The 288,358-nt window shown below is 46.0% G+C and overlaps 3 protein-coding genes and 1 long non-coding RNA gene across 19 annotated transcripts in view; 2 read left to right on the forward strand and 2 right to left on the reverse strand.

Annotated features, from left to right (window-relative positions):
* The first annotated feature begins 1,058 nt into the window (after nucleotides 1-1,058).
* LOC122174510 (uncharacterized) lies at nucleotides 1,059-5,358 on the forward strand. Its single transcript, XR_006176456.2, has 3 exons — nucleotides 1,059-1,506; nucleotides 1,820-2,051; nucleotides 4,978-5,358. It is a non-coding gene; the product is annotated as an uncharacterized LOC122174510 (long non-coding RNA).
* Nucleotides 5,359-83,798: 78,440 nt separating this feature from the next.
* On the reverse strand, nucleotides 83,799-209,207 carry KCNQ2 (potassium voltage-gated channel subfamily Q member 2). Of its 13 annotated transcripts, none has more exons than XM_024099557.3 (17): nucleotides 208,710-209,207; nucleotides 161,103-161,193; nucleotides 158,871-158,997; nucleotides 155,270-155,445; nucleotides 152,842-152,967; nucleotides 145,583-145,693; nucleotides 143,341-143,436; nucleotides 141,110-141,204; nucleotides 134,439-134,468; nucleotides 129,545-129,613; nucleotides 126,664-126,693; nucleotides 112,519-112,742; nucleotides 111,565-111,673; nucleotides 109,013-109,144; nucleotides 105,746-105,853; nucleotides 97,991-98,114; nucleotides 83,799-97,100 (listed from the first exon to the last, which is right to left on the reverse strand). In XM_024099557.3, the coding sequence occupies exons 1-17, from the start codon at nucleotides 209,003-209,005 to the stop codon at nucleotides 96,363-96,365; spliced, it is 2,682 nt and encodes an 893-aa protein (XP_023955325.1). In that variant the 5' UTR covers nucleotides 209,006-209,207; the 3' UTR covers nucleotides 83,799-96,362. The 13 variants fall into 13 exon arrangements, 10 of the variants coding, with proteins under 10 accessions (XP_023955325.1, XP_008176831.1, XP_005309626.1 ...); XM_008178609.4 differs by lacking the exon at nucleotides 105,746-105,853 and adding an exon at nucleotides 121,027-121,080 and having other exon boundaries at nucleotides 111,565-111,670; XM_005309569.5 differs by lacking the exon at nucleotides 105,746-105,853 and adding an exon at nucleotides 121,027-121,080.
* Nucleotides 209,208-236,828: 27,621 nt separating this feature from the next.
* On the reverse strand, nucleotides 236,829-264,884 carry EEF1A2 (eukaryotic translation elongation factor 1 alpha 2). Of its 4 annotated transcripts, none has more exons than XM_005309577.4 (8): nucleotides 264,255-264,884; nucleotides 261,974-262,190; nucleotides 257,577-257,756; nucleotides 256,123-256,419; nucleotides 242,401-242,551; nucleotides 240,287-240,543; nucleotides 239,015-239,249; nucleotides 236,829-237,188 (listed from the first exon to the last, which is right to left on the reverse strand). In XM_005309577.4, the coding sequence occupies exons 2-8, from the start codon at nucleotides 262,115-262,117 to the stop codon at nucleotides 237,061-237,063; spliced, it is 1,392 nt and encodes a 463-aa protein (XP_005309634.1). In that variant the 5' UTR covers nucleotides 262,118-262,190; nucleotides 264,255-264,884; the 3' UTR covers nucleotides 236,829-237,060. The 4 variants fall into 4 exon arrangements, with proteins under 4 accessions (XP_005309634.1, XP_065422251.1, XP_042714397.1 ...); XM_065566179.1 differs by lacking the exon at nucleotides 264,255-264,884 and adding an exon at nucleotides 263,744-264,129; XM_042858463.2 differs by lacking the exon at nucleotides 264,255-264,884 and adding an exon at nucleotides 262,338-263,334.
* Nucleotides 264,885-287,535: 22,651 nt separating this feature from the next.
* Nucleotides 287,536-288,358, forward strand: part of PPDPF (pancreatic progenitor cell differentiation and proliferation factor) — a 13,220-nt gene continuing 12,397 nt past the window's right edge. Inside the window, exon 1 of the mRNA XM_008178611.4 lies at nucleotides 287,536-287,714. The gene's annotated coding sequence lies outside the window, so the exon portion shown is untranslated. The remainder of the gene's footprint in view (nucleotides 287,715-288,358) is intronic.

A 288,358-nucleotide genomic window follows, 5' to 3' on the forward strand; every position in this document is an offset into this window, starting at 1 on the left:
AACAACTGGGTATTTGTCCCCAGTGGACAGTGGAGCCCAGAGCCTATTTGTCTTACTCAATTTTCACTTGGCCCTTACCCAGAAGAACTGCCATTGACTTCAGAGAGGGCTCCCTGACCCAGAACTGAGAACAATCAAAGAGCCAGGTCCCCTTAGCCTGTGGAAATACCCAGGGGAGGGCATCTGGGAGGAGCAGAAGACCTCTGGGAGGATTCCCTTGTGGAACAACCCCCCACATCATTCTGGAAGGGGTGGGGGAATAGGGCTGCCCCCGCGCCCACCAATGAGCTGGGGGTCAGCCCCAAACTCTGTGAATCCCAGGAGGTAGGAACCCTATGGCTCCCTGAGAGTACAGTGCCAATGGAGTCACGCTATCAGTGCCTCCCCTGACCATGCCTGTCCGTAGATGGGGGTGTTTTCCTGCAGCAAAGGTCATGGAGCACGTTCATGTGCAGGGTGGGTGGGGAAGAAAGGGAATATGTGGGTCCTTCCAGCTCCACCCGCAGCCTACCCTGATCTGACTCAGCCTGAGACCCATGACTACCCATGTAGCACAACCCTGAAAAGAGTTGGTCCACGGGTTCCCAGGAAAGGGGCAGATGTACCTAACCCCCAATGGGAACTGGCCTCATGTGGGAGGGGTGAGGAGATTATGGCTGTGTCCTAAGCAAATAGTAATAATTGGAGGAGGAGGATGTGGGCTTGAGCAAGGATCTCCTTATCCTGTAGCCTTATATCAGTAATCTGTCGTAGTATAACTGGCTTAGAACATTGGTTTTCAACCTTTGGTCCACAGACCTCTGGGGGTTCACAGACTGCGTCTAAGATTTCCAAGGGGTCTGCACCTCCATTCAAACTTGCTAGGGGTCTGCCAGTGAAAAAAGTTTGAAAACCACTGGCTTAGAAAACTCACATGACATGCGATTAAGCCAATCAGAATCCATAATATTCACAAGTGTTGTCTTTTTTAAGGAATGGTGATTTTTTTTCTGGGTGGCTGGAATTGCGTCCATTTCATTTTTATACCTTATTATATACCGAAACATTTTCATCACAATGATCAGTGTCTAAGGACAAAGACAGCAACGCAGCTGTAAAACAACAGATTTCAGTGTCCGCTTTGAGAAACCAAGTTTTCATTGGTGAATACTAGCCAGTTACCCAGCAATATGACTGCCTGGCACCAATTCCATCTGATATCATTTATAGGATGCCACTGTACATGCACTAAAGCTGTTTATATATGTCATCATCATATTCTCATCATGCCCATAGAGCTCCAGCGTATTATTTCCCTTTAATAATTGCTGTAATTATGCCCATCTCATTCTTGGCTTCCAGAAGAAGCTGCCAGTACCCTTCGAGATCACAAAGAGTGTGAACTGAATTTCTTCCAAAGCTGCGTTCGTTCCAGCATCATGCCAGCTCTGAAAGATGCCGAGAGAATTTCCAGCTGATGCAGCAGCAACAGAGTCAAGATAAAAATCATTTACACTCCAGATAAAGGTCTGGTTTTCACTGTCCTTTCCTGCTTGTTAAAGTACAATTGAAATATTTTGTACCTTGCCCTCTTTTTAGGGACAAACATCAGGGAGGATGTTTGCAGCTAAGTGACTGGGGTAGTGGGACAGCACTCAGCTGTCAAGCAAGAGATTGACACATGTTGCAGAAAGAAAGGGAATGGCTAATAGTTAAGGATTGACATGGGTCTTAAAATGTAGAGGGGTTAATCTCTGTGCTCGTGTTTGTGTGAGTGCTTGTGACAAGCCTGTAACCAGACTAAATTATTTGCCCCTCTCTTTATTGCTTATCAGTACAGTTTGCATCGCAATGAACGTGTTATTAACAGTGCTTGTGAAACTGACAGCCTCTTAGTGAAGGTTCTCAGCCATGCAAGAGGGTGTCCTCGACGGCTTCTTCCAGGCAGCTCTGCCAATGCGCCACAATCCTGACCTACAGCAGCCCCCGCAGTTCCAGTCCTGGGAGCATGTGAACGATTATGAAATATGTGACAGATGTGTGGAGAGAATAAATATACAGGCCATTCTAGGGTAAGATCACTGACTGTCCCGTCTGTCCACGAGCTGATTAGGATTCAAATCTAAGTGCGGGGACCCTAGTGCATTTGCCTATTGTGATGCCTTACAGCACCTTGCAGGATTAGGCCCTGTAATAAAGTTCTGAGATTGGCACATTGTATTTACAGCTCTCCAGGGGTCAAGTGCCACTGGGAAGGGGGAGGAGACGGAATGCCTCCCTGCACTGCAGCCACTTTACGCAACATGGCACAAACCATCTTTAAGGCTATGAGAAGCTTAATATAACAAATGAGACAAACCTCAAAGTCTTATTTGTAAATGCCAGATATTATTATAAAAGGGGGGGAGGGGAAGAACAAGGGAGGCAGCTTTAGCTTCCCTTGGGATCTAAGCCGACGGATTTTAAATTAGAGAACAGAAGCATGGCTCTCTAGACAAGTTTGTTCTCCAAGGATATCTTTGGTTTCATTGCTTGGCTTTGTAGATCTAAATTAGGCTCGTGTCCTTCACAACCGAAGGGCAAATGCTGCCCAATTTATTCACTGATGAAATCTGGAGTTGATTGATTGACACAGTCCATCTTCTTCACTCCCTGGTAATCACTTAGCCACAGGCCCCGCCTCCCCTAAAAATACAACCTTGTCAGGGAGCCTGACCACACATTGTAGTGTAGGCAGTTCTTTAACGATATTGCGTAAGTTAAAGCCCGAGTCTTAAGCACATTTATGAAACATTCTTCGTATTCCATTAGCCCAAAGGGCCCAACCGCCATTGTGCTGGGTGCTATTAGGGTGACAAGATAGCAAGGGTGAAAAATCAGGATGGGGATAAGGGATAATAGGGTCCCATAGAAGATAAAACCCCTAATATCGGATGTCTGGTCCCACTCGGTTCTATACTTTCTAGAGCGGGTCTGAACATTTTGTTATTGTTGAAATCTGCCACTTAGTTGAAATTGCAAGGGTCCACAGAGACACGTCAATTTCAACGACATTCCGCTGGAAACAAAGTAGGGAGAGTGTCCAAGCCTGCAGCACCTCAGCAGCTGGAGCTCCCAGGGTTCCCAGCTCCCACGGCCATTTTGCCATCCATCACCATGGTCGTTTTCATTCCAAATCAGAACAAAACCAAATTTCCAAATCTTCCATGGAACGCATTGAGAGTTCGCTGCCCAGCTCTACTATTTACACACAGTGAGAGAGAGTCCCTGCTCTGGAGGAAGAGTGGCCTCCCCATGGGCACATCGCAGATCAATGGCTGAGCCAGGAGTAGAACGTAGGACCCCCTGACTCCCATTTCAAATGCCCTAACTACTAGACTTCACTGTCTCCCATAAACATGGTTAAGTTATGATTTGTGCTACAATGTGGGCCTTTATAACCAGGTTAGGGGACAATTATGATGCAAACCAGCTCTCTGATGTGGTTTTACTGCCTTATCAAACCCGGTCTAAAAGTGCCAAGAGCCGTTACAAGTGCTCCAGGTAATTTAGTGAGGGCTGCGCAAAGGTTTCTGGGGGCAAAAGGCAAAATTTGAATCAGTCCAAAAAATTACCACTGAGGGGAGGGCCAAGGCATGGGGGTTTGGAGAGCGAGCTCTTCACCCCACTCACCCATAGCAGTAACTCCTGTCCCAAGAGGCTGAGCCCAGCTCTCCACTCCACGTGTTGTGACCTGGCACAGAGGATTGCAGCATCACTCCAGTTTAGCCCAGCCACCTCCTCACCATGATGGAGGGGTGGCCGGGCCAAACCTGAGTGGCCCTGTGCACCAGGTGACAATGCCGCTCAGTTTGGGAGCCCTCTCAAACGGGGGCCAGGGGCAAACTACCCCTTTTGCTCCTTCACAGGCGGCCCTGAATTTAGTAGCATTACACTATAACAATAGAGGGGCAAACAGATGAAACCTCCTCACTTGGGCCTTTTCCTCTCTGGGCAGGCCTACACTACAAATGTACATTGGTACAGCTGCACGACTGTAGCACATCTGGTGAAGCTGATGAGAGAGAGCTCTTCCATTGGCTTAATAACTCCACCTCCACAAGAGGCAGTTGCTATGTCCATGGGAGAAGCTCTCCTGCCAGCATAGTGCTTTCCACATGGGGGTTTAAGGTGGGGATACTTCACACCCCGGAGTGACACACTTATACCGAAGTAAGTATATAGTGTAGACCCCGTGTTCCATGCAAACCTGAGCTGGGTGTGGCTGTCTGGCCAGGTAACACCAGCACTCCCACTTTCTCAGATGCTATGGCTCAAGGTTCCCTATTTCCTTTGCATCCCCTTTAAACGGGTTTGTTTAATGGGGAGGGGGAGAATAGTTTCGTGCGTGGAGGATGGAGGTAGGAATTAGTAAAAATAGGTTTCATTTCCTACTCTCGCAGAATGGGCTGGGGCCTGTCTTAGGGTACGTCTACACTGTCCATGGTAGCAAACCTCCCAGCCCGGCTTGACTCCCCTCCCTAAGCTTCAGAGCTCGAGCTGCAATGTCAAAGCAGTGTCTACACAGCTATTTTGGGAGCACTAGTGTGAGCCCTGCAGCCTGAGTCTGGTGACCAGAGCTGGGGGGCTTGCTGCTGCGGGCTGTGTAGACGTATCCTAAACACCTCCATTTCACATCGACTTTAGAGGGATGCGATCAGTGCACTCTGTGCAAACATCAACTAAAAAAGAATTAGAGGCCATGGCTCAAAATGTGACTGGAAGTAGTTTGCTTGGCTAAACAGCCAGGAACTTCTGATTGTCAAACCTTTCCTGCAGTAGGGTGGCAACCGGCTTGCAGTCTTTGACACTGGGCTTCTATATTACTTGTGCAACAAACAACGATACGTTTTAGCAGCCCATTTGCCCCTGAGAGTCAATTCCAAAATGTGGGATTCTATCTTAGCAGATTCAGAGGCTTGGTCCAAATAAACACCTGAAAGTCTGATTTTCTCAAAGCTTTTCTGCAGCTCTCAAGACACAAATGTGGGTCAGAAATGGCAGGAGAACAAGTTCTACAACCTGGTGATGGCTGACAAGTCTTGCTTCTACTGAGCAGGAAATACCGGAAGAGACTTTCTCACAGGATTTCAGAATGTTGGTCCCTGCTCCAGGCAGCAGTTTAGAAGGGCTCACATGCATGAAAAAGACGTGATCAACTTATCTGAACTGCCTCAAGCCAGAAACAAACTTAGGTGTTGAAGGAACACAAAATGGACACCGGGTAGAATCGAGCACGTGGGTTTATTACGCACAGTGCTGGCAGAGTGTCACCTTGCTTATTAGGCTCAGACACTGCCAATCAATTGATTACAGTAGATCAGTGTTTCTCAAACTGAGATCGCCACTTGTGTAGGGAAAGCCCCTGGCGGTCTGGGTCAGTTTGTTTACCTGCCCCATCCGCAGGTCTGGCCGATCGTGGCTCCCACTGGCCGCGGTTTGCCGCTGCCAGCCAATGGGAGCTGCTGGAAGTGGCGGCCAGTACGTCCATCAGCCCGCGCCGCTTCCAGCAGCTCCCATTGGCCTGGAGCAGCGAACCACGGCCAGTGGGAGCCGTGATCGGCCGGACCTGTGGACGGGGCTGGTAAACAAACTGGCCTGGCCTGCCAGGAGCTTTCCCTACCCAAGTGGCAACCCCAGTTTGAGAAACACTGCAGTAGATTATATGGATTTTCCATGGGCAGAGGAAAGTGACTGGGTAGGTAGTCCCAAACCCCTGGATAGGTCTAGCAGCAAGACAAGATAAGCACAGTAGCCAATAGTCAAGATTACATAAATCTACAAAGATTACATGGTTTTAGGTTAACAAGTAACATACAATACATTCAAACAATGTATAAAATGTATATTAGTATAAAATATCTATGTTGAATTCTGTTTTGGGGTCCATAGGAATGAAGTAGCCCTTCTGATTGTCCAACAGGTACATACCTAGGGGTTGAAACAAAAAGACAAATGAAAAGTACATGGCAATAAAGGTTGTTTTTCAGTTGCTCATTTGTGTTTCTAAGGCAGGCACTGATATCTGTGGGAAGCAGGAGGGAGGATATCATATCTCATACTGACATGCTTGAACCCTTTCCATAAACTCAAGGTTGATGTGTGGGGAGAACATCTCTTTCTACAGAAAGAATGGATACAGGCATAATAGGCCTCTTTCATTCCTTTGGTTCATTTGCAGCTTTAGATAAAGACACCAATTATGGCTCTCCACCTGGCTTTTGGCTTCTCTTAGCTAATATTGGTCACTGTTTACTGGGCCTCTAGCCTCTTGACCAAACTCTGGACTTTGGGTCTGTAAAAAGAGCTGACATAGTCTATCAGGTTGTTACATAAACAGCACATGGATTTTGGCCCTTCAGGCATGGGTTAAAGTTCTGAGTGAGGGTTTGGCTCAGTTCGTATTGTGAATTGATGTGCCCATTGCTAATAATGGAACTAAAAATAAACAGAGAGCTTCATTTTTCTATAGACTTGACAAGTTTATATATGGAAGGTAGAAATTCTTCTTACCGTCTGAATCCTCAGAAATCTTGCCCACAATGGGGCAAAAGTTTTTCTGCAGACAACTGTGGCTTTCATTTGCCAGTACCAAGCAGTTACTGCCTTGGTTTTATAGCTAGTAGAGGCTATGATCTTTGCTTCGCAAGACCCAATGCAGAAATCTCAAGATCACCTTCTTATTTGATTCCAATGCACTATTGATAATTTCCCCTCACTCTCAATTTTCAAGCAGTGGAGAAGAAAATCTATTGACAGAAAAGAAGGCTGGCAGCTGGTTCCCCTTTGTGTATTTGTCTGTATCAATAACTTGTGTTATTGACACCTTTGGTCTTAAATCAGCTTCCTGTTGATTCATACATATGCTTCTGTTATTTCAGTGCCCCGTGGGAGGAACCATCTCCCATCTGTTCCTCCCACAGCCTTCTGAATCTCAAGGTCTTTGATTGATTAAGGGGGAGAACTTCAAAAATACAAATGATTAAGTACCTAATTCCCATTGGCTTCTGAAACTGCCCTCTCTGCTTTGAAAATCTCCCAAAAATCCCAACCTTCCTCATGCCTTCAGAGGAAAATGTCTCCACATTCTGAATACATAGGTCCAGACTCAGAACCAGATTCGGGTACGTATACTTGCATTGTTTTCAGGGAGGTTTCTCACAGATTAAGGTACTATTCAATGTGAGTCGGCATCATCAGAACCTGGCTTCTAAATTGTACCACTCAGTTATCATTAGTTCAGAACCAAAGGCAAGTGTGTGTGTGTGTGTGCGCGCGCATGCACAAGCCACTATAAAGAGAGGGGAAATGGCTCAGGTAGTTCTGTGCCCCTGTAATTCTGCACTGTTGAAATGGTCCATAGGGGATGGACATTGCAACAGAGGTGCAAGTTAGAACAGCTCTATTTGGGCCCTGACACAGGCCGGGCCACCCAGTGCCCTTAGAGCTGGTGAAGAAATGAAGGTGGCACCTTACCAAACACTTCAGGCAAACTCACTGGTAAAGATAAACAATTACACAAATGTATTGACTACAAAAGATAGATTTTAAGTGATTATAAATGATAGGCAAAATGTCAGAGTTAGTTGCCAAAAGAAAATAAAATATAAGCACGCAGTCTAAACTCTCAACCCTATTAGGCTGGGCAACATCTAGATTAAGCAGTTTTTCTCACCCCACTGGATATTTCTGTTCATAGTACACAGATTTCACCCTTGAAACCTGGGCCAATCTCCTCTGTTGGAGTCTTAAGTCTTCTCAGTGTCCTTGTTGCTTACTGTGTCCTGTTTTATACCCTTAGTCCATTTATACACAAGTCCAGGCATGTCTGGGGGGCATTGCTGAGTCCCCAGGCAAGGTTGAACAATTCCCCTGGTGTGGCCTTATGCAGGTGAGTCATTGAATTGTAACTCCCCTGCTGGACAATAGCTGTTGATGGGTTGTTTGACACCCCACCTGGGCATTGGTTACTTTCCTTGCTGTTGTCTCTGGGGAGCTAATAGCTGTCTGATTCCCCAACTTTCAGCATGTTTTAGTAACAACCATGAACCCCTCCCATTGGCATAGGTAGTGTCTACATTGAAGCACTACAGCTGTAGAGTTTCAAGTGTAGACAAGCCCTTAGAACATAATGCCATTTGGATACTCTATTTCGTATACTGTCCCCAAAGGCTGGAGGCCAACAAATGCACTATACAGTACCCTATACCTCCTCTATTTCTTTTTTTAAAACTACCATGAGCATCAGCAACTGAACTCCTCACGTCCTGCAGAGTGCAGGTGTCATGCATCAGCAGAGAAAGGAAAAGCGACTCCCCGAGCTGCCTCCACAAAGAATTACAAGCAGATAAGTGAGCTGGACAAAAAGACCATTGTTAGCAGCAGGGCTTACGCTACCTTTAATTATTTTTCATGGAGGCCTAGCGGAAGCAGTTCAGCGCAGTTGTAGGGGAGCTGATTAATTTATGCACTGCAGCAAACAGTACAGTTTGTTGAGCAAGATCAATAATCCCTGCTGTCTATTGGGAAACTGCTCACAATCGAGAATTTGCAAGTCAAAAATCTCCTTCGTCAAGGTTGTATTACTGGAGGAAAGAAAATAATCAATCCGCCAGCTAGAGAAGATGTAGCTATATCCGTTCCCGCAATTCATATATGCGGATGCAAGTTCCGTGGAGGGGTGGCAAGCTAAGGCCGTCATTCAATGAATAAATGATGGTATAATGAAAACACGGAAGCTATCATCATATAATAAAAAGTTGATTAACAGAGTTGCCTGAAAGCAGAGACATCGATTATAATTTTGTGCAGGATAAAAAGGCAACAATAAAAGTCACAACAGAGCTTCGCAACACGGCGGGCTGTGTTCCAGTCCCCATTCAGCAACACATTCAAGCACTGACTGTGAAGTCACGGAGATCTCAGCACATGATTAAAGTGAAACAAGAGATTAAATGATTTGCCGAATAGAGCCACGATTGTGCAAAGACTAACGCACGTGCTTAACTTTATACACTGTGAGTAACGCTACTGACCTCAATGGAGCTACTCAAATGGTCACATCCCGGTGCCATTGACATCAATGGCAAAACTCCCATTGGTTCAATGGGCCCACAGTGTGTAAAGTGAAGCACATGAATAAAGCAACAAAGAGTCCTGTGGCACCTTATAGACTAACAGACGTATTGGAGCATATACTTTCGTGGGTGAATACCCACTTTGTCAGACACAGCGTCTGACAAAGTGGGTATTCACCCATGAAAGCTTATGCTCCAATACGTCTGTTTGTCTGTAAGGTGCCACAGGACTCTTTGTTGCTTTTTACAGATGCAGACTAACATGGTTACCCCTCTGATACTTGGCACATGAATAAGTCTTCACAGGATCTGGGCCTAGCGTTGGACCGCAGCATGTGCCTACGTGCATTGCTAAATCAGTATGTCAAACAGGCCCTGCAATATCTGAGCACACCTGTTTGTATACACAACCACATTTTTATACAGACCAACGGATATATGCACATGAGGGTCGGGTAATTGTTTATCTAACAATCCAATGTCCACACACAGAACTTTTTGCATTGTCAAATAGGTGCAGGGGTGCAAAACTTAACCCACCACACATTTTGTAGATGCAGCAGTGGAGGTTAGCTGAACATTTGAAGCTAACTTGTGCTGCATGGCATAGATAGAATGCTTGGCTCATACTTCTATACCAGGGATTGGCAACCTTTGGCACGCGGCTCGCCGGGGTAAGCTAGGTAAGCCTAGTGTTCCTGTTCCATTCCCCCCAAAATCTGCTTAATTGTGTGTCTATTTTTCCTATGATTGTGTAGCAAGGATCCTCCTTCCTGAGTGTTCAGAAAGCACCCGGCCCATGATGGGTGCTACCACAAATAGGCCTGGTCTACACTGGGGGGGGGGGGGGGGGGATCGATCTAAGATACGCAACTTCAGCTACGAGAAGAGCGTAACTGAAGTCGACGTATCTTAGATCGAATTAAAATTACTTACTTTGCGTCCTCGCAGCGCTGGATGGACGGCCGCGGCTCCCCCGTCGACTTTGCTTCCACCTCTCACACTGCTGGAGTTCAGCAGTCGACGGGAGAGCGATCGGGGATCGATTTATCGCATCTACACTACACGAGAGAAATCGATCCCCGATAGATCGATTGCTACCCGTAGTGTAGACATACCCATAAACAGTTACAACAATGTAAGGCCACGTGAGGGTTAACTGAAGGCAGGAGGCAGCCAGAGCTGACACACAGCAGCACCTAGAAGCTCTTCAACCCATACAACTCTCCAGCACCACCCCTAAAAGACACTTTGTTTAACTTTCCAGCCTACCTCAACTCACACCCATCTGCAACGCAGCCAGTGGGGATGGGGAATGCCTTTTGCAATCTATTGCACCAGCCGGGTGTTCATAGATTCTAATGCCAGAAGGGACCCTTGTGGTCATCTAGTCTGACCTCCTGTATAGCACAGCTTATAGAACTGCCCCAAAATAATTCCTAGAGCAGAGCTTTTAGAAAACAGCCAATCTCGATTTAAACATTGTCAGTGATGGAGAATCTACCGTGACTCTTTGTACATTGCTCCAATGGTTCATTACTCCCACCGTTACAAATGTACACCTTCCTTCTTTCCAGTCTGAATTTGTCCAGTTTCAACTTCCACCCATTGGATCGTGTTAGATCTTTCTGTGCTAGGTTGAAGAACCTATTCTTAAATATGTGTTCCTTGTATAGATACTTAGCCTCTAATCAAGTCACCCCTTCACCTGCTCTTTGTTAAGCTATGTAGCCGCACTTAAACATCTCCTAAGGGAGCCATCCTATAGCAAAAGGCTGATTTTACTGGACACACACAGCCACTTGGTCTCATTTCAGAACTTCGGCCTAATTTGTTGTGAAGCAGCCACATGTCTACATGTGGGAGAGACAGAACTGAGCTCTCCTGGTATTTTCCTCCTGCCACATTTGCCTCCGACATTTCATGCCAGGGCCATGGAGGCTCAAGGCCTCCAGTAGCACTGATGTTTTATCACCCTCAGATATTTTTTTCATGTGATTAAATATTTAGACATAAATGAAGTGTTAATTTAATGGTGGCACAGCAAACCAGTGGCCTGAAACAGTGTTATGGCAAGAGAGGGGAGCGCACCTGTCAGAAAAATGCCTGCTACTTTAAAATGGATTGCCTGTATCCCTGCACAGAACCACTGGCTAAGACGTGAGGGACCCAGGTCTCAGTCTCTGGTCTGAATCTGTCATTTTTTGTGAAAAATTTCAAAAGGTCTTTGTTTTTTTTAAAAAAAAAATTAAATTTATTTATTTATTTATTTTAAAAGGTCTTTGTTTTTGTCCCAATGTGGAACAGGAAACATTTTGAAATCTCAAACAGTTTCACAGGATTCCCACCCAGCTCTAGGAATGGATTGCTTTTCACAAGCATATCCACCAGAGGGATCACTGAATTGAAAACATGCAACACTAGAAAAGAGCAATCATCACATTTTTATTCAGGGTCAACTCTGAGCCAAAATCAGACTGGAAAATATACAAACTGATTTATACGTTTATTATCTTTTTGCTGTCCAGATTTGTGTCTGGCATGTGGGTTTCCTAGCAGACAGAGAAAAACCAAATCAATCTTTTAAAAAATGTTACTAATTATTTTTATTTGTAACTGCTGTGTTTCATTTAGATATGATGCTGTGATGTCTTTTTTTTTCTTTAAATAGCTATGAATGCTGGCTGCACAAAGAAATAGATGCCATTTTGCTCTCAGCATTACTGTGGCTTCTTACAAATGAGACACACACACACCCCATGCTCTCTCTAAGGCAGAGAGTTTTTTAAAATTCTTCTTGTGTTGTCCCTAATACAGAATCAAATAATTAAAGGTCCATCCAGCCCAGTATCCTGTCTACCGACAGTGACCAATGCCAGGTGCCCCAGAGGGAGTGAACAGGTAATGATCAAGTGATCTCTCTCCTGCCATCCATCTCCACCCTCTGACAAACAGATGCTAGGGACACCATTCCTTACCCATCCTGGCTAATAGCTATTAATGGACTTAACCTCCATGAATTTATCTAGTTCTCTTTTAAACCCTATTATAGTCCTAGCCTTCACAACCTCCTCAGGCAAGGAGTTCCAAAGGTTGACTGTGCGCTGTGTGAAGAACTTCCTTTTATTTGTTTTAAAACTCCTGTCCATTACTTTCATTTGGTGGCCCTGTGATAGACCCAGACCAGATGGGAACAGCAGAGTAGCAGAAGGGAGATATACTGGCCACTGGATAAGTAGTTTTCTGTTCCCTGAGTGACCAGAGCAGGGGCTGCTCCAGGCTAATAGACCACCTGACTCCAATTAACCTGCTAAGAGTCAGGTGAGGCAGTTAAGCACCCGACTCTAATTAAGGCCCCTCTGATGCTATAAAAGGGCTCACTCCAGTCAAGCCAGGGGTAGCCAGGGAGCCAGAGGAGAGGAAGTGTGTGAGAGGAACTGGGAGCAAGAGGTGTGCAAGAAGCTGAGAGTGAGTAGGCGTACTGCTGGAGGACTGAGAAGTACAAGCATTATCAGACATCAGGAGGAAGGTCTGGTGGTGAGGACAAAGAAAGTGTTGGGAGGAGGCCATGGGGAAGTAGCCCAGGGAGTTGTAGGTGTCGTGTAACTGTACCAGGAGGCACTCTAAACAGCGGCAGTCCATAGGGCCCTGGGTTGGAACCCAGAGTAGAGGGCGGGCCCAGGTTCCCCCCATACCTCCCAACTCCTGATCAAACACAGGAGGAATTGACCTGGACTATAGCTTCTGCCAGAGGGGAAGGTCTCTGGACTGTTTCCTGACCCACAGGGTGAATCTGTGAAGCGAGCAAATCCGCCAATAAGCGCAGAACCCAGCAAGGTAGAGGAGAAACTTTGTCACAGACCCTAATTCTTATATTATGGGAACAAATAAATATCTTTTCTTTATTCACTTTCTCCACACCACTCATGAATTTATATACCTCTACCATATCCCCCCTTAGTCTCCTCTTTTCCAAGCTGGAAAGTCCTAGCTTCTTTAATCTCTCCTCATATGGGACCCGTTCCAAACCCCTAATCATTTTAGTTGTCCTTCTCTAAACCTTTTCTAATGCGAGTATATCTTTTTTGAGATGAGGAGACCACATCTGTACGCAGTATTCAAGATGTAGGCGTACAATGGATTTATATCTATCAGACAATGTATAGTATATGGAAAAGCATAACTTGTTTGGTCAAAGGTTTACAGTACTACCAACACTAAGCCTTTAAACACCATGGGTCACCCCCCCTCAAATCATGGGATTTAAAAAAAAATATTTATTTGAGGTTCTTTTTATTCATCTTCTGAGCCTTTAGGATACATTTTCTTCATTGTTTCAAGCTTTTCTCTGCAACTATGAGACCTAGAAACTTACTTTAAAAAACAAATTAAACAGAACTTTTCACATACTCACTTGACTTGAGCAGCTGGGACTTTAAGAATAGCACCAAATATTGCACGACTCAGAACATAATCATAAGAGTTGGCAACACTGGGTTCATCTTTCACTCAAAGTGAGTGCAGGACCCCCTGCTAATGCTGGCTGAATAAAAAATGATTCATGAATCAACAGAATGTGTTTGCTCTGCTGTTATTCATGAGGCTGTATTTGTTATTCATGAGTATTCAGAAGGTCACAGTCTCATTTGTAAAAATGTTTGCAAATCCCCAAAATGTACCACATTCCAGCCTGGATTGCTATATTTAGAAGAACATTATTTGCTAGAGCTAGTCAAAATTTTTCAAAAGCACAAAACTTTTCTGGTGTTTTTTCAAGCAGTTATTCTTTTCCCCTGGTTTTAAAAGTATCAGTATACATTCAATAATATTTCATTAATCTTTCCTTAAATGAGTTGTTCTGTAAGCATGGGTGTCAAAACACTTATCACTATTCGTGGAACACAAACATGAAAGGGGTGTAAACATGGCCACAGTGAATTCAATCTTTTATTCGAATGAAGGTTCATCGCAAACCTTGTTCGGAGGCAGGTAGCTACTCAGCTCTGTTACAACCAATGACTCACAAATACCTACCATACCACTGCTGCAGTTTATTAAAAATCAAATCAGGTCCCATGCAGAAGTGATGTTATTCTAATATCCCAAGCATTTCACCAAGGTGTAAATTGATGGGCTGCATGAAATGATGTTCCCTGAGGCAAGCTATCAGCTAGGGGGGGAGGAGGGGAGAGTTCATTTGGTGAAACAGACACCATTTGAGCAGGCAAAGGGCTGACAGACTGAATATTTCCATCAGGAGCCCAACCACGGTTCAACTCAAAGACAATCATTGCTAGGAAACAAGAAAATCTATCCTGGAACCATAGCAACAACTAGTGATGAGCAAATCCCAAAACATTCCAGTGTTCAGTTCAGTCTACATAAACACCTTGACATTTCTGTGCTAATCCAACCATCTTTATCCTAGGAATCTAGCTGGCGACTATGAGAAACCACTTACTGGTTAAAGCAGGTGCTCGTAAAGAAAAGAAAAGAAAAGCACTATGAAGATATACAGTTAGTATGTCTCATCCATTCTAGATCAAAGGGGTTCACAGTTTATGCATGTACACAAGGGAGGATCTGAGAGCTAAATAGAGGTTTTTCCTTCTCATGCATCAACCGGGCACTGCAGCCTTAAGGAAGTCCTCATGAACATTTCTGTAACACCATTGTCTTTGAACGTTACCCTGAGGCATCGTAGATTTTTTGACAATTTAACCAAGTAATCTAAGGCCCTATCTACACACAGAAGTAGCACCAGTTGAACGAAAATCAGTTTAAAAAACAGTTTAGTTAAACTGGTACAAATCATGGTGCAGAAACACTTGTATCAGTTTAAGCGGGGGGGAGGGGTAGCTCAGTGGTTTGAGCATTGGCCTGCTAAACCCAGGATTGTGTGAGTTCAATCCTTGAGGGGGCCAACTAGGGTTCTGGGGCAAAATCAGTACTTAGTCCTGCTAGTGAAGGCAGGGGGCTGGACTCAACAACCTTTTGGGGTCCCTTCCAGTTCTGAGATAGGTATCTCTCCATAAAATAGGTTATATTGGTTTGGTTTGTGCTTGGAAATTTACTCATGCAATTTAAATCAACATAAACCAGGTTTAAACTGATATGAGTGTGCCCAGAGAGTGTTTTTCAGTAAATTGGTTTTAAAAACACACCTGAAGTTAAACTGGTGCAACCTGCTGTGTAGATCAGCCTAAATGGCTTATTTCGTTCTCAAAAACATTGCTCGCAAAGGAAGTCTCCTGGAGGACCAGCGCAGTCCAGGTGTTCTCTGTAGAACTCTGAAACGCCTTTGAAACGAGAGCCATTGACTTCAAAAGCTGTCTTGAAGGACTAACTCAGTAGTGAGGAGAGGGAAATTCGACAGCTAAGAGCAACCACCACCCTCACACATCATTCCTGGCTCAGCTAGGAGGTGAGTGGTCACAGGGACAGGAGAACTGCCAGACTTGATCAGACCCGAGGTCCTTGTAGACTGGGATGCAGAAGAAGAACCCTGCAACTGATAGATCTGAGATAATCGGTCCCCTCATAGATCTCATCCTGACCATTAATAATCTGATGCTGGTCAAATAAGTGATCCACCCCTTTCTGCATGTTGACATTTATACGTCATAATCATAATTAATCAAGGTCACGCAGTGAGTTAGCCGCAGAGCAGGGAATAGATCACTCCTTTTCCAAAAGCAGGGTAGCCCATTTTCTACTTTAACAAGAAAATTGACTGAGATTTTTCCCCTGGAGACAAAAGAAGAGGCTAGGGATGCCGCCATTGCTTAATAAACAAGCACACAGCCTGGGAAAACAAGTTGGTCTAATGAAAGATATTACCTCTCCTGCCTTCTCTCTCTAGCATCTCTCCAGTAAGTCAGATGTCATGCATGTCAACCCTCCAGCTAAGAAATGCAAAACGTCCATCTCTCGCTCTTGCTCTCTCTGAACTGAGCGGGAGGAGGAAGCTGAATAATGGATTAGTAATCAGTCAAGCATTCCCTTTTTTGCTCTCCCTCTCTTCCTTCTAAAAGACAGTGGAACCTCAGGTTTCCCCACCCATCCCCCAATCTTCACAGTGATGCTGGCTGGTGCATTAGCAATCATTGCTGTCAGCATAAGGAATAACCCAAGCTGGGATGATGTTACATGAAGAAAACCATCCTAGATTTGTCAGGCGTGGAATGTTTTAACAAAATTGCCATTTAACGGCAATTACAGAAAACACTTGCTCCTCTGTACGGTTAGCATCTGGGTCTCCTAGCATCCTGGGCTGCCAATAAAAGCCGAGAGACACCTAGAACTGTCGGCACAGAATCAATCTGAAGGCTGTTTTGGGGTGAAGCACAACCCTTTTCCCCTGCAATTACTATCCCAGGGTTTGCAAGGACCAATTAATGTGCAACATATTCATGTGCTTTAAAAATCACCCCCTCCCCCCCCGCCAAAGAGCACATTACCCCACCGTGTAGGCAAGCTTTAAGTCTCACTGCAAAGCAACAGGATTTAGGCTCCTAAGTCTCTCAGGCGTTTCTGAATGTTTTACCCTATGTCTAGTTCTAAATAGCCCAAGCCATGGGGCTGCCCCTACTTCTCCTTTATATTATGGTAGCATCTCAAGGGCCCGCCATGCTAGGCACTGTACGAACACGGTTCCCACCTCAGAGTTTATAGTCTAGATAGACAAAGGGTTTAAGGGGAAATAGAGGCACAGAGAGAAGTGGCTTGACAAGGCTACACAACAGATCAGTGGTAAAGAAGGGAACCGAATGCAGGTTTACTGGATTGTAGTCCAGGGCCCTGTCCACTGACCACACTCCTCTCAAGTACTAGGAGACTTCTACACTCTAAGATGTCATGGTCAGGATCTTTTTTTGCTATTCAGCCTAATCTTTCTTTTTCTTAATTTAATCCCATTAATTCCAATTATTCTCCCCACGTAACACACCAGTCAATTCCTCTCCCTCTTTGGTATTTGCACCCTTCAAATATCTGTAGATAGTCATCTAGACTTAAAATATATGAAGCTGCTCTTGCTTATAGGCTATTGGTTCAAAACTACCTTGAGTGACAGCTGGGTGGGACCTCTTACTAAATGAGTGTCCAGTTCCAAATAGATACAAGTCCACAGTGATTTAAACACCACTGCAACCGGTAGCCTCAGCAAAGGAGCCTAGGATTTCTTTTAACCCAGAGGCCTGGTCTACATTAGGTGGGTTTTGCTGGTATGGTTATACTGTGATTGTTACCCTCTAGTGTGGACAAAGTTGTAGCGTATAAAAGTGCTTATTCTTGATTCCCTTACCTGGCATAAGGTATCGCTGCCGGGCTTTTACTGGCATAGCTATGTTGGTAAAAACTCACATCCTTCACTTTTCAGTGTTGACCAGGCCAGAATCTAATCAATAAGGCATCACTGACGTGACAAGCCCTACAAGTATAGCAAAGGATCAGAAAGAGGCAAATTCCTTGAGCAGGTCATAATGGGGCTGCACGCTGCATTTGGGGATTGGTCCACCGTGTCTATTCACCTGCATGCCACACCCATGCCATGTCTACACTAGGAGTGCTCTACCAGTATAGGTAGACTAGACTGGCAAATCACTCCTCGTAAAGATGCAGTTATAGGCAAAGCTGCGTTTTGGACCTCTATAATAAAACCACCACCACCACCCCAGCAGATATCTGTAGTGTAGACATAGCCTCAGGCTCTGCTAGCACAGAGCTGGGTGGGGGGGGTGGGGGGCAATGAATATGTAGACTGAAGCCTTATCCCCCAGTTCCCTTTCACAGATGGAAGCAGAATAAGAACCAGCAGGAGTCTTGGGTCTGTGTCTTTAAGCCTTGGCTGTCTCCGGCTGGTGAGCCATATTGCGGAGAGATAATAAATCTCTTATCTGCAAATAGCACGTAGCAATTTTTTCTCACCTAATATAATCAATATGGCAGAGTGCCCCTCACTTTCCAATATTACAACTTGCTAGACTTGCTTGGATGCTGAGATGTGGGGAAATGGGAAAGCCAGAACTGCGAGGAGCTGGTATGGAATCACTGGAGTTGGTCTAGTCGACTTTACTGCAGAGTCAATGCAGAGAAATGCTTGGCTTTGTTGAGAATGAAGACATAGGGCCTGGATGAACACATTCCGTAGCTATGGCTGGCAGTCTTGTGTGTCCAGGCCCACTAGAATAAAATCAGGGAACGGAAGCAGCATAAAGTGCCGAACCACAGCTAAGCACTACAGCCTAGTTTGTGAATACCTCTTTGATCGTTATTTGTATTTCAGAAGTGCCTAGAGGCTCCGGCTGAGAATGGTGCCCCAGCGTGCTGGGAGCTGCACATATACAGAGTGAGAAACAACTCCAACCTCAGAAAGCTCACATTCTAAATAAACAAGCCACACATAGGATGGGAGTGGAACAAGAGGTCCAAAAGAGGTGAAGTGAACTTGCCCAAGGTCACATGGCAGGTCAGTGGCAGAGAAAAAAAAACTAACTCTCCTAATTCCCAGGCAAGTGTCCTATTCACTAGACCATGCCAGTTCAACTGAGCATTGAATATGCCCGGTGAGCTATTCCCTATAGATCCATAAAGTGAAAACAAATTGTGTCCGCTTAATTTGCATCAGGAATAAATTGTGGTAAGTGAGTAGATGTTACACACGTAGAAAACGAGGCCAATTCGTCTAATAAATTACCTGTTGTCAATTATTCACTTAGCTCCTCAGGAAAGCTATTTCCTTTTGTCCTAGAACACTTTTAAAAAATCTATAAATAGCACAACATGCTCAAATTCAAACCCAGCAAAATGTTGGAGTTTAAAAATAAATATATCAGGACATCCAAAAATAAGCCCACATAAACCACAATTCATCCTGGAGGATACCTGTGAATGGCCCTGGAAGGATGATGAATATCCAGCGAGGCTTTGACGGATTGCTTTTGAGTATTTCTAATTACCTCTAATTAGACTTACAAAGCTCCTTTGTACACATTTCACTAATTCAGACTGTCTGGTTGTCTTTTTTCCACCCCCTCCTAAGGCCAGTTCCCAAGATTTCACTCACACACGACTTCCTGTGCCAGCAAGAGAGAACGAGCCTGGAGAAGAGACGAGATAAATTAAAACCAGGGCCAAAAGGAAAAAGGATTTGCCAGTGTCTTGTTCTCATTATTCACTAAGCTCCAAACACCTAGGCAAATGTCCACAGCGAAAGGAATCCTCCCTGTTATGCTACTGAGCTTGTCTGGAGCTGTCTAACAGAGGAACTCTACATGGAGCTTAAGTCAACCTGCAACTTGAGAGGAGGGCACGATGGGTTGGCCTGCTTGGCAGATGATCTTCGCCAAGAGCACATGGCATCTGTGCTCTGAGATCTGCACTGGCTGCCTCTTATTCCCAAGTGGACTTTAAGGCATCAATGTTTAACCTAGAGAGCCCTGATTGGATTAGGTTCTACTTTGTTAAAAATCTGACTCTCCCCCGTGCAAGATGGCCTCAGGCATGCTCAGCAGGGAAGCCGGGCCTGCACACACACACCCCCATTGTATCATCAAGAGAGCGCTGCCGGCCAGGCATTCTCTGCAAGAGGCCCTCAACTTTGGAACCAACTCCCCTGCCTAGTTAACCTGAAAGCTGTTTTCTTTCAGAGCTTTTCCCAGGCCTCTCTCTTTTCCTATGTTTCTGGGGAGGGAGGGCTTGAGATGAGGGTTGGTGTTTGTGATAATCCTTGACTGGGTTTTGATTCTATCTTTGGTTTAATATTTTCTGGTTTGGGGAAAGGAGCAGGGTGCTGCTTCAGCCTCTTTAATGGGACTCGTTTTAATGTATGGCAAAGAGGCCTAGCGCCCAGGATCAGTGCCTTTGGGGCTGGGGGGATAGAACAAAGAGGAATAATGTACCAGCTAAGTTATATGATGTGGGCCTTGGAAATTAACAACAGAAGGTCTTCATAATACTGAATGCCTAGTTCCTGCCCATCCCAGGCGCACTGCTGCAGAGTGGTGGTACACACCATGTCAGTGGCTGCACCCACACACACCCCATCTGCCTTCTCCCCCCACCCCACTTAAATTCTGGTCCCTTGCACAACCAAGCTACACTGATTCTACTGCCAGCTATGCAGGAATGCAGCCAATGGCCAGGTCCTTCTGAGCTGTGCAGGCATGCAATTGCGTGCGTGCGTGTGTGTGTGTGTGTGTACATGTGCAGTTCTGAAAATCTTGACCATAAGCTATTCCTAACTGGGCAAGTCGTCAGGTGTGCAGCCTGGATGCCTTTGCCAGTTGCACGACTTCGAACTTCAGCAAGCTCAATGAATACAAAGACAAAACTCTAAGCTGATCTCAAATGGCACATTGTATCCACTGCAACCAAAGACACCGGCCTAATAACAGGCTATTGATTACTTGTTCATCAGAGTTCTTGTGAACAGAAGCTCACTTCCAGGATCTGTGTTTCCCACTCCAAGAAGTCAGCAATCGGGTGAGGTGTGAAATAGAAACATAGCTATGATTCATACCTGGCCCAGGCACAACACTGCCCACATCTGCATTGTAATCCGTGACCCACACTCCTAATTGAGAGAGACAAATTAACATCTCAGACAAATCCATGAGAGAACTGCACTTGTGGCTGATTGTGTGGTCTGTGGAGGGATGAGTTCTAGTTACTTTTGCCTTTCTAATGCAGCTGATGAGGATTGCGAGAGAGAGCATTTATCACACTTGTTTGCGCTCCAGAGCTAAAATCCAGCAAAAATGAGAGACCTAGAAGCAGAATAGAGGAGACGCAAACAGTTACGTCACACCCTTCCCCCTTTACGTTTTTAAAGCCTGCAGTGCATTAGCGGTGTGACTCCCATTACAATCAACAGGGGTTGGGCATCTAAAACCATGCCGATTTTGAGCATATTTAACCACTTATGCAAAAGAAAGCCAACAAACCCCTGCTCTTTGAATGCATCCACATAGATGGGCACGAACAATTTTGCTCCCTCTGCATTTCATAACACGCAAATCAAACTCTCTGGAAGCTGTGCATAAGACAAATATAGAGAAGAGAACAGGAGTACTTGTGGCACCTTAGAGACTAACAAATTTATTAGAGCATAAGCTTTCGTGGACTACAGCCCACTTCTTCGGATGCATATATCATCATGGGCTGTAGTCCACGAAAGCTTATGCTCTAATAAATTTGTTAGTCTCTAAGGTGCCACAAGTACTCCTGTTCTTTTTGCGGATACGGACTAACACGGCTGCTACTCTGAAACCTGTCATAGAGAAGAGAGCATCTCAGCTAATTAAACTCTTGGCAAGGTGAACTGCTGAAAGTTTAATTAGCTGACTTCTGGGCATCTCTCTGGAAGTGCCTGCTGCAAGGGGGTTTAATATGAAATCAGCCTGAACTGGATCTAATTTTTTGATATATGAAAATCCAATGAGATGACCAGGCTTCCACCTTTTACTGGGAAAGGCCTGTGGGCACAAGCAGCGAAAGGGATAATGTGGTTGTTCTGTCAGGACTCGGGGTGGAGGGGAGAATTCAGAGTGTGCGTGATTTTACATAACAGATACCAGGTTAAACCCTGGAGCTGGATTCATGGGTCATCCAGGAATGTTCAGCCAAGCAATCCAATTGCTCAATTAGTCCAGATTCCAATGCCTGATTAACGGAGAGCTTGGTTTGTGTGGCGATAATAATGGACTGGTCCATTGGTAATGACCCCAAATAAAACAAATCCACATGAATAAAATAAATCAAAGCCCAAATAGATTTTTCTTGGGGCACGTTGAACTTCTCTGGCTCGTGTTCTGAAAGAGGTCAGACTAGACGCAGTGAGGGTCCTTTCTTTGCTTAAAAGCTGCGAATCCATGAACAGGAGTGCCAAAGGTTGATTGGTAATAAGAAACTGAGCCGGATAAAATTTTCAGCACTGGCTTCTAATTGTGTGTGCTCCCTTTTCAGCAAGCCCGGGCACTGCTGTCTTAAATCTGAAGGAGTAAACGGGCCTAACCGGTCAAAGTATTAAGATGGCTGTCACTGTACAATATTAAACAATTTTAAAAGTACAGTTTAATGCCATTCAGCGCTAATACCACAGCAAACGCAGCATTAAAAATCCTTTACAACCTTTTATTAATGATTCAGAAAAAGAAGGAAAAACAGTTAAAGCATTTGCAATACAAAGTACTAAATAAGACTTTTGTTTTAACAATCTCTCTTTAGCTGGAGAGAGTCTATAGAAGAACAACGCCCCTGCCTGAGTGTCTCGGAGATGAAATTAAAGATGATAATAACTGTCCTTTTGAGAAAAAGAGAACTAGTTAGTTGAGACTGGCCGAAGCTGTTGTTGAAGTCCAATCCCATTTCGTGGAAGACAAAACATGACAAAGACACGCAAGAGGGGAGAGAGAAGAACAAAATGCGGCGTCTGCCTCTGGTGTTGACCCTCACTTGCAGCCTCAGTGCTGGAGAAACACTGGCACAGCACATGGTCTTACCAGCCACTCCAAGACCTGGCAAACATGTGCCAGCGTGGGGCTGTTTAGGGCATTACCTTTAGCTGCCTCTTTGGTCCCAGGCTCACGGCAGTTTTGCAGAATATACAGTCCTGGCCAGCTAAGCCAGACTCTTATTAGACAGAAGGCAAAAGGAAATGGGTAGGCAAAAGAAGGACTAAGGTAGGGAAGGCAAAGGGCACATGGTGGCAGAGGCAGGTGACAGCAGGAACCAAAGGCTCACATCCCAGATGGTGTTCAGGATTTAACTGGAGCTGGTGGAGGTGGGGTCCTCTTTTTGGCCTGGAGCAGTCAGGACATCCCTTGGGATCAGGATGACAAAGGCCCAGTGGTGTCCTGCTGAACCCAGGGGTCCTAGGAGATGGTGGGAGAATCAGCAGCCAGGATGGGTGAAGCTCGCTCTTTCCAATCCACCTGCCTCCCAGCCAGGAGTTGTGCTCAGACAGCTCCGTTCTCCCCAGAGAGTCTGTTCTTTTAAGGCCTGCAAAACGGAGTGATGGGTGGAATAGCCCCATCCCCTCCTATTTGTTCACCAATTAGGCCTAATTTCCGACACACTGATTTTGGCTCATTGATTTCCAGATCCACACTTCTCCTGTTTATCAAATATGATTTTAGCACAGTCCTTGAGTTATAGCACTAGGCCCCGTTATGACAACAGCGTGTGGATAAAGCACTGGACTGGGCCTCAGGAGACCTGGATTCTCTTCTCAGCTCTGATGCAGACCCACTGTAAAATCTCAGGCAAGTCACATAATCTTTGTGCCTCAGTTCCACCTCTGTGAAATGGGTATACTACTACTTCCCTACAATGCAGAGACAGATTCACTAATGTTTGCAAGGTGCTCAGGTGCTGTGATGTGGGGCCATCTAAGTACCTAGACAGACATGCATGTGCAACTGCTTGTGTCTACAAAACTGGGGACTGCATGCATTTGGCGCACACCACACTGATGGCCCTTCTCCTGTGCACCTAAAGCACCTGGGCATTCATCTCCCCAATACGCATGTCCCTGGCTACTTCTGCAGGTGCACTCTATTTGCATATGCAAAGGTGAGCACACAGCGTCAAGCGACCTGCTTGACTGCAGCTGGAAATAGAATTCTCCCAGGGCAAAGACTGGAATTTTATTTTTTAAAGATCTACTCTAGTTCAAACGGAATTATTTGGGGGACGCTCTCTGGCCTGTGTTATACACAAGGTCAGAGTAGATGATCACAATGGTCCTTTCTGGACTTGGAACCGACGACTCAAAGAGGGAACGTATTGGCTTCAGGGCTGTTTGGTTCCCCCCAGAGAATGGTTGAGATTTTTTTTCCTTGAAAAACCAATGCGTTATGTGCGAGCAGCTGAAAAGCAAAGCGGCTTGCTTTCCCCCCAACGATGGCCATGCATTGTGTATTTCAGCCCGGTCGGCAGGGGGGATGTATCAGAGTTCATAAGCACCACCCTTCACTAGAGGCTCAATCCTGCAAAGGTGCTAAGCCTGCTCAACTCCCACTGGCTTCCCTGGACCCGGGAGCGTGCTCAGTAATGCGCAGGATCAGGCCCTTTCTGCACTAAAGCAGGTTTAGGGAGGGAAAGCATGTGTGAAGGGGGAGCAACACAGAGAGGGGCCTGTGTGACATTGACATCACCGCTAATGGCCTGTAACAATAGGGGATTGCTGCCTGAAGCTTCAGGGACAGAAAATTGCAAACTCATTCCAAACACACACAAAAAGGTTTGCTTTCCTTCCAGCAGGAGCTTCCCCTAATGAAATTTTAAACACAAGACAGATCAGAGTTTAGCCAGCAGAGAGAAATCTGAGGCAGACATGAAGGACCCCTCAGTGGCCCTCTGCCCCTCATCAGCACATTCAACCTGGCTGACATTAAGCATGCCCCCAAGCATGGGGCCTCGCTCTGAGTGCTAGAACGGCAAAGCGTACTGTATAGCAAGGCTTACGAGGTGGGAATTTAGTCGAGACAAAATAAAAAGACCTTTTCTTAAGCATTCATTTACCAAGCACTAATCTTAATCCTTCTCAGGGTTTGGGGTTTTTTTTATTAGTACTATTATTCTTAAATCTCGAAACTGACATATTTTAATGGGGTGGAATGAAACGCTTATGAGACTCAATTGAAGAGTGTCTAGCGCTTCAGAGAATGGGAGTAATCAAATGTATTAAAAAATATTACAACTATTAATACTTGCCAGTTAGGTTCTTCATTTGCTGTGCAATGAACCTCCCCTTTTATAGGTTTAAATCTTTCTTTCAGAGTGGAATATAAACTTAGGCCAACGTTTTCAAAGTTGGGGGTAGGCTCCTAAATCCAGATTTAAGGCTGCTGAATAAAAAGGATGTGGTTTTTTTTAAAGTGGAGAAATGCACCAGAAGCTCTTACCAACATCTTTGGCTTCTAGTGACTTCTTGCCCTGGGGGTCCACATTTAGGCACCCATCTGCAAAAATGTTGGCCTAGATTTCCAAGCAGTCTGAGACTCAGTCTCCCTGGCTGTAGACACAATTTGACCCAGATTTACAACAGTACATAGGCACCTAAAGAAGCAGGTAGGTGACTACAGACCTTTGTAAATCTGGCCCTTTGGGTCTATTCAAAATACCCCTGTATTTGTGCTAAACTGGGGACAAGCACAAATGTTCACATACTTGCCCAGCTACCTGCTGGGTTTTCTCCAGTGAGTTCAGGTGCATGTGAAATTGGTAAGATTTACCTCTGCAGGTTCTTGTGGGTGAAAAAAACTATGTAGTTATGTGCATTGTGTGCAGCACAGATTGTACCTTGCTTCATCCATCAGAGACCTTCTGGGCTCACCCAAGTGGAGAGAAGGGGCTGGTTGAGGAACCAGAGCTGTCTTATCTTTGCCGCCTGTTGTCCACAAGGTGAAGGTGTGGAATGGACATTAATAGCTGCTTCTAGATGTGGTAGAAATGAGGTGGTGAAGCCATATCTCGCATGGGGAATGTCTCCCTGCCCTGAGAAACCATTGGAAAGGAGAAGTCCTAGGTCAAAGTGTCTCCCCTTCCCCTTCCGGGGTCTAGAGTTGGCAATATGCTCCAGGTCCTCAAAGGGATTTAGGTGCCTAACTCTCATTGCTTTAAATGGGAGTTAAGCACCTAAATACCTTTCAGGATCTGGTGTCTATGAGCTTCCAAGAGAGATCTGAGGTTGGGCATGCGGGGAAGGGGTGTGGGAAATTAAGGAGAATGAAACTTGAGCAGAGGTTTTTGGGAAGAAGAAAGGGAGGGCAGAGACATCCTGTAGGTAGGAGACATGTAGGGGTAGACAAGAAAGGAGAGTCAGTTAGACTGGAAAATTGAAGTGGTTAGAGATCTGACTTGTTAGCCTTGCACTCTAATGAATGGACTAAAGAAGCAAAACTGACATCTCTTTGATGAAGCAATCACCATGTAATCCATTACGCTGCTTCAGCACAGAACTGCTGAACTGAAGCTTTTCCCGATCAATGTTTGCACCATAGGCTGAAGGAACCCAAATTCTCTTTCCATCGGTCCTTCACATTAGAGACTCGCAAGCCCATACCCCCATGTCCCCAGGAGCCACCAGATTCTTCAGCTACGGACAGGCATTGGCTGCATGCTTTGGTTTATCAGCATCATGAAATCAAATGATAAGAATATTGTATTTCACCACAACCTCTTACTTCCAATTACCACAGTTACATCCCCTCAGTATCAGAAACTGTTGCAAAATCTCATCAGTAAGACATCTTATTCTTTTTTTTTTCATTCTTTTCTTTAACATTTAGCAGAATGTGGGATGCTCTTACAAATGACAGACTAATAGAACATGTCACATTTTGAAGAACTGTGTGGTCCTTTGGAGATATGGATAAATATCCTCAATGAACAAGGATGAGAAATCACAAATCAGAGTTAATTTGTGATGTAGGAGGGTAAAGTAAACACAGAACAGGATGTACATGGAATATATTCATTAAAAAAATCCCCATACAATTTCCTCTTGTGGAGAAGAAGTGAGAAAGAAAGAATGACATGTGACAGGTACAGGTCAGGTGACTTAAAGCACTTCTGGAAGATGCTCGGATCCTACAGTGATAACAAGTGCATAAGCATTTGAACAAAACAACAAGTCGTTTCATTTGATGTAACTTACACAGTTGCTCAGCCAGTGCTTTATTGTTACTGTGGTGAAAGGGGGGAAAAAGCAATTTACGTTTTATGCAGAATGCAAATAGAAAAATAGCTCAAGGATGATCATTTTCTTAAAAGTCCAAGTTGTGAATAAATGAAAATCACATCAGTGTAACATTTTCTCCAGGATGAGACATGAAAGCTAGCACAGGAAATAGGTTAAATAAACATAACTTAGTGTAGTCTGAAATATTATGCTTTCATTCCCCAAGGTTTTCTAGCAGGCTGTAGGAAATTTTTGAAGCACGTCTCTAAAAAATGACACAGGCTGTTTTCACTCATTTAGTAGAACTCGCAGTACCCATGCAATGGGGAACAGTGAGAGGAAACTTCAAAGGGAGCAGAATGGGAGAGGAGAATGAAATTATAGAACCACAGTTCCCAAATCCAATGAAAATAACAATCTGCACTCACAAGCCTCCTGCATTTGCTCATGCAGATCAGGTAACTGTGCGCCCAGACAGATATTTGTACATGCACTACCTTGATTTGTGTTGGGATTTTAAATTTGGCCTCATTCATCTGACCACTGATCCAGGATACTGACAAAGAGACACACCAAATCTAACAGTGTAATTCTACATCCTGGTGGCTGACGCTCAGATTTAGCCAATTGGTTATGATCTCAACCAGGCTAACATCTGGGGTTTAGGAGTTACTTTTTACATGAGGAGGGGAACGTGGAGATAAATGGTGAATTCGCTCAGAATCAGGGGCCAAAATTTTAAGCACGTTCGGCATTCCGTCACATGGGTGGATGCCGTGCACCGTGTGTGTGTAAAGAGCTAAGTAGGTGCATTTTCCTGAGCCATCACCCAGTTTACGCCCATGTTCATCGTAATTGCTTTCCAGGGGCAAATTAAGTGGGCTGCAGGTTTCTGCGGGGAGGCTGTTGTGCATGACACTCAGTCAAACAAGGCAGTTTCTATACCACAGGTACACCCTAGGTGTACTGGCAGTTCACTATATAAGAAGAGTGCAGATACATTAGTGCCAAAGGCTTACTCATTGTAATAATTCAATAGTTATATTATGATAGGTGCCAACTGGGGCCTTGTAACATCTTCCTTGTATTTTTATATTCCTCAAAGTGAAGCAGAAAATGACTCTGAGGTTCAGTTTGCCCTCGGCCATATTGATTTAAAAAAAAATCACTTGCCCTGATCTCCTGGTTTCTAGTTCCAGTTTGTGGCTACCAGTTTGACATTTGGTAGCACAGTCAGCCTGTGTTTTAAATATCTGGATGTTGGAAGGCGCAGTAGCTTGTTAATGAGATGCTTCTCTATCTGGATCTATAACAATTTATAGCTTGTTTTGCTTTTTTATTTGTTCTTCTGAGTAAGCAGCAGCCTGTCTTTTGGGTCTAGTATTTTGAAAGAACATTCATTTACAAACAAGGCTGTTTGTAGTTTAGGTCTAGATATTAATGCTGGTGAGATTATAGGCCAAATCCAGCGCCATTTCTCTGAATGCAATGCCTCACCTTAGGGATTTGAATTAACCGGGATTCAGATCTGGACTACTCCAGGATTGGATTATCAAAACAAAGTCTACCCCCCTACATGATATCTCCCCTCCTCCAAGCAAATTTTGGGGCCTTGCATGCCAGCTTTCCAGTGGAGGAGAAACCAGTAACCTGGAGATTGGGGATTTTCTTAGTGTAACTTGTTTTATGTACACATATACACCAGTCCTTGGCCAGAGGCGCTGACAAACAGCTCTTCCAGTAACTTCAGCCCTAATGCAGAGGCCCCAGGATGCAACTCTACTCCAGGAGTTGACTAGTCAGGGAGGTTAAAGTGCAGCAAAGTCTCTCCTGCCTTAGCAGCAACTCTCCCCCACTTCCCCAAAACTAACGACAATAAATCATTTTTTCAAAGACTGAACAGTGCTCATGTGCTCAGAACGTGTAGAACTGTGTGGAACAAGCACCGTCTGGTGACTCCTACTGCAACAATACTTCTGCCTCTCTATTTGCAACCTGGAAGAGATGCCAGGTAGAAATGGAGTGGAGCTTCAAGGCCAAAATCTGCTTTCAATCACATTGGGGTCTGTCTGGTAACTCTGTTCAAATGGGTGGCATTACTTTGGCTTGACACTGGTGTAACTGAGAAGAGTTTGGCACTCACTGCCCTTGGACCTATGAAGCCTTGTGCAGGGCCGGCTCTGGCTTTTTTGCCACCCCAGGCAAAAAAGCCTCCCGCCGCCCCCGGCCCCCCCCAGCGGGGAACGCAGCAGGGGAGGGCACCGAGCCCGGCTGCGGTCCCTCTCTCCCTGGCCGGCCGGAGCGCCGGGGGGAGGGCGGCGAGCCCGGCCGGGGCCCTGCTCTCCCCGGCTGGCTGGAGCGCCGCCGCCCTCCAGGTGCCGCCCCAAGCACTTGCTTGGTCGGCTGCTGCCTGGAGCCGGCCCTGGCCTTGTGCCTATAAATCCTTATTTAAAAAAAAAAAAAAAACCCTTAAATTGAGACTTCTGCTTGCTAATAATTGGAAGTTAGAGACTGATTCTGTATTAATTACACAGCAAGCAATCATTATATGTTCAGAAATAGCTCAGTCAGAGCGGTTTTTTTTCTCCCATAGATTCTAAAGCTAGAAGAGACCATTCTAATAATTTAGCCTGACCGTCTGTAAAGCACACTCCATAGTAATTCAGCAGAAAGCATTCAAAATACATGGCAGCATTTTCATCCAAGAGCTGCGCACTTATGTATGCTCGAAATATTGCACACATTCTTTAAACTCTCATACTTGCATTTGCTGCAGTGAATTTGGCAGCTGCTAGCGTGGCTGGGTATTGGCTTAGGGTCCTCCAGAGTTTAAATCATGAGTCTCTACAGCGTGAGCTGAAGAGCCAGGCTCTAGCTGGGAACTGTAACACACTCACATCTTCTGTGGATCAGGCACAGCGGGGAACCGGTTCCACAAGCACTTGCATCCACACAGGTGTTAGATTATTTAAAGATGCAGGTGCAATTGTTAGACCATGTGTGTGCTGAGCAGAGGCTGTGAAGAGGCTTGGCTGAAATCTGACCGCAACATCTTATTTTTTAAAGAGTTTATTTTTTACTTATTATTGGTTATTTTGCATTATGTTGGCGCTTACAGGCGAACTGAAATCATAGCCACTTGGCGCTAGGTGCTGCACATACAGTAACAGTTTAGAGTCATAGACTATAAAGCCAGAAGAGACCAATGTGATCATCTAGTTTGACCTTCTGCAGAACACAGGCTGCCACAGGACTTCCCTGAATTAATTACGTTTGAACTAGAGCAGATCTTTTAGAAAAACATCCAGTCTTGGATGAAAAATTGTCAATGATGGAGAAGCCACCATGACCCTTGATAAATTGTTCCAGTGATTAATTACCCTCACTGTTAAAAATGTACACCTTATTTCCAGGCTGAATTTGTCTAGCTTGGGTTTACAGTAATTGGATCTTGTTAAACCTTTGTCAGCTAGAGTGAAGAGCCCTCTATCCTCCCATTTCTGTTCTCTCAGACTGTGAAATAAGTATTATTAGCCCCACTTTTCAGAGTGGTTAATAACTTGCCCAAGGCCACAAGGAGAATCAGTAGCAGAGTTAGGATAAGACTTCAGGGGTTCCTGGCTTCCAGTCACTCTCAACTGAGCCTTGGAAGAGACTTCAGTCTAACATCTCATTTGAAGAAATGGATCCCAAAACAAGTTAAAAGTGGGGGGAGGGAGGAAAGAGAGAGACTATACTGTTATTTGAACCCCTTTCCAAAGATCTGGGCTTAATCAATAGATTTAAGTGAAAGGTCTGAGGGCTTCTTGATGGCTCTGTTATGTTGATCTGGAAAGCTGAGAGGGCTGCCATTACCAGTTGGATGTCATTCGTCAGCCAGCATCCCAGGTGCAGGTGTAGAGCGAAGATAACCACCATCTTTTGCTTCGCTCCTTTTCTCCCAAACAAAAGTCTCGACAAATGATGTTGATAAAATAAAACCATGTAATGTGCACTGTCCCTCTGTGCTAGGGTAGATTTTGGAACATCCCCACGGAAATATACATCGCCGAGTACAAAGGCATCATCCATCAGCGGCATGCTTATTGTGAGATCTTCAGAGCTATTGTTGCTGCAGTCTGGGCATTAAACTTTGTTAACATTGTCTAGCTGTTTGCTGTGAATTAGGAAGCAATCAGATTGGCAGTACAGCCAGAAATCTCAAAAAGGTTCAGGAACCCACAATAGGGATGATAGCCTCAAAAGAGCTCAGCACACTATGTGCTGAAGTCTTTGGAAAATCTGGTCCCAATTGCTGGTAATAAGCACCTGAAAATTTGGCCCTAAGTTCTTCAGAAATTCTAGCTCCTGAATTTCAGTCAATAACCAATGTGAGATTTGGGTGGATCAGTTGATCTTCTCTGAAGGGGACTTTCAATACTGGAAACACCAGGGGTTAGTGCAGGATGGAAAGGACACCCCCTCCCACACAATAAATAATATAAACAGGCTCGAACCCTTCTCCACCCAGGTTTGGGTGGACATGGGCTTCATGTCCCTGGTGATATTCCACCACCAATATTACATTGTCTCCAGCTTTTGTGCATTATCAGCAAAATAAATATTTATTCAATACGACTTCTTTTGAGGACTAAGAGCTGTGCAATACTGAGATGGACGGACTCTAAATGGAATATGACCCATCTCTCAACAGATGACATCTGCCCTCTCAGAATTCTAAGGCCACGGAGTGGGTTGTGGTCCACAGGTGCTCAGATGTAACAGTGATGCAGGTCCTGTACACATATAGGCTATGTCTACACTGCCGCTAGGAGGTGAGATTCCCAGATCAGGCAGACATACATGCACTTGTATGTCTGGCTGAGCTGGGAACCACACCTCCCAGCTGCCCTGTGGACGTACCCAGAGAGAGAGAAGGGGGCCAGCAGTGGAGGGTTTACAAATGTCATAGCTGTGTGAACCACCTCAACTCATTTTCACAGCATGACGTAAATCTCAAACCCAGGCGGTGTCTGAATGAATAATTTAAATGCTTGGTACAGCATTCAGACTAAACCAGACGCAGCCCGAGCAAAGGGAATCCTGCCTCCAAATGGAAAGAGGGAGTGCTGTTTAAGGTGTTGATATTGACCATAAAGTTCTAAGTGATGTAGGTTCTTCCTACCTAGAGATCGCCTCTCCCAGTGACCCACTGCCACAGCAGAAATCACCAGGACCCCTTGGGTATCAAACAGATGAGGAGGCTGGCAGGGCATTCTCGGCTAAGGGCCCCTTTCCTCTGGGCTGTGCTCCCCTGCCCCATCGGTCTCAAACATCCTACATCTGCCAACCTTCCGGGCAAGCTGCAAGGCCCATCTTCTTACAAGGGTTGCAAATATTATCAGGGATGAGGTACAGTGGAAAACGGGCATTTGTGGTTTCCTTTCCATGCTGCCAGATGATTTACTATTATTGTGTGTTATGGAGCTGTGATTTCTCTTTTGATTTATTGTGTTTGTTGGTCAACTGGCACATTCGGAGAGCCACCTGTTTCTTTATCAATTGAAATAATAAAATAATAATCTGTGTTCAGGTTCAATCAGGGAAATATTCATCCACACTCAGGAGAAAGCGGGTAAAAGGGTCTCTATACTGCCCGGTGTCATGTCTTAAAAATCTCACTGGCAGCAGGGCCTAGGGATTAGCCTTTGGCAGCCTCACCTGGGAGATCTGGGTCTGATTCCTTTTCATCTCCTGCTCCTTAAGGTAGAAGTGGCTACGGGCATTTGAGAAGGGGGAGGAATACCTTATTCTCTTCAGCAGCCAGTCACCCTTCTGCCTGCAAATATAGCATGGCACTGAGGAGTTCTTTATCTGTTCTTCATTTAAAATCCCATATTTTTCCCTTCTCGACAACAGACTCATGTTAAACATCTCACTTGGAGGGAAAAAATGCTCAAGATCATTCAGTAAAGCTGCTTGCCAATGTTTGTTTAGCACGGTCACCTGCAATAGGGACCAGCCTCTCCGCTTAATCACCTGTAATTCTCGGAGAGTCTCTCCTACCCACCAGTGCGAACAGGGCTTTACTGCTGCTTGGCAATTCTGAGGAGTCTTATGCCAGACTCCTTCTAGGACCCCATTGGCTTCCAGTCTGGAGTTTAAATGATTTTCTAAATAAGAAGCACTGAAAGGTCAGCAGGTCTTTTCTTGTGGGATGGATGGTGACAAGAAATGCATCAGCGAGTTTGTTATTTTACTTATATGATGCATTGCCTGCCCCAGAAAAATCACCTAGCGATTCCCTGAACGTTCACGGGAGCCTTTCTTAGAGCAAAAGGATTCCTCAGGAGGGGTGAACAGCAGGAATCTTTGAAAAGGGTGAGAAAAAGCCTAGTGTCATATTCTGGCACAGGATACACACAGGATGGGGGGGGGGGGAACTTGCTTAATAGGATTTTTTTATTTCTGGTGTGGGGTTTAGAAGTGGAACAAATCAGTGTTTTGTTAAAGCAAATACTAACATATGCATGGGAGGAGAAATCAGTTTGACCATCTCTCCACTTAGCTCGGTTGGTACACAGCCCATTCTTGTGTAGCAGCTGTGCAGCCCCACCAGAAGAAGCGTTAGCATAGCCTGGCTTCAGGGGGGTTTACTGCCGTGTCATTCAATGTAGCTCAGAGGAGGCCTAGAGAGGGCAGTGGTATCAATGGCTTGTGGGCAGGCTGCACTAATGCGCCTTGCTAACTGCACCGAGGAGTGGGAGGCAGATTTCCCCAAACAGCCCAATCTACACCAGCCACTAGTGCCTGTCTGTGTGTTGCTGTGTCTGCTAAATTCTTAAAGGATGTGGCACAATGTGGGACTACTTTCCTCGTGAGCAGTAAAGGAAGAACATGATAGAAGCTGATACTTACCAGCTGGAAAAGAGGAAGATCCAGCAACTAGCTGCAAAATGGCTACTTTAGGGCTGAAGGAGCCTAAGAGCTGCTAAATTTAAAGGGCCAGTCACAGAGAGGCATGCTGGGGGAAAAGGTTATATAAGTAGGCAGCCTTGCCACAGAGTGTAGTAATATAGGTTAGGTATTCACAAAGCAAGGGGCTTCTCCATGTTTTAGGGAATTGCTACCTTATAAGTCAAACACAGGTATCTTAGGGCTGGGTGCACTTGCTTTTCCTATGTTCTAATGCTACTGGACATCAGGAACTTAGAAATTTAAACTGAACTTTCTAAGCTGTTTTGATGATGAGATTGGGGGTGGCTGGGAGAGAAGAAAGCAAAGCAAAAGGGGAAGGAGACAAAAAATCTTGCGACCCTAAAAGAGACGAAAAGCTGAGAGCAGGAAGGGAGGGTGTAGAAAAGCAGTAGATATTCTGTATGTTGGCCCTCTGCTTGTGCTAGCCTGGCTTAGGGGGGAGGGATAGCTCAGTGGTTTGAGCATTGGCCTACTAAACCCAGGGTTGTGAGTTCAATCCTTGAGGGGGCCATTTAGGGAACTGGGGTAAAAATCTGTCTGGGGATTGGTCCTGCTTTGAGCAGGGGGTTGGACTAGATGACCTTCTGAGGTCCCTTCCAACCCTGATATTCTATGATGATTAGGAGGAACCCTTCTGTCCACTATACAGCCCCTTTAGCTCAAACACTAATTTTATTCCCCCTAAAGAAATATGATGAATTTAGACACACAGATAGGGGCTGGAATGAACCACAGTGATCATCTAATCTGACCTCCTTTGTAACACAGGTTATAGACTTTTTCACCCCAGTCCCTGCTTCAAATCTCCTAATGTGGGCTTGAACTAGAGCACATCTTTTAAAAAGTTTAACCGATAGAAAGAAGAGTTTGCAAAACCTCAGATTCCGCTCGCTTCAGCTACCCACATTTCCAAGTGCCAGGATCATCATAATAAAGCTAAGCTCAAATATCCAGTCACAGAGCTCCCACCTTTGTCTTTCTGGCATGGCCTCATTCCTCCAGTCCTGTCTTCTAAACTAGTTCTGGTGTATTTTTCTTAAAGACGTCGGATCCCTTAGCAATGTCAAAGATTCACAACTTCCCTGGGTGGCTTCTCTGCACCAAAGAGGAACAGATGGTACTTTATCAATCTGAATCCATTGAAACCTGCCTCTCTGGAAGAACATGAACCTCAAACCGGTTAAAAGCTCTCCAGGCTCTTATTAGACCACTCCCTATTTTTTAAATGTTAATGTTCCACTGAAAGGGGCCCAATGTTAACGAGACAGCCTTTCAACAAGGGAGCCACATTTCTAAATGCACTTCCCTTCATGTATTCTGGGTCCCCACAGTTGTCTGGTCATGGGCTTGTCTTGTTACCAAGGTTTTCCTAGGTGCTATCAGTGCGGTGTTTAGAAAAAGGAATGAGTTTTATGCTGGATTATTTGTGCTTCTGTCATCAAAACCATCAACCCAAGACTGATAACTGGTTTAGGGCCAATGCTAAACTGTAGGCACAATTGGTAGTAATACAGATAGAGAGATATTCCTGACATACCACAGTCTTTTGAAATAAAAGTAGGCCTCTGCCCCTGAAGAAAATGTTCTGAGCTTACCCTTTTTTCCAAGGAAGTGATGGGTAGAGACCTGATGTGATTTCACTAAAGAGCACTGTCGTCTCAGGTTACAATGTAGAATTTCAGCACTATCTGGAGATATTTGCAGCAACTCCAGTCAAGCCAGACAGCCTTTCTAGTTTTCCTTTATCAAAGTGTTTGCAACTCTCTGGTTCAGGTCAGATGAAACATAATAAACCATGGCAAAGGGACCTAATCTCTGTCCGTGCAATGCAAGAATTATGGCTTTTTTTCCTTATTTGAGATCTGAGGATTCATTAAGGAAGTGGAGGCACTGTGCCACCTCAGCTAGCAAAGCAATTTGCAGCTTCTACAGTGCCCATCAGTAAGAATTCTGCACCCCTCATCCCTTCCATGCAAATTCCCAGGGATATACACTAATGGCACGACATTATTATAGTGCTCAGGACACCATATTATCAGATCACCATTACTTCAGACAAACCGCTATAGAATTTTGCTTCCTCTCTCTTAACACGCATCCTAGTCTGAATTAGCTCGATTATCCAGCAGATTATCCATCCCAGTGAGCTGAACAGTGGCTCTCCCATTGGTCATGGCTCAGTGGATCTTCAGAATTAATGAATATGTCTGACCTTGAACTGGGATCCCTAGAAATAAGAGGTTGCATCAGTACAGACTAGAGCAGGGTAGCCAATTGAAAATGAATGATTTATTCATTGACTCAGTCTATAGCTCTTTTTCTGTTTACCCCTTGTCCACAAACAGAATGGGATATTCTAGACTTCAGGGCCGGCTTTAGGCCGATTCCCCAAATCGGGCCCCGCGCCTAAAAGGGCCCCACACTCCGGGTCTTTGGCGGCACTTTGGCGCTGGGTCCTTCACTCGCTCCGGGTCTTCGGCTGTGGGCCCCATCGAAACTATTCGAATCGGGCCCGGCACTTCCTAAAGCCGGCTCTGCTAGACTTTATCTGTTCTTTGAAATTATTTCCTGGATAACTCATGAAGGACTCTTGGTCTGTAGGATACAGTTAATTGAGAGTATCCATTGCTTTAAAGGAACTGTTTCAACTGGAGACACAGATCACATGATGTTTCTCTTCCCTGATTGGATGAGTGTCACTCACTAATAAGTTTCCTATGTGAAAAATCACTATGAAGAATTTGAGAATTGTTTTTTATGTGACTATTGTGCAATAATTACTTGAAATTCACTGTTTAGGAAAATAGTGCTGCCAGTAGAATTAATTCACTAGAATATTTGAGGAAAGGGAACACAAAGAGATGTGAATTCAGTCCAAATAAATTCATTTAAATATCTGAACTCATGTTCATGGACACTTTTTCTATTTTATTCACCAGTTGTTGCAGCGATTAAATGGGGAATGAGGACATTCTCATGCACAGAAGTGGTTTTTTTTTTTTCTCCACTCTTGGTCTCCAAACTGTCATTTTTAAGATCAATACAAAGCTCACCTTCGGGGTAGAAACCTAAGTATCAGAATCTCATCATCCCAGTCTCCAATGACAATGTAACCAAGCCCTTTTGAGAGAGTTCAGCTCCTTCCTCAAGCAATGCTGACTTTGTTCACTTGCTCACATATATTATTTTTCTAAAAGATATGCTCTAGTTCAAACAAATTTAATTCAGAGACGTCATATGGCTTGTGTCATGTAGAAGGTCAGACTAGGTGATCACAATGGTCCCTTCTAGCTTTATAATCTATGAATCTATTATAATAAAGAGATGCATTTGCATTTTCAGGACATTAGGACAGCAAGAGATTCCTGGTGTTGCACCAGAGAGGGAATTATTCCACTGTAAATTGCGGAGTGGTTTATTAATTATTATTTATTTAAAGAAAAAAGGCAAATCATCTTAGTGATACGGTTTCTAGAGCTAGGTCCACCCTGCCAAGAATCTAGATCTGAATTTCCCCCAAATTTGGGAGATTTTTTGATCCAGAGTTTTGGCAAGAGCCCATTTCAAGTGGCTTCCTATCAGCTTTGAAAGTCAGCACATAACAGAAGTGTGGGGAAAACTGAAGAATCTGCTAGTTTGAAGGGGCTGGTTTGTACTGAGGGGTTTTTTTTTATAAGACACCAAGCACACTATCCGTAGATTGAGACATTCACTGCTGTTGCAAAGAAATTGTGCTCAGAAACAACACCGCTGATTTTACAAAACCGGTCGGACAAAGAAAAAGTGATGTTTGCTCCGGTTCATGCTGAGTAGATTTGAAATGAATATTTTTTTATGCAGCAGAAAAAAAATCACGAGTGACTAACATTTTTAACACCAGGGGATCTTGTGGTACCACCCCAAAATTCTACAGAATTCAGGCATGGAGGGACTTCACCCACAGGGGCCTATAGACACTACTTTAATAGTCATTGTGCAGCATGCCAGATACCCACAGAGCAGTGATGAATTAAATTAAAGTGATTCCATACATAATAAGATAATCAGTTAGAGAAACCAGCAGAATATTGCAGAAATAATGATCACACAGCTCCCAAATATGTAATCGCTCATGTCCAGGATCAGCCAATGCATGGGGCTTTACACATACAATTCTCTTCCTATCACAGTGAGACTAATTAGCCCTTTTGATCAGTCCCTACAAAAGTGAGAAGTTCTTGCTTGGCAGTTACTTCCTCTCTACATTTTGCATATATTTATTTCGGTTGTTGGCACTCAAGAAGTATGGGTTTCCTACCACTGGCTACAAATGTTTCCACTGGGGGACAGCATTATACAAGACCCTTTGCACTGCTCTGTCATTATCTCTTAATTGAGACCTATACCACCCCCTGACTGATTCACTCCTGGGCAGAAACTTCCAATCAGTCTAAGGCAATCATGTCAATTTCCAAAGTGATTTGGTGCTATGGCCAAATCTCTGCGAGAGACTTGATCAGAGCAGGAGTCATGCTCATTTTACCTGGCACTTTATCAATATTTGGGCCCAAAGGTCAGCTATATCAGAGGAGATAATGAGGACGTCTCTTGGGTTCCTAGAGTTGCTACTCACTCTGCCACTTATTGATGGAACAATTAAGCTTTGTAAACCGAGAACAAGGAATCACTTACGCATGCATTCATTCTTCTCAATTTAAAAACTTTTCCCCACCCCTTCTTCCATAAATTTGTGGTGAATTCTTTGAATTAATTCATGCAGCAAGGACTGATTTGCCATGTAGAAATTCAGATTCCCATTCAAGTCATGCTGGCCAAACGAAGAAGGATGTCCAGGTACCTCCCACTTCTTCTGATTTCCTGAGCCCAGGCTCTGCCTTGAAACCGTTCGTGGCATTTTCACAAGATACAGAGTTGTGGTAATCCTAGTGGTTCTTTTAGCCACCATCTTCCACCCATCCCCCGTGGGATTTGTTGTTTATTTCTACATTTGTACATACACCATCACCTCCAACAGCAGTCAGTGGATTGGTATCAGGTAGTAATGTAGCACTGAGGGATTCACAGAATGCTATCAGTGTTTTTCCACGTGCATTGTCTTTTCAGAACAATTGCAAACATCTGTAGCGCACTCAGCAAGAGCCTCCCCAAATGCCAATCTGTGAAACTTGCCTGCCCTAGTCCTGGGATAGATAGGGTCAGGATTTTGGAGGAGATGAAGTCAACTGCAGTTGTAAGTACTCAGCAACTCTGAAAATCAGGTCCTTACATTGCTGACTGCCAGATCACCACAATAGAGCTATTACACGACACCTCATCTGCCTGGACGCTCCACCATGCTAAACTGGAGACAACATGTATAATCAGACTAGCGTATTGGCTCATATGAGCAAAGTTCTCAGCAAGGTGACTCCCCAAGAGGTGGGAGAAGACTCTGAAGAGAGCTCACAGAGATACAGGCCAGTGAAGGAGGGAAAGTTGAGAAGGGGGAGTTGCCTGGAGGAGGGAAAATGAGTTGAGACCTAGCAACGGTCGAAAGAGAGAGCAGCTGTTTCTCACCTGTTGCCAGACAGTGTGGAAATTTCTTGTCTGATGATTCTGGAACAAGGAAAGAGAGTCCGGAGTCAGAGGCTGAAGCAGCGTTCTACCAAATAACATGCTAGTAAAACCTAGCAGAGATTTGAAAAGGTAGAATAGGCTCCTTCTAGACTCCGCCATTGTCAGGACCATTCCCATTGATGCCTTGACTCTCGAATGTCCGGACTGGGACATCTTAACACCTAACGTCCATCAAAACCAGTGGATACCAAAGAGATGAATCCAAAGAGATCCAACGAGATGAATCTCTGGTGAAATCACTTGTTTTCCATTTTTCTCTCCTTTCTTCCCTGTTTCCCCATCATGTCACCAGGAGTATTTGCCAGCAGCCGTTAGACAAATTTTACAGGATTATTGAAATAGTCCATCCCCTGTACCACAGGATGTTGTACAAGTGATAGAACCAAGCGTCCCGCACAGAAGATGAGGCAACCTCATGGTGTGGATCGCACACCCCTCCCTGCACCATTCTCTCCCTCCAGCTTTTACAAGGAAAAGAAAGTGATCCTTGCGAATGTCGTTAGTGCTATCTCCAGACATTATTATCGGTACAGCCTTGCTGTGTAGAGTCTAAGAGGTCCTCACTCGGCCGACGGATTGGCTGCAGATGATCATTGAATGGAGCTATGGCAGCAGAGGATGTGCTCCTAAGATCCACCATCATAAATCCTTATTTTCAGAGATTTACAGTAGGAATCAAAAAATCCAAAATCATTCGTTTCCTCTTCCTCCTTTTCTTTCTCTTCATGGATTAATTTCAGTTTCTGAAAGGAGACGGCACCTAATCCAAAGCTCTAGGAGTCCTGTGGTTGCTAAAAATCACATACAAATTGTACATATTTTGTTGCTTCCTTCCCAAGAAGCTAAATTAATCTTCTAATTTAATTAACTGCTCATGAGGGAACCTCAACTTAAAAATCAGGGCCCTAATTGTATGTGTTCCACTGCCTGAGGGGCCAGCTTAATTGAAAAACCTCATTCTATTTATCAACTCTTGTCTGATTTTTTGGTAAGTTTTTTTTTTTTTTTTGTCCTTCCTTTTTGACCATGTTTCTATTCCATTGCTCCCTTTCACCTCTCAGGCTTGGCCACATTTCCTTCCCCATTGGCATGTTTAGCTCTGTGCCCTCTATTCCCTTTCCTGCAGCCTGCATTATCTCCATCTTGTGTGCCTACCTCTTATCTGATCTCTTAAAGGCCTGATTTATCTTCTTGTTCTCTACAACTCTGTGTCTCTCTGCCCCCTCCCCTTACTATTCACAACCACCCCCACCCCCGCTGCTTTCATCCGCATCTATATAACAGTTCCCCGGGTTCTCCTCTCCCCTATACATTTATATTTCTGTAGCAGAAATAAGGCTTTGCAGATAACAAATCTTGCTTTCTATACCCAGTGTGCATTTTGTTTACCGTTTTTGACACGCATACTCAAAGGCACTCATCTATCTGGTTCTGCAAACCGAACGTGCCGGAGTGAGGTTTAAATGCCGTTGTGCACACTCCAACACCTAAGTGGCCTCCATGAGCTTTGCCGTGTGTATGGAGTTGGAATTTTCCCCTAGAGGAGGCGGTTGGCGTGGTGTATTGAGGACTGTGTTGGAATTACAAGATGGGGAAGGTTTCCTGATTGCAGGCTAGGGGATTCTATAGGGAAGTGTGCTATCAGAGTCAGTCTGGTATTGTGTGTTTTTGTTTAACTTCTCTGTGTGTATCCGGTGAACTCAAAAGTTGGGAACATAACAACTGGTGGTGGACAAATAGCATGGCCTCTTGAACTCCAAACTTATTGGTGCCATTGTATTATGCATATGATGATGTTTTCTTGTAAGGTCCACAGAAGTAACAACTAACCAGTAGGGGAAAAGAGAAAGAAGGCAAGCTGGCACGGCAATCTGTTTCCCCTTCTCCTGAAGTTCTGCCCTGACCTGGAAGAACTGTGAGACTGTTCTTGAACACAGGACAGATCGAGTTGTGAAAATGATAGGTGGGGCCTTGTTGAATCGCAGGGAGTCATCCTGTTACAATTGGAGCCTGGTGATGAAAAGTGTTAGAAGGGACGGAGAAGGGAAGAGTAGGAGAGAGGGACAGGGAGGTCTAGGCATCACAGCGGGTCCAAGAAAGGGATGGGATGCAACGAGGAAAGTAGATAACATTTCAACAATACATTTCCAGGCAGGCAAAGAATAACCTCAAAATCCTGTGGCTGCAAGGCAGCACTGTGCTTGAATGGGGGCGGAAGGCTTGCTTAGCACAAACTGAAAATTAATATTGTTGTTACATCTCTTCAAAGTGACAAATACCAGCCCACAGTTGAGTGGCATCATCAAAAGGAGAGAGTCAAGTGTGTCTGGTTGCCCTGACAGTCCTCTCCACATTTTGGTTGTGTTTACTTAAAGGATAATGACTCCTTGTCAGGACTAATTTTTTAAATGGTGTGACAACCATTTATCAGATGATTTGTGTCATCTGCTGTTGCTTACATCCACTTGGGCTGCCTATCTGCTCCTTTGTATACAAAATGACTTCAAATTATGCCATGTTTTCTTGGAAGATTTGGAGGAAGGCATGGGGTGGAAATACAGTGGGTCATGTATTGCTAAACCTTCCTGAGATGACTTGGATAAGTGGCAAGTTACTAGAAAAAAGATTAAAATAAAATCCAATATTGTGGGTGGGGAAATAAAAGAGAGGTTGACCATATGTTCTATGGATGGGTGAAGAAGCAATTTATGGTCCAAATTCTGCCCGTAGCTAAAATGTGTAATACCAATGCAATCCGTGAAGTTATTCTGAATTTACACTAGTGTAACTGAGTGCAGAATATATCTAGATCTCTATTTACCTGGCCAGTCCCCATTCTTGGAGTCCCACCCATCCATCAAACATCTGTGCTGTGTAAAATGGGGGAAGTAGGTTGAGTCTATTTCTCTACAGTTCTTGTGTTTTTCTTATTCTTTTCCTTTCTGGGAGACAGAAAGCAGTGAAATGCCCATGGGTTTTTACAATTTGTCCAGATTTCCCCACCTAATGATCACTTCCATGAAAAGGCACCTTGAACTATGGGTCCCTTTTTCATTTACAAGGGACCTACAGCACCATCAATGAGCTGCCAATTTGTGGGACCCAATACCAGTTCAGTTGTAAATCTTCTTGCAAAGCTACTATGGATTCCCGCTTCCAACTCATTTTATGCTCAAATGGCCTTGCCTGTCCTTGGAGGATGTGATTCATTATGCAAGCAGAATGTCATTGAATTTGCTGCCTCTGATGGACCAGTCTGATGGGGATTAGTTGAGTAATCTTTATTATATAATTCTTTATACGTAGCATAATTAGGTCTCATGAAAGCAAGCACCCTCTCCATTAATGAAGGGGGACAGAAGACCGTTGTTGTTAAGCCCACTGCAAACATACTTCTCTACTGATAGCTAAAAAGTTGATGCTATGAAATTAGTTGCCCCTTTGGTCAAATATTCATTACTTACATTATTCATCTTGCAAAATAAAGACTCTCATGACTCTACTGCATTGGTGTCTTAATGGCCAGCAAGGGTTTGCCATAACAAGATCTTGACCTTGATCAAGGACAAATAAAATAGAGCGGCACAGCAAGTTAGACAAACTACTATTCTACTAGAGAATACAGATTTGCTTTTCATCTATCTAAAGTTCAGCGGACTAGATGCTCAGCTGGTGTACATCAGCCTTGCTGCATTTACTTTGATGGAGTGACTCTGGTTTGATCTCCTCTGGACCTGTGTATGCTCTTTCATAGCTCATGTTGTCAGTACGTTAGCAAGATTTACTTTCCTCTGGACAGAATGAAACCATTGTGGGGGGCAAAGCTAACTGCCAGACTGCAGTATGCCTACTAGACCAAGCATGGAATCATGTCACTCTAATTACAGGAAACATTTACAGTATGTTGTCATCTCATTCATATATGATTGTTGGATGCCAAGTTAAAATGCAGCAGAGTCCCCAGAATGAGGAAAATTGGTTGTTTTCTGACCTTGGGCGTCCAATGGTATTAATAGTGTGTGCCTGTGTCATTTGTCAAGCAGGTCCTTTGCTCTGACAATTTTCGAGGGTTTCTTTTCCTGAGTTAGATGGGCCCTTAAAATAACTGATTTCAACATCTACCCTGCAAAATGCTTGAAAGAGAGAAGAGTGAAAGTGGAATGCAGGGAAGATGATTAATCATATTTAATGGTATAAAATCTGTGAGCATAGGAGCAATTATATCGACCTGCCAAAACAAGTTCTGACAGTATGTGAGGGAATCTCATCACCTCCATATATTTTTGGACATTTATTCTGTAAATTCTCTGTGGTACTCCTGGCCTGACCTTCAGACACTTGAGGATAGGGCTTCCATGATGTATGTCTGACTCATTTTCATATACAATTAGTGCAAATCATTTCAACTGGAATTCTCCTCATGGAGGGCTTGCAAGGTTGGATTAAACCTGTATAGACACATGCTAGAGGAACACATTTCAGAACCAAATATATGAACTCTGGGCTTGGCAGGTAAGAAAAGAAGGAATGGCTTTTCTAGTTGTCAGAGGAAAGTTAATGTGAACTTGTGAAGCACTGAATGTAAACCACGGGAAAAGGAACATGAGCTACTATCCAGGGTTCTAGTTGTCACTTAGCAATAATAATTTATGGGGCTAACATGCCAGGGATGACAATCAAAAAAGGGCCTGGATAAAGACCTCAGGGCAAATTTGTCTTGAGATTGGAAAGAAAAGTCCTAAGGATGCTAAATGTGAGGTCTGACTCACTGTGAATGTTGAAATACCTGACAGACAGGGAGGAAGTTCATGTAAGTGTAATGATGGATTATTAAAGCTGTCTCCACTGTTCAGAGAAGAGCTGTCCATGTGTTGAAAAGAGAAATGTCCAGGTGCCTGAGGGAATTAGGCCTCTGATTTGTGACTATAGAGCCATGCTAGAGACTGCATTTAGGTCAGAGATTGGGAAAAAAGAGCAAACTGGATTATACAATCTCCTGGATGGTCATTGATTCTCACCTTGGGACCAGTGAATTAGCCTGTGGGAAGCACAGATCTTTCACTGACCCTTGTCCCTTAATAAATAAATGAATAATAATTATTAACAATAAAAATTCTTACCTTTAAAATGTATTTTCTTAGATGATCTGAGAAAAGGTATCTAACAACACTTTTGATGGTATTTTCCCTAATTTGCATTACAGTGTAACACAAACTACAGGGCAGAAGTAAATTCTACTACCTGTATTTAGACATGCATAATGAAGCCCTAGGAGAGACTCGTTTTTTTATTTGTATCATGACAGCACCAAGAAGACCGGGTCTCATTATGCCAAGAACACTACAAACAGATCAGAAAAATATGGCCCCTGACCAAAAGAATTTCCAGTCCAAACTAATCTCATCTCATTGATCTTTGAAAGGAAGAAGTTTCATTTCATCAAAAACCCAGGTCTTCTAATCCCTCACCCAACTGCTGGGAAGCAGATGTTGATTCTGAGATATAGTCTGACAGTTAGATTTTAGTTGAGGGGACAATCATAGATTTTAATGCCCATTTTGATCTTCAAGTGTAGCCTCTCCCACACATGACAGCATGGATAGAGATAGCTTCTGCTACAGCTTCATATGACATCACTATTGACCTCCCTAAAGATCTTGCCTCAAGGCCCTCCAGCAAAAAGAGGGATGGGTGGGGAATTTATTTCTAATTTTTTTAAAGTAGAAAAAGGGTGTGCTGAGGCTACATTTATTCATGAGAGAGAAGAAATCATCAAAAGGGGGGTGGGGGAAATTTTCCCTTCACAGGTCACTTGGCACTTCTACAAAACGATGTGTCTTAAGAACAGAATCCACATCACCTGAATCCCAGCACTGTGCCTATTCAAGAAGTGTGAGTGGGCAGGGAACGAATGGGGGGTGGGGAGCCTTAGCTCCACCCCCTGCCCAGTGCAAAATATTTCCCTGTTTGAGCAGGGTGGGGCAAAAAGCACATAACTGTGTGCCCAGAACCTCACTAAACTCAAGGGGCCCATGCCTGCAGTCAGTGGTAGCTCTTCTGGTGCAGTGACTGTTAGGTCCAGCATATCTCTGTAACAACCTCATGATTGGTCTTCTGTCTGTCTTTCCTTTGCCCCCTTCATACCCTCCCACTTCTCTTCCTCCTCTGTTCTCTCCCTCTGTCTTTCTCCTCCTTCCTCCTGCTCCCTTCTTTTCATCCTCCCTTTTCTCTTTTCCCTGACTTCCTTCCCTCACCCTCTCTCTCCCTCCCTTCAGTCCTTTCGCTGCCCCTCTTTCTCCCCCTCCCACTTCTTGCACTTCCAGATCGTTGTAAATCCTTTTTGACATCTGAGCTTCTGTTTCCCTCCTTCCTGCCCCGGCTGGGACTTGACGCTACCTTTTCTGTTTACACTCATGTCTATACAAATTCTGCATCTGCTAAACCCAAGAAAAATGCCCCCACCCCCCGAGACCAGTTTGCTTTTTGCAGAGCAGACTCCCCTTTATGACCAACAATGAGTCAGCATCACCAGGGGAGAAGGACCAGATTTATTCAGAGGGATGGTGCACGGGTTTCCGGAGCAGATGAGTGGCACTGGCTTTTAAATAACTCCCTCTTGTAGAAATTAGCTGATGCCAGTCAAGGAAAACTACAATTAGGCTTCCCTGGGAATAGGAGTGGGATAAGGGAAAGGACCCAACATTTAGTGCAAAATGAATTTTGCTTTGCTTCTGCTCCGCAGTAAGGAACCACGTCTCCCCCAGTCCCAATGCACTGGCCTGAGCAGGGGTTGAGTGTGGCCTTGGACTTCTCAGTTCTCCAGAATCAGGCCCAGAATGACTTTGGGATTGGAGAGGGGCTTTTATTGTGCCATTGGGTACCTCAGAGGGACCTGGGATCTCATCCCAGTGCAAATGAGCCACGGCTCCATTGAAGTCAATGGAGGTATACTGGTGTGTGTGAGATCAAAATGGGGCCCCTGTAATATCACTCATTCTTTGAGGCCTCCACTCTGACACCAGAGGTCAGTGCCTTTATTAAAGATATTGGGCCAGATCCTAGCCTCTGATCCAGGAGGAACAGCAGGCAGAAGCCCAGCTTAACTGGCCAGTCAGGGACTTCCCACGATATTGGGATCCCCACGTGTCATCAGCCTAGTTACTGTTTGTCATCCCACTCTCATGGCTCTGATGTAGGGGGCATGACCAGGATGGAGTGCCACAGCAATCTTGGGGGGTGTTGCTGCTGGGTACAAGCAGGACCGGCTCCAGGCACCAGCTTCTCAAGCAGGTGCTTGGGGCGGCCGCTCCGGAGAGGGGCGGCACGTCCAGGTATTCAGCGGCAATTTGGCGGACGGTCCCTCATTCCGCCTGGGAGCAAAGGACCTCCCGCCGAATTGCCGCCGCAGATCGCGATCGCGGCTTTTTTGTTTGTTTGTTTTTGTTTTGGCTGCTTGGGGCGGCCAAAACCCTGGAGCCGGCCCTGGGTACAAGTTAGAGCAGCCCTGATCCCTTACAGCCACATTTGACCCCCTCCTTTGGATTATGCAGCACGTGGATCCAGGTTATGAACATATGCAAGTGTCCATAAATAACAGATGAAAAGGCTACATCTCCCATGATAAAACTGTTACTATGGAATGTTCCAGGTAGGTAGCCTGGAGGATCCTGTCCCTATACAAATAAGTGGGAACGTTAAGTCAATCACGTGGAATTTGGGTGTCGTTTGTGGGTCTGTTCATCTTGTTGGCATGTGCCAACATATTTTTTTTTCTTATTCTGCCTATATCTGCCACTTAACTGTGTCTATGCATTTCAGTATTCCCCACTTGGTAATCCACCATCAATTTCTCTCTGAGTCACTGCATCTCATCTGAAGCAAAAGAAGAAAATGTCAGCAGATCCTTTTTTTTTCCTCTTTGCACAGAGCTAATAAAATTCATCTTTACATTTTTTCCACAAGACACCAAATTGTCCCCTTCACTTCCCACCTAAAGCAAGGAGAGAAATTTTAATGAGTTACCAGTTTCCTATTCCCAGTTACTGTTTATTATTTAGCTGTGTTGTCTTCCACTCTGTAGAGGGGGGGGGGAGTATACAGTTGCATCTTTTGTCAGTTGGTTTCTTATTTTACTTCTGCTAACATTAATCCTAGCCCAGCTCCCGTTGTCGTCAGTCTGGTTTAATTTGATTCCTATGGTACCTTCTCTGCTCTTGGTACCTTTGGACGATAGGTTTGCCCTAATCCCTTTTTGTCCTGGTGGTATAAGTGGAAAGGCTAAGCTAGGATTTCCCAGTAATGTAGCATGAGGGCACTACTGTGAAAATAGTGATTTCACTTATACAAGATAAGTATGGGGTAGAGGTGATTAGTAGGACAGATTCCTAATGAATCCTCCAGAGCCTGTAATTTTGCCCGTTGTCATTCTAACAGCACTGAAATGAGACTTGAGTGAAGGGAGCTATGGAAGCCGTACCTCAAAATTTCCATGTTTTCTGAGTTTATCTCAATCTTACTGACCCTTTCATTTTAATATCGTGGGCTTGGATTTAATGTATAGTACTGGGCATGGCTTTGGCAATGGATAATCTCTACTTATGGTATTTTGATTCAGTTTCTATAGAGATTAAAATAATTTCCCCCCCGAGACTCTCCCTCCATGTCTGAGGATGATTATCTTCCCCCCCCCCCCAGGACCCCATAAGCTCACCTTGCTTCCACAAAGCCACCTCTCTAGATTTTAATACAGGCTGGATATCGGGCAAGGCACAGGGGAGGCAGGATATTCTCCTGTGGAACGCAATGTGGCATAGCAACACAATAATAGCAGGAGTAGTTAAAAAAAAAGCACATCGAGCCCGATCTCTGAGTCGGGCTGACTGGCTCTAAGCCACCTTTCCACTCCCAAGACCCTCAGCCCTCAGAGGCTGATCCAGCTCCTGACATAACTAAGGGCGGTCTTAGAGCTGCTCTAAGTTACACTGGCTAGACCGCTAGTGATCATTCTGCCAACCTGAGACTCAGAGGAGGCTCCGCCCCCTCACATCTTCAGCCTGCCCAGAAACATCCTCTGTGCTGGGGCACTGGGGGTGGAGGAGTGGGCACCATAGAACAAGGGGAGGTTGCTGGTGCAGAGAGGTGCCACTGAGTTTACTGAGGGAATTAATGGTGAACGCTATATGTCTGTCTAATTGCACATAGATATAAAATAGTTGCTCCCAAAAGACAACTAAGCTTTACCTCCATAAACTAATACAGTAGCTGGGCATGTCACAGCTGAATTTCATGCCTACATATTAATTTCCAGGTGCTGTTCTGTCTGTTTTTTCCAAATACACGATATAAAGGTCATTCAGGTGTTTCTTCACCGGTAATGTTTTGCGTGCTCAGAATTCCTGCATTACCTTAACTCTGTATGCAAACGGAAGTCAGCAAACAAGATCTAATAGTGTAGCTGGGAAGGTTTTCACAGCACTGGGCACACGAGGAAAACAAAAGATCATATTTAAATGCAAATCTCCCGAGTGCCCCAAAATATCAGTCAGAGCTATTGTCTTCAGAGTTACAAAGCCATGTGCCAGAGAGATGCTTCGGTTTGAAACATGGGTTGTTGAATATAGCGAATGTCTCAAGATGTTGGCCAAATGGAACCAGAAAGTTTGAACAGGCTGATAAAGGCAATGGGAAATTTCCCACCAAACTTCAAAATATTTTCTTTTCCCTATTTTCTTTCATCTTTGGTTCTCCCTCCCCCATCCCCACATATGAGGTGCTGGAGGGTAATTGTATGTTTCATGGTTTATGGGGGCTGCTTAATCATAAAAGAAAGGTCCTGGCCCTGAATTCGCAGAGTGGCCCTTTCTCAGTTTTGCTAAACCTCTGTCTTCACAGAGATTACGCGCTAATCTTAATTAGCATGTGGAAAAGGAGAAGAGGAGCTTTTAGCCTGCATTATTCATCTTTGATCTGACTCGCTTCCTTTCATTCTGGAAGAAAAACAATTCAAAGACTTCCCGGATGCTCAGTCTAATGGGATTGACCAGAGGCACTGTCAGTCTTACTCGAGAGGGGAAAATGCTGTGTTATTGGCAGTTGTTCATAAAGTCTATAATGCCCTTCTTAGTCAGCTAGCACTGATTAGGCCCACTTTCAAATGAGGTTGTATGAGCTTTTCTCTAGGTGATTCCCATTCAGGATACCACAATGCCTTTCATCCCTGCAATACTGCTTAGCTTTTTAATCACTATAAGATTTAAGGTTCACAGACTCTTAAATGAGGTTTAACAAGGCAGCCATCTGTATACATTTTAATAGAATAATTGATTTTTTAAAAATAGCCATTATTTAATAAATGCACCGAGGATAAGCACATCAATTTTAGCCTATGAATGGGGAATGAATTCTCCCTCCAAACCCACACATTTTGGAGGAGTAACTGACACAATGAATAATGTTGGGAATCATTAAGAAAGGGATAGATAATAAGACAGAAAATATCATATTGCCTCTATATAAATCCATGGTATGCCCACATCTTGAATACTTTGTGCAGATGTTGTTGCCCCATCTGAAAAAAGATATATTGGAATTGGAAAAGGTACAGAAAAGGGCAACAAAAATGATTAGGGGTATGGAACAGCTTTCCTCTGAGGAGAGATTAATAAGCCTGGGACTTTTCAGCTTGGAAAAGAGACAACTAAGAGGGGATATGATTGGGGTCTATAAAGTCATGACTGGTGTGGAGAAAGTAAATAAGGAAGTGTTCTTTACTCCTTCTTGTAATATAAGAACTTGGGGTCACCAAATGAAATTAATAGGCAGCAGGTTTAAAACAAACAAAAGGAAGTATTTCTTCACACAATGCACAGTCAACCTGTGGAACTCCTTGCCAGAGGATGTTGTGAAGGCCAAGACTATCACAGGGTTCAAAAAAGAACTAGGTAAGTTCATGGAGGATAGGTCCATCAATGCCTATTAGCCAGGTTGGGCTGGGATGGTGTCCGTAGCCTCTGTTTGCCAGAAGCTGGGAATGGGCGACAGTGGATGGATCACTTGATGATTACCTGTTCTGTTTATTTCCTCTGAAGCACCTGGCATTGGCCACTGTTGGAAGACAGGATACTGGGCTTGATGAATGTTTGATCTGACCCAGTATGGCCGTTCTTATGTTCTCACGACCTGGCTTTATGGCTTAGGTCACAAGTGGGGCTGAGTTTGATGGTCTCATCCTAGTCTCTACTAAATGTCTGTCCAGAGCACAATCACAAAACCACCATATAGTACAACTTGCATGGGATGACCTTCCACTGACATTACTAGCAGGTTATGTTTGAATCAGAAGTATACATGCATTGGCCAACCAGCATGGGGGAAGACTGCACATTCTCTAGTGCAGGGGTAGGCAACCTATGGCACGCGTGCCGAAGGTGGCACACGAGCTGATTTTCAGTGGCACTCACACTGCCTGGGTCCTGGCCACTGGTCCGGAGGGCTCTGCATTTTAATTTAATTTTAAATGAAGCTTCTTAAACATTTTAAAAACCTTAGTTACTTTACATACAATAGTTTAGTTATATATTATAGACTTATAGAAAGAGACCTTCTACATTAAAGAGACCTAAAACGTTAAAATGTATTACTGGCACGTGAAACCTTAAATTAGAGTGAATAAATGAAGACTCGGCACACCACTTCTGAAAGGTTGCCGACCCCTGCTCTAGTGCCATCAGGTTGTCACTTTCCACAAAGGGAATGCTGGAGATTTTCATAGTCTCTAACTATGGTATTTTGTTCTTTAGTTTGACTTGTATGATGGAAACTTAACAGGCTTGTGTTCCTGTTTCTTGGTGTTCATGTTTCATGCATCACTGCTTTAGTCATTCTGATGTCCTCCTATCCAGACTGGGTATAGCCTTCGGCAATAATACATTATTAACCTCCTCTTTCTGGGCATAAGCAATCAAAAATTAATAAACTCACAGAAAGTATTTCAGTTCAGCTAACTCCTTTCGTCCTCTTTTTCCCAACCAGCACTGTCAATACAATGCATTTGTTGAGCTGCCAGAACCTCATTGCAGTGGAAGTGGAATTTTGCCATTGAATAAAAGTAAAAGGAGGCTTTATCAAAGTTATTACTCAATACTAAAAATACTACTTTTCCAGTAGGATGTCAAATCCTCCCTCTCTAGTCAGGAAAACATGGACCTATATCTGAGGTTTTATGGATTTTTTTTTAAAAATCATCCAAATATTAGATTCTTATGTCCCTTTGTGTTCCATATTCTAAGCAGCCAGCTATGGTTCTGCATTCGACTCTCACAAGAGAAGATTAAATTTAAACTCTGCACCTCATCAATAAATTTACTCACCTAATTTTTCTCGGTACAATGCCTTGGCAAAAGACCGTGTGTGGGATTTGCAAAAGCAGCATTGGCCTAGCTCTGCTCCTGTTCCATGCTAAAACTTGCACTGACTTGCATGGGAGATGAATTGGGCAAATGCAGAGTGTTTGAGAAAAACTCACCCTGTGTGTGTCCTGGAAAGAAAAAGGTATGACAATTTATAAAACTTTCCCAGTCCTGCTTATCTCCTACCTTTCACCGACTTTCAAACCTCCTCTGAACAGCGGAGTTACACTCGCCCAATCAGGGAACAGAAACAATAACACATGGCATACATGACCAGTGATGACTAACCATCACAGCTTGAATTGTGCGTACTGGAGACTTGCTGATCCATTCACACAGAGAGAAAACTCTGGCCAAGAACCCCCACCATCAAGTACATTAGAAGAACAAGTAAATCAGGAATAGTTCATGCAGTCTGTGGGCAGGAAAAGACTACATGCTTCATTGTGACTTATTTATTCAACTCTAATTGCAGGCACAAAAACAGAGACTGGGTTGAGGCCGCCTTACAAATCTGGCCATGGATGTGCCAACCAAATGCTGAACAGTTGTTCGTTGCTAAAGAACCTGATCCCTGATGAAAATAAAGTCTGTCTGCTGATGAGATTTAAAACCTGAAGGACAATTGTAAACTGGGCAGGATAAAAGAAGAACTATGTTGACTAATAAGTCACCGTGGATATCCAGCTGTGCTCCAGCTGAATTACTGGTAGCTTATTTTTTTAAATGTTATAAATTAATAACACATAACAAGAGGGCTGGATTAAGGCAAGCTTGGGCCCCAGGCCACACCGCAATATGGAGTCCCTTGTGGCTCCATCCCCATGACTCTGTCCCTGCAACATGGCCCCAGTTTCCAATTTGGAGTGGTAGGGGAACCCCAATTCCTGCCCCAGAGATTCAGGGGCAGAAGCATAAAGGACCCTTCTCCCTGCTACAGGAGCACCGGTAAGGGGCCACCTTCCCTTTGAGAATAGCAAAGGCAGCAGCAAAGATGATCTGCTCTCCGCCAGGAGAGGCAAGATTGGCAACAGGGGCCTTCAATGGCAACCAGGGTATGTCTGCTTGAGTTAGTAGGCTGAGCCCTCTGCAGTCTCTTCCACATCCTCTTCTGGGGTGGAGTTGGCAGAGCCCCACCCCCCCAAAAGCGTGAACCTTGGAGTTAACCCCTGGAGGCATGTGTAGGGCAGGTCACTCTTCTCAAATCAATTGTCTCAGGCTCTCTGCAGACTCAGTTACATGCAGATCACTTTTTCTAGCTTTTCTGCATAACCACAAGGGCTTGAAACTCATAATACCCATAATTCCTGTGTGGTTGAAGGCACTATGACTCTGCTGTCATGCCTTAATATCTGTGCATGAAAGTATCCGGGCATAACCTCCCCCACTTTGTCTTATTACTCAAAGGTGACACAGGGAACAGAACTCTGCAGAGGGACTAGGATTCTGTCAACCAACTGATAGAAAAGCCATAACAGAAAAAGGTTTAAACAAGCTCGTTAAATCTCCTATCCAGCTAAGCCCTCAAGCCTGTGTTTAACTGAAGTAAATGGCTAACGTTTCTACTTCAACGCCAGCTGAGGTCAGCAGCATTTTTGAGTTACTGTGACACGAGCGAGGGTGGAATTTCACAAAGACGACTGAAATGGAGACTCCTGAAAGTGGAGCTGCAGGAGGAACAAGTAGAAGACATCCAAGGAAGGCAAATAAGGACGGGTCAGAACAAAGGAAGGTGGGAGATTTTCGCTTGGGCTGAAGAATCCTATAAACAAACTGTCTTATCTTGTGAGGGAATAACCCCTTAGGCCGGCTCCTGCTCCCACTGCAATCAATGGTAAAATCCCCATGATCATCATGGTCTTTCCCAAGAGCTCATTGAGTCCTATTTATAGGACTGCTCGGTTTGCAAGTGATATTTGAAAACCATCTTAAGAACAGCTCAGGGCAAAATCTGCCTAGCACAGTGTATAAAAGCTAGAACATTTGCAGGGTTTTCATTAGAAGAACTCAACTTGTGTCTTCAGTCCCCTCTGATTCCTTCAATATCTGGCTGACAGATGCCATATTATCAGCCACGTATGAATAAAATATCATCTGAATATATTCATTCAACAGCTTAGGTCAGATTTCAGTTGTTTGACATCCTGAATAATCATTAAACTGCATAGGATGAAGAGATTTTATTGACCATCCAAAAGCCAAGGTTACATGAATCAATTATCACTTTCAACAATAGCCTAATGTTTGACTCACTCCCTGTTAATATGACCTAGCATGTGGATAGATAGACAGGGAAAGTAGCTGGAGAGTGTGGAAACTTAGAATAGCTCCAGTAGCAACAGACATTTTTTAACATGATATAAACAGAAAATGAACAAGGAATTCTTGGGATTTTCTAAAGGAGACATAAGAGAATTTGTATACAGAAATTAATAAAGTGGGAGGAGATTCTGTTAGCAGGGCTGACAGCTACAATTTAGTGGCAGATAGATCTCTGGGTTTGTAATAAGGAGATAATTGGTAAAGGGAAATATTTATCCTTGAAGAGTTGCCTCAAGAAAGGGGAACTTCATCTTCTGAAATTGACATGTTGGCATATGCAGTGCTGTCACATCGGTGCATCTCAACGGGCAAAATTTTGTAACTCAAACTGACTGGCAAACAGGGGACAAGAGAATTCCCAACCGTTATGGAAGGGGGCAGCTATAGGGGATAAAAGAGGAGACAAATTATTCATGAAAATAGGTGGGGAAGAAATACAAATACTGATTTCCTTCAGTTTGGTTTCCCACCTAAAGAAGGTTTCTGGTTGTGGGATTTTTCTGCTAGGTCATTCTAGAGGGAGTTCAATCTGGTGACTGAATGGACCAAGGACTGCTGAATTTGAGCAAAATCATACTTGTCTATCTCAATTCTATGGTTCTCGCCCTTGGAACGAATCCTGCTCACCTGAGTCATGTAATTCGTCCTGTCGAAGTCAATGGGGCTACTCGTTGGAGTAAGACGAGCCGGTTTGTACCCCTTACCTTCATGCACTAGCTCTTCTGCATATTGAGCTAGTAACACACCTTTGTCCTAGTCCTGCATCTGACTCTCTGAAGTTCACCAGTTCTCTTTGCATTCCATCAGAACATGCCTCTCCCTCTCTCCTTCCTGTACCTCACTAATTCTCACTTCAGCATGAGCTCACCTCTCTGGTATTTTGGGTTCTCCAATTTCCTTGAGCGGTTGTTTTGATCCCATCGTGAACTCAGATTCATTCCTTACCACGCTGGGGAAAATAGGCGGGCTGGATCTTCCAGGTGGCGTAACTCAGAATAGCTCCAGCAAAGACGATGAAACAATGTTGATTTACACTAGCTGGAGCATCTGGCCCAGTATGTCTTGCTGGAACCAAATAAGGTTTTGAGACACCTTAGCCTGTCAGTGTCGTGATGACTCAGGATACGTGGAGGTGGAAATAGCAGTTTGGTTGTAAAAAGAACCATTATTATTATTATTTTAGAAGAAAAGAAAATGATGGGAAGACATTCTTCACTGATTTTTCTTTGCATCCCCTCTCACAGTCCATGAAAAGGTGTTTTTCTGGAGGCGGGGAAGGTAGGCCTTGTTTGTCTTTAAAATGCCAATCAATCTAATTGTCTCATGAAAACTTCTATCCACTGAGTCAATCTAGCAATCTTCCCTCCCCCTTTGTTATTTTGTACAGGTTGGTCAGTCATACAAATTAAACGGGCATTTAGGACTCTAATCATCTGCCGTCCATGGTGAAAATGAAATGGCAAGAAGAAAGTGGAAAAGCATATTTAAAATTCATAAAGGAGGGAGCAGGGTTAGTAGATGGACCATGTCTTCAGGGGAAAAGCAGGTCCAGTACCTCAGGGTTTGGCAGGACAAAGAAGTACTGGATAAGCAGTATAGGCTGAATTAATCCCTGGTGTAACCTCACTGACTTCACAGGAGTTACTCAAGGGTTGTAATTGGCCCTTGATGTTTGTTTCAGTCAAGGCAGAATCTCAATTACACTTTCAATAGGATTTTGAATCACTCCGTGATGGCTTGGAGTGCAGAAACAGCAAAGCCAGTTTGACTGCACTAATCCAGTGCCACTTACCTTTTAAGTGTTCTGTGAATTTAATCTTGTTTCTCCAGACTCTTATCTACCTCCTTATAAACGAAGGATTGGCAAACATTTAAACTCAGCCCAGGAAGAGGGAGGAGTGAGGGGAAGAATAATACATTTATCTTTCAGTTCTAGGATCAATCCCACCTGCATTATGTGTTTTCAGTGACCAAGTTTGGAGCTTTGTAGGGAGAACTACTTTACCCATTCCTTGAGGGAATATCACTGGAGGGATTTTCAGAACACCCTGCAAATATTATCTCGTGTAATTAACGCTCACAACACTCCAATGAGGTGTTGCGCATAGGCATTGTTTTCCCTAGATATATAGATGAGGAAACTGAGGTAGACAGGTTGGGTGAATTGGAGTTTCATGCATGGAGGGCTTGTAGGATAAATGGGTCTAAAAGTGACTTGTCCAAAATCAATCAATAGAAGAGATGGGGTTATAACTCATTAGCTAGGAGCCTGGGAATTTCCAGACTGGATCAGACCCAAGGTCCAGCTAGTTCCGAATCCTGTCATCATCAGTGGCCAGCACCAGATGTTTCCGGGGAAGGTGAAAGGGTTCTCCCCAGAGAATGTCCTGCTCTCAGCCCCCCCCCCCCCCCCGCCCCCTCCAAGTTCCACTCGGGGGGATCTCCATCTTCTCTGTCCCCATTACTTGTAGCTCCCCTGGTGGAAGCAGAAACCTTGACTGTCTAATTTGGGATTTGGATGATACCTTCATCAGAACATGGTAGCCTGGGCTTTCTGAAGTTAACCTGGTTAAACTGAAGCTCTCTGTAATGGAGTGCAGCCCAAGGTACAGTACCACTATGATAAGGAGCAAGAGACATCTATATTATGGGTGGATTGTTCTTTTCTGAAGAGATGTTAGCATCTCCAATCCCGAGCACTGGGCAAGCTGACGCTCAGGATCTTAGCGAATGCAAAAGAAAGCTGCCGTATTTCTCCCAGCAGGATTCACGCAGCTAATAAAAGCCAGCCCTTAGCGGCTGTTTTTGCTTTAAAGGAAAAGGGTAAATCCTCTGATGTCAGCTGTGTCCCCCTGTGCCGTAAACGCCCCTACGCCTCAGCCCAGGCAAAGAACTTGCTGCAATGCCTCTTTCCCAGGGCTCAGCCAATTGTTCTTTCCTTTAATGGCATTGGATGGGCCAAGGGTTCTGAAAAAACAATTGTAAATTCAAATCAGCCATTTCCATCAAGCTGCTAAAAAAAAAAAGAAGAAAAAAAAAGACATCAGCACAAGGGTGCAAATGTGCAGGTGTCTGAAAGAGTGGAGGTGGGAGGGGATAGAGACACAGAAATGGCTGACTGTAGACAGGGCCTGGAGTCGGGAGATAATGGAACCCCATTATTGATGATAATTTGTCAATGGCCTGAGGCTCGATCAGAGAGATCAAGATCTCTCGCTCCAAATAGAGGGAGAAATAGGCACAAAGACCCAGGCCTAGTCAGGAGCAGTCTGCCTGCAACAGATAACTGTTCTGCTAGATTGCTTTGCGTGACCAGCCCCGGCTTAAAGGATAAATGTAGAGGCGCTGTATTCATGTAACTTAATGCACTTTTAGAAACAGAGGTAGCAGGGATGCCAACCCGCGACTTTCTCTGAGTTTGCAGTGCAGACATTTCAGCATGGGGTTGTTGTTTTTTTCTTTAGCAAAATAAAATTGTGGTGCTGGTGCAGAAGGGAGAAGATTCTGTTTCTTGCTACAGAAAGTAACTGGTCCCTGCACAGACAATCTATCTAAGGTACTTACATTGCCCCTATTACTGTAGGAGCTGAGCATCAATACCCCTGGAAGCAGGGCAGTGTTGTTATCCCCATTTTACAGATGGGGAACCGAGGTGCAGAAAAGCTATGTGATTTGCCAGAGAACACGCAGGAAGTCTTTGAGAGAGTGGGGATTTAAAGTCAGGTGTCCAGGGTCCCAAGCTAGCAACCTGACCACTTCACCATCCTTCATCTTAATGCCTTCTTGGGTCTAGAAATCAGATGAATTCATGTTCAATACAGCATTAAGCCCTTTAGTATAGTCTATTTCTGCACAGTTTCGGGTATTTTGGATCAAAAGTTTTGCTTCCAATTTTGGATCCTGATTTGAATTTCCCATAGTTGGAGAGAGTTTGGATCGGGGGTTTGGTACGACCTCGTTCAACTGATAATTCAAAAAACAATCACCCCTCAAAAAGAACAGATAGGTCAGACTTCAACAAACTAAGCATGGTAGGCCAGGTCCTCAGATAGGGAAATGGATGCAGCTCCATTGACTTTAGTGGCAAATTAACTAAAAATAATATAGACTATAATAGTCATAATCTCCAGGCAGTTTTGAGCGCTTCTTGTTTGTGTTACATTTAAATGGGATCTACATTCCCTATGCCCTCTTATATATCTAGACCAACAGTCTGTCAAGAAAGCAGCTATTTGTGATTTAAGACCTTTAAAGCCAATGGAACAATTCCCCTTGACTTGAATGAAGGTTGGATCAGGACCCATGGCTATATTTTAATTAAACCTGGTGTGGGTTATTAGTTATGGAACACGTGGATGTCCATAGTGGTTTGCAGAACAAATGAAGACAGAATAAGGCATGGAATAAGGACCTCATCCTGCAGCCACTTGCTACCATGTGTATGTACACGCAGTGGGGCAGACCCTCAGCTGGTATCAATTGTCATAGCTCCACTGAAATGCAGTGAGTGGAGTGCCGGACAGTATGTGGTTCTAGGAGTAAGCCTTAAATTAGCATGAGGACAATAGCCTTTCCTCTAATTGTTTAGGAGTGAAAGGACCATCTTGTGGTGAAGGCACCTCTCTGGGAATCAGGAGATCTAGTTCAAGTCCTGGTTTTGTCACTCAGCCCCAGTCTGACCTTGGACAAGTCATTTATTGCTCTGTGCTTCAGTTTCTCCATCTGTAAAATGGGAATATGCTGCTTTCTTTCTCCAATCCTATGGCTATCTTGCCTATTTGGACAGTTTTCAGAGTAGCAGCCGTGTTAGTCTGTATCCGCAAAAAGAACAGGAGTACTTGTGGCACCTTAGAGACTAACAAATTTATTAGAGCATAAGCTTTCGTGGGCTACAGACCACTTCTGTATGTCTTTATGCATCCGAAGAAGTGGTCTGTAGTCCACGAAAGCTTATGCTCTAATAAATTTGTTAGTCTCTAAGGTGCCACGAGTACTCCTGTTCTTTTATTTGGACAGTGTTCAGATCAGGGACTGTGTCTTATGTGTAGGTATAGCCTCTAGCACAATGGGGCCTGATATTGGTTGGGACTTCTAGGCACTATTGTAATAAAACTAATACCTAAAGGAGATGATAACAAAGGGAGGGAATGGGAAAGGCTAGGATGAGGGGCTGAACAATAAGATCTAGTTACTGGGGATATTAGTGCAAGTCAGTTTTACTGCATTAAGCCGTTGACACTTTTAAGTGTTCTTTGAATATAATGTTTTTTCTGACTCTTATCTATTATTACTATTATTAATAACGATAATTTGTATTGTCGTAGCCCCTAGACGCACCATTCATGGATGGACCCGATCATGCTACAGTGCTCCCCTGCCGCAGAGATCTTACAATCTAAGTATAACACAAGAGACAACAAATGGATACCAACAGACAGACGGGGGAGCACAAGGAAACCATGATACAATATTAATCAGCGCATCTATTTCTTAAAAACAAAGGCTTGACAACACTTTAACTCAACCCAGGTCTTAGTGGTCTAATTTCTTTTCTGTTTTCATTTATGATTAGAAAATATGTTATGTTTTGACGCAGTTTTCCTTTACGGGAGGTTTAAGCCAGCACTTGCTATCGGCATGCTAATGCAGGTGGAGATTTTAGGATTAAAGTCCATTTCGATTGAATCATTTACAGAAGTTTTGCTCCAAGTGGCATTTGGAATGATTACACAAGATCTGGCTTGTGGGATGCTGGGAAGCATGATGGACAGCCCTGGATAGCTCCATGCTCCTTAGATGTTCCAGACAAATTTTTTGGCTCATTGTTCCGGACCAGCAGATCTCACTTGTCCATGTGATTTCCAGCTGCATGAAAGGATGAGGAAGGGACTGACAGGTTTCATTAGCTGTGGCTTTCTGAATACTCAGTTCCTCACAGGAAGCCTCATCGATCCAAGCAGCCAGCGTAGGCAAGGCTGTGACTCTAACACACTGGTGACCCTAGGAACTTTTAGGAAAAGACTTTTCAAGCTAAGCTTCTAGTCCGTCAAACTTGCTTCCCAGATCACGCATTGTGTTTCCACAGCTTCTCCGGTCTCGGTCCGCTGGGATTCCCACAGAGACCATATCTGTCAGAGACAGAGCGCCAGAAAGCTTTGAATCCTGTCACTTAGGGTGTGACAAAATAACTGCACACATCATCAGAGTTTGAAGTCACACCACATAATGTTGCTGGAGACAGTTAAAAATATTTTTCCACTAGCTGTCTGGCTACATTATATGACTTGTGGCCAAGCGGCTCTCATACTGTGTCAGACTGCACTGCCCCTTACCAGAAATCCTTGCACTACGCATACACAAGCGCTCTTTACTGTACTCAGAATAGCTATTGCCCATGTTTCTGTAAACAGGCTAGCAATTATTTTCAACATTACACGTACAAGGCTGGGAAATTTTGGACAGAGAGGAGGAAATGGGTGAAAGCTTTGACTTGTTGTGGTAATCATAACCACGGATGACACGTGGCCTGAATTTGGTCCAGTGTACCAACATCAAAGGAACTGAACTGTCTGACAATTTACCTGAGGCCTCTGAACCGATGTCCTCTTGATCTGATGAGAACAGCCATTGTGTGACTGAATGGCTAGCTCAACTTTGAGACAATCAGTATATATCTCAGTTGCACGCGGTCCCTGGATTTTATGTTCTGTGTTGAGAGAAGAAAATGTGTGTGGGGGGGGAGGGTGTTCTTCCAGACCAATTGGAGATATCCCATCTCCTAGAGCTGGACGGGACCTTGAAAGGTCATCGAGTCCAGCCGCCTGCCTTCACTAGCAGGACCAAGTACTGATTTTGCCCCAGATCCCTAAGTGGCCCCCTCAAGGATTGAACTCACAACGCTGGGTTTAGCAGGCCAATGCTCAAACCACTGAGCTTTCAACACTGGAATGGTCCACTTTGTAAAGAAGGGCCTTTGTAAATTACAGCGTCAGGAAAGTTACCAAAGCATGAAATTCCTTCTTCACCCTAAGTATATTCAAACTGATTCATTTTCGTGGGAAATGTGTTCACTTTTGCTCCGACATCCTTTTTCTTCTGTTTCAATCAGCACCAAACACCCACCTGCAAGAGTTGTTTTTCTCTGAGCGAAATGAAACTTTGGCATCCATTCCTACTGCAGCACCCTAGTGACAGGAATTTCACAGGAAACATGAGATCCTGCAAGAACACTTCCTTACGAAATGGAGCCACAAAATACTCCTTAGAATTTTGACTCCTGGATTTGCATAACAATGGGCCACATTTTGCAAAGTGCCTCCCAATTTGTACTTGCAAACTTGTGTGCGCAACCTTTTGTCCACCCAAAAAACCAGACTTTGCACAATCACATCCATTTTCCCTCGCAGATCATGTTACCTGTGTGAGCAAAGGATGGTTTGAACAAATCTAGAGCTGGATTGCTCCATAAAAAATTGTCCCTAAGGGTTTTCCTATCCCTTATTGTGTCACATGGTATTTATTATTGTTGTTTATTTATATTTCCACAGCACCTAGTCAGGGACCAGAATCCTATTGTGCGTGGTGCTATACAAAGACAAAACCAAAAGGCCGTATCTGCCCCAGAGCATCCTGTCTCTTTGTTTTATCTGGTTTGATTTGAGCAAAAATCCCAGTGGGAATCATGCTGTCATGCAGAAGCAAATGTAGGGGAATATTGACTGTTAGTAGCATCCTCCATAGATAATAGTCGGGATTTTATTATAATCTTGAATTCTTTTTTAATATGAACCCGAGTCAGAGAAAACACAAAATCTTTGTTTATCCTTGTTGTGTTTTATTTCACGGCTCTGGAGACTGGATGGGGTTGACCTGTTATGACACACCCTGCCCTGCCAGTAGCAGCCTCTGCTGGATGGGAATTGGGCCAACCTCATTGCGCACACACCTTTGAGAACAGAAACCAGATGCCATAAGTGTTCGGGTGCTTCAGACAACCACAAAACTAGGGATGAACCTGCCCCCAAACCCCAGGCCCAAATACCCTTGGATGTGGGTGCTATTTGGAGTGTGGAACCAGACGGATGCACAAGGGATGCAAAAAGCGACAGAGAGTCCTGTGGCACCTTATAGACTAACAGACGTATTGGAGCATAATCTTTCGTGGGTGAATACCCACTTCATCAGACGGGATGCAAAGAACACTTCGGAGGGTGCCACTTCCCTAATGGGGGCAATACAGAGCTTGCCTCTTCCTCAAGGAGTTCAAGCACGATCCCTCCCTGAGTTACAGCATGCAGAGGCGGTGTTGAGATTCACCATCCATTGGTCCTATATGCACTCTACCTCTTCCTGCCTTCTTTGGAAAGCTCTGCCCCCTGGAGGAGAATGGGGGAGCTGCCTCTTTGCTTCCCTCAGCTCAGGACCCTCAAATGGTGCTGGCCATTATTTTAGGGTTGCCACCTAGCCAGTTTTTGACCAACCTGGCCAGTTTTTCTAGTGCCTTGCTGGTTGCCAGTCAGAAGAAGTAATTCGCTGAGACTTTTGCTGCACACGCAGTATCTTAACTACCAGACGCACACATCATGGCTGGTAACATGCCGCAGCCACACGGTCAGCACTTAGGTCCTGCTCTGCATGCACGCAGCATGCCAGTGCAGACACCAGCCAATGGGGAAGTGGCACCCAAGTCCCGCCCTGAACCTCTCCTAGTCTTGCATAACTTTCTGAGAGCTGAGCCCCTCCTCATGGTTTCCCCCAGGCCTGGGACCTGGCCCTGCCCACAGACTGGCCCCCATCCCCTGGAACTTGACCAGGCCGCCCCCAGAAAGCCCAGCTTTCCAGTGCCTTGGAGATGGTAGGCCCTACTTGTTATGAGGTCTAGAAGGTTTTTCTTGCAACTTTCCCCTCTGTGCATCCATGAGAGGGCCAGCGACAGCCTGGCTCTGAGGGTGTCCCTGAAGCATTCCAGATCCGGCGTATTGCAGACAGGATGGAGTTAATGGAAATCATTTCAAATGCAAATGTCAAGACAACAGTTTGCATTGAAAATCAGCAGCAGCTGAATGTCATCAAATGGGTTCTATAAACAGCCTCCGTCTTATTTGGGCAGCGTGTCCAAATGTGGGCAGAGTTGCTATTTCTGGAGCCTTGTGCTGGAAAGAGAAAGGTTGGCTATAGGTCAGGAACAATCGGAGAAAGGGGCTCAGCCTGTTTGCACTGGGGGGCCCAGAACTGGGACGTTCTCAGACCTCTTGAAAGTGGCATGGATGAGCAGCCCAGCAGACTGTCAAGGGACAGCGTTATGTGGGAGACGGCTCCCAATGAGAAAGAAAGTAAGAAGCTATCACAAGCTTATTGACATCTTCCCCCTCTGTACCCTAGTGCTGGTCCTTTGGGCATCGGCCCTACGAAAAACCAAGAAAGGAAGTCAGTCACCAAGTCCCCTCATCATAGGATTATAGCAACAGGATGGCCTATGGGCGTCTTAGTACCTTTGGGTCTACTATTGGGATAGATGTGGCTGCACAGGGGATATCTCAATCTGTGACACCCTATCAGGCTGAGTCAAGAACTATGCTACAGACTCCCGGGAGAACTAGTTGCCTGTTATGAAATCCTGGAAGACTCTGGGGAAGGAGAGAAGGATTGAATCAAATGAACGAAAGAGGCACTGGATAAAAATGAAAACTGGCACGGACACGCACAATAGAGCTGGGAGTTTGGTGACTTTCTCAAAGTGGGGAAGTTTCAAAAATCTTGTTCAAGTTTGCAATCCAACCAACCCTTGCACCGTATATTGTCCAGTCTACCTTTATTTATTTATTTTTTTGCAAGAGAGATTCAGTTTCAAAGGAAAAACAACATGATTTTCTAACAAAACAAATGCAGATGCTACTGCATATATTTGGATCCACCTCTCCTTGCATGCTGGTCTGGCACAAGGAGGTCCTATCCACATGGCGTGTGTATCCATGCAGTGCTATCCATGTGATACGTTTTCTGTGTACACAGAGAAGAAGGCTGGTCTTTTGATTAGCATGCAGCAAGGGACTCGGAATACCCAGGTTCAATGCCCAGCTCTGCTACAGATGTCTTCTGTGACCTTGGGAAAGTCACTTATTTCTCTGTACCTCAGTTCCCCATCTGTCAAACGGGAATAATAATCCCATGTCTTCCCACCCCACCCACGTCTGTTTAAATTATAAACTCTTTTGGGGAGGGAATGCCTCTCAGTATGTGTACGTACAGCATCTAGCCTAATGTGGGTGACTCAAGACACTACCATAATAACACCAAATTGTAATATTAAAAATACAAACATTGAATAGGGCCTTCTAATGTATATGGAGAAGTCAGAAAGTTGCATTGTCCATAACATGGGGCTTTAACCAGTTTGCCAGTAATAGCCTTCTGATGCAATACAAAAGGGGCTTCAAGATGCATGTATAATTTTCAGCTCTAAGGGCCTAATCCAAAAACCGCTGACATCTTTCCATTGGCTTCATAGGCTTTGGACTAGGCCATGAGGCAGCAGATAAGACAGATTGTCACCCATCTGATTTCAGGCTGGCAGCAAGAGAAGAGCAAACTTTTCTACCGAGCAGACTAAGTGGGTAGCATGTTTTGTCTCTTCTCCACTACCTTCTCCTGTGTTTAGCTTCATTGCAAACAAGTGGCTGTCTATCTTGGTTGGATGCTGTAGAATTAAACTTCCAAGGGGAGGTAATAGTTCTGCTGCCACCACCCAACGGAAAGGACCCAAAGTTCATTTAGAGAAATAAGACCTAGTGTCTGTCTTTTTCTGATGTTTGCTTCCCATCGGTAAAATCTCTTCAGTAAAGCCTTGTGCTGGGGAAGAACATTACCATTTTCATAGAACACCTACAGAGCTTATTAGCAGGAAATACAACAATGTCAGTGCAAAGGCTGTTTGTTTATTATTGTGATGGCACCTGTGCCTATCACATGCTCAAGGAGCATCGTGCAAGTTAGAAATGTTGAGTCAGGTCCTTAGCTGAGGTGAAGTAGCATGGGGCCATTCCCTTCGATTTACACCAGCTGAGGTTCCCACAGACTTGTGTCAAAATATATCAACAAACCTTTAAGCAAATGCAACAATCCAGGCTAACTAAAAATTGTCCTACCCCCAGAATGCCCACCCATCCTAAGCGCTCTCTGTCCTATACTCAGCCGTCCTCCCATGCCATAAAAGCCAGGGTTAAACTGGCACCAAATTATATGTCCAGATATCCTGGGGGTTAAATCTGCTGATCTGGTTAGTTAAATTGCATCCCTTTTCACTGGAAAGAGACAGTGATTTGAGAGAGAATCAAAATAAAATGATTATAGATACAAGACCATGAGTTAGCTTTAGGGGTTCTGTATGCAACTTGTTGCTTCAATTTCTTTTAATGCAATTTTTTAAAATTACTGATACAGGATTTCATGCTTGTACTCTTTGTAACACTGTGCGCGAGTTTTTCAAAAGTGCTTAAGTGACTTAGGTTCCTAAGACCCCATTTCCAAAAGTGACTTGGGCCAGATTTTTAAAAGTATTTCAATGGGAATTAGGAGCCCAAATATCTTTAAAAATCTAGACCTTAAGGACTTAGGCACCTAGATGTCTAAGGACCAGATATTTTAAATTATTTGGGCACCTACCGAGTGGGACATCAAAAACACCTAAGCAACTACCTCCCTTAGATGGGAGTTACACACCTAGGCTCTTCTGAAAATCCCACTAGGTACATGATTTATACTGAGGAAAGACTAGAGGCACTGGATAACCTTTAACATAACATAAGAACATAAGAATGGCCCTACTGGGTCAGACCAAAGGTCCATCTAGCCTAGTATCCTGTCTTCTGACAGTGGACAATGCCAGGTGTCCTAGGGGAACAGAACAGGTAATCATCAAGTGATCCATCCCCGTCACTCATTCCCAGCTTCTGGCAAAGAGAGGCTAGGGACACCATTCCTGCCCATCCTGGCTAATAGCCATTAATGGACCTATCCTCCATAAATTTATCGAGTTCTTTTTTGAACCCTGTTATGGTCTTGGCCTTCACAACATCCTCTGGCAAGGAGTTCCACAGGTTGACTGTGCGTTGTGTGAAGAAATACTTCCTTTTATTTCTTTTAAACCTGCTGCCTATTAAACCTCTGCTTAAAATTGTTCTGTAAAAGAACCAAATATCCATGAGCTCATTACCGAAGCAGACGTTAGATGAAAATCCAAACCAATTATTTTTTAAATTGGCTTTTGATTGACTTATGTGAACGCAAAACTTATTATCATGAGAAATCCGTGTAGCCCTGCACTGACTATGTTGTAGTCATCTAAATACTTAGATAGCTCTGTTGCATGCCCATAATCAGCTATAGATGTCGAACTGACTGTTTTGGCAAGTAACTGACTGTTTTGGCAAGTAATGGTATGATAATGACCCAGTGAGACTGTCTTCAACTTCACAGGAGTGGGTCTCTAAGATCTCTCATAATATGGTAAACTTATTGCATTACAGCTAAGGGCTAGTCTACCTGGGGTGATTGATCAGCATAGCTATGCCTGGTTTTCTGCAGACACAGTTGCTGATGAGGAGTGCAATTGTATATGAAATTATCAGAAGACACAGAGGTATTTAAATATATTGCATACATATATCTTCTGCTGCAGGGGAATGGGTATGTTGGGCAGTGAATGGGAAAATTCTCTATATTTTAATCAATCAGATGGAAAAAATGTTAGGAAAAAATGCTTTGACCCTAAGAAACACAATCAAGCCAAGCCAGTATGATGCCTCTTTTCTTTTCTTTTCTTTTCTTTTCTTTTCTTTTCTTTTCTTTGTTTGCTGCAGATTTCTGCATAGAAAATTAATTAAATGCTTTGAATAACCCCCTTAATGTAAGCAGCATTTTATAACTGCTAGAACCAAGAAAAAACATTTTATACAAAAAACAAAGATTGAGCTGCCTTTTTTGTTGGCCATTGTTATTTAGCACATTTTGGCCAAAGGCAAGAGAACAGAACATTTTTCCCCTCCCTAGAAATTGCTTTTTCTGTTTTGCTTTGCCAGAATGAAGCATTGCACAGAAATGGAAGCTCATGCGACTGTGAATTCTCTGTGCTCTGATAGGCATCACATCAAACATCATGGCCTGGCTCTATATTTGACACACATGGGAATCTCTTTGACTGCACCACAAGCACTTACACGACTAGCTTCATGCTTTTAAGACCTGATCCAAAGCCAGTTGAATAGGAGTCTTTATGTTGACTTCAGTGGACTCTGGATGGATCAGGCTCCTTGATCGGAGGGTCTACCAAAACATTACTATGTCCAGTGGTTTACTCCGTTCTCCCTCCCATACACACAACCTCTGACACACTCCATGTACTGGAGAACATGCAGGACATGTGTTTACAGGCAGCGGCGTGAGTGACACTTAGGAATCTATTCATTTAAATGAAAGGTTTCAGAGTAGCAGCCGTGTTAGTCTGTATCCGCAAAAAGAAGAACAGGAGGACTTGTGGCACCTTAGAGACTAACAAATTTATTAGAGCATAAGCTTTCGTGGACTACAGCCCACTTCTATATGCATCCGAAGAAGTGGGCTGTAGTCCACGAAAGCTTATGCTCTAATAAATTTGTTAGTCTCTAAGGTGCCACAAGTCCTCCTGTTATTCATTTAAATGAAAGTGCTCGCCCAGAAGCATGACCCATGAACATGGTGTATTAGGTGTAGTGAGTTTGTCAGGCCTGATAGGAGTTGCTGTTGCAGAATAGTGAACTCTTTGCCAGATGGCACCGAGGAGTTCTGAGGGTCATAAGTACAGCACCTGTTACTTTGATTCCCTTATCTACTGCATGTTATTTTAAACTGGCTCATGGTTTCCTTGTATTGTTAGCCTCTCTGTAGCTATTTGCTGTCTCTTGTGTGAAACTTAGATTGTAAGGTCTTTGGGGCCTTTTTGTTCTGTGTTTGTACAGCACCTAGCACATTGGGATCCTGCTCCTAGGTGCTATGGTAATACAATAACGATCGTAATGGATTATTTTCCTAGAGGGTGTCAGAATTGGACACAGAGAAGCACGTATTTCCATGGTTCTGCTGCATTTCACTGGGGTCCTTTGTGCCAATGATAAATTTACCCCTATTGAAATTGTTGGAAACTTTCTGGGTATTTTCCTTGTAACTATATCAGCCATTCACAGGGTTTGTAAAAATCCATTCATGATTTGCTGGAAAATAAAATCACAAAATGGTACGATGATGCCATGTCTGAGATCTGGTGGTTGGCATCTTTCCCACTACTCAGCTGATATTGATAAATCTCGACTTCGGCATGTCTCGTTCCTCTTTAGCTTGGGAAAGAGAATGACACGCTGCCAAATCTGAAGTACTGACTCAGCAAGGTACTGGGGTTTCCCTTGAGGGTCTCTGTTTTTATGGACTAGCTCCTTAAGTTACCTTTCTTTCTGGGTAAAGAAAACAAATATGGGACAAACTGCTGTGATTTCATTGCTGACTCACCAACCAGTTATTGCGCACAGGTGCATCCATTTATTTTCTATGGTTAGGGCCCTACCAAATTCATGGTCCATTTTGGTCAACTTCACGGTTATAGGATTTTTAAAATCATAAATGTCATGACTTCGGTTATTTCAATCTGAAAGTTCACCGTGTTGTAATTGTAGGGGTCCTGACCCAAAAAGGAGTTGTGGAGGGTGTCACAAGGTTATTGTAGGGGAGTTGTGGTACTGCTACCCTTACTTCTGTGCTGCTGCTGCTGGTGGTGGCACTTTCTTCAGAGCTGAGCAGCTGGAGAGCGGCAGCTGCTGGCCGGGAGCCCAGCTCTCAAGGCAGAGCCGCCGCTGGCAGCAGCACAGAAGTAAGGATGGCCTGGTATAGTATGGTATTGCCGCCCGTACTTTTGCGCCGCTGCTGGCGCGGCACTGCCTTCAAAGCTGGTCGCCCGACCAACAGCCGCCGCTCTCCGGCTACCCAACGCTGAAGTCATCACAGAAGTAAGGGAGGCAATACCATGACCCCCCTAAATAACCTTGTGACCCCCCCCTGCAGCTCCCTTTTGGGTCAGGACCCCCAATATGAGAAATGTTGGTCTCCCCCATGAAATCTGTATAGTGTAGGGTAAAAGCCCACAAAAGATGAGGTTTCATGGGGGGAGACCAGATTTCACGGTCCGTGACGCATTTTTCATGGCCGTGAATTTGGTAGGGCCCTACCTATGGTGTCACGGCTCATCCTTCTGCAGCTGTTTCACTCTGGGCTGTGGGATCATATCCCATTTCACAGGATGGCCTGGGATCTCCAAGGGAAGCCCAAGGTGTTACAGGAAGGGATGCTGCAATTTTAGCTCTGCACTGAGGCCATATTGAACCAACTTACCAACACAACGTCATGGAGCTCTGTGTGGTTGGAAGTGTCCGTTCTGGATGCGACATGAGACAGTGTTCTCTCCATGAGTGGTCACTAAAGAGCCACAGTTGCTTTTTGCAGGAGCAAAGGTGTCAGCTCCCATGTCCCTGCTGCACTTACGTTCTCCTGGAGTTTCAGCTGGACAAAACATCCTCCTGCACATCTTGTCCTAAATAATTGCACATTGTTGATGTACACAAACCTACTCTTTCTCACCCAAACCACCCCCTTTCTCCAAAGATAAGTCATCAGTTTAATGCAACCCTCATAAAATAATAAGCTCTCCCCTACAGACCATCTCAAATCTACCAAACCATTAGCCAGAGACCAAGAAAACAGATGAGCTTTTCAGCATGCCCTATAGGTCATCAAATTCTACATCAGTTGTACAACATGCTGTGATATTGTGTTGGAATTTTGCGTCATGTGGTTGAAATGCAGAATAATCATACTAAGAACTTAAGAAGTGCTTTGCAACCTCAAAGATATCTTTGTCCATTAGCTAAATGGCACTGTTTATTACAGGCGGGGGAGAGATCTTTGTTGTGTGCGCTACAGATTACCTGCCTGTATCAAAGTTAAGTTGGTCTAGAAATTTTCTTTCATATCCTGCAAAACAGGGTTGCAAGTCTTGGAACGCAAACAAGGAAATTGGGACTGTCCTGAGTTTGTTTTACAGGACCAGAGGCAAGCAGCTGTAGCGGAAATAGGGCTTTGGTTAACTGTAACCCTACTAAATAACATTGCCGTGCCAAGTGAGACTGTACTGAAACCCTAACATTAAGTGACAGCTCCCCCTCCTGGTGGAGGGATTTGTACACATCCATTATCTGTGATATATTCTTACCTTATATGTGTAAAAGGGGGATAATTGTTACACTTAGAGGGATGTGGTGAGGCTTTGACTATTCATGTTAATAAAGTTCTTTGTGATCCCTGGATGCAAGATATCATGGAGAGATAAAGTACCATGTACCATCATATATTTGACATGAATTTGGGAAAACTCCCCTTGACAGTTTTGCTCCAAAAAGGCAGCATTCAAATATGATTTTAAATTAAATGCTTCAAGAGATCCACTTTAAATGGTGCCTTAGAGAAATATACAGGGAACCCTAAAAAAAACCCCTCACCCTCTGTTAAAAGCAACAAGGGTCCAATTACATTTTGTTTTTAAGGTAGATGCGCTCTAAAATAAAAGCAAAGGTTGGAACCAGCGTGGTAAAACAGCAAATCACCAGGCATGGTGCAAAGACTAAAACCTTGAGTCCATTTTTAGAGCTTTCCCAAGGCTTTTTTGCGGTCAGTTCCCCTGCTGACTTGAATGACAGTCATGTGGCTGTGTGTCACTTCAAAATGGGTTTAAGTATCCCAGATAAACAGAGGGGAGAAGCATCCAGACAGAAGGAGAATCTATTCTCTGTTTACTCCCAGACCAGTCATCCTTTTCTATCTCCCTGGTTTTAACGGGAGAGGTTCACCACCTCAACAACTTTTGAAGAAATCTCTAATCTGAGGGTTTGCCTGGAGCAGTGTTATTTACAGACTCAATCATCCATCTTTAGGTGGCTGGTGTCTCTAGAGAAACCGTGTACACTACATTAAAGGTTTCAGAGTAGCAGCCGTGTTAGTCTGTATCCGCAAAAAGAACAGGAGTACTTGTGGCACCTTAGAGACTAATAAATTTGTTAGTCTCTAAGGTGCCACAAGTACTCCTGTTCTTTTTACTACATTAAAGAGCGCTAAGTCAAGGGTTGGGAGACAGGAGCTGGGGGAACTCAAAGTTTCCCACATAGGAAGAAAGGTGGTGAAAGGTGAAGTTTAAAGAGCGCTGGTAGGGGTAGTTGGACAAACTGAAAGGAGGGTCAGCAGCAGCACAAAAGAGGCAGAGCTAGGTTTTGAAGCAGTTAGATGAGCAATGAACTCAACTGCATGCTTAAACTGGGCAACAGTGCGTGCAGGCGGTCGGCTATGTCATGAGCTGGCAGTGGCAGGTCTCAGTTAACTGAATCCAGAAGGCAAGACATTTAGTTCAGGAACAGTTCGCTGGAGCACCAGGCAACAGATACACAGGGCAAAGACTGCAACTTGTATAAGTAGGTCTAAGTCATCCAGGCTTTGTTGGACTAGCTCCTATTATTCGCCATCCGGCTCATGCCTTCCACCACCAGCAGCAGCACCTCCCAGACATGTTTCTCCCACACTCTGGCTCCAGCTGTGTCTGGAACCAATTTATAAAGCCCTGCAGAAGGATCAGCTGGCATGCAGCCAGCCAGTCGGGGCAAACCCCTCCCTGAAGCTTGTGCCGGGCAATTTCATCCTGCTTTACTCCTCCTCTCTTTTTCCAAGTTGGCTCTGGGGACACAGGAGCCCAGATTTCCCCCTTCTTTTCTCTTCTTGAGCTTCCCAGTACAGGGGCAGCACATATGGGTCTGTCTGGAACTAACAGTGTGAAGCGCATGGTTTGATTTTCAGCTCTGGGCCTACACCTGTGCACTCGCATTAACATCTACACACACACTTGCTCAGATCAAAGACTTGGGTATTGTGCTTGCAAATGCTGACAGCGATATACACAAGTGCTGGGGACACTCAGCCATGCACAAGTGTGTGTGTGTGTGTGTGTGTGTGCGCAGAATTATCCAAGCAGAAACAGAGTCTGGTTATGGCATCACTGAAAATCAGGCCCTAAACACAATTAAAACCAAATCCCTTCATTAAAAGTCTCACCGCACTCTTAATGAAAAATCTTGGAAGGCTCTGCACGGTACCCTGAGAATAAGAAAGCAGCTTCTAAAGCCTGTATCAGAAAAGGATCTATTGCAAGCTTAATTCCTGATGATCTAGTTAAATAAAGATACACTTATCTGATTAACTGTGCCCTGAAGCCCTATTGTGCTTCTATCTCCTGAGTCAGCAGCCACAAAAAACAATCCCCTGGAGATTTAAAAATTGGGCGAGGGAGCAGACTGTCAGCGGGGAGAGGTCTGACATGCTAATAACTTCCAAAAGCTCAGACTGATTGTGTCCTAAACCAGTGGAGCTCCGAGTTCCTCTCTGCAGTGTGATAACTGTGACCAAGCAGCCCGATGGGAGGAAATGAAAAAATCAGGTAGCAATTTTCATTCCATTTCCCCCCCTCAGGGGAATAGGTCTTGCCATGATCCATCAGAATGCGTCTCACAGAAGATGTGTGAGTTATGTGCTAAGAACATGGCTCCCAGCGTGTAAGCAATTGTGACAGCTGCCACAGGGAAATCATTGAATCACCCATGGGAGGGACGATGCCCTGCATGCTATGAATGGGAATGCAAGTTGGGCCACACGCAGTTGTCCATTAAGAGGTGAGCCAGGCTTTCAGAAAGTTCCCAGAGTTGGAGGAAAGGGGTGGGTGCAAGTACAATGCACAATATTAGTAATTTTGCTTTTAATCTGTAGATTTCCAAATGCTTTACAAAGAAGGTCAGCGTTGTTATTCCCAGTGATCAGATGGGGAAACTGAGGCACAGAGAAGGATGGTGACTTGCCCAAGTGGCAGAGGCAGCACTAGAATTCAGGCCAGTACTTTCTCCACTAGGCCACATTGTCTGTCTCACTGCTGTTACTTTCCTACAGGAGGGCTCTTTCCAGGCAACATGCCTGATTCACTTTGTGCCACTTGTGGTTTTGACTGGAGTAAACGGATGGATACCGATGGAGTTACAGCAGCCTGAAGCTCACATCGCCCCCTGGTGAATGAGAGCTAGCCACTAACACAAACCTGCAGAGAATTGCTCTTTTGTTTAAGAGATGTTCAAGGGTGAAGTGTGTCCGAAAGTGACAGAGGTATAAAGGCATTTAGAGTAAAATCAGGTTTGGTTCCCACCCCCTTCCTCCGTCTGCGTGGAACTGGAAAGCAGGTCGCCACAGTTCAGGAGGAGGCTTTAAATAATACAGCACGCGCTATAAATAAATCATCGAATAAAAGCAAAATGGTGTTTGTCTCCCACCCTTGCCCTTGGTTTGAAGGGAGAGAGGTCAGGCGGGCAGTGCTGGAGGAGTTGAAAAGAGGGAGAGGCCTTTTTTCCACTGCAGAGAACATGCAGAAAACAGGTTAAACTAGTTTGTTTGGCCAGCACTTTTAGGGAGTTGGGGAGTATGTGTATGTGTGTCTCTCAATTCCTGGCAGTATGACAAGCCTGCACCTAGTTAGCTGAACTCCCTAGTGCAGGAGCTGCATTGTGCAGAGGTATGTTGTTATAAATCTGATAAATATTATCATCCTCACATTTCACCTGCCAACTTTCTGAGAGGGTCATGGGTGGCTAGAGCCAGTAGGACATCCCACCCCTTCTTCCTCCCGCCAGCTCTCCTCCCGTTGGAGGATGGGGATGCAATTAAAGAAGGGAGCATGCAGGCTGCAGGAGAAGGCCCCTGCTGCTGTTGAGGGCTGTGGGGGGGGGAGGGTGGGTCAGGCCCAGGGAAAGCCTGCCTGCATGGCTGCTATGTATAAGCATGCACCATGCTGCAAGCAAGGATCAGCCAGCACCCAAAGGGAAGGAGGTGCCCTGATGGGTTACTCAGGCATGGATGTTGGGGGGCACTTGGACTGTTTCCATGTGAATTTTCTAGGTGAATTCCTGTCTCCCCAAAGACTGTAGGGCAAGGCAAAGGGTGGGAATTTGGGACTAGCTGCCAGAGATGGGAGCCCCAACACATTTGCCGTAGCACCTAGAGGCTGTAGGCAGGGGTCATGGCTCCATAGTGCTAGGTGCTGTACGGACATTCATCAATGCAAAGTTGGCCCTTGCCCCAAAGAGCTGGTAATCGAATGAAAGTAAAAGACTTAAAGCCATTGCTCCCCATCCTCCCAGGCAAGGGGAATCATCAGGGGGGTGATAGGAAACCCCAGGCCTATGGGAAATGAACAGAGACACTGCCCTTCTTTTCCGACAGGCTCCCACAAAATGCAGCCTCTCCTGGACCCTGAGTAACTGAACACACCTGGCCGCAAAGGGTGGGCTCAGCCAATCAGGACACAGGAAGAAATGTCACTTGACTTCAACCACGGACCTCATGCCATGGAAATAACCCCACCTTGAAAGTGCACTGTAAAAAAATAAACAAAGATGGGCCCAACTGGAGTGACAACTTGGCCAATGCAAAGCATTTGTCTGCAACATGGCCTGTGTGTATAAGCTCTGCAACTCCCTCCACAGGCCACAGGCCACTGTTTTACATCTGGCACTGACTAGCTTGTGACCCTGCCTTGTCGTTGTAATCTGGGGCTCCACACAAGTTTAGGAGCCTACAAAACTCCTGTCCATCTAGCCATCCCGAGCTCAAGTTTGCTTCCATTCCATCGCATGGAGTGGGTTTTAAGAGGACAAATGCCCACAAGCAATCACATGGAGACAGCCAGACATGATCTCAGCAGGATTGGAACCCCAATCTCTGGAAAGGCAAGGCCCATGATTTAAACCTGGGAGCAACCTCGCATCCTTGAGGGAATATTGATTGTTTTTAATGCAAAAACTGCATTCCTTTTAGGGAATCAGGTTTTTTTTCTCTATCTGTGCCATTTTGCCAGGTTAAGGCTGTTTTTCTGAATGTGTAAGTAGCAAAAGAGTAACAGTATGTAGTTACATACTGCAGATGTTCTTGATGTTTACTGGTAATTTAAAGCAAGAATATAGTGACTTCCCTCGCAGTATTTATATCAAGGCAAAAGATCATAATATCAACCACTGCTTACTCTGAATGAAGCTGATATCTCTTTGAAAAACCTCCTGTTTAACTCCAGCCCATTGATGTAAATGAGAAATCCACATCAGAGACTATCTTTTGTTTCCTCCTTTATTAAAAATGGTGCATTTGTGAAATTCAGGTTCTTAGCTCCTTAAGGATTCATCTGTTCCTGCAATTTATGTGCAATCCGAATTCACGAGTAATCCTCTCTTTATGATCTCGTCATTATCTCCCACGCAAACATTAATTCTAAGGTCTGAGTGGGCTGGGTAATTCCCAAGGAAATCCATTTGAGTTTGGCAATTTGGTCATTTAATTTAAATTATTGAGCAGGGCCAGGTGGCTTTCTGGTTTCTTCTGAGCTGATAAAAATAAAAATCAGAAGAGAAAGCAAATACTTTCAGATCCTGAGTTTGCATGCTGGTGGTGTTCTGACTTTGCCATGAATAATGCTTCCGGTCCCCAAACAGGGTAAGGCAAGCCCCTGGAGATAGCTCAAACGACCATTTAACTGCGTAGGAATGGCTTGATTTTGTTGCTGGTGAACTATATTAAAACAAATAAAACAGGATATATATTTTTTTATTATTTAATCAATCGGCTTTTGAAGCCCCAGCTCTGAAAGCATGGCTCTGTCCAGCAGCACAAGAGACTTCTGTCTCTTGCACCAGCGTTCCTTCTGAGGCGTGTTAGCTCTGCCATCTAGAGGACATTCTTGGTGGCTGACTCTTGCAGCTTTAGAATGTGTCTGGGTAAACAAAGGAATGGTGAAGGGTTTGATTAGGAAGGGCTGAGCTACTTTGGGCTTTGATTATCTGCGGAGGAAGGAGAGCGAGAGTGTGAAGCAAAAGGAGCCATTTTAATTATTATTTGTATTACTGTGGCACTTAGGTTCCCTGATGATAAACAAGGACCACGTGGTGATAGGCACTGTATAAACCCAGAACAAAATTATTTGATTAGGGCTGGATAATAAGAGGCAAGAGTGATGGAGGTGCTTCATTTATGATATAATGTACGTGATTTAAAGTGACATCCTGGTGTCCACAGCTTTACAGAGGAAGGGTGGCTTGTTATTTTAGAGAACAAAATGTTGCCAACTCCTGTGACTTTATAGGGAGTCTTATGATATTTAGTGTTTTGCAAAAAGCTCTCACTCCTGGATTCATGTGATAATTAGGGGGAAGGGACGCAAGCCAAAATATAGGAAAAGAACAGATTAAAGAATATTTAGATAAGTTTGATGTATTCAACTCGGCAGGGCTTTCTGAAATTCATCGCAGGGTACTTAAACATATAGCTGAAGCCATCTTGGAACTGATAACAATTACCTTTGAGAACACATGGAGGAGAGGTGAGGTCCCAGGTGACTGGAGAAATGAAAAAATAATCCCTATCTCTAAAAAGGGGCATAAAGAGAACACAGGGAATTATAGGCCAGTCAGCCTCACTTTGATACCTGGAAAGATACTAGAACAAATGATAAACAATCAATTTGTAAGCACCTAGAGGATAATAGGGTTATCAGGAACAGCCAGCATGGATTTGTCAAGGATAAATCATGCCAAACCAACCTTATTTCTTTCTTTGACAAGATTACTGGCCTAGTAGATGGGGGGGAAACAGTAGATGTGATATATCTTGCTTTTAATAAGACTTTTGACACAGTCCCACATGATATTCTCTTAAGCAAATTAGGGAAAAAGACAGTTACCTTTTCCATAACTGGTGTTCTTCGAGATGTGTTGCTCATGTCCATTCAACTTAGGTGCGTATGCTCGCCATGTGCACTGGTGCTGGAAGTTTTTCCCTCAGCAGTATCCGTAAGGGATCGGCTCCAGTGCCCTCTGGAGTGGCCGCAGTATATAGGGCGCTGCCGGTTCCCCCCACCCTCAGTTCCTTCTTGCCGGAAACTCTGATAGTGGGGAAGGAGGGCAGGTTGTGGAATGGACCTGAGTAACACATCTTGAAGAACACTAGTTATGGAAAAGGTAACTGTCTTTTCTTCTTCGAGTGATTGCTCATATCCATTCAACTTAGGTGACTCCCAAGCAGTACCCCTTGGAGGTGGGCAGGAGTTCACGGACGTGTAGATTGCAACACAGTTCTGTCGAACCCAGTGTCATCCCTGGCCTGTTGAGTGATGGCGTAGTGGGCTGTGAACGTGTGCACCGTTGTGGCTCGACAGATGTCCTGGATCAGGAAGTGTGCCAGGAAAGCCGCCGAAGATGCCTATGCTCTGGTCGAGTGGGCTCTGGCAATTGGCGGTGGAGGGACTCTCACTAACTTGTAGCGGGTCCGAATGCAAGAGGCGATACAGTTAGAAATCCGCTGCGTGGACACTGGGAGGCCCTTCATCCTATTAGCTGTAGAGATGAAAAGCTGAATCAATTTACAGAAAGGTTTTGTCCAATCTAGGTAGAAAGCCAGAGCCCTTCTTATGTCCAAAGCATGAAGGTGCCTCTTTTCACTAGTCTCATGGGGCTTGGGGCAGAAGACCGGAAGGAAGATGTCCTGCCTCATGTGGAAAGCAGACACCACCTGGGGAAGGAAGGCCTGGTGGGGCTGGAGCTGGACCTTGTCCTTCTAGAAGACCGTGTACAGAGGTTCTGAGGTCAGGGCTCGCAGCTCTGAGACTCGCCTCGCCGACGTCACCGTCACCAGGAAAGCTACCTTCCATGATAGGTCAGACAGGGAGCATGAGGCCAAAGGCTCAAAGAGCAGGCCCATGAGTCTGGACAGAACCAAGTTGAGATCCCACTGAGTGGCCAGGGACCAGACTTGAGGACAAAGTCTCTTGAGGCCTCTAAGGAACCTGACCATCATGTCATGGGAGATCACCGTTTGCCCCTGGACTGGCGGATGAAAGGCCAAAATGGCCGCCAGATGCACCCTGATAGAGGAGTGTGCCTTAAATGAAGCAGGTAGTCCAAGATCGACTGCACTGAAGAATGCGAAGCGGAGATGCCCCTTTCGGCCGTCCCGCAGGAGAACTTCGTCCACTTTGCCAGGGTAGGTCTGCCTAGTCAAGGGCTTTCTACTCTTGAGGAGACCTTCTGGACCCTGTCTAAACAGGCCCGCTCTTCTGGGTTCAACCATGCAATATCCACACCGTGAGGTGGAGGGACGTGAGGTTGGGGTGCAAGAGTCGGCCATGATCCTGTGACAGCAGGTCCGGTCGATTCTGCAGCGGCCAGGGAGGGATCGCTGACAAGCTTGACAGCGTCCCGAACCAGTGCTGGCAAGGCCACGCCGGGGCGATCATGATAACCTGCGATTTGTCCTTCTTGATTTTCGCTCGGACCTTGCTGATGAGCGGAATTGGAGGGAACACGTACATCAGGCTTCCTGCCCACGGCAGGAGGACGGCATCGGGGAGGAAGCCCTTGCCCAGGCCCCGTCTGGAGCAAAACCTGTGGCACCTCCTGTTATGCCTGGTGGTGAACAAATCCACTTGGGGAGTTCCCCATATCTGGAAGATCATGCCGGCTACCTCCAGGTGGAGCACCCACTCGTGGTGAGAGGACAAGTCCCTGCTTAGGTGATCTGCTAGTTGTTCCTGGCACCCGGAAGGTGACACGCCTCTAAATGGATTCCGTGGTCGATGCAGAAGTCCCAGAGACAGAGTGCCTCTCAGCAGAGGGACAGATTTTTTGTCGTTCACCAACAGGCCAAGGTGATGGCAGATGGCTAACAGCATTGTGACATCCCTTTGGACGTGGGACATGGCTCTGCCCTTGACTAGTGAGTCGTTGAGGTACGGGTAGGTCTGGACACCTCGACGTCTGATGTAGGCAGTCACCACCGACATGCACTTGGTAAATACCCACGGTGCTGTCGCTAGGCCAAACGGGAGGACCACAAACTGATAGTGGTTGGGACTTACCGTAAACTGGAGGAAGAGTCTGTGTCCCTTAAGATGGCAATGTGAAAGTACGCATGTTTCAGATCGAGGGCGAGGTACCAGTCTCCCGGATCCAAGGAAGGGATGATGGAGGCCAAGGAGACCATGCGGAACTTCAACTTTGCTAGGAAGCAGTTCAGGTCTCGCAGGTCTAGGATAGGTTGTAGACCGCCTTTGGCCTTAAAAAGTAGCAGGAATAGAACCCTTTGTTCCTGAACTCTGGAGGAACAATCTCCACCGTGCCTAGCTGCAGTAACCCCTCTACCTCCTGCGTGAGGAGACTCTCATGAGAAGGCTCCCTGAAGAGGGACAGGGTGGGGGGTGAGGAGGGGTCGAAAACAACTGAAGGGTGTAACCCCGGGCCACCGTACTGAGGACCTATCAGTCCAATGTTATAGATGCCCACTCAGGGAGGAAAGGAGAAAGGCAGTTGGCAAAAATAAGAGATTTATAAACACTAATAGAAAACTGGATAGTGTATATTACAAAAGATAACTAGTTCGTACGAACGAGCAGCTACAGCAGTAACTGAAGCAGCAACAGTTCCAGCACCATCACTGGTGGCAAGAAGGAACTGAGGGTGGCGGGAACTGGCGGCACCCTATATACTGTGGCATGTGCACGCCATGCCAGGGGGTGCCAGAGCCGGTCTCTTATGGTTACTGCTGAGGAAAAAACTTCTGGCACCGGTGCATGTGGCGAGCACACATACCTAAGTTGAATGGACATGAGCAATCACTCAAAGAAGAATGTGGTCTTAATGAAAGTATTGTCAGGTGGGTGTAATGAGTAATTATCAATGGTTCACTGTCAAACTGGGAGTGTTGGGAAAATATTTGTACCCACGTGTGATGCTTTTACTATAGGTATAGTCATTATTTTATATTTTAAATAGATGAAACAGGAAATTAACAAAAAGAATCAAACAGGTAACACGGCTGTTCTTCGTTAATTCTGATAGTGTCATTGTCAACAAGGAGAGAAAGACTCTATTAATTACTTGAATTGATACCCATTTTATCTACCTGAGACCTGGAGGAGTAAACTGTGTCAATGCATCTAAAAAGATCTGTTAAATAAATAATCAGCGAATGTATAATTTACTGATGTAGACAATGGGGAATTGCTGTTGGTTCTTCTGGGACTGGGATTAATTTAATTGAAGCTGAAAAATTCCTGATCTTCAAAAGATGCTCCAAAAAGGTTTTGTTTTTTTTTAAATTTCCTTGGCACCAAATCAGTGGTTTTAAAGCATAACCCAGTTAGTATGTTGCTTATATTTAAAAAATCTTCTGTATGCATTCCCTGCTTTTTACTGTAAGAACAATGTTGTATCAAGGGCAAGTGGTTCAAGGAGCTTGTGGATGACTTCCATGTATGGCAGGGAGTGTGGTAATTTCATGTTCTGTGGCTCACTGAATCTTTTATTTGTGCAAGGTTGCGTAAGTCTCTAAATTGTCTTTTGAATAGCCTCTGACTTTGGCAATAACCTCCACCATATCTAGGAGAAATTCATGCATTATCATTCATATGCACATTCCTAATCTCAAAACTATACATAGAATAAACTGTAATTCAGGAAAGCACTTAAGCACGCGCTATGCTTTAAGATCACGCTTAAATCCCATTGATTTAAGCCTGTGCTTCTCTGAATAGAGAGAGGTTTTCCCAAATCAGAGCATAGATGCTCAAGTCTGTTATTTCAACAGGTTTTGGTCTGTGAACCTGATTTGAACCTTCAGAAACTGATTTTGTGCACAGCTAATTTGCACTTGGGATTGTTGTGGCTGTGTATGGGAACTGAGTAACTGCGAATGCGGCTAGTTACCTATTTTTGCCTAGTTACCTGGTTTGTGCGTGCAATCACAGTAAATACATGCATAAGGCCTAGTCTTCACTTACCGGCTGGTCCGGCGGCACGCCATCGATGTTCTGTGATCAATTTATCGCGTCTGGTTAAGACGCGATAAATCGATCCCAGATCGATCCCGGAAGTGCTCACAGTCGGCGCCGGTACTCCAGCTCGCCGAGAGGAGTACGCGGCGTCGACGGGGGGAGACTTCCTGCCGCGTCTGGACCGCGGTAAGTCCGGACTAAGGTACTTCGAATTCAGCTACGTTATTAACGTAGCTGAATTTGCGTACCTTAGTCCGAAGTCCGGACTAAGTGGGGACCAGGCCCAAAAGATAACTGGGCATTTTGTGTGCGCAAGTGCAGACTTAACTAGTTTGAAAGCTTATGCTCCAAAACATCTGTTAGTCTTAAAGGTGCCACAGGACTCTCTGTTGCTTTTTAGTTTGAAAATCTCACCTTAACACTATCTTATTCTCAGAAGCCAGCACCTTATTTTCAGTTAGCATTACGTGCAGTTCCACACACTGATGGGGAGTGGTCAGTCTTTCTGCCTTGTCCTCTTGGGGGAGAGCATTGAGACGCTTGAGGAAACTGAGAAGAAATTACAATATTTACATTAGTCAGGCGTGCATAGTCTCACCTTTTGCTTTCTGACCATGCGAGCGTCAGCAAAGTTGCCAGGTGTGGTGATTTCCAGGAAACTGGCTTTTAAAAAATAAATTCTCATGTCCTGCAATGTAAGTTACCCTGGAAAAGCCTGCAGAAGGGTGTAAGTAGAACTGGTCGAAGCGTAACTTCCCCTCCATGTCCTGGAAGTATGAATATGCTTTGCTGCCCTCTGCTGATAGGTACAGTACTTGGATAACAGTTCTTTAGCTTTCTGGGTAGAATTCTGTGCTTCTGGCACTTCAGCTTGAATCTCCAGTGTACAGAGCTGCCCGGGATGTCTGTATCTATGTGCACGGAGGATTGGATCTCCAGGTATGCCAGAGCAGTGCTCAGTAGACCAGAAGGGGGAGGCCAGCCCAGGTGACTTTCTACCACTGTGCCCCATTGCAAGTTAGAGCTTGAAGACTGCTCTAACTTGCACCAATGGAGAATAGTCCCCTAGATACAGCTCCACCAGCTGGAATCCCCATAGTGTATTGTACTCTGAACCTACTGGGTGAATTCCTGACCCCATTGTAATCAACAGCTTTGCCACTGACTTCAATGGAGCCCCCACCCACTTTCTCCTGGTCCTGAGTCACCCTAGCCCATGCCAATGTTTTTTCTATTACAGACACTGTAGTAAGAAACGTAACTAAGAGCTCTGAATTTCATGTCTGTACTACTTGAGTATACACACAGTGTTGATTAAGCTTCCACAATACTGTCCCAGAATGCACTGGGCTCAATAGCAAATTTGGAAAGAATTCACGGGGGACAGTGTATTTTGTTGTTATAAAGTTCTGGATGGGATAGACCCAGGGCATTACATTGCTGCCATGTAAATGGGCATAATATTTACCTACTAGATCACGTGTGCAAAGCTCTACGAGACCCTGTGATGGATGGTGCTCGAGAAGGACAGCCTGTTGTGTTGTTAAAGGTAGTCTTTAGGCTTAAAATTAAAAGCTGCTAAAAACAGTACATTGAAATATTCTGCCTGGAGCAGGCCCCAGAATCTGTTATTAAGGCCTGAAAAATGCTTCGCAGTCCTTTTGCAGATCAAGAGTTAAGTGCCTGCTCTGAAATAAAAGTGCTTCAGAAAAACTATTGACACTTCAGTTTCTATCCCCTAGGGTAATGTTTCCAAAGTCAGTTAAGCAATTTAGGAGTCTAAGTATTTCTCAGGCGAGGGGTATAATTTTCAAAAACACGTAATTTAGGAACCTAAATCCTGTTGATTTTTAATGAGACTTATGCTCTTATGTGCCTGAGTCACTTCTGAAAATGTGAGTTAGAGTTTTAAGTCACTTAGGTGTTTTGAAAATGCTGCCCTCTGAGATCCAAACTTGTGTCAGGAACTGGTTTTTAACTTTGTGACATTAAAGCCAGCCAGATTTTCCAAACCGTTCAGCAACCAGCACCTCCGGTTGTTCTCAGTGCGGGTGGTCTCTATGAGACCAGGACCTGAGGTATAAAATCATCTCATTAGCACATTTTGCTGTTTTTCTTTTCCAGAGGGGAGAGAACCCTTGAGTTCTAACTCACATCTCTTTAAAAGGTTCAATATAAAAGTTTTTTTGGTTTTGCAAAATATCAGTGTTCTTTCAACCAATCTGGCTGTGGAAAAGACTGTCACTCTAGGACAGAACCCAACAGCATAACAGAAATGTTGAAAACCAGGACACATTTTTGTTTAGGGCTTATGCTTGGTAAAGTTTATAACTCTTAAGCCATACGACTTTTTCCCAGTTCTGTAGACTGGTCCTGAGCCTACCCTTTTTCAGATGTTACCCGCCTCCACTATTTATAAGAGCGATATGGCCCTTATACATTGTTCCTTTGTCTCTCAGTCAAATCCCTTATCTGTCAGGAAATGACTGATGCTCTGTGCCTTCTCACATAAGCAAATCATTGTTTTGAAAGGGCTCCAAAGGAGAAATGTCTTTAGAGTTCAAGAAACCATGAACTTGGAAATCTCCTGAGCTTGATTTTGCCCATCAAAAAGAGAAGCCTTTGTCTAGCTTGGTGTTTGGTCTCACACCACCCCAGTAACTGGCCTCTCGTCTGCGTTTCTTGTTAATAATACACATTTGTCCACATAGCGGTTTTAAATAAAAGAAACACAGTGAACTGCAGGAGAAGTGCAAAGAAAAATAAATGTGTATTTCATCTCACAAAGGTTAAGTCTCAGGCATATTTACTGGATGCAAGTTGTCCATTCTGATGCTTTGAGACAATTTTTTTTAAAAAACTTTCCTCCGTTTCCCTTAAGATTGCAACTATTTTTGTTTGTTTTTTTTAATTTCACACACATACATTTTCTTAGCTGTCTCTCATCCACATGAAGGTACACATTGTTTCATGCTCAATGTTTCCATGTAAAAGTCTGTGCTACATAGCTCTTCAGTGGTAATAATGTAAAATGATCGGTGATTGTGTCATTTTATATCGTAGCTATTCTAATAGAAAACTATAGGTCATTTCCTTGGAATCTATCCCTATAAAATGTACAGTGCACAAAATCCATGATCAAAATGTACAGAGGAAATTACACATTCACAAAAAAAGTCAATTTGCTATATTACAAGAGAAGTGTTTACCATTCAATACATACAAAATGTTTAAAATTGTACATACGTACGAAAGGCATTATGAAATAGTCTTTGGAGCTGGAACAAAAGTGCAAAAAAGCCAAGGCAACAGAGCAAATGAAAGGAAGCAAAGCAGCTGTCTTTGCTTTCTAAAGGACAACCAAACTTTAATGCTTAGTTGAGTGTCTGTGGAATTTTATAAACATGCTTGAGAGGGAATACACTATCACCCAGTCAAAACCCTGGAGCAAGGTGAAATTCATCTCTTTGCAGAGAACCAGCATAAAGTCTATGTGCTATCTATCTTCCAGTTAAACCCTATTCGGACAGATCCTCTGCAGATGTAAACTATCAGAGCTTTACAATGGAACTATGGCAATTTACATGAGCAAAGTCATCTGCCCCTACGTTGAGGACTTATGTGGGACTTCAGTAGTACCTAAGTCTCCTGCAAACCATCTGCTGAGAGACAGATTTCATGCCAAAGAAGAAATGCAATTACAATTCATTCAGATATGTCTTTTGTTGGAAATCTTAATTATTCTTCTTCGGGTGTTTTATTTTTACTTTAAGTCTTTGGAAGAAAGACAAATACTACAAGGGCCAAGAGTGTTGGCAACACTTTAAAAGATTAATAAAACCACGGGCTGATTTTCCTATGTACTGAGACATGATGGCTTCTATGGATTCAGACTGGAGGCCAGGATGCCGAGCAACCTGGAAAATTAGGTCCTTAATTGCTCAATATTCATTGCTTTATTCATCTCAGCCTTCAGAGATTGAGTGGCGTTTGTGCAGTTACTAGACCAAGGTTTTAAAAAATGGGTGCTTAAATTTAGGCACTGAAGTTCATATGTAGAAACCGAAGTTAAGGGCAAGATTCATGACCCATTGAAGTCAATGGGAGTCAACTGCTGAGATCCATGGAGACATAAGACATTTTTCTCATGAATCTCGGAAATTGACACTTTGTTTTAATAAAGATTGAGCCCATATCAAGAAGTTTTGCCCATGTAGACAGATATGTCTGAAACTGGCACTCTCTAAGGAATGTTCTATTCCCATTGATGTCAATGGGAGGTTTGCTATTGATCTTGGTTGTGGCAAGTTTTGGATGCAGAATTGGCATAGGTCGATCCAATAGATTTGCTTTAAAAAAAAGAAAACCAAATCAAATATATTATGGCGGTTTTTTAATTTCTAAATGGGATGTGATTCCTTTCGAATTAGACTTCCTAGTTGGGATGTGAATCTGTGTCAGTCCTGTTACAAACCAGAATAGTTTTCCATTTTGATATAAATTTTATCAAAATAGTCTTTCCTTTTGGTTTGACATAGTTACTCTCCATCCTCAGATGAGAAAATAACATACTTTCTTTTCATCTTATATGCATTTTTCGACTTCAAAGCTTGCAGTGTATATGTATATGCACACATAAATATAGATACATGTATATATCTACATGTGTGTACAAACACACACACACACCACCTTTTGCAGCCAAAGCTATGTTGTCCTTTTATCTTGCAGTTCATGACCGAGATACTTAATACATCATTTGATCTGTACAGTATTTACAGCTCAGATGAATAACCATGAAGAATATATAGAAATACAGTATTTAGGTATTTCAAAAAATTAACACTCCAGAAACAGTTTCACTTATTTTTGCTTTCTGGTGAAATATGTTTAGAAGCATTCAGATGCAGTGTCTCTCTTAACAAATGAGGATTCCTCCCCTCCCCCCGGTACTTTGAGTAACATCACAAAATAGGCAGGTAACACTTTATATTTGGTGTCTATTGAACACATACAGGCTAATTACATATAACAATATCTATCAGCATTTGGCATGTAATGTGCAGTTCTTGTGTGCTTCAGAGAGCTACTGTGCCAAAGTGATACTAACCAGAAATCTCATAAATACAATGCCTTTGCTGATAACACAAGAGTATAGTATATGGGGCATTACTGTTAAAGTAATGTATAGTGAAGTCCGCATATTTGAATTACTGGGAAAAGAATGAAACATTTATAAGAATAATTTATTTCATCTCCCAAACAATTTTATATACGCCTGAATAATGGCAACTATTTAAAAACCTGCTGTTAGATCAAAACAAGGAACATCATAACCCCCACTGTAAATGATCAGTTATACTTTTTATTTCTGAAAACTTCAGATTCTCCACCCAGTGCATGACTTTGGAAGCTGTGTAACCAGCAGAGAATGTTCTGCTTAAATCTTGGGGAAGAGGGTAAGGTAGTTAGCGTAACCATCATGGAATATTCCACATTCTGGTCCTAGAACAGAGGGTCTCCATCTCCAGAACAGATGCTAAGCCAGCGAAGGGAACAGTGCTTGCTCATTGGCTGGCACAGAAAAGCCCAAACACCAGGAGGAGTTGTAATGACCATCATCACCAGGGATTGAACTGGAATATCCAGAGCTACAGCTTGAACTAAAGGACAAAGCCATCCAGCTGGCAGCTATGTGGATCAGGCACACAGGGAGATGCGTTACACACACCAAAGGGTGGGTTAGTCAGTGTATTTGTCAGTTTTAAAACATTACAGTAAAAAAACTACTTATACTGTAATAGAAAGTGTCCACTGCATGCTAGAGCAGTGAGAAATTAGCCAGGCTGGGTTCAGACTGGTTGCCCACCTCTCCTTGTTCGGTGGACAGAAGGGGAGATTGTCCCCCAAGTTTCAACTTAATTTCACATGTACCTGAATTTCCAAGTGAAACTCAACTGCTACCACCACGTTTTCACCTGGTTTCAGACCGGAGCCATCCAAACTGTAGAGATCAGCATGGTTTCTACCCGAAACCATCAGCCCTGCCCCAGCACCTGAAAAATAGACCCAGCTTGGAACAAAACACTGCCTGAGCTTTGCACTGAATCATGTCGCAGCTAGCCCCGGTTTCACCGGGAATGAGGGGAGAAGTTGCGACTGCAAGGATGAATCTGGTGCTTTGACTATGGAGACTTAGGAGCAGGCAAAATGCTTCCCTGTGCAGCAGGAGCATGCTCCTTTGAAAATAGCATAGCTTGTGCTATCCACCCAGCCTGGCTCTCCACTATCAAGCTGGTTCCTGGTGCGCTTGGCCACGGACATGCAACTTCTGGGAGATGGAGCAATTCTGGGTGCACTAAAAAGCCTCCACTTGCACTCGGGGACCAGAAGCAGCCACATTGCTAGGGGCCACATGCTCTTTCTCTGAGCTCAGGGGACCAGTTCTCACATTGTTTTATCATGATCTGCTATTGACGTGATACCAGCAGCATGTTGGGTGCTGAAGAGATGGGCAAAATGGCTCAATCTAAACAACCGAGGGACATTTTGGACCCACAGATGGCTCCATGGGGTGAAAAAGCAATAGCTGACGAAAAGCAAACACCGATCCACGAACTGATATGTATGAGATTGTAGGGGTTACTGTGGGGTGTAGTCACGTGACAAAACTCAAGAATAGGGTTGCAGCTCTGCTAAGGCAGTAGCTTCCTTTGTACATGCTCTGGACTAGGAACACTGACAGCAAGGGACCCGGTGGGCACAAACAGGGACTAGAATCACACTAGCAAAGAAATAATGCAGCAGGGACTGAGAATTAAGGAGCATGGTAAAATTTTAAGGACACTCTCTGGAAGGGGTACTGTGATGCTCTGTGGGAAATAGCATCAAGACATTTAGTGGGCGTTGAGGGCATTCAGCACCTTGCAAGACCGGGTAGAAAAAGGCTCAACTGCACGGTAGAAAAAACTTTTCAAGGGTGGCTTCTCTTGCCACGGGCCCAATTTTCATTCAAAAAGTTTGTACTCTCCTTTTTGCGCCCACAATTGAACTGCAGGCACAAGGGTATAAATACCTGTGGTCCCCATTACCCAATGAGATAATGGTGACATTAGAATGCTCTCATCTCCTCCCGCAGTGAATTGGACAGGCAAAAAATATGCAGGTGCCAGTTCAGTGGTTTCAAGTTGCATCCACTAAAGTGGAGGCCTTAGCTCTTTAACATATGTACCCCAGTATCCCTCCTCCTCAATGCTTTCCACAGCCCTCCAGATGGGGTATTCCCCTACTCCCTCTCTAGCATGCTCCTGTTATCTCTGCCCGCGTGAAATCCACAAGATTTCATGCACAGCTAACCACCATTCTTTTTTCCATATGCATATTTCTACAGACCTCTTCACCAGTGGCTGCACATGACACATGTATGCCCCCCTCAGAGTCACATGTAGTAGAACCAGAATTTATGCATGTCATACCAGACATAAATAAATTAATCACAGTATCAAAGCCACTTGGTATAGTAGTGTTACCTAAAAAAACTCATTGGGTTGTTAATGAACTTTTGACACCCTATATAATGTATAACTGACAGCATGTTTGGTTTTTAAAAGAAATGTTTTGCAATTGCTTTTTAAATTCTAATTCAGATACAGATCTAAGGGTATCAATTTCTACTCATCTCAGACAGCATGCACTAGCAGGCAAAATCGAGAGTACGGTATGTGACATAGGCTAGAAAGCACATTCATATGTTGAAAATGAACTCTCTGCCCCTCCTTGGTTCATCTGATAGGAGGGGGGCCGCAAGTGACTCTGGCTGATATCTAAAATCTGAGCTTGGTTACTGTTGTATCAAAATATTGCATACGTCCTTTCCCTCTAAACATAATATAAGGCAAGCAATATAGTGCCAGTGGAGAATCAAACACTAGATACACTAAAGATTCCTATGTATTTATATTAATTCTTGTAAAAAAAAACCAATCACCAACCCACACCCTGACATTTTAAATAATGTTCAGGTTGTGATATGAAGTGGAGAAGTCAGAGAGGTTGACTGTAAAGGCAAAAGTTCTCCTTTCTCACCATTGAGTAATAAAATGACCCCCACAAGAACGGGACCAAGATGTAGAGGAGTTGGTTTCCATTTGAACATTATCGTTATGTCTCTGCCTTGTGTAAGAGGTTTTATATCTGATTTCCGTGTTTCACTTTTGTTAAATGAAGTGTATAAAATGAAAGCTATTGACCCGAGAGAGAAGGCAAAGGGAGAGTAATATGGCTCTGGCGTTAACTGGCTGCCACTACAACCCAGGTGCAGTGGAAAGTCAATTCGGGGAGGATTGCAGAGGGACTGAGGTTGTGCTTAAAAGTGGGAGGTGCTGGATGGAGCAGGTAGTGTGGCCAGCACACTCTAAGGAGATGTGCTCACTCAATGCATTCCTTGGGCAACTCCGCAAGGAAGGCTGATGGGAACACTTATGCAGAAGTCCTACAGGGTTTAATAGAACAAGCTAGCCTAGCTATAGAGTTTCTGACCTTTGTCAGAACGTAGTAGAGAATTTATATCCTTGCTAGGGAACTTTATAGGATAGTTAAAAAACCCAATAAAGAAACCTAAAGGAAGGACAGAATTCTTTGTTACATTTTATAGGACTTTGTCCAAAGGGAAGTCCCGTCTGAAAACTAAAGCTGCCCTTCTTTGCAAATAGCACCTGCTTTTTCCTAAGAATGAATGTCCCATTTAGGGTACAATAACTCCAACTGTGCAGGGCCCACAGTTTACACGCCTTGCTCCAAGGGCACTGAATTGAGCGGTTCCTATATAAAGCATGCTTCAGCCTATAAGGGAAAGGGGAGAGGGAAAATCCAACTCTCAAAACTGCATGAGACTGCAGAAATTGGATAAATCAGCAGCTTGCAGAGTATAGAAGCCTGGCACTGTTTCTGCAAACCCTTAGGTAGGTTTTTTTTTTTTTGAGAACATTTATTTTATAGCTGACAAATGAGAATTATATGTATAGATCTGGGGTTTCCCAGTTACTGAGCATAATGTGCCTTAAGGGTCTGTTCCAGGCCTTTGTTAAGAATAGAATTAAACAGTAGTTGTATTATTAGCATGTAGGCTCTATATATGGTACCTGTCAAACCATGATCTCACTAGAGTAAGATGTTGCCACTGTACTAACTCTTTCTATATACACATCAGGGTTTGACTTTACATTGTACAGTTCATTGCTATTAGTTATTTTAAATATGCAGTAGGAGCATTCCTGGTCTGCTAGGCACATTATACAGTCCCACACGTCATTTCCGTGCTCAACTGGAGCAGTCTCTGGGCTGCCGCATGCTTCATAAGTACAACAACCCCAATGGCCAGTGTTTGAATGGAGTGGTTGACGGAGAACGGGTTGGAGCCTTTGTGAGGGGGCATGTGTGCATTCTACCCCAATAACTTTTTTTGGATGTGCCTGACACTTGGTAAATTCCAAAGAAAAACTATTTTTTCCCCTCAAGAAATACTTTGACGAACCTGGGACAAAAGTCACTGCTGGTAGGATTGGGTATAACGGTATCTAGAGAAGGACAAACTCTCTGAGGTAGGGATCCCCACCTCACCACTCGCTCTTTCATATAATAGATGCCTGGAGCTCCAGCTGATGAGGTTTTTAAGGTCAGGCTTGACAAAGCCCTGGCTGGGATGATTTAGTTGGGGATTGGTCCTGCTTTGAGTAGGGAGTTGGACTAGATGACCTCCTGAGGTCCCTTCCAACCCTGATATTCTATGATTCTATGACCTGCTTCTACTCCTAGACCTTGTCTCTGATCACCATGAAGTAGTGGGGGCAAGAAGCCTAATTGGTTCTAAACTGGAGCTTGATAAGTTTATGAAAGGGATTATATTATGTGGTTGTCTGCAGTGATGGGGACTGGGCTCCATTACCCTGAAGGTCCCTTTCAGTTCTTTGTTATGGTCTTTCGTGGGACAACAGTATCTCTGCAGGGTAGGGCACTCAACCTCTTTGTGGGGTGTCGGGAATAACTGACATTTCTGAACAGCACCATCTCTGCTTGGTTCAGGAAGAACACTAACATTGTTTGGACAGCTGAAAACACAGGGATCATGGAGTAGGGAGTGTAAACACCACAAATAATTCAAAAATCTTCATTCAGGGGTGTAAGAAAGCTTTGGAACAATTCTCTTCTCTCTTGGTTAATATTACAATTCTTACATTTTAATTAGCATATTTAAATAGTTTAAGTATTATGACTCTTAAGAAATTCTGTTGACCTTTTCCCATCAAATTTCCAACTAAACACAGCAACACGCTCAAGTTAAAAGTTTTATAGATTCATAGATTCTAGGACTGGAAGGGACCTCAAGAGGTCATCGAGTCCAGTCCCCTGCCCGCATGGCAGACCAAATACTGTCTAGACCATCCCTGATAGACATTTATCTAACCTACTCTTAAATATCTCCAGAGATGGAGATTCCACAACCTCCCTAGGCAATTTATTCCAATGTTTAACCACCCTAACAGTTAGGAACTTTTCCTAATGTCCAACCTAGACCTCCCTTGCTGCAGTTTAAGCCCATTTCTTCTTGCTCTATCCTTAGAGGCTAAGGTGAACAAGTTTTCTCCCTCCTCCTTATGACAACCTTTTAGATACCTGAAAACTGCTATCATGTCCCCTCTCAGTCTTTTCTTTTCCAAACTAAACAAACCCAATTCTTTCAGCCTTCCTTCATAGGTCATGTTCTCAAGATCTTTACTCATTCTTGTTGCTCTTCTCTGGACCCTCTCCAATTTCTCCACATCTTTCTTGAAATGCGGTGTCCAGATCTTGTTTTAATGACATTAGGTTTCTGACCAAACTGAAAGCCAAGTCATTCAAAATTGTAGGGCCAAATTCTGTCTTTGAAGCGTGTGTGTATTTGTCACTGACTCTGCCTGGTATACATCTCAGAGCAGACTATGGCCCACCAGTCTTGACTGCACTGGGAATTTACCCTGATCCCAGCCACTGAACACGAAGAGCCATGATTTGCACTGGCACGGTTTCCCTTTGCTTGAAGCATGGCTAAAATCAGAGCAAATTCTTCCTGTAGACAAGACCATAGCTGCCACCGAGTCATTCCAGCAAGATATAAAGCTGATGTTTCAGCCCTGACTTTAGATTTCCCCATTTGTTCCAATTATGCTAGAAATTTCAATGCTATTTAAATATTTTAATGTACGTTTTTTATTTCTAATAGACTGGTAGGGGAAAAATCATTTTTAAAATGTCTAAATATCCCTATTTACCCTGCAAATAGAAATGACCCTGCTGAAGATACCTGAAGCCATGAAGCTCTTTAAAAATATTTTTTACGTATCTGATTCATTACATGATTTGCCTAAGTACCTACAGTGCCTCTCTGGGTCAAACAATATGTTTTTCATTAATTTCCTTGACATTTTTTGTTTGTTTAGAAATTAATGTTAAGAAAATAAGCCAGCAAGGACATTCACATACAAAATCTACATTTAAATAATGTTAAAGTCCTTTCCCAAATGTTGGGAAATTCAACTTTGGGCTGGTGCCTCCGCTCTTACATCGCAGGGCCATAGTCTCCAAAGGCCTGCTCTGGACTGAGCTTGTGATGTCTGCAACCTCAGTTCTTTGTCAGATGTGCACAAATTGCAAAAATTGCATTCTAACGTGGACTTTGAACACCCCCAAATTCAGTATGGTTTCATACCCAGTTTTTGAACTGGCCCATTACAAAGATGGGGGACCTTTGCAACATTCAAAGCAAGATCTGGGACCAGATTTTGAAAACTTTCAAAGTTTCCTGGGGTTCAGATCCTGGGTTTTGTTTTAAGGACATTTCTTCTTCTGCATCCATGTGGACACACCCACAGCTTCTGTATGCCCAAACAGACACAGTTGCCAATACCACAGGTGCAGGTAAGAAGGGCCATTGAAAATTTGGCTCACGGTTTGTCTGGAACAGTGTCATTAACTTTGAATTTCCTAGCTTTTCTTGGGTTTGTTCACAGCTTAGCATATCCTAAAACTAGTGTCTGTGTTTGAGTATACAGAGATTATATAGCTAGAAACACAGAGGTGCAACTGATGCTACACACAGGCTAAGCAGCAGTGAGGCAGAGGGGAGAAGGTTTACTTTGCATTTCTCATTGGAGGACATTTATGAGCCAAAAATCAAACCTTCTCTCCAAAAAATTAATGTTTCTCAACCATCAAACTGAGAAAATGTTGCATTACTGACTCTCCAGCAACTGCATATGCAATGGGAGTGGGGGAAGGAATGGAGATAGAAGGATCATGTGAGGAGTCATGGGGAGGATTAGACTGGAATTTGCAATGAGAAAAACTATGTAAGTGGATGAGCAAAAAAACCATCAGTTAGGTCCAAATTCTGTTCTGAGTTACACCAGTGTAAATATGGAGGAAATCCACTGAAACTGAGCTGTGAATTTTTCTTTGCTGTGTAGACGTACCGTAGGTTTACTTGCATGTGCAAAAGCACATGTGTTCCTCGCATTGGGTAATTGTTTACAGCTGAGCAGTCAGCTATGCAAATGCAGATTTTTGCATAAGTAAATGGAATCACCTGCAAATATCATGGGTGCATTTCTAGTGGTCTAGTGCATTTCTGTTATAAATATGGATTTTAATGTATGATAGTTCCAAATTCAAAGCAAACACTCTTATTGAGGTTAGGTGTATCATACAATAATTGCTTTTAGTTAGATACATCACAGGAGCTACTCAGGATTCGGCATTCTAGAGGCAAAGGAAGGCTCCAGGCAGCTTGAGTGGGGAAGAAAGAATTGCAGAATATGGCAGGAATGGGGAGGAAGCTCTGGACCTGCAAAGGTCCCTCCTCTCTATCCTTGGAGACATAGATGCACAGGACCCCCTAAAAAGAGCAGGTTATCTTCCTCTCACTCATATGCTGAGGCTAATTGGATCTGAAGATTATACATCATTTCCCCCCACCACGCCCAGGCAAGTGCTGCATGTTGCCCCTGATTAGCTGTATACAAGAATTATTTTATTTTCCCTCCAGAAGCCGTAAAGACCCACCTCTTCAGTAGGGGATTTCCTGCCCTGGTGGGTGAATCTCACAGATTCAGAGACTTTAAGGCCAGAAAAGACCCATCATGATCGTCTTGTCTGACCTCCTTCACACTGCAGGCCATAAAACCTCCCCCACCCATGCCTGCAATAGGTAACCTCTGACTGAATTACTGAAGTCCTCAAATCTCATTTGAAAGACTTCACGTTATAGAGACTCTCATGGAATCACATTGAGTTCCTGGACAAGAGCTGTATGTTTCCCTCTAGGTGGTGTTTTATGGCTGCCAGATTGTGTGCAAACACCCCCCCCCCCCCCCACACACACACACTGATACCACTGAAATATAGTGTGATATGCCTAAATTTGTCTTTTCCCTCCTTAGTTTCCCAGGCTGCTTCTCCTAATGACCAGAAGGAACAAATACACCAGGTTTCTCCTTTCACCACCAGCAGGTCAACCTTGCAAAATGGAGGGATTGTATCTGTATTAGGTGGAGCAAGGCCTAAGGGAAATGGGGGCATGCCATATATTTGAAATATCATGAAAACTGGCCATTGACATTGGCGGGGGGGAGAGAGGGACACAAATAGCTGGCACAGTCCTGACTCCACTGCAATTTTTCCCCTTCAGAAAACACGCAAGGTGTAGGGCTCTAGTTAAATGGGTGGATTTGGTGGACATGGCAACGGCTGTTGTGTAGCAGACCTGGCTGTGCATCCCATAATGCACCAGCAGATTTCCTATGACCCATCCCCTTGAGCGACCCCTGCAAGCTCTGTGACAGGAAAGGACCACTTTGTGACTTTGTTTTGGTCCTGAAAGAAACCTTCTGCATCATCAGTTTTCCCCCAGCTTTATGCGCCAGTAACGATGCCATGATCTGGCTTTTCAAGAGGGAGAGAAAGAGAAAAAATAGAAAAACTTCCGCTGCCCGCATTTGTGGATAAATACAGATCACAGGTGTATTAAAAAAAAAAAAACCAGGAGGAAACAAGGAAGCACCTCGGGTCTCAGCATGAAGGATCTAAACAAAGCAATGGAGAAGTCATAGCTTTGTGATCCGGGATGGGGTAGTGGAGGAAAGGAGGAAGGAACTTTGCTGGGAGTCTGGTGCATGCAAAAGCATCCAGGCATAATGCGAATGCTGTACAAAATGGGCAATATTTTGAGTTACAGGGCCCAGCCGCTGCTGGTGCTCTGGTTCCTTGCCGTGATCTCGAGTAACGTCCCTCTCCCCATAGCTCTGTCTCTTGTGGCTGTAAGTTCACCACAGTGCTGCTGGCAATATCAAAAATTACGAGAGCAACTTCAAGTTACTACACCCCCGTAGGTGGAATTATGGCTTCCCGTTCTGTACATTTTGGCAGATACATTATTAAATATAATACATGGTTTAAATGTAAAATGCCTTATCCCCAGTCCTATGTGGTGTTCCTCTTTGCCTTCAAAAACACATTTTGTGTCTTTGACCTTCCTCCTCCACCTAAGCCCCGTGACAAATTTAATTTGAAAATCATTCTGGTTCCAAATGGTGCCTGCTAACATTCTACCTCGACTCATCTTGACAGCACACGTCTGTCTTAGGGCAATACCGTAACGTGAATGTAAACACCCCAATTTGTCAAGAGCCAACTGGGCTTCCATGTATTATACAGTAATTACACTACATTCCTGAACGGTTAATGGAGGATCCCGTTCCATAAATTCAAAAGTAATCATCATGTAACCTGGAATGTTTTACATGACAGAAATAATCATGTATTTGCGGTGCAACTCCAAAGTATTTGACTGTGTTATCACCCAGTGTCATGGTAAGGTAATTACCATGTAAAAGATACGTTCAGTCATCACTTAATCCCCCCACTGCCCCCCAAAAAACCTTGCGGGTGATATTTGTGCCCTGTACCCTAAAGGATTACCAAGAAATGTGGTTGCCTACCCTGTACTGTGACATCGTTTCACCTAATTATCTTAGAAAGATAGTATGAAAGAAATCCAGACACTTCAAGGCTCCGAATTATTCACCACAGTGGCCTCTTTCTACTGAATGCTGGCTCAGCGTCTGTCCCCAGAGTAAGCTGTAAGAAAATATCCACAAGCTAAGTATGTTCTGGAGTCATAAAACCTTAGCTGTAGATCTCCTCCAGAAGTTCGATGTGGGGACGGCATGAGTGGGCGGCTGGCCAGTGCGCTGACTTGGCTCAATAGATGTCAAAATGCTTCACTGTCTAGGGGCTGACCAGCCCATGTCACTGAAAGGTCCTTCACCTGTGGCTGATCTGGGAGGCGGGCCACAAGGTGTGCAGAGGTCAGAATCAGTGTCTGACTCTCCTTCTGCAATGTAGGGTCTGATTTTGGCACAGGGGGCCACTGCTGCATAGCAACCGTTGTTAAGGACGTCCAAATTTTCTTTGGACTGGGAAATGCTAAATCCACTAAAGGAGCGTTCCAGTTCCTCGTGATCCACTGACGGGATGGAAATGGACGTGTCACTGTCTCTCAAGGCGCTGTCATGGTGTTTAGCTGTAATGTCTTCGTTCCTCAGGTACTCGGCACTGGCCCTATTCCCGCTACTGTAAGCGGACAAGGAGCGCTCATGTGAAGGTGGGGGTGGGATTCTTACCAAAGAGCCAGGATCTCCAACTGGGGAGGATCCATGGCTATGCCGCTGGTATGGCTGGTGCTGCCAGGACGTTGAAGGGGGACACGTGTTGGTTGGCATTGTTGGGGCTGGTGGTGCAGAGAAATTCTTTTGTCCCATTGAACTGGTGGACCTGATGATCTTGATGATGCAGCCATTTTTGTCCATGTGCTCCCGGCTGTCTTCTGGACTGTGGTAGGGTGGCGCCGGGTCTGGTTCTTTGGACCCAAAATAGGCTTCTGCTTCCGTTGGTGCGATACCCATCCGCTGCATGTAAATGTTCACCAGAAAGTCCAGCTTCTTCTCCATGGACAGAACCTGCAAAATGTCACACAGTACCCTGTGCTGAGTGATGTCTGTGGACCAATACCCTCTATACAAAGAGCTCCACTCCTGTCCATGCTCGAATGGGGATCTGAATTTCATAGATGACCCCTTCCTACACTGGCACAAATCGGACTTCCTTGAACTTTGAGAGAGAGCTGGGATCCAAATCCAGTCTGAACTTTGGCAAGGGCCTCTCTGCTTTTATGGAAGATGGCTTTTTAAAAATATTTTTAAGTTGTTGTACCCCAAAATCGTCATTTAGTGCATTGATTTGTTTCTGCAACGCCCTTTGTGTTTTCTTTAAGCAAGCGTAAATGCTTGTGAAATGTGACCGATTTCAATGGGGCTGGAGAACACTCAGCCCCAGGCCAGAGGTGCTCAGCACTTCATTGGGTCACGCCCTTACAGTGTGTGTATGGGGACTTTGTGTGAGCCTTGTGCTCTGGAGTGAATTTCACCTTGAACGAGGCATGGATCCTGTGGCAATGAAAATCACACCCACGGCCTCACTTGAAGTTGTTTAGGTTAGAAAGGGAACATTTCAAAGGCCCCGAGGTCACTTTGGAACCAATGATCTGTTTTCAAAAGGGACTTTGAGATTTAGGCTCCTAAGGACCTATGACTTTCAACGTGTTTTAGGCCCTTAAGGCTCAGATCCTCAAAAGTATTTTGGTGCCTATCTCCCAGGGGAGTTAGGTACTGACATACCTTTGAGTCTCTGGGCTTTAAGTACCGAAAGATCACTTTTACAAATAGGGTTTAAGCTGCTAAGTTATTTAGGCACATTTGAAAAATCTTTCATCTATTCTTAATCTTAACTACTTTTAAAATCTCAACACACAACATGAACTTTTCCCTTATAAGAAACATCCCCCCCATACCTGCTTTTCAACTTTTCCAAGTCTGCCCATCATGCTTGGGTCTTCTGGAAGCTCCCCCTCTGCTGACCCTTTGGTTCGATCCTTGTCGGTCATTGATGTCCCTCGTCCAACAATCTGGTCCACTCTACCAGGAACAGAAACAACCCCCCCACCCAGAAAAGGCCGTTGAGTTAGTCAGATACATCAAGGAAACAGGACTCTGCTAGCTGCTGACTCTTTGTGGACAAAGCAACAACCTGTCTCCCAACGAGCACTCAAAATTACTCACACAACCAGGGAGAGGCAGCTAAGTGTTATCTTCGATGTAAACAAGTCGCTATATTTTCACAGTAGTATTAGCAGAGTTTGAAATCTATCGATTCTGTTTCTATAGATATAATCTGGCACGTTATGTTCAGTAAATTTGCCCACAGGGAAGAATTTCACTCTAAGCAGGGTTTCTACCAAATTAAATAGCATTGTATTTGTTACTGTTCATAATTTGGTTGTGAATAAAGTTGTCTGCCTGCTTTATCTAGATGAGATTCATGGTTTTCCACATCTTTACAGCCGAATCTTCTGCCTCTATAATAAATAATAATAAATTAATGGAGATATCCCATCTCCTAGAATTGGAAGGGACCTTGAAAGGTCATGGAGTCCAGCCCCCTGCCTTCACTAGCAGGACCAAGTACTGATTTTGCCCCAGATCCCTAAGTGGCCCCCTCAAGGATTAAACTCACAACCTTGGGTTTAGTAGGCCAATGCTCAAACCACTGAACTATCCCTCCCCCCCACATAGTCATGTCCATCGAGATAAGAGTCTATAATTCAGCACTGGAATGGTTACATACCTTATTTGTAATCCCTTTTCCCCTGTCTAAGAATTTAAGGCTCCACATGGAAGGCGGAGGAGTCCATATAGGAAGTCACAAGCTAATTATATTTAATGCATCAAACCTAAATTTGCTCTATAGGTAATTAAACACGGGCATGTCCTGATCTAATAAAAACCAATAAGACATCTCCAAGCCGGGACATATTCTTAATCTTAACCCGATATATAGCCATCTCCCTAAACATAATCCTGGCAAACTTTACTCATGCATAATGTGCCAGAAGTGTAGGTGACAAAAAACAGATTAATTAATCTGGTTGAAACCAAGTTAGTTGTCTTGAGCAGGAATAAAAAATGCTTCTTATGCAGTTCTGCGGTGTGGGCAATGGATCCATGCACCAGTATGAGACAAAAAATGGTCTGAACGCAGACAGACAAAGGAAAATTAACAAACAAAACACAAGGAAAGGGAAGAGACACAAGGCCATTTCCAACAACAGAGCAGTCTAGTTGGCTTTGCTTTTGTGTGTGTGTGGGGCGGGGGCTTGCTTCTTATACTTTCTTTTTTTAAAATAGAGGGTGAGATCATCAGTTGATATGTAGTAGCACAGCTCCCTGGACCATATTAGAGAGACAGCAGTTTATACTAGGTGAGGATCTGGCTCAGGGAGATAGGGAAGATGAGCACCTCATAGCCAAGGTAGCAAATATATATAAGCAAAAAATATTTGATCCAGGTGAACTGACTTAGGTAATCCTTTATTTAGGCAGAAATTTTCGGTACTACTGCTTCATCTATAAAGTAACGTCTGACCATTTACTTACATGGTGAGTACCATGTGCTATAATGACAAGGCTGAGTAACATACATGCCTTATTTCTGTGTCGTATGCAAAGTGCACGTTATTTACATTTATGAAGACTACCAAATCTTCAGCAGAAGCATGTAATTATCAACATGGTAAAATCCTACAAAAATGTTGTAACCATGTAAGCAAAGAGACATTTAACAGGAAAACTGGGGCTACCTTGATTTGGAATCAGAGGCCATGATGTAGTAAAGTCACACTCTGATCTCCTTCCCTGCATGTATAAACATGGAGACCCAGTAAAACAATAGTCGGGGCATGTCTTTAAAGAAGCTAAAAGTCTAATCACTCCTGATTATTTGGAGAGGTCAAGGAAAGAGTTTGCTTTCTTGTCCTGGTGTAACATCCTGATGTAGTCATTGTACTGGAAGACCTTTATTATTTTATTTGAAACCAAAACCAAAATGTCCTTCAATAATAATTGCCAACTAAGGAAATGAGAGAGAACAATTTGTAGTATGGAGGAAATTAAGGCAGCCCCACTGGGGTGCCTCAGAGCATGCGCTAACCCTAGAAATACTCTTTTGCTCTTATAACCCTGATCCAGAATTCACAGATGACAATGTAAGACTCCTATTGACTTTGATGCAAGTGACTTAAGTTAGCCAACTGTTCAAAGGAGGGAGGGAGGGGAAAGCCTGAGCAATGGAAAGCCTTCCTGCAACTTCCTCCAAAACCAGCATTTGCCTACACCAGCTTACCAAAAAAGGGCTTAACACACAAGCAAATGAATGCACTATTTCCCAGCTGGTGTGCACAAATATTTGTCCTCCCCAGTGGTATTTTTGTACGTGCATTGTTTGTGCATACAAGTGAGCCTCCACTTTTTTTTTTTAAGTGGCCCTTACATCTGAACATTTCTGATGAAAGGGAAAAGAGAATTATTTTATAGCCCTCGTGTTTCGTTTCCATTTTAGAAACGTTGTTTGGCTTCATTTGGTGAATTTGGTTACTAATGGCCATCAGGGACTTTCAGCATTGGTTATTAACAGGTATTTTGCAGGCTGGCTGCTATGTAAATTTCCCAAATACATCTCTGCTTACAGGTACACATCCTTGGCCTACAGCACCCTTTACTAGTCTAGTCTTAGCCCTGGTCTACACTGGGGGCTAGGGGGATAGATCTAAGTTACACAACTTCAGCTACGTGAATAACGTAGCTGAAGTCGACATACTTAGATCTATTTACCGCAGTGTCTTCACCGCGGTGAGTCGACTGCTGCCACTCCCCCGTCAACTCCGCCTGCACTTCTCGTGGCGCTGGAGTACAGGAGTCGACGGGAGAACGCTCGGGGGTCGATTTATCGCGTCTAGACTAGACACGATAAATCGATCCCCGCTGGATTGATCGCTGCCCGCCGATCCGGCGGGGAGAGTAGACATACCTGTAGGCTCTTGCAGGGCACAGATTGTTAACTCTCCCTGTTGCATGGTGTTTTTACTGGGATGTAACTGAGCCTGACCATAGTAATTTCTGCGTAATGCTTTTTCACCCAGATTTCTAGAAATGAAAGTTAGTGTTAGGATAGGATTTCTAAAGGGGCACATAAGGAATAGGCAGCCAATTCCCACTGACCTTCAGTGGGAGTTAGTCCCCAATGCTTAAGGCACTTTTGAAAATCCCTTCACTTACGTATCACTAAGCCCCTTTTTCATCATTTTGTATTGCTTTTTTTTTTTTCAGTTCAACTCCATGGGAAACTAGATGTGCACAAAGTTTCAACGATAAACCAGCACGCTAGGTCTTCTTTTAAACCTGCCATAAAATGAAATCAAAGGCATCAATTCTTAAAGGCAGGTGCCAGAGTTGTGCCCCAAAGTGTTGTGCGCCAACCCTTTGTGCACCCCACTTCCAGTAAATGAGCATTTCAACACCCAAGTCCGGTAATTATGTACCTAGCAATCCAGATGTCTGGGCAAATGCTGGATTGCAAGCAAAGGGCCGTGTGTGTGTGTGTGAGCATGGGTGTGTGCTTAAGGGGGCACCTTTCCCCCTCTTACATCCCTGTGCAGGAATCAGGCACAACTGCAGTCCCTGTGGTCATGCGAGTGCAGAAAAGGCTCCGTTGCCAGCATCCTTGGGGCACCCCACACAGGGCAGGAAGAGGAGCAGAGCAGGTCGAGAACATGTTACACTTTCCTAAGGGGCAGTGCAGGGTGAGCATTCTCACTGCTGCTGCGGGGAGAGGGGGGAATTCAGGAGGCCTCAGGCTTAACCTAAGGTGCACAATGTCTCCTGGGAGTTCCCCTGGAGCAGTGTGCTTCTGCACTAGCCCCAGGGAAAAGGCTTGTGCCATAAAGACACTATCTGGCCCCAAGTGGGTGCACTCACAAATTCCTGGGGATTTGTCTTAGGCATCAGCCTTTGAAAAATCTGTCCCTTGCTTTAGATTTGTGACGAAAGAGGATCAAAGGATTGCTGATGCTATGTGACCTACGGTATCACCTGCTAGGTTTGCCTGGTCCTGCTGCACCTTTAGTTTGAAAAAGCTTTATTATTCTTTTATTATTTATTATTAAATTTTAAATAATATCTTTCCTTCTTTTGAATGATACAGAAAAATGTAAAATTCTTGCATCAGCCATGGTGCAGTTTTTCTCATGCTTCATGCTTACAGTTCATGCAAAGAGGTGTGTCGAATGCCACCCTCCGGCCAGAAGCAGACATCAAAGGTCAAACGGCTCAAATGAGGAAAAAATGAAAAGTTTGGAAATATTTATTCAGTTTCTTTTTTTTTTTTTTTACACAATCCAGGCACAGACACCAAACCCCCTTCATCCATGTCACATGACTGGCTACTTAACTTCTGATTGGTTAATAGTATTTGTACAAGACATATTTAATCTAATAATACCAACTACTCATGTCTATACTGCTCAAAAATATAGCTGGGGCTACCTGGATTTTAAAGTAATTGTATTTTGAATCAGCTGAGCATTTGAAGTTCATGAGCATACAGTATGTGCTATACGCTATAGGCTAAATTCTGCCCTCAGATACATGCTAGCAGTCCGTTGTCTTCTCTGTGAGCTATATACATGTATCTGAAGGCAGAATGTGGTACTTACACACCCTTGGGCTGCCAGATACAATCCAATCGGTTGAGAGAGTTCATGTGACTTCCAATAGTTTGGAACCACTGTTCTTCTAGCTGACCAAAAGGTGGTTTTTATTTTATTTCATGTTTTTGTAATTGTCTGGCCATCAGTTGGCTGAAATGAGGACATGTGATGTAAAATAGAAGAAGCTCAATGCAGGGTAGCTCTGCTGCTGTGGCACATTTAGGGCAAAACCACCTCAGAGCTGGGGTGATTATCTTATCACCCACTTTGGGCCAAATCTGGGAGGTCTTACTCAGCTATAATGTTTGCTGTAGTTTTGCCTGAATAAGAATGTCTGGATTTGGGGCTTGAATCCTGCAGGGTGCTGAAAGCTCTGGCCCCGCTCCATCAAAGCACTCAAGCAGGCGCTTAACTTTAAGCATCTGAGCAGTCCTCATTCACATAAATGGGGCTATTCATGTCCTTAAAGTTAAGCCCGTGCTTAAGAGTTGTGCTGGATTGGGGCCAGAATGCCTTCAGGATTGAACTCTTTTTCACTAGGAGGGTGGTGAAGCACTGGAATGGGTTACCTAGGAAGCTGGTGGAATCTCCTTCCTTAGAGGTTTTTAAGGTCAGGCTTGACAAAGCCCTGGCTGGGATGATTTAGTTGGGATTAGGTCCTGCTTTGAGCAGGGGGTTGGACTAGATGACCTCCTGAGGTCTCTTCCAACCCTGATATTCTATGATTCTATGATTCTTGGTCCTAGGGTCCATTTGGGACTCCTCTGCTGCTTTCTAAGGTTGTCAGCTGCACCCTAGTAAACAAAAACGATGGGGAAAATTAAATGAAAATGGGGCAATAAATACAAAATACCCCTAGGAGCCCCAGAGGGTAAAGCTCAATAATGCTGCAGGTAAGAATGGAATTATTTTCTGGTACTAAGGGTCAGAAATTGTTTATATAGCAGGAAAAAAATTCACCCCAAACAGTGACTGTTAATTTTAGCTCTGCAGTCAACTGAGGGAGGGTCAAAGTTCCCTGCAAGCTAAAAATGGAAGCAAGTTATAAAAAAAATATTTCCCAAGGGGTATAATAGTGTTATGCATACAAACATCCTGTTTTCGGTTGCGGGAGTTATATGCTTGTGAAAGAGCAGTATTAGGCTAATACAAAATAGAATTTTTAACATATGGGAGATAATATTATGCCTTGGGTTGAATGAGTGACCTGGAAAGGATAATATAAATACCCTCAGTTTGGCATTTTGGGCATCCTCTCCCATTGTTGGTCATTTTTTCAATCTGCAAGGCAGTAATTTTAGTGTATTAACCTCCACTCTAGCCAAGATATTTTGTACATTGTACATAATACGTAGCTACAACTATATACAATCTTTTTTTAAAGTGCATTTCAAAATATTGTTATGGCCGAGGAAACAATTTCATGTTTAAAAGCTGTTTTCAGGTCCTGAACTTTCAGAAACAACTGTTACCTTTTGGGTTGAAATTTCTCAAGCTAGACCTAAGTTCAAAGTGGGAGGTTTCTGCAAGGTACAATCCAACTGGTTTTTTTCCATCTTTGAGTTAGCAGAGTGTGAATAAATAGGTTTGAAAAAAAATTCACACACATTTCTCAGGCACAGATAACTCAAAACAGCTTATATGGAAAACTACAGATCTGTCATGTATCTATGTACTTAGTTCTAAGTGAGGGCAAGCATATTTGGAAAAATATTTTGAAGGAATATCATAATTGTGTTTGAAAGCACCTTCTACCTGTGCACAGAATATGGCTTTCTACCAAATATATACATATGTATTCAGGTGTGATGCTCTAGATAAATGGGGAATATTTTGGTCAAAATGTTTGTCCCCATTCTTAAACCCACAGTTCACCTGTGAGTGTAAATCTGAGTATCAGAGGGGTAGCCGTGTTAGTCTGAATCTGTAAAAAGCAACAGAGGGTCCTGTGGCACCTTTAAGACTAACAGAAGTATCGGGAGCATAAGCTTTCATGGGTAAGAACCTCACTTCTTGCATCTGAAGAAGTGAGGTTCTTACCCCGAAAGCTTATGCTCCCAATACTTCTGTTAGTCTTAAAGGTGCCACAGGACCCTCTGTTGCTAAATCTGAGTAGTTACTTTGAACTATCTCATTGGGGTAACTACTTTTGTTTGTGCCTGCAACATATTTTGTTGGTGAAAGCTCACATAGGCGAGACCTCCCTCCAACTGAAAATGTGCATGTAACTGAGAACACACTGTTGTTTATTTCACTGATAAGACATACAGGAGTAAAATTTTCAAAATCACTGAATATTTTACCTAGAGTGAATCCTCAGTAATGTCAATAGTAAAATTCCCATTGATTTAAATGAGGCAAGGATTTGACAGAGAGTTTATTTTTGTACACATAATTAAGGATTCTTTTGAACACTCGGCCCAGCGTATGTAACATTTTTAGTGATACTATACATTTACTCTGGTCAATAGAGTTCGACCAGAGGTGAAAATGGTTCAGTGCATTTATTCACTTCCTTCCCTATAAATATGAAACACATTTGATTCTAATGTTGCCCCCTGAAAAAAACATGGAATATGTTCATTTCAGTGAATATAGGTGGGTAGATACACACACAGAGTGAGAAGTTTTCCATTCTTTAGTTAATCTTAATTTACCTCTTCTTCTAGATGAAAATAACAAATCTTGTTGCTTTTGAAGGTATTTTTGTAGTCTTTTATAATTGGCTGCAATATCACAACAAATTATGATTTTACCATCCCAAACAGCTACTTGAGGAAGACTGAATAATGCTCACAGGAGAAATCAATGGTTGTATAATTTTTTTCCTTAGACTTGTCTTAGTGTGAAAACCCATCACCAAAGTACATCCAAGGGATTTTGAGTTATATGTGTCAGCGAGCTGCCTTATTAAGTGATACATGCCGTCATATACCTGGCATGAAAGGGGTTTGACATTAAGCAAATGAAAAATCCAGAGAAAGCGCCATTTTGGTTAATCCTAACCTAGGCGAGTATTGGGGTGACTCTTTAGAAGAGAGCATGGGTCCTTTGGTTGGATACTTCTTATGCCGGGGAGTTGAAGGGGGCGGGGGACCCACAATCATATCTATCCTGGCAAAGTAAATAAGAAAAAAGACACCAGCAAAATGCATAATGAAGCAACACGTAGAAAAAACTTGGTCGGAAAGTTGCGGAAACATAAGGAACAACTAAAAAAATAAAAAATAAAAGACAGAGAGAGAGAGAGAGAGAATTGGAAAATATATTCTGCTCGAAACAGAATGCAGCATTATATTGCCTGATCGTTCATGGTTAATGCCAAATCTTATCTGGCCAAACATAAGATTCATGGAACTGGGCATCAAAAGAACGTCACTGCTGCTTAAAATGGGAGTCACTCTGCATATAATAGGCAACATACTGTACACACTGGAATATATTTGCATATATGTGGCAATGTCCCATTGGAAATGTCAGATATAAGACAATATATATTCTCCTTTCTATTACAGTAATAGATAAAACATCCTCAGCAAGGTGTAAATGAAGTACACTGTGGACTTGTACACTCAGTGAATGAAATGCATCCATGGTTGGAAAGGTGTTGGAAAGGGAGGTGAGCCAGGGATAGAATACCAAAAAGAACCAATTACAGACACGTCACAAGAGCAGTGACAGAGAGTTATGAATGATTAAAGAGAAAAGTGCATGTAAAGACCCCCACAAGTTTGCCTGAATAAAGATTTAACCCAACAAAACACTGGCCACAGAAGGCTAATGTTAAACATCATCACAAACTCACTCTCTCTCTCAGAGAGAGAACGTATTGCCTTGGTCCCTCATTGTTGCAGGGAGTATTAATCTATCATAGCTCTACACCAGTGGCAAATTGCATTGTCCCATTTCCCTGCCCCCCATACCAGCTCCACTGTGCTGATCAGCATGTTGTGGGGCGCACCCAAGTCTCGGCCTCTTCCCCAGCCATGCCCTGCTCATTCTCCACCAACCTGTTCTGGGGACGGGGGAGTAGGTGAAAGCACAATGTCCTGCGTACCTAAGATGAAAGTCCAGGTAGCCTACATGGGGCTCAAGGAGATAGTTTTACTGCTTCCTTCCTTCCCAGGATAGAAGGAAGTATAGTCTACATCACAATCTGCCCCAATGATTACTGCATGTCACTGCACAGATGCAACTGAGAGGAGCATTTGGCCTTGTCTTTCAAAACAGCCACTCCCTGTTCCACCCAAAAATCAACGAGCCGCACAACTTTCTTTTTGGAACACACAATCTCAGAACAAGAAAAATGGAGGCAGGACTGGAGAACCTTGCCAGGGACAAGGTTCAGCTGAAGACCCCAAAAAGTATGGGTGCCCATCTAGATCTTCCCTAACCTAGACAGACTATTTTACTGTGCACACCTCGGCTGGAAATCTCAAAAGGAAAGATTTTACTCAAGTGATTTCATACTCTTACAGCTAAGCCTGGGCTTAAGTGCTTTGCTAGACACAGTGGGTTTGTGATACCAAGCTCAGTCCTGCTCTTCGAATGACTCTCACAATGACATGACGAATCAAGAATTAACTGGGAATATAGGTAACACACAGTATTCTGGCAACACAAGTACTTTTATGGGAGATATGAGGTAACAGACATTGATTTATCTCCAATTGTGGCTCCATCATTTAGATTTTGAAATTAAAGAACCAAGGACAACGTTCACTGTTTCCTGTCATATGCCTTATCCGTGCAAAGGACCCAATCTAATTCCTTTTGAAGTCAATGGAAAAATTTCCATTGGCTTCAATGGGGGTTGGAGAAAGACTCTTTTAGGCGGTAGAGAAGCATCCACTTGAGCACCCATTTTTCATCTATAAGTTTGCAGAGGCAAATATTTACATGACATTACTTGGTTGTCACTACCTGATACACAGGCACAAGCAGTTAGTTAGGCATATAAGTGACATTCACTTTGACTGAAAGTAATTTAAGGTGCCTTGAGTTACATGTATCTACACATTGTAGGCCGCAAAGGGCAGGTTTTCTTAATTGACACGATTGAGGGTTATTTGTAAGGAGAGAGGGTAGAGTTCTTACTGTCAATGGCTTTTCTCTCATCCACGGTTCATAGGTTTGAATTCAAACTTTTTCTGAGGTAAAATAATTTGGGCGTTGGAGAGGAAGGGTGGAGTTTAAAGTATCTCTCTCTCTCTCCCTCCTTTTATACTCTTCCTAATGCTTCCTCTTCCATACAGTTTAAACACAAGGAGCTCGATCCTGTCCTGTGTTAGTGCATCCCCTTTATGCAGTCCCTCGTCTACAAAACCAACTCAGTACCCTCGGACGGTTATACAGCGGATGCAGTTTAGTTCCTGTTTCACTGAGGCTACCCAGCTGGGCTGATATGTTAAACTCCCATATTTTTAAGACATTCTTCCCCCATTCCCACCCAATCCAAACAGAGGTCAGACTCCTCCCACTTCCCAGGGCAGAAGCTGTAAAATAATTACAAGAGCCTCTCATACTGGGGCCATTTTTCTAATAGCTCCTTTATTCTTAACAAGAGGGCCAAAAATGGTACTTTCAAGGTAGCTCCTTTATTTTATTTCATTGCTGGAAAGGACACCCGATATGCCACACAGGCCCCCCGAATGGTGATATCAAATCTTAAGTATCCAACAACAAAGCACTGAGACGTATGTTCCAAAATGCTTCTGAAAGATTTACATACACCCCGGTCTGCTCTTTGACCACATGCTGGGCCACAGTGAGGGAAGTTCTTCACATATTCTCTGGTAATGGCTGAAATGTGAACAACCAGCTTGTGTGTGTGGAGTGGGATGGGGAAGGGGAGAGGGCAGGATCCTTCAGTAAGGATTCTCTGGTGGTGCCATGGTATGGGAAGTAACACAGGTTTATTGGCACAAGGAGATGGAACAGAGTTTGCTTCTGTTTCATAACAGAGCCTGAGGCTGTTTCTGGAGCCTGTCTAGCACCCTTACGCAGAATGCACACCTCCCTCCCCTAGACTGGACACTAGAAATAAGGGGCACTGTAAAACTAATCTGTCCTCCCGGCACTCTGTGCCAAAAATTCACCCCATGTGGCCACCTCACAACCAGACGTTATTCAGAAATCCATTGTTTTCCATTACGCTTTTTCTTAGAAAGAAAAATAGGATGTGGCTGTTTAAAGAAAGGACTTTATCTTAACCCTCTCACTCCTATCATCCACCACTGGGGTGCTATCACAACAAACAGTGGAGTCTCTTGCCTGGACTGGAGATTTTTAATCCGGGAGAGCATGTCCAAGTGACCGGCTGAATACTGCTCGATGACATCCATCACATCGTAAGGCCGAAGGCTCTCCTTGAACTTCCGTTTGGAAACAAGGAATTTCATGATGCTAGGGGAGAGAGAAAGGAGAGAAAGGAAAAAATAGATTCCCCATGCTGGAGCCGTGTGCTGTAGAGTGACAGGCATGCCAGTGCTGCAGAGAGCTACTTGGGAGTCAGAGCGGAAGAAGACATTTGAAAAGCTAACACTGTCTGAGGCTACTTTAGATAAAGCAGAGAGAACCAAAGCTCAAGCTGTAGGGCTCCGAATGCTTCCAGGGCTGCTGGTCTCACTAGCCAGGTTGGTGGAAAATCTTCCAGGTAGGGGAGGAGCCTCAGTAATGCGCAGCATCAACAACCCCCAGCTTGCCCCACTGGAGATCTTGGGGGGCAGATTGGACCAACCCAGCTGACCAAGGATAGGGTCTGATCAGGGCACACAGAGAAGGTGCTGATTCAGTGCCTCTCCTAGGTGGCCACAGCAATTTAAAGCTGCTTCCCCCTGGCAGAAGCCCCATAGTAGCAGTCAACCCTCCCAGCCCAGAGGTGTGCAAATGGTAATCCCCAATGCCTCAAAGGTGTCGATGCTGTGGGTTAAGGTATCTAGGATGGGGAAAGGGCCAGCGTTTTCTTGAGGCTCTGTGCTTGCTTTAATATCCTCCTTATGCCTTTCATGCTGATGCCAGCAGGAAGCACAGATCCAGCCCCCCCCAAAAGTTAATAATTGGACAATATTCTCTGGTGGGTGTGTATTTTTTCCTGCTTATTCTTCAATCCTCATGCAGGGCAGCAATGCATTTAGTGGGGCGGGGAAACGGTATCTATATATCCCTGCCTCACCGAGGATTGAAGCTCAACTCCCCAACACAGCAAAGGGCCCACTCATAATCCAAGCAGTCCAGAAGGGAAAAGCCCTTGGTATTTGCATGGTGCACGTTAGGTGGGGGTTCCCAGTATCTGAATACTGTCTGGATCTCAGATATGAGCCGAATAAGAATAATAGGCCACCCCTTAGCCACAGAACTTTCCTCTCCTAACAACAAGCCCTGTGCTTCTCTTTCTCCGCTTACCTGTAGCCATTTTCTGAGGAGAGACTGATTTTTCAACCCCTCCCAGAAAATTCTGCGGGAAAATGGCTCCTCCTTTAAGGCAATGGAGAGAAGTGGGACAGACAGCTACTAGGTTTCTATCAGTACATGGCTGAAAGTAATGGAGCAACCTGGGCCTGTGTGGGGTGGGAGTGGCAGGGGCCTCTGGGAAAGGAAGGGAATGGCTATCCCCTCCTGACCTGGATTGCTTTCCTCAGCCTCTGATGGAAGCCTCCTGTAAAGACAGGATATAGTGACAAAGGGTGCCAGATGGTTAGGACATGAGCTCCAGTGGTTCCCAGTGGCTCAGAAAAAAACTTCCTGAGCTGGAGGGCATGTATTATACCGGGTGATCTTGTCTGCGTGTGCATGCCTACCCCACTGATCTCTAGGTGCCAGACGACTAGAGGCTATCTTAATATTTTTATTACTATAGCTAATAGAGATGATCATTTAGTGTGAGTCAGAGGAGCCCATGGTTTTGAAGCCCAGGGGCCTGTGTCCCCTCCCCAGAGCTACACGTGTGCGTTGTAGATGATGACTCTTATGTCTAGATCTGTGCAAATGGCCCATTGGCAACATGGTGGGTGAATTCCAATGTTTTCACTTCTTGAACCTTGCCACTCTCGAGGTGCCCCCAAGGCGCTGTTCTAAAGCTACTCCCACAGTCCTTCCAACAAGGGGAGGCTGGGTCTAAGAATAAGACCTGGATCCTTTAGGTGGCAATTCTGTTTGCTAGGGCGTAGGTCACCAGACAGACAATCTTGACTGAACCACACAGGAGAGGAGTGGAGATGAACAGTGGTTCTAGCACCCAGGCCCCAAACAATAAGTTTGGCTCTGGATCCAGAGTGTAGCTGAATCCTCCAGCTCTGTGAGGAGGAGGAATACCAGTGCTAGACACGGCCAGATTTTGGGGATGTTCAGCCTAGGATCCAAATCCAAAGTGTGTGGCTTATAGAGAGGGGTAGGGCAGCTGGACCCACCAGTGTAAGTGGGGATTTAGATAAGCATTTTGTGTCCATACTTCTGACAGCTAAAAAGGACAACATAGCCCCGGTGCCCTTCGGTCCATCAGACTCGTGTGTCCTCTTTCCATCCGGTTTTGTAAATGTCAGCATTTAACCACGAAGCGAGCGATACGATTTGGAAGTAACACTATTAGGGTGTTTCCCCATTTCTCCCTTTACTCCTCCTCCAAGCAAAAACTGTTTTCCCCGCTTAGCTTTATACAAAGGAAAACAGAGCACCTGGGGGGGATCCAGCCAGCAGCAATGGGATTTGTGCATTATTCAATGCTGCTTGGTTTACAAATACCCTTATTATTTATTTTCCTTTAACATTTCACCATTTAGGGAGGCCTCTCCATCCTCCTTCCTCCCCTCCTCCTTTTCCTTTCTTACCACACTGCCCTGATGCTGACTTTAAGTCCTGGCGTTAAATCTTCCGTCACAAACTCGCAGTTGCAGCTTTTGTTATCATCGGGAATGTCTTCTCCAGGGAGGCTTGCTTCTGGGTTGAAAAGAAAGAAAGAAAAAGAGAATCCACGGCTAATTAGAGCGTCATTGCAGCAGAAGGAATGGGAGCGTCAGACTCCAGAAGTGAGCACATGGAAGACATAAATGGCATGTTACCTTTGCATCTTAACAAAAGCTTTCTCTCCCTCTGAGCTAGGCTAAGATGACATCTGATACCACCAGTTTCAGTCCCTATCTCTTTAAGGGCAACACATAACTGAATCCTCTTTCCTCTCCCACCCCAGCATCTTCATGTGGCTAAAACAATACCTTATGACGTGCTAATAAGAGAGAGAACGAAACAGATCAGTAAGTTTAGATGGTTCAAATCCCCTTCACCTCCTCCAAACTGGCTGAGCCAGTAAGGATCCTGTTTAAATGAACTGCCTATTATTAAAAATCTTCAAGTAAGAGTAAGAATCACTGGATATAGATTCTCCAACTTCCCCTGCTACTGAGTAATCGGTATCTGATCCCTTTCTTGGTGGGCACATAGATGGTTGGAGACAAAGAGATATGCACAGAATATCCAAAGACAACTCTTGATCAAATTATTCTGAGAAGCTTAAATATCTAAATCAGAAGGTAAATAATTTAAGGATCAAAACCCCAATATTTCCTATGTGAAGCTGAATGCCTTATACTGTACCAAGTAATGGAGACATCCTTATTGACTATCTGCTGGATTCACACCTGCCAGCAAAATTCCTGTTGTGGCAGCACCAGGCAGATCTTCTGTCCAAGCGCTGACCCAGCCTGACCCCACTTAGCTTGGGAGGAAATCAACAGGATGGCAGTCCATGGTGACAAGGCAAAATGGCTGCCTTCAGAAGCTCTCACCTTCAGAGTTCTGTCGAGACGCAGCTCCCTTGATCCGGAATGCTTGCCGGGCTCGGCTCCGGTCTCCAAAGCTCCAACTTTTGGGCACTTTGCTCGGGCTATCTTCAATGCTCTGATCAGCGCTGGGGGATCTCCGGAGGCTCTGAGCCTGTGGAGAGCTTTTCCCTTTAGTTCCAGAACCTCGGGGACTGGAGAAGACACGGTCTTTCAAGCTGACCTTCTGACTATTCATGGAAACAAATTGAAACAAAGACAAAAAGGAGACAGCAGGGGGAGTCACTCTGGAAACCGCACGTCCCTTCCCCTTCAGTCCTTAGAAACCCACGGCATTACAAAGCAGCAGTGAGATGTGTCCAGTTTTTATTTTTTTAGAGCATTTCAGAATGGTTTCCATCATCGTGAATGAAATGCGAGGGATCGTTAATTAGGAAAAAAATAATGGAAGTTTAAACAGAAACCCCTCCTATTATTAGAGGGCTTGCTGAACGGAATGGCATGAAACAATGATGTCGATGGTTCCTTACATCATTTATTGGTTCCTATCATGAGTTATGATGCTTTTTTCCACAGTTTCCATCAAAAATCCTTTTTCGATAAGAAAATATTAACAAACGTTTACCAAAAATGTTTCAAAGTAAAGTTAAAAAGCTATTGATGCCTTTTCAGGCCAGTCACCTGTCTCTTTTCCCTTTCCGCTCACGCCATCTTTTCTACCAACTGAAAAAGTTCTCAAGCCCTTTTCTATCCTCAGGTTAAAATAAAAATCTTTTTCTGTACACGTAATGAATGTTAACAACACAGTTGTGAATTAAAATCCTAATAAGGATTTGAGGTTAAAAAACACTTGCATATTTACTAGGGCTGCTCAAATATTTGCAGCAAAATTGGAATACTGAGATGTTTGCACTTAATTGCAATTTCTTTAAAATGATCCAATTTTATTGCAAAATATTCTGGTTTTTGCTTGAAAACCATCCTGTTTTTGGAGTAAAGATGATTCCCGTTGATAAACAGTCTTATTGTGGAGCCAAACCTCTCTATTTTCAAATTTCTGAATTCTGAAATTTCAAATGAAGATGATGAATTTTCACATGAAACTTGCAAAAAATGATTTTGTGAAACTTTATGAAAGGGGCAAAACTTAATAATTGCAACATTCCCAGGAACAAAACTGAAAATATTTTTAGTTTTGCATAGACCTAATATTTGCCAAATACCAACTGATTATTAACAGAAGATATTTATTGAGAATAGAAAACTACTACAAAGCACTTCCTCATTTATCCAATATTTTATATGAATGTAAATTCAAGCCTGAGTAAAGTTCAGACGTAATTTCCAAGTGGTTTCTACCACAATAACAGTTAACATTCTGCACTGGAACATCTTACAAACTCAGCAGCAGAGGTGCACATGAACTGACTGAATCAAGGCGCTGATTATGCTTAGAAAAGTGACTCAGAGAGAAGGGTATTGTGGGAACTTATCCTATCTCAATGACTTCTAGGTCAAACTTGCTTAGTTAAAGTAGCAAAGATTTATTTTTTCTAGCTGTCAGTGCCGCCACCTCAGATCTAAGAAATAAGCTGCCTCTTATTTCATCGTTATTAATAAAGATTCTGCAGTTACAATATAGCTGTGGATAGGTGAGACAGCTTTATCGGCTGCACTGGGCTGCCAGGAGCATTTGGTTTTGTCAGTAAAGGAACCAGACACACAGGGAGCAGATCCGTTGTGCTATTTTTACATAGTCGCTTTATAGTGTGAAACCTCATTGTACAGACTGATCAAAATGCTTAACTAGAACTCTAATTCTAAGGGCAAAACACAGGTGCCCTAAATTAGAGGCACAGGTGAGGCTACTTTTAAAATCTGATCCTAAATGAAGGGTGTTCTTGTAGCCTATTCATTTGCAAGGCTCATTTGTGTTATATGTACAGTTCGAATTTCTTTATTCTACAAGGTCTGTTTAAATATTTTATCTGACAAAGTCTGCCAAAAGCTAAAATCCAGAATTCAATCCTATCTCTTAGCGCTTCATCCTGAGAGGTGCTGCATACCTGAATTGGTTTTCTTGAGAACTGTGCATGCTCAGCATGTAAAGATTGTTTATCCCTAAGAACGGCCATACTGGGTCAGATCAAAGGTCCATCTAGCCCAGGGGTCGGCAACGTTCGGCACGCGGCTCGCCAGGGTAAGCACCCTAGTGGGCCGGGCCAGTTTATTTACCTGCTGACGCGGCAGGTTCGGCCGATCGCGGCCCCGACTCGCCACGGTTCGCCGTCCCGGGCCAATGGGGGTGGCAGGAAGCAGCGCGGGTGAGGGATGTGCTGGCCGCGGCTTCCCGCTGCCCCCATTGGCCCTGGACAGTGAACCGCGGCCAGTGGGGGCCGCGATCGGCCGAACCTGCCGCGTCAGCAGGTAAATAAACTGGCCCGGCCCGCTAGGGTGCTTACCTTGGCGAGCCACGTGCCGAACGTTGCCGACCCCTGATCTAGCCCAATATCCTGTCTTCCGACAGTGGCCAATGCCAGGTGCCTCAGAGGGAATGAACAGAACAGGTAATCATCAAGTGATCCATCCCCTGTCGCCCATTCCCAGCTTCTGGCAAACAGAAGCTAGGGAAACCATCCCTGCCCATGCTGGTTAATAGCCATTGATGGACCTATCCTCCATGAACTTATCCAGTTCTTTTTTGAACCCTGTTATAGCCTTAGCCTTCACAACATCCTCTGGCAAGGAGTTCCACAGGTTGATTGTGTGCTGTGTGAAAAAATACTTTCCTTTGTTTGTTTTAAACCTGCTGCCTAATAATTTCTTTTGGTGACCCCTAGTTCTTGTGTTATGAGAAGGAGTAAATAACATTTCCTTATTTACTTTCTCCACACCAGGCATGATTTTATAGACCTCTATCATGTTCCCCCTTAGTCGTCTCTTTTCCAAGCTGAAAATTCCCAGTCTTATTAATCTCTCCTCAGAGGGAAGCTGTTCCATACCCCTAATCATTTTTGTTGCCCTTTTCTGAACCTTATCCAATTCCAATATATCTTTTTTGAGATGGGGCAACCACATCTGCATGCAGTATTCAAGATGTGGGCGTATCATGGATTTATATAGAGGCAATATGATATTTTCTGTCTTATTTCTATCCTTTTCTTAATGATGCCCAACATTCTGTTCGCATTTTTGACTGCCGCTGCACATTGAGTGGATGTTTTCAGAGAACTATCCACAATGACTCCAAGATCTCTTTCTTGTGTGGTAACAGTTAATTTAGACCCCATCATTTTATATGTATAGTTGGGATTATGTTTTCCAATGAGGATTACTTTGCATTTAATTTTATCTGCCATTTTGTTGCCCAGTCACCCTGTTTTGTGAGATCCTTTTATAGCTCTTTGCAGTCTGCCTGGGATTTAATTATCCATCACTGAATAAAACTGGGCCCTTATTCTGGTTGCCCCAATCCCATTTCCCAAGTAAATGTGTTGCAAAAGATTCCATGAACTAAGGATGGCAAATCAGAAAGTACTGAATTTCCTACAGAACATGAGAGAGAGGAATTTCATATTAAGACATCACAAGGTGCAATATTTTACTCATTAAAAATATCACTTATGAATCTGAGGAACATTTAAATCCATTCAGGTCTGATCCCTGAGTACTCAAACTCTCGACATTTGGAATGCCTCCAACATTCCTTTGTATTAAACAAACAAACAAACATTAACAATAAAGACAACATTGGTAATCCATTACGGTTTTCCTTCTGCCATGCAATTTTTTCAATGTAAAAGCTGACTAGAATCTGCATGCAGACACAGGCCCTGCAGTGGAAAATGCAGTTGAGAGGCGGCCGGAGCAGGGGAGGGAAGAATGCAAAAGAAAAGCAAATGCTTTCAGCTAATCTAAGATCATGTCCTCATCCAAGCAGAACGTCATGCAAGGTGAGGTGCAGTGTGTCAGAGAAGTGATACTTAGATGCCAACCACGCAGATGGTAGATGGACATTATTTGGTAGTACAGTATGTGCGTTGAGTGGAAGGGGGAAGGAATGGTTATCCCAACACACACAACTGCAAGAAAGGAGGCTTGTAACTGTGACACTCGCATGAACTGAGGGAGAATGGGACATTCGTTCTGCCTGTTCTAAGGGGAAGGGAGGATAAAGCGAATCACAAGGTTTTGTAACCTGTACCAAAATCTATGGGAAATAATAATAGAATCAGATGGTCTGGTTGGTTCCTGTATCAAAATGAGGTAGCTACTCTTGGTTAATATTTGTTTAAAACCCATTTTTTTTATTATTAAAAAAAGAACCCTACAGCATTACTGCACGGACTTAAATGAGAATTTGCTCAGCGTTTAACCTGAATCCAGTGAAGGGTGGAAATGTATAATTTACCTTTTCTCTGCTACTGAAATGTGCTTTTACTTTCTAAGGCAGGTTCCTAGCAAACATCTACTCCAATAAATGAAAGTTCATACCTCACTAGCGCACTTAGGAGCCCAATCCAAATTCCAGTGAAGTTAATGGAAAGACTCCCACTGACTTCAGCAGGCTTTGGATTGGGACCGTCTGGCATGTGATGGTTACAACATTCACCAGAAAAGTGGTTAAGAACTAACCCTCTGTGTACATACACAACACAGAACAGTTGGTTGACACACAATGTGTTTATGGATATTGATGGTTTACGTTCTTGTTGGAAATCTCCTGGGTTTTGTGGGTTCATTTCATAGCCTTAGCAATCTCCTGATGTTCTGTTGTTGCATTCCCTTACTCATTCCTGATTCACAGTAATTTTGGATCAATAAAAATGACTACCTACTGGTTTTTGTCAAGTATTTGAAATTGCTTCATTTTCTCCTTTTGCCTGCATATAGCAAAACTGATCAATACCATCCAGTATGCAGTGTTGTTGGAGCCATGTTGGTCCCAGGATATTAGAGAGACAAGATGGGTGAGGTGATATCTTTTATTGGACCAACTTCTGGTTGGTTAGAGAAACAAGAAGTTGGTCCAATAAAAGAAAGCTCACCCGCCTTGCCTCTCCAATACCATCCTGGACTAAATAGTCATTTATATACGAACTCAGCTGGCAATAATATTTGTTCTACTGAACAGTATATCCAGGAGAGGGAGGGAGAGAGAGAGCAAGGAAGATTGTCCTGCTGGAAATGGGCGGTTGTTTAATCCACAGTTTGGGCCGAGTTCACGGCCTGTCAGACCAGTTTGTTAAAAGTAGGCAGAACTGCTGAGATTGAAAATAATAGCCATTGTTGACCATCAGGTTTCTGGTGTGACTAACGGGTAGAAGCCAACTGCTGAAAAGATCAAAGAAAGAAGATGTGGGTACACAACGCTTGCCCTGGCTGGCTTAGAATTCAAAAGAGGACAAAAATTCATGCCTGGAGTATCTCCACTGGCTTCCACAGAGTTAGAGCAGGGGTGAATATAGCCCAGGGAACAGAGGAGAAGCAGGGCTCACGGAGTAAAAATTCCAAGTAGAATGTGGTAGGAAATCACCCTTTCCCCTGCTATAATCTGAGCGGGCGGCAGTGCTCATACTGGGGTGACTATCTTCATACCTACAGCGCTGAGTTTGAAATAACTGAAAATGCTCGAGCTGCAATGGTGCCTGAGGCCCAAATATTTGAAGGTATTTAGGCATTGCTGCGCTCAGTGCCAGAAGGCCTCACTGATTTAGGAGCCTAGATCTCATTTTCAAAAGGGATTTAGGCACTTAAGAGCTAAAATCCCACTGAGAGTCACTACAATGCTACCTACGCCCTGGAGACCAGACAGAGCAGGGAAGCCAGAGAAGAAACACTCTAGAAATGCATCTGGCTCTTGTAGTGAATCAGGAAACCTATTTAACCCTGTGGTTAGGTATTTTTAAAATACTGCTGACTTTTTCCGCTGTTCTCCACCTCGGCGGTTTCTAGCACACAGCTTTTGTCCCTTGTGTTTTTTTTGGCAGCTAGAACTAGTATTGGGGAGAACATTCTAGAATGCACTATTGCATGACTGAGAATCTTCTAGAAAGTCCTGACACCATCTGCTCTTCGCCAGTTAAGCCAGGTTTGTGCCTGTTTTGCATTGCTGGAACAGTGCTAAGCCTTCAGAGCACATCAGCAAATCTCACCTATTCTTTATTCAACCAGAATCACCTAAACTACTGTATAGAAAAATCCTACATTCCATTTCAGGCATCCCCCCATGCTACCCCATTGTTCTGCAAACACCCCTTGTCCATTATCAGTCCACACATCATTTCCTCCTATGATTGGTAAGAACATCTTTCTTGCTCCACTCTGTCAGGGTAGACTCCAAATACGTCTTCCCCTTCTACAAAACAAAATATGGCATCAATGATTGATGCAAATAATAAAAAAAGATCTAGCTATACCAAAGACCAAGATTCCTTTATGGCTCTAAGTCCCCCATTCTTGGAGACTCCCTCTTGAGATCTTGTATAGATTTGGAAGGATCCTCAGTTAATGAATTGGTTCCTTTCCTCCTCCAGCAGAAGTCAAGAAGGGGGAAATAAAAGAAAAAGCCGAGTGGGAAGGAAGGAGTTAGATTTCTTCTAAAGAAAGCAAGGGTGAACAGTGATTTATACTGCCTTTGCATATAAGAAAGTATCCATTGCTAGGAAGTCATCCAAATTCACTTGGCCACTGACACCAATGTCAGAAGACAAACAAGTGAAGATCAGAGTTTCCAGTTTTCCAGGAGGTGGTATTGTGTAATGACAGGCGAGAAAGAAGTTGTTATTAATATTATTAATATGTGCCAAAAAGAGCCCTAAAATTAAACAGCTGACACCATCAATGCGCAGGAAGGAGGCGCTTTCACCAGCTAGAAGCATACACCTCCAAGGATAGCAAAGTCTGCACTGGTAGATGGGAACATTGAAGATAAGATAAAATTTAAATGTTCTGAATGAAGAAATATATTAATAATATCTCTAATTTGAAGCAGACTTTCTGTGAGCTATTTAAGTCATCTCTACGTAACTCACCATGCGCCAATGATATTTAAGTCAGACATTCCTAATATAAACTCCAGGGGGGCCATAGCATGGCCAGAACATACAGCGGGAGACCATATGAAGATTCTGGCTATTCGTTTAGCTACAGAAGTATCTCACTATGGAGAATTGGTTTCTGTGAACCTTCCCCTTTGTCACCCATTCAGACATCGGATTTACCTCTGATTCTGAACTTTTGGTATATAAAAATATTCCCAGATAAACTAGAAGCTATCCATTCATGGCAGGTATATAGATTTATATATATAAAAAAACAATAGCAATAAAGGGAAAAAAATATACAGGGCGGAATAATTCATTGAGAAAACCAGAGAGATTTCTTTAAAACTCTACTTCAGCTGCTTTCTAACAAAGAGACAAGGACTCGTGATTTTGAGGATTAAAATGGATTCCAAAAAGAGCATGCATAAATCCCATGTCACAATCATGCTGCATCACTCAGCTCCCTGCTGCCCCTGTGCCGGTGATCCTGCACTCATTGCAAGAAATAAATGGGAATTCACGGTCACTATTCAAAGCATGCAAATGCTGGGGATTAGTTGTTCAACCGCAAGGCGCTTGTTGGCTGCCTATAAATTCAGTGTTGGGGAGGGGGGCAGTTGAATCTAATGTGAGCAGGAGAATAATGGACATATTTATATGTCAAGAAAAGAAAAAGGACACTGGAAATTCCTTATGATCCTCAGACAAGTGTGTCAAGGAACACAAGTTTGGGAGAAGTCTTTGAAGATGGTTTGCAGTCAAGATGTCAACTGCGTGTATCAGACTCTAAAGTCTATCTATTTATTCCCCACTCGACCTTTATGCAGGATCACTTTTAATGCAAATAGGAGATATGCCCACAATAGGAGAGATAATATATCCCCTATGTCGATTACAATAGGTTGAAGATTAGTCCTTCTCTAGCTGCGTAGTAGAGGTGCTAGATAGGCAAGCCATGCTTCCAAATGCCACAAGATTGGGAAAGGCCCATTCATAGGGATTCAAAGAGCCAAAGGAACAATGTTTAGTGGAGGTGGAGAGCAGGTGATTTTTCTGTTACTAAATTTGTATTGTTTTATAATATACAATTAACTGTGCAAGGGTTCCCTGTAGCTTAGGGTGGGGTAGAGAGATGATGAACGTTTTTTTTTAATGTTCTATTTTCCATCATTGTTTTAAGCTCAGTTCTTGGCCTCCTTCATTGCTACCAGTCTCTGGCTTGCTAGTCCATATCCAGTGTCAGCATTACACATTTCCCCAGCTTCTGTTGATTCTTGTGCGCCGCATTATTGGAAAACAAGAAAGCCTCTGATTTCGGAGAAGGACATGGGGGAGGCTCTTCAATTTGTTTTACTCATCTAGTACCTCTATTAAGCAGGGAAGTGATCAGAACGGGTGGTAGCAGGGTAGAGAGAGAATGAGCCGTGCAGCTTTAGATTAGTTCCGTGCGACGCATTTCCCGTGGTACCTAGAGTTTCCTGAGCAGCATCCACATAGTGACTCTCTGCATGGTTTGCTTTTACTGGAAATGAGGGGAGAGTAAAGATTAGACCCGGAAGCAAATGCCAAACAGGAAACTTTGATTATCGTTTCTAGGTTTAAAAGACAGGCTGTTTTGATGGCTGCGTTTGTGATGGGATATTAATATCTGACCATTTAATAAAAAAAGGGGGTTTATTTGTTGCAGTGAGATTCATGAAAGGAATTGCTCTGTAGTAAATTAGGAATGACCCGCTATTAGGAATGACCCCTTCTGCACTCAGTTGGTTGCATTACTTCACCAACTGTTGACTTTACTAAAAAAAAATGAGTCCGGCAGGTAGATCCTACCACCTGCTTGGAAAAAAAGTAGCCCCTCCTTAATTTCTTGTAAATAAATTTAATCGCTGATTTTTCAGTTCCCCGAGCATGTGGAGTCCACGTTAATGTCCTAGGATAAAAACTGTTTCCTCCAAAGCCATTCAAAGGGTTTATTTCTCTTTTTCCAAGTATTTAGTTATTAATGATTTGCGCCTTCTCTGCTTGCCACAGTGCTATGTGAAATTAGGTGTTAAAAACCCACACCAGTGGAATGTGGCAAATCCCCCCACGCTAAGGAATTGGAATTTCAAAATTCACAAAATCCATTTTTCATGTCACTTGCAAATCAGGACCAAAAAAAGCGTGTGTGGGGGGGGGAGGCAGTTATGGGCTTGTTAATGAATCAATAAAGTTCCCATGAATCTGACCCGAATCACCCTCTTTTCTGTGCTCAGGGACTCGCATACTGTTTGCCATTCACCAAGATAGGGTTCCCCTGATACGGAGCTGTCTTCTCTTTGCAAAAAGGTTACGGGGTAGCCCACTGACATAACCTGAATATGCTTCAGACAGCTGTGCTCAAGTATTACTAGACGACTTTGCAAATATATTTAAATTTCAGAAGAGGGGGAACCCTATTTGGCATTCCCCCCGTTTTCTTAAATTTGAACTTGGCAGCCTGAGGAGCTCGTGTTTAGTAACAGAAGGAATTTGCAAAATTCTTTCTGCTCTGTAGCAGCCAGGGCAAGTTCAAATGGAATCCACCCTCTCTTTCTTTAGGACTCCGAAGGCCTCTGCAACACGTTCAGTGCAGACAGACCCTGCACCCACATAGAGTCCAAGTGACAGGTTAGCTGCCTGGATAGCCATTCCACTGGGCTCTGTAGATAACATCATAGACAGAGAATATTCAGCATGCACAGATTTGGAGAGACACACTGGTTACTTGGTTTCTTAATCTCCTTTTCAGTCTCTAAAGAAAGTAGCAGTCCCTTATTTTCAAATAATCAGTCCCCATTATGGCAACTGATTATTCCCAGATTACACACAGTCACAGCATGAATATCTGACACCAGTTTTAATAACAATATCAGTCTAATATTATAGATAGATATATACACACACACATATTTTTTAAAATAAATATATTGCAGAGGGACCCAATCCTGCACCCATTCAAGTTCATGGTAAAAATCCCTCTGATTTCAATGGAAGTGAGATGGGGAACCACAATCTACAGCTTGAAGATGACCTTTTAAACTGGTTGCTAGGGTTATTTACACAATCTCAGGTGACCCTAACTCATGCTGGAGCATGTAATCTGCTTCTTCTAACTCTACAGTTCCCTAGAATTCTCCTGTTTCTTTGCACTCTGATTTTTTTTTTTCAGTTTGCCTGATCCTGTCCTGAAAAATACAAAAGGAAGGGCATAAATCTCATCACAGATGCCTAGAGATGTTCAACAAACCATTTTTAAAGAACATCTGACATATATTTCACATAGAAATCTCCACAGCCCTAGCTAAGCCATACATGTGCCCCTTAATACTTTGGTCAGAAGACAAAATAAGCAGAGACAACTTGCCACACTGAATTTTCAGCCGGATTAGTACGTGAATAATCACATCCCATTACCCTATCTGAATGGTAAGCCTTGCTTAGTAGGAGTAGTGAGAAAAGTCACACCACGCCCTTCTGCTTCCCCTGAGGCTATCAGACAGGGCAGCCGGCCGGCCAGCCATACTTTCATCTCCTCCTTTTTAGAGGAAGTGATCATAGGTAGCTACCCTGTATAGGTCAGCCATCAGGACATGCACAGCGCTGCTTCCCCACCCCTGTCATAAGCCAATTGCGATGCAGATGGACAGACAGCACCCAAAGCACTTTGCAACAGAGCAGACTTTATGAGGAGTTTAAAAAAAAAATGTAGCCAAATACCAACATGGTTTGTGTCCATCACAACCTGCACTGCAGGTCACAGAGAAATGAGCTTATGTTTCTTAATAGCTGATCAGCAAACAACTTCACAGAGCTTGGTCACGGGATGAATGCAGACGAGTTTGAGAGTAAAACAAAACAGAGAAATGGCAAAGACAAAACCCATCTCCAAGCTGCGAGGCCTAATTCAAATCCAAGGCAAAATAAACTACCTCCCTTGGTAATTAAAAAAAAGATACTAGAATGCTACACAGTAATAGGATAACCCCAAATAGCGTAACTGCATTATGTGTAAAGGGGCCTTGACTGTCAGTTCTGTACAGCCCCTAGCATATTGGGGCTTTGATGCATGATTGGAGCCCTTGTACCATAATACAAATAATAAATTAATAATTGAACCCCTGTGGGCTTCAGGGCACTGCATACGAAATTAGGGATGTGGTCCTGCAGAGTATATACTGGCTTCTATTAGACCTTCCGGTGCTACTCAATGTCAGGGTATTGGGGTCTGTTCTGAAAGGGTCCGGACGTCTACCTGAGTGGAACAAGTTTCTTTATGGGCACTGAGAAGGCTGGCAATTTCAGCCCTCACACGGGAAGATGTGCTGATCTTTGTCAAGTGCCTTCATCAGTTCTGCAGCAGTGTCAGAGTAATGGGGTGGAAGGGAGGATTATTGCTCCACCAAAATATTGGGGGAAAGGTTTGGCTGCGCTAAGGAGGCTGTTGAGAACGATATGAAAAATATTTTAATGCTATTATAAAAGTCAACAGCACATCCTGTAGCCACTGTCCTGGAAGAGCAACAAAAGTGATTAGAAGCATGAGGGGAATATTATAAGGACTAAGAAAACTTAGTTTGGAAAGGAGACAGGTGAGGAAGTTATCGAGAATAATGAATAGGAAAGGCCAGTCATGCCACTCCGATTTACCCTCTCCCCTAACATAAGCATAAAAGGATGCTGGATACAATTAAAAGGGAAAAAATTAAAACCACTAAAAAATATTATTTTAACACGTGTATTAACCTGTGGAGCTTACTGCTGCAGGATGTTAGTGAGATTAAAAGAAAAATGCTTCTCTGATTGAGGATAGCATCTGCAGTTAGTTACACAGGCTAATATAAAATCACAAAGGGCTATCAATCCTCAGACTTCAGGGTCTGAACGGAACCTTGGCTGCGACCAAGTAGAGATTCTTCCACATGGCCCAATTAGGTGCAGTCTGGGGATTTTAATTTTTCCTCTGAAGCATACAGCACATGCCACTGGCAGAGACAGGATACCAGATTAGCCAGATTCTTGGGCTGACATCCTGGCTCCGCTGGACTCACTGGCACTGGGGCCAAGATTTCATGCTTGGTCTCTTCCAGGAAAACACTCCTGTGTTGTTTTCCTTGCTGATGATCAGGGGCGGCTCTAGCTTTTTTGCCGCCCTAAGCACGGCAGTCAGGCAGCGTTCGGCGGCTTGCCTGCGGGAGGTCCCTGGTCCCGTGGATTCGGTGTACCTGCCACCAAATCCGCGGGACCGGCGGACCTCCCGCAGGCATGCTGCTGAAGGCTGCCTGACTGCCGCCCTCGCAGGGACCGGCAGGGCGCCCCCCGCGGCTTGCCGCCCCAGGCACGCACTTGGAGCACTGGTGCCTGGAGCCGCCGCTGCTGATGATATTTGAAGTGGACTGGAGGACGGGAGGTTACATTCCTTCTCACTGCACAAGGTTAGGCCTCAAAGCAGGAGGAAATAAGGTCTGAACTGTGAAAACGTGATGTTGGTGATTAGATTTATTTGGCAGCTTGTGGATGGAGCACTTTGGAGATCCTACATGCACAGAAAAGCTCAGATGAGTGACAGGAAGGAGATAAAGTGGAAATAATAGTAAAGCTGGGCACTTAATCCTCTTAGTTGGCACCTTATCTACTTAAATATCCTTTACTGGATTTTGTGCCAGGGAAAAGTTAACTTGTTTCTAGCCCCTTAGATTGAAAGGTGCAGCAGACCTTTACAGGCAATACAGGAACACCATCCTTAGACAGTTCTGGGTGTCTAACAACTGTCTTGCTATAATTATAATGTTCGTGAACTGCAAGAAGTGTTTAGATCCAACAGTATTTCCTTCTTAACATATTTAGGTCACCAACTAAGTTGGGTGGAGTGGAGGGTTAAAAACATTCAGTTTGAAATTCAACCTGAAATGACTTCCAAGTAGAACTGGTAGGATACGGAAATGCAATTAACTAGGCTGAGCTGGATGGAAAATGAGGAACATTTGTCTCCAAAATTGTCATCAGCATTTCCCTCTCGCCCGTTTTTCACTGGAAAATCTGTTTAAGCTAAAACTTTCCAGCAGCTCTAGTTGACCGCTAGCATGCAAAAACATCGGTCGCATACATTATTCAGTGAGCTCTAAGGCAGAGAGATCTGTGATCCAATGAGGCGTACCTTACTTTAGGTGATTCCTCAGTTCCACTACCTGCTGCCAATCATGCTAATGACATCCTCTGTATCTTGCAGTGATGGTTTGAAACAGGTATAAAATATTATGCCCGTGCTCTTTAATTATATTGGGCCAAATCTCGAAGCTTTCCTTATTCATGCAAAACTCCACCTGAAGTCAATGAGTAAAGACTATGGGATTGAGTCCATAGAATATAATCAGTTATTGCACAATGGGTTCTGGCAAGAAGGGGTAGCCAGGGGAGTGCTGGGAGGTATTTGGAGCTGTTGATGTACAAAGCGATTGCACGGCATGGAGGGCCAGTGGACGTAGGCAATGCTACTTTTCTCCTAACTCCATGGCCTGGGAGAGTTCTGAGGGTGTCTGGCTGAACGTGCTTTGGTTTTTTGGTACAGGGACTGAAAGAAGCCAGGGTTAGGTTCAGTCATGGGACATGCGGTGGCAGGGGAACAGAACATGAAGTGTTAAAATTGGGTCTGCGTTGTTATTTCAGCTCCCGGATTCTGGAAACAGGCGGAGGAAAGAGAGGCATAAAACAGTCCCCTTTTCCCATGTATCCTGGACACTCATTTGCCAAAAACTCAGAAGACATCAGCCTGTGACAATACATTTCTGAGGGCAAATTTGACACACCTCAAACTTCATCTGCTGCCAGCACAACCCCCATAAACACTATCCATATAGCTACAAAATACAGTCAAGGTATACTGCGAAGAAGGAAAATCTGATTGAAGACCCAGCATTACATATATGTATGACACACAGAGACATGTCCCACAGCACAGAACAAGCACGTACAACCCGCTAGGCTGGTTTTAATGGCGCTCAGCTCCTTGTTGGTACAGGCATACATAGTGCGCGCACTCTCACGGACATGGAAAGCATGGAAATGGCATGTGGGCAGTGATACAGACCTGGGTGATGGCTCAGGCTGCTGCTCTTTCCTTTAAACAGAAGCAATAGTACATTATCAGTGGTGTCAGGTGGGAAGGAAGCTGCTGCATTCACTGTTAAAACATAACGAAAGAACAGTACCAAACAGTACAACTAAGTGAGGTGGATAGAAGGGAGGGCATGGAGCACTTACTCCTGGGGCTTCCGGACTGGAGAGAAGATAGCCGCCGACTCACACCACCTTGGGAGGAGACACGAGACGTACAGGGTCGAAAAGTCGCAAAGCCCACCTCTTTGTGCACAGAGTTCACTATGGAGCCCCGCGGTTACACCACGCGCATGAGCAAATGCGGGACAGTGAATGGTCATGCTCCTTTGAAAATTTGGCCCCCTGAGTTTGTTTCTGAACAACTCCCCAGGACTTTCACAGACCTTTCATAAACTTTCCTTTCAGCTCTTAGGCATAGAACTGACTGTGATGGGGTGTAGCCGGCATTTGCTGCCCCTACCTGAGGCCCCGCCCAACCTTTGCACACCCCTCTCTTCGAAGTGGTCCTTTTGGAAATGACAAAAACTGAGTTTGGACCTCCAGGAATTATCTACAGAGATCTCCCAGGATCAGCTGACGGTGGAACCAATGAGACTTGGTCTTCCTGCAACTAGAAGGGCTGGGAGCAGGCAGAAGCCAATCAGGGCTCAGCAAGAAAGATAAAAAGAATTGGCTGCTTCTTTCAAGGACCAGTGCTGGATGAAGCTGTGACAGGGAAGGCAGGCTCTCCCTCTCTTAAACTTAAGAAACCTGGCCTATCAGGGACCTCGCTCTCACACCATTTTGCCTGGCTCAGCAAAGGGATGGTTTTTTTTATGTCATGATCTTTAATGTCCAGGTGGCCATTTTGAGTTGTGTTAATTTATTTTTCTGTAAAATTAAGGCAAGTCTGTTCTGCAGGACACCCTGGCTCATGCGGGCCTGTTACACTAACTCTAGGAGATGTTGTTTCATCGATGCATCTGCCCCATGCAGTGGGTGAGTAGTGCAGAAGTTTGGGGGGCGAGGTTGGCTGGAAGGTGCACATCACTCTTTTTCCAGCTCCTGCAGGAGCCTCAGCTGTGGCTAAAGGCTCCACATGAAAAATTATCTTTGGCAACTGCTCTTGAGAGAGAGAGAGAGAGAGAGGAGCCATGTTTTCAAACTCTGGCAAAATGGGGATGCAGTTGCTGCATGTCATTGAGATGTCTAAATACCCGATTGCCCCAGTAAATCAAGGGCATAGAGGATAAATTGAACTAAATGGCATCTCTGCAGTTTCAGGCACAAAACCAGAGGCCAAGTTAAGGCCAGTCTGAAAAACTCACCCAGGGTTCATATGCGATTCAGGAATTTCTCTCTCCCAACAAAAAAATAACAAAAAATGGCCTGGCGGCCTAGTGGCTGTTCTTTGCATTTCCACCCAGGAGAGCTTCATTTGATTTCTGGGTCCCCATCTCCCATTCTCCATGCTGGCAGGGATTGAGAATCCTGCAAAGGCAGTTCACTTAGTCCTTGGGAGAGAGGGAGCGACACGACATCCCCCAGTGAGTAGGGATTTGCCTGAGCCAGAACACTAGATTTCTCTGAGGAAGTTCAGAGGCAAATCCAGGGACAGATTTCCTAAAACTCTAGTGGAAATACAAATGCAGATCTCCTGGGCCTGGCTCTACTCAGCAGTGACCATTTTAGGTAGTTAAAAAGTGGTCTTGATGAGCTCTGAAGAGAGTCCCATCTAAATTCCCCTGAGCAGAAGGAGAGCAGCCATGATACACGGCCTGGGGGAACATAACACAGATGCCATTTACAAACAAGCCAGGAGCCAGGCCCAATCCTGGGATTAAATATACAAATTGTAAAGACCTTTAGTCAGGCATGTTAAACTCCTGAGGCTTTAGCAAATTTTCTGAAACATGAGATAACTCCAGAGGTCTTGAAAAGCCCCAACCCCCTTCAGCACTTTGCTCAGTCTGGCCAGGTAGCCAAAGCGGGAACCACTATTATTAAGTGCAGTACTGCACCTTCCAGGGACGACTCCTCCGTAGGGGTTCACAGTCCACTGGGGTAGGGAGCCTTGTTAGTTTAAAAAAAGAATGACAAGGGGACCCCCCCCAAACTCACTCTGAAGATATAAATTGCAGCGGGACAGTCCTTCCAGGTGTGGTCATTTCTAATTTATCATAGAGGGCCTATCAAAAATGAGTTGGATGCTTCTGATTTACATTGATTAATATCCATTGGCCAGTGTTTTTCACCTGGCTAGTTAAGGAAAGAAAAAGAAATCTGCAAATAGCGTCCAAGCTTTGTGGCTGGGGGAAGACAGACCCCAGTGAACGTCCCTTCCATTTCTGGATTACTAATTCAACCTTATCGATTCTGGGGGAGCAGCGGAGGTGGGGGATTTAGTGGGCTGCAGAAAGAGCAGCATGCTAAGTAAGGACTGACCCCAGGCTGGGCTTGACACTCTTCTCACACCAGTGAAAATCGGGTGTAACGACCCCCAAGTCATGGGGTTATCCTGGTGTATGTGAGAGGAGAATCAGGCCCTGTATCTCTTATCTACATCAACTCCAGGAATCAACTCCAGGCTTTACCTCATGACATATTCCTTTCTGTTGTCAGCTGCACACCCAGAGAATGTTTAATAGAAGATGATGTAGGAAAGGATCTAGGAAAGGAATTTATGAGCATCACCTGGGGAGAGGGATGGGAGCCAAGGCACCACATAACCCATGATATGGCAGCATCCAGGTACACAGAATTCTCCAGGGCTGTGCACATACCATGGAAGGAAGGAAGGAAGGAGGGAAGGAAGGAAGGAAATTGGTTTGCCAGCTGGGTGTTTTCTGAGCTCTCCCAGCTCTGTTGCTAACCTGAAAGTCAGTCCCGATTTGCTCTTCAGGTTCCTGAGGAGTTCCAGCTGGTTCAGAGGCGGAATGAGTCTAAAGTGAGAAAATGAGAGACAATGACATTCAGGCAGAGACAACATCACAACTTCCTGTGGCGGGAACTTCCCCACCCACCTACTGTCAACCAACCTGAGCTTCGTGTCGGGGTTTGCAAACACTGGGCGGCTTGGGGAGAATGAACAGGGATTGGACCTCTAAGGCCACTTTTCAAAGTGCCCAAAGGTAGGTGCAGGAGAGAGAGATAGCAAGACAGTGAGAGAGAGAGAGAGAGAAATTTCGTCTGCGTTCTTGTATCTCTAAACTCTCCGAAGTTGAGCAGTGGCCAGTGTTCCTATACAGTACTGTTGCGCTTGGCAAGGCAGGTGTTTACAGCATGTTGTTTAGCAGTTGGTCCTACTTTGTTAGAGGTGCCGTGCAGGCCCCAGAGACATGGACTGGCAGAACTCAAAGTACACTGTAGTATGTTCCTGTTGCCAGGGGGCAGAACTCCAGAAATTGGGGGTATCCTGGAGGAAGAGGCAGAACCTTCCAGTGTGAGGGGAGACAGACTTCCAGAGGCTGCGAGTATCCAAGGAAACTGGCAGCAGTTTTGAAAACTTTAAACAAATGCTCGGTCCAGCTTTGAATTTGGTTGAATGTTTGATTCATACTTCATATGTCCAGTCCTGGTGAAGACAAACTAAATGTATGACACACCTTGTATTTTAGGGTAGAACTGAGGTTTCCTCCTCATCTGTGATCTGAAACTTACAGAAAAAGAGACTGACCCTACCACCCTGATCATCCATTGGTTCATGAAAAATTCTGCCTCTCTGGCTTTATCTTTCTAATAACATCAAACCTACTGAGTTGCAATGGCACGGCAGGTATTCACTGTGCTGCCCACCTTTATGTCAGCTGGCAGAAGCGTAGGAGAGACGTTTATGTAAAGGGCAGAAAGAGTGCTACTGTGAGTTCATGAAACCTTTGGGGATCTGCGGATGGCTCTATAAATATTTTACATTGATATTCACAGTCGAGTTCTCAACTGCGAGAGAAGCAGACTGGAAATGTCGGGAGATGGGATTCGTCTCCGTGAAAGCCATACTTGGCTGGAAAGAGCAGCCTCCACTCAAGTGTCTGCTCAGGGACTCATTGCTCAGGTCCAGATGCTTGTTGAGACTTTCTTTGCACAGCCCTGATGTGTCCTTGTCAATATCTGAAACTGCTCCTTCCAGCATGTCTTCCCGGAGGGCATGAAATCAGCACAGATAACCCTCCGTCCTGCCTGTGACAAGTCTCAAAATATTTATACTCTTGCCTGAAATAAATGGGCCCAGATACTAGCTAGCCAAGCCTGGAATGGGTGTAAGAGCTTGTCTTCACTATCACTCTATAATGGTGCAGCTGCGCTGACAAAGCGCGTCTGGTGAAGACGCCCTATGTCGCTGGGTGAGCGCTCTCCTGTCGACAGAATTACTGCACCTCAACAAGAGGCGGAAGCTATGTTGGCAGGAGAGCGTCACACCCTGAACGACGTAAGTTACCTTGGCTTAGATGGTAGTGTAGACAAGCCCTAGCTAGCCAGACCCTTATGCAGCTCTTGGCATCCTAAGGCAGCACATCAAGGAATTTATGCTCATTCAAAGAAGAGTCACCCACTCTGGACTGCTGCCTCTTCCTCAAAATATACAGCACCTCCTACATGGCAGCTGTCTGGGTTCCTTACAAATGTGCCACTCACAGCATGTAGGGGAGGGCAGTTCCTAACATCGGAATATCAGTGCACAGTTAGCAACTAAGGAGGACAGAGCATCAAAACAAGCTGCACCTTCCCCCACCATCTACTCTCAGGTGACCACTTCTGTGACACATCCAGACTCCTGGCGAAAAAAGCAAGAAGGTGTCTCCTGCATGGGCAGGATCTCTTTGCTGATATATGACCCAGCAGTTCAGATCTAAAACTGGGCTCTACACTTCAAGTAAAGGAGATTCTGCATTAGCTGTCAGCAGTCGCAGGACTGATATCTAGTCATTACAGGGCAAGAAGCATTACAGCATTTAGATGTTCCACATGGCTTGGATGCACCTGTCCTTCCCAGATGAGCTATCACACTGGTCATAAGTATCAGGGGGTACGTTTCTTATGCACCTACTCAGTCAATCTTGGAACAAAGCAGGGCATAATTATGGACAGTGTTCTTCAGCAGGTTTAAATCAAAAGGGCAACATTTTCAGTGGTCTTGCTTGACTGAACACAAATGATTACAAGAGCATGTGTGCCGCATGTACAAAACTCACATTTAAAAGCACAATGATCTATCCAGGCTAGCCACCCAAGTATGGACCCAGAGGGTCAGGCGGGCTTGTACTCGGGCTGGTAGGCCATGCTACTGCCAGAGCTGCAAAGTCTATTTTTAGTGCACAGCTCAAACTGAGCTAGGGTGGGGTCTGTCCACCCAGGTTGGGAGGCACGCTCCCAGCGGCAGTATTGCAGTCCCCTGAATGTGCTCAGGTGGAAGAGAATTGTGTGTGAAGTAGGGTGTGGTTGTGTTTTGTGCTAGGCCGTGGAAAAGAACCTGAGATTGTGGTGTCTGACATTTTCTCTCTCTCGTCCCAACATTCGCTTCACTTGCTTGAAGGGTGCATGTTTAAAGACCAGCAAGGCAAGAGGATGCACACACCAAGGTACAGTACTACACATAGCTCATGCTACCCGACACAGCAATGGTTAGAATTCCTGCTTCCTGCACAGGCTCTATTGGTTTGTACTTGTGGCTCCAGAGTGAATCGTCTCATCTCTCTCAGTAAATTGACCACCCTGCTCTTTTGATACATCACAAGAAACACAACACTAGCATCCGGCATTCCCTGCCACAGCAAAAGGAGCACAAAATTACTGTTGCTGGGAGCACAAATATTCAAGCATAACAGAGCCAGGGCCGTAGGGTTCTCATGCCTCAAAGCCCTCCACAAAAAAAATACAATACCATCGCAAAACACAACACGGGGAAAACAGCTGGACAAGGGAGTGTGCGCGCACACACACACACACAGAACCGATAGTCATTATTTCATAATGCAGCCCCAGGGAGTGAAAAAGACTGAGCAACAGAGCAATGAGAAGATGTGGATGTCAGAGCTGGGTGGACAGCATGGTACTCTGAGAGGCCCAAGATGCTGCAAGTCCTGTCTCTGAGAGGAACCACACTTACAATGAACCCTCCTTTGCATTGTAGTTTTGTCTTTATGGGACAGAGAATGATATACACAAAATTGATAATAAGGAACCCCGTCTTATAGCTTTTACTCACACAAGCAGTCCCATTGACTTCACTGGAATTACTCTTGTTAGTAAGGCTTGCAGAACTGGGCCAATTTGAGGCTGGCGGAAGTTTGGGCCCACTAACTTGCATAGGGTTTTCTTAGCTAAATTCCACTTACTCTCTGCAAAATTGTTATGTACTGTAGCTATTGGGGCCTGATCCTTATTCCAATGAAGTCAATAGCCTAGGTGGCATTCAGGCCAGAACTAACCATGCAGTTGCTTTGTAATTGTAGAGTAGTAAGTCTGTACACAAATGGCTAAAATATAAAAATTGAGGTGAAGTATGTGTCCTGTAAAATAAACTATTTTCTGAAGTATGACTGTGTGGCTCTGACCTGAACAACTCTTCATACATTTTCCAACTTCGGGAAGTTTGTAAATATCTTTATTTTATGGACGGCAAACAAGAGGCCAGTTTTTTATCTCCATTATACCAGCGTAAAGGCCTGATTTTCAAACCGAGCTTCCATTCTTTGCCGCAGTGAAGTATATCCACAACTCTGTACCTGCAGTTCATTGTTGCTTTTTTCCTGTAAATTCACTGCAGGGACAATGCAGTTCACTGTGGCTGTAAAACGTGCAACTGCAAAAACTGAGGCTGGGTTTGGAAAAACAGGCCTTCAATCAGATTGACATCAATGGAGTTGATGTGGATTTACACTGTCGTAACAGAGAACAGAATCAGGCCTGCAATTTTGAAATGCAAAGCAGCAAATACGTGATCACTGTTCTCCTTCTTAAAATAAATATTTACTTTCCTTCGGGATTTCCTTCATGTATAACATATCCCTGTGATTTGAAAATCCACTTTTACTAGCCACTGAGAAAATATCTATTCATAATAAATCTTTTACCTGTATCATATATAGATCCTTTCAACCTGAACGACCCCAAAAGGTTAGACTCACTGAATGAATTATTTATTGCAAACAGTTCGCTCAGCTCTAGCTCTGACTCAGAGGGAAAAGCGCCACCTACTGAATTGCTAACAACACTCATAAACCTTGATGAGGTTAAACTGCCTCTTCAAAAGCCAGCATGGGCTGTCAGGTGAGGTAAAAACGGTCATTTCGATTTAACATATCTTCATTGGTAGCTAGTGGCCACAGCTGCTACAACAAAGAGTGGATTGGGATAAGAGAGGGTTGGAGAGGAGAAAAAAGGGGTGAAGGAGAGGAAAAGTTGAGAGATGGACGTAAGAAAAAAAGGATGGGAAAAGGGCAGAAAAGAACAGGGAGTTTTCTTGTTAACTGTCCTATGAATCTGAAGATGCTCATAACTTGAGCTAAGAAAACCAAGCTCATTGAGAAACCCCCTGTTCTCCTTCCTGACATTGCCACTTAGATGTACAGTTCCCCAACGCTTGTGCAAACCACCAGCTAGACTGTAGATGAAGATGCATGGAATTGAGTGGGGAGGTTGATTTTGGAGCTTTTTTTAAAAAAAACAACAACACGGGGTTTTGGTTGTATTACAGGCTTAGCATGTTATGGTCCCAGACGAGGAAGGAGTGACATAACACACGGTTTCAGATTCACATGCGCGTCATACCTGGAGGCACCATACGTTTGCGTTTGCGAGCTTTTCATGTGTTTTCACCAAAGAAAACAAAAGGGGTCAGAGAAAGAAAAACAGCAAAAGGGGGGGAGGGAGGGAGAAAAGAAACAGAAGAAAGAAAATTAGCATGTGAGCTACCGGTATTTCAATGAGCAGGTGTACTGTGAACCAGGCTTACAAGTGGCTGGCAAACCTGAATTGGCTCCAGCATTCCCAACCTCAGTAGGACTACAAATTGCTGCATATCTGCATCGCCTTCAAAAACGGCTAGTCTAGGGTTTGCTCAGAAAGCAAAGGTGGGCAAAAGAGATTGAGGTAAAAATGTAGAAACCTCCAACCTTTTGCAGACATACCCTGGGGGAATCGTTACACTCGGAGGTTCTGTCAGCAAAAAGCTGGGGCCTCTTCCTGGAATCACAAGATCTCCTCACTCTAAAATGCTGACTAACGAGGGACCTCTCCAGAAGCATAGCTCCTGGGTTCAATGTGTCCAAGAATGAGGTTCAGAGGACCTACACTAATTCCATACCATAAGCATATCTCTAGCGGCCATTGATTTATACACAGGGAGAGCATTCCCATCAGGAATAATAACGTAGTCGAGAGCTGGGTATCGTTATAACTGGTGGTGATGGACACAGTCCTTTTAAACAAATCTGGTTACAAATTTACCCAAAAGTTTCTGACGTCTGGGTGTATAAGTATGTACATGCATAAATGCCCATTACAATGTGCTTTTCGCTGCAGATTCAATATCGGCATGTATCCATATGTTTCACACATTTTATTTACTTGAACTTTGGTACTGACATACTTTGAGTGTAAGGGTTCAATTTTAGATTTTCTAAGAGTAAAATATCCTCCCAAAAGAAGTGGGCCTAACTCTACTGCAGTAGGTCAATGCAATGAGGTTCCGGAGAAATCTGATGTTCCCCCAAGGTGTACGTAATAATTTTCCAGTATGAAACAATCCATTCTTTGTGGGAGCAACATCGAGAAGACATGTAAGCCCGTGTCACAGGGATCCTGCTGACAGCTACTTCATGAGGAATAAGCAATACAATGTGAGCAAAAGATGAGTCAATGCCAACCTACCTGCTTTGTGCCAAGGTACCAGTCACCACAACTTATTTATCACGTGAAGGAAATACCCACTTCCCCATAACCACTTTCAAAACAGACTTATTCATCTGCTAGATTACAGCAGAGGTAACCCACGGCAGGGCTATCCTGTGTCATTTCAGGCCATGGGACATGCCATCGGTGACTTATATTGCTTATTTCATTCTCCAGTTTGAAACATCATATGAATTCCTTAGGGAAGTGGGTAGAAGAGGGCAGAATGGACACTGTGCCTCTGTGTGTGATGAAAGCTACAGCCAGAATATAAAGTTAACCCTCCCCTTTTTTTAAGGCGGGGGGGGGAACGATCTGTATTGAGCTTAGCCTGATGGATTCCAAGGGATATTGACATGGGAGGTGATACATTACAGAGCGAACCCCATCCCTTAAATCATTCCCTGTGGAAGGCTACTGATGTTTCTGTGAGGCAGCCAGGAGGATGTACCACATCGGATGAGTGACACCGGCACTCAGTGCTCAATTGGTAATGAACGAGGTGCCGGGGCTCTGAACTGCCCAGCCCAGAGGTGCCGGGGCTCTGAACTGCCCAGCCCAGAGGTGCCGGGCGGCTATGAACTGCCCAGCCTAGAGATGCTGGGGCTCAACCCTGGCACAAATGAAGCATTGCTGGCACTGTGTTTCCTCCAGCGTGTCGGGCACATTATGCAGCAGCACTTCGCTGGTTCATTTATATCATGGTAATTCTGGTTAAATGGCACACCTTTGCCTGTGTCAATTTAGTCACTGTAATAAGAGGATCTTCAATGGTTTACAAACGTTTATTAATACTGCTGACACCCATCTGAGGCCAGGTTTATTATCCCCATTTACAGTCAGGGAGATTTTGTTATGAAGAGGTTACAGTAAGTGACTTTTCCAAGATCATACCACAAGCCAGTGATAGCGCTGAGAACAGAACTCTGCTGTCCTGGCTCCCAGTTCCATATCTATAACCTCCCGATCATACATACTCCCTGGATATGGTGTTATATGAGACTTCATAGTAACGATAGTATTGCTACGTTTAGAAACTGTAGTACAATAGAAACCTGTTAAGCATTAACAAGGTGCAAACCAAATCCCTAGACATGCAAACCTGCCATTTGGGGAAGTTCATCAGATCTTGTTCCACATTCAGATCTGGCTCCAAACTATGTGGCTTAGGCCATATGTAACATATTGGTGGGACATGGTTTTCTTTTGACCATTTGGGTGACATTCACTGTACCTGCACATAGCACAATAATCAGGGTTTATGCAGGTGAAATTCGGTGGGAAAGGAAAGTGAATTGGAGACAAAATCTACCCTCCCCAACCCATGGAAAATGCATTGGACTTCAGCCCTAGGGATACAATAATGGCCGTCCTTTGTGAGGGGTGTGATGGCCAGTGAACCCACGTATTCAAATGTCCCCAACCCTTAGTCACCTCCAGCTCCACCCTATGGGCCAGCCTGTGCAGGACTAGTGGTGACACCTCCTCCAGGGACCACAGCTCATGCAGTTGTCCCTCAAATGGTGCTTAATTGACTTGCATCAACTCCCCACCCCCACCCGCCATGAGTAACTCTCATCCTTGAGGGGGTTTTATTTAAGATGGCTCTACTCTTTCATAGGCTAAATTTCAATTCCATGCATCCAAAAGGTCTTCATTTAACTGACCAGATTAGTGTTCCACCTGGATTTCAGCTTTTGGTCCATGTGATGCAACGATTTTAACAGGTTAATTGCTTCAGCAAATAGTCACTGAAAAGGGTTTCACTGTATGTCCGGCTCTGTCCATAGGCTTATTCTTTCAAACAGCCTCCAGGCCTGATCCACCACAGCCCACCGAAATCAATGGCCGTGCTGCCACGGACCACAATGGACCTTGGATCAGATCCAATGCTCTCACCCTCGCTGAGAGCTGACTTCGGTAGGAATTATTTAACCTCAATTAAAGGCAAGGAGAAGGGATGGGGACTCAATGAATGAGTGCAATGCTATTGGGAAACAGGTTTTTTAAATAAAACACTGAAGGTGGTTCATAAATGTCTTCAGCTGAAAGAAATAAACATAGGGAATGAATCCGGTTCAAAACTTGCTGACCATAATAGTAATGTGAGTTCCAGTGGAGTTTGAAAATGTATTAACAGACTGGCTGCAGGGTTTCTGATAGGCCCACCCACCCTAGGAAACGTATTCGGATTGGCTGCTAGGATTCCAAAACGTACCAATAATCAGGGAGAACAGAAACAGAACAGAAACAGATTTTTCTGAAGAAAAGGACCTAGACGAGAAGTTGGATATTAGTCAACAGTGTGCCCTTGTTGCCAAGAAGGCTAACGGCATTTTGGGCTGTATATGTAGGGGCATTGCCAGCAGATCGAGGGACATGATCATTCCCCTCTATTTGACATTGGTGAGGCCTCATCTGGAGTACTGTGTCCAGTTTTGGGCCCCACACTACAAGAAGGATGTGGAAAAATTGGAAAGAGTCCAGCGGAGGGCAACAAAAATGATTAGGGGGCTGGAGCACATGAGTTATGAGGAGAGGCTGAGGGAACTGGGATTGTTTAGTCTGCAGAAGAGAAGAATGAGGGGGGATTTGATAGCTGCTTTCAACTACCTGAAAGAGGGTTCCAAAGAGAATGGATCTAGACTGTTCTCAGTGGTACCAGATGACAGAACAAGGAGTAATGGTCTCAAGTTGCAGAGGGGGAGGTTTAGGTTGGATATTAGGAAAAACTTTTTCACTAGGAGGGTGGTGAAGCACTGGAATGGGTTACCTAGGGAGGTGGTGGAATCTCCTTCTTTAGAGGTTTTTAAGGTCAGGCTTGACAAAGACCTGGCTGGGATGATTTAGTTGGGGTTGGTCCTGCTTTGAGCAGGGGGTTGGACTAGATGACCTCCTGAGGTCCCTTCCAACCCTGATATTCTATGATTCCATTATATGATTCTAATAGGCAGTTCTACTGTCTGACAGTTCCTCCCGGGGTAACAGACCTACCGTTCCAATACTGTACCATGCTATTCTCTAGTGGGGTAAATAAGAAATCCGTGGGCTGTCTCAATGCCCGACAATGAGAATGACAAGACAACGGCTGGCACCATCAATCAATTCCTACTGTGGAACTAACCCGGTTGATTCATTCAGAATCACAGAGCGTCCTGTGTAGCTCCAGGTAAGCACATGAAAATGACAGGGCTGCACAATGCTGCCTGGCGATGCACTGCACGTTAAGCCTTGGATGTGTAAAATGACACTCATTTCTATTTTTGGCATCAAGGGAAATCCGTAACCGCCCCCACATCTTGGCATTGCCATATTGTGGAGCCTGCCTGTGGGGGAAGGGGAGCACAGTCTGTTTCGCCACATGCAGAGGACAGAGAGGGACTGCTGAAAAGGATTCTTATTTTTGTGAGCTTCTCTTCAGGGCATCATGCCTCATCCTGGGGATTTCCTAGGATTTTCCTAGGGAATTTCAGTGCATCTGCAAGTCCCACCCTGAAGGGAATGCCACTCTCCAGCTATCCCCACGCTAACTGGGGTCATTTAAGCTTCAAGTGCTGCCTTAGTATTAGCAAGAGGTCATGCCAAACCGACACGGATGCCGTTCAAATGTGGTGGCTGCCCTGTAGCCAAGCAAATCAGATTTATTTCTTGCAGCTCTTCAGTCTTTCCCAGTTGTGTGGAGCTGCTCGTGGTGGGAGGGAGGGGCAGTGCACCTGGAAATCTGAATTTTCCCCCTCTGGGATATGAGTTGCGGGGAGAGGGATCTGGCCCATGTGCTCCCTGGCCGTGGGGCGGGGGTGCTGCTGGCTTTCTGGGGATTGAGGATCAGTGTATCAGCCGGGGGCTGCATAGAGGATGGCTGGTGGGTAGGTGCTGAGAGCTGTATGGGAAGTGACAGCGTCTGGGGATTGTGAGGAGAAGGATGGAGGCTGTTTGGAGGGCGAGTGGGAGGGTAGGGGAGAGGGCTGTGTGGGGACTGGCTGGTGGGTGAAGTGGGCTGGGCGTTGTGTGGGGTTCGGGCCTGGATTAGAGGTGAGGGCTGAGAGCTGTATGGGAAGCAGCTGGGGGGCTGACTGGGACAGATGGAGGCTGGGAGTTGCCTGGAGAGTGAGGGCGGTAGGTGGGGGCTGGCTGGGAGAGCATGGTGACCCTCCTTGAGCCCCTCCCCTTCAGTCCCTGCCGATTGCCACCTCCTCCTCCTGGATTCAGCAGGGGCAGCAGAGAGGCTGCCTGGATATCAGGCACCACAGCCCCTCCCAACTGCCAGGAGAAGCATCTGCAGCCCTGCCTGATGTGTATGGGGACCCAGATGGGCTGTGTGACAGCACAATGGCACTGCCAGGTGTATGTGTGAGTCACACAAGATGCTGGGCTCTTGGCAGCCCTAGATTGCCCCCCTCCCCAGGGGCAGTTCAGGCTGCAGGCAGAGCTGTGACATACACAAGCAGTTTCTCCTATAGGTCTGATACCGGCAAAGCTGGGAGGTCAAACTTATCCGCAGGCCTCTGATAGGATGGGTCAAGCCTCAGGTCTTAAATAAGCTGTATCCCCCCTGGCGTAAAAGCTATGGAAGATGCCTGGGCATCCAAACCAGTTGTCTGGAAACAAACTTTTCTGCTGCTCTCCTCTTGAAGATGCAGGAGAACTCACTGGGGCTGGGGCAGTCCTGCCTACTGATCCGTCTGAGAGACGCTGTTATCCGATGTCACAAAGGCAAGCCTGGATTTCAGGCTGGGAGCCGTGTGTCCCTGATGCCATGACTGTCAGAACGTGTCCACTTGCAGGGAAGGCTACAGTGACTATTCTTTTCATCAACATCTACCTTGGGCCATTTAGGATTTCCCTCTTGTTGCAAGCAATTACCTGGTCTCAATATTTGAAGAGACACAGAAGGGGAGGCTTTGCCTCATTCAACCCCCCCGGAGAGAGACGTGTGCTCTCTTTAATTTCTGACTGAGAACCATTACAATAAAAATCAACGTCCTCTCTTTACCCCACCAGCCTAGGTGGAATCAGAGGAGGGTGCCAGATCCTGTGAATGCCAATCACGACTCAAGGAAGCAGTAAACAAAGTGCTGCCCTGGGGCAGAATGTCAGGACCAGGCAAGGGATGGGAGCAGAAGTTTGCTGAAAGGCAGAAGAACCATCAGAATCCGGTTACAACGACATGACAACGCAACTCAGAACTAAGATCTGCATGGCAAGGCAAAGGACCCATTTACCTACTTTCCAAGGCTGCTCTGGAGGAAGTCTTCACACTGCCGTAGCAACTGTCACAACACAATGCAACTACCAATGGATACAGAAAAATAAAGGTGAAAACAACAGCACACACAAAAAAGAAAATTAATATCATGGACATTAAAATAAAGCAAAAAATAAATACCAAAAAAAAAAGCCAAAAAGAAACTTAAAATTACACCAGCTCTTGCAAGCTTTTCAAATCAAATTTAAAAAATGTATTTAATTAATATAAAAAACGAATGGGCTGGATGGAGTCATTGGCATCATGAAACAGGAACCTGTAAGAAGGGGTTTAAAGCAGGTACCTGTACATGGGAACGGTGACTGTCCGTTCATAGTACTGCCAGGTAGAGTGCAGGTCCGTTCGAGAGAGGTTGGTGGCATAGAACCTCCAAGCAGCCTGTGGAGGAGAAGGGAGATGTACATGTGAGTGAAAAACAGCTGTAACTGTCCTTCCCACCCCAACCCTCCAATCCACAGCAAGAGAAATATGATCAGCAGATTCATCAGAGGACCAGAGTGCTAACCAGCTGCTAATGGAAGGGTTCTTCTGTTGATTCAGACCAGTATTTTTAAAAGACATGACCAGACAATGAGCCTATGAAAATATACAGTAATGATTAGTACTGCTGCTCAGTAAACAGTTTAAAATTGTAGATGTATCCCTGGCTCATGGCACCCGCCTCTGAAAATGCTGCCCTCGCTTTGTGGCTGGTTGCGTTAAAAACAAAATAAAACAAACCAACAAGTCTTCGCTGGGGTTGTAAGCACCGGTTCTGAGTCAAGGGGAGCATCTCTGGAAATCTGCCCCTTCCAGACTCTCAGAGAACACCATCCTGATAGTCAATATCCATTCAGCTGGGACACACATCAGTTTTCAAGTCAAAGGATTATATGGCTCACAAGTAGCTCAGTCTAGTAGCTGAAGAGCCTTTCTCCTTCCTAAACCCACCGAGTCAGTCTGTCACAGATCCACTCTTTGAGTCTGATTCTGATCTTAAATTGGTGCATCTCCATCGACTCCAACAGTGCTGCTACGCCTGATTTATGAGAGTCTGACTGAGATCTGAATCAGACCCTCTGCCTTGAATCAGCAGCTCTCAATCGGTTCCTGCTCTGCTGGGTTTTATTTATAAAGAACAGGGTCTCTGTAGCCTGGAAGACCTGCCAGTCCATGGCTTTACTGCTGCAATAGCAGACTATTACTTAGATTACAATAGTGCCTTATGCACAGACATCTGTTTCCATCAAAAAATGCTTCCAACTGCAGCATCACATTCTCTTTGCATAAAACCCATTTGGGGAAAACAGGCTGAATTAATGAATTGTCTGCATCGTGTAGTAACTAAATCAGCTTGAATTTTGTCTTTTCTCCCCCCAGACTGGCTGACAGCATCTGCTGTCATCCTGTGGATGATTTCCTTGCATTTATTTTCAGGGCTGCTGTCTAGCACCTTTTGAGCTGCCTCAAAATGCCACCTTCCCTCCTCCTCCAGAGAGTCTCAAAGAATAATGAATCGGAAATGATTCGTCTGAGACAGTTTAATATAAAGGTTCCTTGCTTGAGTCCCAGATGTTGGTCCCTTGGGTTCATTTCCCACCTGGAATGTTCTTAAAACGTGTCACTTGCACTGTTTCATGCCTTAGCGGTATTCTTCAGCGCAAGAATAAAGGGTACGTCTATACTGCAAATCTCCCCCTCCCCCGGCACCAGCGAGGCACAGAGCCCAGGTCAACTGATTTGAGCTCACAAGGTTTGCACAACAGGGCTAACAATAGCAGTGTAGATGTTTGAGCTCAGGGTTGCTGGATTTCAGAGCCCAGGCTCCAGCCCAAGCCACAACGTCTACACTGCTATTCTCAATTCTGGACTGGCTGGGGGGCCAAAATGGCCCCATAGGGACCACTGCACCAGCTGAAGACCAGGCAGAGCTCTGGTCACTTCACCCCAGCCATGGCACGGCCCCTCCCCACCCCCTACGTGTAGGTGATGTGGAGCCTCTTTGCCAGCAGGAATCTTCGGCTGTCCCACTAGGGGAGGTTTCTGTCTGAGGCTGTGGAAAGCAGCCAGAGCAGGGACCGAGGACCTGGCCGGTCGAGTCAACTGTGGGTGAGGCCAGGAGTGGAATGAACGTGCCAGTCTCAGTTTAGCCCATAGCAGACACATATTCACTTCCCCCAGGGTGTGATTTCCAGGCTCCAGGAGGGCAGGTGGAGATGCAGTGACAGAGCTAGGTGGAGAGAACATGCACAGCACCTGCCTCCACTATGCCTTGTCCGGCAGCCCAGGAATCCGCTCAATTCTACGAGTGTGAAAAGATCTCCCTTAAGTAAAGACAATTAATCAGAAGCAATTCTGCTAAAACAGTCCAGATAGACAGGCTCCTTTGTCAGTTCATTCCTAGCCAGGTATTGTAACAGACAAAAAACCCATCCACCCTGGACAGTCATCTCTGCTGAGACAGAGCAGCTGCTGGCATCAGGGGAGTTCACGCAGCGCATCTCTGTCGTCAGGATCGGGGCACTGCTTGCTAACCTGAATCAGGCCCGCTGCAGGGTTTCGCCGCTTCTCAAAGTGCTTTTGCCGATGCTGTTCTTGAACCTTCAGGGCAAAGCCAGAACCTAAAATGCCCTGGAAGAAAGAATGAACGAGACCATTTGGAGTAATCTATGCGTTAGCCTTGCTCTAAAGGGTTGTGTTTGTGATAGCCCTACCCTGACAGCTCGCTCTCTCCTCTGATTTGTTCTCTTCTCATTTTCTGTCCCATTGCAATCATCCTGTACTTCCCCTCTCCCTAAGCTAATCATTTCCACCCACTGTCAAATGCTATGACTGAGCGCTATGGAGTCTGGGGGTAAATGTTTTACTTCTCTCAGGTGTTGCAATAAAGTGTAAGCTGTTCACCCAGTGCTGCAGTTCCAGCAAGAAAAAAAGCAATGTTCTGCAATGAACTCCCAAACTTTTGCAAAAATGATTGTGATAGCTTAATAAAATCTCCCCAGTGGCCCAGGAGCGAGAAATGGCACTATCACTGGATTGTGACTATTTGGGGACAAAAACAAGGCCAATGGTTTCAGTTGCCCAAATATTTGTAAAAAGAACGAGGAGTATGTGTGGCACCTTAGAGACTAACAAATTTATTTGGGCATAAGCTTTCGTGGGCTAAAACCCACTTCATCGGATGCATGCAGTGGAAAATACAGTAGGAAGATATATATACACAGAGAACAGCGAAAAAATGGGTGTTGCCATACCAACTATAACGAGATTAATCAATTAAGGTGGGCTATTATCAGTAGGAGAAAAAAAACTTTTGTAGTGATAATCAGGATGACCTATTTCCAACAGCTGACAAGAAGATGTGAGTAATAGTAGGGGAAAATTAGCATGGGGAAATAGTTTTTACTTTGTGTAATGACCCATCCACTCCCAGTCTTTATTCAAGCCTAATTTAATGGTGTTTATTTTGCAGCACACAAGCCAGAATTTTTATCCTGTCCTATAATTCCCATCATGCCCCTTATTTATTCATATCTAAGGAAGCCAGTGAGTGCATGCAGTATGAATATACAACTGTAGCTCTCTCGTGTTGTCTTCTATGTTGATTCAAAGGAGTATGTGTAGCCAGAATGCAGAGTTGCATGGAACATATTACACTATTGTTACTTGGCTGTTTTTTTCTGATCAGTTCCAGTCCACAGAGATGTAAGCCCAAATAGTCTTCAGTATTATGTGGTTGTTTTCATGTTCCTTGAAATACCATGTTCGTGGCAGGAAATAAAAAACCAAAACACAGGACCAAACTTTCAAAAATGTGCAGCCCCCACAACTGGGACCAGGTTTTCAGGAGAGTTTGGCACATTTTTTAAAAAAACGTTCAGTTTGTGGGAGCTGAGAGTTTTTGGAAAGTCTGGCTCCAGTTATGGGTGCTGGGCACTTGAAAGCTAATCTGAAGGGCTTCAGTGTAACTAATGGGAAAGTGCTCACCAATGGGAAAGGGTTGCTCAGTCAAACCCTTTGTGTTTCTCTCTCATAAATAAGGATTAATTAAAAAAACTCCTTTCATGCATAAGCCTTGGAACAGATCCTTTGCTGCTGTAAACCAATGTGGCTACACTGATTTACACCAGCTCAGAATCTGGCCCTATGTATCTTATCTATGCAAAAGATGGAGATGTTCTAATCTTTTAGTTAAAAAGACTAAATCCTGAGAGGCACCAGGCAGACACAATGCTCACTGCAGTCCCTGGGCATCTCAGGGTCCTGCCCCTCTTAGTCAGTGTTGCCAACTCTCATGATTTTATCACAAGTCTCACGATAGTTGATGTTTTTCCTTAAAACCCCAGCTCCTGGATTCATGTGATTATGTGATTTTATTTAAAACAAAAATAAGTGTGTCACCCTCATGATTGCAGAGAAAAGCTCAAAAATGTAAACCCTAAAAGTTAAAAAAACAGAAAGCAAATCCAAATAAATCCCAAAATGTGTCCTTCCCCACCCCCCCACCAATCTCATGACTCCATAAGGCAGCCTCAGGACCTTCTGGGGCATGACTCATGAATTTTGAACACTGGGTGCTGGCAGTACTAGGTTTTGGCCATTGAGCTGAAATCCTTTTGCTGCAATAAGTAATTAAATGACTGCCAAGTTAACAACATCATCAAAAAAATTGGAGAGAGCCGTACAAGCGAGATGGCAGCCTCAGTGACTGTAAGTGGGACTGTCTAGAGAAAAGATTGTGTTCTGCTTTCACGGTAACGTTTGGGTGCTTACTTACAGCAGGGAGGGCAAAAAAGGAGACCCCGATGAGGGTGAAAGTTGCAGCCAGGAGACGCCCATTCCAGGTCTGTGGATACTTGTCCCCATAACCGATGGTGGTGAGTGTAATCTGAGGAAAGAGAGAGTCAAAGCCTGTTCACTCCAGTGCCTTTTGGCTGGCCCCATATTGAAAACTGAAACAACAGCTGAATGCTATTCTCTCTTCTGCATAATCTCCCCCTTCCCTGGTTATTCTTATGCCAGCTCCCAGGATTCTATCCTGTAGGGTACTTCACTGGCCTATTCATCACTGTGGCCATTTCTATAGAAATACATATGTACAGAGGGGTATGGGAGCCCCATAGAGAAGTTTACAGGATCTTTTATGTTCGCTAGCACGATGGAGCCACATTGCTGAGTACTTACAGAGGCAGTGCAAAGTTCCTCTGCTTGCTATATCTGTGCACAATGGAAACTGGTTTACAGAATTGAAAAACTGGTTGAAAGAATTGGGTCTGTTTAGTCTAGAGAACAGAAGGCTCAGTGGGGACATAAGTCTTCAAATATGTAAAAAAGGACAGTGATCAATTGTTCTCCAGGTCCGTCCAGGGTAGGACAAGAAGTAATCAACTTTACAGCCAGGGAGACTTAGGTTAGATATTAGGAAAAACTTTCTAACTATAAGCTCTGGGTTAGGTTACCTAGCTGGTGGCAGAATCCCCACCCCTGGAGTGGTTAAGAACAGGTTAGACAAATATCTGTCAGGGATGATCTAGGTATATGTAATCCTGTCTCAGTGTGTGTGCTGGACCCCATGGCCCCTCGAGGTTCCCTTCCAGCCCGGCATTTCTACGATTCACTCACAGCAGTGTCACAAATTCTTTCTTTCTTGTGCCTACGTATCTGCCCTTAGCACAATGGCTGCTCCCAGCAGCAGCCAGCTACAATCAACAACGTACTGCCACAGACACACCGCCTACAGGGGGGAAACGGCATCTTGCCAAGGCAACTTCAGAGGTGTTCTAGCCATCTGCCTCAGCATCCCCATCACCCGAGTATCTCAGCCCCGCCAAAGATCTGTGGATGTATCCTCAGGCACCCCATGTATTGCTATCCCCATTTCACAGTGGGGGAAGCTGAGATTTAACCCTTCCTTGGTGCCATTACCAGGAGGCAGCTTGTATCTCTTCTACTATGGGGCTGCCCTACTGCCATTGTCCGGGCACACATCTCCCAGGCACAGGATCACCCCAGCCATGCCTCCTCCCATCCCGCTCTCTCCCTTCATTCTCTGGACCACCCCAGCTCGTCCCAGACCACCTCTGTGGTAGGAGGGAGGGGTTCCACAGAGGTGCTGCAGAGTTTACACCAGTTCTAGGGCCCCTTTCTACCAGCTTATCTTGCCTACGTTCACCCAGGGAATCCGTGGCAGAGCTAGGCACTGAACCCAGAGCCTCTGATTGCCAGTCCAGTGCGAAAAGCACCAGGCCATCCTTCCTGCATGCTGTGCGGAGGGATACGAGCTTTTACTTCCGTCCCTCAGAATGGGCAGCTTTTCTCATTAAACAGGCGTATACACATCACTGCCTTCTGGGGAGAAGGCGTCTGCGCTTGAGTCCAAAGCATCCATGTAGGAGACGGAATGGCTCCTTCAGGGCTGAGAACAACAACCCAGTATTCCCCAAACTCACATCAAGCATTTCAGCTGAGGACCTTTCAAATGAGGCACAGTTATTTCCATGCATAAAGGTCTGAAGCTGTTTATTCCTAATCTTTCCAAAAGTGCCTATTAACTGGTTTCCCTTCCAATTTCAAAACAGCACAGTACCCTGAAGGTAGGAATTACTGCTGCTTAATACAGCCTGATTCACGACTGTGAATATATTACTGATTATATTGCTATACTATTCCAAGCAGGGGTTGGGATGTGGGCATGTCTGTGTGTTGTGGGAGATTTGCAAAGATACCCTTGAACTCCAGAATGCAGGAGAAGAGACCGGTATAGCTTTACTGCCAAGATTCTGCTGGCAAAGGATGGAGAAACTTAGGCTTGTAGCCTCCAGCAATGGAAAGTCCACCCAGAGCAGGGTCACAGCGGGCTACAACCCTGCTTCCCCAGGTGGTCCGGCACAGCCCACAAAGTGGGTGGAGCAAGCCAGGATGGGGTGAAGCAGGCAGGGATGCGGTGAATCAGAACATCTTCCAGGCAGCCTCTGTAAGCAGCACTATGTATTCCTCTCCAGAATTGAAACTGCCCCTCCTCTTCAACTGCTTCGGGTACAGCTGCCTCTGAAGGTTCAAACTGCACCCCAGCCCTGCACCTATGGGGTTAATTAAACCTACTGCACATTAACTTAAAACAAACTCATTTTTATACGAAGAAAAATATAATCAGTGGCTTTCCCTGAAGCATTTTATAGACCATAAGCACTATAAACGCTTTCCATTAGATGCCATTTAGACAAAATATTTAGCAAAAAGCATCTTAATGATTGTTCTATATTGAAACACATCTTGGAAACCAGTTTTATTCTATATTCACTGAGATGTTACTACACAGATTGCAGGAGGGAGTTATCTAGGCCGGAGCCACTACGTGCAGGTCCAGAAAAGGAGCCAAACATTCCCAAAATATGGGGGGTGCTTGCATTTGGAGTTTGAATTCAGACCTACCTCTTTGTTGTTATTTATTTGTACTGAAGTAGTGCCTACAGGTCAGATCCCATTGTGCTAGGCACTGTATAAATATACAGCAAAGAAGCAGCCCCCTGCCCTGAAGAAAGAACTCACAATCTAAGGAATATGTGATCAATCACTCCTCCATTAAAGAAAGTGTTGCTACAGACATAAAAACAAATACAATCCTGTAAGGAAGGATTGAACTTAGATACAAACTCATTTTAGGTAGTTCTGCCCTGTACCATTCACTGTCAGTTCCAGGGCCACTGATCAGTATTTCAGGACCACGGTCAGTGACCAGAACAGTGGAAGGTCAGATTTGATCTTCCCCAGAGACAGGTCTAATTTGCAAAATTTGGAACTTCGGTGAAATCCTGACCCCACCGACGTCAATGACAAAACTCCTATTGATTTCTATGAGGCTAGCAGATCACCCCTGAATTTCAAACCCCCTATGGCCGTCTGCTCCCTGACTTCCAGCAATCAGGGAGTTAAATCTTTATTTAGACCTCACACAAAGTGAAATATTGAAGCAGGGTTGGGAGTGATGGCTCGATAAGGCTCTCAGAGGAATACCAGAAGCTGTATGAGCGGTTATTTGATAGTACAACTGTTCCAAATTTTCAATGGAAATTTTCATTGCAATTTTGAATATCAATGAAAAAAAACCTATGGGAAAAATATTCAGTGAAGTGTTTGCAATATTTTCCCCATTTTTAAGCAGCTCCGTTTGACAGATAAAAAGAATAGCTCCAAGTAAGTTGTCTTGGAGGGGAGGGAAGGGTAGTAAACTTGGCTTTGAATTTTTCTCATTGTTTGTTTTCAAGTTACTTCAAACCACGCTTTGTTTTCCCAACTGTAACCAATGTGCTTGAAAACCTTGATGAGCAATTTACTAACAACAGTCTTCCCATTGTTGAATCAGCTGATTCCTCCCAAAGCTTGGAGCTGTTAAGATCTCGGATTTTGGTTGGGGGCCCATCTGTAGGTTTTAACAAGCTTTGTCTTGAAGCCGAGACTGGCTTCCAGAAGTGTGGGAGCAGGAGAACAATAGACAAAGTAGATTAGAACCTTGTTAATTCTCCCTTTGTTAATCTGCTAATCCAATAATTCACACACTCACACACACAAAGAAAAACTAAACAACAGCAGTGTCCTCTCTGCACTTGTCAGCAAAGATTTAATAGCACAATGACTTCACGACTGAACGCATTCGATTACTAAGAGCTCATTATTTTTTACAAAATATGCTCCAGTGCATTTAACAGCACATTATGATGTATTATTATGAATAATTAAAAGCAAATAGCACTTGTCACAATACAGGCTCAAAATGCATTTAGTAATTCAGTATCTCTGGTAGATATGGCTCAACTGTTCTGGTGCAACTAAGTCCATGGTAGGAGGTGATATTGAGTTGTAATATCCCAGTGGGAGGTCCTGGAAGCATTGTGTCTCTGATATTCCTAGTTTCAGAGTAGCAGCCGTGTTAGTCTGTATCCGCAAAAAGAAGAACAGGAGTACTTGTGGCACCTTAGAGACTAACAAATTTATTAGAGCATAAGCTTTCGTGGACTACAGCCCACTTCTTCGGATGCATATAGAATGGAACATATATTGAGGAGATATATATATACACATACAGAGAGCATAAACAGGTGGGAGTTGTCTTACCAACTCTGAGAGGCCAATTAATTAAGAGGAAAAAAACTTTTGAAGTGATAATCAAGATAGCCCAGTACAGACAGTTTGATAAGAAGTGTGAGCATACTTACAAGGGGAGATAGATTCAATGTTTGTAATGGCTCAGCCATTCCCAGTCCTTATTCAAACCGGAGTTGATTGTGTCTAGTTTGCATATCAATTCCAGCTCAGCAGTCTGAATAAGTCTTGAATAAGGACTGGGAATGGCTGAGCCATTACAAACATTGAATCTATCTCCCCTTGTAAGTATGCTCACACTTCTTATCAAACTGTCTGTACTGGGCTATCTTGATTATCACTTCAAAAGTTTTTTTTCTCTTAATTAATTGGCCTCTCAGAGTTGGTAAGACAACTCCCACCTGTTTATGCTCTCTGTATGTGTGTATATATATCTCCTCAATATATGTTCCATTCTATATGCATCCGAAGAAGTGGGCTGTAGTCCACGAAAGCTTATGCTCTAATAAATTTGTTAGTCTCTAAGGTGCCACAAGTACTTCTGATATTCCTAGTGACCCCACAGAGCACAAGTGCTGTTCCAACCTTGAAAGCCATGGTCCGGACTCCTTTGAGAAGACTGGTATGAGGAGCATTTCCTCCAGGAAGCCTGGGAGATGTTCGCCAACTAACACCGACTTGGGCTGAAGCACATTTAAGGATTGAGGCTATTTAGCACTTGCTAAGTAAATATTTGGGTTGATTGTGTGCTTTATCCCTTCCCGCCAGCCCTTTGGAAGAAGCCTATTGTCTTAAGCAGGCAACTGTTCAGCGCTGGAGCTTGGGTGGGATTCTCCAAAATGCTGAAGCCCAATGCGACTTGTGTGGCTAATTACTTAGACCTTGTCTGCACTTGTAGGGTACATGTGGCTACATGCTGCAGCATGGGGGCTGGAACAATGTGTATCGTGGGGGTGCCGAGAGCCATTGAACCAAACTGTAAACCCTGCATATGATGGAAACCCCTTCAAACGAGGGGGTGAGGCAGCACCTTCAGCACCCCTAGTTCCAGCGCCTATGTGCTGCAGTGAAAAGCAAGATGCGTCCCCACTGTCTGCGGTGTGTTGCAACACGCAGCAGTGAAAGGCTCCGGCGGAGGGGAGCCTGTCTCTGCTTCCAGAGTCTTTCACTGAGATGGGGAAAGGAGCCAGGAGGCAGCGGGATGCTACAAGGCTAAAAATAGCAGTTTAGATGGGGCGGGCACTGCCTAGGCCTGCAGAGAGCCATGTAGGGTATATATACCCGAGGGTTCAGGCACATAGGGCACTCGACTCGCCTAAGAAGTGCCTCACCATCTACCCGGCCATTTATACCCATGTTAGTTGGGCATGCAGCATCTGTACGCTACACACCACCGTAAGTGTAGACCTGCCCTTAGGCACCTTTGAAAATCCCATTCTTTGTCTATGGTCAATATCTAGCACTGTTTGGACGCCAGCGGACTAACAACAGCAGAACTTGCCTCAGACAGCTCTTGAACTCCCAGCGTTTAAAGACTACGGTTGGGTCCAACTTGTATGAGGCTTAAATTGGAAGGCCAGTGAACTCCTCCTCCACCTTATGTGCCTGCATAAGCGCAGAGCTCACTCTGGTCCACATGGTTTGTTGCTTATTCACTAGGAGTCTACTCCAAAGCCCAGTGAAGCCAATGGGAATCTTTCCATTGGCCAAATTCCATCCCCAAGCGGAGTCCCCCAGTCATTAGCATGAATTAATTAGGTTCTGCTGAACTGCTCTCACTGCAGAAGACCAAAGCTGGAAGGCAGATCACATCCCAACAAGGCTTGCTAAAGAATAATAACCCCAGTGGCATGGGACTTATGCCTGAGGCATAAGGGACCCTTATAAGTGAGGAAAATTAATTGAGAGAGGACACAGAGAAAGGATGACAAACCTCCTTGTGGCCACAAACACAGAAGAAACATGGGTAGTAATACTTAGCACCTCTAGGCAGCCTGAAGTGTTCAAAGCACTTTACCAAAAATGAGTCAAATTCTCCTCTCTGTTGCCCTCAGGTAAGAGGAGAATTAGTTAACTAATCCTGGTCATCCCTCTGAAGTAGGAGAGCATCGTTATTCCTATTTTACAGGTGGGAAAGCTGAGGTACAGAGAAGTTAAGAAACTTGCCCAAGGCCAAATGGTATGCTGTGGCAGAGCTTAGATTGGACGGCAGGAGTTCCTGGCTCTTTGCTCAGTTCAAGCCACTAGACAATGCTGGCAATTTCATATCCCAATGGCGCAAGACTAGCATAGGGCAAGTCTGAATTGATTTCCATTCCACTCCCTGATTTTCAAGCATAATCGAACATTGTTTAGTGTTTGAATCTTCTTCTCCTTTCCTGATTTTGCTCACATTTCCTCCCTTTCTTTCCACTCCCTTGCTCATGGTGCTAAGCTTCCTTGAACCCTACATGACTGATGTCCGAGATCAACCCAGCTCTTTCCAGACACACACCTACATGGTGACATCTCTGAGGTGCTCACGTGGGGGGAGCTGCTGAGTGGCACTTCCTATAGCCCAAGCTTCAATCTACCATGGTTCACCTCCCGCCTGCAGGGCTGAACACAGCTCCCTTGAGAACCTCATGAAAACAGTCACTTTTTGGCCAGCTGGTGCCAAAGTTGCAACGGCCAGACTGTCCTTCCCTAGTCCTGGGAGCAGAGGGTGCCTCTCCTGTAGCTGTCCATGATCTGGCGAACTCAAGGAATGAAATAGTGTAGCATTCTCTGAGGGGAATATTTGTGAAAAGTACTTAACTGAGTAGCCGGAAACCGTTTAATAATAACGCTAGCTAAACACACATCAGTCAACTCCTCACATAAGTGATAGAGGATGGGAGGGTTAATGGCCATTTCATTGTAATAGCCGGCAGCTGCTGTTTTGTGAAAATTACTCACCAGGCCCCACCAGAGTGCATCTGCGTATGTATCAAAGTGCTCATTTTCTCCTTTCTCGGCCAAGTACACCAGGAAAGAGGCCAGAATGAGGCACAGGAAGCCAATATACCAGGCAGTAATCAGCTCCTGCAAGATAGTTAAGGAACAGAATAGAATAATGTGTTTTCATACGATGCATTTCAAACTCGCGGTATCCCCGAATGCAGAGCTGGGATTCAAATCTCAACTTTCCCAAAGTTTGTGGGTGTTCAGCTCTGGGGTTTGGTTTCAAGATTATTATTAGTAGTAGTATTACAGTAGTGTTCAGACACGCCAAATGGGCAGGGCCCCATTGTGCTAGGAGTAGTATATACACAGAAAGTAGAGATAGTCCCTGCCCTGAAGCACTGACCATCTGAATAGATAAGACAAGGTGGGAGACAGGAAGTATTATTATCCCCATTTTAAAGGTGAGGAACTGAGACAGAGAGACAGATCCCAAAGGTCTTTAGGTACCTAACTCCAATTGATTTCTAAGTACCTTTGAGGATCCAGGCCGAGGTCACATGGAGAGTCTGTGTTAGAGTTGAGAACTGAACCTAGATCTCCTGGGTCCCAGTCCAGTGGTCTAAGCACGTCGGTCTCATGATGGAGACCACCTATAAAGCTTGACTCTGAATCTGGATCTTATCCCCAAATTTCAGGGGTGTTTGGACCCCAGGATTTTAGCCTGGGCTTACCTTTGCTAGAAACTTTATAATAGTGAATTATATACTGAACTGGTAAGATCATGCCTGCTAGGCAGCTGGAGCAGACATTTTAAGTTGAGCAGCAGTAGCCGCATAACCTTATTGGAACTTCCATTATTTCCTACTTGTTTAGGAAAAACACCACTACTTGGATAACCATCAGTGTTTGACACAAGAGAGCTTGGTCTAACGAAAGCTGTGTAAACAATGGCAATTTTGATTTGTATGGCCTTGGCTTTAGTTCACATAGCTTCGTGTGCACGGTTTCTTTGGTTTGGATTTGGGTGGGGTTGGTAACCCTGGAGTTTTGTGTAAAGGTTCACACCCAAGTGAAGCAAATGCACTGGGAAACATCAAGCTTCATTCACCAAAAAGGAGCCCAGATTGGCTTTAAATCTTCTAATGGAACCTGGAGGAAGTTTGTAACACATCGGGAAACTGCTAGGTATTATATTGTATCTGGTTTCCTTGGAAACAGTTTGCACAGCTCTAGGTTTAATATTTCACCTGACGGCAAAGCATCTAATGGTGCAGAATCAGAGAATACCACCTCATTTCCCTCTCTTATTTTTCCACTAAAGTCATACAATGTCAGAACGATAACATACTTGATCCACACCTAAGGAAAAGGTTTCAATAACCAAAGCTGCTAAATCAAATATTGAGGTATCTCTTCATCACATTAAACTGCAGATGCAATAGGATGATTCACGCTTTCCCATTTCCCCAGCCTCAGAACCACAACATGATTCATTCGTTTGCTGAGACCCACTATATCCACATTTCAGCAAACTGCAGAAGAAAGGTCGCATTAACTACATAGGAAAGTATGGCAGCGGTAAATGATGCATCTTTAAACTGTCACATTCTTGGACAAAGCTAATACAAGAGCAGCTGAAGGAAACCTGGTAGACTGTAGTTTTCTGGGATTTTTTACTAAGCTTTTGATAAATTTGCTAAGGCTTTTAAAGAAAAACAACAAACAAACCTCAAGATAAGGGACAAAATATTGACATAGATTAAGTGATAGGAAACAAAATGTGGTTGTGAATGAATGCTCTTCAAACTGCTGAAAGGTGAATAATTGAATATACTTGGGATCAATTCTGGGCCTGGGACTCGTTAAAACATTCATTAACGATTAGGAGATTAGATTGGGGGGAGGGATAGCTCAGTGGTTTGCGCATTGGCATGTTAAACCCAGGGTTATGAGCTCAATCTATGAGGGGGCCATTTGGGGACTGGTCCTGCTTTGAGCAGGGGGTTGGACTAGATGACCTCTTGAGGTCCCTTCCAACCCTGATATTATATTCTAGGAGGAGGACATGGTCAAGATGGTGGTATCTGCAAATGGATGACCCCAAGGGGTAATTTTCAGACATGCAGCCTCTCTGAAATACATGCTTTATATAAAGCATTTGCAACATCCTCAGCATTTAATCACATATATATTGGCTGCTGCCAGATGCAGTTTAACCAGCCTCCCAGCTCCTTCATGGCTGTGGGTTTGTGCAGGCTAATTACTAACCCACATTGCTTCTGAAAATAGCCATTGCAGCCACCTTCAAGGTACTTCCCACAAATGATAATCACACAGGCATCAAAATATTAGGAGTTGTGGGGGGGGGACCAAAGTAGTGTTCATTGTGGGGGAAAACGTGTAATGAGCTGATCGGTCCAGTTGTCCAGGTCTCACTCACCTTGCTGTGGGCATAGACCACAGACCCCAGCAGCTTCCAGGTGCCGCCTCTACGGTCCATTCGTATCATGCGCAATATCTGCAGGAACCGCAAACTCCTGAGAGCCGAGGTGGCAAAGACATTCCCTTGGGATCCCGCTGCCAGAACGGCGATGGAGGCAATCAGCACCATGATGTCTGCAAGGAAGCAGGGCATAAGAGGAAGGATTTCATGGCCTTCACACACCAACCCTCACCTCCCCCGGATGGGCTTTTACAAACTGACTCCTCCATCTTTCCTACCTCGGTGGGGGATGAGACGTCAGGCTGGCACTACTCTAGGGTGAGCCCTCGCCTTTGGTCCGGAAATGACCCCTCACACATCACCTCTGTTCTCAACTTCCCTTATCAGCTGGAGTCAGTTTGGTGGAAAGAAATAAAACAATTTTGGTGCCATCAGCCAGGGTCAGTGGTGACTCTGCTACTGCCTGACCATGCCAGTTTAGTGATGGATGCGTCTTCCTCAGGCTAAACCCTACAACAGCATCTTTTATCCACCCAGGCCCCCGAGTCTCAGACACCCCACTTCACTGCTCAGTGCTAGGCAGCCACATCCCCCAACTGGCCTCCTGAACACCTCTCTCTCTTCCATGGCTTTCCTATCCCGGTATTCAGGGCATTACACTGCACCCATCTCCATGGGATCTGAGCTCCTAACTCTGCAGAGCTGGAGAAAAGAGAACATACCACCTCAAAGATTCCGACAGGTATCAACCGCTAGGAAGCCCATTGGGAATAGGGGTAGGTGCGCGTGTGTGTCTGTTATAAAAATGAGCAATGTGTCTGTCACATCTTATGGAGGAAGTACATGGCCACGTACAACTAATATTAACCCACACTGTGTGATTCACTGCACGGTTTAATGAAATTCACATTCCTCTTCTCCTCACACCTCCTCCACCGGGAGAGAGGTTGCCAAGACTCCAAAGACTGAATTCTGGCTTAAGCCTCTCCAACGTGCATCAGCAGAGGTGCACGATCTTCTTTAGCCAGACAGAGCAGTGTACTGCCGTTTCTAAGGTCCACCTTGACCTGGGAGTTCCCACTGCCCGTCGCGTTCAGGAAAACCTAAAGGGCTGTGTTTTAGGAAGGCCTGTTTCTGCTACTGATGGAGCAAAGGTGAGTGGGTGGGAGAGTACTAAAAGCACCCACTTTTGCTCAAAGCAAAAGCCTAGGTCTCAATACCCCAGGGCTTTCAAGACTCTGAAAACCATCATTCAGATCGCTACATGAATTTTGTAGATGCCCCTGGTTTTATAATGGGCTAAACCAAAACCCTGCATACAAACATCCCCAGCTCTGTGAGGGTCAAATCAGGATCGAGATCCAAATGTGGTAGCTTGAGCCCATCTCTAGAAAGCACTGAGAACAAATGCATCCCTTCTCTCCCTGCCCACCTCTGACCCCTCCTCACCCTGTTCAAAAGAACTGCTTTGCCCAGAGACAGCCCCTTCCACCACAGGATCTCAAAGAACTTTACAGCCAATAATGAATTAAGGTTTATAACTCCCTTGTGAGGCAGATAATTACTGTAATATCGGTCTTATGGAAAGGCAAATGGAGATACAGAGTGACTTGTCAGTGAACCAGTGGCAGAGACAGATACAGAACCCCAGACCCTAGCTCCCATGCCCATGTGGTTAGACCACTTCTTCTCTGAGGAGACACAAAGGGCCTGATTCTGAACTACAGTTATATTATTGCATCCTTCTCACACCCATGTTGGCACAGAGGGAAGAAACCAATCTCTTCCATCCCCCTCTGTCTTTAGCTGCTCCTTCCATCTGCTCCAGCGTATTGAGATCAGATGTTCTGCCCTCCCTGCTAAGATTTCTCTCGGGCTCCCTGTTTCCTCACACCAGTTGGTTTTCACTTGACAGCTTCATGGAGGAGTCTGTGCGTCCGAAGTACATGCCCCAGATATGGCCAATGCTTCCTTCTAAGTCTAGTGGAGACCAGCTGCAGGTTGGTGAGTTCTCGGATCTCTTTGTGGGTGGTGAAGTCTCTGCATCCTATGCCCTGAATCTTTCCTAGGCACTTGTTTTCAAAGGCATCTAGGTTTCTAGCTAACATTTTAATAAATCTTCAACTCTCAGGGCCGTATGTTGGCTCTGAGCTTACGTTGGAGTGGAAAATCCTCCCTTTTGTTTTGGTGCTGTCTAGGTTTGATTTCCATACACTGCTGAGTTACGTAAATGCTGCGGGTGCCTTTCCTATCCTTGATGTCACTTCTTTCTTGAGGTTTCCGTTGGCTAGTATGGTGCTGCCCAGGTAACTGAGCTGTTCTACTTCCTGGATCTTTTTGCCCTCGGATACTATTTTACTGCTTGACGTCTGGGTTTCAAAGATATTTGTTTTGGTGTAACTGATTTTGAGCCCGGCTTGGCCTGCTGTTTTTGCTAAGGATTCTATCTCTGTAGCTTTTGAGGGGTATTGCTCAAGCGCATGACATCAACAGCAAAGCCGAGATCATCTAGGTGTTTGCCATCTACCCGTGCTATGTCGGTGTTTCTGCTGCTAATACAATTCTTCATTATCTAGTCCAAGGCAATGCCAAACAACAGCGGAGATCGAAGGCAGCCCCGTTTCACGCCAGCATCCACACGGAACCACTGTTATCTGGTCGTCCACCCTTCCAGTGCTCTTTGCATTGGTGATGGTGATGACTTCAGCTGGAATTCCATAAGACTGAAGAACATTGCACAACGTCTGCCTATGCAGGCTGTCAAATGCCTTTTGAAAGTCAATGGCATTGATAATACGTTCTAAGCATTGCTCTATGATGGCCCTTAATGTGGATATCTGATCTACCCAGGATCATTTGGGCCTGAATCCAGCCTCCTCCTCCCTAAGCTTTGCATCCACTGCCTCTTTCATCCTGTATAGCATCTTACTACAGAGGACATGAGGGTCAGCAGCATTCTCTGCTGAGCAGCCACCGTTACTGGTTTTGTTTCTATAACCGTGGAGTTTCGGCTTGGTTGGTTTGTTTGTTTTTTATGAGGCTGGGTGATTGGCCTTGCACTCAACTCTCCCCCGCTTTATCTGGGCATGGGAGCGGCAGCCACATCAAAGTGCACTTTATGCCATTCTGAGGCTGCTCTAACTTTATCCGGGACTGGGCAGGGCCCTGCACAGGTCCAGAACAAGAAGAACTCAAAGGTGGGTTGCAACCACCTTTGTCCCCTCTTCCATCCCTGCTCCAAGCATGAGAATGCAGTAGCTCAGAATCAGGCCCAGACATACAATAAGCTCGAATACTCCATGGTGGACTCACTGTCCTCTAGCTCCCTGTAGGACCTGTACACCAATACTATACATTCCTCCCAGGGAGGCCTTGGGCCCACTAAGCAAACCAGACAGTTCCCCTTGACCTTGGGAGCCTAGAGGCGGGACTGCCAGGGGTCACATGCCTGGCTGAAAAGCCAGTTGCCTGTTCTGATAACATTTATACGTTCTCTCAAAGAACAACAAATTCAGCGGTCATCCTGAGCATGACCCACGTGGCCCTTATCCCATTCGTCGTGCACTCTCAGCAGCAGCTGCTGGGCAGCAGTTCTTACCAATGACGCAGAAGGGTTTGCGGGCAAATTTTAACCTTCCCCTCCAGCCCCGGTATCGACAGCAGCAACCGGCAGCCCAGATTCTCACGAAGTATTCCACACCAAACACCACGATGGTGACTATTTCCTGCAGGGGAGACAATGCAATAAGTCCAAGAAGAAGGCGCAGGGAAGAAAGTGTTGCAGATTCAATGCAGAGGGCTGAAACAGCATCTACTAATAAAGCTCATTTTGTTCCTCACTGTTACAGTCCTTTCAGAGGAGAATTGTGACTCTGACCAAAAAAGGGAATTAAGCCACAAAACTGGAATCTGGATCTTGAGTTCTAACAGTTCCAAAGAGATGAGATTGTGATGCACGATAAAGATAGAGACTAATTGCTAGAGTCGGGTCAAGGTCCAGATTCAGCTTTCAAATTCCTCTAAAATTTGGGAGGAGGGGTTGTTATTTAGCACGGGACGCTGTGGTTCAGGTCCATCCCTATTTTGAAACCTTCTCCCTCATTTCAAAGTTGATCTTTCTCTTGGCAAGACAGTTTTAGCTCTGTAGGGAGACAAAAGTTTAGCTCTGTCACAGAACTGGCGGTTTCCTATTTTTGTCCCTATTGATGGACTTCAGGACCCGAAGGAGGTGGTGGAGGAAAGAGAATTATGAGCTGGATTCTTAAGAGCTCAATCCATTGGGCAGTGAGCAATTCTGAAAAATCTGGGGACAAGGGTCACAATGGGAGCAGCTGGAAGGTGAGCACCTTACGTCCTTAGTTCGGTGTCTAAGTGGGAGCTGAGATCTTCTGAAAATCTGGCCCAACTGTCAGTGCTGAGCAATTGAAAATCTGGTCCTAAGCCCCTTGGAAAGTCTGGGCCTGTGTTCTTCTGTGTCTAAATATATTTCTATCGGTTTCTGAACTCTAATGGGTTTACCCAAACTACCTAAAAATCCACACCAGACTCGACTGAGTTCCTACCCTGTTCCAACAGCCTTCTGCCTCACCAGCTGAGGAGACACTTCACTGTTGACCTGCCGTTTGTACCAACATGCAGTTGCTTTTCTCCCCACAAACAGAGATTCAGAGGAAATGAGCCCACCATGCTGCCAAGCTCCGCTCACTGTCAGTATGTTACAATCTCTCTGATTTCTTCACTCGCGGGGTTCACCTCACGCGGGCTGACGCTGAGTCGTACAGGGCTCTCATTAAGCTTTCACTAACTTCTGGTATCTGGTTGATGTGCGGCGTGGGAGTGGAGGAAGGGAAAGGCAAAGACAGGGAGATGCGATGAATTCTGGGTGCCCTATGAAGTAAGCATCTGTGCCGACAGGAATTCTGCTAGCTATCACTCAGCACGTTACCGGAAGCCAAATTGTCATTGTAAGGCATGCCAAGCTGTTTAAGTAGTAAAACCATTCGGCTTTATGTCAGCTCAGATAAATGCAGAACTGTATAGCACGGGGAACAGAGGCTACCACCTAGGCTGATTCTGCTGTGGTACAATGTCAGCTTAGCCATTTAGGGCCACACTTTTAAATGGGCATCAAACCAGCTTCTAAATGCAGGCCCACCATGCTGCGGGATTTTGCAATCGCAGAGAAACACACACGCCCACAAATTGAACATGCACCAGTTCGGGTTTTTAAAGTCATCCTTGAGACTGTGAGCCACGTTCTTTCCTTGTTTACACTGGGGCAAATCCAGATCACTTCAGATTTACACTCAGTGTAAATAAGAATTGATTTCAGCCCTGTTAGTGCTGGCTAAATGCCATGCTATTGTTACCCAGACCTAACACAGAGACAAGAAAAATCAAAGATGATTCCAAATGAACCAGGTGGCACCAGAAGCTAATACACCAGCTTAGATTTCGAGCCATATTTGTCTTTCGCCTTAAGAGAAAGTGGTTATTGCTGGATCGTCAGGATTTTTACAGGTTAATACAAATACTCCCCAGTCCTTCCAAGGGGTCTTACTCTTAGGTGCTTGCTTTTAAAGATTTACCTGGCTTTGGGTTGGACGGCATGTCAAATCCAGACAAATGTCTGCAGAGAGAGAAAATACTTATCCCTCACTTAGAAGGCTGAATCTCTCCATGCCCCAGTGATGTCTCAGCCAGTTCTCAGACATAGCCTCTGCCCCATCCATCCTGAACACCGCAGCTCAAATGCTTGCCATGTTTGAAAAGCCCAATATTGTTTGTTTCTTGCTCGTGCTCTGTCTTATGATTGCAACTCCCAACTTACCAGTATGTAGAGGGCCCCTTCAGAGCTGTCCTGATACTCATCGATGGTTGAAAAGACGGATAGTACCAGGCAGGAGAAAACTAGGAGAAAACTGGATGACACAAAGAAAAGGAGAGAAAAAATAATGCCAATCTTTAGAGTAGTTCATCGAGCTATTTAACCTATATCACATTTTGAAACATTCCACACAATGCTATTTTAACAGCACTGTCACTCTTTATAAAAGCGGTCTCTAGCAGATCGTCAGTGGAATATTTGACCTGTGCTCCCCAGGCATTCTAAAATCGATAAGTCATTGATGAAATCCCGTAGTTTGTTGCAAGCGTGCAAACTGAGCAGAATGTGGCTCCACAAAATATGATCAGAGTTCTCATTTAACAGCTATTAGAAAAGTGTGTGCACTGGGTCATTTCCCAATTACTTCACTTTACTTGACCAAATGAAATTGTTGCAAGTTTTGATAGCAATTGCATGGAAACTAACTGTGAAATGAGTGCATATCACCACTGTAGATGCCAGGCAAATATATTTCCATATATATTCCCATAGTCATTAAGTACTCCTGCACAATTTCTCAGTTATTATATTACTCACAAATCAATTCAAAATCTCTGCCATGTCACATGTTGTTTTTAGCTCTCCAAAGAGAACTTCAGTTTAGGAAACAAACAAAAAAATGACCTCTGATTAACCTCTGATTAATTTTTTAAGGCCAAATAGGCCTGTGCAGAAGGGCAAATTTGGCTCTTAAAATTCAATACTGTTCTCAGGTATGCCAGTATAGACCCAGTTTCATCCCACTGAAGTGAACGGAGTAACTCCAGATTCACACCAGCCTCGATGAGAGCAGACTACGGACCTCAACCTATCCCTGAGTAGCTCAGTATTTACAGCATGGGGAGAACAGGTTTGGGTGGGACTGGAGAATGAACAGTCAAAATTTGCACTTATCCCTTGAACTGAATTCAAACCTTTTCCCCCATGTTTGCTTTTGGCAACTGTTCAAACAAATGTTAGAATGCACACAATACTACTGAAAATATTATGATACCATTACATAATTCAATCGTACACCTTCATCGAGAATACTGTGTTCAGGTCTGGGCACCCCATTCCAAAATAGGTACAGCAGAAACAGCATGAAAAGATTTCCAGTGACTGGAAAAGATTAGGGTTGCTTAGTTTATCATGTCATTCCTCATTAGCCTCCTCTCTAAAGGTATATGATATAAACACTCTAGAGAAGGTAAATCCGGTGTTCCTATTTACCCTTTTCCAGGTCACCAGTAGAAGTGGATATGCAACTAAACTGAATTGCAACAAATTTAAAATTGATAGAGATTATTATTAATATGATGCAAATTTAACCTGTGGAATTCACTGCCACATGATATTACCGAGGCCAGCAGCTTTACAGGATTCAAATAAACATTAGATTTGTACATGGAAAAATAGGAGCATACATTTAAATTAGGATAAAAAATATAAGGGATATCAATCCTCACAGATCAGGGCATAAGCAAATCAGTAAGTGATGAGAGTCACAAAGAAATTTCCCTAGGACAAGTTATCTTATAGTTGGTCCATTACTCTGGATTCTGAAACATCTGGTCTTGGCCACCATCAGAGACAGACTATTCTATCTATCTGTCTTAGGGTTCTCTACTGCTAATAGTATCTGAGCGCCTACTATTATTAAGGCTGAATGTTGGATTCCATGTTCACTGCTCTGATATGGGATGGCAGTTCCTGTGTTCCTATGGTGGAAAAAGTTCCAGCCTTCCTCTCTTCCAAAATAGATGCCTCTCTTTCTTCACAGCCTTCCAGTAACATTAAAGGGAACCATGTGGCTAAATCCTTGCATCTCGCACTGAATATTTAACGCTGAATCTTACTTTAGCACACGTCTCTGTCCTGTTTGCTTTTCACTGGGGAGTGAACTTTCTCTCTGTGAAAATGAAGAATTAATCTCGCTGTCTGGCAGCAGGCTTGGTGCCATGCCTCGGGGAGGAGGAGAAAAGTACTAGGCTAATGATGGAGAAACCTTACCCTAGAGGTGTCACAATTCATTAACCCCACTGAGACAGCCCCACAAACCCCTGGGAAACTAAAGGGATGGGAGAGTTAAAAGGCCAAAGGTACTGGGAGACTATGGGGCAAAACACACACTCCACTTTCAGGCTAAAACATTAGCAAGCCACTAATAATTCAAAGGCGTTTAATGGCAACCTCATGCTTTGCACGGCCCGTACATGTTGGTAAGTCAGCACTAATGTAGAAATTACAAATACCCGCCAGCCTTTTGAAGAGATCATTTCACCATAATCCAATTCCCATATGCCCGGCCCTTTTGACTTTCCCTACGGCCATTCTCTCCTCTATGCAATCCCTAAAGGATGGCAAACATGCGGCATGCAAATCACCAGCCACAACGGAGCAGGTAGAAATATTCTGCATCTTACGGCAGCAGCTACTTCCAACAGACCTATCAATAGGCTAACTCCTCATCAGGGCACAGGAGGTCTTTTTTAGGTCACTCTCCTTTTTTTGTTTGCAAATTCTATTTGGCCTGTAGGCACTGTATTATAACTGGATAATGTATAATATATATTAGCTATCTACAGAAACTACTGATATTATTGTGATGTATGTATATTGCAACAGCGCCTAGGAACGCCAGTCTCAGAGCAATGCCCCATTGTGCTAAGTGCAGGTGCTGTACAGACATGTTTCAAGGAAGACAGACCTTACCCTGGCCAGCTCACAATCTGAATGACAGACTGGATTCAACATGTGGAAGAAACAGACAAGCTGCGTGGGGGGAAGATAAGGTGACAATAAAAATAATTTATCAGAAAAGATACCACCTGGTGCCTTTTTATATAGAGACTAGAAATGAAAAACTAGGGTGAAAATACACCATTCAAAATAATGTCAAGAGGGTTTTTTAAAATGGTGAATATGACTCAGTAGAGTACAGCATCTTCCTCTGAAAGAGCTTAACGCATTTTACAAACATTCATGAATTAATCCTCCGTGTGAGAGAAGGGTAGTGTTATTGCCAGTGTTCATGGGGTAAACTGAGGCACAAAGGAGTTATATTAGCAGTTCTCAAACAGGGGGTCGGGACCCCTCAGGGAGTCGCGAGGTTATTACATGGAGGGTCGCGAGCTGTCAGCCTCCACCTCAAACCCTGCTTTGCATCCAGCATTTATAATGGGGTTAAATATATAAAAACGTATTTTTAATTTTTTGGGGGGGAGGGTTGCATTCAGAGGCTTGCTATGTGAAAGGGGTCACCAGAACAAAAGTTTGAGAACTACTGAGTTGTATGATTGTCACCTATCAACATCATTAGTGATACTACCCAGGAGTCCTGCATCAAAATCCAAGTCTGTAACTACTAGACACCATTTCCCCCTATAACATTAATTGAATATCTAGGTTTATCTACAAAACCTAAAGACGACTACTCTGTATTTGTACAGTACCTAACACAATCTGGTGCCATTCTTGGTTGGCCCTTAGCCACTACCATAATAAACATGATTAATTAATTAACAAGTGTAAAAATAGCACTTTGGGCAAAGCCTACAAATGCTAAAACCCAGGGCAAAACTCCCATTTACTTCAATGAGATCTGGAGTTGGTCTTTTGATACTCAATTAGCCTTGTCAGAGAGATCTAGCGGGATTGTGGAATGTTCAAGGGATGAGGTTAAGAAGCTGCAGATATGGTGCTGTCAATAAAGCAGTCTCATGAGTCCTCCTCCCCATCTCACACGCACTGCAAAGGAATGGAGGATCTTCGTCATCCCTCCTGGAGAATGCAAAGATTAATAAGCCAAATGGAGGATCACAGCTGATGACGTCTTAGCTGGAGAAGACGGCTGCTATGTTTTCATTTGCACTGTGAAAGTGAGGGGCTGACTGCACTGGCTTTAGCAAGGCATATTACCAGGAGGCATCACACTAGCTTCTTCCACAGTGCTGTCCAAAACTCTCAGTCCTGACCTAGAACACAACCTGTTTTACCCAGTCCTACGCCTCCCCTGAGTAAAGAACGCTGGCCGTGCATAACTGAATAGTGGCAGGGACAAGAACACCAGTAAACTCATCTCTGGGGTAACCTCATTGACTTCACTGGACTACTTGCTTTTTAAACGTGTTCAGAATGCGGGTGCAGATCTCTATGTTCAGAGGCTCAGTCGACCTGCCCTGTGCACTGCTTCATCCAGCATCTCTGTTGCGTTCCATGAAAATTATGGGTGAGGTTTTCAAAAGCACCTAAATGATTTAAGAGAGCATGGATGGCCCAGTAGTTGGGGCACTAGCCTATGTCTTGAGAGACCTGGGTTTTAGTCCCTGCTCTGCCACAGACTTCCTGTGTGACCTTGACTAAGTCCCTTAGCCTTTCTGTGCCTCAGGTCCCCATCTGGAAAATGGGAGCAATCGCATTGCTCTGCATCCCAGGGGCATCATGTGCATCAATACATTAGACTGTGAGGGGCTCTGGTGACGGGGTCATGTGACTACCTGAAGTCGACAGTCATCCCATTGGCTTTCACTGGGACTCGTGTTCTTAACGCAATTAAGCACTTCTGAAAATCCTGCCGCATCTGGATTCTCTGAGATGGGTGGTACTGAGATAAGGAGCATTTTACCACTCAGCCTCCAGTTTAGATCCAGCCCACAGCAGCGAGAAGTATTATCAAGTGAATAGTATTACCATCCAGTGGCTCTTTGGTGGCCTAGGGGAAACAAGGTGATCTCCGTCTAATCCCTAGTGGTCAAACACCTACAAATCCAAAATCTACTCTTAGGATTGGCATCCTCACAGCACTCTTAGCAGAGAAAAGCCAGGGACTAACAGGGCCCTGGTTCCAGCAATCTTGTCACCCACGGATCCGTGGCTAAAGGCAGGACTTCAGTCTCCAAGGCTTTCTGTTTTGTACTTTTTTCAAGTACTAGATGCACTAAAACCAATTAAAAGACAGAAAGAGAAGGACCCTGACTCTATTGCCTGAGGCCATAATGAAATCTTAGGCTATTTGGAAGCCTGGGACGCCTTGTTAAGAAGATATCTGGCATCAAATCCCGAACCAAGCAGGTATCAGTCAGTCAGCAGCAACAAGAACTGGCTCAAACAAGATGAGTGAAATTAATTTACTAACAATATATTTAAAATACACTAAAGGACGCCAGCTCGGAGATAAACTAAAAGCCTGCACTTTGTAAAAACATTCAATAATTCATCCCGCTGGCTCCACTTGATACCGTTGCAAATTGAATTTTGACTATTTCTAAGATTATGTTCGTTTGGGGGTTAGCGTTCGCTTCTGCTACAAATAAACTGTGTTTTGTTCCACGGAACTCAGTCAATGCCACAGATCTCTAGCCTCACACTGGCCATAAACAGGACAGCAAAAAGTCCAGGTGGGATGGAATTACAGTATTTATTTGAACCCTGGTATACGATGAAAACTTGCTGCCTCCTGTAGGGTGACAGACATCCAGAGAAACCTCAATAATGCTGCATTTTTGTGAACACCGGCCCTACCCCAGCAGATGTCATGCAGTGACTGTGAAAACACGGACAGGATCCAATATATGCTTGTTCACTGTGGAATCCTTTTTCTGACATCACGTTCAGCGCACAAAGGCTGAGGACAATGAGGGTGAGTAACTGCCTAGCCATTCTATCCTTATAGGCTAGAGCTTCTGTACATCTCCCATATGGCCCCCAGTGGCCTGTCTAAACAGTGGCTCTAGACAACCACAGCTAACACGCCTGTGACTTCCATATCACTCAGTGGGAGCTTCAGGTTTGCAGCACCTCTCAGGGTCTGATCCCAAGGATTTCCTCCTCGTTTAGGTATCTTTGGGAATGCTCAGCATTGGAGCCCTGCGTTCAAATTCTGCGCTCAGTCACAAGTGAAATTAATGTCGGTTCCATCTTAGCACCTGTCCCCATCGCAAAAGCACCATGCCACTAAGTACAGCTGGGAGATGGTGCGGCAGATCAGGAAGGAAGCCCCAGCCTCTGCTCCTAGTGCTCTGAGCAGCAAGGGCGTGCTTAACTACAACCTCTGCTTGGGTGGAGAGTGGCGTTTAAGGCAAGAACCTTTAGGGCCAAAAGCGTGAGCCTCCATCACTTGAGCTAAAGAATTAAAACCATTCGCTGGAAACATCAAACAATCCTGTCGACACAGGGACCGGCCTCTGGGGGGGGGAAGAACCAAACTCACACCTTATATTTCTAGGAACTCTGCTTATCTTTGCTGCGAGCTCTGGCAGATGGGCCCAGCCAAGCATGGGCTCCCTGCGATGGAGGCAGATGCGGATAACCAATCAAATAAATCAGAAAGGAAGATGAGAGCTTCTTATAGACATGCATGTTCACCAGACTATCCCAAGGCCTGGGCTGCAGAACTCAGGGTGTCTGTATGAGGACGAGCCAGCCCCCGTGTCTCTCTTCCCGGGTAGTCTCTTTAACCCTAACCATTGTGACTCATCCTTTGGGCTACCCACGGCTACAGCACAGAAGGGAGTCCTCTGGGCACCAAGAAAGCAGTGTCCTTGGCCAGTAACATATGAGGCTCATGGGAAGTTGATGGGGTCCGATCACAGGATTCATCTCCACAGTGAATCAACCCAGGCGGGTAGGCAGCTGTGCACTGATACCATCCCTCTCTTTCTACAGTGGAGAGAGGGTTTGAGGCTCTGATTGGGTGTCTGAGAGCTCCTCCCGCCACTGTCTCCTGCCCCATTCCCATCTCTCTCTCCTCGTCTGGATCAGCATATTTTGGGCGGGAGCTGGGGTGGAGATGAGGCTTAGGACCCTCACCCCGCTGAACAAGCTGCATTGCTCTAAGGTAGCCGGCTTTCCTAAATGGAGCTGTAGAACAGGCTTGCATGGTAAGGTTAGCTAGAGTTCCGCCCAACAGGCCCAGTGGGATCGACAATCAAACCTGTCATCTCCACTGAACACACTCCACATGGCCAGGACAGGAGCACGAGGTGTTTAGCCACTGCCTCTACAAACACAAACGGTGTAAGAATCAGTCCGGAAGATACCCACTGAGGAATGGGGGACAAAGGAAGGAGCACTAGGCGCTATGCTTTCCCCGTCCAGTAGGAGCGTACAGATGCCCTTTAGCCGCACATGAAACGTTCCAGCCACTGGTGAGCCCAGGGTAGGACATCGCTGTGGAGAGAGACCTGCTCCCCGGAGGGACTTGCGGCTGTCCTTTGCTACAGCTGCCAAACCCAGTCCAGAATCCTTTGCCCCTCTGTATTTTACAGTGCATCCTCCACAGAAGAGGCCACTGATTGGCAGCAGAGGTTGCCACAGTTTTACTGGGGGACCATATATGAGTTAGCCACCCCTCCAGCGTGCTGAACGGTACCTGGTACAGCACTCAGCTCCACAACCCAGTCTCTCCATAGCCAGTCTAGCAGGCAGCCACCTGAGTCCACTTGCTCTTGATTTCCCCCCCTTGCTGAGACAGCCCCATGACAAAGCAGAAATACCGGAGCAACGCAGCCTATAAGGGAGTGTGGGAAGGGAACCACAATGGGCTGAGAGACAAAGAGCAAGTGGCCTGTGGCTGCATGATGCGTCAGCAGGAGGGAAGCTGAGAGGAGCAGAAATCCTGGAGTAGCCGCAGCTCCGAGTTGCAATCAATAGATGTGGTGCTACTCACGTGCCAAAGAAGTTTGACACTTTGGATCTCAGAGTCTCAGCATTTGGAAACAAGACTCCAGTCCCCAGGTTGCCAAACTCAAGCAGCTTCTGGTTATTCTCCGGTGCCTTGCCAGGTGTGCCATCAGTGACAGCTGTGCAAAGTGGGTGTAAAATGCTACCACTCTGATTTAGCAGGATCGGACCCAGTGTGTCCCTAAGATGTTTTCTCTTCTGCAGTGGATATTGATTCCTGGATCAGCTCGCCGTTGTTGAGATGAACTGCTCTGGCCTCAAGTGACTCACCCGACTGCACAAATGCTCCTACAGTAAAATTGTTTCCTGACTGCACAAAGCCAGGTTATCCCCGGTTCGTGCAAGGAACTCCGCAGGAGTAGGGATATGCGACTGGCACATCTCCAACTCACAGGAAAGGAATCGGAGTATAGCACAGCCCCTCCGTGGCTACTGCCTCTCCACTAACCCCTACGTAATGTATTGGGGCCACTGGAATATCTCCTGACCTGCCCAGGTCCACCCCAACTGACCTGTACATCCCTGCCTATCCAGGGATGCTCAAAGCCCTGCTTCATGTCTTAAGTGGGGCTTAAGGGGTATGAAAGGCTTTGTATGGGTGCTCCATACTTGGTGAATTTCTCCCTTTGAGACTAGCTGCTAGATAGAAAGAAGAGCTCAGTGGAGGAGAAATGAAGGTGCAAACAGACAAACAGGCCAGGACTTCAGTGCTAAGGACAACGCTCAGAGGAAAGGCTGTATTACCATTCAGAGTCAGGAGCTAGGGGCCAGTAGTTGCTGGTGGTGGATTTCATCTTCACCCAAAGCTTAAAGTAGGAAAACAAAAGGAATACTGCAGAGCTGGGAAGCAACACAGGGTAACGTATGAGGGACAGCACCGCAGGACAGTTTCTGAGTTAATGGGACATTGGCAAGATAGGCCTGAATTGGACACCCCAGCTTCACTTTGGTTTTCAGGAACACAATTCGCGTAACCCCAGTGCATTCCCTGTGCACAAAGATGGGGCAAACCGGCAGAGTGAAGGGGTGACGCGTAACAAGCACACACTGAACTGGAGAGGGACTTAGGATCCTGGGCAAATCAATTGGATTTTAACTTTTGCAGCAATCTAATTCCAGTCACTGTACCAGTTCCATTAAGGGCACTGGAAACAAGCAGCCCCATGAAACTCTGGGTAAAGGAGACACCAGCAGGCAAATTTGTCTCAAAAAAAAAAAAATCCTACAGAAACTCACTATTCATTGTAAGTCTTTGTAAAGTTTCCAACAGATGGTGCTTGTTGGCACTGACTACGGCTTCCGTTATGAACCACATGGAGCCAGAGCTGTCACTCTGATATCCTTTCCTTAGCTGTTAACCACCAGTGTTGGCCCCTGGCCCTGCTCCAAATAAGGGTAGGAAATCAATCAGATTTCCCCACCCCTCCGTAAGCCGCCTGGGCTAATGGCACTTCACTGGACAAGCAAACAAAGCTCCGAGCGTACACGGGAATGCATTGCCCAAGTGAGGAGAGAGCGTCCAGAGGACCATGACCAAACACATGGCTTTAAAAAAGCAGGTGAGATGAACACACTCCAAGTGACATTCCGTATCCTGCTGCACGTCACATCTGACCTTAGCTATGAAGCTTGGGGGCTTGCAACAAGTGAAACTCCTCAGGCCCCAGGAGGTCTTTTCATCCCTAAGTCCTAACCATGTCCTGAAAAGTGCTTTTAATGAAGATGTATGGGCCCCTAAACGGAGCTCCCATAGAATCGACCCCGGCCTGCAGCCCTTCTGGAGACCCAGGTCTGATGCCTTTTCTTGGCTTCTTCTATCCCCAACCAGCTGAGGTCAGGAGCACAGCGGAGGGAGCTGTCTCAGCGCTGGCAGAAGCATTGTCAAAGACAGTTGCCCAGCCCTGATTCTTTAGAGGCTGATTAAAGAGTAGCTGCACGGTCAGGCTACGGGGAAGAGCTGTCCAATTCTCCCATGCCAGATAAACTCCACGATTTGTTCCCCCCCCCCCCCCCCCAAACTTGCCATGGAGCTGATCCAAGAAAGAAAGAAAGAACTTACAGGGTCTGGTTAGTGAACAAGGAGGCAGGTTACATTTTTGATAGTTTTATTGATAACAGGCTGTTAAACGTCTCAGCAATAAGTGCTGATACGAACACACACGCAAACTATTTCGCCCACCTAAGGCAGCCACCTCTGCTGGACCTAGGAACACGGCAGCTGTTTAACAACAAGCCCCAGGGAGAAAAGAATGCTGTGGCCCACTGAAATAGCATTTTGTACGTTATATTTGTCATTTGCCATTGTTCCCTACCAGGCACGGAAAAAAGAAAGAACTGTACTGTATCTGTACAAGTACCGAGGGCCTGAGTTGAAACTATAATTCAGTGTGTGCAATTACTGGGCAGGAGGCGCAAGGAAGACACAGACCACATGTACAGAAATGACTAGTGATCTTTCCTTTGCGCATGCAAAGCGGGTGTGCAAATGAGGTGCCCTGCAGTATGGGGGGTTGCTGAGTGCTGCTGATGGTGCAGCAGCCTGGGTGAGGGCTGCTGCCGTGGGACACTGGTACTGAAGGGTGCTGGAGCTGGGTGAGGCTGGTGCAGAAGGCGATGCTGGGTAAAGAAGGCTCCTTTTCCTCCATCCCCTCCCCCGCCACTCAGCCTCTTGAAGAGGTGCTGAGCATGGCATGAGCGTGAGGAACTGCAGCAGAGCATGATTAGGGTAGAAGTGAGGCAGGGCTGAGAGGAGCAGGAGGAAGAGGGAGGGAGGGAGCAAGTAGTTTCTTTCATCCCCTTCACTGAGGCCTCCTGAGACCTTCCCTCCATGGAAGTTTGATGCTTTTTTTTTTCTTTTCTCCACCCATGGGGTGCTGCAAACCAGCCCAGCCCCAGTGCATCCGGCCCCAGAGTGGAGATGTCTCAGGCCCATCTTTCCCTTTGGATGCCTGGGTCTAGAATGCAGCATGCATTCCTTTACAAGACAAAAGGCAATTTTCCCGTATGCCGAACCGCTGCCTTTCCCACCGGTCCCCAGCTGCCAGCTGCGTCTCTGACATCCGAAGACGAGAGTGAGATGGGAGGAGTGACATGTGATTACTCTGCTCACTGCCAGTGAACAGTCTCCTTAGTGTTATAATTGATGCGAGCTATAGACACAGGTGCTTGCTGGTAAGCGTTCCCCTGGGCTCTGGTTGCCATGGAGCCCAATTAAGAACTGATGCGGATGACACTGCCAGGTCCAACATTAATTACAGCGTCGCCACGTCTCTGCACTGTGTGGGAGGCTGCGGGAAAGACACTGGCAGTCTGATGTCCAGGCTACTGGGAAGCCGCTACTTCCTGCTCTCAGCTCCATCGGTTCTATTCATCGCTGAAGTTCCACAAGCAAAGTCCCCTCGCGTGGACAAGAAACCCATAAACCCCAGAAATACAGGGTCCACCGGGAACCATAGCAAGACATGGTGCCTTGTGATTGGTACAATTGTTAGCAGCAAGGCTGAATGGTTGTGCCATCAAGGAAATGGCTTCTTTCTTTCTTTCTTTCTTTCTTTCTTTCTTTCTTTCTTTCTTCTTTGGCTGTAACAGAAAGAGCTGGCCCTTTAAAGGCAAAGTGCCACCATCTCCTCCATTAATGGGTCTTTTAAGGGATTCTGAGAGCATGATGACTGAGAGACAGGCCTGCTGGGATACAAAAGAGGCAGCCTTTCTCTCAGGGAGCGTGTCTCTCCGATGGGACCATAAAGAGCTGGCGGAAGAGGGGCTACAACCAGAAACTGGTGAGCCTCACAAGGGCAGCCTGAAAGGGGCAATGCAGACCCTTGCAGGCCAGGGACGATGAAACTCTCTGCAAACCGTAGGGCTGTGGGAAGGAGGGTTATTTGCAACCCCTAGGGAGAGAGCGGTGAGTGGAACGACGACTACGCCCTGTAGGGGTAGGAAATGCTAGAATGCCTGTGCAGCCTTAATTCAACCCTCTTTGCTATCCACCCTTCAATTCCATCATCTCCTTTTTTTTCCCACAGGACCCCTGCCTCATTCAGTGCCCAGGCTGGCCCTGCTCTGGGGATGGATCAGGCCTGTGTAGTGAAGGAGAGTGTTGTCTGTAGGACCCCTCTCTTATTTGCTATCGAAGTTTTGTAGAGGGAAGGCAGGGGAATGCAGGAAGGGAAAGGACGGTCGCATGGTTAAGGCAAACCGATTGCCACCCCGGAGGACTGGATTCTACCCCTGTCTCTGCTACAGAGTTCCTACCTGATATGCTGAGCAAGCCACTCAAGTCAAACTTTTCACGGGTGCCTCATTTTCCGGGGGGGGGGGGTCTGATTTGTAGAGGCTCTGGCCACTCACAGCTACATCGACATTCAATTCAGTATTAATAAGCACCAAAACACAGCACTGTCTGCCTAAGAGAATGGCAATGAACGGTGGCCTGACTCGCCAAAAGCAATGCTGTAATATAAAGTAGCCCTCAAAGTACCATCCTAGTCTAGGGCTTCTAAGCATTATCACTGCACAATTAATAATAATAGAATCCTTACTGGATTTAACAGGCAACCAGCCTAGTATAACTTAACCACCATGGAACGATGCTGATTTCACCAGACGGAGAATAGAAAGCGCCTCCCCAATATGGTAGAGGGGAGAAACAGCTCTTAGGAGGACTCCATTTCTAAGCATTAAGATGGGGTCTGTTCCCACGCCACTCACACAGATGGAAAATCTGGAGAACCAGAATTTTTGAGCCTAGTTTAATTTTGCCTAATCCACCATGACAATGCAGGAAAGGGCTAAGGACAGAAATGGATAGCTGCAGAAAGGGAAATGAACCAGCAAAGGGTGTGGAGGTTGGAATGAAATCTAATTTTTAAAGCAATACATCGAATCAGAGCCAATTAACTCTGCAGCCCTGACTCTGGGTAACGTTGACATGCAATAAGGAATGTTAATGTGAAATTCATTGGCGGGGGCCTCATTAAAGGTGCCAGTTCTGGTTACAACCATGGCGAAGACAGTAGCCTACTCCAGAACAGGGGTTGCGAGGCCCTGCAGGATGTTATCAATGGAGGTAGCAGTATTGGCTGGCTCTCATGTGCAGAGCGTGAATATTTATCAACTGGGCTATATAAGAGAGAGGTATTTATTATTTATTATTATTATTATTAATTATTATTACTTGTAGAAATAAAGCTGCTGGTAGGATGCAAAGCTCAGATCTGGTGAAACTTTCTGAAGAGCAGGGGTACTCAGATATGGGGTCATTTTTAAGGCAAGCATGGACCGACGGGTTAGAGCACTGGCCTGGAAGTAAGGAGATGTGGGTTCCATTGCTGGCTCTTCTGTGTAACACTGAGCAAACTGCTTCACCTCTCTGTGCCTTGCTCTGTCCTCCTACCCTTTGTCTGTCTTCTCTGCTCAGACTGTAAATGCTTCTGCTGCAGTTGTACAGTGCCAGGCACCATGAAGCACCAACTTAGCTGGGTCCTCTAGGTGTTCCTGTCATAGAAATAACTAATAATAATAACTCCAAAGTCTATTGAAATCAATGCATGTCTGTCCAAGAGAGATCCAGATGCCATGTTAAAACAGCCTTGCAAACTGACAATTGACCAGCCCTGGCACAAAATCTGCTTGATTCAGGATGATAAATGATAATGAAACATGCGTTGTATTTAACGTAGCCTCTCTGGAAAAAAATAAATACAATAAAGCTACTTGCCCCATGAGATGAGTGAAAAGATTTGTCCAAGGCTATATTAATGAATCACTGTCAAGCTAAAAAACTGACCGGCCTTTAAAGAGGTATGTACGTGTGACTCCTCTGAATCTAAACACCTCTTTTTCACAACAATAAAAACTCTATCAATTTGTTGCTGAACTAATTTTTTATAAATAACCGCTGTTTACATAGGTCCTACAGAAATGCAGTGCGTGCACCTGTGCTCCCTCTGGTGATGCAGCCACTATATCGTTTTTACCATATAGTTATAAAATAAATCAATTGGAATATAAATATTGTACTTACATTTCAGTAGAGCAGTATAAACAAGTCACTGTATGACATTTTAGTTTGTACTGACTTCCCTAGTGCTTTTTATGTAGCCTGTTGTAAAAATAGGCAAATATTTAGCTGAGTTGATGTACCCCCTGGAAGACCTCTGCGTACCCCCAAGGGTACATGTACCACTGCTTGAGAACCACTGACTTAAACAACAGGAAAGGGGGAAATGGGAAGGGGAAAAGCATTTTGTTTTATGGTATTTTAGAGCCACACAACAGAGAATAAAAATAAATTTCAAAATATTTTTTAAAGGACTTGACAATGATCTTTTGGGAAACAAACTAAACACTAACTGTTGCACTACAATAAAACCAAAATGATTACTGGCAATGTGCCAGTCATTCCAGTAATTCTGTGCTGTGATCTCTGGAAACTGCTGACTCTAAAGGAATTCAAGACTTAGTGCAAACTGAAGGCTATGCAAATGCACCCATGACAATAAACCAAGGTGAAACGGCATTTTACATTTAAGGTGACCAGAGCCTGTAAAACTTACCCTGAAAGCCATCAAGTACCAGAGGCATTTACAGCTACATTTTAATCATCGGTATCACAGTGATGAGAACCCTGAAGATAGTATGATTTTACGCAACGAGGTCAAGTTTTCACCCATTTCCTGCAATTCTTTAGCCACAGGAGTAGTCCAAATTCACATGAGTAATCTCAGCATCCCTTCAAATCTGGCCACTTAATTTACATTAACAAACATGAAGTTAAGTGCCAGATTTTAGGCTCCCATGTTTGAAAATTCAGGACGCCCCTGAATTCCTGGGCGCTTTGGACGTCTTTCTAAAAGCTTCTCTCTAGCTCAACCACAGGTCGCTGGAGCTGATGAAGAAATCACTGGGGAACGTTCTGATGCCTGTGCTGGGCAAGAGGTTGGGCTAGATTATCTCAGTCGTCCCTTCTATGACTCCAAACCCAAACCCAAACCCAGCTCCCAACCTTATGAGATCCATTCATCACTAGTAATGGATGGAAGGAAAGCAAGAGGATTATGGATGAAACTAATAAAAAAATACCTTATACCTTTATCTGTTCCCAAACAAAGCAAACTTCTCCAGCTTTGCACCAGGCCAAAAAAGGATCCATCCCCTTTCCCCAACACCCAGCATGGTTGTGGCCTCCTTCTCTCTCCATCCATTAAGACTCAGATCTTTCTTGCCTTCCCTTTCACCCTCCAAAAGGACCCAGATCTTCCTCCTTTCCAACCTGCAGTCTTCTAATTAGGAATAAGAACCACCTGTGTCAATGGCCTAAGAAGTGGTAGGGAACAGACTTGCTTGTTTGGACAAGTACAGTTACCATGTTGAACTAATGCACTTAGAGTGAGTTTAGTCTTGGTGAAAGTTCCCGAAGCCCCATATAAATACAGCTTCTGTGGCAAGAAGAGCTGGCAAGACCCAAGAATGATTTTCATGGTTTATAAACTTTTAAATAGCTAAAGCGGTGAGCAGAAGCCTGCTTGGATTAATGTTCGCAGTTTCTGTTCCATCTGAGCATATTTAATATCCTGTCAGCTGAGAGCCTCAGATAAAAGGTGTTCTGTAAATGCAAAGCCTTGAGTATTATGAATGACGGCAGCATAAAGTGGGAAGTGTAACATCTACAGAACCCTCCAAAAGGGACAACTTCTGGCCGCAGCCTGAACATCTGGGCTGTGCTCTGGAGAAGTCCATAAGGGGTAGGTTGGGCTGGATCTCCAAGCTGCAGAGGGGAACCCCTGCACTGCGCAAGCAATATGGCCGCCCTATGGCTGGTCCTCTGAATACTGCTGGGGGGTGGCAGCAACCACTCCCCTTGGACACAATGGAATCATGTTGCAACAGTGGAACCAGACTGCAGTCAGTGCTGTCCGCAGATCCGGAGAGAACATGGGTAGGATTTGCCCCATAGAGCATGTCCTAATTTTCAGAGACAAGTCGAGACGAACGATGACACCCTGAAATTAACCTTTCATCTATTTCCGTCATACTACATGAGGCTACTACGGGAGCCTCGTCAGGGCACTGGGGTTTGAAAACAGACAACGTATCATTAGTCTCCCTATAACACGTCAACATGCAAGAAGACAACTTAATCAGGCCCTTTGCTAAAGACACAGAAAGACGGGCTGGAAAGGTTAGATGGAGTCGCTCGGCATTTCTTTTGAGCTGCGGGGGAGGGGAGGAAGGGGTCATTCTGAGTAGACTGAGGCTTTTTAGGAAGTAGTTTTAAAGAATATTTGGTTCTCTGGGGCTTTTTGTGAACATAAGGATACTGGTGGAAGAGTGACTCTTTAAACACAGCACTGTGTTTGCACACACCTCTGTCTCCCCTCGTGTCTATCTAGACCCGTCTCCCTATTTACTTCCCACGACCATTTGTGTGAATGAGGTTTCGGCTGCACCAATTCTCAGGGTGAAGCTCATTTTCGTTTTTGTGCAGGTGCAGGTATCCGCAGCTCAGTGGCCCACGTGGTTGTCTTAGACTGGCACTGAGGAAACAGATCAAATGGGGCATAAAAACAAGTGGCCACAACCTTCAGAAAGAGGGTAATGCTTTTTTTTAAGGAAAAAGGGCAGGAAATTTCCCTGCCCCTTAGAGAATTAATGTCCCCTTCTCAATCCCAAGACCTACAGCAAGCATGTCTACACTACAGTCACACTGCCGCAGCGCCGTAGTGTAGACACTTTCTGCATCGACAGAAGGGAAATTTCCATAGATTCAGGTAATCCCACTTCCCCGAGCAGCAGTAGCTAGGTGATGGAAGAATTCTTCCATCAACCTAGCTGTGTGCGCACCGGGGGTTTGGTCAGCTTCCTATGACCAGAGTTTACTAGGCCTTTTCCTCCTGTTTATAAATTATAGCCACCAAACCAAAGTACAGGAACAATACCACATGACTGGATTTCCCAGTCATACAGCTCAAAAATTGAACGGCAACTATTCAGAAGTTGTATATTAGTGGTTCAGTCCATGAGCCACTCCTAGGCAGAATTTTTTTTTTTTTTTTTTTGCACAGCAGATCTGGACCTAAGCCCAGCAAAGCATTAGGCATACGCATACCTGGAATGCACGTGGTTAGGTGTTTTGCTGGATTGGAGCCTTGTAAAATAAATACAAAGAAAGAAAAGAGAAATGAAAAGCAAGATCTATTTGTGGAAGATCCACCAGTGCGGGGTGGAGGAAAGAGTTCAATCCGAGAACTGAAGTGTTAAGAAAAGTTTACCTGGCGCTAATCATTTGACTTACATGGGGCAGCTGATCATGGAATAAAAACCTTATTAATAAAAATCAATGCAGGCAAGGCTCCAGCCTCATTTGTTTCTCTTTGTCCTAATCCAGGGGTTCTCAAACTGGGGGTCGGGACCCCTCAGGGGGTCGTGAGGTTATTACATGGGGGGTCGCGAGCTGTCAGCCTCCACCCCAAACCCCGCTTTGCCTCCAGCATTTATAATGGTGTTAAATATACAAACAAGTGTTTTAAATGTATAAGGGGGGGGTCACACTCAAAGGCTTGCTGTGTGAAAGGGGTCACCAGTACAAAAGTCTGAGAACTCCCAATTGTTTGGTAACGCTCATCCGCATATTCACGTTGCACTGTGCAGACAGCCACAGCAGAGCCAGATGTCTGGAGGAAAACCCTCAGTATTAATCAAGACTGGTATAGCTGCCAAGGGGGTCTGTGCTGTGCTACAATGCAGCTCCGGAGTGCACTGCGGGGCTGAGAGATCTTTTTATAAACTGTATGCACTTGACCAACCTGTATGTATGAGAGAATCGGTCAATTACAGCACCTTATGAAGGGAAGTGCGCATTAAGTCCATTTATGTTTAGCACCCATTGTTTGGCATTTAACCCATTTCAAAGCAGGCTGTGTGGGCGTTTATTCAGAGCCCATCCTTTGAATTGAATATGAGTTACAAGGCTCAAACCCCAGGCAATACTCTACAAATGTTATTCACCCTGAAATATGAGTGCAACCTTTGATTCTACAGCGCCCTCCGAAAAGGGTGTCTCCTCCTCCCCCACCCCTGCTGAGAAACTATCAGTCCCCGCATCAGAGTTCTGTTCTTGCATAAACAAACCAAACCCCTTTGCTCCTCAGACGTCAGTCCCTGCTCTGCCTTGGTCTCTGATTTCTCATCAGAAATACACGTAAGGCAGAAGAAAGTTGAGAAAAATGGTGTGATCTAATGGCTCGAGCATGTGAAGCATCCTCTTGCATTCTTCTCCTCCTGCTGAGGTCATGCTTCTCTGAGTGACTTCAGGCAAGTCATTTGACCTGAGTTAACTCAGCTGTAAAACTGGGTGAAAAGCAAGATTTCAGTGAAGAGCCAGATATTGCATCTGGTCTAAACATTCCTTGGGGGGAAATGAAATAGACAAAAATAGGGACTCTCTAAAGGATGCAGCCTACGTGCAGGCAGGAGGACTGTCTCAAAATGAACATTTATTAGACCTAACTGCATACCGGAATTGTAGCTATCCTGCCCGAGAATGTGAGATTCAGCTTGGCGCCTGTAGTTTACGCCATACAAAGGACAAGATCTCTACCTCTCAGCCCACCTAGGCTCCGCTGGGTTCTGCTGGGCTGTGTGTGTGAGAGCAACACCCATTAAAATGCCTTGGAAACAAGCACCAGACTCTGAAAGCTTACGTCGGGGATAGTTAGGGTTGCCAACCCTCCAGGGTTGGCCTGGAGTCTCCTGGAATCGGCATTGATCTCCCGTTGAGTATTGGAAGCAACCCAGGAGATTTTAATAGGATATTTTAAGAAAATGACATTACATCATGTTGAGGGGGGAAATCTCCCGGAATAGCTTCAGTCAGAGTTGGCAACCCTAGGGACATAGCCATGCCATTCCTTCTGAAGTGAATGCAAGTAGTATCGCAAAGTTGGCTTTGGAAATTTCAGCCTATAGGTCCCTGGTCCTGGCCTGCCCCTAGTTAATGCTTTATTCAAGAAAAATCATCTAGTCAGCAGCCACAGAACTGAGGGTCCAGGTGCACTCCATGAGAGGATGGAGCTTTGGTCTGATCCAGTATGGCCGTTCTTATGTTCTTAAATGAGGAGGCAGTGTGGCCTAATAGATAGAGCAATAGACTAGGACTCAGGAAACCTAGAGATCTCCTGATAAAAAGAGATGTACAAGAGCTAGATATTATTATTAAATGAACAACTAACACTAAGAAATAATTATTTAAGGTCCCTGAGTGAGCATTTTGATGGTGCATAGGAGGTTTCATCAGTTCAAAGAAGCCTGTGCTCCATTGTAACTTAAAGGCATTCCCTTCTTAAGGAACAAGTGAGGTTCAGGCCCCAGCACTGTGACTAGCAGCAAATTATAGCAGTTGCCTGCAATGCTGGGAGTCAGGAGACCTGGGTTCTATTCCTGCCTTGGGCAAGTCACTTCATCTCCCTGTGATTCTCTCTCCCTGCTTGCATTTTGCCTGACTTGTCTAGTTAGATTGTAAGCTCTGCAGGGCGGGGATTGTCTGTTACAATGGGTGTGTACAGCTCCTAGCGCAATGGGGTCTCGAGCTCCATTGGGGCTTTTAGGCACTGCCATACACATAAGAACAACCGTTTTTATTGTGGAATATCTGCCCCGGTTTGTTCGAGTCATCTGCCAGCTGTCTTGTTCCCCACACTGCCTGGATAATGCAAGAAAATATGAAATTGGTGTCTCTGAGCCAGAGGCTAATGAGCGGTGCAGATCTGGGGGGAGGGACACTTCATAACCACAATTAATTTCATTTGCTCTTTAGCTAATTTATTTAATTAACTGAGTTCGGGGCGGGAGGGGGGGATATTTTCAAGCATCTAATGTGCCTTATACTTGGTAATGCCTTCGTCTGTTTAATTGTATTTTCTACTGTCTCACTTAGTGATGAAAAGAAACTCTGGGCCAAGAGCCAGTAGCTCTGATTCCTGGCATTTTTCTCATTTGCTCTCCAGAGGCTGGAGAACCAGGAGATGGGCGCGAGGAGGAATGTACACGATATAAAGAATAATGGATGGGGCTGCGGAGAGGGGAGTCACATTCCCGCTAGGGGTTCGGCAACATTAAAACCCACAAGACCAGAGCGAATGAGTCTGATTCTCCTCTCAATCATCCCAGCATAAATCCGGAGCAGCTCCACTGGAGTCAACAGAGATGCACTGATACAAGAGGAGAATCGAACCGACTGGTACCAGAACGCAGTGATGTGGTATTTATTCCCTATGCCTTGCTGTAAGGCCAGTTCAAACTATTAAAATGCTAATGCTCACGGCTTGTAGAAAGGATTGGGAACTAGTAAAAAGGGCCCTGGATTAGAGAGCTCTTAGCTGACGTTTGTGAATGAATTGAGGCCAATGGGAATTTTGCAGGGATGAGTCTGATAAGAATAAAAGTGAAAGTCCTGAAGTCGCTGTTCTAGCTGCCTGTTTGTTCCGGACCAGACTCTGCAGCCCTTACTCACGTTGGCAGATGCGCTACTTCTCGTGAATGTGGGTGGTGGCATCCAGCCCTTAGTGCATTATATGAGCAAAACGAGGACCAGAACATTTCCCATCAATTCCCCACAGGGATGAGTGCATTAGAAACGCAGACAGGCTGAGCAGCTAGGGGCAGCAATAAAGAAGGGCTGCAGAGTGAACTGGGATCCCTAAAGAGCTCTGAACAACAGGGCCGGACCTCTGGCCCCAGAAAAATACCTGCAGCTGTGAGTAATGCTCCTGGAAGTTGGGGGTTGGAGGGGGGACAGAACGCTGAGGAGTACAGTATAAACATAAGTGGCTGTGAAGTTTTGTTCAACTCCTCCTGCATTACAAATGTTTTAGTTCTTCAAGGAATGCAGATGTTCTTTACCGCTGTCCTCCCCTTTATTTTGGATGGATGATATTTGGGCAGGGGATAAAACTGCTTCTTTGTCCCCCCTTGAAGGAGGCAGTGAAGCCTCAGCAGGTTTTTTTTTTTTAAACTGGAATAATATTGCAGTTAGACAGGACTTTTACTCTTCCCGGCACTTTACAAACGCAAATTACACCACGGAACAGTCCTCTGAGAGAGACAAGTGAGCGGTATTTATTATTATTATGCCCTGTGTACACGCAGCGCATGTGAGGAAGGAAGATTCCAGTCACACACTCCAAAATGGCCTCTTAGTTTGGATGTCTCCATGTTCATGGGGCCTTTCTTTGAGGGACTGAGTAGTTACAGCTCCCACTGCTTGCCCTTCGAGTTGTGGGCGCTCAGCACCTCTGCCAATCAGGCGCTAGATGTTTAAAGGTAAGATTACGGCATCTAAAATTAGAAGCCACTTTGAAAATCTGGCCCTACAGTGAGATGTGTGAGGCCGGAAGAGTCAGAATCAGAACTGGGCGTAGAAGTGAGCAGTTCCTGGCTGCCCGTCCTGATCATTTTCATGAAGCACAAACCCCTCCCACATCTTGCTCGCAGCACACAGCCACCTAGCTCACCACGGACCTTCTGACCAAAGCTCCAATAAATCTGCACCGGTGCAGAGAGAACAAAGTCAGATCCACTATAGCAAGGCAGCGCCCTTTCTTTGCAAAGCAGTGTGAATTCATCCCCAGTGTCAGCCGGGGATTAATCACTGCTATTATCTCAGACTTCTTCCCTGGCATAACTCAAACCCAGCAAGCAGGTGAGAGGAGGGGTTGGGCTGGGTGCTAACTGCCTGCATCATGCATCAGCTGACTGTCTGGAGAGTGAGGGAGAGAGGAGACTATGCCTGGCTGAGAGGTTTAAGGCAGTCAGTAGCTAGGGGCTTGGCTACACTTGTGAGTTAGAGCGCATTAAAGCAGCCCTAGGTGCCCTAACTCCCGACCCGTCCACACTGGCAAGGCACGTAGAGCGCCTGGACTCTGCAGCTGGAGCGCTCCTGGGAATCCACCTCCACAAGAAGCATAACGCTTGCTGCGCCTCGGCTGAAACGCCCCAGCATCAGTGTGAACATTGTGTTGCATTACTGCGCTCTGATCGGCCTCCAGAAACTCCCATAACCCCCTGAAGTCAAGTGGCCACTCTTATCATTGTGTTGGAATCGGCTGTAGGAATGCGGATATGCCCTTTCAAAGCTCCGTTTCTGACAGCTGGCTGCTTATCTGCTCCAGGACAAAGCAACCATTAGTGTGGAATGCTGCTTGCTGTGAGTGTGTGAGAGAGGCGGGAGAAAGTGGGGTCTGAACTTACAAGACAGCGTGCTGACACACTCTCAGCACCCCAAAAACCCACTCTCTCTCCCCCCACATACACACAACATACTCCCGGTCACACTCCAACCCACCCCCCCCCGCATTTGAAAAGCACGTTGCAGCCACTTAAACACTGGGATAGCTACCACAATGCACTGCTCTCTGTGGCGTTGCAAGAGCTGCTAATGTGGCCACGCCAGTGCGCTTCCAGCTGTCAGTGTGGACAGATTGCAGCGCTTTCCCTACTGCGCTCCACATCTGCAAGTGTAGCCAGGCCCTGGATGTATGACTTACACTGAATTAGGAGTTAGAGAGCAGGCTGGAGGATTCCTCTGCTCTTGCAAACCGGGGATCCTCAGAATGCAGGGATCTCCTGTATTTAGTAACTAGGACATGCCCATTTTTAAAGCCTTCTGAGTTATAGTCAGTTGTTGTTTTTTCTAAATTACTCCAGGGCTCAGTTGTACGGTGCCATTTAGTGACGGCCCATCGTGAATGGTACTGCAGAGCTGCTCAGTTCAAGGGCATGCCTGGGGGGCATTCTGGTGGGATGCCTTCAGGAGCTCCCTGGCACACAGGACACCGCTTACTACCATGGGCCTATCTCCTCTCCAACATCAGTGGACTAGGGAGGGAACACTCCCTGTATTCCCCAGGGTCCAATCCATTAAAGTGCGGAGAGCCAGAATGAGGCCTACACGCCACTTAGACCCATATTTAGTAGATTTTAACGGCTGCCTAGGTCTTGTGCTAGCTCTCGCCACAGCTCCGTGTCACATGTGCACTCAGCCCAGAGCTCAAGGGCTGGAAATCTTGGGCGAGCAAATTACATGCACAATTGTTCAGGAAAGCTGAGACGTGGTTAATGGTGTGAACTAGGCTCTTCCGCTGTTTTTAGCGTTCTGTTTTTATTATAGTGCGACAGGAAACGCCACATTAAATGTAAAGTTGCAGAAGCAAGAAGAGGGTGTCGAAAAGAAGGCACAAGCTCAGAAAATGATTAAAATAAGGAGATGAGAAAATAAACCAGCCTGACTATTTATCATCCTCCTCTTAGGATGGTTTCAGCAGGCGAAATGGGATGGGGGCCTGGAGACGTTTCCTAGCCCATGTGGCAGAGGTATCTGCTGCTTCTCGGCTCTATTTAACCCTGTATAACCCACTACGTCATCCAGAGCATTAAAACGCTGGGCTCATTCCTGATCTCTGTGTTAGTCCTTCCTATGCACTGCCTGACCTATTCCCTCTTCATGAGAGAGCCTCTGTGAGGAAAAACCTCTCCACTATCCAACCTAACAGCCAATACCTGCATGCAGTGTTCACAGGTGGCTGCTGTTGACCTCAATGGGAACCATGGGAATGCATCCAAGGGTGGAATTTCACCCTAAATGTGCCCTCCTTTAGTGCCAATGAGCACATATCTGTCCTGATCATGGGTCTGATCCAGCAAATCTTGGCACACATGTCATCCTTACACAAACAGTCCCACATGACGAGGCTCTTCAAAATAAGTCAATGGGCCTGCTTATGAGAAGGAAGACTACTCTCAGGAGTAAGGAACAGATCCAAGGTCTTGTTAGGCCCAAGAATGGTAAGAACATAGTACATGGAGAGCAATAAAACTAAAGAGAAATGATCTAATTTCCTCTTGTTAAAGTCATACAAATGAAGATATAGAGGAGCTGCAAGAGTCTCTTGAAAGCTATCCATTTTGTTACTTAGGAAACATTCTTTCCCTTTAAAATGGCAGGACTAGGTTTGGCAAATAGGGTAACTTTAGCTCCCTCGTATTTTTGCAACTAAGGAGGGGTTCTGGAAAAAAGGAGAACGTATTTGCACACGTTGTGTCCGGGAATTAGACAATTTCTGAAGGAAATTATTAAAGAGATTCATCTTATGACAAAATGCCAGCTTCTTAGAGGTCTACTGAACTGCTAACTTAATGCTCCAGTAAAAGACCTACATTTTAAACAGAACGACAAATGAATTTATTTTCTGTTGTTAGCAGCTAGACTCTGTCTAGCACATTATCGAAAAAGTGTGGCCCCTCCTCCTACGGAATCGTGGTACAGTCAAACTGTGGTACAGTCGTGGTACAGTCAAACTGTCAGACTGTGCTGGAAATGGACAAGCTGTCATTATCAAGTACATACACAAAAGAAGCACCAAAAAGAGGACAGGTCTATTATTAAATAGCTAGAAAACATGCCCTATGCAGGAAGATTGAAAAAATTAGATTTGTTTAGTCTGGAGAAGAGTGGACCCGATAACAGTTTTCAAGTACCTCAAAGGTTGTTACAAGGAGGAAGGATAAAAATTTGTTCTCCTTAACCTCTGAGGATAGACAAGAAGCAATGGGCTTAAATTGCAGCAAGGGCGGTTTAAATTGGATATTGGGGGGGGAATTCTAGCTGTCAGAGTATTTAGACACTGGAATAAATTGCCTAGGGAAGTTGTGGAATCTCCATCATTGGAGATTTTTAAGAGAGGTTAGACAAACACCAGTCAGGGATGGTCTAGATCAGGGGTCGGCAACGTTCGGCACGCGGCTCGCCAGGGTAAGCACCCTGGCGGGCCGGGCCAGTTTTATTTACCTGCTGATGCGGCAGGTTTGGCCGATCGCGGCCCCCACTGGCCGTGGTTCGCCGTCCCGGGCCAATGGGGCAGCGAGAAGCCGCAGCCAGCACATCGCTCGCCTGCGCAGCTTCTCGCCGCCCCCATTGGCCCGTGGGGGCCGCGATCGGCCGAACCTGCCACATCAGCAGGTAAATAAAACTGGCCCGGCCCGCCAGAGTGCTTACCCTGGCGAGCCGCGTGCCGAACGTTGACGACCCCTCTGTTAGAGTTTTATTGTAGTTTTGCCTCAATGAAAAGGATTTTTTTAAAGGGTAACATTATTATTGCTTAAACCTAATCTTTCCTCCTTAACTCAGGTGTTGAGTGGATCTTAGGTAGAGCTGGTCAAACTGTTGGCTGCCAAAGTTTGTTACAGATGCGTAATCCTTTTCTGATTAGTGAACAGTCCTCAGGCCCAATTCCTTTGAATGTGAAAAATCTGAGAGAAACTGCCAGAACAGTTGCATAGCTAACTTTCAGATTAGGGGTTGTTTACAAGCTGTTCATAGTTCGAGTGTTGGCTATTCGTTAATTGCATTAATTTGCCTAGGACATGTGTTATTGTCTCTGCTTCCAGATTGGCGGAGTTAAATTTATTAAGCAGGAAAACGGTGAATAATGCAACTCTTGTCTGGATTATTCCTGCTACAATCCATGCACTTCTGCAACTACACAGCTGCACTCTGATTTCTCACAAATAATAAAAATATGACCCCATGAATTATAGCAAACTGAACTTGGCACTTCTATTTGTGAAAACGTCTACACATCCAATCTTTTACTAAATCGCCTCTAGTCTTCACCTGCATACAAGACCCCTTTCCTTTGTACTTTCTAACTCTAAAATAACAACCATTTTAGACGGGAAGTCCATATTTTGCTTATTGTGTAGGAGAAAACAAAAGGACAGAAACACAAACCAACCCCCCCTGGACAATATTCTAGTCTGGATTTGTCACTGGCGCTGTCTGGAGAACACAGACAACACCGCCCAGTTAATAACAGGAAATGTTGGGCACCTAGCATTCCCGGATCACAATGGTGGGAATTTCTCTCTTTAAATCTGGCATCTTAGAATTTACAACATCAAACACTCTGCAGCCTAATTACCTTCACCAATTCCAATTCAGAATGTTTCACCATAGCAATGGTTGCCAAGGAGATCTGGTCCAGGCACCTTCAGTCACAGAAACAGCTCAGACAGCCTGCATAGACTCTGTTAAAACGCCATGCTGATCACCCCCAGTGATATGCTGCCTTGCTCTGAGTCCAGGAGACCCATCCTGGGTCCATCATTTATTTTCCATGAGATATTTAAGGCATTATCACTCAGGGACAGTGAAGTAAAAAGGAGTCATGAGGGAATTTTAGGATGCTATCAGGAAGGAATGCTTAGATACAATAGAGATGGTTTCTCCATAAGTCAAGCAGACACTGTTGACAGATAAGCTGAATAATTTTATCTGTTATTTTTTAAGTTAAAGGAAACAGGCAAGTAACTTTTTCCAATAAATTCCACATACACTGAAAGCCTAACCACTTTCTTTGCAGAGTCCCTCACATTATCTTTTCACTTTAAATATCCATCATTACAGATCTTTTTTTTTTTTAATTCCATTCATTGTAGATCCCAGAGACCGATGAAGCTGTATGTTTGCTGTGGTCACGGGTTGTTTATTTAGGAAAAGGGGCGATCCTCCATGCTGAGAACTAGTTGTTTCAGAACAGCTTTAATAATGGAGCTCAAATAATTAATAATTAGCGGTCTGGGAAGGCCTTGGACAAGAGAGATGTTTTGGCAAGTATTCTAGTCTCAGTGGAGATTAGTATTGTCATCAGAGAATGGATGATCTTGTGGTTAGGGCCTAGGACTCAGGACAGGGTCAGTTCCTGGCTCTGCCACAGACCTCCTGAGTAACCTTGGGCAAGGCACTTAGTCACGCTGTGCCTCAGAGAATGGGGATAATAATGTTTCCCTCCCACACGGAATTGCAGGTTGAGGCTAAATCCATAAATACGTGGGAAGTGCTGACCTCCTACAGTGAGGAGAGCCCTGTGGGTATGTTTACCCTGCAGCTGAGAGCGAGTCCCCCTGCCCGGGTCGAGAGACCCCCACTAGCTTCTGAACCTAGTGCTAGTGGAGCCCGAGCTAGCGCTTGGAAAATGTCAGTTCTGAAGCCTCTGGGGTCAGGTGGGCTGGAGCGTCCGAGCTTCTGTCTGAGCTGAAACGTCCACATTGCCATTCGTAGTGAGCTCACTTCAGCCAATGGATCATACTTTGCACATCTCATTTACCCAAAACGTAAGAAGCCCATTCGAAAATCAAATGCACACTTCAGTATTTGTAGCACAGTCCTCTGCTGAGGCATCCTGATTCTTTGCTCCCAACTAAGCCGGGTGAGTCACCTTCACTTTGTAGCATCTTAGAGAGGTCTCCTTGGCGACCCAACAGCAGACTCCTAGATATGCTCAGCCTGTCTGGGAATTCTGTCCCCAAGCATGACAAATATCAAACCGATGTTTTATAATCTCTCTCGCTCTCATTCCTTTTCCTTCTCGCGGGGAGTTGTTTTGATCTTCACTTGGAATCTGTATGTGCTATAAATTAAGGATGACAACAGTGCTAAAAAAGCAATGAAGGAAGAACAGCTGTGCATTGTTCTGACTGATGGAATCATCAGCCTGCCTTTTCCCAGACTGATAAGCAGCTATTGAGAGTAGCCTTACAATCGTTGCCCATGGTATATTTCCCATAAATAAGGGGTAACCCTGCACTCCCTTGAGGAGCAAATTCTGTTTCCATTGCTCTAATGAGAGGGGCCGTGCAGATTCATTTCCTCTGTATCCCATTACGTTAATCCTTTTCCCTCCACACCAGCTAGAAATAGCAGAGTGGGGAAAATTCAGCTTCAATTAAACTTCATTTAATTTCTGCAAGGCCTTCAGCAAATGAGAAATCACTGAACCACCCAGCCAGGTTCAAGCTGGCTCGACTTCTCCCTGGGCCAGCTTTCTGCTGACTCACTGTCTTTCGCCTTCCCAAGATCCGGCTCCGTATGGAGGCTTGCAGAGGGGCCCGCTGCTCATGAGATGCTGGTTAACGCATTGCAGGGGCAGGCTCATCTCCAGCTGCTATTGTTTGCTTATGCCCCACTAGGATTTGGGTCCTGCCAATAGGCCTCTTTGGATTTGGAGGGGAAATGTCATTCCATTCGCGTAATGAATTTCTCCAGGGTACTTTAAAGAACGGCCTGTTCTCCCTGGCCCGAATCAAAGCTCCAGCTACGGAAAGCAGACCAGGAGGCATCTGGGTATTGGCCAGATTGAATGGAACTATGGGTAAAGCTGCGAAACCTGCATTCTCTCTGCAGAGAGTTTGCAAAGTGGCAAAATTCATTGAATAAATTACTCCTTAGGCATTGTCTCCCCTGCACTGGGGCAGCCTGGTAAAGAGCTACTGTCATGTCTCTTAAACGTGTCACTTCACACAAGTCACATGAAGGCAACTGAGAGATTTCTGCTCAAGAGTTTGCCACTTCCCAACCGGGAACCTGGGGGGGGGGGGGGCGGAGGGGGAAGGGTTGGTGAGCAGGGCAGGACCAGCTGTTCATATTCAAGACATTATCTCAGCAAGGTGCACTTAGAAATTGGCCTAGTGAAGTCAGAGGCAGGCAGCCAGCAAGAGGCTCTGAAGTCGGAGATAGCGGCCACATCCCACACTGATCCAAGAGTGAGTGAGGACCACCACAGCTCCCCAGGCTGGAAAACGGGGTGGAAAATCATATTCCAGGCACCTACGTATTAAACGCTCTCTGGCTCGGCTTAGGACACAGGAGTTCGCAGGCTAAGGTTCATTAGCTCATTCTGTATCACTCATCATAACTTGTGAAACATCAGCCTTCTGCAACTGTGACTCTTAGCTCATTAGGGGAATGCAGCCCGAGTGTCCTAGAGGGGCAGGCAAGAGGAGACGTCAAATCATATCTCTTTTCCACTGTGCAAAGAATGCTGGTTTCTGGAACTCTCCTGCCCTTCCCTCCGTTAACAAACTGCAATATGTTAAGAGTCAAGCTAACAAATGGCGGAGTATCATTAAAAAACCCAGCTGTTAGCACTGGGCCCGATCCTACCCGCACTTAATGGAAACATGAGCAAGTGATTTCATGATTGGGCCCTTTGATTTTTGTGGTCTGTTGTGAACTACTCAGAATGAATAAACAAAGGGTTCATTTTTCCATGCAGAGAGCACAGGGTCCCACCTGCAGCTCTGCCTCCTGGTGCATCAAACTCCTCAGGTTGCACACTGAGAAGTTTCCCCCCCTCCACACACACCCACACGCACCACATCCACATATACCACAATGTGGTGCCTGTACACCAACCCTCCCGGGCTCTGTCCCAGCCTCTCCCAATATCCTACGGAAGGCAGCTTCCAACACCTGGGAAAGGCAGCAGACCCCCCCCCCATGTGCTCCTCAGGAACAGATCCCTGTAGTGTCTCTATCTGTATCACATGGACTGGTCCCTTCAAAAGCATTGCTGTTCCTGTTTCCATGACGCTGCTGGAGGGAGGCTGAGATGGCTTCCCCTCAAAGCAGTCACACGCTACAACATTCAGAAGAAAGATAACAAGAGCTATTTTTCCTCATCAGGTTGAATTTTCATGACTTAGCACCTCACAGCTAAAAAAAACCTGAGTGTCAGTGATTTTCCGGATGGTGCTAATTTGCTACCTCGCTGTCAGCCCCTCCACAGCAATGTGAACCCAACCTCCTGAGAAAAGAACCCAGGGGAAGAGGTCCCACTATCATAGACTCATAGACTTTAAGGTCAGAAGGGGCCGTTATGATCATCTAGTCTGACCTCCTGCACAACGCAGGCCACAGAATCTCACCCACCCACTCCTGTAACAAACCTCTAACCTATGTCTGAGTTATTGAAGTCCTCAAATCATGGTTTAAAGACCTCAAGGTGCAGAGAATCCTCCAGCAAGTGACCTGTGCCCCATGCTGCAGAGGAAGGCGAAAAACCTCCAGGGCCTCTGCCAATCTGCCCTGGAGGAAAATTCCTTCCCCACCCCAAATATGGCGATCAGCTAAACCCTGAGCATGTGGGCAAGACTCACCAGCCAGCACCCAGGAAAGAATTCTCTGTAGTAATTCAGATCCCACCCCATCTAACATCCTATCACAGACCATTGGGCATATTTACCTGCTAATAATCAAAGATCAATTAATTGCCAAAATTAGGCTATCCCATCCCCTCCATAAACTTATCAAGCTTAGTCTTGAAGCCAGATATGTCTTTTGCCCCCACTGCTCCCCTTGGAAGGCTGTTCCAGAACTTCACTCCTCTGATGGTTAGAAACCTTTGTCTAATTTCAAGTCTAAACTTCCTAGTGTCCAGTTTATATCCATGGAGTGAACTTCTGTTTTTAAAGGATGATGGGCAAGACTGTGAGTTCAGAGACTGGTCTCAATCCAGATCACTCCACTCCAGCCCTACGGGTGGCTCTGGATTTATACCAGTAAGTCTGAGATCAGAATCTAGGGCCAGATCATGCCCATACACAGGGGAACTCTTTGGGTACTGATTCCCCCCAAAAGTGCAAATGGGAGGGGTGCTCAGGTGCCTTCAAAACACTGTCCGTCCGTCCCCTTTTTAGGACCAGTGAAACCCTCTTGATGGGGGGAGATGAAGCCCCACACTGAGTGGGGTTGGGGTCAGGGAAACATTGTCCCCCAGCCAGCCCCACAAAGCTTACCCAGAAAAGGTAAGACAGCCTGAGGAGTCCCTAACAGTACAGCTTAACTGAATCCTGGGGGAAGGCCAGCGAGGGCATAAAGTTAACGTGGGAGGCCAGGAAGCCCTGACTTCCTACAGAAGCTCCCTGGGGATCCTCCAGGGGATGAGCCCTGCAGCTCAGTCCCCCCGCACTGGAATAACCGAGGATCCACAAAAGGCTCTTCATGAGGTTTTTACCCCTTAACCTCCTCCCATGGATTGTACTGCAAGAGGGTGTGTGGTCCAGCTCCCCACCCCAGCTCTCCATTTGCATTCCGTTCAGATCAACTAACAGTCAGACTATGCAATCACCCAAGGCCAGTAAAACTGTTCACTTAAATGTGTATTTATTTGGATATGTGATTGTCTGACTCTCACACCACCTATTGACTCTGACAGCTGATAGAATATCAGGGTTGGAAGGGACCTCAGGAGGTCATCTAGTCCAACCCCTTGCTCAAAGCAGGACCAATCCCCAGACAGATTTTTGCCCCAGTTCTCTAAATGTCCCCCTTGAGGATTAAACTCACAACGCTGGGTTTAGCAGGCCAATGCTCAAGCCACTGAGCTACCCCTCCCCAATATGAGACGTCAGTGTGCCATTGCTTACAGTTTATTTATTATAAAAGGGGAAACCAAGGAAATCCAATGCAAAGACCTTTGGGGATGCAATTTCTGATGGAAAATTTAAATGCAAAGAGGTCAGAAAATACTATGTATTTATCTAGGTTTTTATATTGTACTCCTCCCCAGAGTAACTGAGCACCTCTTAAGAGCTAGAACAACGATATTGATATCTGTCCGATTGTCATAGTAACCATAGCCTGACTGCATTGCATATACAGAGACACCCGTTTTACACAACAGTCCCTAATATAAGTTAGTGGACATGTGCAAAAGAGAGTGAGATCCTAGTTGCTGGGGGAAGCACAACTTTGAATTTGTGTGTCTGACTCCTCAGCCGTAAGGTCACATTAACAAAGTTTGTTTTGCACAGAATACATATTAAAATCCCCAGCCCCCAGGCTTCCGCTGTGCAGCCCGCATGAAGCACGAGCAATTTAGTTTTAAGACATAATAACATGAGGACTCTCCCCGCTGGCTCAGAATGAAATGCCTAATTGGGTGTGAACGCAGCTTTAGGATGAACACTCACTGCCATTAGCTAGAAAAAGACCTCACTTCCTTATGGAAGCTGGATACGTTGCAGGTATTTGGGGATCCATTGCATGGACATAGGGTGACCAGATGTCCCAATTTTATAGGGACAGTCCCGATATTTGGGGCTGTGTCTTATATAGGTGCCTATTACCCCCTCCCCCTGTCCCGATTTTTCAAACTTCCTGTCTGGTCATCCTACATGGGCAAGACCATTTCTTGCTCTTCCAAATTCGGAACTGTTGTGCACCTAGTCAGCACTCTGTCTGGCCAAACACATGAGAGAGATTGAAATGGCCCAAAATGAGAAATGGACCCAGGGGAAAGTGCCCCAAATACACTGGGAAGTCCTATTTTGAGCAGATGGCTCATGTATTGTGTACGCCTCTGAAACCTGAGATGTCTGTCCTTATTTACAGGTTGGTCTCACTAATTATGCCAAGGGAGAGAGAGATGTGCTCAAAAATATCTCAAGTACCTCACCACCTCCTAGGCAAAAAATCCAACCAACTAAAAAAAAACCGTCAACAGCCACAAACCCTGAAAAAAACCACCCTTAAAAATGAGAGTAAATTCATAAAATTATGCACATTTATGTATAAATGTTTACACCTATTATAATTTATGAATAAAACAAAAGTAGAGTTTTTATCCCGAAAAGGGAGATGTTTCAGAAATGCCATGAACCCCACTACCGACTTTCACTGTTGCTATCACTTTTATAAGTAAGGCACTCAGATACTACGGAGCTAGGTAGCCACACAAAGTCCTGGTAGAGAGACAGAGAGATCTCCTAAGACAGAGCCAGATTTTGCCATCCTTACTCACACTTAGCTCCTTGGGGACAGATTTTTAAAATCTCATTTTGATTTCAGTGGGACCTATTTCCCTACATACCTTTAAAAATCTAGTTCTTAATCTATGAGCAGCCCAATTAATTTCAGTGGGAGGGGCTATTCAGCGTGAATAAGGGATATCCCCTCCAAGGCATTTGCTTTATTTAACTTCTAGGTGCTGTACAAACAGAACGATGATACGGAACCTGCCCTGAAAAGCCTGAAGTCTAAGTTTAAGATGAGAGACGTCTCAACAGATGGATTCAATAAAGTGATGGGGAAGCAAAAGATACCAGTGAAGTGATACTGGTCAGCGTGATAAACAGCGGTCCCAGGACACCAGCTGCCTGACCATTGTCAAGTTTCTGTACGCGGGCCCTATGCACAGTTACCTGCTCTTACAAAACCCAGGGTTGAGGGTGTGAATCAGGCAGTTGCACACCGAGATGGGAATCTGTGCCCAGAACTACCCAATTTGTGTACATACATACTGGTTTTAAGGACACAATTAACTGTGCATGTGCATATTCTGTGCCCCGGTCTTTGAAAACCGGGGCCATGATGATTCCATAAGCCTGGAGGGAATAATATACACAGAAGCTCAGATTCCTAGCTGCACTTGGTGCATCTCAGGGGGGGTGAAAAAGTGGATCTCATCCCCCTTTACACTCCCCCTGTTCCTGGCTGTGAATCAGAGTAGACTGAGGTCTGCTCCAACTTACACCAGTTGCCCAGAACACACACATCACCCAGGGCTGTTCTAGCTGCCAGGGATCACTGAAGTGTACGGATGTCACAGACAAGCTCCTATTCCCCTAGTCATGCCACCCTTTGCCTAAGCAGTCCGGAGATTCCTGCGGTTTTCAGGTTTCCAGAGATTCCAGTTTTCAGGCTCTCTGGGCTGCTGACTCAAGCCCAGAGTACCTATAAGGAGACAGGGCAGGGTCTGGGAGCGGAAGAGGTACACCCAGTCTTCTGAAATGTAATAGAAACACTGAAATAAATAGCTCTCTGCCTAACGAGATGACTCAGGAGTCTCAAATCAACATGCTGAGGTGTGAGCGAAGGTCTAGTTAGGAGAATTTGGCTAGACAGACTATGGCAGTTGCAGTGGTGTCAGACACATCGAAACAAGGATTTATGAAAGGGAAGCAAAACAATGACCTACCAGCTCAACAGCTACATCAGCCTGATCCCTCCAACTGCCCTAGCTTTTATACTGTGACACTTTGGGCCTCATTACTTAGCACAGGTTCTGTAACCGCAACATGTGTACGGTTTGGCTGGATCAGGGTGTTAGACATCAATTGCACTACTAATCTCACTGGGTACTTTGGTTGGGCAAATTCAAAAGCACACCTACCTGCAGAATCCGCCATAAAACAGCAGCACAAAACAGAACTGGTGGTTTTGTTGCACTTCTCTTACCCTTCCCTTTATTCATTGCTGAACCATCAATATCATGCTCACATTTCTAAACTGGCAAGAGCAATATATAAAATGAATCCCACTGATTAAAAAAACCGTTCTTCTTCTGAGCCTACCTTCAGGTATTTTCATTAATTATTATTATTACTATTTATTATTCGTATCGAAGTAGCTCCGAGGAGCCCATTGTCACAGCCTCTGTACAAACCCACAACAAGTGTATGTGCACACATTGCATTAATTTGAATTGCAGAGACCAGACCAATCTCGCCACATGCACAGGTTCACTGCTAAAGCCAGATACGGTCAGTGGACATTTCATTACTGGAGTATGTTATTCTGCGTTGGACCAGCCCAACAGAAATCGGAGTTTCTGCTGGGACACTAGAGCGTGGAATCAATCCACAAACACACACACTGCCAGAGTGTTGAACTAGCACTTTTAACAGCATAGGGTTTGTGCAGGCTAGAACTTTTGGCCAGATTTTTCAAGAGCTATTTGATCTCAATTATTCAACCTACCCTGTTGAGCTACTCTCATATAGTAAGTGCCCTTTAGAGCTGGAACCTCAAAATTTGGTGCACTCATTTATCACAGACACGTACCTGATTACAGAAAAGAAAACTGGCACGTGACATATCTGTCATAGGGCACCACTAGGTCATTGGCCTAACAAATCATCAAAAATAATATTAATTTCTTCCAGGAAGTGGTCACATTGCCCAAGAGATATGCAGTTTGTAGAAATTAACTGTGATGGAATCCCTGGGGTAAAACCTGGAACTGTGGGACTACTCTGCCCCCTTGGCTGTCTCTCACAAAGCTATACCAGTGACAAGCAACCAATGCCCTCCAGAGGATCATAGAATATCAGGGTTAGAAGGGACCACAGGAAGTCATCTAGTCCAACCCCCTACTCAAAGCAGGACCAATCCACAACTATTTTTTTTTTTTACCCCAGAACCCTAAATGGTCCTCTCAAGGATTGAACTCACAACCCTGGGTTTAGCAGGCCAATGCTCAAATCACTGAGCTATCCCTCCCCCCAGGAGGTACAATCACAGCCATGAGCATGTGGAGCCTCACACCCAAGGAAATTGCATGACGGCTGTCTAAGCCACTCACGAAGAATATAGAGAGAGGCACCAGCAGATAGGGTGACCAGATCACCCAGGTCAAATATCGGGACGCGGGGGGAGGCGGGCTAGAGCAAAAAAAAAAAAAAACGGCGGCAGAGAAAAAAAACAACCCCCCACCCCCTCCGCAAGCACTGTAGGGAGGCCCCGGAGATGCAGGGGGAGCGCAGGGCCGGGGTGAGTGAGAGTCCGGCCTGGCCCCGAGTACAGGCAGGACTCAGTCGGGCGGTACCTGGAGGGAGAGCAGGGGGGCGCCTGCGGGGCCAGGCGGGGGCTGTTCTCCCCACCTGGGCAGCGGGACTCGGGAGCAGCCGCTGCTGCAGCTCCTACTGCCGCAGCCGGAGGAAGCGGCCATGGCGCTCAGCGGCTGCGGCTCTGGCGCCCGGACCCGAAACCCCCGAGCCCAGGCCCGTTGCGGGGACCCAGCAGTGCAATCCCACGGGTCCCGAGCAGGATGGGGGGGCCAGGGCCACCCGTGGGATTGCACCAGCTGGGCAGCCAGCCCAGACGTGACTGGCCAGGGGCTGGGTGCGCACAGCGTGCGCGCTGCTGGGTCCCCGCAACAGGCCCGGGTGTCATGTTTATATTCAAATTTATGAATATTGGCTGTGTACTGGCTTGATTTTTGAGTAGCCTTAGTAAAGCATTTGGTCAGCTTCTCGAGAAAGGAATGTGCAAGTTAAGTGCCCAATCAAGAAGCACTTAAGGGATAATGGATCTTGGGAGGCTCCAATCCACATAAGACGTCTACATGAGGACGTTCAAGGTAGCAGATAAGCCATGGCTGCTGCCTGTAAAAACTGAGTCATGCATGGACATGTGACTTGCCCATGTGACTCCAAAACTCCATCTTGGAGCTGGACTTTGCACAGGAGAGAGGAGGGGGTCTCCACCCACAAGAGAAAGTCTTCTTAAACCCCTGGAAGACCCCTCCATTTTGTCTTCAGCTGGCTAAAGAGAGAGTCTCTCCACCCCCAAAGATACCAGAAAGAAACTGGGACAAAGGACAGTAACTACAGTGGGTGTGAATGATTGCTGAACCCAGACTAGAAGGAGACTAGTCTGTAAAAGGAAGCTTACTGGAATTCCTCTAAGGGTGAGGTTTTTATCTGTACTCAGTTTTCTTACTGTATTAGACTCAGACTTGCGTGTTTTATTTTATTTTACTTGGTAATTCACTTTGTTCTGTCTGCTACTACTTGGAGCCACTTAAATCCCACTTTCTGTATTTAATAAAATCACTTTTTACTTATTAATTAACCCAGAATATGTATTAATACCTGTGGGGGCAAACAGCTGTACATATCTCTCTATGAGTGTTATAGAGGGCGAACAATTTATGAGTTTACCCTGTATAAGCTTTATTCAGGGTAAAATGGATTTATTTGGGGTTTATCCCCTATTCAGAGTTGGGCATCTCAATGTTAAAGACAGGAACACTTCTTAAGTTGCATTCAGTTAAGTCTGCAGCTTTGGGACACGTGGTTCAGACCCTGGGTCTGTGTTGGAGCAGACGGGCGTGTCTGGCTCAACAAGACAGGGTGCTGGAGTCCCAAGTGGGCAGGGAAAGCAGGGGCAGAAGTAGTCTTGGCACATCAGTTGGCAGTCCCCAAGGGGGTTTCTGTGATCCAACCCATCACAACGGGGGTTCCAGGGTGCTATTTGGAGGTACAGAGTGTCACAAACTCAACTGGAATCCTTGGATCTATGTACCGGATTGTAGCTAAAGATATTGTTGAAGGCAAATGAGCACACTGTAGGCTGCGACACTGATAGCCAGGTCCAGCCAAAGGGTGGACAGCTGTCAGGTAGTATCTTACTGTGTGTGCATCTTAAAAGAGCTGCATTTGTGGTTCCCACATCTGGGGGCTCTCAAGAACCACATCATTGACAAAGGGAAGGGAAACTGATGCAACTGGACATTTTGCTGATATGCATGTGTCTCGGAGATAACAGGCCACCTAAGTCCCCCATGCAGGATATAGCCAGCATTCCTCAAATGCAACATCAGCAACACTTGGGACAAAACCCAGGGCAAGGCCACATTTTATGAAATGCAGTGGAGAAAACAACACAGACGATGCTGGAGATTGATATTTCTGATTATGTTATTCCTGAGCAGGATGTTCAGGATCATCATCGTCCTCAATTTCCTATTGGGTTGGAAAATCTGAATAAGCTTGTCTTTCCCTATTAGCTCCTCCCCTCCTGCCTTCTCCTCACCCCCCCTCAGCCCCAAGAACTCAGACATTCTTTTGCAAACCCCACAAACGAAAACAGAAAAAAACCAAACCAGAAATAACATCCAACGGTAGAGCGGAACTAAGATGATGTTTGGGCGGACACCATCCTGATAGCTCTCTGCTGCAGCCCTTTCTCCTGTCTTTCATCTGTCTTGTCTTTTTGATACTGTAAGCTCTTTGGGCGCGGGACGGTCTCTTACGATGTGTATGTGCAGCACCCCAACGGAGCTCTTATTTCAGTTGGGGACACTGTTAGCATAATAAATATGGATTATCGTTACTTTTTATTACATATTACGTTAATTAATCTTTTCTTTGACTTTTATATTTTCCTGTTGCAGTGGGTATTGAAATTACCCTTCAGCTGCACTGAACAGATATCACAATAAAGAGATGGGCTGGGTGTCTACTAGGAAACAAGCTCCTAGGTTTACTCGTTCTTGAAATATGAGACGGGGTGGTTTCTGTACGTACGAGTCACCTTCTAGGTCAGTATTTATGGTAATGCTTTCCCCCGCGTGCGGTAATAACTTCATAAGGACTGACAGCCCGTCAGCAGAACCTGTGTTCTTATCTACTGCCTACTGCTATAAGCTATTGCGGTGCACAGCAGTAACTCCAGCTATCTCAGCTGTATTTCGCTATGGTTTTCTCACCTCCCTCGGCGGCACAGCTATAAGAAGAGAGCACCGTAAAACAACGCTTTCAGGAAAGCAGGTGTCCGTTTACAAATGAGGTACCCGGAAATTCACTGGCCTGAAAGTTCACAACTAGGAGGATCCACTCACACTCAGAAGGGAGAATAAACCTCAGTTCTCCAAGAGACAAAGTGCCAAACGTCTCATGATTCACCCTGGTGATCCTGCAACCAACGCCTCTTAGTACAATAGTTGGGGAGCAGGCAGGCTGTGACTGCTGCTTACTTTATCACTGTAACCTTGTCCTTCCCCTCATTTCTCTATCCATCTCCAACCGTTGTCTCTCATCACATGTTTAGAGAGTAAGATCCTTGAGACTGTCTCTTTGCTAAGTATTTGTACAGCCCCCAGCACAATGGGGCCCTGATTGGGTTATGAAGTGCTACGGTGATTAATACATTAACAATAAAATAATAATAATGATGATTAATAATAAATAGTTCCATAGGTATTGATTCCTTATCACACCTTCCCACATTTCTGTACTCCTGCATTCTCTCCCACATTTTTATTGGGGTCTGTTATAAAGTTCCCTTTGTAAAGAACACCTCACTCATGGAGCTGAGCAACACACCGGTGGTTGGTTTGGTTTCTCAGAACCTCATCAGCTGGGTTTAGGCTTTGAATAATCAAAACCTGGGGAGGCTCAGCTCTAGAGCTCATTTTGCCTGAATTTCAGGGGGTTTGGAACAATGGCGCTGTATTTAACCCACAGAGATGGACCGAACCTGGGCTGGGGCTAGGTTTTGCAACGTCTTGTCAGTCTGGTTTTTAGTTTGCATATCAAAGCCAGATTCTGTTTTCTATTCCTGTTCCATTTCAGTTCTTATACCATCCTCACCACCGGAGTATCTGAGCACCACTGGCATTCTGACTGCATCCTTTTTAAGATGCACAGTCCACACAGGAAATGTCGGTACTTTGCTTTTGGGCACCTGTTGACACACTGTCTGAGCTGAAACAACCGAGTATCTCGCTGACACTATTAATCTGTTTTTAGCTAATCAAAACAGCCGCCTCTCTGAGTGACTTGTCTTCTGTAATCCAGTTAGAGCTCTAATAGCAAAGGAAAGAGCATCAGTCTCAGTAGGTTTTGACTGTGCAAGTGCATAGCTGTGGCACATCAAGGTTGCTAACCAGTTCCACTCCACGAGATCCTATAGAACAATCTGTCATAGGACTAACAGATCACTCAAGACAGGGCTCTTTAAGGTTCAGGCTATATCCAAGACTGTTTATCAACTAAGCTTCATACACATCATTCTTGGTGTATCTTTCAAACACTCTCAGAGAAGCACAGCAACGAGACAGGAAAAATAGAACTATGAGATCATCTAATCCATTCCCCACCCCAGGAGTAAGATTGTCCCTTAGAAGATATTATCTTTCTATAGAGGGAATGAGTTAGATTGGTGCCTACAGGACATCACCTCCTGTGGAATCCAAGGAGATTTTAAATGTCTCAAGTAATAGGGATCCCATCCATTCACGCGGGGAGTGATTCCGTAGTCAGTTAATTTCATGGTATTCAGCCTATATCTTCCCTTTCTTAAATTCATGTGATTGTTCTTACTCCCATGCGACATCCTGAGGGATCGTTTCTCTTCCATACACCAGAGAGCACTAAGCCCTAGGAGTAGTCCCGTTGTAAATGCTTAAAAACACAGGGGTTGCACAGGCGGCAATTTAAAGGGCCTGGGGATACTATATCCAGAGGTGAAAGTAAGCCGGTACGTCCCGGTATGGAGTACTGGCAAGAGCCGGTTCGCCATACCGGGGCGGCCTGGCTTCCCCAGGTGGCAATTTAAAGGGCCTGGGGCTCCCAGCAGTGGTTGGAGCCCCAAGCCCTTTAAATTGCCACTAGAGCCCCACTGCTGGAGCCCTGGGGTAGCGGCGGAGGGGCTCCGGCGGTTATTTAAAGGGCCGGGGCAGTAGAATCAGGGGAGACCTGGGCCCTTTAAATAGCCGCCGGAGCCCTGGAGTAGCGACGGGGCTCCGGCGGCTATTTAAAGGGCCAGGGCAGAAGAAACAGGGGAGTCCCGGGCCCTTTAAATAGCCGCCGGAGCCCTGCTACCGGAGCCCTGGGGTAGCAGCGGCAGACAGGGGCTCCGGCAGCAGTTTAAAGGGCCCGGGGCGGTAGCGGCGGCCGATCCCTGGGCCCTTTAAACTGCTGCCAGAGCCCCCGGCTGCCGCTGCTACCCCGACGGGGGAGGGTACTTACCAGTACAGGGGGGGCCAGGGCTGGCTCTGATCCCATTCCTGCCCCTTCTGCCCGAGGCCCCACCCCTTCCAGGGGCCAGAGCAAGCCCCAACACAGCCCCGTACCGGTAAGTCCCTATTTCTACTTTCACCCCTGACTATATCCTTAACATTCCCCATCCCGGCCCTCAACCTCTTCCCCCTGCAAACCCTGTTTCCCCACCAGGTGTCTGTTATAGCACAAAACGATATGGGTCTACGGGGTTTCCTGCTTTTTGCATTATTTCTTTGTGCATGCGCCACAGCCATCAAGAATGTCAGCAAATTTCTGGGACTTAGATTAGTTCGTTCGCTTGGGCTCCCTCTGAAAGAACTGCTGGGGCTTCCACTGTGCAGAGGGTACACAATACTTCACATGAATGGCTGATTATAAAATTTGTTAGTAAAGTCTTTTTTTGTGGTTTAGGGTTTTTGGAGGGGGAGTGTCAGAAAAATAACTTTTAGAAGTAGGCCAGCCACCCTATTGGCTGTCATGCAGTTAAAAAAGCCCAAAGGCCATGATAAAGCAATCTCCTCTCTACACCAGCTCATGACTTCTGCTTGAGATATTTCCCAACAAGCTGCCCACACTTTTATATTTCGGTGCTTTTTAATCAATGGATATGATCCCCCAGCTTCTTCAAGTTATATATTATAGGGTGTCATATTCCGGTTGGCCAGGATAGAGCTGATGGAATTGTGTGGGGAGCTGAAGTCACTTGGCATGTTCAGTGAGGTGAGGACATAGCATCATTCATTTTTATTGTGGAAGAATTACTCCTGCCCTGCACTCTGGATGGAAAGGAAAGACAACTGAGGGTCCGCATTTAAAGAAAACATACTTTTCTGCAATCCCGAGGGTCCGTTCTTCCCCATAGGGTAACTGTCAGTGCAGCTCAATTATTTTTACTTAGAATCTAGTTAGTGTCCCTTTAAATAATTGAAGTTGCGGAAATAGAAGATTTAACAGCACTGGGTAGAGCCAGCTGGAGGGCTGGCAAGATCCCCCAATATGCAATACACCTCTGTGCCAATCTATGATACCTTTATTTAGCAGCAGTGAGATCGCCAATCATCCCCCTTGTAATGTGGGTCTGTTATAACTAGATAACAATGTCTATTGTAACTATGTTCGGGAGACCAAGTTAAGGTCACCAGAATAATTTGCTTATTTTCATTTGAGACTTAAGCCATTTTTGACCCTTGATCACCAGAAGCCATAAGTGAGGTCAATAACCTGTAACTGTGCAAAATACTATGTGATACAGGGCCTGATCCTGCCAGGTGCTGAGTGCCATTAGCTCACATTGACTTGGTGGGAATTAAGAGAATTCAACACCAACAGAAACGGGTCCATGTTTTTGTAGGAAAGATACTCCAAAACCAAAGTCACATTAGTTGATATGGCTTCACTGCACCAACCTAACCCTGTTCTCTCACAAACACTACAGTGGAGCAAAACATGAAAGTATTAAACATGGTTGTAATTTTTTTAACATGGCTAAAACAATGTATTTTCTCCCAACCTTGTTCTGAGAAATGGATGAACGATTTTGGTTGAAATTAAAAAAAAAAATCAGCTTGAGGCACAGACTGATGTGATAAATTTACTAGTAATAAGTCACCAGGACCAGATGGTATTCACCCAAGAGTTCTGAAGGAACTCAAATATGAAATTGCAGAACTACTAACTGTGGTACAAAGCAACAGAGGGTCCTGTGGCACCTTTGAGACTAACAGAAGTACTGGGAGCATAAGCTTTCGTGGGTAAGAACCTCACTTCTTCAGATGCAACTGTGGTACGTAACCTATCATTTAAATGAACCTCTGTACTAGAGGACTGGAGGATAGCTAATGTAATGCCAATTTTTAAAAAAGACTCCAGAGGTGATCCTGGCAATTACAGGCCGATAAGCCTAACTTCAGCTCCTGGCAAACTGGTTGAAACTATAGTAAAGAACAGAATTATCAGACCAGATGAACACAATATGTTGGGGAAGAGTCAATGCGGCTTTTGTAAAGGAAAATCGTGCCTCGTTATTCTATTAGAATTCTTTGAGGGTGTCAACAAGCATGTGTACAAGAGTGTACTTGGACTTTCAGAAAGCCTATGACAAAGTCCCTCACCATAGGCTCTTAAGCAAAGTAAGTAGTCATGGATTAAGAGGGAAGGTCCTCTCATGGATCGGTAACTGGTTAAAAGATAGGAAACAAGGGGTAGGAATAAATGGTCAATTTTCACAGTGGATAGAGGTAAATAGCGGAGTCCCCCAAGGATCTGTAGTGGGACCAGTGCTGTTCAACATATTCACAAATGATATGGAAAAGGGGGTAAACAATGAGGGGGCAAGGCTTGCAGACGACACAAAATTACTCAAGGTAGTTAAGTCCAAAGCTAACTGCGAAGAGTTACAAAGGGATCTCACAAAACTGGATGACTGGGCAACAATATGGCAGGTGAAAATCTTGATAAATGCAAAGTAACGCATTTTGGAAAACAGAATCCCAATCATACCTATAAAATGATGAGGTCTAAATTAGCTGTTACCACTCAAGAAAGAGATCTTTCTCTGAAAACATCTGTTCAATGTGCAACGGCACTCAAAGAAACAAACAGAATGTTATGAACCATTAGGAAAGGGATAGATAATGAGACAGAAAATATCATAATGCCACCATATAAATTCATGGTACTCCCACTTATTCAGCTTGGAAAAGAGACGATTAAGGCGGGGTATGATAGAGGTCTATACAATCACGAATAGTGTGAAAAAAGTGAATAAGGAAGTGTTATTTACCCCTTCACATAACACAGGAACCAGGAGCACCCAATGAAATTAATAAGCCGCAGGTTTAAAACAAACAAAAGGAAGAATTTCTTCACACAATGCACAGTCAACATGTGGAACTCGTTGCCAGGGGATGTTGTGAAGGCCAAAAGTATAACTGGATTGAGAAGAGAATTAGATAAATTCATGGAGGACAGGTCCATCGATGGCTATTAACCAAGACGTTCAGAGACACAACCCCATGCTCTGAGTGTCCCTAAACCTCTGACTTACAGAAGCTGGGAATGAACAACAGGGGATGGATCACTCGGTAATTGCCCTGTTCTGTTCATTCCCTCTGAAGCATCTGGCACCAGCCACTGTCAGAAGACAGGATACTAGATATTGCATCCTATGAACAGATTACAGTGAGCAAGATAGAGGAATTTGAAGAAATATGTGAAATAGGCAAGAGGGAAAGACAACCTCAAGCCCGAGTACCAGCCACCCACTCAACCTCTGTGTAGACAGCCAGTTCAAGGCCTATGCACCACCTGTCTCCCCAGGAAAAGCCTATGTTGGTACTTAAGCGGGGCTTCACTTGAGCATTATCAGGCCCCATTCTGCTTAGGTCAGACTCTGACAGGAGAAGCAGAGCAGGCATGAGAGAAATAATCCAATGAAAATCAGAGATACAATGGAACTGATTTTCAGTGGGGGCAGAACCCAACCTTCACTCCGGCCGACACAGTTTTGCACATGAAAATTCTGTCCCCTGTATGCTCAGCTGTTAGTGCATGAAAGTGCTTGTGTAAAATGGTGTGTTTACAAGTGAAGGCCCATTTTATATCCTATGAACAGGCCATCACTTGTGTTAGCCTGGCGATGGTGTCAAAAAAATCAATCGCAATACAGAGACACAGAATAGTCCGTGGTTTTGCCCCCAAACTGGCACAAAGGGGCAACAGCACATGTCCAGAGGGAAGTAGACCCGTTGGGATGAGACTGCATCTCACTTGGATTCCTGTGGTGAGCTAATCATCAGCTGTGAAAACTGATCACCAGCCCTGGGAAGCTACCTATCTGCTCACCTCTCCAAGAGGAAATTCAGGGGATCTGACCTTTTAAAGCCAAAGTACCAGCCACCCACACAATGTCTAGAGAACGCCAGCACACTGCTGTGGTTTGCCAAATCCCAGACTTCATCCCTGAAAGAAGACAAGGTCCAACAAGAACATGCAGAGCTAGCATTGGCTGAGAAAGGATGCCATTACAGCTAGGGGAGTGGAACAGAGGACACAGCAGATCAGTCCCAATTGTTATATGGCTGTGTGCCATCACTTTCATATATGCTTTCATATAGTCACCCACAATACTGCTTTAACTACCTTTTTGGACTGAATTTCCTTTGTTTTTTTAAACAATCATCATAGTGTGAGATGTGAGGGTCAAAAATGAGAAAAACCCTGGCTGAGACCTGCATGTGGAAATGGACATACCATGCGCACTTAGATGTACAATAGTTTACTTCACTGTGTGATGTCAGATTCTAACGTGTGGTGCTCCAGATGTTACAGAGTTACCTATGCAAATGCATCTATCCGCATTTAAAATAGAATCCATGTGCATTTAGGACATTTCGCTGTAAGGAGACAATATTTGAGAGTCTAATCACTGACACAAACACACCTGCCTTCATTTCAGTGGGTGAAGCGCTCACTACCTGCATTATGGCGCCTGAAAACTCCCCAGAGCTCCGCCCCCTGGTGGAAACTGAGTCCAATACTACACATGTGCATCGCAGATGAAATTCACTCCTGTGCAGAAGGCCTATGCCCCACTTATGCTCCCCAAACAGGGCTCAACTGAGGGAAGAAGTAGCAAGTCTAGTGGCGAGGGCACTGCCCTGGGAGTCAGGAGACCTGGATTCTGAGCCCAGCTCTGCCACTGCCCTGCTGTGTGACCTTGAGCAAGTCATTTCACCTACCTGTGCCTCTACTCTCTCACCCTTTGTCCGCTTTGCCTACTTAGATGGTAATCAATTTGTAGCAAGGACTGTCTCTCATGTAGGTACGGCACCTAGCCCTATGGGGACTAGTGTTATTTGGGTTCTCTAGGCACTAATGTAATATGAATAAATAATTACAAAAACAAATGGGGCATAACGGGTGCATAGGCTTTCATTCGTCTATATGTGTATTATGTGCTTTACATCTGTAAGTGAGCAACGTACCAGGGCGAACTCTGGCACAAGTATGGGCCAAAAGACCAGAATGCTGGGTAGCTTCCCAGTACTGTGTAACACGCGTCTGAAGCATCGTAACATGTAGGCCCTTGAAATGGTCACTGGTCCAGCACTGAATGCAATATAAGCTTCGACCGCATTTTCCTGATCAATGCTTGAGGGGAAACAGTTTTGTGGCAGAGCCTTTAAAAAACAAAGTGTCTGGAGGTTTAGAATGCGCTGAAGTATTCCTGAGTGAGGGGGATAGGTGGGAAAAGTTCAGGGGAGGTGGTCAATGGTGCGTCACATGGTTGTGGAAATAAAAACACTTATTCCCTGGACATGGTGCCCACATACGGAGCATACAGGGTGAAATTCAGACACTTACCACAAGGTCTAAGCCCCGCTTAAGCCCAGTTTTGAGGACTTCAGTAGTACAGGCCTTGTGATGGTCCTTTGCATGGGGCTGGATTTCACCTCTGGGGAAGGACTATGAGGGATGATGTAAAGTTTGTAGCTGCATGAATCTGGGATGATCCCCTTACTCCCTCAGGAATAGCAAGTGACATTATAAAGCTTTGTTTCTGAAAGGGGCCCCAAGGAGATAAATTCAGGACAGTGCGTCTGTCTGGATTAATCACACAGGAGTCAGGCAGGTTAGCTACACTATCCTTTTTGTACTAAAAAAGCTTCTTTGCATGGGGTTAACCTGCCATGTGCCATTTTGCTTTCATCCCATTCCACTTGTGTCATCTTTATCCTGACCCCTGCAATCACACTGGCTATCGCAGCTATAGTCAGCCCCTAGGGACTGATTTAGCCTTTGTGTGTATTTCATCATCAAGTATCCTGGGCACACATACACAGGGCTTGTTCACAAAATACGAGCCTGATTTTCGGAAGTGCTGAGCCAGGGAAGCCCATGAGAGCCGAAGGTGCTTGGCAGCTCTGAACATTGGATAACACGTATTCTGATTGTGGACCAAATGGAGAAATGAAGACATATTGGTGTGATTTGCTTCTCACTCAGTTAAGATCTCTCTGGGAGAAACCTGGGCCCCATTGAAGTGAACAGTCATGGACCTCAGTGGAGCCAGAATTTCATTGTCTAAGTTTACTCAGCAACAAGATCTCTCTGAAATGCTTCCACTTACAAAATGGCTGAGCACCTGAATGCACTTCCCAACGCCTTTTGGTACCATCGCCATCACGTAAAAGGGAAAAACTTTTCAAAAACAGGTCGGGAGGAGGTGAACCCTCCATTCAAAACAAACCCCAAACATACCACAACAAAAGGAAAAGCCAGGCACATGCCACCACCTTACATCAGATTTGGAGAAGAGCCTGGTGGGGACCATGGAAACTCCCAGAGGGAAGGGAGTTGCAGTAACACAGCAGCACATCATGCAGCTTGGCATCCCCTTTATATTCCCACAAACAACAGGAGCCGATCTGCGCTTTCTTCCAACTGATCGGTGGAATACAAACATTACTTGTTAAAAAAAGGCAGCTGAGTGCAAACGTCTGCCTTGGGACTGCTCCATTGTCTACCACTCCCTCTCTCTGCTGTCAGGAATCAGACACTGATCAGCATTTCTTCCCTGACACAGCACTACTTTAGCTGGTGTCCATAAATACCTTCCAGTCCACAGCCCAAAATGTTGCCAGACACAAATCCATCAAAGCTGGGGATAGAGGAAGGGGGGAATGGTGGGGGAGAGAAGGGAGACACAGCACAGACAGCAGCGCCCGAGCCAGATTTTTTTCTGTCCCTTGCTGCTAACAGCATTGCTAGGATGATTCCAAGCAGGACCAAAAAAACAAAAACAAAAACAAAAAAAAACCCTCAGCCACTGCTCCATCTAAACCAGAACCAAGTGATCCATGAGCATGTCATGTCCCACAGCACATTGTGATCAGGGAGAGGAGGCAAGCACCCACATATACAAAGCGAAGGAGCTAGGCGAGTGTATTCACCTAAGAACCAGAAGTGTTTGTATTGCATCTGGTTCAGGGCTGGGAAATGTGCATCATCGCGATCGGTCTTAAGCGACCCTCCAATTTTGCAGGGCTGCTTGTTTGATTTTTTGAGGTGGTCCCTCCCCCCTCCTCCTTAATAACTGCACCCTGCATTGGGGCCCAGGCAGCCCCCAGCAGGCGAGGCACAACACACAATGCAGACAGCGCAACCAGGGCTCAGGCAGGGAAGGCAGAAAACCGGCTGGCTCAGCGGGTGTTTCCGAGCTGCAAGATGCAGACAGGCCAGTGTGGGGGGGGAAAAAAGGGGGGCGCTTAAAACCTGCCACCCTGCAGCTCGCCCCTCCTCCTCCGCACACAGCGCCGCTCCCCCTGCAGCTCGGTTTTAGCCCCCCGGGGGATGAGCTGCCAGGCATCCGCTGCCGCCCGGGCTGCCCCCTGCCCTGGCTGCAAGGTGAGCCGAGCTCTCCAGCCATCGCCAGCCTCCCTCTCCGGGGCAGGCTGCGCTCCGGCGCCCGCCCTGGCTACTCACACGTAGGCGTGGTAAATGAACGCCCAGCCGCGGGGTCGCTCCAGCACGTTGTAGAGGAAATTCTGCAGCTTGCGGTAAAAGGCATTCCTTTTGGGGGGCTTCCCCGTCCCGGAGATCCCGGAGCGGGGCTTGCTCAAGATGCTGCCCCGCTTGGTGCTCTCCGAGCCGGCGATCAGCAGCGCCCCATCCCGGTTGGAATCCGGGGCGCCTGGATCCAGCCCCACGAACCCCACTTTCAGCTTCTTCTCTCCGGTCGCACCCGGGTACACGCCTCCGTTGCGGGATTTCTGCACCATCCTCTCCCCGGGACTCGGCCGTTCGCCCGGGCTGGGGCGGGACCGAGCCTGGCTGGCTTTCAGAGGGGGCGCGGGGCGGGGGGCGGCGGGCAGGGCAGCAGCCCGGGGCCGGAGAGAGGCATGGCAGGGCCGGGGCAGGGGGAGCCGGAGACTCGGGAAGGAAAAGCCGCAAGGGCGCTCTGCAGTCTGGCCAGCCCCCTCGCCGCCCGCCCGCCTGCCTGCTGCAGCTCCGCCCGCCCGGCACGCTTGTCCCTGCCTCTCCGGGGTGGGGCTGCAGGGGGGAGCCGGGGGGGGGGCACCCCCGCCCCGGTCCTCATGCCCCCGGCTTTGCAAACGAGCCTTCCAGGCGTGCTCCTTTGGGGGAGCCCGCGGAGGAGACGGGCCTGGGGATAGATGTGTTGGTGCTGGGCAGGGTTGTTCTCCGCCGCCTTTCCCCGTTGTGCTTTGCAAAGAAATAAAGAAAACCCAGGCTCCTTCCCCCTGGCTTAGCAGGGACACGGCTCTGAAAATGAGCCCCGTTAGGGATGGAGGTTAATGGTAGTGATGCTGCTATATACAGGGCTTAAGTTGTGCCGGGGCTGAGCCCCCGGCACCTCTGGGCTTGGCAGTTCCTAGCCCCCCCCCCCCCCCGCACCTCTGGGCCTGGCAGTTCCTAGCCCCCCGGCACCTCTGGGCCTGGCAGTTCCTAGCCCCCCGGCACCTCTGGGCTTGGCAGTTCCTAGCCCCCCCCCCCCCCCGCACCTCTGGGCCTGGCAGTTCCTAGCCCCCCCGGCACCTCTGGGCCTGGCAGTTCCTAGCCCCCCGGCACCTCTGGGCCTGGCAGTTCCTAGCCCCTCGGGACCTCTGGGCTTGGCAGTTCCTAGCCCCCCCGGCACCTCTGGGCTTGGCAATTCCTAGCCCCCCAGCACCTCTGGGCTTGGCAGTTCCTAGCCCCCCCCCCCCCCCCCCGCACCTCTGGGCCTGGCAGTTCCTAGCCCCCCCGGCACCTCTGGGCCTGGCAGTTCCTAGCCCCTCGGGACCTCTGGGCTTGGCAGTTCCTAGCCCCCCTGCACCTCTGGGCCTGGCAGTTCCTAGCCCCCCTGCACCTCTGGGCCTGGCAGTTCCTAGCCCCCCTGCACCTCTGGGCCTGGCAGTTCCTAGCCCCCCCCCCCCCCCGCACCTCTGGGCCTGGCAGTTCCTAGCCCCCCTGCACCTCTGGGCCTGGCAGTTCCTAGCCCCCCGGCACCTCTGGGCCTGGCAGTTCCTAGCCCCCCGGCACCTCTGGGCCTGGCAGTTCCTAGCCCCCCGGCACCTCTGGGCCTGGCAGTTCCTAGCCCCCCGGCACCTCTGCGCCTGGCAGTTCCTAGCCCCCCGGCACCTCTGGGCCTGGCAGTTCCTAGCCCCCCTGCACCTCTGGGCCTGGCAGTTCCTAGCCCCCCCGGCACCTCTGGGCTTGGCAGTTCCTAGCCCCCTCGGCACCTCTGCGCCTGGCAGTTCATAGCCCCCCGGCACCTCTGCGCCTGGCAGTTCCCAGCCCCCCTGCACCTCTGGGCCTGGCAGTTCCTAGCCCCCCTGCACCTCTGGGCCTGGCAGTTCCTAGCCCCCCCGGCACCTCTGCGCCTGGCAGTTCCTTGCCCCCCCGGCCCCTCTGGGCCTGGCAGTTCCTAGCCCCCCGGCACCTCTGGCCCTGGCAGTTCCTAGCCCCCCGGCACCTCTGCGCCTGGCAGTTCCTTGCCCCCCCGGCCCCTCTGGCCCTGGCAGTTCCTAGCCCCCCGGCACCTCTGCGCCTGGCAGTTCCTTGCCCCCCCGGCCCCTCTGGCCCTGGCAGTTCCTTGCCCCCCCGGCCCCTCTGGGCCTGGCAGTTCCTAGCCCCCTAGCACCTCTGGCCCTGGCAGTTCCTAGCCCCCCGGCACCTCTGGCCCTGGCAGTTCCTAGCCCCCCGGCACCTCTGGGCTTGGCAGTTCATAGCCCCCCGGCACCTCTGGGCTTGGCAGTTCCTAGCCCCGGCACCTCTGGGCCTGGCAGTTCCTAGCCCCCCGGCACCTCTGCGCCTGGCAGTTCCTAGCCCCCCGGCACCTCTGGCCCTGGCAGTTCCTAGCCCCCCGGCACCTCTGGGCCTGGCAGTTCCTAGCCCCCCCCGGCACCTCTGGGCCTGGCAGTTCCTAGCCCCCCTGCACCTCTAGGCTTGGCAGTTCATAGCCTCCCAGCACCTCTGGGCTTGGCAGTTCATAGCCCCCCAGCACCTCTGGGCTTGGCAGTTCCTAGCCCCCCGGCACCTCTGGGCCTGGCAGTTCCTAGCCTCCCAGCACCTCTGGTCTTGCCCCGTCAGTTATGAAAGTAAAAAAATGACATGACCCCATCACCTCTTTCTTTACAAATTAAGCAGTGGCTGTACACCGTCCAAAGGTGTACACAACTCACCTGTGGGGAATGCATGCCCTCCCCCCACTCGTTAGCCATCCCCCATCAGCCCATCCCCCAACATGCACAACTGTATCCCCTCCCAAGCTAGGAAGCCAGCCCCCTACTCCCCCCCACACATTCTCCAGGGCCAGAGTGACTCCCCTCCCAGCCTTCCCCACATTCATATTATCACGCAGACACACAAATGGCTCCCCTCCCCAGGCCCAAATGGATTCTCTTCCCCCAATTCTTCCCTGCCAGACCCTGATTCTTTGGGGAACAGACAAACAAAAGCCCCTGCCAGTAGAGGTGCTACTACTCCTCCCACCCGCCCATTCCTCTGTTGAAGGCAGCAAGCAGGGGCCACCCCCACTCTTCCACTGGGTGAGGGGAGCAGGAAAGAGTGGGAGGAGAGCCGTCAGGGTAGGTCCTCTCTACCCTGGAAGGCTTCAGGGGGAAGCCAGCTAGGAGCTAATCCTTCCCCTTGTCTCTCCATGAGGAGAAGACACTCACTGCTTCTCCCCAGGATGAGGGGAGGGGATGAGGCCAGGAACCACTGTCTCTGACTTGGCTCTTCTCTGCAAGAAAAGGGAGAAGGTTATCCCGGGTGGGGGCGCTGGGCTGCTGGCTGCCTCTGTCGTTGTTGTGCCTTGCTCCTTTCTCCTCTAGATAGGAGATGTGGGAGGAGTGGCACCCAGTGCAGGGCGCTCCTCTGTCAGAGTCCTGGCAGAACTTCAGGACTTCAATGCAGCAATTCTGCTAAGGGCATCAGGGCAGAGCCAGGTCTGCCTAATAAGTCACTGGTCTCCTTGATGTTTAAGCCAAATTTCAGGGAGACACCACCCAAAACCTTACAGAGCATGTATCCCCAGGGCTGGTTCTGGCTTTAGGGTCCTCTATCTACCTACCATTGGGTTTTGTATGATCTCGCATCACCGTAATATTTCGACACCTCCCAGGAGAAGCTGACTTAGCAAAGTGAGGTCCTTAGTGGACTAGAAGAGCTCTGTCTGCTCTTCAGATTCTACCATGTGTGGTCCAGAAATGAGTTCATTTGGGACAGCCGTACAGTAATGTGCACAAAGGGGAACCCGTAATGCACTGTCCCTCCAACACAGGTCAGAAAGAGACATCATCTGTGCAAGTCGTTCAGAAAACAAGAGCTAGTTGAATAATAGAAAAACTGATGTGCAAGTCTATCCATGAAGAAATTACTCAAACTCAGAGTAGGGTCATGCTGTTCCTTGTTTGTGAATTTTTGTGAATTGTTATAAGAGCACTAGTGTTCTTTAAACATTTGTGCCTTATTATTCTGGTAAGTAGTTTCAGCCATGCCAGCAGAGTGCAGAAAACATACTATGCGACCAATCACGGGCCATGAAAAGCGAATGACCTAGCTGAAGTGAACAGTTTGAAAATAGAACAGGAGTACCTGTGGCACCTTAGAGACTAACAAATTTATTAGAGCATAAGCTTTCGTGGGCTACTGCCCACTTCTTTGGTTTGAAAATTATTTGTCCAAACTATTGGGCAAGCGTTTACAAACTCTACATTCACAGTAGTTTGCAAATGTTTTGTGAGCCCAAAAGAAACACTTACATGCATTGCATACCATTTGCCCAGCTCACCTGCTCAATATTTTATGTCATATTTCAGTGTTACCCATCATGCCACAAGGCATCTGAACAACAGGGATAGAGCTCATGGTCAGAGGACCCGGGGCAGACCCACAAGTGAGAGACAAGGAGGCACACACCTAAGTGCTTCCAGCTGGCCATTCTTGTTGCCTCACTTGGGAGGAAATTCTGGAGTGAGTGGAAAACAGGAGCTGACTGGACCTGAGAATAAGAGTTGGTAAGGGAGATGGAAGGAGCTTGCCATTTTGAATGAAACCCCAATATAACTGAGCCGCCCCTGCCTAACCCACCTAACTCTACCTTGGAATCTAAGTGCATCCCCACCTCCTCCTTCCAGGATTTCCTATAGATTGTATTTTGTGGCACAGTGTCGACCATCACAGTTCTTCAAATTGAGAGGTACCATGGTATAGTGGTTTTGGACATCAAGAGAGCTGAGTTCTATTCTTGGCTCTGCCACCAACTGCTCTGTGACCTTGAGCAAGTCACTTCTCTTCTGTTTCCCTTCCCGCTCTTTGTCTGTCCTGTCTGTTTAGACTGGGAGCTTTTGGGCTCAGGGACTCTCTCAGGGTACATCTATACTTACCCGCTGGTTCGGCGGCAAGCAATCGATCTTCTGGGATCGATTTATCGCATCTTGTCTAGACGCAATAAATCGATCCCGGAAGTGCTCGCCATCGACGCCGGTAATCCTGCCCCGCGGTAAGTACCTTTAAGTTCGAACTAAGATACTTCGACTTCAGCTACGTTATTCACGTAGCTGAAGTTGCATATCTTAGTTCGAACTGGGAGCTTAGTGTGGACCAGCCCTCAGTCTGTGTTTTCCCAGTGCAACCGGGTCCTGATCTCTGCTGCAGCCTTTAGGTGCTACCGCTATACAGACAGTAATAAATCAGAGAAGTGCTATATCTGTGTAGAGCAGGGTCATGCCACAGAGTAATTCCACTTGTGCTAAGATATTTTTGCTAGGGGCGCAGAAAGGAAAAGGTTTTGTGAAAGCTCTGTGGTTTAACTAGGCGTGTGTAAGAAAGACTGGGAATGGACTTTGCTCTGCTCCAAGGATGTTAAGACCCACAAACAAATAACTAGAAATATGAAATCAGCCCCTTATTTTCAATATTACTGATAGCTTTAAAAAGAATGGTGTGGTGTTGCCCCTTCTGTGAAATGGATCTTTCAGGCTTGATAGATAGTTGAAATATATAGACTAACTAATATACAGACTTAAATAATTATTTGCCTCTTAGTAATCCTTCTTTTTACTACAAGTGAAATAGGGTGAAATGTGTAGAATGACGATACTGTTATATTTTGCGGTTAACCCAAACCAAACCTTTTGTCCAAGTCTGCAGTGGTTGACATGAATTGGTACCCAGGTCTGAGCTGTCCTTGGGTTTGGGCGTGCAAAACCAAAATTCAACCCGTGAACTATTTTCAAAACCCAAAGCTGGCCTCTTTGGCCCATCTCGAACCATATTTTCACACAGAATACTTCGCCAACTTTGCACCAAGTTGGCTAAACTGCATCTCCTATCAACACTCCACTCATCATCCCTCTTCCCAGGCTCAGTTACTTCCCTTTCACCACCCACAACCCACATATATATACCCACATGTATATATATATACACACTCTCATCCTGAACAACCAGCAGAACTCCTTGAAGGCCAATCAGGTTGATTGCTTATATGCTGGTGTGTTCTGATGATTAACAGAGGCTGTTGTGGCTATTGTACGTTACATGACTACTCTTTTTTAATCTAATTTCAAATGTGGCCTATGTCTAAGATGTTCAGAATGTGCCCGTGTGCATGAAGTTTGGCATTTGCAGAGTTTAGCTAGAGCAGTGGTTCCATCCAATGGATGTGTCTCTTTCAATGAGGAAAAGTCTCCTTCCATGCTGCAAAAGTAGCCGCTGTTCTGCATTTCAGTAGAACATGCTGCAGAGGAGAGAGAGAGAGAGAGAGACATACTACGCTCTCATGTGGAAACCTGACTGTGGTTGTCCTCTTAATAGAAAGTTAAAATCACTCAGACTTAAGAATTGGGTTGTGCTCTGTGCCAAGTAATAAAGTCGTTTGAAGTAACCGCTGCCTGACGGAACACGTGAAATAGGGAACAATAGAGAACAAAATGACACTGGATTTTTGTTGAAGAGACTCAGTGTGTGTTTTTGTGGTCAAAACATTGTCTGGCTATCTGCCCATAAGCTCAGATAACTTCCTGTAGAGTCCGATTGTTAACGATGACTATCGTAGCTAATTTGCCAGTATAAATATTAAGGGCTAAATTCATGTGCACGCGGCTGAGGTCAATAGGATTGCACCCTCTTGCACCAGGGTAAATTTGGCACTAAGGGCCAAATCCCAATCCTCTCCTTTGCACCTGTAGTCGCCATGGATTTCCATGTGACGGGGGCATTCTGAGGAATGGGGCTGGTGGGGAGAGTCAGAGCAGGATGCATGCAATCCTGGCCAGCAGAGCAATCCCTTAGGAGCTGCTGGGGCAACCCTGAAGATGCTGTTACTCATACCAGGGTGTGCTTTCCATCCTAGCAGCCCTCATGATGAGGGAAAGGCAATATAGAGCCACCTGTGCCCCTCACCACCACCCCAGGAGTGCCACACTCTGCTGTGGCATCCATGAAAATGAAGTGCTGCTAAAAAATCCTGCATTTCCTTGCACTGGGTATTTAATAACAAGCACATGAGTGGGGATGTTTGTGGTGCTTGGCTTACGTTTGGGTGCAGTGCGTTTGATGTAGTGCTCTCTGAATGCTGTATGTGACTGGCCTACAGACGATGTCACCAGAGAACCGGAAGGGACCCCCGCATACCCCACCCCTCTCTGTGGCAGCTAGTCTGATGTCTCTTGTGCAGGACCTTGTCTCGTTCACCCCTCATCTAACCAGTTCTTGAGTAGCTACAGTGTTAGTACCACAGCCTGTTCCACTGCCCAGTTCCCCTCAGTTAGGGACTTTTTGTCCTAATCTCTGGGCTAAACTTTTCTTTCTTTAGCTTCCAGCTATTGCTCCTTGTCCTACTTTCCTCTGAGGCCATGAACAATTGCCTTCCTTCATTTATATTGTTACCTTGAAGGTATTTTTAGACCATGTGACCCTGAGTCGTTCTTTTCCCAGACTCTATAAATTTAGCTCCCTTAGTCACTCTTTGTGTCCTCACTGACAACACTTGCACCGTTTCCATTGACCTTCTTGTGTTTCTACACCCACGGGGACACAAACGGCACATAGGCTGGTTCAGATATGTGTATTATCTCTGCACTTTTACATGACACCCTTGAAAAGAATGCTGCCCCCCCGCCCATCTCTTATTTAGTTAGCAGCCTTTTAGCCTTCATTGGATTTGAACACTTCCAGTGAGCTGTCCCCCTCCAGTTTGTTTGTACTGGTTACTTCCTCTGTAGATGGATGGCTTTATAGTAGCGGATCAAATCTTGTTTTGTTGGGCCTCTGATCTAAGCAGGCCTCTCAAAGTTTGGGTCCATCTTATGACCTGATTCTGCTCCCAAGGAAGTCAGGGGCCAAACAACCCCACTGACTTCAATGGGAGCCAAACTTGGCAGCTCAGTGAGATCTGGATCATAGAATCATAGAATCATAGAATATCAGAGTTGGAAGGGACCTCAAGAGGTCATCTAGTCCAACCCCCTGCTCAAAGCAGGACCAATTCCCAGCTAAATCATCCCAGCCAGGGCTTTGTCAAGCCGGGCCTTAAAAACCTCCAAGGAAGGAGACTCCACCACCTCCCTAGGTAACCCATTCCAGTGTTTCACCACCCTCCTAGTGAAATAGTTTTTCCTGATATCCAACCTGGACCTCCCCCACTGCAACTTGAGACCATTGCTCCTTGTTCTGTCGTCTGCCACCACTGAGAACAGCTGAGCTCCATCCTCTTTGGAACCCCCCTTCAGGTAGTTGAAGGCTGCTATCAAATCCCCCCTCATTCTTCTCTTCTGGAGACTAAACAATCCCAGTTCCCTCAGCCTCTCCTCATAAGTCATGTGCTCCAGACCCCTAATCATTTTTGTTGCCCTCCGCTGGACTCTTTCCAATTTTTCCACATCCTCCTTGTAGTGTGGGGCCCAAAACTGGACACAGTATTCCAGATGAGGCCTCACCAATGTCAAATAAAGGGGAACGATCACGTCCCTCGATCTGCTGGCAATGCCCCTACTTATACAGCCCAATGATCAGTTAGGGATTAGAAACCATCATAACAGGCATCCCCACCCCTAAAACATTGGATTTCTTGTGTTTATTCTGTCATTCCACATGGAAAGTAGCATGTTGCCAGCAATGCCCCAGCAGCAACATCATAGGGTGGCATGGCCCTTGAAGGGAGCTGGGACTAGTCTTTGGCTGTGAGCTAAAGGGCCAACAAGTAGCTCATTTACGGGGTGCAGAGCTGCGGGGACGAGGGAAGTTCCTGCAGGAGGATGGTAGCCTCGCTTTAGCCCTGGGTCAGGGAATGGTCCTGGAAGGAGACTTGCCACACCACCTAAGTGAAAGACCTGGCTGGGGATCCCTGCTAGGTGGACAGAGGCTGAAGTCTTAGGAGGGGCCAGGTGCAGGACCTTGTTTACCTGGTTTGGTTGGTGATGAACGGTGTTTGCATTTGAACAATAAATGCATCCCCGGGGGATGGAAATACTGACACTGTTGGAAGCATTACTAATGCAGCAGACTGGTGAGTCGGCTAACTAGTTTACATGACTATGGGGAAACTGAGGCACAGACAGGGTCTGATGCTGGTTTTGGGGAGACCCTGTTACAATTAGAAGGGACAGGGCAGGAATCTGGCTGAAAGCTATCACTGAGTGACTGATCCAGTGCTGGGATAGTGCGAAGGTGAGTAGAAAGGGATGCAGGATTCCTGTGGGGGAACAAAGCCATACAAATATACCAGTAGGACGGTAGGGACATGGCAAAAGGACAGATCCAGAGCTCATGTATATGGGTTCCATTTATTACAAAGGATGCCAGTTTACACCCCCTTGTATCTGGCCCCACAAAAATGGAATAATAGAGGTACTGCGAGTGGTCTCCGAAAGATGATTGTTACCATATTCCTTGAATGTCTGTTCAAGTGACCTATCCACATGTCACATGGGGAAGTCAGGCTTTTGAAGGAATTACCTGCAACTTGATGCCAGTTTGTGTTTTGTTCCTATAGTGGGGTTTCCCTACAGGTCTATTTCAGACCTCCCCCTCTTTGGGCCCTCAGGAAGTATTGTCTCTCGTCCAGGGAGCATGAAGAAGCAGAGAATTGTGATGACTTTCTTTACTAACGTACTCTGGTCTCATGCAGGAGAGAATGCGGCCAGCCCAGCTCTAGTAATGCCCAGCTCCAGTGCCTGTATTATTCCATATTCATGGGGCCAGTAATTCCCCTGCAAGGTGCTGAGCACATCTGAGAGGTGCTGAGTGCACGCACCTCCCATGCTGTTTTTAAACACCCTGCAGAATTTGGCCTCCAGGTCTGATTCTCAATGAACAGGGCTGACTCTGCTTTTGGGGAATATAATTTTCTTTGCAGGATGGTCCCAATTCTCAGGCCCTTTAACCCAGTCTCCCTTTTTGTTGTCATTTTGCCAGCACAAACCACTACAGGAGCAATTTATATTCTTTAGGCATCTCAATGTTACGATTGTGCCTCCCTAGCAGGCGGTTTGACATCTAGACAATATGAAGAGGACCCGCAAGTATTAGCCCTGCTCCACTCTCTGATCCTTTTCTGAACAGCTCAGCATAGCATGGTCTGTGCCCACCAGCTGGCCTGGTGCTACCTAGCCAGAGAAGCATACCAGAGTACTAGAGAACCTCTGGCATTCAAGGTGAGGACTGAGGGGTATTGATAGGAGAGTACTTGGAAGCTAACATACCTCCTAGCCACAGCACAATACCATACAACTCTATTCTTTCTGTCATACAAACAGTATCGCCAAATGTCCTGCTAATACAGCACAAGAGTAAAACAACGGACGGAGAAGGAAATTCATCAGTGCACCTAGCTCTGGTCAGTGCTATTAGCTCTTTACTTTCCTAAGCACGGACATGCATCAGATTCCCTCACAAAATGCAGAAATAAAAAGAAGGAAATTAGCTAAAAAATATCTGCCAAGCTCATTGGTTTAATCCGCCCACAGCAATGTATATAGTGCCTACGTTTCGCTAATCTGCGGAGTTGGACTCTCCTAAGCATGTTATGAAACAGTGCGGTGTATAAAGTTTGCCTTCCCCAATTTCAGACATTTCAGACTAACGATCCCCAGCAGATGGCTTCTAATCATGGTTGGGATCACACCACTGCTGTGCTGATGCTGACTTCAGATGGCATTCTCCCAGCATGTGTGGGAGATGCACTTTGTTAAAGGGCCTGTAACAAAGGCAAAGGGGGGAGCGGAGAGTGGCTTGGCAGACTCAACACCTGGATTTTTCTCTGTCTGTCTCCATCGCTCTTCTTCCTTCCTTCCTCTCTCCTCTGTAATCCATTCAATGAGGCAGAGCCATCCTTAAGGTCTTGTGAAGCCAGTAGCCTCTGGCCTCCCCAACTCGGGGGAGTTACCATTGAAATGAGGGGCCTCAGCGTTCCTTAAAAAAACACCAGACAGTCCCTAAGGCTGAAGGGAACAAACGGCTGCATTCAGCATCTGCAGCCCGAGGCTGGCCACAGAATTGAGACACGGTAGGTGAGGTCATACGTTTTGTTGGACCAATGTCTGTGGGTGGAAGGGACACGCTTTCGAGCAACACAGAGCTCTTCTTCAGGTCTGGGGAAGGTAACCAGGGTGTCGGGGCTAAATATAAGATGGGACAGATTGTTAAGCATAAGGGGTTCACAGATGCTAGAGGTCGGAGACCACTTAAAATAAAGGGGCATTCTGAGGGAGAGCTCTGTGTCCCTTCCACCACCAGAAGTTGGTCCAGTAAAATGGCTACCTCCTCCACCTTGCATCTCTCACATCCTGGGGCCAACACGGTTAGCAACAGCATTGCACACTAAATATTGTTAGCAGCGGGACCCTCTTTTCTAGGTGCTGCACAATGGAGGTGGCCAGACAGGGCCCCCCCGACCCCTTCCAGGCTAAGGGCTAGACGGGGATTTTGCAATCTGCCCTGCTGCAGCACCACGGGATCCTGCCGCCCTTCTCCCTTGTTGTTCTTCATGGAGGGACACCCCACCAGTCCTTCCCTCAGGCAACGTCCTCCCTGCCACGCATCAGCTCGCTTGTGCAGACCAGCACTATGGTGAGGCAGAGCAGCATGAGCTCCGCCCACTCCCCACCCTTGCCCGCCCTCATCCCTGCCCGCTTGCATGTGCATGGGGATGGTCATCCTCACGCTGGGACCCATGAGGCAGGCAGCCTGTGCAAGGCCGTAAGGAGGCCAGCTCCCAACGTAGCCCTCTGGACTCCTCAGAAAGGCCCCACCGCACACTGCAGTGAAATACCTGGGGTGTCTGCCTCCCTCCCGCTGGGGCCAAACCCGCCCCTTTCCTAGCACAACGTCATTCTTTTAAATTCTCTTGACACGTTTTGACAGATCGCTGGAATGGCATCATTGCAGCCAAAGACTATAACTGCCCATCATTGTGGGCCATCTGGAAAACTACCAGCTGGTGTAAATGCTTTGCTAGGTGGTACTTGCCGTGGGTTCTAATACGTCTGCAGTGCACAAGAGGGGAGTGGGCTTTCGAGCCTGAGCTCCCTCCCGAGCCGCGAGGCCACAGCGCTGTCTGCACGGCTATTTTCACAGCCCGGAGTCTGCAGACCTGGGCTGGGAAGCTCCGTGCCGCAGGCACTGTCGACGTACCCAGAGAAGGGGATCAAGAAGCACAGCCCGTAAGACCAAGATATTGGACTGTGAGGCCTGCCTGCCCCATCAAAGGTCTCTCAGACACCGGCCTTGTGCTGTGTTACTGTCACTCCTATCTGCCATATAGCCGCAATGAATGGTTCAGTGGAAGGCTCCATTAGTCAGTGGAGTAAGGACCTGCTAGCGTGTCATAAGAGCTATGTCCCATGGAGGCACTACTGTTTTTCTTAGTCATGTTTATTATGGGAGAGCCTAAGGGCCTACCCAAAATGGGGCCCACTGTGCCGGGCACTGTACAGCGTCACCGGCAGTCCCTGCCCTGAAGAGCTTACAGTCTAAGAGAGAAGCCAGACACAGGAAGGGGGAAGGGGTAGAACATGCTAACAGAGTGAACGATGATGTGACAACTGGCATGTTAGTTCTATGAGTCTTTGGGGGAGGTTTAAATTCAGAGGGGAGCAGCTAAATGGGAAGGGAAGGGGGGTGGAAGGGGCGGCGGGGGAGAAGAGGGTAAGAGAGGCAGGTATACAGTCAAGCTGTGGGAGCAGGAGGGCTGGAGCAAACAACTGATCAGCACAGGGCAGAGAGAGTCCACGCAAACCGCAGGCAGTTATCGGAACATCCAGAGGTTCCTGCTTCTGCTGCTTCTGCTCCTACCGGCTGCAGCCTCTGGCTAGCTCCTCTCTGCAGTTCTCCCACATGGCAGGTATAGGGAGGCCTAAATAGCTCCCATGGAAATCAGTAGCAACATTTCCACTGACTTCCATGGAAACAGGATTGGGCCCTAAGGTGGGTGGGCTCTCCATCCATCCAGCCCTCACAGAAGCTTGCTTGGAGGCTGCAGGCTTGAAGGACGCTGAATGTGGCTGAGATCTTCAGCGGGTCGGAAGGGATGGTTTTGGTTAAGACGCACGAGGAGGCTCTCATCTGACAGAACACGGGCTAGTGATGCTCAGCAAGGAACACCTTGAGGAGCTGTAAAGTACACAGGCAGGTCTGGGGAATCTCCCTGCGACTGGAATCTGTCGGCTGCCCGTGGGGCTCTCAGCTCAGCCTGCGGTGGGGGAATGACACGAGACACATATAGCAGAAGTCACCCAGCTCCCTCCTCCTCACCCACCCCAGAGCACCTTCATCTCCATCCCCAGCACATCTGCCTTCTCCAGGGGTGAAAGTAAGTCCAGTGACTTACTGGTACACTGAGGCCAGCTCTGGCCTCCAGAAGGGGCGGGGCCTAGGGCGGAAGGGGCGTGGCTGAGGGAGTCAGAGCCAGCCCCAGTCCCCCCTGTAAGGTAAGTGCCCCCCCCAACGGGGTAGCAGCAGCAGCCCGGGGCTCCAGGGGCTATTTAAAGGGCCCAGGGCTCCCCTGCTTCTACCGCACCGGCTCTTTAAATAGCCGCCGGAGCCCTGGAGTAGTGGCGGTGGGTCTCTGGTGGCTATTTAAAGGGCCTGGGGCTCCCCTGCTTCTACCGCACCGTCTCTTTAAATAGCCGCCGGAGCCCTGGAGTAGTGGCGGTGGGTCTCCGGCGGCTATTTAAAGGGCTGGGGCGGTAGAAGCAGCGGGAGCCCCGGACTTTTTAAATAGCCCCCAGAGTCCTGCAGTCCTACCCCAGGGCTCCAGCAATGGGGCTCTGGTGGCAATTTAAAGGGCCTGGGGCTCCAGCCCCTGCTGGGAGCCCCAGGCCCTTTAAAGTGCCCCCTGGGGAAGCCGGGTTGCCCCAGTACGGCAAACCGTCTCTTGCCGGTACACCGTACCGGGGCGTACCAGCTTACTTTCACCTGTGGCCTTCTCCCCACTGGACCGAGATCATCACAGAGCCCCTCCTGCAGCCCTTGTCTTCAAAGGAGGCAGTTCCTCTTGCCAGCACTTCAGAGCCACTGCTCAACCTTTACACAGAGAAGCGGCCATGCTGGTAACGTAACCCACCTCCTTCAGGGGGAAGAGCTGCAGGGAGTTACGCGGCTGCTTTGTGCTGAGATGGACTGGGGTCCGGTGGGGATTTCGCTGCTCTTGCTGCTGCATTAACCTGTCTCCACCCCTGGAAGGGCAGCAGGTGGATCAGATTCACTGGACTCAGCATCTGCAGCACAGATCCCATTCGCAGCCGTTCAAACGCCTTATGAATTTTTTAGAGACGCGCAAAGTGCCTGCTGAGTCTGCCAATCAGCTACAGTCGATTAACGAACGTTAGTTTCAATTATTAAAGCACAGCCGAGCATTAGGCTGAGGCAGGGACTGGGGGGCAGTGGAGAGTGGGAGTTGCTAATTTCCCTTATAGAACTGAAAGAATTAAATGCCAAGCGCCCAACGCAGAACACTTTGTCATAGGTCAGGCCCCAGGTCAGAGAGCCTTCCAGGAAGAGATTATCTAATGCATTGGGGGAATGACCAACCCTCCTACTTACTGCTTGGCCCCTGTTCAGTTGTCTGGCTGGGTAGAAGCTCGAAGGATTCCACCAATCCCATATTATCCAGAGGCTGTGCACATGCACTTTGCAGAACAAGAACCGGGCTAGAGATTCGTCTATCTGTAAAAAGGGGATAATGAAACTGACCTTCTTTGCAAAGCCCTTTGAGATCTACAACTCAAAAGCGCTATAGATAAATGTATTGATCTCCATGTATCCATATTGTCCCTCCACGTGTCTGTCTGTCTATGCACTCCCTCTCCATCGCTGTCTAGAGAGATTGACACAGAGAGAAGTTTGTGCTGTTTGTTTCACTCATGTCCTTGTGTCCTTTAGCAATCATCACCTGCCTCCTGCTGCAGACCCTCCAGCCTTGCCTGCATGGAACAGACAGGACTGGAGTAGCTGCAGGCAATCTCATGGCACCTGGCAGGCTTTGCTCTTCTTCATCAGAGCTGCTGTCCTCTTGGTAGTGTTCATTCGGAAGCTGGTCATCTTGACATGGGCCTGATGCCTTAATAAACAGCTACCCTTGTCCCCGTTATCTGAGCTATTGGTGGTCTCAGCCCAGCTGGTCTCAATGACTTTGTGCAACGAGAAATGATGGTGCAGAGAGGTGGAGTGGGGAGGTCAGCGGACCGGGGGGGTCAGGGGGCACTTTCACGTATGCTGATGGTGTGACATCCTCATTCGCATCCGCAGCGTGCAGTCAGTGAGCCAGTGGGAGCCGCGATCGGCCGAACCTGCGGACGCAGCAGGTAAACAAACCGGCCTGGCCGGCCAGGGGCTTTCCCTGAACAAGCGGCTGCCCCAGTTTGAGAACCACTGATCTAGACCATCCCTGACAGGTGTTTTTCTAACCTGCTCTTAAAAACCTCCAATGATGGAGATTCCACAGCCTCTCTGGGCAATTTATTCCCGTGGTTAATGACCCTGACAGTTAGTAATGATGACCAGAGCGCTAAAAAAATTTCAAAGCATTTAATTTCATGCAACATGTTCAAGTTTGCAAACTCTGTTCCCCATAATTTAAACTATCATTCTCCCAAGGAAATATAATAAGCACGTTGCATGCTTTTGAAGCTACATCCTCCTCCTCATTATTCCTACCACTGCTACTACCATACGGTTGGGTATATTTTAATTTAATTCGCTTTTTTTCCTTGCTGATGCCCAGAGCCATACACAAGCAGTTACAGATCGGGTGGCACGCAGCCAGGGTTTTGTTTGAGGATCCTAGAATGTAGACAGCTCTGTCGTTCCAAATAATCTGCAGTTCCTTTGTCCAGGTTCATGAAAGAAGAACTCCAGAGATGGTGGAGTTGAGGATGAGTCATTTCCAGCATTCAGCAGCACTACAACTTTTCTTGGAATCACTTCTCTACAGTCACAGATGCGGAGCACCTGCCTATCCAGGACGCCATGCAAACCGGAGAGAGCTGTTGTACTTTGCTGTACATTCCTCTAGAACACTCTTCACCTGGCTGTGGTCAGCAAGCGAGTTGTAGGTGGCAGCACTAAGATTAATGCTGAGCATTGCTGTAATGACCGAGTTTGCATCTGAGACAGGAAACAGACATATATATGCACTATGCAAGGTGGGCAAAGAAGACAGCAGAATGCACACAGGATCCATCCTGAATAGCTCCAAAAAAGATCAGTGAGAGCTTGGCTGTGCTGTGCCAGAAACATATAACTGGCCTAGGAACATCCCATGCCACTGTGGGTGTTCAATCGTGCAATGAGAGCATATTCCCTTCTCTCCTTGGCTCAACTCAGCCCAGCCTTCTAACTCTAATAGTAAGCTCCAGACTTCAGAATCAAAGCAAGCCTACAGGTTATGTGGGAAGCTGCACCTAAACTTATAGCATGGGGGTAAAAACATACTTTACAAAAAAGAAAGCCGAGACTCCAGAGTACCCTTCCATTTCAAGGCGAGGATTCTGCAGAGATTTGGGAATTTTAAAATGTGTGTGTCCTTAACTGTAATCAGCAGTGCCAAGTGCAATGTTTGCCGCAGAGCACTGTTCCAGTTTTCACAGTCTGTCTCCCAGTTTTCGGCTTGGCCCCAGTTCACTGAAAGGTTTACAACAAACCCTGACCCGGTCTGGAGTGATCTTGGATCTATTTATGGTTTTGCAGGAAAGGGTCCAAGCCATAAAAGTTGGATCCAAATCTGGATTTACAAACACCTTGCTAGTTGGGTGAGAACTATATTTTGGGATGTTCAGATCCAGGGTTCTGGTCTGGGAACAGTCCATGCTTTCATGTGATTTTGATGTGAAACCCTATGAAATTGAGTTTGAGATGCAAACAAAACGAAAAACTCTGCGTGAAATTCACTCAACATGACAAACCAACACTAATGGGATGTGAATCCCAAGTGGATCCAGATCTGAATTGCTCCACTTATCATGTCCCTACGCTGGGCCAAACCAGAACCCCTGAACTTTGAGGAAGTTCTGATTCCAGATCAAAAATTCACAACGTAGAACCCGTCTCAAATTCTAAGGCACAGGTTGCATTAGAATCATGCTGAGTACACAGAACCAGCTATGAGTCGTGAGCGCTTCTGAATCAAATCCTTAGAGTTTTTAATTTTCCTTTCTCTGAAACCACATTGTTAATTACTCCACCACGTGTAGAATGCTCCCAATACATCATCTGCGGTTTCTCTAACAGCTTTCTGTGGAAACGTAGTTGGGATTGTCAAACTTGCCTTTGCTTAAGAACTGTTAACAGTGACCTTCAAAGGGGGCGCTGAGTTTGTGCCTTGTTTAGTTTCTTTCTAATCTATAAAGAATGTCTAAGAGATTTTGTTTTAAGAAAACCTTTTGGTTCTTCCTTGATTTTGCTGGAGTTCTCACTGGAGTACCAGTAAAGTGGAGTTGGAGCCTTCTCAGCTCTTAATTAAATCATTATTTTTCTCTCAAATGTTTATTCAGCATTTGAGTTAAATGGGTATGAACCAAAAAACAAAACAACACAATAGTCTACCAAAAATCCTTTTCCTCTTTCAACTGCTCCAATTTCACTTCCTTGGTACTTGTGATATCAAAGTAGGTGTCTAATGACCCAGAGAGTCTTTCAAGAAAAAGAGGACAAACAAGCACTGCATCTCAGCTGTAAATTACCAGCAGAAAAAGATAGATTGAAAAAATAGTCAACATTCTTTAAAACATTCTTTAATGATCATAAAGAAACAAAATAGGGCCATAAACATACTTTTCCCCTTTTCTCAGGTCACTTATAAGGAAAAAATAGTGGGTAGAAAATGAAAACTGAAAATTCAAAAGCAAGGGCAAAATTCTGCCCTTGGATGCACAACGCTGAGACACACCAATATGGTGATAAGACCCACAATGCAACAGGCTATTAAATCCAAATGCGGACGAACGAAGAGGAGACGCACACACTAATGTCTGCCAGCTTTGCACATTCAACCACTTTAAATCTCAGCTGTGGGCCAGTGGGGCTTTTCATCTCATTTGGAAATGGTGCACACATCAAAAGAGCTGTCATTCCATCCAGAGGTTCTCATGGAGCTTGCAAACCACAAGAGTGAAGTTTGAGATCTGAGCACTGTACCATGAAGAGATGCTTTAATTTATATATGTCTGGAATATCATGGGCCTGACTTTTAAACAGCTTCCAGTTTTCCAGGTAGTTTTACAGGCACCAGTGAGTGTGGTAAATGCACCCAGTTATTTAATTGTTGCAGCAAAATCAGAGACTGAATTGAGGGGCCTGTAACAGGGTCAGCACCCGCCTCTCATGCGTGCCTCCTTTTCTCTGGCCGATAGTGCCTGCAAACACAGTTCTTTTCACAGGGGGCACCTATCTCCCGTGGATGACCCCCTTTCTCTCGGTTAGGGATCTACTTTTCTTTTTTGGTCTTACGTCAGGGCGGCACCTGACTCTCGTGAGCACCCCCGGCCACTGGTCTTCTCAGCTGGTCTTCGGCAGCTCAGCCCTCCGCCCGAGCCGCACACGCTGTCCCCCCTTCCGGTGTATACAGTCCTGAGTTCTTATCACGGCCATATTATGGGGCCGTAGCTCTAAGGCTTCTTCCCCGAAGCCCTGCCTTCTTCAACCACCCCGCCGGGGCTCATCTCGGTACCCGCAGCTGGTGTCCTTTTCAGCAGCCCTCCCTGGGCTCAGTCTGCAACCAGACCAGCAGGGCCCATCTCGGTATCCTCGTCTGGTCTGGCAAAGTCCTGGCTCAGTCTCCTGGCCTCAGCTGCCCGCACTGACCTTTTCATGGCCCTGCTGCTACTCTATCCAGCCAGCCAGGCACCTGGTCTTTGGCAGCCTTCCCTGGGTTCAGTCCTGCCTGGTGAGCTCTCTGCAATGAGCTGCCCATGGCCTGTGCTCATCTAGCCAGCATTTCACGTACAGAGTTTGCAAGAACGGGGACCTGGTTTGCAGCGATTGTCCTGCTTTGTGTTCGGCTTCCACAGACATCTCAGAGCAGAATATGGCCCTCAGCTGGACCCCAGTGGGTGGTTCACAAGTGAATAGCAATCTGGAAAGTCTGCACTTATATATGTTTACGCAGCAAAAAAAAAAATTTTTTTTTTTTAAATGCAGTAGCGAGTCTCAGAGCCTGGGTCAACTGACTTGGGTTCATGGGGCTCGCACTATGGGGCTAAGAACAGCAGTGTAGATTTCTGAGCTCAGGCTGGAGCTTGGACTCTGATGCCCTCCCCCCTTGCTGGATTTCAGAGCCCAGGCTTCAGCCCAAGCCAGAACGTCTACACGGCTATTTTTAGCCCCATCGCGTGAGCCCCAGTCAGTTGACCCAGGCTCTGTGACTCACTGCTGGAGATTTGTTTTCCCTGTGTGAACACATACAAAGACACACCAGGCACCCACCACTTATTAGAGGGCATCGTTTGCTTATCATGATTAGTTGTTACTAGGAATTATTTAGTTGGAGATTGGTCCTGCTTTGAGCAGGGGGTTGGACTAGATGACCTCTTGAGGTCCCTTCCAACCCTGATATTCTATGATTCTATGATTATCATTACATGTGGGAGTTCCGTGGGAGAAAGCGTTGTCTAGTAGTTAGAAGGCAGGACTCCAGACTCCCAGGATGGTGCTTCATTTTGCTTTGCACTGTAAGACAGACTCTGCCCTGGCCTGTTCCATTTCCAGCTGAGCCACTGACTTGCTGGCCGATCTTGGGAGTCGTGAATGCTCATAAGTGCTGAAAATCAGGCCCTTAAATGCTCCGTGCCTCAGTTTCCCCAGATGTAAAATGGGGATAATAAAGCTCCCCCATCATCGGAAAGCACTGGGAGGATCCTCAGATACCGCTGTTTGTTCGTTTTAACATACCTTGTTTGTCATTCTGTGCAATTCTCTTCCCCTGAGGGGCGTCCATGCCTCTGGGGCTGATTAACTTTGTGATGTATCTTCCCTACTTTACAATGTATTTGAATCAGTTGGAATAACACCCTCCCCCTTGGCCGTGTTGCAGCTCTAATTGCACAGGGGGGATTTTGGTGCCTTCATAAGCTAGGAGTGCGAAGCTTGTGACAGGGTTATGAAAAAGTGATTATTTTCCAGTTCCCATTCTTGTTCAGTTAACGCTGAGCCAGGGACGGCTGGCAGGTAGACAGTAACCATGTTCTTTGGCAGGGTTTGGGGATATACAGGGCTTTGGAGAGGAAATACCAGGCTGCGGGGAGAGAAGAGAAGCAGAAAGATGGCAGGAGGGGGGATAGAAATACAAGAATGAGGGGACAAGAGAAACATACAGATGGGGCAATAGCATTTCAAGCTCTGCACAGAGCGGAACATGAATATAAACGGAGGCATTAATTCCATGTGGAGGCTCTGAAATCTCAAGCTTCACTCTTGTGGTTTATAAAATCACTTACGACCCCCAGCTGGAATTGCAGCTTTGTTATCCACAGCACACTCGCAAATTAAAAACTAGAAGGCAAAAGGAAAAAAAAAAAAAGCTGAGATGTGGAGCTGTTTCATATCTGGAGGTGGAGCACCATGCTGTGTCCTTACTTCATGGGCTGTTGTATCATCCCTGTTATTTATTCACTGCATGGGAGGCAGTGTGGTCTAATGGTCTGGGAACAAGACAGGGCACCGGTTCTATTCCTGTGAGGCTTTTGGCCTGCGTTGTTTATTTAGATGGTAAGCCCCTGGGGGGTGGGGAATGACTTTTCTTGTAAGTAAGCAATTATATCTGGTGCGAAGGAGGAAAGGGCAGGGGATGGGTGTGGATGATAAGAACGTCTCTTACTATAATTAAGCTTCTTGTAAGCTCTTAGGGGCAGGGACAGTCTGTGTATGGATAGTATTTAACACACTGGGGCGCAGAACCCGGGTAGGAGCGCCTGTAATACAGCATTAGCTGTCTCTGTCTCTCTTGGAGGACTCAAACAATCCTGATGAGCTGTTCAGATGAAGGCAGGGCACAAGCGCCTATGCACATCAGCTTTGGGGATCATATCCTTTCGAGTAAGGCCGGGTTCTCAGGACAAAAAATAGCAATCCTGAACGCAATTCTGATTGGCTGTGCAATCTGTCTTTAACCAGGAATGGCTCCTCTAGCCCCAGAGCTGTGTGGCTGGTGGGAGAAGATGCTATCCACATCTCCTCCAGCTCCCAGGAAATGGACAGAAAAAATAACCTTTTGGGCGCAAGTGTGCCCGAACTCTTTTTCCCCAGGCCTGACTAATGTCTGTGTGCTGGGAACGTGGGGGTGAACATCCTCTTTGCCTTTCCCTGGGTTCATGTCACAGCGACATTCCTTAGCCCAGGAAGGCGGGATGGGACTTCATGGGTGCTGCACCTGACTCTGCCGGGGAGGCACTCTAGAGCTGTGGGGGGCACTCTCACCCCTGGACAGGCTGGGCATGTGTTCTCTGCCAGCATTCGGGGAGCATTAAGCTCCAGGCCTCTGAATGAACATCCTCAAGGCAACAGAAACCTCCCTATAACCACTGCCTGCTTATTGCCTAGATTAGAGAACTACGCATGGAAAGTTCTCTGGCGTCTGAAGCCTTGTTATCAGAAAGCAAACAGCATTCGCCCCTTCCAGCTGTAGCCAATTAGTTCACTGTAATCATTTAATTGCATTATTGTTGTGATTAACTCATGTTATTTCATATGTAATCAACGTGTGATGAATAGATTTATGTTGTAGGTATAGGAATAGCTATAATTAGGCTAGGACATCCAAGGATAAGATTGACAGGTATTTATAAGTGATGAGTGTGTTTTAGGTATAGAAGCAAGGTGAGGCAAGGCCTACAGGCTAAGGCCTGTAATATTTCAGCTTAGCCATATAGGCCTCAGGCATAAGGAGGCTTGACAGAAGTAGGTAACCCAGGAATCACCCTATACCAGTAAAGTTACAAGATTACTGGAAAGAATGTGCCAATAGGTGAGGTTTGGGAAAATACGCCACAATGTGCCTGTCTAGACCTTGCGACACCTGACTGACTGTAACATCGTGGAAAGTTTTGCTCTTACTGCAGGTTACCATGGGAACATGTTTCCGTAGATGGTAATGAGATGCTCATAAGAATAAAGGGAACTAAGAGAACAACCTATGAAAAGGAGAGCACCCCAACCTTTATGGGGTATGGAAATACAGAAAGGAAAAGGGGGTTGGAACCCTCATGCATTTGCATAAGGTGGTAGACACAGTCATGACACAGGCTGAAAGGGGTTCTCTGGTAATGTTATGGAGGGAACAAGCAAGTCAGGAAGACCCCATCAGGAAACACCCCCTCTATCGACGACAGCCTGTTGAGAGATCCATCCAACACTATGATCGCTTGGGTATGAGAGTATGAATACAGCACAGGCTGCCGCATGGGCTCTCTCAGGGTTCGTGTATGTATTTGTGATTGTAATACTGATTATCTGTTGGTGAAACTTATAATACAGACTAAATTTCTTTCTTGTGGCTGTGTGTGTGGTCGCTGTATTCATTCTTTGTGAACGCCTAGAGTCGCCCTGGGTGACTCTCAGCCTGCTGATCTTACAACTCTGGCAACACCGGCTGGCCTCCCTCACTAGGCACACTGGGCTTGAACACACAACTGCCAGTTCAACTGAAGTAAAGGCTACACAGCCACAAGGTGGAGCATGGTCATTTTGTCATGCTGAGGAGCTAATTCAATGGGTGATGCTACTGGGAGTCCTCCTTCAAGGCAAAGCCTTTGTTAATGTTGGGGAGGATTTTGCCTGAGTGAAAACTGAGCCAGAACATCAAGGATTGGCCCTTGCAGGATACAGAGTGGGCATCTGTGTGCCAGATTTGGCTTCCCACTCCTGTGTGCTGGGGAGGGGTTAGACCACAAAAGGGGAGGTCTTGCTTCCATCCACTGCTCCCTACTCTCAGCGGTTGTTGGAGTCCGGAGTGGCTCTTCGATCTCACCTCCCATCGTGGCATTGTGCCCAAACACGGACACTACAGCATCAGCAGATATAATGGAAGCCAGCTCCTGTTTGCTCCCGGTGGTGGCAGGTTTGATGCTACGGCCCTGGATGGCATTCTGCTTCCTCCACACGTTGCTGTGTGTCTGACACCGTGATCTACTGTAATCCTTAGGCCCCACTTCTGCAACGCTGTCACGCTTCCTCACACTTCGGTTTTCAGTGGGAGGAGCTTCCCTGACACTTTGCAACAAAGCAACATTCTTGCTCATTAAAACATAACTAATGGGGCCTTGTTAACAAGAGTAAAATCCATCTAGTGCGATTCTCCAGAGGGAATTTAGTAGCACAATTAACCTCTGGAGAGAAAAGTTTGCTGCACTAGCAATGGCTGAGGAAACAAACTGGATACACAAGCAGTCTCTCTTTGCTAGATCGGTACCTTTTCTCACTGTAATGTAAGAGCCAATACCCGTGGAATAGATTGAAAACGGGTGTTTCTTTTTTAAAGCCAGGAGACACTGATCCTGTGATGTTCTGCTCTGGTGGCTTGATTTCTGATAGATCAGATGGCGCGTGTACTTAGAGAGACAACCAGTGCTGTCTCAGAGAGAAGCACGGTGTTATGGAATAGCTATAGTCTGACTGCATTATTTGCCCTATATTTTCAAAGCCTCTGAAAATGCATCCTCAGCAGCGGCTTGCAAGTGCATCCCTCTGTACTTGATGCACCAGGTGGGTTATTGCATGCCGAAGTACCCAGCCGGCATGCTCAAATACAGGTTTTCCTGCATCTTCATGGGTTTGCCTGCTAATATGGAGGGTGTCATTTTGGAGGCCTTTTAGAAATCTGGTTCACTGCATGTTCCAGCCAATCTGAGAATAGAGTAGCCCCCCTTTTAAGAGACAGGGATTTGGAAAGCCCACATTACTTTACGTACAAGCAGGTACTGACCAGGGTAGCAGAGGGGGTTGCAGGTCAGGTTGGAGGTGCACTGGCACATCTGCCTGGGGAAGCTCGGAAATCACCCACTAATATAATACTTGACTTCAGCCAGTGCTCTCAGTCACTCCCTTTCACAAGCACTGGTTGAAGACAACTGATATCTTAGTGGGTGATTTCCAAGCTTCCCCACGCAGCGGTGCCATTTTAGGGCCCATTATTAAATTAGTTCCCAGCCTGTGCAGCCCTGAGCACCTGATTCCCAGAATCCTTGCTGGAATTCACTTTCTCCGGCACGCCTCTTGCTTTGCTCACCCCAGGCGAGCAGCAGCCCGGGCAGGCCAAAGGGGCTCATTTGTTGGTGTCAATCGGATGCTCGCTCCAAAATAGCCATAAGCACATTTCCCTGCCAGTGCCAACTGCTTCTCTGGAGAGGTTTCCTAAATCTGGCAAGGCCTCCGCCCAGTTCTGATTCATAATTTGTCCAGCAGAGCACCAGCCAGTCTTATTGCCTGGCACCAGAACGGCTCCCTTTTTATTTTAGACCCTCAGTGACACTGTGGCATGTCGATAAATGTGCCACTCACATGCACCCAGGGCCGGCTCCAGCGTTTTTGCCGCCCCAAGCAGCGGGAAAAAAAAAAAGCCACGATCAGCAGCAGCTCTACCGCCGCTGCTTCATTCTTCGGCGGCAGGTCCTTCCCTCCGAGAGGGACTGAGGGACCCGCCGCCGAATTGCCGCTGGACGTGCCGCCCCTTTCCGTTGGCTGCACCAAGCACCTGCATGCACCTAATGTTCTTGCTATTCTGAGTCCCCCTGCATTGCGCATGGCTGTCGCGCCATGATCGATCTAGGGGCTGGGCTTAACCAGCTCCCTGGATTCGAGCATCCCTTGTCCTTCGGAGCTTTAAAAAAAAAAAAAAATCCGATTCCAGGTCTGAATTTTACAAATGGGCCAAACCAACATCCCACCCTAAAACACACTGAATTTGGGGGTGAACAGACCCAACGTCCAGATGGGAATTTCGTAGCTTGATCCTTTCGTTCCTGGGATGCCATTGGACAGGGCTGGTGTTTTGAGTGTCATGATATTTTTCCCCGTGCCAGACATTCTGTAAATAAGTGCCTCCCGCGCACAGACAAGACATGCTGTGGTCACTTCTCCAGTATAGCGCATGGTTATTAGTAAGCAGCCTCCCGGAAGCACGTGCCAAGCTCTTATTTTCTCTCAGCAAATGAAACATTTAAAAAATGTTAAATCAAGCTTTAGTTTTAATGTGAAATGTCACGGTGCAGGGATTGACTGTTAACGGGCAAGATAGGGCAATAAAATGCTGCAGAACGTAAACATTAGTCATAATGGTGGGGACTGTCTTTTTGGTCTGTGTTTGTACAGCGCCAAGCACCATGGGGGCGTGGGCTATAACTAGGGCTCCAAAGAGCTACGGTAATAATGGACCAAGTGGTGAAGGGCTCTTACTCGGGGAAAAAACTCACTGGGCCAAACCCTGCTCTCCTTCCCTGAGTGGTGCCACTGAAATCAGTGAAGTCTCACTGTAACCAGACTAGGTCCATAAATCAATGGAACTACTCATATGAATGATTTTAGCCCAATTCAGTCCATGAAAATTTGGCCTGTCTTAAAGTGGGAGAGATTTACAAAGGTTCCTCCTAACAAACCCCAGCATAGGGGGACAGATAGCTCAGTGGTTTGAGCATTGGCCTGCTAAACCCAGGGTTGTGAGTTCAATCCTTAAGGGTGCCACTTGGGGATCTAGGGCAAAATCAGTACTTGGTCCTGCTAGTGAAGGCAGGGGGCTGGATTCAATGACCTTTCAAGGTCCCTTCCAATTCTAGGAGATGGGATATCTCCATTAATTATTATTATTTATTATAGCAGGATTTACGTAAGCAATTATCTTCGAGAACGCATGGAGGGCATGTGACGTCCCAGAGGACCAGAGAAGGGCAAACATAGGACCTATCTTTCAAAAGAAGACCTGGGAATTATAGATCAGTCAGTCTAACTTCAATGTCTGGAAAGATACTGGAACAAATGATGAAGCAATCAGTTAGTAAGAACCTAGCGGATAATAAGGTTATACGGAATAGCCAGCAAATCACACCAAACCAATCTAATTTCTGTCTTTGACAGGGATGCTGGCCTAGTGGTTGAGAGGAAGCAGTAGACGTGACATGACATCTCTTGATTTTAGAAAGGCTTTTGACACAGTCCCATGACATTCTCATAAGCAAACTAGGGCAATGTGGTCTAGGGAAATTACTATAAGGTGGGGGCAAGACTGGTTGAAAGGCCATCCTCCGAGAGGAATTATCAATGGGTGTATCTAGTGGAGTTCCACGGGGTCAATCCTTGGTCCCCAACTCTTCAATATTTTCATTAATGACTTGGATAATGGAGTGGAGATTATGCTTATAAAATTCGTGGCTGACACAAAGCTGGGAGGGGTGGCAAGTACTTTGGAAGAGAGGATTTGAATTCAAGCTGACCTTGATAAATTGGAGAATTGGTTTGAAACCAATAAGATGAAATTCAATAAAGACAAGCGTAAGTACTTCACCTAGGAAGGAAAAATCAAATGCAAAACTACAAAATCGGAAATAACTGACTAGATGGTAGTACTGCTAAAAAAATATCTAGGGGTTAGAGTGAATCATATATTGACTGAGTCAACAATATGATGCAGTTGCGAAAAAGGCTAATTTAATTCTGGGCTGTCTTAACCGGAGTGTGGTATGTGAGACACAGGAAATAATTGCCCTCATCTGCTCCGTGCTGATGGGGTCTCAAGCTGGAGTAGCGTGTCTAGTTTTGGGCACTGCACTTTAGCAAAGATGTGGATAAACTGGAAAGAGTCCAGAGGAGAGCAACAAAAATTATAAAAGGTTTAGAAAAAAATCTGACCTCTGAGGAAATTTTTAAAAAACTGGGCATGTTGAGTCTTGAGAAAAGACGACTGAGGCGGGACCTGATTATAGTCTTAAAATCTGTTAAGGGCTGTTATACAGAGGACGGTGATCAATTGTTCTCCATGTCCACTGAAAGTAGGACAAGAAGTAATGAGCCTAATCTCCAGCAAGGGAGATTTAGGTTAGATATTAGGAAAAACTTTCAAACTATAGCATAGTTAAGCTCTGGAATAGGCTTCCACGTGAGGTTGTGGAATCTCCATCATTATAGATTTTTAAGAACAGGTTGGACAAACAACTGTCAGGGATGTTCAAAGTCAGTGGTTCTCAACCAGGGGTATGTGTACCTAGGGGTACACAAAGGTCTTCCTGGAGGTACATCAACTCATCTAGATATTTGCCTAGTTTTACAACAGGCTACATAAAAAGCACTAGCAAAGTGAATACAAACTTAAATTTCATACAAACAATGACTCATGTTTACTGCTCTATATACTATACACCGAAATGTAAGTACGATATTTGTATTCCAATTGATTTTATAATTATATGGTTAAAAATGAGAAAGTCAGCAATTGTTCAGTACTAGTGAGCTGTGACGCTGTTGTACTTTGATGTCTGATTTTGTAAGCGAGTGGGTTTTAAGTGAACTGAAACTTGGGGGTACGCAAGACAAATCAGACTCCTGAAAGGGGGACAGTTGTCTGGAAAGGCTGAGAGCCCCTGTTCTAAGTTTACTTGGTCCTGCCTCAGCACAGGGGGCTAGACTTGAGGATGTCCCAAGTTCCCTTCCAGCCCGACATTTCAATGATTTTGCAGTTACATGGATACAGCTGGCCACTTTCCGTGAGCAATCTCCTGTCTGCAGGCACAAGTGCAGGGTGGTGTGCATGCAAACACCAATCCAGCGGCTCCTTAAAAATGCAGTCCTGCTTTAAATAATTAAGTGCTTCTGCTCGTAAAGCAGACAGGGCACTGGGTCGGGGCTTGACACACTGAGGGCCGGAATTGCCAGTGTCACAGATGCTGTTGCCTTTCAAGATGGACAGCAAAGCTTGTCTAGCTGTTAGGAGACTTGCTTAGGCCTTGGGAGCCCTGGGCTCAAATCCCTGCTCTGCTACAGATTTTCCGTGGGACCCTGGGCAAGTCACAATCAATTATTTGAAATCAATGGGTACTAGGTTCCTAAATGTCTTGGAGGCTCTGGAAATGGGATCTCAGTTGCCCAGCCATACAATGGGGATAACAGACACACACGTGCACACACACACGCTGTCACTGTGGATGTTGCACCAGTTTATTGGTAAAATGAACATGAAGCCTCACAAACGCTGGAACATGCTTTTCCTTTTAAAGAATTTCCACTGGACCTTAATGGTTAACATCCAGTCGTTGACATATAAACTCTTACAAGCTGATGTGCACACATGCGCCTCAGGGAGAAGATGGCAGCATCCTGGTGACGGGGATGGTTTCTGCGCGATGCACTGGGAGCCTACAATTCATTTGCCAGCCTTTTGGGCCTTCTGGGCCGACTTGGTGACCTTGCCAGCACCACCGCTCTTCTTCTCCACGTTCTTGATGACGCCGACGGCCACGGTCTGCCGCATGTCGCGCACGGCAAAGCGTCCTGCGGGGTGGGGGGATGGAGAGGAAGGAGGTGGCGTGAGAACAACAGGAGCATGTTGCTGTCTCTTTAACACTTGTAGAGCCCCATTTCAGATTAGACCTAGAAACCCCTTCTGACCAGTCCATGCCCAGAGCAGGCAACAGACTTTACCAGGCACATGGTGGTCAGACTAGAACAGAGGAGGAAGGACGGCTCAGTGGTTAAGGCACCAGCCCAGGACAGGGGAGACCTACATTCGATTCCCTGCTCCAACAGATTTTGTGTACGATCAAGTCACTAAACATCTCCAGGCCTCAGTTTCTCTCTGTAAAATGGGGACAATAGTCCTGCTTACCTCACAGGGAGTATGTCTGTTAACAAGTCTGAGGTGCTCAGATAGCACATAATGGGGGCCTGATAAGTACCTAAGACAAACAGACCTGCAGTAAGGAGGGACAGTGGGCTGCCCTAGAGGGACAAGTCACAAGGCATCTTGTTCCACCAATCAGCAGGAGCTGGGCGTGTTGCGCTCTGCCCCTCAGGGAGGCTATGAAGAGATCCTCATATTTACGGATGGCAGCTCCAGGCGAATGCCTCATTCAGAGCCCTGCACCTCCAAAGGAGCCCTGTACTGCACAGGAATGCCCCCTGTGCTCTGAGATTTGTTTGCCAGCTCCTCCCTCTCACTCAGTGAAGGGGCCGTTCGGTGACGTTGTCTGTCAACCCCACAGGCTTGGCTGATTCAGGTATTTCCTGAGCCAATAAAGCATAAGGAAGGGCAATTCAAGGACAGCATGACCTTGATGCAGGTGCCTATCGCAGACCTCATGCAGTTCCTCCTTTGCTCCATGTAACCCTATTGCCTTAGGGTTTAGTGTGGCTGATTGAGAACTAGCCAAACAAATGTCAATGAAATTGAGAAAAACAGTTGATATTCCTGTCCATTCTATAACCAGTTCCAGATACTAAACACCACGTACGTGGGCCACATGAGCCCTGCAATGCGATCCCACGGTTGCTCTCCTCTTAGATTTAGCTGAGACTACAGATCCCAGCATGCAATTCTCCCTCTACAGTCTAGTGGGGCTGTGTGAGGTGTGCACGGATTGCACCTTGCTATTAGCTGTATGAGCAGGTGCACTAAACTCTCTTCTAGGCAAATAAGCAAGGCCTGCAAGTTGCTACAGAGCTGCCAATCAGGCTCTCAATTGGGAAAGGTACATAAATACCACTTCACTGAACACTTACCCTATTATTGGTACTTCTGTCCTCTAAGCAAGGAATGAAGGTGATATGGGAATTGTTGCTGGACTAAGTAATCTAAACTCATTGTTATCATCAAGCTAGCCTTCGCACTGCGGCTCACTGAACTGAAGATTCTGTAATCACCCCCTTATTAAAATGTTACCAGAGATTTGTGCTGTGCAAGTTAAAGCATTACCACATAAATGCATCCTGGTGCACGACAGCATCCAAATGGATCTGCTTTAACACCTCCCCCTTTGCAGGAGCTGGGACTCCTTGCCCCAGAAAGATCCATCCCGCTGAGTGCAGTAGCCTGTTCGCGGATGACATGCTTCGTTAGCTGCCAGGATTTGATTTAAACCAGAGAACCCCAAAAATTCACAGCCCGCATCATAAATGCTATGTCAGCGGACTCAGAGAGACTTTAAGTAGCTCAAGTGTCTTTCCAGTTAGGGACCTCCTCACCCTGATGTGATACGTGGTTTCCGGGAGGTAACAACTGACCACGGCCTTGGAAATAACCAGCCCTGAGCCCCCCTTTTGTGGGTATGAAGAGTAGGAATGTAAACAATGGGAGGTAAACAATGAACCTGTTGTCTCACCAAGGGGTGGGTACTGGGAGAAGCTCTCCACACACATCGGCTTCCCAGGGATCATCTCCACAATGGCGGCATCTCCGGATTTCAAGGATTTGGGGTTGTCCTCCAGCTTCTTGCCGGAGCGTCGGTCGATCTTCTCCTTCAGCTCAGCGAACTTGCAAGCGATATGCGCAGTGTGGCAGTCAATGACAGGGGAGTAGCCAGCGCTGATCTGGCCAGGATGGTTCAGAATGATCACCTGGAACACAGAACAAAACGGAGCTCGCCAGGGTACACGGAGGCAAAAACCGTGAAGGAAACCCCTTGCCGCTCCCATGCAGCCCAAGTACACAGTATGTTGTGGGGGCAGGGAGTGAAGAAGATACTGCCATCTAGTGGCTGGCACTCAGTGAAAATAAGACAGACTCATTACCAGCTCTCAGAGTTCTCCCTTAGCTTAAGCGCTAGGAGACCTGTATTTTGGATGCCGACAGACCAGCGTTCTAGTCCCAGCTCCCTGGGCTGCGTGTGAGGGAGAGATTCATCTGGTAATTGTATCATCTCTGGAGAACATCTGTTTGTTACAAGCCCTCTCCCGGCCCAGCCTTCATAAAGACCCATAGAACCTCGCCTCAGCTCCTCCGCCCTGATGGAGAAAGGCTGAAGGGGGAAATAGGACAGTTCTAACAAGCAGCAGTGGGGACTAGGGTCCATGAAAAGCCAACCATGCCCAGTTTGGGTTTAAACAAGGAAAGTAGAAACATGATGTAAATGACCTGAAAGGCAGGTATACACAGGTACATAAAAATCCCCGAAGTTTCAGCTGCATACATGGAATCCACTAGGCTACAATCCACTATGCTTGCTGTCCCTAAAATGCTGAGTAATGTAGTGCTGAGTAATGTTGCTGTGCACTGTTCAACCGCTGCTGTGCTCCACCCCAGAGGTGGCTACATTTCAGTCGTGGTGAAAGCGATTCTTACATCTGCATGTACATAGCTTGAACACCAGGTAGTTAAGAGCTCTGGGATCTTTCTGGGAGAAAGGTACTACATAATTATAAAGCCTTCACCTCGAGCTGGCTGTGATAGTCTCTACCAGCCTCTCACAAGTGCTGCTGCCTGGGGCAGCCCTTCTTGAGATGATCTTATCCATCCCGGCAACCTGATGTACCAATAGGCAGGCCTTGGGTTTGTTCCGTACCTGTGACCAGAAAGTCCCCAGCTTGTCCATGCATGCGCTGATGGATGTGACTCACAGACCCCCGTTACCTGATCACCGTTCAGTGCTGCTGACCTGAGACGTGAACTGCGCTGCCTCCTGGGGCGGGTCCGACTTGCTGTCCCCGCAGACGTTCCCGCGGCGGATATCTTTGACGGAAACATTCTTCACGTTGAAGCCGACGTTGTCTCCTGGCAGGGCCTCGCTCAGAGCCTCGTGGTGCATCTCCACCGACTTCACCTCAGTGGTGATGTTCACTGGGGCAAAAGTCACCACCATGCCAGGCCGGAGGATCCCCGTCTCCACACGGCCCACTGGGACAGTACCGATACCTGCGAGGGAGGAGAGAGGAGGCGACATGAAGACAGCAGAGCTGAAAGCAATCAGCTGATCATATTTCCAGAGACTGTGGGCCAGACTATCAGCTGGTGGAAAGCACTGAAGTCAGTGAAGCTATGTCAATTAACACCAGCAGAAGATGTGGGACTATTTGCTTATTTACGGCCTAATCTAGAACCACGGGGACAAGATCAGCTACCAGGGCCCCTGGCAATGCCTTGCTCTGTGCCAGATAAATGATGCCCATTCAGTGCTTTGAGAAACCCTCTATAGCTCAAAGAAGGGACCTCATCGCCACGACTAGCTATGCAGCCTCTGGTCATCCGAAAGAAGTTCCATTCTACCCATGTAAAGCCTCTTGCTTTAAATTCATCGGGACAGGAAAGAAATCTCCTGGCCTGAATATTGCTAAGTGCTTTCACAGCGGCCCTGACAACGCACCTGATACTTGCTCAGAATTAGCGCCTAGGTCCAGGGAGCGACAGAACGAGAGAGGGTATTAACCAAAGGGAGGCTTTTTACCAACTTCCTCCATCTCAAGAGTTTGGAAAATTCCATGAGTTATGTAAGAAACACCAAGAGAAATGACCTTGCAAAGATGCCAGGAAGCCTGGCTGGATCCGTCCCCTCCTTGGAGTCAGTTCTCGTACCCCCCGCGATAGTGTTTTCCTCCAAACACTCGTCTTACTCCATGGGAAAACCCTCTGTATCTGTTGCTCATGCCCCTGACTGGGACCCACTAACTAATGACCATGTGATCTGATGCGGCAGGTTGCGACTAAAAGCCCAGGCCACAACAATGCACTTTGGGGGAGAAAAATTCAATCCATGACTGACTTCCACACTGAGCAAGTCCTAGCTAGGGTGAGGGGAGGGGCTGCAAATTGATTGTGAGAGATTCAGCAGACATTGCCTTGTGCCGTAAGCAGGAGGGACTCCTGCAAGATATTTATATCCACTGAGACCTCAGTTCACCAGGGCAAAGGAGACAGTGGCTTAAATATCCCAGACACAGCTTGCCGGGTAGACTAGCTAACGCGGTGTTACTGATTGACACAGGCAACTGGAAAGCACCTGACTCGGGGGGGAGGGGAAGACACCAGGTGCCAACGGGGCAGAGAAGGATCTCTCAAGGGCACAGGCTATTGGCTTGCTGATCTGACTTTTTCCTTCAGTGAATTTTAGTGCTTGTGCGACAGACAGCGCTGGTGACATCGGGGCATAGCGCCAGCGGGCACTGAGCAAACCTCCTTCCCCCAGCTCAGACACAGCACCTACCTCAGAGCCTCCTTGCTGTCCTGATCCTGGCCTCTAGCACAGTTTAGCCAGGGTACCTCCAACCGGGCCGTGCAGTGCCCGCTGCCATTCTGGCCTGCAGCTCCCGTTAAGCACAGACTGAGAGCTGTGCAAAGCTCGGTGGCCATTTTATGAGGCAGACACGTGTTCCTTGCGAGGAATCATTAACATACATTTCCTTTTGGGCCTTAGACCAGATTTCAGCAGACCCCTGTTTCCAGGCACAATCTGGCACCCACAACATTCATGCTCAGAAAATTAATTTTGGGTGCAGGTTGTGCCCCCAAAAGAAACATTCTGCAAATGCCTCCCTAAATCCCCAGCCTTGTAAAACTAGCCACCGATGGGTCTCTTTGCAACGGTCCTAACCCAATGTTCCCTTTAGCTTCTTCCAACCCTTACAGGTTTGATTTTGGGTGGAGTTTGCGAAGTCCAACTAAGTCAGCCCAATTAGACCTGGAAAATGTGGACAATAACTATGGGGGGGAAATCTCTGGTCCAACCACCAGAGGGTGCTGTAATTAGGGAGAGAAGACAGCAATCGCTTTGCTCACCGCCGATCTTGTAGACGTCCTGAAGGGGCAGACGCAGAGGTTTGTCTGTAGGGCGGGTGGGAGGCAGGATGGTATCCAGAGCTTCCAGCAGCGACACTCCACTAGCATTTCCTTCCTTACGTTCTACCTTCCACCCTTTGAACCAAGGCATCTGGAGAACAAAAGGGCAGAAGCATGCACTGAGCGGGCCAGTTCTCTGCGGCAGAACCCTTCAGACCCAAAGTCCCATAGAAATGTTCCAGCAGGAGATGGGCATGCTAGAAGCCCCGTATCCACGTATGATTCTGGGACAGCCATTCAGCCACTGAATCTGAACCCCGTCTCCAGACGGAGAGGCTCATTTCTCTCCAGGAGAGCAGAAAGCTCTTTATATGAGCTGGGGTTGCAGTCACCTGCTGACCTGTCTTAATCTGGCTCGACTCATTTAGCAAGGAGCAAGATCATCCCGTGTGTTAATCTAGATCTGCCTGCCTTAACTCCCCAGCCGCTCCAGCAAGGCCTCCCAGCCCCCATTCTCTCCTCTCATTAGGAGCAGCACACACCATATGTTAGCACAAGTAATCCAGTGACACACCCCCAAATCTGTCCCTATTCACCTTTGCCTGATGACTCACTAAACCCCAGCTAGGGGCAGACCCAAGCCTGCAGACTGCTGGACGCTCTAGGGAGGGGATGCCCCCTATTTTGCGACACACGCAGCGGGCTCATCTACGGGCAGAGTTACAGTGGCTTAAACTACGGGTGCAACTTAAAATTGACATCATTAAACCAAGGCAAAAGTCTGCGTGGATCCTCTGAAAACTGATCTCAGCCTGAAGTCTGCTGATCAGGAACAGGGTTAAGCCAAGTCACTCATAAACTGAAATAAAAGGCATCCACGCAGGGGTTTGCTCGGTTTCACCGAGCTGGTTTAAAGCCAAGTTAAACGCATGCAACTCCAGTGTGTAGAGAAGGCCAGAGAGGGGCGTGCATGGGAGGAAAGAGGGAGAGGATGAAGAAAATGGTGAGATGGGCCATTGAGAGGAAAGTTTCTCAAGTTAGAGAGAGAAACAAAGAGGGATGGAAGGGAGCGCTGAAGAGGAGGAAAAGCAAGACAGGCGACCTCAGGGCAGGGCAGGGAGCGCTGACGCAGAGGTGAATGTGCAAGATGCCTTCAAGTCTTGCCAGTCTCTCAAGCAGCAGGTGTCAGTGACTGTTTAACTGCCTGATTTAATTGGCAGCTTGTTCCGGGCACTGAAGCTAAGCTCCCCCCAGACCTGAATGCCAAATCCTAGCAACCCTTGCAGGGCACCATGCCATGAAACTCTAGTTCGTGCTTGCAATGCAAATCGAGACCATGGCTGGCTTCTGGCAGCAAGCGACACGTTCCCAGACCTCCCTTCACGTTTGGCTTTGTGGCCACCAACACAGAGACAGCGCGGCCACCTGCCAACCGTGCAGGACAGAATTCCCAACCGTCAGCTCTAGAAAACAAAACTCTTCCAGGCGAGCTGCAGCAGCAACACCTCAGCTCAGCCAGCAGAGGGAGCAGAACCTTCGCGCAGGCCTGACACAGTCCATCCAATAGACAGTGGTGACACATACCATCAGGTTCCTTTAACCCGGACGTTAGGGGTAACCGGGAAAACCCAGCGAGGGGAGCCCAGGTCTTCCAGTGCATTCTGAGTGCCGGACTTCCTACCCTCCAGAGGGCTGTTCTTTTATTATTTGCGTTACAGAAGCAAACAAGATCAGCCTCACTGTGCCAGGTGCTGTACAAACACTGGGAGAGGCAGCCCCTGCCCCAAACAGCTTACCCTCTGAAGGGACAACAGGCAGGAGGAGAAACAGAGGCACAAAGAGGGGAAGTGATTTGCCCAAGGTCACCCAGCCGCTCAGTGGCAGAGACCCAGGCCTGCTGACTCTGAGCCCAGTGCCCTCAGAAAACAGCCCATCCCCTCAGCTGGGAGTCACAAAGGAGAGAGACAGGAGAAGCAGGAGACAAGGAGTCACAGAGCTGAGTTACCAGGGCCTCATCCACCTCCCTCTGGAGAAGTGTCTACTGACAGGCTCCTGATTCGGAGCCAATGGCCACTCTAGGTGGGTATTGACCCCCGTGAATGTCAGAGCCGTGCCAGTCCGCTTCCCCTGTCACTTGGGAGGTCTCTGGGAGCTTCCACCTCTCGCTTCCCTGACGGCTTCAGGTGGGTGGAACAGCCTCCGCTGCTCCCCATCGCAGAGTTCAGTGCAGGACATGCCGGGGGAGGAAGGATGTGAACTGGAGCCATTCCTGGGTTGCTTTAGCTCACACCGGGGACTGAGCTGTCTCCTGGTGGCTCTGGAATCTGGGAGGTGCAAAGGTAGCAACCAGGCACCTTCCTTCCCCCCCAGCTCCAAGTTCAGCCCAGCCACATCCCAGGAGCTCTTAGTAAAACAAAACTTGCGGTAGGATGCTCTAGTGGACAGGAACCAGGAGTGTCACCCAGAGCTCCCAAATTCAATTCCTCTGCCACTGATTTGGGCATGCCAGACAGGGCCCGATTCCCAGACATCCTGAGTACCTCTAGTCCCCACTGACTTCAATTGTGCTCAGGACTACTGAAAACTTGGTTAACTTCTCTGGCCTTCTCTACACTAGGAAAATTAGTACCAATGGGTTATAGCAATGGCCCTCAGAGATGCAGCAGATGCAATGGTAGCAACAGCATAGGCCCTAGTGTAGACAGCGCTCCGTTTCATAAGCTTGTGGCTGTACACTGGTCCAGCTGTACTCTTGATATATTACAGGCACTCCATGTTCTAGTGTGACACACCTTCTGTGTCAGAGGTTCCCTATCCATAAGAGGGCATCCCCACCTCCCAAAGGTCTTAGGTCTGTAAAGTGCTTTGAGGAGGTAGCTTTTCAGGGCAGGGACTGTCTCGTTGTTCTGTGTTTGCACAGTGCCAAGCACAATGGGGCTCGGATCCCTGACTGGAGTCCCTAGGGCTACTGGAATACAAATAACAAAGCACTGTATCTAAGCACTAAGTTCTATATTTCACACTATCTTGGCCTGATTCATCTCTGCTATACCAGTTTTCCCTCATGGTACTTTTAATTTACACTGGGGTAAGTGAGAGAGGAACCAGGCTCCCTGCGGTGTTGCCAGCTCTGGGTATCTGGTGTTTTTCATAAAGCCCCAGCGCTTGGAGTCAGGTGATTCCACGAGAATCTCAGCGGGGTTTGTTTTGTTAAGTAAGTTTCCAGCAACTACGCACCACACCACAGAAACACTAATCCAGGAACCAATCCCTGTAACAAACCCCGTTACCTACTCTGTGCTCATATCTACTCTAGCGACACCATCAGAGGACCCACCCACATGAGCCACACCATCACAGGCTCATTCACCTGCACATCTACTAATGTGATATATGCCATCATGTGCCAGCAATGCCCCTCTGCCATGTACATTGGCCAAACCGGACAGTCTCTACGTAAAAGGTTAAATGGACACAAATCAGACATCAGGAACAGTAACATACAAAAGCCAGCAGGAGAACACGCCAATCTCCCTGGACACTCAATAGCAGATTTAAAAGTAGCCATCCTTCAACAAAAAAAACTTCAAAAACAGACTTCAAAGAGAAACTGCAGAGCAACAATTCATTTGCAAACTTAACACCATTAATTTGGGCTTGAATAGGGACTGGGGGTGGTTGGCTCACTACAAAAGCAATTTTCCCTTTCCTGGTATTGACACCTCCTCATCAATTATTGGGAGTGGACTACATCCACCCTGATTGAATTGGCCCTGTCCACACTGGTTCTCCACATGTAAGGTAACTCCCTTCATGTGTCAGTATATTTACGCCTGCCTCTGTAATTTTCACTCCATGAATCTGAAGAAATGAGTTTTTTACTCACGAAAGCTTATGCCCAAATAAATCTGTTAGTCTTTAAGGTGTCACCGGATTTTTGTTTTTGTGGCTACAGACGAACGCAGATACCCCTCTGATACTTTCCAGCCCCGGTTGTTCCACAGAAAAGCCTGAAAATGTGACTCCTCCAGGCTCAAAACCAAGACGCAAATAAAAAAGGGATTCTTTCCAAGCTAATCGCACTGTTTTGGGAGAGCTGCCTGGTGAGTTTTGCGCCCTGCGGGTTGGCAGTGCCGCCTTGGAGCCCTGCTAAGGTGGCTGGAGGCAGGTGGGTTTTCCTCAGCACGTCTGCCCTCTCAACACCTCAGGGCCGATAAATGAGTGAACCTTCCTCCGCACCAAAGCTCGGACTTTGCACCTCCCAGGCTATAGAAACCTTTGGCTGAGACTGTGTGAGGCAACAGTGCCATCTGGTGGACAGTCTCCCTCATTGCCATCACTGACATTCTCTCTGGCATTCCTCCCTGACAGTGACAACACCTCTGGGACACCAGAAAGCACAGAACTGTCTACAGTGACATTTCTGCCCGACTCCCTCATTGCTAGCTCCTCTGCAGTTTCCTGCCCAGAACATTTCCGGTATTTAGGAGGTAGTTCAGTATCAGAATCCATTAGCTACTCCCCTAGGGGGTAGGATTGGGAGCCATCAGCAAGCAAAATGTCCCTTTAGCCAACAAAGACGGACTTAGGAAACTCTCCTATTTTCCCCAATCTTCACCCATGTCCACTTCCCAGCACAAACACGCTTGTCTCTACATACTATGGACGTTGCTTGTCCCCTATATCATCAGTGCTTGATTCTCTGCTGCCAGGCACAGCTGGGAGTATGCAGGGCTGCCCTTCTGATCTGGTACCATTTCACACCCACTTCACACAGTGTCAACGGCAACACAAGTGCAAGGCAGCAGAGAAACTGGCTCTCCAGGTGATGCTTCCCACCCGGTGCCTTCAGGCAGGGCAACACTCACAATCCAGGCCTGGCTCTGAAGTCAGCTACCCCTGATCGCCTTATGAATCATCTCAGCTGTGGGGCTTTCTACTGAGACAGGTATATTCAGGCAGGGCGGAGGCATGGGATGGAGGAGCTATACCATGGGAGGGACCCTGGGAAGAATTTTGGGGGGGAGGGATAGCTCCGTGGTTTGAGCATTGGCCTGCTAAACCCAGGGTTGTGAGTTCAATCCTTGAGGGGGCCACTTAGGGATCTGGGGCAAAATCAGTACTTGGTCCTGCTAGTGAAGGCAGGGGGCTGGACTCAATGACCTTTCAAGGTCCCTTCCAGTTCTAGGAGATAGGATATCTCCATTAATTTATTTATTTATGTAAAAATAAAACACATTTTTACTTGACCTAGTTTGAGGGCCAAGGTTGGCTGGTGAGAATGGGATCCACTCCTGGTGGTCAATGTCCAGGCAGGGATGGGTTAAAAAAAAAAAAAAAAAAAAACACTACAGAACGTGGGGGCTAGAGCCTATGCAGGTGCAAAGCTGCTAACTGGAGACCATTCCCAGGCTGGAGTTTAATTTGTCAGAGGGAGAGGACTGACCAGCTGAAATCAAGACCAGCCAAGCTGCATTTCTCTCTGCTGCACCCTTTGTGGCCTGGGCCTATAGGGCCAGAAGGGGCTGGTAGACCTGACCTCCTGGCTGCAGGGGCTTGTGGCTCTGGTAGACAGGGGATACAATAACCACATTAAGGAAAAGGCAGAGAGGACCGCTACCGTTGATTAAAATGGCTCAGCCTCTCCAGGAAACTGCACTGTTCCCAAGCCCCCTCTGCTCCGGCAAGTGACTGGGCCTGGAGAAGCCTCTGCTTCTGTGCGGCAGGAAAGGTCGAAACCACAGTAGTTGGCAGCCAGCCCTGCACCTGCCTTCTCCTCCAGCCGGTACCAGCAAGAGAGACCGGGCATCAGTTTCCAGATTGAGTTTCATGCCTTTGTCCAAACTACTGGCTGGGATGGAGAGAGCAATAGCCCAGCAGCCTCGAGGCGCAGGACTCAGTGTGATCACGGGCCCTTCCCAGGAGCCACTCACTCCCACCCGGAAATTCAGGGAAGAAACCCCAGATTCTTTAGCAGCTCATTCTGCAGAACTGCTCGGCAAGTATTTCTAAAGGAGAGGACCCTGGGGTGGGCTGGGGAGTGTGGAGACACTGCCTGACCCGGCGCCTCTTTCATTACAAATTAAACATTGCCTTCAGGGCGGTATCAGGAACCGATCTTTAAAGGGGCGTGTTGCTCATCAGCTGGGCCCAAAAGAGCCTGAGACTGGATTGCCAGCCACAGGAGTAAACGGCCTCTGCTCGAGACACCGTCCCTGAAATAGGCTTCTAAGCGACACAAAGCTGCAAGGGGAATGGAAAAGCCAAGTTCGCATGCCCACTGAAATCCATTTCTCTATGAACTTCAGTGAGCTGTAGATCTGCCCCCGTTGTGTAGAACCAACATAGGCCTAGGAATTGATGTTCAGTGGAATGCATTATATTTAACCCTGAAACTGATGGGCACATGCTAAATCAAGCTATCCACTGGCCCGATCCAGAAGTGATGGTCTGACAGCATGAGCAGTTAAACAAGGTCTGAATGGAAGCGGGGTACCAAGATGGCTGGGAGCGTAGCACAGAATCGTCTGCCGGCCAGTGTATGTTACTTTCGATCTCCTCACTGCTTCCAAAGTAGGAACCGGGGACTGGTCCAAAATGACGGTCTCACGAAGATCTCCTGCAGCAAATGCAGCCGGGCTGTGTCCTATTTTATTTGGATGAGGCCACTACATGGCATGGAGGAGAATAAAGCTGCCGCGAAGCTGCACACTCGAAGCATGTGACTGCCTTGTGCTTTAATGGAACCCAGCCAGAAAATGGGGGTGAAAAAAAAAATCAAGCCTTTACTGTGAGGGGGGAAAACCCAGATGCTGCTTCTCACTAGACTCCTCCTAGGAGAAGTGGCGGTAGGGGGGCGCTAGTCTGATCTTTTGGGTAAGACATAAGACTGAAGTCCTGGTCATTTGCAGAGCCTGACCCTGCAAATTGTTGTGGTCACTGGCTGCAATCCAACACAGTCAGCAAGCAAGGCCTTATTCATACGCTTAAAATTAAGCATGGGCTTAAGTGCTTTGCTGGATTGGGACCAGAGCGCTCAGCACCTTGCAACAGCTCGTCACTCAGCCGGATTGAGCCAATGCTAAGGGTCTTGTGGTGCGTTCATGAGCGTAAGAGTGTTAAAATTCTACCCACCCAAGCTCCCGCTGCCATTTCAATTGACGGGGGCATTCTAATGTGCTGTTCAAACAGCTGCCGGCCACCCATCCCCGAGACAGCTGCCTCGGTTTGGCACGGGAAAGCTATTTCTGCAGATAAGCTTGGCACAACCAAGGGGTAGCGTTTAGAAGATGCTATTTGGATGAATGGGGCCAGCCCACTCCAGTACGTTTAAAAAAAAAAAAAAAGTCCTGCGTGCCACAGCCTCACTCTGCACCTCCACCGCCCGACCTATTAATAGGAGGGTTGCTCAGTATCATCTTCCCAACCCAGCAACTGGTGACCTTTGGAAGCCTGTCTAACTTGAGTCTAGTCAAGAACCCCTGGTACTTTCCTTGTAGTGACCAAGATGGACGTTACCCCAGCTTCACGGGGAGAGGAAGAGACTCTCTAAAGTCCAAGGGGACAAATATTCTCTTCTAAATTAAGCCTCGTCCTCTTCTGACCAGTTTGTCCTATGGGGGCTCAATGATGTTTGAATAACGTTTCATCGTTATAGGTGTAATTACAGCACATCCCTCCTCTAACCGAGGTACTTAGGATAATGTACCCGAGCACCTCACAGTCTTTATTTTCACAACAGCCCTGTTTGGAAGGACAGTGCTATTATCCACCTTCTTATAGATGGGGAACAGATGCACCAGAGAGGCTAAATGACATGGCCAAGGTAACCCGGGGAGTCTGTGCCAGACCAGGGAATTGAACCTAGATCTTACAGGTGCCAGGTCACCAGCCCAACCACCGGACCCTTCTTCCCCTTGGGTTGTGGTTAGTTTTTCCCCCACCAAAAAAAACTTCACTATATGAGTGTCACTAGCCTAGAAGACAGGTTGTCTGGCAAAGGTGTGCTGACAACTGCAGGAGGCCCCTACAAAGCCCTATTGTCACACCCGCCGGGGAACAGCTGCTGCAAGATTAAGAGCTTAGACGTTTCTCTTTATCATGGGGAACGGCAGCTTCTCTTCTCCTCCCATCTCGGCTGAGCAGAGGAGGGGGTGAAGTTAATTTTCCTATTTTGATTTTGCCATGCAAAAAAAACCAAAACACCTGTGGCCCCCAAGACATGCCATGGGGTACATCTTGGGAAGCCAAGAAGCGGTCCTGCCATGTGGCAGTGTACAGAACAGGCTCACCACTAGGTCATATGCCTTATAGGGGAAGGAGCTGCTTCTGGTACAATAAACCATCCCTGAAATAGCTCATTTCATTCTAGGTACCACATCAGAAAGGTATGGACAAAGCAGGTCGGAGGAGATCAGTGCGATGAAGGACTGATTTAGGAAGGAGAGTGAATGACCTACATATGCACAGCTTGGGGAAGTGAGCGCTAAGGTGGGAATAGGAGAACAATGTAGCAATATGTCCAGGATGTACCTGTTGAGGAAGGTATCAGAGGGGTAGCCGTGTTAGTCTGAATCTGTAAAAAGCAACAGAGGGTCCTGTGGCACCTTTGAGACTAACAGAAGTACTGGGAGCATAAGCTTTCGTGGGTAAGAACCTCACTTCTTCAGATGCAAGTAATGGAAATCTCCAGAGGCAGGTATATATCAGTGTGGAGATAACGAGGTTAGTTCAATCAGGGAGGGTGAGGTGCTCTGCTAGCAGTTGAGGTGTGAACACCAAGGGAGGAGAAACTGTTTCTGTAGTTGGATAGCCATTCACAGTCTTTGTTTAATCCTGATCTGATGGTGTCAAATTTACAAATGAACTGGAGCTCAGCAGTTTCTCTTTGGAGTCTGGTCCTGAAGTTTTTTTGCTGTAAGATGGCAACCTTTACATCTGCTATTGTGTGGCCAGGGAGGTTGAAGTGTTCTCCTACAGGTTTTTGTATATTGCCATTCCTGATATCTGACTTGTGTCCATTTATCCTCTTGCGTAGTGACTGTCCAGTTTGGCCAATGTACATAGCAGAGGGGCATTGCTGGCATATGATGGCATATATAACATTGGTGGACGTGCAGGTGAATGAGCCGGTGATGGTGTAGCTGATCTGGTTAGGTCCAGTGATGGTGTTGCTGGTGTAGATATGTGGGCAGAGTTGGCATCGAGGTTTGTTGCATGGGTTGGTTCCTGAGTTAGAGTTGTTATGGTGCGGTCCGTGGTTGCTGGTGAGAATATGTTTAAGGTTGGCAGGTTGTCTGTGGGCGAGGACTGGCCTGCCTCCCAAGGTCTGTGAAAGTGAGGGATCATTGTCCAGGATGGGTTGTAGATCACTGATGATGCGTTGGAGAGGTTTAAGCTGAGGACTGTAGGTGATGGCCAGTGGAGTTCTGTTGGTTTCTCTTCTGGGCCTGTCTTGTAGCAGGAGGCTTCTGGGTACACGTCTGGCTCTGTTGATTTGTTTCTTTATTTCCTTGTGTGGGTATTGTAGTTTTGAGAATGCTTGGTGAAGATCTTGTAGGTGTTGGTCTCTGTCTGAGGGGTTGGAGCAGATGCGATTGTACCTCAGTGCTTGGCTGTAGACGATGGATCGTGTGGTGTGACCGGGGTGGAAGCTGGAGGCATGAAGGTAGGCGTAGCGGTCGGTGGGTTTTCGGTATAGGGTGGTGTTAATGTGGCCATCGCTTATTTGTACGGTGGTGTCCAGGAAGTGGACCTCCCGTGTAGATTGGTCCAGGCTGAGGTTGATGGTGGGGTGGAAGCTGTTGAAAGCATGGTGGAATTCTTCCAGGGCCTCCTTCCCATGGGTCCAGATGATGAAGATGTCATCAATATAGCGTAGGTAGAGAAGGGGCATGAGTGGACGGGAGCTGAGGAAGCGTTGTTCCAGGTCAGCCATAAAAATGTTGGCATATTGTGGGGCCATGCGGGTGCCCATAGCGGTGCCACTGGTCTGGAGGTATATATTGTCACCAAATTTGAAATAATTGTGCGTGAGGATAAAGTCACAGAGCTCAGCAATAAGTTGTGCTGTGTCATCATCAGGGATACTGTTCCTGACAGCTTGTATTCCATCTGTATGTGGGATGTTTGTGTAGAGAGCCTCTACATCCATGGTGGCTAGGATGGTGTTTTCTGGGAGGTCACCAATGCATTGTAGTTTCCTCAGGAAATCTGTGGTGTCACGGAGATAGCTGGGAGTGCTGGTGGCGTAGGGTCTGAGTAGGGAGTCCACATATCCAGACAGTCCTTCAGTGAGAGTGCCAATGCCCGAGATGATGGGGCGTCCAGGGTTTCCAGGTTTGTGGATCTTAGGTAGTAGATAGAATAACCCCGGTCGGGGCTCTAAGGGTATGTTGATTTGTTCCTGAGTTAGTGTAGGGAGTGTCCTGATTAGATGGTGTAGTTTCTTAGTGTATTCCTCAGTGGGATCTGAGGAAAGCGGCCTGTAGAATTGGGTATTGGAGAGTTGTCTGGCAGCCTCCTTCTGGTAGTCAGACCTGTTCATGATGACAACAGCACCTCCTTTATCAGCCTCTTTGATGATAATGTCAGGGTGGTTTCTGAGGCTGTGGATGGCATTGCGTTCTGCACGACTTAGGTTATGAGGCAAGCGATGTTGTTTTTCCACAATTTCTGCCTGTGCACGTCGCCGGAAGCATTCTATGTATAGGTCCAGATATTCTGGACCTATACATAGAATGCTTCCGGCGACGTGCACAGGCAGAAATTGTGGAAAAACAACATCGCTTGCCTCATAACCTAAGTCGTGCAGAACGCAATGCCATCCACAGCCTCAGAAACCACCCTGACATTATCATCAAAGAGGCTGATAAAGGAGGTGCTGTTGTCATCATGAACAGGTCTGACTACCAGAAGGAGGCTGCCAGACAACTCTCCAATACCCAATTCTACAGGCCGCTTTCCTCAGATCCCACTGAGGAATACACTAAGAAACTACACCATCTAATCAGGACACTCCCTACACTAACTCAGGAACAAATCAACATACCCTTAGAGCCCCGACCGGGGTTATTCTATCTACTACCTAAGATCCACAAACCTGGAAACCCTGGACGCCCCATCATCTCGGGCATTGGCACTCTCACTGAAGGACTGTCTGGATATGTGGACTCCCTACTCAGACCCTACGCCACCAGCACTCCCAGCTATCTCCGTGACACCACAGATTTCCTGAGGAAACTACAATGCATTGGTGACCTCCCAGAAAACACCATCCTAGCCACCATGGATGTAGAGGCTCTCTACACAAACATCCCACATACAGATGGAATACAAGCTGTCAGGAACAGTATCCCTGATGATGACACAGCACAACTTATTGCTGAGCTCTGTGACTTTATCCTCACGCACAATTATTTCAAATTTGGTGACAATATATACCTCCAGACCAGTGGCACCGCTATGGGCACCCGCATGGCCCCACAATATGCCAACATTTTTATGGCTGACCTGGAACAACGCTTCCTCAGCTCCCGTCCACTCATGCCCCTTCTCTACCTACGCTATATTGATGACATCTTCATCATCTGGACCCATGGGAAGGAGGCCCTGGAAGAATTCCACCATGCTTTCAACAGCTTCCACCCCACCATCAACCTCAGCCTGGACCAATCTACACGGGAGGTCCACTTCCTGGACACCACCGTACAAATAAGCGATGGCCACATTAACACCACCCTATACCGAAAACCCACCGACCGCTACGCCTACCTTCATGCCTCCAGCTTCCACCCCGGTCACACCACACGATCCATCGTCTACAGCCAAGCACTGAGGTACAATCGCATCTGCTCCAACCCCTCAGACAGAGACCAACACCTACAAGATCTTCACCAAGCATTCTCAAAACTACAATACCCACACAAGGAAATAAAGAAACAAATCAACAGAGCCAGACGTGTACCCAGAAGCCTCCTGCTACAAGACAGGCCCAGAAGAGAAACCAACAGAACTCCACTGGCCATCACCTACAGTCCTCAGCTTAAACCTCTCCAACGCATCATCAGTGATCTACAACCCATCCTGGACAATGATCCCTCACTTTCACAGACCTTGGGAGGCAGGCCAGTCCTCGCCCACAGACAACCTGCCAACCTTAAACATATTCTCACCAGCAACCACGGACCGCACCATAACAACTCTAACTCAGGAACCAACCCATGCAACAAACCTCGATGCCAACTCTGCCCACATATCTACACCAGCAACACCATCACTGGACCTAACCAGATCAGCTACACCATCACCGGCTCATTCACCTGCACGTCCACCAATGTTATATATGCCATCATATGCCAGCAATGCCCCTCTGCTATGTACATTGGCCAAACTGGACAGTCACTACGCAAGAGGATAAATGGACACAAGTCAGATATCAGGAATGGCAATATACAAAAACCTGTAGGAGAACACTTCAACCTCCCTGGCCACACAATAGCAGATGTAAAGGTTGCCATCTTACAGCAAAAAAACTTCAGGACCAGACTCCAAAGAGAAACTGCTGAGCTCCAGTTCATTTGTAAATTTGACACCATCAGATCAGGATTAAACAAAGACTGTGAATGGCTATCCAACTACAGAAACAGTTTCTCCTCCCTTGGTGTTCACACCTCAACTGCTAGCAGAGCACCTCACCCTCCCTGATTGAACTAACCTCGTTATCTCCACACTGATATATACCTGCCTCTGGAGATTTCCATTACTTGCATCTGAAGAAGTGAGGTTCTTACCCACGAAAGCTTATGCTCCCAGTACTTCTGTTAGTCTCAAAGGTGCCACAGGACCCTCTGTTGCTGTTGAGGAAGGAGAGGGATTCTCTAGCTTAGTACATGGCACGTAACTAGGAGGAATGGGAACAAATTTAGACAGAAAGGGACATTTAGAATTAGTGTCAGGAAATTCTTCCTCAGTTGGTCTCTGAATGGTTTCCAAAGGGGAGTGGTGAAGCTCCACTGTTTGGGTCATTTAAAACTAGAGTAGAGTAGACATAACCCTAGCTAATGTCCTGTAACGAACAATCCTGGATGATCTGATGGACCATCACTTTCATGACTATCTTCTTGGAGAGTCTTGGGTTGCCTGAGTAATGAGACTTATCCAGTGAGACACACACACACACACACACACACACACACACACACACACACACACCCCAATGTGTGGCTGCTGTATTGATACAGACACTTCTGAGAGAATTTCCCAATGCCTGATAGGTAGAAACTAGACTGAATAAAGGGAACCATTCCAAGGGCATGACCTAGTTTGTGTTATTTCACTGAACAAACAGTGCAGGAAAACGTGTTATGCTCCCCCTGGGTTTGACAGCCGCTTTGGATAGATCTGGTTGCTAGGAACCAAAGGCCTTCAAATTAAATCCCTAAGGAGAAGTCACTCAGATCAGCTCCTGCAGCTGTTATACTTATCTGCCGTGGTATCAGTCCAACACAGGACGATAATCAGGGCCCTGCACCCTAGGCCCATTTCATTTGGTCAGCTTGATTAAAGCTGTGGGACAAAGATCTATTTTTGCAACACAGGTCATTTTGCATCACAGGGGTGCATGCAATTTGCATTCATTTTGTACAGCACAAAAGTCAACCTCCGCCTGGACTTGAGCAGCTTTGAAGAGGCAAGTCTAGCACCGCACCCACGCACACTTACATTGGGAGATGGCTCCAGCATGTTGTCCCCATGCCACCCGGAGATGGGCACGAAGGGGACTGTGGCAGGGTTGTAGCCGATCTTCTTGATGTAGGCGCTGACCTCCTTGACGATCTCATCGTAACGCTTCTCGCTGTACGGCGGCTCTGTGGAATCCATCTTGTTGATGCCCACAATGAGCTGCTTGACACCCAGCGTATAGGCCAGAAGGGCATGTTCACGGGTCTGCCCATTCTTGGAGATGCCAGCTTCAAATTCACCTACGCCAGCAGCAACAATCAGCACAGCACAGTCAGCCTGGGAGCAAGAAAGACATGAAGCAAATTAAGTGTTGCTGCCAACCCAAAGGAGATCTGTCCTCCGCTGCTCTGTCCTTGGTTCCTCTTGAGTAAGAAGGTTCATAATAACCTCTCCATGCAGGTTCCCTCTCTGATGTGACTGCTCCCACTAGCCTACATGATAAGAAACAGCATCCTCATCTTGAAAGCAAGCCTCCTCTTTCCCATCCTGCCAAGCCAACTCTGCCCTATTAGGAAATTATTTGCTATTGTACTAGGGAGAGAGGATGATCTTGCAGTGAAGGCCAAAGCCTGGTACTTGGGACTTCCAGGTTATGGTCCTGCTTTTGCCACAGGTGATCTTCAGCAAGTAATTTATTCTTTTGTTCCTCAGTTCCCTATGTGTAAAATGGGGCTAATAATACTTTCCTACCTCACAAAGGTGTTGTAAGGGCAAGTTCATTAATGCATGTGCAGTGCTCACCTGCTAGTGACTGGGGGCCACCTAGGAACCTAAACGGTTTCTCAGACCCTATTGATCCTTTCAATCTCTCGTTGCTTGTGGGTAGCTGCCCAATGCACACCGGAATAGGTTGAGCCTGCTCCTATCCAACACTTCTCTCTGCCACTGATTTTAATAGGCCCAAAATGCGTATTCCCGAGTCTCTCGAGACAGGCATTGTCTGAGCAGGTGCTACTGAAACTCCAACCCATATAACTCGTGTGCCAATTGTGCTACGCCAGACTGCCAGTTGAGCTTGGTCTTGTGACATGGGCTGGGGACCAGGACAAGACCATCCAACTCGAGTTCACAGCAGGGGCTTAATCCAATGCCCATTGAAGCCAATAGAAATCTTCCATCTTACCTCAATGGACTTTGGATCAAACCTCATGTGCACAAACCCAGCACACCATTATCTATCCCCGCTAGCAGGCAGGAGTTCTCTCATGACCACGTTCCCTCCTCCGCTACAGATAGGGACTACAATGGAAGCTGCCTGCAAGCATGAGAAGGCAGTACATGGTTTCAAAAATATGCATGGGCACCCCCATCCATCCTGCACCCCAGGGTGTGACCCAGCTGCCCTGTCCCCTTCCCGGGAGCCGCCCACCAGCACGGCACATTTTCACTTTTAATTCCTGCAATCCTTCTGCTCCTCCTCTCATTGTTCTCACCTGTGAGGTCCCTGTGATCATGTTCTTGATGAAGTCTCTGTGGCCCGGGGCATCAATGATGGTGATGTAGTACTTGGTGGTCTCAAACTTCCACAGGGAGATGTCAATGGTGATCCCACGCTCACGCTCAGCCTTCAGCTTGTCCAGCACCCAGGCGTATTTAAAGGAGCCTTTCCCCATCTAGCAAGTGATTAAAAGAAAAGAGGAGAGCAGCTGATGAGAAGAAACCTGAGCCCAGAAACAGATATGATAGTAAAGAATTATGGTGCAATACTGGAAAAATCCCTGACCCAGTATTGCTGGCTATTAGGTGAAACTGTGCACCATTGCTGGCTAACAGAAAACGCGGTTTCTCAATCCAGAAGTCCAGGTGTCGGTGTGGTCAGCCAATAGTTGAAATGAACACCACCACAGTATAATGCCTGATAGATTAAATCAATGAGATGATGATAGGATATTGTTGGCTGCTGCGTAAAAGAGCAATGTGATGTTGCTAAACGGTGGCTGAATTCACGGGCAAACCTATGCTAGGATATTGCTGACTAATGGATGAAATCGTGGCCAGAGGTATCCAATGCATAAAACCAGGCTGTGTGGGGCTAATCAAAGTAAATACCATCATGGTGTGACAGGCCTTGCTCATAGGTAAAGTCATGCTGTGATTTTGTAGCTAATGAGTAAAATCATGTTTTCTTTGTTATATTGCTTGTCAATTTAGCATTATGCCCACATATTAGCTCACTACCTGTGTCTCCCCCTTATGTCTCAATCTACATATATTCATGTAGTTGGGGAAGCCACTAAATTAGGTTTTGCCATGTGTTGGCTCCATCTTCCTCCCTCTGGCCTTTTCTGATGCCAAATCTTGATCAGAGCCTTCTGAAATCACACCAGTAGGGGGAGCTGCTCTTTCCCCTCCTGGATTGGAGTTGTGTGCATCCCTCCCTAAGTGTGAACCTTCTACCAATGAAAATGAAGTCTCAGAGAGAGGGGTGGGTGGGGCGGGGAGAACTATCCTGCAATAGGCTCTCTGACTGAGATGCACTGTAGTTACTTGGCTGTTGCCTGGCAGTGCTTACAGGAATAAAAGGTGTTAATGCTCATGGATATTCCGGTCTTTAAAAACACCTGAAATATTCTACACCAAAAAAATAGACCTTATCTAGAGAATTAGGTCATTCGCCATGGCATGCTTCGCCACTTCCTATGTAGTTCTCAAGAGCATAGCAAATGCCATAGCAGATTCATCTAGTCCAATAGCCTGTCTACAGCAGAAATCAGTACTAGATGCTTCAAAGAAAGATGCAACAAACTTCATAGGGGGCAATTATGGATGATCCACCCACAGTGGAAGTTTCTTCCTAACCACAGGCTGTTAGTTGTTGCTTGTGTCCTGAAATATGAGAGTTAATATTGCTGCATAAAAGTTTATCCTCTCTAACTTAACAGTGGATGTTCTGCTACTGTGTTGTTAGTTCCATTGCCATCAGAGTCAATGGAAAGTCTCCCATTAACTTCAGTGGACACTGGATCAAGCCCTTAGACAGCTGCCATGTTCCATCCCAGAGATAGAGGCGTGATTCCCCTGGGCACGATTTGTGGAGTACAGATTATTAATGGAGTGCAGACTGCTTACACAGATTTATCTTGGGAATGACTTTGCATCTGGCTACAGAGGGTGATGGGCATAGTCCTAAAATAGTTGAAAAACCTACTCCTTGCTACGTGGAAATAAACTGCCACACCGAGCAAACAGAAAGCCTACCTCTTCTGAATAGGTAGGAATGAGTTTCCATGCATTTCTAAAGGTGCATCTTCACATGTCCTTAGCTATAGGTTGGTGGCACTGGAAAAAGCTATACAAAGAAAGGAAGGTCCCAAGCAGTCCCTGTGTCCTTACAGCTAATTTACAAGGAATTCAGATTATAATCGGGATCTGAGCAAGTGCTAACAGTTCAACTCCTTTCAAACTTGCATACTTATTTGTCTAGCGCATTATTACAAATGGAAAAGGACAGGGGTTATTCTTACTGCAAATAATTACAGTTCAAAATAGTGTGGCTATATCAGAGAAAAGTACCAGAGAAACTGCTTTAGCTCGTGGAATTTATTAACAACAATACATAGATCTCATAGCATTTTTCATACAAAGTACTTTGCAAGAGACGGTATCAACAACCCCATTTCACAGATGAACAAACTGAGGCATAGTGTGAGGAAGGTCACAGGTAGAGCTGAGAAGAGACCCCAGGTCTCCGGGCTCACAAACCACAGCTCTGCTTGCTTAACCATGCTGCCTGTCAAACTGTATCCTCCCAGAAGAGCAGACTGGGATTTGAATCTACTCTGAACGTATTTGGGACGGTTCTTACCCTCATCTCTATAGACTATACCTTCAACATACAACTGTGCCTTCTTATTTGATACCTCACAACGTTCCTCCTCACTCAGAAAAACAGATGATTGAGAATTATCAAAGAGAGAGGGTTATTTGCTTACCCCCCCCCCAAAAAAGGGGGGGGGTGGTCCTTCCAGATAAGTGCTGAATCACACTAAAACTTACAATGTCATGCATAGCTTGACGACAAATGTGAGCCTTTATTTAACAAACAGATCCCCTCCCACCCCCGCACTCCCCGCCATCCCCCAGGTCCCTTTCACTGGGTATATTCAGTTACCCAGAACTGGTGTAGGAAAAAAACCTGTATTATCTAGCTTTACACAATAACTCTACTGTTAAATACCAGAAACTGCCTGATATTTCTCAATTAAGCTAAGCATCAAGGACAGTTATGTTCTAAGATCAAAAATAATGAATACAGACACCGTCCAAGCTACTACAACCTCTGTGATCTCGTGAAATAATTCTCTCCTTAAAAAAAAAAAAAAAAAAGGAGAAAAGATAAAATAGTACCGGGAAGGGGGGGAGAGAAGAGAAGCAGTGGTGGTTGTCATTTTGTTTTGTTTTTTTATTCATGCAGGCCTCCATTTCCTCCTAATGCAACTTAGTGAAAGAAAAAACCCCTCCACAGCCCTGCATCAGAAAATGGAGTCTGGAAGCTCAGTCAATAGGCTATTAATAGCAGCTTCTAGCCCCTGCATATTCTGGCAAGTCAGTGAAAGTGTCCGTTCAGTCACATCTAGAACAACCCAATTATACTGCGGCTCACTCATCGGTACAGGACAAAAATATCTACGAGAACAGCACAGTCCATTTTAAAAGAGAGTTTAGACACAGGATGCAGCTCTTGCTGAGAGAGCTGCAAAGGGAACGGATGACAAGGTAGAGAAAAAGGTGGTTTATCCTGGAGGTTATTCCGTAAATGCAAAGGGTTAAGAGACAATCAGCAAAATGTCTATTCAAGACTGGCAGCTCTAAAAATGCGACCATTTTTGTATATTACACATATTGAGTTTTATAAAGAAAAATCAAAGCGTATATGCATCAGACAGATTTATGATGGCCACAGACCTTTTGAAAAATGCATCAAGGCTCCTAATGGTTCATTTCACTAGAATTTACCATTGCCACGTTCGGAGCTCATTTAATTTAAAAATGTCATTCTGCAAAGGTATTTCTTCCCTTTTACTCTATGCATCTTCTCTTGTTATATGCTTTGGCTTTGTATGTTCTACGGTGAAAGCCAGATAAATGCATTTATTATTATGCTGCTATTATTATCGTCTTTATAAAAGAGAAATCATAACATTAAATGAAGTACACATATTTCAGACCAGATTTTCTACTTTGACAGCTACTGTCAAAACTACACACAAGATCCCAAACCCAAGAACGTAAATCGGTTTTACCAGACTGGATCAGACCATCTACCCAGTATCTAGTCTCCAACAATAGCCAAGACCAGATGATTCAGAGTACAATGCAAGAAATCCTAGAGCAGGCAATAATGGAATAATCTCTTCCTAGGGAAAACTTCCTTCTAGCTCCCAATATTTAGATGTTGGCTTATGCCCTAAAGTACAAGGATTTATCTCCCTTCCAGAATATTTATTCTTTTAAAGTTATAATATGATATCCCTGTAAATCTCCCATATATCTTTCAAATCATGCTCAACTCTTACCCGCATTGATATAATGTGGCAATGAGTTCCACAGCCAACTGGAAGAGCCAGAGAAAAGGGTGCAAAATGTCCTCTTTTACCAAGGCCAGAAGAGTTGGAAAGGCCCAGAGACAAAGGGATATTGGGAGAATAGGAACAAAGGAGGGCAGAGGAGTAGAGGGAAGGTTGAGATGGGGCACAGGAAGAAGGGAGGAAATGTAGGGAACAATCCTGCACTGGCAGGGGATGGATTGGATGATCTACAGGACTTGTCCATCACTCATTTGCTGAGGAGGGGACAAAGGAGAAGGCATGGGAAGGGTCAGAGGCCTCACCTCAGCAGCTTCCTTCTCAAATTTCTCAATGGTCCTTTTGTCAATGCCCCCGCATTTGTAGATGAGGTGCCCAGTGGTGGTGGATTTCCCAGAGTCCACATGTCCAATGACGACAATGTTGATATGCGTCTTCTCCTTCCCCATCCTCTTGGGTTATGTTGGAGAGGGCCGACGCTAAGCAAAGGAGCGGAAGAACAGCTGCGTTTTTTGGTGGAGGCTGGGGAGAGACAAACAAGAACATCAAAAGAGTCTGACAGCAACAGCAACAAGACCCAGGGCAACCAGACCTTCCCAGCAGCTTCACCCAGGCTGAGTCTGATGGCCACAATGACAACACTGGTTAGCTATTTAGATGTATTTTTACCTTCTGTCTCCTGAATTAAGGCACACGCTCCCCAGATACCAGCAAGCTAGATGTAGGCCAGACATAGTCAGGATTGTCTGTCCACCTCCCTTTTTTGTAGCAGTGATGGAGCCTGGCTGCCTCTGGCGTTGCTGTAGCTGATGCTAACTCCACTCATTTTCTATTTCTGTATGCTGTGTAAACCCTTCCAAGCCCCATGCAAGTCACCATCTTTTCAGCCTTTGCAAGCAAGCCAAAGATAGGTGATGAGACTGCTCGTTCAAAGTGACACGTCATAGGGGCCCCAAACATATTATCCTAGCTAGCCCTTGAAACCCTGCCAGACCGACAGCCTCACTTACAGGGGGTTGTTACTGATTTATTCCTGGTGCTTCTGTGTTAAAAATGCCAGTGATTTCTAGGCACTGCCTCCATTTCACGCACTGCTCTGCTCTCCGAGGAGCTCTCAGGCATCCATTCTTGTCTAGGCTTGTCTCAATAGAGGTCCTATAAGAGATTCAATTCCTTTCTGGTTCCCCATGGACTGAAATCTCCCAAGGAGCTCATGGTTAGGATGACAATATGGTGCCCACAAAAGGGAACAGCCAAAAATAACCCATGCTCAGCCCTCTCCCCAGAAGGTGAAATGGGAGCTTCCAGAAAACACAGCAATGCCAACAGACCATGCAGTAGCGACTTTTCTTCCACACATCAAGATAAAATTGAAGAGGAGGTATCGAAAGACAGTATAAAAGCAATACATCAGCCTCTCACAGGACCCTGTAGCGCTGCACCTGCTATAGTAACCGTGCAGAATAGGAGCCTAATAAAAACTAATTTCTTTTATCCACCCTTAAAGTTAAAAGAGGTCAGGGAAAGTTTGCTGGTATAAGACAGATTCCATCATGCACTCAGTGATATCCCCTGGGACTGGAGCAAACCCCTCCAGCTTTTTTACCCTTCATGGACCTGGCTCGTATCATTAAATCAGTTATGCTAATGCACATTATAAGCCAACAAAAATGAATGCAGTTCTTTCAAGTGGGAGCATCCCACATCCTCCAGCTGCAATACATTCAAGATAAGCAACCTCCAATGGTTTCAGACACCTCTCGACCGTATTGTTTTCAGGGTTAAAGCTGCTCAGTGCCTTTATTTACAAGTCGGTAGGAGGGTCAGGCATCTTGGGCTGGAAAATCTAGTTCTGTGCAAGCTCTGCGAACGGTCAAAACCCCACATACAGCACCTGATGGAGTCTGGTGACACAGCCTCCCCTTCTCTGCCCCTCCCTCTGGGTTATTTTTAAACCCGGACTGCCCCAGACGGGGCTAGTTCAAAGCAGCTATGGACTATTATTCCCTTTCTTAAGCCTTTCCTAGCACCCGGCATGCTGAATTCTGCCCCACATTTTCAAATCATCCAGCCACCTTTTCCGAGCGATCTGCAAATCCCCAATGTAGACACGTCTTCCCTCCCTTTCCTGGGGGGTGTCAGCACAAGGTCAAACCCAGCCGCTGCCCCCCTCCCGGCCTGATTTCCTTCTCTCTCCCCCCACTTCACCCCAGCCCAGCCTGGGAGCCGTTCCCAAGCCCCCAGCGTGGGGAGCTCGGAGGAGACGCGTTCGCCAGCCGCCGCAATGACACTGCCCTGACCTCGCCGCTTAAGAGCGGCGTATGCCCCGAGCAGACAGGACCGGCTCCGGGCCAGCCTTCGCCCCGCTTTTTGGAGCCCCTTTTATTCTGCACCGCCGGCGACCCCGGCTCGCCCTTCATCCCTGCCCGGGCATCACTCGCTGCAGCGCCTCCTCCCACCCCCGGCTGCAGCCCCCCGCTTTGCAGGCGGCCCCGGCCGCGAACCCCCGACCCTGCAGCCCCGGGTTCGAGCCGGCCCCGGGGTCCCCCGTTCCCACCGCAAGCGGCGGCGGCTGGGCGCTCTTACCGGTGGCGGCGCCGGGCTCAGACAGGAGAGGCTGCCAGCTTCGGCTCCGGCGGCTTTATCTCCCTGGGAGGGGGTCCCCCTATTGCCGGTGCCGGCGCAATGCAGTGACCCCCTGCGCTACAGCAATGCGGTACCGAGCGGGGCGGAGCCGGCGGAGGGGGAGGGCGCCTGGGAGCAGCGAGAGGCGGGGGGCAGGGAGGGGATGGGGGTCAGAGGATGGGAGAGGAAGAGAAAAATAGAGGGTGGGGTGGGGAGGGGGAGCTCGAGAGAGGGGGTGGGGAAGATTAGGGGGAATGAGGGGGTGTGGGGACGAGGGGGAGCTGGGGGGGATGGGGAGGAGGAGGAGGGGAGATGGGGGAAGCAGGAATGGGGGGGATTGGGGAGATAGAGGGAGGGGAGATAGGGGAAGCAGGAATGGGGGGAGGACAGGGAGATAGAGGGATGGGGATGGGGAGGGGGAGATAGGGGAAGCAGGAATGGGGGGGAGGACGGGGAGATAGAGGGATGGGGAGGGGGAGATAGGGGAAGCAGGAATGGGGGGGAGGACGGGGAGATAGGGAGGGGGATTGGGGAGATGGATGGAGGGGGAATGAGGAGATGGGGGAGATAGGGGAAAGCGGGAATGGAGGCAGGAGGGGGAGATAGAGGGAAGGGAATAAGGAGGGGGAGAGGGAAGCCGGAATGAGGAGATGGGGAGGGGAGATAGTGGGAAGGCGGGGGAGGGGAATGAGGAAGTGGGGAGAGGAGGGGGAATGAGGAGATGGGGGACAGGAATGACAAGCTGGGGGGAAGGGAATGAGGAGCTGGGGGAGGGGGAATGAGATGGGGAGGGGGAGATGGGGGAAGGGAATGAGGAGATGGGTAGGAGGAGATGGGGGAAGGGAATGAGGAGGGGGAGTGAGGAGAGGAGGGGGGGATAGAGTGTGGATGGCAGGAGAATGGGGTCAGAGGAAGGGCTGGGGAACCAAGAAGTGTCTTGCAAAATAGGGCAGCAGAAGGAGGTGGGCAGGAGGTGAGGCTCGAGGTCCTATCCAGCCACAGGCCGGGCAGAGTCAGGCCTAGCGGAGATATCTGCACCGTGTGGCATCGTCAGCACTAGGCAGCTGGCTGAGGTCAGCCGTGACTGGGCGCTGCTACCATCCGAAGGCTGCGGGGTGTCCCGTGTGAGACGAGCTGGTGGGCTCAGAACATTGTAGGGGACAAGCATCCACATGGCTGAAACCAGCCATAACATGCTGCTGAGGGCTGAGTGGGCCCTGGAGAGAGAACTTCTCACCAGCCTCCCAGCCAGGATTGAGGCACACGCCTGGGGCCATGAAAAGAAGCTTTCACTTCCGGGCCCTGTGCTGGACCTGTTCTCTGGCTCTGAACGCGACTTGCTTTGCAAACTTTAAATTCCCAAAAGAAAGAGAGAGTTGCTCTTGTGTGGCATCACTTGTCATTCCCCAGTGGAGCTGCAGGCTGGATTGCTGAAACACGGCTGTCCCTGGGCCCTTTTAGAGTAGGCCGCATTTGCCCCCCAAAGCCTGCAGGACATAGCAAACTGCCTGTGTGAGTGCTGAAGGCCTAGTGAAGCATTAGCAGTGATTGATATTCACCACCTAGGAGAGGCTATTGCCATTACAAATTGAATTCTGGCAGTAATCACAAGGCTATCAATTCAGTCTCTCTCCCAACTCCTTTTAGCCCATCCATTACTTTGGAGAAGACACCAAGGCTGGCCTGACCTGATTAGATTGCAAATTCACCTCAATGGCTAGAATGTAGGCTTAAAAGCTACCACTCCACATTTTGTTAGTGGTGGAAGGAAGTGTGTGCAGGAGAGGGACAAGTAGATACCAGCAAATAAATGCTATAGGATAGGGAGATTTTTACAATGGAATACACCTCTACCCCGATATAACGCGACCCGATATAACACGAATTCGGAGCAGCAGCGCTCCGGACGGGCGAGGCTGCGCGCTCCGGCAGATCAAAGCAAGTTCAATATAACGCGGTTTCACCTATAACGCGATAAGATTTTTTGGCTCCCGAGGACAGCGTTATATCGGGGTAGAGATGTACTTCAGAGGGAGGGAAAGCTAGAGTTGTAACTACTAGCATAGAGAGGCGTTCAGAGCTCTGAAGCTTGTTCATAGAGGGAAAGGCATGTTCAGGTCTGCATGACCTGTTTGGAAGTGGAAAGAAAAGGCTTCTTTCTAGATTTGCACAACGGGGTTTCACCATGGCTTATAAGTAATAATAATCATACCTAGCTCTTTTATATAGCACTTTTTCACCAGTAGATCTCAAAGCAATTCACAATCTTTAGTGTATTTATCCTCAGAACAGCCCTGGGAGGTAGGGAAGTGCTATTGTCCCCATTGTACAGATGGGGAACTGAGGGACCGAGAGGCCTAGGTAACTTACCCAGGCAGCGCGGATAAGATTTTGGATTCATCAAATATCAGTGTGTCTAATATTTAAAGCAGGGGACTGTGAGTTAGGACTCTTGGAGTCTATCCCAGTCTCTGCTATCGATTAGCTGTGTGACCTTGGGCAAGTCACTTACCTTCCCTATGTCTCAGTTTGCCAATCCTTAAAATGGGGCTAATGATTATCTAGCTCACAAAACTTATTTGGAAATAATTAAATCCTTCTATAGCTCTCCCAGACCTTCAGGTGAAAAGTCTAATTATTAGATTCAACACTGGTCATTTAAAAATGACATCAACATGCATTATTACAGCAGGAAACACTAGAGTTTATCAGCAAATATACAAATGAAAAAATAAAGCAAAATATGCTGTATGCCCTATGCTGATTCAGTTGATGTCCATATTGATTTATCAAGAATAAGAGGCTTATTAACATCATTTTGTTTGATATGATAAATCTATGAGAAGTGGTTGAGGCTCTGAGGGCACAAATATCTCGTAAGTACTCTCTTCTTGTGCAGTAACTTGATATTGTACTTGCATGAGAAATACCATGTGGTTGCCAGAATATTTACAGACTGTGTGAGCTATGCAATTGTAAGACTAATGTAGGAGATTTCTATCTTCTAAAGCTAGAAGACAGGTTAAAAGATCATTAGTTTTGACCTAAACAAAACACTAGCCAAGCAGGATTTTTAGGATATGGACCCATCTTTTTGTTCTGTGTTTGTACAGCACCTAGCACAGTGGGGTCCTGGTCCAGGACTGGAGCTCCTAGGCATTAGCATGATAAATAATAATAAATTAATTAATTGAATAAATACATAACAACAAACAACTTATATACCACATTTTACCAGCTGAACCTGACACTTTTACCTGTGTCATTAAAGGGTTAAATAATATCTATATCAGGTAACTTATAGTAGTCCTAACCTACAGTTATGTATTGAATCAGAGTTATATTATGTTTCTATTATAGTTTAACTGGTATTCAATTAATACTTTAGCCCTATATAACATAAAATTATATATGAGATGGGGCCATTTATTTTTATATAGCATTCCCTGTATAAAATATAATGCAGTGAGACTCAAATGTAAACCAGAAAAGATGGCTTTAAGGCAAGATTTAAAAGGCCCAATTCAGACCAGTGCTCTCCTGATGGAGTTACATCCGGTCTGAATTAGGCCCAGTGAGTGTAAATTATATAGATTGTTCATAGGGGATTATAATATAGACACAACTGAGTAAAGAGGACACAACACCATAGACTTTAGTGCTAGTGATGAATTTGGCCCATTGGGTCAAATCCTGACCCCACTTAAGTCAATGGCAAAACTATTGACTTAAATGGAACCAGAAATTCTGCCATTATGTGCAGGACTGGAAGAATACACTAAACGTCAGGCGTACTTTCTCGTCTGAGTAGCAGTATGTTCTGTGTACATGAAGCCCCCTTGTTCCCACCATCTGTGCCTTACTGCCTGTGTATTGCAGGGATAGTCTGCGCCCTCTTTTACTCCCTTGTGCCAGCTAACCAGGGAATAACCCTAAATGGGACATGATCTGAAGTTTGTTAATAGATTCATCTTCCCTAGCTGAATGTTCCATCCCAGAGCTCATAAGGGTGAATCGGACCACTCCTGAGGACAGACAGGAAAGGAGAGCAGATAACAGCCCTCATTTTATCCTCTACTTTCTCTAGCAAGGTAAGGCTAAATTCAGTGTTTGCCCCTACTCAGTTTAAAGTCTACAACTGTCAGGGAAGAAGGGTAAAGGACCGTGCATATTAGAAACTGTACTTAAAATAATGTGGCACATAATCATTCAGTCCCCAGACAGCCTTGTTCAAACAGGAGAGTCATTAGGGGATTTGCTCATATTGCACTGCAACGTGTTGTCTGAATTTTAATGTGTTGTTTGTATCACCAAATTCTGCTTTCAGTTACATCCATGCTGCCCCATTGACACTGGCATAAGACAGGGGAGTCTGGTGCATGGCATGCATCTTATTTTAACAATGAAACCCAGTCTGACAGTCCATCATGCTGTAAATAGTATAGAATACAAAAAGGATACATCTTTCTTGGACCTGGCTAATCTGGGCTCGGTTTAGCCGTGTTGTGCCCAGCCTCTGAAAGATTGAAAGTGGTAGCCGTCTGATAATGTACATCAGAATCTAAAATTCTTTTTGTATCCAAACGATGATGATTCAGACCCTAATATCATTCTGGGGTGTATTAACAGAAATGTTGAATGTCAGAGAGGGGAGGTAATTGTCCTGCTCTACTCAGCACTGCGGCGGTCTCAGCGAGAGTACGGTGTCCAGTTTGGGGCACTATACTTTAAGAAAGATGGGGACAAACTGGAGAGAGTCCAGAGGAGACCAACAAAAATGATAAAAGTTTTAGAAAACTAGCCCTATGAGGAAATGTTAAAAGAACTATGTTTAGTCTTGAGAAAAGAATACCAACTGGGGACCTGATAGTCTTCAAATATGATAAGGGCTGTTATAAAGAGGATGGTGATCAATTGTTTTCCATGCCCACTGAAGGTAGGACAAAAAGCAGTCGGTTTAATCTGCAGCAAGGAAGATTTAGGTTTGATATTAGAAAAAAACTTTCTAACTATAAGGACACTTAAGCTCTGGCATAGGCTTCCAAAGCAGGTTGTGGAATCCCCGTCATTGGAGGTTTTTAAAAACAGACAAACACTTGTCAAGGATGGTGTCAGTTGACTTGTTTCTGCCTCAGTTCAGGGGGCTGGACTAGATGACCTCCCAAGGTCCCTTCCAGCCCTTCATTTCTATGATTCTATGAAAAGTAATTTTGCAAAAACACGTTTAAATGTTCAGGAATACAAACCCCATGACATCCAGTAGCAGGTTGAATGCTCTAGCTTCTCCCATCTAGATCCCTGCGTTCAGAACGTATTTGGATCTCAGGTGACACTACTTTGTTAGTTTCCATGTACTCTCTAGTGGGCACTTATCTGTATCACAAAACCGTCACCACACAGTTCAGAATCATTCAAGATAACTTACAGTCTCCAGTCAAAGAAAGTCCGGGGCTGACATATTCTATCTGGAGTGCTATAGATTAGGATTGAGGTGCAGCAACAGCACAGTCAACTTGTGGAACTCCTTGCCTGAGGAGGTTGTGAAGGCTAGGACTGTAACAGCGTTTAAAAGAGAACTGGATACATTCATGGTGGTTAAGTCCATTAATGGCTATTAGCCAGGATGGGTAAGGAATGGTGTCCCTAGCCTCTGTTTGTCAGAGGATGGAGATGGATGGCAGGAGAGAGATCACTTGATCATTGCCTGTTGGTCCACTCCCTCTGGGGCTCCTGGCATTGGCCACTGTCGGTAGACAGGATACTGAGCTGGATGGACCTTTGGTCTGACCTGGTACGGCCGTTCTTATGTTCTTATATGCCTGCAGTGTCAGGATCTGCCCAGATGCAGGGCCTCATGCTACCTTCTGCAACTCAACGTGGAGGGTAGCGATAGGCACCTGCAAGTCTCCCCATGCCTATGTGTAGGGACAGTAGCTATTCCTTTATCCTCCCCACTGGTCCCAGATGCTGCAATGCCTCCATTGGTGCCGGTCTGTGCAGAAAGGGGCTCCCAAAAACTCAGGGAGCAGGGTGAATGAGAAGCTGTGTAGTAGCGGCTCTCTAGACCATCTTCTCCTCACATAGGGTTATATTGATACCTCATCATGAAATGCTGAATGCTTACCTCCCAGGTACACAGCCTTACAGAAAGGGCAAATTCTGTTTCACTCTATGCATGCTGTGTCTCGCTCATTATGACAACTCAAGAGTAGCATAGTCACTCATGATGCTAAAAGGCCTTTGCCTTCTTGTTACTATAGCCCCTCTAGATAAATTATAAGTAGGGACTGGTTTTGAGGGTATTAACAGTAAAATATTGCTGACGAGGGGTAGAAAATATATTGAAATTGCATTATACACCTAAACCCAATATTCAGCTTGGCTAGTGACACACAAAGTTGGTCACATACAGAGCAGGTCTAGCCCTGAGCCTAATTACTGGAAAGGACGTGGTTATGAGGAATACACACACACACACACAACACCAACCCAGAACCTATCCTGGACTGAGCAACCCCTCCAGGCTCAGCTCAGTGCCCGCCTGGTCTCCAGGCAAGAAACAGCAACCACAATGAACTACCCTGAGAAGCTCATGGAGCCAGACAACTTCCAAACCTTCCTTGCAGGCAACTCCTCTCCACTAGAACATTGAAAGGCCATTGAATAGAACAAGGATTCTCAACTCAAGGATTCCCATCTTACTAAGTGGGAGAGGGATCCTAACTATATGACGTGATCCTGGTATGCAAAAACAGGTGCTAGGATGGAAACAGTTGAAAACCACTGAAGTAGATCTACTAAGCTCATTAACCACAGCCATTGACACTGTGGCACTGACGGGGTCAATCCTATTGCCTCCTGCAGATCTCCATGGATCTTTGATCACCTGTAGCAAAAGAACTGGGAGGGAAGAAATCTTGATCCTCAGTTGTGGAAAACCCAACTGGACACAGACAGGCTCCAGAAGGAATTCTTTAATGAACACCATTAAAAACACCAGCATTTACTATTTGCTGTAAATACAGTAAATGCACTGTGTGTTTGAGGTACACCTCTACCCCAATATAACGCGACCCAATAGAACACGAATTCGGATATAACGCGGTAAAGCAGCGCTCCAGGGGGGCGGGGCTGTGCACTCCGGCGGATCAAAGCAAGTTCGATATAATGCGGTTTCACCTATAACGCAGTAAGATTTTTTTGGCTCCTGAGGACAGCGTTATATCGGATAGAGGTGTAATTCCCATCTGAGTATACAGAATATAACAAATCTTTAGACCAGTGCTCAACCCACTACATCCTCCTCATGAAAATTCTCTCCTAAAAGCTCAGTTCTTCATTCTACTCTATTCTACCCAGGCCCCTATACCATCCTCCAAACTGTAGTGGCTGCGTGCCTTCAATGACGCCCACACGAAGTGAATTTATAATTAAATAATTATCATCATAATAATGAGGATGATCTCTGTTACTCCCGTCTTTTGATTTCCCAGTGCATGTCCTTCTAATGGTCTGTCTTTTAGACTATAAGCTCTTTGGGGCAAGGACTGCCTTTATTTTGTGTCTTGTACTGCACTGAACACGTAGTAAATAATAAATGTATTAGAGCTAAATGAATAATGATGGCTCATCAATAATCCAGCAAATGGAAATAGCGTTGTGTGGTAAACGGATGGGAGTGTCCAATTCCTACCAAACAGGTGGAGGGTTCATAAAGCCCTTTAAGAGGCTAGACCAACAACTCTGCCAAACCATTTTCAGTTTGTACAGGCATTTCAGTATTGAGGGCGGGGGCCGTGAAATGAGGGGCAAAGGAGGGGAGAATTATGGAATATTTTGAATGGCTGAAATCATTGTGTGCTGTTGATACCAGCAAACTGGAGCCAGGAATTTAAAAATAAACTTCTGACGTGAAATCAAGTTCTTAGAAAAACACCAGCAGCCCAGCCAGCTGGACTCCATATCCAATGCCAACTCTTCTTCGCCGACAGTTATATTGTCAGTTATGAAGGTTGCTTTAACTTCTGCGCCACTTCAGCACATACCATCTCTGTTCAGTGCAGAGGTACTGCTGTGATGCCAAGAACACAGATTGGGTATTACTGTGCCCCATTAGCTAATATCCCCCGCCCTCCATTCCTTGCTTCTGAAAGGCATGCAGGCCGGTCATCGACAAAGCGAAGAGCGCATGACACAAGTGAGAGTGATGACATCTCTGTGAAAGAGGATACACTTGAATAAAGCACAGTGTCTGATTCCTCCAGCAGAGACCATATTCAATGCTCGGTGCAGGCCTCATACAGGTTTACAACCCAACGTGGTTTCATTCATGTCATGGAGCAGCCCTTCTGGAAATTCTTCCCCGTTCCACCAAACTGCTCCACTAGCTTTATTGGTGCTAACTAAGCAGGGTGGAGACAGCTGCGCATAACTATTCTATCCTTCTTATTACAGCTCTTGGGCCAGCTTTTTGAATGTCTTTAGGCCCCTATCTGCAACTTTAGACCGCTAGCTCGTTCAGGAGTTTATCCAGGAGCCAGATGAAACAGAGGTTGAATTTCTAAGAGATATACAATTTTGACTGAAAAAGATGTTAAGAAAACAACCCTGATGAAAATATAGTACAGGGATTTGGAGAAAGAAATTGGCCTGGATGAGTGGGTTTCTACATGGGAAAGAGGATACACATCTTCAATTTGTATCGCTCGTACAGAAAATTGGTATAAAATATTGCAGAGATGGCATTTGACTCCAGTTAAGATCCAGATTTTGGTTACTAGGGAAGTGCTCCATTGGAGGGGTTGCAGGTAAAGGAACATACTTGCATATATGGTGGTTATGTCCAAGAATCGGATGATTTTGCCTGGAAATTATTCAAGGGATTCAACTTATGACAAAATGCCAACTCCCTAGAGATCCCCTGACCTGCTTACTTAATGGTCCAGTAAAAGGATCTATATTTTAAACAGAACAACACTTTTTTTTATTTATGTATTATTGTTAGCAGCGAGACTTTGAATTGCACATTGTGTGATTTCTCCTCCAATGGCATTGTGGTATGGTAAAATATGGACTGTCCTTGTAATGGAAAAGCTTTCACCCCAAGTACGCACACAACAGAAGCGCTAAAATGAGGACAGGTATTTAGAAATGTAGTCACCCTTTTAAGCATACTCAGAGGAGGAGGGCTTCCCAGCCAGCAAGCCAGAATCATTAGCCAGGTTCTTTGAATATTAACCTGATCCTGAATAAGTAATACACGAATTAGTATGTTACATTTTTCATTGTAACTTTGCCTTAATGAAAAGGTTTTTTTAAAGAAAACCAAAAAAAACTAGCGTCATTGGGGGCAGGACTCTGGACTGCTAGCTCCAAAGACAAAGGATTTTCCCTCAGGAGCTAAAGGATCATCTCTGTTAACTGAGGGAGCATTAGGGTTTCCACCCTCTCTAGATCAGACACAGGCCACATACACTCTGGCAGGTCTGATCTTCTTTCTCCAGAGGGCAGTATAAGACATTACATACTTTGGCCCTGACTCTGGGGTTCTGCAGAGGTGACTGTGTTAGCAGATGTCTATGTGGGAGCTGGTCCTCTGCCAGTATGTTCAATGATGCACCCGCTTTCAGTGCTGAACAAAGGGTTGAGGATTGTACCTCTCCAGTGCCGATGGACCATGACTCCTATGTCCTGGTGGCCATCCATCTCAAAGGGTGTCCTATAGAACCCACTGCCCAAGAAGCGATGAAAGGAGTAACACCATTGCTGAGAAGCAAAGAGGGGGAACATTTCTCTTCCTAAACTGATCAATTTGGGAAGCACTCACTGCAAATATAATTTCCCCAGGGATCAGTCTAGCGGGAACATGAGCTCAGAGTCCAGTTCCTGAGCTGGGACCATCACTTCTCAAGCTCTGCTGATGATGCTGAGAAGGGGCAAGGACACGGCCCTATCTCCTCTGGCCTTTTTGGGGAGGCTAGTGGCTGCAGGAGCACAAGGACACGAGTCCCCTTCCTCCTTGTATAGCAGGGCAAGGGCTGACTATAACCTGGCCCTTAAGGGCAGAAGAGAAGTGATGCAAAGGAGAGGTGGACAGGAGACAGAGAGAAGGGTTGGGGTGAGAGGGGATATTCAGTGTGTGCACAGCAAGCAGGTTTAATCCTCTAGGATAAAGCAGACGTAAAATCCACCAGATGCTTTGAAGTATGCTCTATCACTCCATATATTCTCAGTCCTTTGGAACTGTCTTCCCTGGTTCAGTCAGAGGAGAGGAGGAAGGCGCAGCAAGAATTTCATCTCCTTCTGACTCCAGGCAATGCTTGTGCTTTCCTGGCGCAATGTAATCTACAGGCAGAGCCAGATAAAATTAAACTTTATCATGAAATGTCTCAAAAACCTGGATGTGAATGCTTGCTTTCTGCTTTGGCTACCGGTGAGGTTGTCTCTGTGTATATGTAGAAGTAATGACCTTTTCATTTTAATAACTTCCATTTTCTAATAACAAGTTGAATGTGCCAGGCAGCCAGTGCGTTTCTGGGGATTATTTGCTCCTCTTTCGATGGAAACTGGGTGGCTTGAATAAGCCCTTCATCATTTAACACACAAAGATCACACCTGGGGGAAGAGATGGTGTTTTGAGGACTTAGCATTTGGTGCCATTAAAAAATAAATGTCTCTAGGGAGGACAGGGCATTCAGCACCCTCACCCATTGCAGCAGGAACATGTGGTTTAAAAGGCAGTGAAGATGATGCAATTTGTACACTGAATCAATGACTCCCCTTGGGAAAGGGAGAGAAACATGAATAAATTGGGTCTGTATCATCAAAGAGAATCGAAGCCTTTGGGAACTTTGGCAGAGCTTTCTAAACCTCTTCCATCCCTCAGGGCCCAGAATTCTGTAGGCCGTGGCAGCAAAGCAATGCAACGGTTTGTAAAATCAGAATGAGCTTCAGGACAGTAGGGTAGATAATCAGGTCCATGCTGGGAGTTTTAAGGATGGAGATGCACTGGTGGACTGGTGCTGATCTCTCGTCAATAGACCGCTCATCTGCATGCAGACAGGAGACATGCTTCTGTAGCACAAGGCACAGAAAATAGAGGAAATCATTGATGGGAGAGAGTTGGTAGGAGACAGATCCTTGACTTCCCTGAAACAGCTTTGCCAGCAGAGACTCATTGACTCTTTAACCTACTGTTTGTCATTATGATCCTCATCCTAGCACAGCAGGAGGCTGGGTTTACTCCGTCCCCCTTCCAGAGGGAAGGGGGGGAAATCTGGCTCTAGACACCAAATTACCACCCCAAGGGCAGACGTGAAGGGCGAGTGATGCCTGCACTGCTCTCGTGAAATGCTGGCAAGTTACAAGACTCCAAAGCCCCCGGCAAGCAAACATCTTTGGGCCGAGATGTCAGCAGCCCACCTGAGACAACCAGGGGACCATGCAACTTCACTCCAGCTTCCCACAGGCGGTGCATAGAGAAGAGAGAGCAGCAAAGGCGGAAGCTGGTTGCCATGGTGATGCTGTGTAGCATCAACAATCAGCATCCTCGCCAAGTGCTACATTCATGGAACCGATGCGCCTGCGTTTTACATCAGCTGCTCTTATAGACTGTGGGGAGGCGTGGATCCCCGACCTGCAGCTCCAACACACTGGGGGTGTGTGTGTGTGTGGGGGGGCCTTTCCCTGTTTAAATTCCACCTGCCCAAGTGCCCATTCTTCCCTTTGTGACGGCGGACTGCAGAGAGGAAGGCTTTTCTTTGACTGTCTAAAATAGAGCTCTGTGTATCTGACGAGCAACGCAGCATCTGGGTCGAGAATTCACCTGTGCAGCCCCTGAAGGATATGAGGCCACTGCAGGGAATTGAGCTGTGCTTCTGAGGAAGTCCTGTAATGCTCAGAAACAGGGAGGGATGATGGCTAAACATCTTCCACTGATGGATGGCTAGACTCCCTGGTGGGAGGGTTTATGCTGGAATGGATGAAGGGCTTGAGGGGGAGGAAAATATTCCATGAGACTATTCCATGTTGGGATAGTGCTGCCTGAAACCTGGAGAGTGAAATCCGCAGTTATGGGGGGGCGGGGAAACCCCCCTAAAGATGCCAGCATCTGGTTAGGTGACCTAGAGATGATCCTGCTTTAATCTGCCATTGCTGTTAAAGAATCTATGGGGAGAGGAGTACAACGTCTGTGTGTATTATCAATCCATGGAGAAACGGATAGGCCCAAATTCAGCATAGCAGGGAGTGGGGGCTGTCAGGGAGCCAGCTCCCCGATTCTCGGTCTAGATCTGCACCATTCAGGAGCGCCATATAGGTGGAGCAGCCTGGGGTCTGCTCTATATTACATCAGCCGGCAACAGTCCCCATATGCCAGCTGGGCATAACCAGAGCATAGCGTGTTCCAGATATGTCCCCTCTCAACAATGATATACCTACTGTGCTGGAGCTGCAGGGATGGTGGTGGCTCAGGAAGTAGCTATATGAGCTCTGTGCTAGCCAACAGCTTCCCCATGCTGGGGCAATTCTTAGCTGGCTGGATCCAGTTCCTTCCTGGCCCCTTTGTGTCTCAGCAGAGAATCTGACCCATAGGATGAAAGAAGCTGGGAACGCATGAGGACACGGAGGGGCATAAAAGCTTTATTGGCGTGCGTTTGTGATGGCTGCATTACAGAGCTCACCTTTATACACAGCTTGATACCATCCCAGGCCATTGCATACTCTCAACACCACATGCTTTATAGAAACCTGAGTTCGAAATCTCTTTAGGGAATGGGTTTTTAACAAATGCATTGGGTATATTTCTCATACTCCTCTGCCTGCAAAGTCAGCCAACAGGGAGGGAGAAATTAAAACCAGTGGATGTGAACATCTCTAAAAATGACCTAAAATAGCTTTTTCAGACATTAACATGTCACATTTTTGAATCCCTGGGGCCCTTCGAGGCCTAAACGGAAATGTTGTGTGGTCTATTGGGAATCTTCCCTTCCCAGTGGTATAAAACTCCAGAGCCCAGAGAGCCATGTGATATCAGGCCTTAAGAAGACATGGGCATAGGACTGAATATTGCCCATCTTGAACCTCAGGCCAGCATTTTTTTTTCCAGGGAGTGGGGAGGGAAAAATGGGAAAATTCACATGTGGGGGAAAGAAAGACTCTTTTTTTTAGTAGCAGGTTGATTTTTTTAAGGCAAAGATTTGGGATGTTAGACTAAATCCCAGGGAAAACAATGGGGATGGTGGACGGAGTGCAAGTGAGGTGGTCAAAACTGCACGATGAATGAGTTGAGTTTGACAGATGGCTCCCGGATTTCCCCATGGCTGTACAATTGACCAAATGACTATCTCTACCACAGCCCCCTTAAAACATAACCATAATACTCCTGTCTTGAAACAACTCCATTGACTCCCCCAGCATTTCAAGATGCAATTCAAAATTGCCCTTCTAACCTTTAGCCTCCCCACCTAATGGTGCTTGCCTCTGTCTTTCTCCCTACTCCCCTCCCTGCTCCCTTTGCTCATCTAGCACTGGCTAGATTATCAGATACTCACAACTCTGCTGGTGCCAAGTACCTTCTCCGCTGCAGCTTCTGCCATTCAGAGCAGACGTCCCATAGCAAAATACAGCAACTCTTCACCTATATTCAGATCTCCTCTGAAAATCTAATGCTTGTCTCCTTCATTTCTCACTTCCTTTGCTATTATTATATTGCTACCTTATTCCTTAACTCCTTAAAGCCTTTTGAGATACCCTTGATATGAAAGAGACTGTACAGAATAAAATTGCACGGTACAATCGGATGCGGTAGCAATCCAAGAAGCAGCCAATGCAGATGTTTCTATATCCAATGCAATCTTTTTAATTCGAGGAGGGGAGGATAACAGAGAGATGTGAAAATTCATTTAGTTAGGGACATTCTTGAAGCACAGGGGAGCTGTGTGCATAACGCCCGCTAATGCCAACACAAGCTGCTCAGATACACACTCACAAGAGGCTAGAGTCCCCTCTTGATTCCTGATGTAGGTCAAGTTGGAGAGAGAATGGGAGATATCCGCGCAGTACTGTCTTAATGCTGTTTATATCATGTTGGACATCTATCCGGTTGGATTGTTTATACGGCAGTAAATGTCCAGTAGTATCAGGAAACCACATCAGATTTTATCTGGCAGCTGTGCACATACGTGAGTTGGCAAAAGCCAAGGCTTTGTTTATGAATTCATGGGTGCTGAGTTAAAAGGACTCTGGCTGGACACATCTTCTAACCACCTTAACTGAAGACCTATTAAAGGAACGACCGGGTTAAAAAAAAAGAATAAACTTTTAGGGCATTCAAAGGGCGATTACTACAACACTGATCTGTTAGAAGTACAGGTCCGCGAAATGGATGAGCCAAAATTCATCCCTGAGTAACCCCTAGTAAAGCCAATGGTGTCACACTAGGGATTAATTTGATGCCATATGTTTTCTATTCATCCATATGTGTTAAAATTCTATTTGGTGACCACCGATCCTGCCATAGGGCCAGGTGAGTTAGTCAATATGGGCAGCGGTTTGCTGAGACAAGAGATGTCCTGAGAGCATCCTGCCTCTGCAAGACCATTTGCAAGTTTGCCAGGAGGACCACAGTGCTTTGCTGATTAAAGATGTGCGACAAGCAAGTCCTGTCTCTGCATTTTCCTTTACAAAAGACTTTGAAATGAAGGCTGGCTAAGGGAATAGGCAGATCAAAGTTATGGCTGGCAAAATGATGAGCTAACTCTTCAGACCTAATTTACATAAAGCTTCCTTAGTTATAACTATTACTACTCAGCCTCACTATTATACATAACACTTGTATTCATCCATACAGCTCAAAGAACTTTACAAAGCTGGCTACGTATTATTATTATTATTATTCCCATTTTACAGATATCTGTGTCTCAGATTCATTAAGTAACCTGACCAAGTCACACACTGAGCCACTGGCTGAGTAAGGACCAGAACACAGGTTGCTGAATCCCAGTTCCAGAACACACTGTCTCTCTTAACTGCAGCCCCAAAATGAAAGGAACATCGTATATATTGAAATCAAGTAGTTAGGTATGTAACGATCTTTATCTTCTTTACACATACCTGTGCTTATTTGCCTATGCAAATCAGGCTCTTGTCCTCACTAAAGATACACATGCAATCGTTGCAGATGAAATTTAAACAAACCTGTTGAAAATTTGGCCGTGAAAGTTAGCTTTCTAGACTAGAACTGCAAACGAAAAATACACGTGGGATTCACAGAGCCACTCATGACGCCCTGAAAGGAGCAGTGAAAATGGCTCTGGTAAAAGCTTTGTGCTGTATATTACAATGACAGAGCATGCAATCACATTAATTCTGCATGCATATTCTGCAGGGCACTATTCTGATTATCTGTCCCATATTCTTCTGTCAAGGAGGACACATTTAAGACGATTTCATTGCAGGAATGAGACAGGTTTCGGTGCAGGAACAACAAAAATCTGTGTAGACAACAGGTTTACCTCTTTAAGGGGTTTTGCTATTTTTTATATCTCACCTCTTTGTAGGGTTATCTCACCTTCTGGGGTGGTGCAACTTATTGCTTAGGGTTGTGCCTAAAGGCACATGTAGTCCTTAGATTAAGACCCCATCCACAGGTCCCATGAGGTGTGGTTAATTGTTAATAACTTTTCCTGTGAAGTTTTCCATGAAGCGTGCTATGCAGCCTGCTTTTGATGTGCATAAACTGTGAAAAGTGTTCTTGTGACTCACCAGTTCCACAATTAAGCATGTGAATTAGAGGAGCTTGCAAAGGTGTAGTAGCAACATAACTTCTCCAAAATCCTGTCCACTTCTATCTAGATGCCCCTCTTCAAATGGTTTTAGGATGGCCGTTTGCTGCCAGCATCCTGGAAATACTCAGCAGGGCTTCCTTCCTCATGCTAGCGCTCTACTCACACGATTAAACATTGTTAGCCCATGTCCTAGCAGCAGTGAAGGAGTCAATTGCTATAATATTCAATTAGGCTTTACATTCCGTTTTTGAGGGTTTGCAACATTACAGCTACGTTTGGCAGACTAAGTCTATTAGTGTCTGTTGGTGTCATTTTCCTTAGAGGTATATTTTTAGGCTTGACATGTTGGAGGCTGCTTTAATGAACTGGCCATTACGAATTCTTCTTCTCTTGCATTTTTACACCGTGTCTGCTTCTGCTTCCAGCGACGTGAAGATCTGCTTGTTTTCAGGCCTATGGTTATTCCTGCTACGATCCCCCTGATACTAGAAGGGGTCTTGATTAGAGCAGCCTTCAAATCAAGTCACAGAGCTAGAACGGCATTTGGGAAAGGAGGTTAAGGCTAATTCTTATCCATAGGTGGCAGCAGCTCCCCACAGTGGGCTACAGATGATTGACATTTGAGCCGGTCACTGAGTTGCTCTGTCTGAACTGTGGGAGATTGCAGAGACTTGGGGGTAGAATTGGCAGAGCTCCCATCTCAGTGAAGCGCCAAGTCAGACCAGATGAAGACCCGCCCCAGATAGTTTTTCCCGCTGCTCAACTCTAGGCTCTTACCTGGAACATGAACCAACTCACGCCATTGTTTTTGCTTCTCAGACACAAACATCAAACCATTCCAATTCCTTCTACTGGGCATTTGGACGGTCTTTAGGTTTGACACCACAAAGCCTGACACCCTTTCTCCCTTCAAACTCATTATTATCCTCACAATGAGGTTCTCTTTCATTGGATGTTTCATTGATTATTTTTATGAATCAGACAAAAGACTTATGGACAACATCCTCCCTAGCGTAACTTTACTGAAGTCACTTGCAAGTGCAACAGCTCTGTGCTCCAAGGATGGTCCTACTTAGCGTGAGGAAGAGGGGCAAAAATCTAGCTCTCTGGAGTAGAATCTGTGAAGTACAGTCATTGGAGGTTGTCTGCTACTCTTCCTTGCAATGAAAGGTACTAGTCAGATTGGTAAAGGTGCCAGAATTGGGCCTCTTGAGTTTACTAAGGCCTGACTTGGTCCCATTGGGTTTAACAGTGCCGCATCAGGCCCTATAACAGGGATAGGCAACCTATGGCACGCGTGCCAAAGGCGGCACATGAGCTGATTTTCAGTGGCACTCACACTGCCCGGGTCCTGGCCACCGGTCCGGGGGGCTCTGCATTTTAATTTAATTTTAAATGAAGCTTCTTAACCATTTTAAAAACCGTATTTCCTTTACATACAATAGTTTAGTTCTATACTATAGACTTATAGAAACAGACGTCTAAAAACGTTCAAATGTATGACTGGCACGCGAAACCTTCCATTAGAGTGAACAAATGAAGACTCGGCACCCCACTCCTGAAAGGTTGCCGACCCCTGCCCTCTAGCTTTAGTAGAGCAACTAATTATGCGTTTCCCCTGCACTGAAAGGTTAATCAATAGCCAGTGCGACCTCCTCCCAGTGGCCCCTATTGCTCAGTGCTCTGGGGCAATCTGATCCCAACAGGACTGGCTCCACCTCGGCTGGCTGGGGAGGAAGAGCTAGGTTATTGTTGTTCTCTGTGTGTGGAACATTCCACTCCTGCTCCACCAGGGGGTGTCATCTCCTTCAAGGAAAAGCAGCCGCTTATTCAGTGGACCTATTTTGAGTGGTAAAACCTTCAGGCAATGGCTTGGGGCTAGGGAGTGCTTTGGGCCATCAGGGTGCACGGACACGCTGCCCCGGCCATTAGGGACCTGTGCGAGCTCCGCAGCCTGGGGTCCCAGGTGCACAGCAATCAGTGGGGGCTGCTTGGCCGCTATTCCCCTCCCTCTCAATTTTGCACCTGCACCTCCCCCCACATGGAAGGGGGCAGTCCCTGCACTCTCCAAAGCACAGTTGGTGCAATTGTCCCTGGTCCCTTGCTCTGGGAACATGGGGAAATGCAGGCAAGAAGCTCCCTGTGCACTCTTCCCCTTGTGCACTGGCACAATGGTGACCACAGACAGTCTGGCCTTATAAGTTCACTGGACAAGTTTGGATAAATATTCTGGACTTCAGGAAAAAGCCTCTTGCTTTGTTGCTGCTCTGTTTGGGCCATATTTCCAGGCCCTGGCCTCCATTATTATGTGTGCAAACAACAGGGGCTTAGGCACCAAACTGGGAATATACATATTTGTGTGCAGCGACTCTCTGAAGGCCATACGTCGGTTACAGAGATGGGATAATGCTGCTACCAATGAAAAGGCCCATTGCTCTTTGGCACAGATGCTTTGTGTTAGTTATTTCCTGGTATAAGCTCAGAGTCTAGAGTGCACGAGCTGTTGGGAAATGTTGATTTCTTTAGTGGCACTCCCAGCAAGTTGTGTTCACTGCGGAGAGGGAGGTGATTTTTCCATATGCTGCAAGAGACAATGCAACATGTCTGCAGTATTTCACCAGGATATTGCACTGTCTCTCCGAAGGAATGCTGTACAGGGCTATCGTTTCCTTTCCGAATGGAGTATTTACAGCTGGCTGATAAAACAACATAAGCACATATGAAAATGCTCCAAGTTTTCCAATGCCCACGCAGAAAGGAAAGATACGTTTTCAGCCTTGCCAACACCAAGCATTCAAAAATTTCTGTTTGCCTTAAGGTTTCTGAGCTTTTAGGATGTGCTTTGGGCATGTTTCCCAGCTTTTCTTCGCAACCAGGAGGACTAGAATCTTTGTGTTGTTGTTGTTGTTGTTTTAATGAAAGCAGAGATTCTCACATAAGCTCATGACTCCAGGAGCTGGGGCTTTAAGAAGAGCACCAGTGGATGGACCACTTGATTACTTGTTCTATTCCAGGGGTCGGCAACGTTCGGCACGCAGCTCACCAGGGTAAGCACCCTGGCGGGCCGGGCCAGTTTTATTTACCTGCTGACGCGGCAGGTTCGGCCGATCGCGGCCCCCACTGGCCGCGGTTCGCCGTCCCGGGCCAATGTGGGCAGCAAGAAGCGGCACGGGCGAGCGATGTGCTGGCCACGGCTTCTCGACGCCCCCATTGGCCCGGGACGGCGAACCGAGGCCAGTAGGGGCCGTGATCGGCCGAACCTGCCGCGTCAGCAGGTAAATAAACTGGCCCGGCCCGCCAGGGTGCTTACCCTGGCAAGCCGCATGCTGAACGTTGCCGACCCCTGTTCTATTAATTCCCTCTGAAGTATCTGGGCGTTGGCCACTGTTGGAAGACAGGATACTGGGCTAGATGGACCATTGATCCGACCCAGTGTGGCCGTTCTTATGTGTTTATGTTCTATTGCCAGACTCATGATGACACTGCAAGAGTTGGCAACATCGTTTTGTAAGGAAGAGAGATTTTTGGATGTGCTTCATATGCGCATGGAATGTAACATAGGAAAGGAGTGGGTTTTGTTACTGTTCTTGTATGAGTCACACAAACCCAACATATCAGACGTGACATGGTAGCCGTGTATATTCTGTTTTACTCTGTAAGCTGCAGGCAGCGTGAAATGTCATGCTGGTGCTAGTGGGGCATCACTGTAAACTCATACTGCTGTCCCTAAGGTTGAAGTAGCAGCAGTAGAGGAGACATGGCAGGAGATTCTGACCCCACCCGTTGATGCAATTCTCCCTGTCACGCACCCCGGTTACGGGGCCAGTGCACTGATCAGAAGTGATCTCCAGTTTCTAAATATTATGGGCCAGATTTTCCCCTGCACCTGAGCTCTGCTCACAGCACACACGTGGAGAGAATGTTAGAGAGCTGTCTCTGGCTCTCTGATCCTGTGGACCAGTGTGGGCCCCAGGCGCAGTGTTAGTTAGAGCAGCCTAGGGGCTGCTGATACATAGGCCACAGGTGTGTAGTCTATATAGGACCGTAGTCCAGTAAATGATCAGGGTAGGAGATCAGAGCCTTTCCCTTCTCTGATATGCCGCAGTGCCAGGATGAGTTTGGCTGGTGCAGAAGCCCGCTCTACCAGCTTTATGCCAGTGGGAAGTTCCCTTTGACCAAGAGATTTCTCCACTTGCTGCCTGTGGCCAATATCCAGCCCTGTTTTTTTTTTTTTTTTTTTTAATCACGACTTTAACAACAAACAACTCCCTCCCTCCAACTACCATAAAGAAACAACAGTCATAGTTCTTGTAGGCCCTACACAAAAACAAAGCTTGGTGCTCTTATGATCCCCTAGCTCTGCAGCAGCCAGAGCCCAATCAAAACTATTCCCCGAGTTCTCCTGCAACCTAATCATCAGAGATGCTGATACAAACACAAGGAAGCAAAGAGTTACTTTGTTCTCAAGCACCCACACAGTTCAGTGGTTGTGTGTGTGTATTGAGATGTAACTTTCCTGTTTGGCAAATAACAAGTGTGCCAGATAGTAAAGTTAAAACTCAGAAGAGGAAATATATAGTTTTTTAGGCTTCTAAGAAGTTAGGAAAAACGGGAATGGTACACTGTATTTTGAGTGGGGGGGGGGAAACAGATGGTGTTCCTTTATAAGTCAGTTACAGCTTTATTAAGGGATAGCTCAGTGGTTTGAGCATTGGCCTGTTAAACCCAGGGTTGTGAGTTCAATCCTTGAGGGGGCCACTTAGGGATCTGGGGCAAAATCAGTACGTGGTCATGCTAGTGAAGGCAGGGGGCTGGACTCGAAGACCTTTCAAGGTCCCTTCCAGTTCTAGGAGATAGGATATCTCCATTAATTTAATTGAGATAGTAACCCTGTGGGACAGGGATGTCTATTACTACATATAAAAGCTTTATTAATGTACGCCTTCATGTCCTGGTGACGATGACAGAGACCAGAGGCCAGCTGCTTCAACCAGTTCTGCAGAGTTGGTTTATTCCCGATGTTTTTGCCAAGTACATTACATTGCCTGAAAGGCTTTATCTCCCGAATGTTCACAACACCGAGTAAGGACAAAAGCCAGCTGCCAGATTCAACATTGCCTTTCACACCCAATATGGAATCCGGAGACAGCCTGGGTGAAAAGCACGGCGCTGAATGAAAACAGCTGCAGGAGAAGAAGAGAAGTAGATGGGAATCGGAGAGCAACCCCCCAGCCAACTCCTGACTTCCGTTCTGGATTTAAAACGGTTGCGTTTCACTCCTAGTAACCAGTAAACTTCCCTTTCTCCACCCCCAACACACTCAGCTTGCATAGAGAAGCCTTGTGCTGGGAAACTGCCTGGGGGTCTCACTCCCAATCCCACTAGCCCTCTATTACTGCTACTCTAACCCCTCATCTGGAAGCACCCACAATGACTCTCCCACTAGGGCTGTGTAATGGAGGACCCACTGGCTTTCCTATACCTTTCCCACGGCCTGCCGCCGAGCCTCCTTTATCCCCCCTACTCGGAGCCCTGCTCTACTGTGTGCAAGTGTGTGGAGCTCCTTTGTGCACCAGAACTGCAGCCACCCACTCCCCAAGCAGCAAAACCATGGCAGTTCCACCATCTCGAGGCCTCATAGTACGGCTCCTCTGCTGAATAAATTTCACTGCAAGTGACTCTTCCTGAGCCTGAAGCAACGTAATCCCAGGACACACTCACTGCCTTTTTATAGTTACTGGCTTGGCTTGTACAGCCAGGACAGCTCTGGCAGAAATACTAGGCGGACCCAGGTTTCAGAGGGGTAGCCGTGTTAGTCTGCAGTAAAACAATGAGGAGTCCTTGTGGCACCTTAGAGACTAACACATTTATTTGGGCATAAGCTTTTGTGGGCTAAAACCCACTTCATCAGATTCATGGAGTGGAAAATACAGTAGCAGGTATAAATATACAGCACATGAAAAGATGGGAGTTGCCTTACCAAGTGGGGGGGATCAGTGCTAACGAGGCCAATTCAGTTGACAAGAGGGGGTGAATATCAACAGAGGGGAAATTACTTTTTGTAGTACTAACGAGGCCAATTCAATCAAGGTGGATGTGGCCCATTCCCAGCAGTTGACAAGGAGGTGTGAAGTATCAGAGGTGGTGTGAGTATCAACAGAGAGAAGATTATTTTTTGTAGTGACTCACCCATTCCCAGTCTTTATTCAGGCCTAATTTGATGATGTCAAGTTTGCAAATTAATTCCAGTTCTGCAGTTTCTCGCTGAAGTCTGTTTATGAAGTTTTTTTTTATTGAAGAATGGCGACTTTTAAGTCTGTTATTGAGTGTTCGGGGAGACCGAAGTGCTCGCCTACTGGACACAAATCAGACATCAAGAACTGTAACATTCAAAAACCAATAGGAGAGCAGTAGGAGATATATTTGCTTGTGTGTAGGCATATGGGCTGGGAAAACACTGTATCAATATGTATTTTACCTTCACTCTTTTTCCTTTTGGCAAACATCCATATTACAGTGTAGATGGTAATTGACATAGGGTGGAGACCTGATCCTTTCTGAATCAGCATGCTGTAGAACCTTGATTCATCCCCACTTGCCATGACAGAGTGATTATCTTAAATGAATAGTGTTGTGGTTAACTAACTTTGAAAAGCAGAGTTGAATGTGAACATGTATGGAGCCATCACACACACAGAATATGTTTTATTCTAGGCTCCATCACTTATAAAAACAATTAGCTCAACTCAGACACTATAGTATATAAAACAATTCTATATCCTTTGTGGGAAGGTGCCATTAGGTATCATTAGGAGTAATTAGAAAGGACACATGGTATACACCAGGATAGATCTGAAGAGGAATTTGGGACACACTCTTGACTTTACTAAGACAAAAAGGTTGGGAAGTCCAAAATTTAGCGTGTCTATATTTTATTTTATGTATATTTTTTATTCTTTTATATATTTGCTAATTCTGGTTACTTCATGAGCCATATAATTATCTTGCTACACGTTGATTAATGCTGTGCATGTACAACACTGACAGACCCCAGTGGTCAGGATCAAACCTGGGACCCCTGGAGCTCAGTGCATGATCCTCTGCTGCATGAGCTAAAAGCCAATTGGCTGTTAGCTAAGGCTGTCGAGCAGACTCATTTGATCTCTCTCTCTGTGGTCTCACTGCCACTAGAAGGGACAGAACACCACACCCAAAAGGTGTGTGCGTTACACATGCATTTAAAGGGTCCTGGTGTTTTTTTAAAAATGTTTCAAAGCTATATAATTAATACTAGTCAAATGCTTATGAGGAACCCAACGCGGACAAGACGTCCCAGCCCCTACACCGAGAGGGCCCTTACCCCCTAGGTTAGGGGTGGAAACCTCCTCCCTCCCGTGTCCCCTCCCATTGGGGGCGTCCACGAGCTGTGATGACACCGGCCTATATAAAGCCATGCTGCGGCGGCGCTGCCTCTGAAATCCCGTAGACCTTGGCTGTGTTTTGTGGACGTGGAGTGCACTCCCAGTATCTCCTTTGCAAATGGGCTCTGTGGCCTAGCGTTTACTCCCCTGAGCCTCGCCACCTGTGATCTCAAGCCGTGAAGGTGCTGCTGGCAGCAGCGCTGAAAAGAAACAAGGTAAAACACCCCCCCCCCCCCCCACACACACACCACTCCCCAAAAACCCAGTCGGGTTGGGGCTTCCGAGAATAGTTGCGCCAAGGGAAACTTTGAGCAACTGGTGGTGGGGTGAGCTAGGGATGCCGGAGAGGGGTGGCGGGTGACTGCAGATCTGTGCGACCGCAGCTTTGTTAAACCGAGTATTGTGTTGATTTGGGGAAGGGCTGATTTGGTGTGTTTTCTCCGCTTCCAGACACGCTGCCAAGCCTTGCTTGTGTGGGGAGACCAAGGAGGACAGTCTCGCCCCAGATCTCGCTTTTAAAGGCTTTTTTAAGTGTTTTCCTCTCATTTGAGGGATTTCTCTTCTCTTCCCCCCCCCCCCTTTGCTCTGCGTTGTAATGAAACACGCGATCTCCCTCGGTGAAACTGTCCCAGGATTGACAGGGCCTTTCCAGCTCACCGCTCTACAGAACCTTTAGGCACGGGGCAAATAGGGGACGTGGGTGAAGATTTGAAGCGGAAGAAAAATAGGGTTTCCCCGTGTCTCCCCGAAACAGGAGCGAAACGGGCTCCCGGTGGCTTTGTCAGTTGCATTGTAAGTGACATGGATGGGGTTTACTCGTTACCAGGCCTGGGTAGGGGCCGGTGTCCCGGCGTTCCAC

Source organism: Chrysemys picta, chromosome 13, assembly GCF_011386835.1.
Source record: "Chrysemys picta bellii isolate R12L10 chromosome 13, ASM1138683v2, whole genome shotgun sequence".
In the NCBI taxonomy this organism is placed as follows: Eukaryota; Metazoa; Chordata; order Testudines; family Emydidae; genus Chrysemys; species Chrysemys picta.

What these genes read in the sequence shown, in the direction of transcription:
- KCNQ2 (XM_024099557.3), bottom strand. Translation starts at nt 209,005, where the DNA reads ATGGTGCAGAAATCCCGCAACGGAGGCGTGTACCCGGGTGCGACCGGA. An exon ending in CAAACCCTTCTGCGTCATTG is followed by an intron (nt 155,446 to 158,870) that starts GTAAGAACTGCT and finishes GCTTCCTTGCAG; the next exon opens with ACATCATGGTGCTGATTGCC. An exon ending in CTGCAGCGGGCCTGATTCAG is followed by an intron (nt 141,205 to 143,340) that starts GTTAGCAAGCAG and finishes TCTCCTCCACAG; the next exon opens with GCTGCTTGGAGGTTCTATGC.
- EEF1A2 (XM_005309577.4), bottom strand. Translation starts at nt 262,117, where the DNA reads ATGGGGAAGGAGAAGACGCATATCAACATTGTCGTCATTGGACATGTG. An exon ending in TTGAGAAGGAAGCTGCTGAG is followed by an intron (nt 257,757 to 261,973) that starts GTGAGGCCTCTG and finishes ATCACTTGCTAG; the next exon opens with ATGGGGAAAGGCTCCTTTAA. An exon ending in TGATCACAGGGACCTCACAG is followed by an intron (nt 256,420 to 257,576) that starts GTGAGAACAATG and finishes TCTTGCTCCCAG; the next exon opens with GCTGACTGTGCTGTGCTGAT.